Source organism: Arvicanthis niloticus, chromosome 7 (genome assembly GCF_011762505.2).
Source record: "Arvicanthis niloticus isolate mArvNil1 chromosome 7, mArvNil1.pat.X, whole genome shotgun sequence".
NCBI classification, from domain to species: domain Eukaryota; kingdom Metazoa; phylum Chordata; class Mammalia; order Rodentia; family Muridae; genus Arvicanthis; species Arvicanthis niloticus.
Genome location: NC_047664.1, coordinates 66,630,239 through 66,913,855, shown reverse-complemented (window position 1 = coordinate 66,913,855; position 283,617 = coordinate 66,630,239). Strand labels below are relative to the sequence as shown.

The 283,617-nt window shown below is 42.7% G+C and overlaps 6 protein-coding genes across 20 annotated transcripts; 3 read left to right on the top strand and 3 right to left on the bottom strand.

Moving 5' to 3' along the window:
- The first annotated feature begins 9,611 nt into the window (after positions 1–9,611).
- Positions 9,612–32,298, top strand: Ugdh (UDP-glucose 6-dehydrogenase). 2 transcript variants are annotated; one of them, XM_034508578.1, is made up of 12 exons: positions 9,612–9,888; positions 18,020–18,188; positions 21,381–21,482; positions 21,875–22,075; positions 22,177–22,374; positions 23,047–23,194; positions 25,548–25,642; positions 26,731–26,861; positions 27,796–27,929; positions 28,334–28,425; positions 28,536–28,646; positions 31,459–32,298. In XM_034508578.1, exons 2-12 carry the CDS (start codon positions 18,027–18,029, stop codon positions 31,564–31,566), a joined length of 1,482 nt encoding a protein of 493 aa, XP_034364469.1. In that variant the 5' UTR covers positions 9,612–9,888; positions 18,020–18,026; the 3' UTR covers positions 31,567–32,298. The 2 variants fall into 2 exon arrangements, with proteins under 2 accessions (XP_034364469.1, XP_076794664.1); XM_076938549.1 differs by having other exon boundaries at positions 9,743–9,888; positions 25,530–25,642; positions 31,459–31,612.
- A 4,355-nt stretch (positions 32,299–36,653) lies between these two features.
- Lias (lipoic acid synthetase) lies at positions 36,654–53,659 on the bottom strand. Of its 3 annotated transcripts, none has more exons than XM_034509060.2 (11): positions 53,465–53,659; positions 52,769–52,938; positions 51,382–51,475; positions 50,166–50,246; positions 48,429–48,585; positions 48,296–48,353; positions 45,975–46,103; positions 42,888–43,033; positions 41,577–41,647; positions 40,014–40,125; positions 36,654–36,972 (listed from the first exon to the last, which is right to left on the bottom strand). In XM_034509060.2, the coding sequence occupies exons 1-11, from the start codon at positions 53,507–53,509 to the stop codon at positions 36,914–36,916; spliced, it is 1,122 nt and encodes a 373-aa protein (XP_034364951.1). In that variant the 5' UTR covers positions 53,510–53,659; the 3' UTR covers positions 36,654–36,913. The 3 variants fall into 3 exon arrangements, with proteins under 3 accessions (XP_034364951.1, XP_034364952.1, XP_076794665.1); XM_076938550.1 differs by lacking the exon at positions 36,654–36,972 and adding an exon at positions 39,087–39,318 and having other exon boundaries at positions 53,465–53,612; XM_034509061.2 differs by lacking the exons at positions 48,296–48,353; positions 48,429–48,585; positions 51,382–51,475 and having other exon boundaries at positions 36,861–36,972; positions 53,465–53,612.
- On the top strand, positions 53,655–56,851 carry Rpl9 (ribosomal protein L9). Its single transcript, XM_034509062.2, has 8 exons — positions 53,655–53,767; positions 54,146–54,192; positions 54,280–54,395; positions 54,770–54,865; positions 55,619–55,751; positions 56,068–56,148; positions 56,534–56,648; positions 56,773–56,851. The coding sequence occupies exons 2-7, from the start codon at positions 54,147–54,149 to the stop codon at positions 56,638–56,640; spliced, it is 579 nt and encodes a 192-aa protein (XP_034364953.1). The 5' UTR covers positions 53,655–53,767; position 54,146; the 3' UTR covers positions 56,641–56,648; positions 56,773–56,851.
- A 1,625-nt stretch (positions 56,852–58,476) lies between these two features.
- Positions 58,477–93,294, bottom strand: Klb (klotho beta). The gene is made up of 5 exons (XM_034509263.2): positions 92,311–93,294; positions 70,975–71,479; positions 67,352–67,620; positions 63,205–64,348; positions 58,477–61,232 (listed from the first exon to the last, which is right to left on the bottom strand). Exons 1-5 carry the CDS (start codon positions 93,133–93,135, stop codon positions 60,844–60,846), a joined length of 3,132 nt encoding a protein of 1,043 aa, XP_034365154.1. The 5' UTR covers positions 93,136–93,294; the 3' UTR covers positions 58,477–60,843.
- A 12,000-nt stretch (positions 93,295–105,294) lies between these two features.
- Positions 105,295–178,928, top strand: Rfc1 (replication factor C subunit 1). 11 transcript variants are annotated; one of them, XM_076938543.1, is made up of 26 exons: positions 105,359–105,489; positions 108,674–108,755; positions 121,936–122,064; positions 129,301–129,376; positions 132,227–132,349; positions 140,648–140,880; positions 141,763–141,840; positions 146,963–147,040; positions 148,398–148,485; positions 150,387–150,661; positions 153,265–153,372; positions 155,194–155,373; positions 158,372–158,476; positions 161,130–161,487; positions 162,113–162,225; positions 163,609–163,723; positions 165,344–165,435; positions 165,612–165,749; positions 166,712–166,807; positions 167,132–167,230; positions 168,700–168,854; positions 168,978–169,095; positions 172,225–172,370; positions 174,499–174,712; positions 176,223–176,414; positions 177,646–178,928. In XM_076938543.1, the coding sequence occupies exons 2-26, from the start codon at positions 108,744–108,746 to the stop codon at positions 177,730–177,732; spliced, it is 3,408 nt and encodes a 1,135-aa protein (XP_076794658.1). In that variant the 5' UTR covers positions 105,359–105,489; positions 108,674–108,743; the 3' UTR covers positions 177,733–178,928. The 11 variants fall into 11 exon arrangements, with proteins under 11 accessions (XP_034364452.1, XP_034364454.1, XP_034364455.1 ...); XM_076938545.1 differs by having other exon boundaries at positions 150,384–150,661; positions 162,116–162,225; XM_076938542.1 differs by having other exon boundaries at positions 150,384–150,661.
- Positions 178,929–180,185: 1,257 nt separating this feature from the next.
- Wdr19 (WD repeat domain 19) lies at positions 180,186–248,059 on the bottom strand. Of its 2 annotated transcripts, XM_034509156.2 has the most exons (37): positions 247,904–248,036; positions 244,949–245,040; positions 244,578–244,643; positions 240,958–241,083; positions 230,610–230,725; positions 227,219–227,334; positions 226,012–226,092; positions 224,816–224,928; positions 224,390–224,563; positions 223,621–223,691; positions 223,013–223,185; positions 222,811–222,925; positions 221,888–221,994; positions 221,170–221,292; positions 219,405–219,554; positions 218,516–218,663; positions 218,189–218,393; positions 215,525–215,684; positions 215,236–215,346; positions 212,930–213,039; positions 207,175–207,232; positions 205,674–205,814; positions 205,513–205,595; positions 205,022–205,105; positions 203,626–203,772; positions 202,853–202,977; positions 201,461–201,573; positions 199,817–199,885; positions 198,153–198,230; positions 196,536–196,632; positions 195,026–195,150; positions 185,611–185,692; positions 184,310–184,460; positions 183,612–183,735; positions 182,755–182,831; positions 182,336–182,460; positions 180,186–180,479 (listed from the first exon to the last, which is right to left on the bottom strand). In XM_034509156.2, the coding sequence occupies exons 1-36, from the start codon at positions 247,907–247,909 to the stop codon at positions 182,352–182,354; spliced, it is 4,026 nt and encodes a 1,341-aa protein (XP_034365047.1). In that variant the 5' UTR covers positions 247,910–248,036; the 3' UTR covers positions 180,186–180,479; positions 182,336–182,351. The 2 variants fall into 2 exon arrangements, with proteins under 2 accessions (XP_034365047.1, XP_076794656.1); XM_076938541.1 differs by having other exon boundaries at positions 180,186–182,460; positions 247,904–248,059.
- Positions 248,060–283,617: the final 35,558 nt, after the last annotated feature.

Genomic DNA, 283,617 nt, shown 5'->3' with positions numbered 1-283,617 from the left:
GAACATTGTGTTTCTAACTCTAGACTTAAACCTTAACAAAAATAGGTTATTAAAAGTGAAAAAGAAAGGGTTGAGGACTCTTGCCTGCTTAGAGGGGATGTCCTCAAAGCCCAAACCCCTTTGCTTGTCACCCGGAACTTTTTGCCTGGATAATGGGTCCCAAGAAGGTTTCCTTTGTTTTAAAGGTAAGCCTTCTGTTTGTAGTGGACTAGTCTCAGGCACTTTTAGAAGAGATATGTATAGAATTCAAGAAGCTGGAAATAGATTCTATAAAATGCATTTCACGTTTGTCCAAAGGAAAATTAACTTTTATTGTCAGGTAGGATGAAGAGATAGTTCAGAGGGTAAGAACACTTACTGAGCAAGCATGAGGGCTTGAGTTCAGATCCCAGCACCCATGTAAAAAGCCTGACCTGGCCATGTGCTTGTGGAAGGTAGAGAGGAGACTTGCCATGGCTTCCTGCCCAGCAGCCTAGCTCCAGCTTCAGTGAGACATTCTCTAAGGAATTAAGCAGAAGAGAAGAGAAATAGAACAGAATGCAAGATGTCTTCTGACCTTGCACGGACACACACACACACACACACACAGAGAGAGAGAGAGAGAGAGAGAGAGAGAGAGAGAGAGAGAGAACATGAGAACACGAGAACACAAAAACAGAATGTTAAATATCCTCCTTTGGCCTCAAATAGGGACATGAATATACCAGACCCACACACCCAAATAAAAGTTTCATCCTTGGTGTGATATGACGGTGGTGGGGGGGGGGCAGGGGGAGGACATTACCAAGGTCTTTATAACCTTTTACTTTGAAATGTCTCTTGAGACTGTTCCACTCTGAATCGCATGGCTGCCGTCTTAAGCAGGCTACTTTCCGTTCTCCATAACTGAGCGGCTCTGGCAGTCATTGTCACCTTTCTCCAACTGCTCCATTTCTTCTAGCTAACATCTATGTTTTCTTTAGGAGCGAAGCTATCTCAGTTTGAGGAAATATTTATGGCCTGCTCTGCTAAATATTTTCCCTGTATCTAGTTTTTGAGTCAGGGTATTGTGTAGCTTAGTCTGGCTGTGCAACTGAGGATTGTTGGGTTTCAGACTTGGGACAAGGGGCTGGGGTTCATATTTTACATACCAAAGTGCACCTGGCCTCCAGGTTTTCCGAATCCCTCAGTCCCTACCTGTTACAGGGTGTGGCTCCCATACCCCACCCTGTGCCCTAAACTTTCCAGCCTGGAGCTGGGCTTCCCCTCCTTCAGAGGCTCTTTCCTACATAATCCAGGTTTCCTATATAATCTTACCTATAGGCCTCTGGAGCTATCTGATAACATTCCTAGCTTCTGGGGTGGTAGAATTTAGTGGTCAGTTACATTAATACGTTCCAAAAATTTTCAAGCTGTTACTCATAGGATGTTAAGTTCAACACATAGATGGGCAAGGAATGGCTATTTAGGAGCCTAAAGATAGCTCAAGATAAATTGTAATTAGGCTCTTGATCTGCAACATTCCAACCTCCCCAGACCACCTAAGTTCTAATCAATCACTTTTTGCAAACATTGTTTCTTTCTAGGAATTCTTCCTCACATTGCCTTCATCTGGGTTGATCTTCCCCATGAATTTCAGTTTGTAATGGGTGCTTCTTGTAGGGAGTTAGAAAAGATTGATTTGTTTATGGGTTTTGGGTTTTTTGGTTGGTTTTGGTTTTTTGTTTGTTTTTTTTTTTTCCCCCAAGGCAGGGAGCTCTCTATGTAACCCTGGCTGTCCTGGAATTTGCTCTGTAGACCAGCTAGCCTCGAACTCAGAGATTTGCCTGTCTCTGTGCTGGGATTAAAGGTGTGTATCACTACTACCTAGCAAAATACACACATACATACATACATACATACATACATACATAAATTTTTATATATTCAACAAGGATTTTCTATCAAGTGTTTATTGAACAACAGGACTGTCTGTTACTGGGATTCTTATTGTCAGTAAAGAATAACACATTGGTTGCCTGTATAAATATTATTTTTTTCTTTGGGAAATATCAAATAATCACACAAATATATGCAAAATTATCAAGTTTTTATGGGGGGGGTGCATTGACACAGGGTCTTGCTATGTAACCCTGGCTGGCCTGGAACTCATATATAGATCAGGATGGCCTCGAACTCAAAAATCTGCCTTCTGCTTCCTGAGTGCTGGGGTTAAAGGGGCATGCCACCATGCAAAGCTAAAGATACAGTCTTTATGAAGATATACAATAGGTCTCCTAGCATTCAAGACATCAAGAGGATCAGGAGTTCAGGGCCAGGGATGATAAGTTACTCTCTGCTGGTGAAATGAGCCAACTGAAGTCAGATTAGAGTATAGAAAGGCAGGTTTATTGGGAAGCTGCTCTGAGGCAGGTTCACTGGTCCCAAGGAAGGAGGCCAGGGGAGTTGCCATGGGGAGGGGAGACAGGGAGGAAGGGGAGGAGAAAGACCTTGTGCACATGGGAGGAGGGTCAGAGAAGAGAGAGAGAGAGAGAGAGAGAGAGAGAGAGAGAGAGAGAGAGAGAGAGAGCAAATGTCTGGATTACGTAGGAAAGAGCCTCTGAAGGAGGGGAAGCCCAGCTCCAGGCTAGAAAGTTTAGGGCAGAGGGTGGGGTATGGGAGCCACTCCCTGTAACAGGTAGGGACTGAGGGATTCGGGAAAACCTGGATGAAGGCAATGTGAGGGAGAATTCCTAGAAAGAAACAATGTTTGCAAAAAGTGATTGATTAGAACTTAGGTGGTCTGGGGAGGTTGGAATGTTGCAGATCAAGAGCCTAATTACAATTTATCTTGAGCTATCTTTAGGCTCCTAAATAGCCATTCCTTGCCCATCTATGTGTTGGACTTAACATCCTATGAGTAACAGCTTGAAAATTTTTGGAACGTATTAATGTAACTGACCACTAGATTCTACCACCCCAGAAGCTAGGAATGTTATCAGATAGCTCCAGAGGCCTATAGGTAAGATCTCTCTACTTCAACCATCTGACTTTTCAGTGTAGATTCTGGGTTGACATATTTCAGTTAATAACAACAGTTAGCCAGAGCAAAACTACAGAAGCCAAAAGCAAGGTTAGTACATTTAGGCTTTCCCGTAACTATGGACTTTGGTGGTTAGGTCTTAGTTTTATTTTTAGCAAGTGGTGCTATCTGTGTGCTATGTTTTATATCCTGAATGGTACTTCCATCATGGAGTCAGTTGTGTTAAGGTCTCAAGGCATACTTAGGTCTGGGGGCCTGCTACAATGTATCTCTAATCAAGTACTGGCCACTAGTTTTGAACTCTTGTTTGAGATTCTCTCAGGAAAGTATTTCTAGAAATGATTTTCTTTAAAAAAAAAAAAATTATTATAACTTTACAAACCAAACTTTCACTTAACATGTAACCAAGATAAGATTGTGTTTTCAGATCACTTGGCACTATGAACTCATTCTGCTTACACACTGTTATAAATTAATTGACCTTTAAGAAAAACAGCAATAAAGCTAAGTAAGGTGGCACGGGTCTCTAATCCTAGCACTCAGGAGGCAGAAACAGGTGGATCTCTATGAGTTCAAGGCCACCTTGGTTTACAAAGAGAGTTCTAGGACAGCCAGGGCTACATAGTGAGACCCTGTCTGAAAAACAAAACAACTCTAATCAATCTTAACTTCGGGCCATCTCATCAGCATGCACACCTCAGTAAGATAGGGTCTGAGCATCCCGTACTGGCTGGCAATGCTGTACTTTGGGCTCCTGATGTAGTTAACTCCTACATAAGCTCTGGAAGCCTGCCTTTGCTTTTACCATGTTCTCCACTTCTCCTCTGTGACTTACTCATGTCCCTAACTCAGAATAATGCATATGTGCATAAAATGTGGTAATTGTTATTCTCCAGGCATTGAAAACAATGTTTGCCATGGAAAACAATGCTCACCCACAAAATATGTTGAACACAATATGTGGGCATAGATTGATAACATTTGATTGTTGCTTTGTGTAGTGTTCTGAATCAGTAGTCAGATAAACAAATCTTCCTATTATGAAATTTCTGTAAAAGATTAGGTCAAAAGTACCTCATTCCCCGAACAACACAGCTGCCTAAACAAGACCCAAAGAAGTACAACACCAGTAGACATTCGAACACGGAAGCTGGGAATCTCATGGAGCTCCACCTTAGGCAAGGGAGCTAAAGAGAGCTAAGGAATGCTGAGATTAGAGAGAGCAATCTCTCCCAGGGATATGAGCTTTCTCATTGTTTATCCAATACCAAGTGGTCAGCTCTGAAATCATATATACCTGTAACACTAAATAGACTCAGGAGCTTTATTTCTATATTTAGGCGTGTGTGTGTGTGTGTGTGTGTGTGCGTGTGTGTGTGTGTGTGAGTGTGTGAACCAGGGCGTACATGGTAGGGACTGGAGGGAGAAAAGTGAAGGGGAAAATGATATAGTTATATTTTAATATTAAAAAGTAAAAAAATAGAGAGATGGCTCAGTGGTTAAGAGCACTGACTGCTCTTCCAGAGGTCCTGAGTTCAAGTCCCAGCAACCACATGGTGGCTCACAACCATCTGTAATGGGATCTGATGCCCTCTTCTGGTGTGTCTGAAGACAGCTATAGTGTACTCATATTCTTAAAATAAATAAATAAATCTTTCAAAATTAAATTAAAGAAAAAAAAAAAAAAGAAAGAAAAGAAAGCAAGCAGGCTGGGCAGGCCGTCGGGAGCAAGCCAGTAAGCAGCGCTCCTTTGGGTTCCTGCCTTGGCTTCCATAATGGACATGTAAACCAAACAAACCCTTTCCACCCCAGGTTGCTTTTGCTCATGGTATTTTATCACAGCAGTAGAAACCCTAACTGAGAGGTGAGGTGACCCTTCATTTTCCTTGTCTTTCTATCCTACCATACTGGCCTGTCAGCTTTTCTGTCTTCCATCTCTGGGACAATGCCTGACACACAGTACACACTTAAACCCTGTCTGGGTGAATGAACTCCATTGGCTGTACACACCCTACATAGTCGGTCACATTTCTTACAGTCTTTGGCTAACTACAAGTAGCATTGTCCTAGTAAGCTTTCTATTGTAAATAAAGACCATGACCAAAACTAACTTCAGGAAGAAAGGGTTTTTGACTTCCATGTCCCACCACAGTCCATCACTGAGAGAAACCCAGGCAGGAACACAAGCTGAAACCTGGAAGCAGGAACGACCACAATGGCCATGGAAGAATGCTCCTTACTGGCTTGCTTCCCTGGCTCACATTCAGCCACCTTTTAAATACTTCTCAGGACCACTTTACTAGGAATAACACCGCCCACAATGGACTGAGCCTTCCTGTATCAATCATTAATCAAGAAGATGTAAATATGCAGGAAGCAGAGGCAGGTTGATCTCTGTGTGTTCCTGACCAGACTGCTGTACTTAGTTAATTTCAGTAAGCCCCAAAGCCCCACAGACTTGCCTATAGGCCAGGCTGATAGAGGTATTTTCAATAGGAGCTTCCTCTTCACAAATGATGTTAGTTTGTGTCAAGTTGACAAAAAAAAAAAAAAAAAAAAAAAAAAAAAAAAAAAAAAAAAAGGAAGGAAGAAAGAAAGAAAGAAAAGAAGGAAGAAACCAACTAACAATATGACACCAATTTTCACCAGGGCTATACAGAGAAACCTGTTTCAAAAAGAAAGAGAGAGAGAGAGAGAAAGAGAGAGAGAGAGAGAATGGGAAAAAGAAAAGAAAACAGAAAGTAAATTATGAACTTAAAAAATATTTTTTGAGCCGGGCAGTGGTGGCACATGCCTTTAATCCCAGCACTTGGGGGGCAGAGACAGGTAGATTTCTGAGTTCGAGGCCAGCCTGGTCTACAGAGTGAGTTCCAGGACAGCCAGGGCTACACAGAGAAACCCTGTCTCGAAAAACCAACCAACCAACCAACCAACCAACCAAACCAAACCAAACCTAAAAAACTCAAAAATATTTTCGAGCATGCACATGTATGTATGTGCATATGCGTACATGTAGATATGTGTACATGTATGTAGATATGTGTACATGTATGTAGATAGATACGTGTACATGTATGTAGATAGATATGTGTACATGTATGTAGATATGTGCACATGTATGTAGATATGTGCACATGTATGTAGATATGTGCACATGTATGTAGATATGTGCACATGTATGTAGATATGTGCACATGTATGTAGATATGTGTACATGTATGTAGATATGTGTACATGTATGTAGATATGTGTACATGTATGTAGATATGTGCACATGTATGTAGATATGTGCACATGTATGTAGATATGTGTACATGTATGTAGATATGTGCACATGTATGTAGATATGTGTACATGTATGTAGATATGTGTACATGTGCACCCAGAGGCTAGAGGCTGTTGTCTTCCTCTTGTTTTTACTTTCTTTTATTAAATGATTTTTATACAATTTCATACTTACTTCATTTTGATCATGTTCACCCTCACTCTCATCTGTGACCCCCTCCAGCTCCCGAGGGAGAGCTCACTTTACTTATCTTTAAGGCATTCTTTAAAAGACTTTTTCTTATGTATATGAGTGTTCTATTTACATATCAGCCTGTGTAACAGAAGAGGGCATCAGATCCCATTACAGTTGTTTGTGAGCCACCATGTAGTTCCTGGGAATTGAATCCAAGACCTTTGGAAGAACAGCCAGTGCTCTTAACTGCTAAGCCATATGTCCAGCCCTCTCACCTTATTTTTTTGGGACAGAGTCCCTCATGAAACATGGAGCTTACCAATTTGGCAAGACTCTCTGGTCAGCAAGCCCCAGGGTTCCTCTTTATCTCTACCTCTCCAATATTGATTTTACAAACCTGGCAGCAGCTGACTTTAAAAAAAAAAAAAAAAAAAAAAAAAGATTTCTTTTTGAAGTCTGCCTGTGTCTCTGTGGGTCTCCAGGGCTGGGGTGGTTGTGAGTGTCCCTGAGGCAGGTGCTGGGAACTGAACAAGAGCAGTCTTCATTCTTTTTTTTTTTTTTTAAATGGATATTTTATTTACATTTCAGATGTTATCTCCTCTCCCCATTTTCTCACCCACCAAGAAACCCCCATCCCATTCCCCTTCCTCCTGCTTCTATGAGGATGTGCCCCCACCCACTCCCACCTGCCCTCGAATTCCCCCACACTGGGACATCCAGCCTTCATGGGACCAAAGATTTCTTCTCCCACCTATGCCCAACAAGGCCATCCTCCCCTACATATACAGCTGGAGCCATGGGTCCCTCCCTATGTGTTCCCAGGTTGGTGGTTTAGATCCTGGGAGCTGTGGTTGGTTGGTATTGTTGCTCTCCCCATGGGGCCACAAACCTTTTCAGCTCCTTCAGTCTTCTCTCTCACTCCTCCATTGGGAACCCCATAATCGGTTCAATGGTTGGCTGTGAGCATCTGCCTCTGAATATGTCAGGCTCTGGCAGACCTCTAAGGAGACAGCTATATCAGGCTCCTGTCAGCATGCACTGCCTGGCATCCACATCAGTGTCTGCCTTTGGTGAGTGCACATGGGATGGATCCCCAGGTAAAGAAGTCTCTGGACAGCCCCTCCTTCAGTTTTTGTCCCACACTTTATCTTCATATTTGCTCCCATGAGTATTTTATTACTCCTTTTTTTTTTTTTTGGTTTTTCGAGACAGGATTTCTCTGTGTAGCCCTGGCTGTCCTGGAACTCACTCAGTAGACCAGGCTGGCCTCAAACTCAGAAATCCTCCTGCCTCTGCCTCCCGAATGATGGGATTAAAGGCATGCACCACCACTGCCCGGCTAAGGCAACGGACACTGTCAATAGGACAAAATGGCAACCAACAGATTAGAAAAATATCTTTACCAATCCCATATCCGATAAAGGGCTAATATCCAACATATACAAAGAACTCAAGAAATTAGACTCCAGACAACCAAATAAATCTATTAAAAATGGGGTACAGAGCTTAAACAAAGAATTCTCAACTGAGGAAACTCAAATGTTCAACATCCTTAGTCATCATGAAAAGCAATCTTCAGTCTTAACTATTGAGCTATCTTTCCAGGCCCAACACTTGCCTTTTCACTTGTGCCGGAGGGAATTGAACTTAGACTTCTGTGCTCGCATACCAACGACTTTGCTCACTGAGTCACCTCCTCGGACTGACTGCTTTTGAATGTGTTTTCAACATTTCCTAATTACTTTCCCCATGAGGTACAGTCAAGCATTACATACCATCATTTTGCCAAGGGCTGACTTCATATAGGGTGGTCCCATATTATACCAAGAACCGATGTTATTGCCAGCTTGGCTTGATTAAGTACACGATGACGTGCAAGAACAAATGTGCCGAACACATTTCTCAGAACATAACACCACCGATGAGGGCCAGGTGTTTGTGCCTGGCCTTTTCTCTCTCTCTCTCTCTCTCTCTCTCTCTCTCTCTCTCTCTCTCTCTCTCTCTCTCTCTCTCTCTCTCTCTCTTTTGATATCAGGCTTAAGATGATCTTTTAGTAGCAAAAGGAACAACAACAAACCTTCACATTAAAAGTGGGCATGCAAGTAAATCATGATTCCTGGGAGGTCAAGTAAGGGGATCACTGCAAATTCAAAGCCAGTCTGAACTATACAGAGTTCCAGACCTGCCACCTCTACTCAGAGACCATGTGGGCGGGCTAAATAATTTTACTTTTTAAAAAAGTTTATGTGTACAGATGTCTATGTACATTTGTGCTGGTGGACAGAGCGCAGTCTCGTGGAGCTGGAGTTTTGAGTCCCCTGATGCGGGTTCAGGGGAGTAGACCCCTTAGCCCTTTCTCCAGGCCCCAATTTTACTATTTCTATGCATTTGTAAGGACTGGGGACAGTTCAGCGGTAGAATTCAATCTCTGAGACCCTCATACACACACGCAAATACACACCCACACATGTCTACGCTGCATACGCCTTGCTATGCATCATGCAGACAACCTCCCTTCTAGAATTTGGCTGTTAAGTTTTCCTGGAAAATACGCCCTCCAGGCGTGGGCGACCGGGTTCTCTGGGCCAAGAACCAACCGGGAGACACTGGTTCAGTCATGAGGAAACTCAGCATCGTTTCGACCTGAGGCATCTCCTTCCCAAACCCGGCGCCATCTGGATGGGACGTGACTAAACTCTGGGCAGCTGTTTGAAGGGCGCGGCGGACCCAGGGGCTTGAAGGGCATGGAAGAGCAGCGGGGGCCCTCCATCAGAGTCCAGGGGCTGAGAACCGAGCTCGGGCTCCAGGATAAGGGGAAGGCCAGAAAGCAGGAAGACCTTTCTGTGGGTTCGCCCTCTCCTCCCAGGCCCTGTGATCACGGGTGGTTCACTTGGCACGCGCGAACCTTCCTCATCCCAGATTCCAGGGACCTAGAATGGGGAAGGAACACGGACCACGACGACCACAACGACCAACCCAGACCACGAAGTCCCTCCCTGCAGCTAGACAGCCTAGCGGGACCCGTGGCGCACGCAGCCACGCCCAGCGCCGCTCGCTGCGGGAGGGGGCGGAGCCCGTGAGTTGGCTCGAGCTGATTCGTCCTGCTCCGCAAGGGGCGTAAGCATACATTTCGGACCCCGCCCCCTAGCCGCTCTGGGTCCAGAAGGAAATAGAGGCCTGCCCCGGGGGCCTGGAGTGGAGGGAGGCGGGGCAGTGCGGGGCGGTGGCCGAGTCCAGAGTCCCGGGAGGCCAGGCTGCAGGGGAATGAAGCCTCCGCCTTCCCCAGCAGAAGCATTTAAATACGGCCGCGGGCCCCGGACTCGGGGAGCGGCGGGCGGAGAGGTGTGTGGAGCCTGCGGCTTAGGAGGAAGGCGCTGTCCGAGACAACGGGATCTGTACCGCCACTGTGCCCCGGCCTTGGAAGTGGGTAAGCACGGATCCCCGCCGGGTGCCTCTTTCTGGCGGCCCGGGTGTGCGCGCGGTCCGAGGCCGCTCCGCGATCGTGGCGGGGCTCCTTACTGCACCATCCTGGTCCCCCTTTTCGGGCCCGGTGGGAATCACGTCGTGCGCTTGCAGGAGGTCAGCCGAGCCGGGTTTTTAATTCGCGTGTCTTCAAGCCAGTTCTCATTCTTTCCATTTTCCGATTTGAAACGAACGAGATTTTCCCGCCGCTCCCGAGAGCCAAACGCCCCACTAAGGAAAGGGTTCTCTCCGTGGGGCCTAAGGGGCGCTTCACTGTGCCAAGCTTTGTTGGGGATTAGAGGCTGCTCTCCTGGGAGGCCGCTGCTCTCCTCTGGTATCCCCTAAGTGTAGAAAGCAAAGCCCCTTGAAGATGCAGCCCTAAAGCATTTATCCTATAATATCTTGGGGGCGTGTGTGGCTCCTGCAGTCCATTGTTGACCTCTGGACGTATGCTTGGACGTTCTACTTAATGTCAGGGAAGGCCTTTCTTGGGGGCTTCAGAGATCATGTTTTTGTGAGATCTTGAAAATCTTCACGTACTGCGTATAATTGAGTAGGGTTGGTTGAGAAATCTCTTATGAAGAGAGGAGGGCTGGCTGGGAGAGAGCTCATACGTGTGATACACAGAGGACTAACTGTTCATCCACTCACCTCAAAGGCCAGTCTGAGGTTGTTGGTTTTTTTTTTTTTTTTTTTTTTTTTTTTTTTTTTTTTTTTTTTTTCAAATCCCCTAAGAAATGGAGAACAGTAGTCTGGTCTGTTTCTTCTGAGGGGTTCTGGACTTGAAAGAGCTGAGTGTTTCTGCTGTGAGCTGTGCTTTTGAGTACTCAGCTCTAGTCTGAGCTGAATGCCACACAACCCTGGTTTAGAAAATACATCCCCTCCCCCTCCCCCTTCTTTTAATCTCTATTGCTTTCGGTGTCATAAAATCTCTAGCCACTAGGCATGCTCTATCTTTGCTCGAATTTCCACAGCTGTGTATCATTCCCGTTAGACATAAAATTAAGTCTTTCACAATCTTTTTTTTTTTTTTTCTTGGATCAGGCATCTTTTAAATGTGCTTCCAGGAAATGACAGAGGTTGGTGTATCCAGCTGTTTTATCATGCCTGCTGTTTAGTTTCTTCAGTAGCTGTGAAAGGGGTGGCAGATGGATGAATTCTGTTCAGATTGCCATATACAGGACATTTGCTGGCTGTTAGTGACATCTTGTAGGTTGAAATGCTAACCTGAATTGATGGGATTTTATGTGAACAGTATTTTCAGGATGGTGTGGTATATTGTGGTTCCCAAAATATTTGAGGTGAAGACTCATTTCAGAATGACCTATTCAGCAAGCACACAGGCCCACTTTTCTGTCAACACAGTGAAGGCTGGAGGGTACATACAAGTAGAAATAGAATACGGTGAGTGAGCCTGCTGGTAAAAGCACCTGCTGCACAAGCCTGACAACCGTGAGTTCGATCCCCAGAACCTACAGTGAAAAGAAGGCTTGGATCCCCAAAAGTTGTCCTCTGACCTCCGCATGCACATATCACAAAACAAAGCACTAAAATAAAGAGTAAAAGGTAGCAGAAGAAAAAAAAAAAACAGAATCAGAAAACATCTGTCATAGAAACTGTAGTGATAACATTGTATCAAGCTCCATGTTAAAACACTAAAATTAGGAAGGAAAAAAAAGAATCAGAAAACATCTGTCATAGAAACTATATTGATAACATTGTATCAAGCTCCATGTTAAAGTTTCTTGAGGATTTTTTTTTAAACTTCCAAGTGACTTTATTTGATTTGCACTGTGTATCTGTCTTCTTAAGTGATTCCAATCCATTGTCTTGTATAGGCTGTACTTCCTAAGAAAACTAGCAAGGCAAGGGTACCAAAATGAAGATCACCTCAAGTAGCTGAGTGTAGCGACTGGTTCATGCCACTGTATGCCACTGTAATCAGTTCCCAGGAGGCTGAGGCAGAAAGATCACCATCAGTTCCAGACCAGCCTTGGCTGCAGAGTGAAACCTTACTGAGAGACAGAAAAGTGGGTGTGTGTGGAGAGAAGAGGGAAGAGGAGGAGGGAGAAGGAAAACACAAAACTGAGGGAAAAAAAGCCTAAACACATCCAGTTCTACAGTACAGATGAAGCTGCAGTAGTCAGTAACTACTACTTAGAAAGAACCCTGAATTACAGTCTTGAAATAAAGGCAGATAAGTAACTTGAGGACAAGGGGGTGTGACACAGGGGTGGAATGTCGACCGGTGACATGTGAGACCCTGGATTTAATCCCCAGCATAATAAAAACAAATAATATTAGAGGTAACTTAGGGAAAATGAGTCCATTTTTTAGGTAGGTAAGGAAGGTAGCAAATTGTTTACTGTAAACTGTGATCAGCCATCTTAACTAAAGCTAAGAAACATGAAGTCTGCAATCCTAGAGGCCCAGGGAACAGTTATTAACTCAGTACTCAGTGACGGATAGCCATCCTAGATGTTAAAGGTATGGCAGTGAACAACAGCTGATAAGGACCACCCACCTTAGTGCTAGAGACCTGCCTCAGTGGTTAAAGAAGAGCTCTTGTTCATCTTTCAGAAGACCTGGGTTCAATTCCCAGCACTCACATTGGTGACTTACAACCATCTAACTCCCAGGCACTCATGGTATACATTAAAAATTTTTAAATAAATACATCTAATTTTAAAAAGGACCCATTAGCTTGGGATACATTATTAAACTATGAACTTAAGCCCAGGAGTTTTTCCTTCCATAGGCATTTGATCTGTGCTTATTCTGTGAATGCTAACAGAGCATGTCCAATTTGAGTTTGAGGATATCGGCTGTTTTAATAGGTGTAACTTCTTGGCTTTGAAGTTAAGTTGTAACCCTGAAAGATCCTCTGGACCAACATTACTTGGAAATTCTACTTATTAGTTTAATTAGGGAGGTAGGTAGGTATCTTTTTCTTTTAAAGGATGTGTTATTATTTTATGTGTTTGGGTGTTTTGGCTGCATGTATGTCTGTACCATGTACAGGCCTGGTACCTGTGGTCAGAAGGCATCAGATCCCCTGAAACTGGAGTTAATGGATGGTTGTGAACCACAGTGTGGTACTGGGGGTAAAAACTAGGTCCTCTGGGAGAACAGAAAGTGATAATAACCACTGAGCCATGTCCCCAGCCTGGCTAGATGTCTTATATGTGATAGTTCTGGTTCAGTCTTGTGAACCTTGAAGGTGAACATATGGCCCAGAGTTAATTAGGGATTAGATGTTGAATTATGATGATACAGCTTACAGAGAGACAGAGTGGATATAGATACACTGCAGTGGAACAGCTACCACAGCAGGGACTTTACAGTGTAGTCCCTTGGTATCTCTGGGACGTTTGTTCCAGGACTACTGCAAATGCCCACATCTGGAAATGTTCAAGTCCTTTAAATAAAATGGTGCAGTGTTTGTTTTCCTTACCCTATCATGTCCTCCTGTGTACTGTAAATCATCTCTAGGTTACATACGATACCTAATACAACTGAGCATCATGGCACATACTTACAGTGCTAGCTAGCATTGTAGAGGTGGGAGACTAGCCCAGGCTACAGAGTAAGTTCTAGGCCAATCTAGAATGCATAGGGAGGCTTTGTCTCAAAACAAACAATAAAAGTAATACCAAATAAATGTAAATAGTTCTATCTTATTGTTTAAGCACCAAGAAGAAAAAGTCTATACAGATGCAGTAGAGATCTGATTTTCTTTTTTTAGACGGGGTGTCCCTGTTGCTGGGACTGACCTGGAATTTGCAATGTTAGATCAGGATGGCCTCAAGCTTGCTTCTGCTTCCCTAGATTAAAGATGTGTGCCCTTATGCTTGGCCTCCAATTTTACACACACACACACACACACACACACACACACACACACACACACAGAGAGAGAGAGAGAGAGAGAGAGCGAGACAGAGACAGAGACCGAGAAACAAGACCGAGACAGAAAGAACAGAGAGAGAGAGAAAGAAGACAGAGAGAGAGAGAGAGAGAGAGAGAGAGAGAAGTTAGTTGCATGACTCTATGGGTATAGAACTGTTGGGACAGAGGAGCAACTGTACTTGTACCTGAAATGTAGGTCATCTGTTTCTGGTAGTGTAGTTTCTGGGAATCCACATTTATAAAGCATCAGAACAGAGAATTTTGAGGAATTGTTGCTGTCAAAGCCTGGAAATTTTTATTTCTGTCTTCATTTTGCTAGAACCAAAAAATGTCTCCTCTTTTGTCCCATGTCACTGTTCTTTTGTATAAAAGTAAATGTCACATCAAATAATCCAGTTGTCTTGTTCCTAACTCTTCCGGTCTCCAGATGCAAACTTGTCGCCACCCACCCTGTTTGTAACCATGCCCCCGTCTCCAATAGGGAATAGGTTTTAGTTGTAGCAATGCCTCTAATAATGATGGTTCATTCAACTGTGTGGATTGCTATTCGAGTGTGCCTTACAGATTGCTGTCTGGCTGTCCTGAGAGACAATCCAGAGCCACTTGTACTGCAGTCATGGCTTAGGAGACAGTGGTCACCTCTCACAGCTCCTCAGTGCCCACCGCTTACTCACTGAGTGAGCACCTCACTTCTGTTTATTCTTTTACTCTGACCTAGACTCTTCTTTCCGGCTTTCTTCTCAGGCCCAACTTATACTTCTGCATTGAGATGACCCTTTTCTGCCTCTTCCTCTCCCCACCCCCTGATTTTTATTAATTATTATTGTGGGGGGGGTATGTGTGTGGAGGTCAGAGGGCAATATTCAGGAGCTAGTTTTCTCCTTCTCCCTTTATGTGGGTTCCAGGGACTGAAATGAGGTCACGAGCCTTGCTTTACCCTCTGAACCATCTCACGGGTCCCTCTTCACCTCATCCTGTTCTCCCATGGACTTGGACACTCATTTTGCCTTCTAGCTGGTGATCTTCTTATTAGTTAGCCATTTTACTAGCACATGATCTCTCTCTCTCTCTCTCTCTCTCTCTCTCTCTCTCTCTCTGCCTTTCTTTATTTTTCGAGTCAGGGCTTCTCTGTGTAGCCCTGGCTGTCCAGAACTTGCTTTGTAGACTAGGCAGGCCTCACACTCATGGATTCACCTACCTCTGCCTCCCAAGTGCTGGGACCAAAGGCATGCGCCACCAGACATAGCTTAGAAACATTACTTTTCTGTGGAGGAAAGGACTAGGCCCTGGAACAAATTGAAGTAATTTTTCTGAAGCCAGATGCCCAAGTTTCCTTGTGTAGAGGTGGGACAGCTGCAGGGAAGGCTACAAACATGTCTCCCTGAAGGTAGATTTTCAGATTGCCAGGAGCTGAGCCACTTAGTGTTTCTAACATCATCTTTTCCATTCACGTAGGGAGGCAAAGCATGATGGGTGAGGCAAGGAAAGATGGCTGACTGCCAGAAGTCAGCCTGGGTACTCTTGGTATTTTTACTGAGGCAAGTCTTGCAATCTGAAAAGTTATTTAATAGAATGTTTTATTTCTGTAGCTTCACAAGTGCTAATAGACAACTTTTAACTCACTTGCTTAGGCTTCTGAGGAATCTACTAGACTTAACATGGTTTTAATAGTTCTTGGTAAGTGTATCCATATAGAAAAATGTAGCATAACCATTAACCATTAAAGTTGAGGATATGACTGTAGCATACAGTAAGCTAAAAAAAATAAATAAATAAAACCAGCCATGTATAGAGACTATCTATATATGGTGTTTCTTCAGTTTAGGAATAAGTTTATGCCAGGCATGATGGTGCAGGCCTTTAATGTCAGCACTCAGGAGGCAGATCTAAGTTTGAGGCCAGCATAGAGCTGCATAATAAAGAAACCCTGTCTCAAAAAGATTATAACACACACACACACATGTATGCACACACGTGTGTATGTGTATATGAATATATGTATATGCAGTATATATCACATATATGTGTATATATGTATCATGTATATATGTATATATGTAAATATGTGTATATGTATCATATATATATTGTATATCATATATGATATATGTATTATATATGAGAACATATACTTAGGCAAAGTACGCTGGGGGTATACACAAGAAGCAAAGGAGCTGCCTGAAGTAGTCAGTAGGGATGGTGTAGAACTGAGAAATCTAGAGAGATATTTCCTTGTAATGTTCTACTTTGGCACCAAAAGGATGATTCAGCTGGTAAAGGCTGTAGCCACCAAGGATCCAAGTTCACTCTCTGGGATCCACGTGGTGGAAGGAAAGAACTGGCTCGTCCCCCAGATTTACTTTTATGTGTATCATTAAGAATACTTTCTTAGTAGAGTTCTAAAATTGCAAGGCTTCCCTCTTTGGGGAACTAAAACTGTGTTTATTTGCTTGTTTGTTTGTTTGTCTGTTTGGTTGTTGCAATACTGAGACTCTAACTCTGCCTTTTGTCATCATGCTGAGCAAACTCTTCCACAGACCTAGCTACATTCTTGGGAAGCACTGTGATCAGGCTGACCCAGAGTACCTCCTCTGATCCACGCACGAATCCACAACAAGCTGTTAAGCTCTCTGATTACTATTTTTCTTCTCTTTGGGTTGCATGAATGGGTTTGATTCAGTGATGTCTGAGGCCTTGGCAGAAACTGAAGTGACCGGTCATTTTGACGGCAATTATAGTGGGTAACCAGATATTCCTATACATGAGTCAATTCCCTGTAAATTTTGAGTATCAATCAATTAGGTGTTGTAAAATCTAGTGATTGTTAAGAACATACTAAATGTGTCTCTGGGCTGAGAGCTCAGAGACAGTATGGCTAGGAATTGCTGGACAACAGCAGCTCCAGGCTCAAGAGCAGTAGGGGAACATGAAGTGGACCACAGGCCTCTGCATGCCCACCCATAGGTGTGCACACCAGCAAACAAACACACTTAAAAATGCTTTCCTTCAGCCTTTTCCCGTTTTCTGATTAAAGTTGAAATAGAGTTTTAAGATTATTGTCCAATACTTAAAAATAATCTGTTGATGCCAATTTTAAGTATTTAAGGGGCATTTTGCTCTATTTTCTGCTGCTAGAACAACACGGGATGGACGACTTATAATAAACAGGGTGTCTTGGCTCAACTGACAGTTGGCAAAACCAAGATGGAGGGGCTGACATCTGGCACTTTGCTGTTTTGCTGTGTCATTCCCTGGCGGAAGAACAAAAGAGCATGAGCTCAAACCTGTAGCCCTAAGCCCTGTTAGAACAGGTATTATTCCATTCAGGGTAGCGCCCTCAGTCGGAAACTCCTCCTTTTATGCCCCACCTCCAAACACTTTTGCATTGGGAATTAAGTTACCCACATGATTCTTGAGGAATAAAATTTAGCCAAGCAGGAGCTTAATCTTAAAGGCCAGATCTGAATAATAGAACCAATTTCAATATCTGTGACCATCTAAACCTGTTGGAAAACTCGCCTTTGTAAGCTCAAATTGCACTGATGGATAAATTTACTCTGGGCTTTCTCCTTCTCCTTCTTCTTCTCCCTCCTCCTCTTCTTTTTCTTCCTCCTTCTCTTCCTCCTCCTCCTCTTCCCTCCTCCTCTTCCTCTTCTCCTTGTTTATCTTCTCCTCTTCCTCTTTTTCTTCCTCTTCTTCATCTTCTCTTCCTCTTCCCCTCCTCCTCTTCCTCCTCCTCCTCATCTTTCTTCTTTTGCTTCTCTGTTGGATTTTTCAAGACAGGGTTTCTCTGTGTAGTCCTGGTTGTGATGTCCTGGAACTTGCTCTGTAGACCAGGGTATCTTTGAACCCACATTCACCTGCCTCCTGAGTGCTGGGATTAAAGAAATCTACCACCACAGCCTGCTTTTATTCTATTTCTTTACTGTCTAACTATCAGGACATTATAATTTTGTTGTGTGTGCAATACTATCAGTTGTTATAAACTCTCTCTTTTTTTGTGCTAGCACAGTTGCGAAGAAGCTGAGTCATCTGATTGGAACATTATTTTTCACTGGAAGTTTTCATAATTTCTGAGTAAACATAGAAAATGTCTCTCGATATCTGACACTTATGATGAATATGCCAGTGATTTGTCCAGTTTTCTGTTTTCCATGCTAAAACATTGCTAATTGTCTCCCTTTTAGTTCAGTCATGGTTGAGATTAAGAAGATCTGTTGCATTGGTGCGGGCTACGTCGGTGGACCCACATGCAGTGTCATTGCTCACATGTGCCCTGAGATCAGGGTAACGGTTGTGGATGTGAACGAGGCCAGGATCAACGCATGGAATTCTCCAACCCTTCCTATTTATGAGGTGAACTATTTATTAAGCAGCTCTTTGTGTTCATGCTTGTTGTTTTCTTACTGTGTTGGTTAACTATTTCATATATACTACTATTGTGCAATCTATGACTGCAACCAAGTCAATGAAGAAAAGTCTGGCTGGGCATGCTCGTAACACCCGTAATCTCTGCTCTCAGGGGGACTGAAGTAAGTTCAAGGTCTGCCTGGTCTACATAGCTAGTTTAAGGCCAAGCACAACACAGAGAGACCCTTCCCAAAACAAGGCAAAGGTTCTGCACAGTGCTAGGGTGTAGTTCATGCTAGCTTGATTAGCCAACATATGGCCCTGGGTTCCAGATAATAAGAAAAAGAAAGAAAAAAGAAAAACAAACTAGGTGTTCTACTGGATGAGAGGCTGAGGCAGGAGGATTACTGAACTACATAATGAGTTTCAGACCAGTCTGGGCTATATCAAGAGCAAAAGGCTAAAAGTATACAATAAAAATTTCTGATAAGAAATGTTATGGCAGTGTAGCATATGATTAGTATGTGACAGGCCCTGGATTTTCTCTCCAGTACTACAAAGGAGAAAAAGAAATTAAGGATAATACAGTGACAGTCGTGTCAAGTATTCTGAGATGACAAGCCCTTAGAAAGGAGTGTCCAGGCTGGGGTATTGCTCAGTCGAGGAGTGCTTACTCAGCATGCACAGATCCTAAGAGGAGGCATGGTGGTCCACACAAGAGTTGGAGTCAGAGGGACAGTCCCAGCAGAGTGAGTTTGTGGCCAGTTTGGGATATATGAGACCCCATCTCAGAAAGTAACAGACCTCTGGGTGTCGTGGTGCATACCTTTAACTCCAACACAGGCAGGCTGATCTCTGAGTTTAAGGCTAGCCTGGTCTACAGATCATATTCCAAGACAGCCAGGGCTACAGAGACATACCCTACCTCAAAAAAAAATTCTTCCAAATTCTAGCACTTGGGAGACAGAGGCTGACTTATCTCTGAGTTCCAGAGCAGCTAGAGGTGCCTATAAACATGTTATGTATAAGTCTAATAGTTATTGGTACATACTTATGGAATACCGTGTGATATTTCACATACCGTGCTTAATGATCGCCCTGGAACATTTATCACTTATTTGCATTAGTAGAATTTTATGAAACTATTTTAAAATACATATGATTAACAGGTACCAGCCAGCTGGATGGTGGTGGTGCACAACTTTAATCACAGGACTTGGAAGGCAGAAATAGGCAGATCTCTATAAGTTCGAGGCCAGCCTGGTCTACAGAGTAAGCTTCAGGACAGCCAAGGCTACACAGAGAAACCTAGTCTTGAAAAAACAAACAACAACAACACAACACAACAACAACAACAACAAAATCCAAACCAACCCAAAAATCAAAACCCCAGTTACCAGCTATTGTTTCGAAAGTCAATATCCAGCTGGACTTCTGAACCCATCCATCATTCATCCAACCACTCTGTCCTGCTTTCCTGCCTCTGGTAATCTCTGTTTGATTCTGTTCTGTGAGAGCAGGTCCTTCAACATTTAGAACATGTGGCATTTGTCTTGCTATGCCAGATTGCTTCATTTAACAGAAGACTGAATTAACCTTGTTCTCTGCAAAATCCCAGCTCCATAACCGTCTCTCTCATTTTCTAGAACCTACTCAAAATAACCAAAGACATCCATCCAGGGCAGGTAGTGGCACTGTATTTGTTTTAGTGGTTTATGTATGTTGCTGGTCCTGTTTACTTTTAAGTAACAGGAATATAAGTTTACAATTATTCCTCATCCAAAAGCTTATGTTAAAAGGCCTCAGGGCCAGGGAGATGAGGACTCGCAGAGAAAGGTGTTTGCTGCCAAACCTGATGACCTGAGTTTGAACCTGGGACCCCTAGAGTGGTAGGAAAGAACTGATTCCCCAGAGTTGTCCTCATCCTCTGACCTCCGTATGCACACCATGGCAAGCACATGCCATGGTGAGTGTGCTCCCCCCCAAATGTAAATAATTTAAAATGTAATGAAGAATAGATGTGACATGTATGAATGTTTTACGTACATGTTTGTATGTGGACAGTACACATGTATGTACATGTTTGTATGTAGATAGACAGTATGCATGCTTGGTGCTCTTGGAGGTCAGAAGAGGACCTTGGATCCCCTGGAACTGGTGTTACGATGGTTGGGGGCCACCAAGTGAATGCTGGGAATCAAACTCCAGTTCTCTGCAAGAGCGGATGGTGCTCTAAACTGCTGAGTCATCTCTCTATCACCTCCATAAAGTCTTCAAAAACAAAAAAAGGACATCTCTGATGTGCACGTGCGCGCTCACACACACACACACACACACACACACACATACCCAAAATAAATATAGGATTGTTTTTGTTTTGTTTTGGTTGGTTTGGGTTTCTCTGTGTTTCCCTGGGTATCCTGGAACTCACACTGCAGACCAGGCTGGCCTCGAACTCAGAAATCCGCCTGCCTCTGCCTCCCAAGTGCTGGGATTAAAGGCCTGTGCCACCACATTCAGCTCTCAATTTTTTTAAACATAAAATTGCATGGAAAAAGTAATGAAGATTTTCAGTGTTTCTTACAGGAGGACTTAAAAAAAAATACATCCTGATGTCTGTCTATATGAAGTAAATACTGACTTTTGCAATCACATTGATGATATGAGTCACAGAGTGGGGAGAACTGCATTCATAATGACAGTGCAAAATGTTTGGTTGAAATCACAGGGCCTTGAAGGATCTGATAATAGTTGATATGGAGGAGTTAATGGTTAACGCATCACCCAGGTGCATGGTCAATAATGACACAGCATTTTAGAGCGGCCGACCTTCCTGTCAGTTTAGCTTTGCTTCATTTAATGGTGACAGCCTTACTTACTGTTCTGTGTGTGAGCCCCCCTTTGTTTGTTTTTTGGTACTCACAGTACCTCCCAATGTAGCCTGGGCTGACCTCAAAGTCACTGTGTAGGTCATCCTCGTCTCAGACTCAGTTCTCCTGGCTCGGCCTTCTAAATGTCAGCACTGCAAGTGTGCACGGCCATCCTGCCGTCCTCGGCTATTGTAAAAACACTACCGGGAAATCTAGACCTTTAACGTAGAGCACCACCGTCCCCCTGACCAGGGTGATTCTGTGGTTGTCTTCTCAGGACTGATGCTAATACTGAGTGCTCAGCTCCTTCCCCTTTTTCCTTCTCTAGCCTGGGCTAAAAGAAGTAGTCGAATCCTGTCGAGGGAAAAATCTGTTTTTTTCTACCAATATTGATGATGCCATCAGAGAAGCCGATCTGGTATTTATTTCTGTAAGTAATTTGCTTTGCCATGTGATTTTTAAACCTGTCTGTGAAAGCTTCATGGTTTTATTTGGTATTAAGCTATAACATGATAATATATTGCATGTAATAGGCAGTCCTTTAGAGTGGGGACCTGTGCATTCATTTTTGTCTCCTGGACTTAGATTGGAATTCACCTGCTCACCCCATATCTGGCACACGTACGGCAGCTTCTCCACAAGAGTTCTCTTGATCCTCTCAGTTGTTTCTTTCAGTGGCTATGTATGTAAAGTGTGTTATTCTGTGAGAGTTAAGGGCATTATGGCTGTTGATTAGTTAGTTAACTGCTAGTCTGGGCTATCTTGAAAGCACTGAACAGCCTTCATAGGCCCTCTTGTCTTCATCCCAAATGCTCTCACTAGGTGAACACACCAACAAAAACATATGGGATGGGAAAAGGCCGGGCAGCAGATCTGAAGTATATCGAAGCTTGTGCTCGCCGCATTGTGCAGAACTCAAATGGGTACAAAATTGTGACTGAGAAAAGCACAGTCCCTGTGCGGGCAGCAGAAAGCATCCGCCGCATATTTGACGCCAACACAAAGCCCAACCTGAATTTACAGGTATGAAGGAAGAAATTAATTCTTCTTAGGTCAAGACTGATGCCTTAAAGTTACCCGCAATTCATTCTATCCTAAAACTCTCTTTTGTATTGCTGTTCTAGGTACTGTCCAATCCCGAGTTCCTGGCAGAGGGAACAGCCATCAAGGACCTGAAGAACCCGGACAGAGTCCTGATCGGAGGGGATGAAACCCCAGAGGGCCAGAAAGCTGTCCGGGCGCTCTGTGCCGTGTATGAGCACTGGGTTCCTAAGGAGAAGATCCTCACCACCAACACTTGGTCCTCAGAGCTTTCTAAGCTGGTTAGTGCAGAGCTTGCAACTCTTCATTAAAGTGTTCTTGTGTTGAGGCAGGGTATTTGATGTTACTCAGGCCAGTGTCAGACTCAAAACCCAGCTTCCTGACTGTGGGGATCAGTACATACATGCACGCAGGCACGCAAGCACACACACACACACACACACACACACACACCACGCATTTACTCTGTTCTGTTTTTCAGTATTGGGGGTTACTCCCTGAGTCTCACCTGGTAGTCACATTCTGTAGCCCTGCACGGCTTCCCAGTCCTTCCATATTAAGTTCTGTTTTGTTACTGCCTTCACTGTCTCCTTAGCATGAGTCTGTCAGTATCTCTTAGGCCTGCTTAGTGATTCACATCACCTCAATGAAATGTACTGACAGACAACGTTGTTCTTTTTTTCTTTTCTTTTTGTTTTTTTGAGACAGGGTTTCTCTGTATAGCTCTGGCTGTCCTGGAACTCACTCTGTAGTCCAGGCTGGCCTTGAACTCAGAAATCCGCCTGCCTCTGCCTCCCAAGTGCTGGGATGAAAGGTGTGCGCCACCACTGCCCGGCTCAGAGTTCTTTCTAAGTAGTAGTTACTGACTACTGCAGCTGCATCTGTACTGTAGAGCCGCCACTGCCCGGCCAAGTTGCTCTTTCATGCGTCATCTCTCCTGTCTCTATTTAAAGGCGGCCAACGCTTTCCTTGCCCAGAGGATCAGCAGCATCAACTCCATAAGTGCTCTGTGTGAGGCGACAGGCGCTGACGTGGAGGAGGTGGCAACAGCCATCGGGATGGACCAAAGAATTGGGAATAAGTTTCTAAAGGCCAGCGTTGGTAAACAAAATGTTCTCTACCTGTTTCTCTAGTAAATGGGTTACTAACACTTCCAGGGTTGTGGAACCTCTTTATGGGAGAGGTTTGTTTGTTTGTTTGTTTGTTTTTAATTTAATATCTGTTGTTTAAAAAAAAAAAAGATTTGCTGGGTGGTGGTGGTGCATGCCTTTAATCCTAGCACTCTGGAGGCAGAAGCAGGTGAATCTCTGTGAGTTTGAGGCCAGCCTGGTCTACAGAGGGAATTACAGGACAGTTAGGGCTACAGAGAGAAACCTTGTCTCAAAAAGAGAAAAAAAATTTAAAAAGAAAAAAAATTCTAGAGGAGTTGGGGGAGATGGCTTAGTGGTTCGAGCACTGGCTGCTCCTGTAGAGGACTCATGTATAATTCCCAGTACCCACGTGGTAACCCATAAGCATCTGGAAGCATCTGGACAAGAGTTCCAGGCATCCTAAGCTCTCTCGACTTACTAGGCATGCATGTGGTGCACATGCATACATGCAGGCAAAACATTCATACACATAAAATAAGTCTTTAGAACACAGATCTAGGGCCTGGGAGATGCCTCCATGGGTAAGAGCCCCTGTCCCCGAGCCTGGTGACTGGAGTTTGAACAGACTCTCTCCAGCCATCCTCTGACTTCCACACAGTACCTTCCATTAGGTTGTAAATATTAAGTGAAGCTGGGCACACTGTGGACATCTCTTATCTTTGCCTTTAAGAAGTAGAGGCAGGAGGATTGGGAGTTTAAGGCTAGCCTCTGTTATATAAGTTGCCCAGGATGCCCTTGAACTTGTGTAGCCCAGGCAGGTCTGAGTCTTCTATGCTCCTACCTCTGCCTGCAAGGTAATTGGAATTATGGGCATGTGCCACCAGGCCTGCCCACACATACTTGCCCTTACCTCAATCTGTAAATTAACTTTACAGCTATTGTAAGTAGATTTCTCATTATTGGTGGTAGTTAGACTGTATTGTAGCACTAAAAATACTTTATAGAGCACAACTTAGTGAAACCCTTTCTCATAATAAAACATATAGAAAGGGGTTAGGTAGGACATGGCTCAGTGTTAGAGTGCTTGCCTAGCATGCCCAAGGCATGGATTCAGTCCCACCACCATGAGAGTACACACACACACACACACACACACATACACACACACACACACAGAGTTTTTGAGGCTATATGTCACTACCCTGCCTTTCTGATGTTTTCTCCAACTATAATGAAACTATTTGTAAAAGACACATTATGTGCCACCGTCTACATCAGTGTTTTATCCTTTAAGTTTTTTTTTTTTTTCTTTCAAGACAGAAGTTCGTACAGCCCAGCTGGCCTAAATTTGCTTTATAGTCACGGTTGGCCACCAGCTCCTTGTGCCTCTCCCGAGCCAGCGTTACAGATGTGGAACACCGTGCCTGATGTTTTCAGTGCTCTGCACTACTAAGACGGTGCTGTGACTCTCTCTCGAGGGTATTCACGTTAGAGGAGCGCTTTGTAACTTACTCAGAATCAAATACTGAGGCCAGATGTTTCTGAGGCTGAGGTTTTGCCGACGCTGAGGTTTTGACCTCCCTGCTGCAGCCTGAATTACACTAGCTCAAAGGTGAGCTAGCACACCTTGCCCACACCCACCCACGGCTCATTGTACAGAAGTGTTACGGGGACATAGTCACCCCACACCCACAGCCTTTCTCTTCTCCTGGTTACTTTGGAGCTGCAGTGGCAGAGGTTAACGGTCATGGCAGGGGTTTTATGGCCCACCAAGACGGAAATATTTACCGTCAGGCCCTTTACCTTAGAATTTTACTAACTGTGGTAAAGTGGGAGACATAGGGAATCATGCCAGGTAAGTGACAGAAGAAATAGAAGAGAAATGTGAGGAAAAGGTCAAGTTGGGCTGGAGAAAGTGTTGAGAGTGTTTATTCTTGTGGCTGACCGGTGTTGATTCTGGCACTTCCACGGCCTCTGTAAATCAGCTCACTTGTACATGCAGGCAAAATACACGTGAATAAAGAGGAGAGTTCTCTTTTCAAAGGACAAAGGTCAAATGTCGCTTTAGTGAAACCTGTGTTGGGGAGCCAGTTAGGAAGTACTTGAAGAGCGGATTACCTATAAATGTCACATGATTATAAGCCACTTTTTCTATGTTGTTTCATCTTGATACAGGGTCTTATGTAGCCCAGGCTTGGCTTAAATTCACTGTGTGGTTGCAAAAAAAAAAAAAAAAATTTCTGCTATCTGAATTTTATTACTTAAAATCTGAATAAAAGTTGCCAATGTTGTGTAAGCTGTGCCTCAGGATTTAGTTTCTGGGTCTTACCTGAAAATATTGTCAGCTTATTTTGTTCCCTCAGGTTTTGGTGGGAGCTGCTTCCAAAAAGATGTTCTGAATTTGGTTTATCTCTGTGAGGCTCTGAACCTGCCCGAAGTGGCTCGTTACTGGCAGCAGGTATCTATCTTTGTAGTTAATAACTTCTCATTAGATTCTAGTTAAACATGGCACCCTTGGTGAAATGGTTTTGCATTTACTTATTTCAGGTTCATCTAATGAGTGTCTGTTTTCAGTTCATCTTTTTTTCCTAGTCAACTGTGATGGGCATTTTTGATACACCAGTACTTCTTATTTTTAAATGAAATTTGCCCCCAGAATAAGCCAGGAAGTAATATTATCCTTTGTGTTTTGGTACATGTGTTTGAGACTGTCTCCTGTAAACAGGCTGGTCTTGAACTTACTTTGTAGCTGAGAGTGCCCTCGTACACCTCCTCCCTCGCCGCCGCCTCCTCCTCAGTGCTAGACTTACAGGCATGCCCCATCATAAGGCTCTGTGTCACTGTGGAGTTCAGTCTGCCCTGGAACTTGGTGTGAAGCATGCTTTTCTATGAAACTTAAGAACCAGCACTGTAATATTTTCAAGTAGTTTGCGTCTGTGGATACTTTCAGTTTCATGGAGCTAAAACAGGAACCCTTCCCAGCTTATCAAATGCTTGCTTGTTCTGGGTTCTCTTCGGGAGCACTTTGTATGCAGAATATCATTTGGTCCTCATCACTAACAGTATCCCCAATTTTAGATGAGACGAGACTCTAAGAAATGACATAATTCACTCAGCTTCACTCACAGCAAATCAAGTAAAAGACAGTGAACATTTCAGGAAGGCTCTGAGGAAGGGAATTGCTGTATTTTATTATTATTTTACTTATTTGTTCGTTTTGTCTTGCGAAAGACAGGGTTTCTCTGTATACCTGTAGCTGTCCTGTAATTTGTTCTCTAGACCAGGCTAGCCCAGAACTCCGAATTCTGCCTGCCTTCCAAATGCTAGGATTAAAGATGTGTGCCACCACATCTGGCAATTGGTGGATTTTTTAATTTTCATACTTAAATCTAAATAACAAAATGTTAGAAAAAAAAATGTTAGGTAAACTTTGTCATTAATATGTAAGCTGTATATTTGTATAGTAGAATTTACTATAAAACCACATGTATGTCCTAGTCTATACTTTTGTAAGCTAATATTGTATATTATACATATTAATTTCAGGTCATAGACATGAATGACTACCAGAGGAGAAGGTTTGCATCACGGATCATAGACAGCCTGTTTAATACAGTGACCGATAAGAAGATAGCTATCTTGGGGTTTGCATTCAAAAAGGATACTGGCGATACCAGGTACCTGTTTTTTAAAACATTTTAGAAAATGTGTATGTGTGTGTGGGGTTGTTTGTTTGTTTGATTTTAATCTTACTGATATTTACCAAATACAGTATTAACTTGGGAAGTAGAGTTAGAGACAGGCAGATCTCCGTGAGTTGGAGTCCAGCCTGGTCTACATAGCAAGTTCCAGGCAGGCCAGGATGGCGTGGTGTGGAGTGTGTATGCACGAGTACACATGGTATGTGTGTGGCAGTCAGAAAACAAGTCTGAGTAGTCAGTTCTCTCTTCCACAGTGGAATCCACTTTTACCTGCTAATTATTTCACTGGCTCGCTTTAAAACATGTCATGGCCAGAAGTGCATAAAAGCACTTGCTTCTAGGCCTCATGAGATTCAACATGGTGGAAAGAAAAAGCCAATAAGTCAATCCCTGCAAGTTGTTCTCTGATTACCATGTGGTTACACACACACACACACACACACACACACACACACACACACACACACACACAACCCATTTCAAACCCTTTGAGGGCATGGAACCTTTCTTTTGGTTTTTTGAGGGAACCTTTCATCTTATCCTTATCTTTCAATTGGTAGAAATGAATGGAAGCTCATGTGTGTATACATGTATATATGTATTTTCTATAGTATTTTATTCTCCATTATATAAAGATGTCAGGAGAGGGATGTTAGTATGGTGTCACAATAAGCAGAAGAGGGCTGGTGTGTCTCCGTTTTCTCTCTGTGTGTGAGCACTGGTGTGTGTGTGTGTGTGTGTGTGTGTGTGTGTGTATGTGAGAGAGACAGACAGACAGACAGAGAGACAGAGAGACAGAATAAAAAAGCATCAGTGTCCTCACCAATTAAGCGTAAGCAGAACTTACCCGTATGTTAAATTCCCTGTTATTAGAATATGCTCTTTGAAACAATGACTTGTGTGTCTTCAGAGAATCCTCCAGTATCTACATTAGCAAGTTCCTGATGGATGAGGGCGCACACCTCCACATATATGATCCAAAAGTGCCCAGGGAACAGATAGTGGTGGATCTTTCTCACCCAGGCGTCTCAGCAGAGGACCAAGGTAGGGCTCTCCCACAAAGCCTCTGGGTGGAACCCACACAGCTGGCTTGTCTTTGAACCCTTTATTGAGTAGTTGTTTTTCTGTCACTTCTTGCCAGTGCTTTGCCCAGTATTCAGCCTTGTTTCTCTAAAATTAACTCTTAGGTACTGTGTTCTCAGCTTTGAACGGACATTATCAGCTGTGCTTTAATCTGGTAGTGTTTATAGGAGCCAGAGATACAGCTCAGTGATATCCACAGAGCCCCAGAGATTCCCCAGGAAATACTTGTGAAGAAAGTTTCGGGGTGCTCCTGGTTCTCACTTCCCATTCATTCACTGTCAGATACTCCTACAGGACGAGTGTTAAAAACACGTAACTTCCAGTGCCTCGTTTCTCATCTCGTTTGGTCGTTGCTGTTTTTATAGTGTCCAGGCTGGTGACCATTTCCAAGGATCCATACGAAGCATGTGATGGAGCCCATGCCCTTGTCATCTGCACTGAATGGGACATGTTTAAGGTGACGTCTCAGATTACATCAAGGAAAATTCTAGAAGCATTCCAGTGTAAACACTAGTCGAGGATGTGTCTACATGTATGTTCTAATTATTCCATTGTATGTCTACACAGGAACTGGATTATGAACGGATTCATAAAAAAATGCTGAAGCCAGCCTTTATCTTTGATGGTCGGCGTGTCCTGGATGGGCTCCACAGTGAACTACAGACCATAGGCTTCCAGGTAATCAGGATTCTGGGCTGGCTTGTTTGTTTGTTTGTTTGGTCATTGTTATTTTATTTTAGTTATTATTGTGTATCCATATGCATGATTTTGGGTGGGATATATGTGGAGGTCAGGGGACAACGATGTAGAGTCAGTTAGCCCGTCCCTTCTTCCTTCTGTCACAGGGCTTCAGGCTTGTGTAGCAAGTACCTTTACCCTCTCATTGAGCCTCCTCAATGGCCATGTATGATCTGTAAACTCATTGTATGGGTTTCAAAGCATCATATTTTCTAAGTTAGCAATAGGACAGTAAGATAACCAGGACAAGAGGCCTGTTCTCTGCAAAGTCCGGAGTTTTAGAACCATTCTACTTCTTCCTGTTTCTAACCTAAGGTTGGCTTCCTTCCCTTGGCAGTAGGAGGGTATCAGGTGCCTATGATATGGAAACAGCTTGTGTCCTATCTCACCCCATACCTGGAAGGTCAAGTAAGAAGACCCACTGTGGTTACATGGTGCACTCTTGTTATTCACAGCTGAGCGTCATACCCCAGTGAAGCCGTGGGTGAGGGGTGGGGTTTGATTGTGGGTGGCCACTGAGGAAATGCTTCATCAAGTAGCAACAGTGTCATCCTCCTGTAAGAATAGCTACCATCCACCTCGCTAGGTACCCATGTTCATCACCTGGTGTTCCTCCTGCACCTTTCAGACACTCAGCACTGTCTTTGTGCCATGAGAAGTCTGAGGGAAGAATATAGGCCTTATAGCCCTCTTTCCACTCACATTCATCGATGTGGAGCTTGGCAAAGCTGACAGAACAGGCCCAGCGCAGTGCATCTGTGTGTCCCACCTGTCCCTGCTGTGCCAGAGTCCTGCAAGGACTAACAGGTTTACTCGCTGCCTCCTGGAGCAGTGTGGACATGGAGTAGAGGCTGCTGGCAGAATAATTTGTGGAAGATTAAAAGCAGTTGCTGGAGGAGGGCTGCCAGCATGGCGCCACGCTAAGCTTCTGCGTGTCCTCAGCACTGCCTTAGAGGGGCTAGGAAGGCCTTATCTACTCACCACAAATGCTGGATCTGGTTTCTTTAACCTCTCACTCACTTGCTAAAGGTCCTTTTCTCTGCCGTTTGAGACACTAGGTCTAGGCAGAGTCAGCTGGCAACTCTGCTAACTCCTTGGAAACTCCTCTGTCTTACTTTCCTTAGTTGGTAAGTGAGCAGCAGGGTTGCTTTTCCAGGAGGGTTATCTTCTAAATGTTATTTCTACATGTGTAGAAAGATAAATATTCTAAAAATTTAGCTGGGTGTATACATTTAATCCCAGCACTTGGGAGGCAGAGACAGGTGAATCCCTGAGTTTGAGGCCAGCCTGGTCTACAGAATGAGTTTTAGGACAGCTAGAGAAAACCAGTCACAACAACCTAATAAACCAATACATGAATGAATGAATATCTGGAGAAATGGGTCTGCTTTTGCACAGGACCCGGGGTTAGCTTCCAACACCCACATGGTGAGTCACAGCCATCTCCAATCCCAGTTCTAGGTAATCAGGGGTCCTCTCCTGGCCTCCAAGGATACCAGGCACATACACAGTGTACATACATATGTGCATGTATAGGCAAAACACCATATGTGTGTATGTGTGTGTGTGTGTGTATATATATATATATATATATATATATATATATATATATATATATATATATATATGGTCTAGACATTACCCTTTTACCTGTGATGATTTGGTACTTCAGGTTTAGCCAGCGTCTGTCTGATACTAAATGGTAAATAAACTACATGTTTTTAGGGAAACAAAAATATTTTTGTAATCATCAAATTTATACTAGCTATATGGGTGTTACCATATATATAAAATAAATGATTTTAAGTCCTTAGAAAATTTAACTTCCTCTCGTAGAACTTTTTAAAATTTCATTCAGCTGGGTTCAGTAGCACCTTCTATAACTGCTCTTGGGAGGCAGATGCAGGATGGCGAGGAGTTCAAGGTCATCTTCCGCTGCATAGGTAGCTCCAGGCCTGCCTGGACTTCATACCCTGCCTCAAAAATAAAATAGGAAATGGGCTCACTAAATAAGGGAGAGTGTGTAAGTCACTCGGTAGGAATACAGACTACTATAAATAAAGCAGGCATCCTCTGTAGTATGAGTCAGAATGAAAGAATTAATTTTCAATTCAAACGAGATATAGAAATAGAGTAGTTTATATCTACCACAGAGGAGAGAAAATTACACCAGTAAGGGGTTGTGTGGGACTGGAGAGGTGGCTCGGACTTTGAGAGCATTCACTGCTCTTCAGAAGGCCCTGACTTCAGTTCCTAATATGTGCATGTATAGGCAAGACACACACACACACACACACACACACACACACACACACACAAACACACACACACACACACGCCTGGTCTACATAGTGAGTTCCAGAATAGCTAGAGAAAACCTCTAGTGTTCAGGCAGGTGCACATGCAGACAGGGTACCTGGATCCATAAAAGGTGAGGTGCTTGTTTCTTTTTAAACTTGGTAATTGCAGGTGCTGGTTCACGCCTGTGACTCTAGCACTTGGGAGGCAGAAGCAGGAGGCTCTGTGAGTTAAGAGGCTAGCGCTCATAGCAAGACCTCGTCTCTATAAATCCCAACAAAATCAAGCCAGCAAAGTGGGGTGGCACTTGATTCCAGAAACATCAAAAAGTAAAAAAGCCAAAGATCTCTCAGCAACTCAGAGAACTTGAAAAAGTTTCTCATCTTATCTCTGCAGTATAGAGTTCTTACATACATGTGCTGTGGTTAATAATTCTACTTTTTTCCCTCTTCAGATTGAAACAATTGGCAAAAAGGTATCTTCCAAGAGAATTCCATATACTCCTGGTGAAATTCCAAAGTTTAGTCTTCAGGATCCACCTAACAAGAAACCCAAAGTCTAGACATTACCCTTTTACCTGTGATGGTTTGGTACTTCAGGGTAGCCAGCGTCTGTCTGATACTAAATGGTAAATGAACTACATGTTTTTAAGGAAACAAAAATATTTTTGTAATCATCAAATTTATACTAGCTATATGGGTGTTAGCATATCTAATTATGAGTCTAGAATAATTTTTACATATTTTTATATTATTGTCCTCTCGGTTATTGAATGGATGGAAAACAATCATGTTGGTTCAAATGTCAGTTTTTGTAAAATAAAAACCCTTGAACTTTTTAGCATTACAGATTGTCCAGACTGCACTTTAATAACATGAGGGAAAGGCAGTCTTGTTCTCCTGTGTTGTCTGTCTGCTTCTCACTAAATGGGACTTTGAAGCCATGAAATCACTGTGTGGGCATAGCCTGCTTAAAGTTCTCTGGCCTTTTGTTTTAATGAGATTATGTCATTAGTGGCTTTAATTGTTTTTTTGTTTTCCCCAAAAGATCACTGCATTTCTCTGTATGTTTACCTTGAGCAGGGCTTTCTTTTTTATGAAAAATTTAACCTGAGGAGAAAATCAGTCGTATGGTCTGTTTCGTTCTGTTCCTTAGCCTCTGTAGCTGCTTGTTATGTTTGCACCTACGAGTCAAGAAATGTTTGGTACCTTTATTTTGATTTTTTAATTTCTATTACAATTTGAATTTTTTCTTTAAGCAAAGAAAACCAATAAAATCTCATGTGTAAACTGGATTCTCCAATCTACATATATCTTCTTTATGGTCTTCTTTATGTTCATTTATTTTTTTGGAGGGGATGTGGGGCATGTCCATGTGCAGAGGTCAGAGGTCACCACCACTAAGAGTGCTCAGCTCTCTCCTTCCATGTGGGTCCTGGACTTTGAACTCAGGTGGTCAGCTTTGCAGCAAGCATCTTCACCCATCTCAGCATTTTTTAAAACATTACATCTGTCTTTTATTTCTGTGTGTGTAGGTCAGAAGAAACTCTGTTCTGTCATTTCACAGTATGAGTCCCGGGAGTTGAACCATGGCAGGCTTGTGGTGGGCACTCTCATCCCCCGAGTCACCTTGCTAGCCCAGTATACATCTAAAGAATTCTTGTGTGCCTTCCCACTTGTATTAGACATTTTGTATGTTTAGTTATTTTATGTATATGATGTTTTCCTATATGTGGCATCAGACTCCTTGGAACTGGAGTTATTGATGGCTGTAAACCATCATGTGGGTTCTGGGAACTGAACCCTGGTCCTCTGCAAGAGCAGTAGTGGTTTTAATGCTGAGACTTATCTGTAGCTTTCTATTTTCTGTCTCTTGATAAGTTATTTGCAGTGGCTGTTTTCACCTGGGTTGATGATGTCCTATTTCCATTTTATGCACTGAGGATATACAAACTTTGTTAAGCAAATACATGTTTCACCCTTTAGAACTTGTGTGATTAAGTAAAAACAGAAATTGAAGCGGTCAGAGCCCCTGGACCTAGGCTTATGGACAGCTGTGTAAGCCACGATGTGGGTGCTGGGAATGGAACCACTGAGTCACCACTCTAGCCATAGTTACATTTTAAATGCTTATAATTTCCTACACAATACCCTCAATTTTGTCCCATGGCCTACAAAACATAAAAACCATTGGCTACTTGGCACCCCAGAAAAGCTTTGCAGACATCAGAACTCATGTTGGTTTAAGGATTAACCCTTATTTGTAAGACTCCTGAGAACTGATTCATGGATTAGAAGTCTTCTGTATGTTTGTCAATAGGATTATAAACACACAGACGTCTTGCTAAAGCAGTTAAGATTAGGCACTCCTACACTGGGCAAAAGTGCCACACACCTTTAATCCCAGTCTGTAAAGTAAGGTCCAGGTCAGCCAGGACCACACAGAGAAACCCTGTCTCAAAAAAATAAAAAAATTAGGCACTCCTTTTTAATTGGAGGAAGTGTCTGTGCATAGAGTGGAAAAGTAAATAATTGTGGAATACAGTTATAGTTCAAAAGGTAGAAAAATTGCAAATGGAAGAAAATGGGCCAAAGACGGAGCCTTGGAAATTTGCTATTTATGATGAGGAACAGCATATAAGTGGGTACAGCAATTTGAGACTCTTTTGTCCTCTACTGTATGAATTAAAGACCATAGTTTTAAGAAAGAAAGTATGGGGCTAGTAAGAGGGCCAAGTGGGTAAAAAAGCCACTTGCCACCAAGTCTGACCTGAGTTGAATTCCCGGGAATCACATGGTGGAGGGAGAACCAGCTTCAGGTTGTCTGTGACTTCCACTCTCACTGTAAGGCACACAAGTGTGCACACTCACACATATACATGTACATGCATGCAAAGCATGCACAGAGTTACACCACACAAAAGAAAAACTTACACACACCTCCATTTGATCCCTGAAGCCCACGGAAAGGTGGAAGAAGAGACCTGATTCTGTAGTGTTGGCCTCTGACCTCCACTACACTCTGGCATGTGTTCTTCTGGACAAAAATCATAGAGATACAATAGTAATTTTAAAAGAGTAAAGCCAAGTGAAGTAACAGACTTGGAGAATGGAAGCAGGAGGGTCAGGAGTTTGAGGATAGCCTTGACTACATAATGAGACAAGCCTGGGCTATATGAGATCCTGTTTCAAACAAAACAAAACAAAACAAAACAAAAACCAAACACCAAACAAATGCGGCCGGAGAGATGTCCCAGTGGTAAGTGCACTGCTGTTCTTCCCGAGGACCAGTTTAGTTCATAGCACCCATGTCAGGCCACTCACAACCACCTCTTAACTCCAGCTCTAGGGGATCTGACACACCTCTGACCTACAGGCACCCCCCCCCCCCACACACACACACATACATGAACACAGATACATACACATTAATATATCTTTAAAAAAACAATGGTGGTCCTCGTAGTGCAGGGCAGTAAATATCAGTCTTGGGCATCCAAGTTGAGAGCATCTGAAGTACAAGGCTTGCCTTACCAAGAGGAGGAGCTGAAGACTGGTCGTTTCTAATGGCTTCCTTGAACCATGAAATCATCCCTGACACCCACTTCCTGTTTGGTGGTGTGAATGCCCATAATTAATAGAACCTGTTTGAAGAGAGTTTTTTTCCTTGCTGCTGAGAACACTCTAATATCAGAAGTAGATTTTTATTAAGAGACCACTGGCACAAAGAGTCAGAGTGATATGGAACAGCAATGACCTGAGAAAGTCCTTTCTAAAATAATAAAGCTCAAATTTATCTTTGACCCAAAATCCTGTCTTTGTTTATTCTGTGTCTTACAAAGGAGATTTTATGTGGCTATACTGTAAACATGTAATGTGGATAATCCCACGTAAGCTTTTAAAATAAATCAGTACTTATAAAGGCTATAGAGCAAGGGACGCAGCTTGGTTGGACCCAGTGCTCCTGGCCTACACGGGCACCCACACACAGACACAAATAACTATGGAAGATAACACACATACAAATCATTTTACAAAGTAGATCTTATTTTAAAATTTAGCAACAACAAAAAAAGGCACAAGGCCTAGTGGCCTACAGTGAGCACTTGGGAGGTAGAGCAGGCAGATGCCCTGAGTTCCAGGACAGCCTAGACTACAGAAGTGTGTTCCAGGATAACCTTTGCTACACAGTGAGACCCTGTCTCAGAACACACACACAACAGACAGGAAAATAAAGGCTGGTTTTGGTCTGGAGTGGAAGAGGAACATGAGGAAAAGAATTCTGCTTGCGGCAGGTAAGGAAGGTGACTTTGGGTGGCTTTGCTCACAATCTAGACCGGCCTCAAACAGTGTATTCTTCTCCTTCTGCCTCCTAAGTGCTGGGTTTAAGAGTGTATTCCTGGCCTGCAAGTGTTACAGGCCTGTAATCACAGCACTCAGGGACAGAGCTAGCCTGGGCTGCATGAGACCCTGTCTCAACAAACAACAGAAAGTCCACATCTAGTTTGGAAGGACAGATAATAAAGGGCTTTGACCCAGGCTGGCTTTCAACTCACAGCAATCTTCCATGCAACTGCTGAGGTGCAAGTGTGTACCATCCTGTTTTATCCTGTGCACACATGCATGTCTTTCTCTTTGTAAGGAACCCATCATAATTGAGGATAGCAAGAGGTACCAGTAGGGGCTGTGTAATTCAATAAAACAGAGTGGGAAGGAGCCAGTGCTGGCCCAGAGGCTTTAAGACATTTGTAGACAGCACTGAGTGCATGGGTATGGAATTCCTGGAATGCTGGCTGATATCCCTGCAGAAGGAAATGCCCATCAGGTCCACAGAGGCTCTACCCCAAAGGGAGAGTGAGGGGAACACTGACTGGGGAATCAGCTATGGGTCTAGCTCAACAACTCTCTCATCTTCTCATCCCTAGACTCCAGAGAGTGGGAAGCAGCCTAGCATTTAGGCTTATCCTCATGGTTGCTGAGCCAGCCACTGGGGCACTGCTTCTGAACCTGTGGGTCGTAAGCCCTAGGGGTCACATATCCTGCATATCACATAGTTACATTACAACTCATGAACAGTAGCAAAATTACAGTTATGAAGTAGCAACAAAAAAATTCTCCTGGTTGAGGGTCAGCAGCACATGAGAATCTATATTAAAGAGTCTCAGCATTAAGAAGGTTGAAAACCACCGCTCTAGAGCATGGGTCAGCACAGACATGGATCACACTTAAAGAGAACTGAGTCCCTCCTCAGCTACTGACAGGACTGGGAGCTGGTGAGCCCTTCCTAGCTCCACACTGGGGTGCTGACTTATCTATGCAGGGTTTTAAAAAGATTATTTATTATGTGTCATGGAATCCATATGTGTGTAAATGCATGTGTTCCTCTAACTACATACACATACACACACACACACACACACACACACACACACACACACACACACACACACAAATAAAAATAAATCTTTTTAAGAAAAATGTCATATGGGTTACTGTGATTTTAAGAGCTTCTACATGCTAGTACACTTTTAAATTACAATGGCAACAGCAAACCATTCAAAGATGTTCTATGATCACATCATCACTGACAAAGATGAATTATCACTAAACGTGTGTAGCTTACATGGCTACGTGCTTCTTTTCTTCCTTCTTTTTCTTTTCTTTCTTTTTTCTTTTCTTTTTTTTCCTCTTTTCTTTTTTTTCTTTTTTTTTTTTGAGATTGGGTTTTACTCAGAAGTCAGGACGGCCTGGGTGGGTGGAATTACAGGTATATGCCATCATGCCTGGATCAGGCATCAGACATTTCAGAATGGTGCTGGTTTGCATGCACAGGAATCCTGACAAGATGGCACTGCCCTCATACCAACTGGAAGCAAAATCTTAACACTCCTGTGATCTTGAAGGTCTTGGCTAAATTTTAGAAGCTTTTGTTTTTCTTTTAGCCACTAGATTTTTCAGGAAAAATTCACCTATTTAGGAAAAATAAGAATACGTTAATATCATCCTAAAGTAAGCTGCAACAAGCTGCTGTTTCAGAATCTCGCCCCTCACAAAGCACACTTGTATTTACTGGTACTTCCCTCCTGTCATATCTCAGAGGCAATATTTATAATCTATGTATTCCTTATCTTTGCCATTCCCTGATTGTTTTAATTTTTTATTTTTTGAGATTGTAATGCATTGCCATCATCTCCCCTGCCCTTTCCTCTCTCTGTAACAGCATAAGCCAGCTCATGGACCAAAAAGGATTGTTTTATCTCTACACTGTCAACTATTACTCCTTCCAGTACCCAAGTGTTCTGCAAGATGGCTCACTGAGCCCGTGGGCCTGCGTGCTTGTCTCACTGTGAAGGCCGACTATTCCTCACGTTGACAAAGTCGGTTCAGAGAGCAGTTCTGCCATCATTAGCCAGGATCTATTGCTTATAAAGCAGACAGACCGCCCTGCAGCTGAGCGCTCTCTGATGGAATCTCTTACTCCTTGACTCCCCTCCAGGGAAGCCAGAGCTCATCTTCCATAATGGGCTTCTGTTGCCTGCCCATGGAGCCTGAGCTAGCACGCTCACCAGCACGCTCCCTTCCAGCCCATAAGGCTCCACTCAGTATGGCTTCAGATGAGCGCAGTGCTCCTCTGCAGTGCACCCCAGAGGCTTCATTTCATGAGGAGTCGGAGTCGGGTCACCTCTTCTCTGTCATCTTACAAATACAATCAGAGCACAACCATCATCTGATACAATCTCCAAGGATCCTGAGCCTCGTCTGTACTGCTCAGTCCTTTGTCTAAATCTGGTAGACACAAAACAACGGTCACCAGACTGGAGCCCATCATCTGAGCCCCAATGTCCTACACACCAGGATTCTATCTTTTATTAATGACTTTAAAAACATTAAGAAGGTCATAATTCACGCCTTTCAAATGTTGGAAATTTCCTTTTAAATATTACTTTATGCTGCACAAGGCTGTTCAAGCCTTTAATCCCAGGCCTTGGAGGCAGGCACAGGCAGGCACGGGCAGGCACGGGCAGGCACGGGCTGGAAGAACTCTGAGTTTGAGGCCAGTCTGACCTACATGATGAGTTCCAGGTCAGCAAAGATTATACAGTGAGACTGTGTCTCTAAACAAATAAACAAAGAAATTAAAAACCACCCACCACAAAAAAGAAAAGACAAAAAACAAAGTAAGTATTACTCTAGGTACCCACTTCTAGAAGCTAATATTGGTTCTAGCCTGTGTATGTATGCATGAATGTATATGTATGTATTGTATGTATTATATGTGTGTATGTATATGTATGTATTGTGTGTATTATATGTGTATGTATATGTTTTATATGTATTATATGTATGTATTATATATGTATGTATGTATTGTGTATATATATATTATGTATGTATGTATTATATGTATGTATTCCAACCTGCCAGCTATTCTGCTTAACTCTCACTTCTAATTCACAGCCTGTTAATCAGTGCTGAACCAAATTCCTGGAATTTTTATTAATTTTAAGAATCTCAAACATGAATACATATTTTGATCATATTCCCCTCTACTCTGTCCCCTAACTCCTCCCATACACCCCAACTTCATGCTTTCTTTTATTACTACTTAAGAAATAACAGAGAGTTCAAATTCTTGGCTTTTATAACTAGGATAAACTGTTCATGAGAATATTTTTTGTTTTGTTTTGTTTTGTTTTTTGAGACAGGGTTTCTCTGTGTAGCCTTGGCTGTCCTGGAACTCACTCTGTAGACCAGGCTGGCCTCGAACTCAGAAATCCGCCTGCCTCTGCCTCCCAAGTGCTGGGATTAAAGGCGTGTGCCACCACCGCCCACATGAGAATATTTTAAATTTATTTTCTTTTCCTGTTTTTTTTTTTAAACAAAAACAAAAACAAAAAACCCTAAGTCTCATGGAGCCCAAGCTGGCCTTGACTTCACCACTGAGGTAGCTGAGGTGACCTGCCCTCCTCCTCCCAACCGCCAGGCACACAAGCACACACCGCACGCCCAGCTCCCTTAGATTCCCTGACAGCAGTACTGAGTATCATCGACAACAGAGGGTTGATTTTTTTTTCTACACAAAATTCTAACTTATATCTGTGATTCAGATCTCAGTGCACACAGAAATCCCTTAAATGACCACTAAGAATATTAACATAGTTTGTATATGTCCCAAACACCTAGTTTACCAATCCCAACTGCTTACCCTTGACTAACAGGGAGGAGCTTCCTCCTAGGTCTTCCCTGGCGCTGCAGCCTGCCTCCCCGCCTCCTTTTCTTCTCTCCCCTGGGTTGCTGAGAACTGAACCTGGGGCCTAAAAGCATGCTCGGTGTGAGCTCGACTACTGAACTACATCCTAGCTCTAAATGACTTTTTAATCCCCTGGAAAATGTCTTTACTTTCATAATCAGCTCAGTCAGCTGACCAAAGCAAGAGCTACATACCAAAAGTGAAAAAATATGTTGCTAGTAAACCACTAAAAAGTTGTTTAAGGATAAAATGATTTCTATTTTCCCTTTTATGTCAAAGGGATCAACAAGGAGATTAACTGTGCAAGAAGCCATGCTATGGGCTTTCGATGCTTACATGGATCTGGAATTGGTAGCACAGAGATGCAGCTGGCACCACTGTCAAATAAATATACATTTTCTAGAAAACTGTATCACATATGCTGTATGCTCTGTTGTTTCTGGGAGATCTGCTACTGAGTCACACATGGAATAACCGACTATGCAAATGGTTTGTGTTCTTGTCAAATGGCTGAGATCTCAAGAACAGTGAGGACGTGTATGTGAAACAAATAATGCTAAGAAGCAGCTTTTTAATATGACCCAACGGAGCAAAGCTACGAGAGAGATTCCAGGAAAAGAATAGATGAAAAAGAAGAGCTCTGTTTATTCCCCTGGTAAGAGACAACCACAGCCATTGTAATTTGCTTTAGAGCTCTGGTGCTTTGGGATTGAACACAACTGTGGGGAATTAATGAACTTAACAGAGCAGTCAACATACCTGCTTTATATGACGACCGCACCAAAGGGCCACTTGCCGTATAGTGAAATCCAAGTTCGTTTCCTACTTTTTCCCAGTATTTGAACTTCTCAGGAGTGACATATTCTTCAACCTTGATGTAAATAATCACTTTAGAGCAGACTCCAGAATTCTCAGTAACACTGATCCTATCTAAGTCTATACCCATGTGCTTGGGATGGCTCATCATTTACCCAGACTCCTTCCCTCCCTTCTGTTGGACTACTTGTTGGATTTTATCAGAGCACACATAGCCACCAAGGCTTCCGAGAGGACGAGATAGCACTCTGCACTGCATCAGCTGCTCCAAAGGGAAACCTACCCCAGAATAGAGACTGTTCACACTGTTCTTCATTATCACAAAGGGAACCTACCCCAGAATACAGAGACTGTTCACACTGTTCTTCATTATCACAAAGGGAAACCTACCCCAGAATACAGAGACTGTTCACACTGTTCTTCATTATCACAAAGGGAACCTACCCCAGAATACAGAGACTGTTCACACTGTTCTTCATTATCACAAAGGGAAACCTACCCCAGAATACAGAGACTGTTCACACTGTTCTTCATTATCACAAAGGGAACCTACCCCAGAATACAGAGACTGTTCACACTGTTCTTCATTATCACAAAGGGAAACCTACCCCAGAATAGAGACTGTTCACACCGTTCTTCATTATCAATAGTAGCAGGCAGACTTGATTGTGCCTGTAAGGTTCTGTACGTGTGATGTGCATGTGTGCACATGCACACTCTTGTACGTGCTCGTGTACACATGTATAGCCAGAGACATCATTGGAAGTTGTTCCTCAGACTTTTTCACCTTCTTTTATAATAGGGCCCCTCAGAGGCCTGGGACTCTTAAGTAGATCAGGCTGGCTGGCCTGAGCTCCAGGATCTACCCATTTCCATCTCCCCTGTGCTGGGATTATAACCATACTCCACCATGCCTTACGCAAAAATAAAAAGTGTGTTCTGGGACTTGACCTCAGTCTGCAAGCACTTTAATGTCACTCCAAGACCTCCTATAAGATGCCTGAGGACAACACCAATTAATTCATCTTGTATGCTATGTTTAGCACTAATCCTGGCATGTTTTATTTTTGTTTGTTTGGCAGTACTAGAGGTTGAACCTGGGCCTCTTACAGGCTAGTCTCAAAGAGCTTGCTGTAGCACACAATGCTACCCGATACAATGTTTCCCATTATAGAAACAGAAAACTGCTTTCCTTTTCTTAAGTCAGCTTTGTCTTTCAGGCAACTGTAACCAAGTCACAGGACCACCAAATGCAAGGAAGTACTATCTCCCAACTCTTAACTCTGGAACAGTTTGTGTAACAGTAAGAACCAGCACCACTGCTCTATGTGGCAATAAGACAGAAACCTCTACATACACACGGCATTATCCTACAAACAAGACAGAAACTTCTACATACACACGGCATTATCCTACAAAGCTAATGTTTTCTAATTTCCACCTGTGGACAATAAAGATTTACTTCAAATTACTAAGAAAATATTTGGCAACTCAAGACATTTGTACCTTAAGGTGGCGCTTTGTTGGCTGCATATACTGCCCGAGAGTTAAACAGTCCACGTCAGCTGCACGGAGAGCTGAAAGGGGGAAAAGCAAAGATTCCACTTAGCAGGTGTTCAGTTACAATTACAGATCTAAGCACAGGTCCCGTGAGGAGGACTTGCAAGCACGCTGTGGGCTGTAACTGTCATAGGATGGAAGAAAACCCATTCATTCAAAAACATGGAGCCATGGGTTCCGATGAGAATTGGAAACACAGCAATGATTACTACAGTAGTGTGAGACTGAGAAACAGAGAGAAAAATAGAAGGCTGGACCTGGTGGGCGCACGCCTTTAATCCCAGCACTTGGGAGGCAGATGTAGGCAGATCTCTGAGTTCAAGCTCAGCCTAGTCTACAAAGTTCCAGGACAGCTAGAGGTACATGGGGGGGGGGGGGGGGGGGGGGGGAGACAAATTTAATGCTATCAAGTAAAAGCTAAAATAGGACAGGATTTAGAGCAGAAGTCTGTTAGGCATAAAAGACGGAGATGACTCTTGAGAAGCCATGCCTAAGCCTGCAGGTATCTTTCCTTTACTGTGTCTCTATTAATCTTCATGCTTAAGCCTACATTAAAAATCTTTTTTTGTTTTCTTTTTTCTTGATGGCTGGACAGACAGCCATGGTTGCTAGGACTGAACTCTTATCTTTTTGGTTGTGAACCTTGCCTTTAATAGCTGAGCCATCTCATCATAAAGTCTTTTCTTAATAACCCCAACTCTACCTGAATTGGGGGGAAAACAGCAAAGGAACAACTATTCTGAAGCAAAAAGCATTCATCTGAGCCAAACGTGCTGTCAGTGAGCAGGATGTGTTCTCTGAGTGCAACTTGACCCGTGGCATACCAGAATCCTCGTCTGTCACTTGTACTTGGTAGGCAAACACCTACCTCTAAGCTACAGCCATGGCTACAGAGTCTTGCTTATCTACCAATGCCTGGTAGCTAACTTCCTTTCAAACCAGCCAGTGGCAGAAAGAGAGGAGTGGATGAAACCCCATTTTCACTGAGCAGGTGCAGGTTAAGAGGGCTAAATGCGCCCATTCCATGGTCTAAGAAGGCTTCCTTCCCTCGAATGTTGCTGTTTGCACTCATGTCCTTTCTGCTTCTGGACATGGAGGCAGGGATACTCCTGCCGGCCTACGCCCGCAGCTCCAGGTGCTCTGTTCTCGGGGACATCGCACTCACACCTGCGGAGGAGGCATAACTAGCAGGCTCCTTAGAACGGAGTTCCTGCTACTCCAGGGAAACAAAGAGGGTTTGTTTTTCAGCTTCTTTACCTTTCATCGTGGCATAGACTTGCTCATCTGTCTCACCGAGGCCCAGCATTATTGATGTTTTGGAAACAACATCGGGCTGGACCTCCTTGGCGTGCTTCAGTACACGAAGAGACTGGTCAAAATTGGCCCGGGGATCACGAACTTTCCTGGAAAACAAAATTACTCTCAGTGACAAAAAAAGTTCAACCAACTACACTGTTATACAAGAAAGACCAGGAAGCACATTCTAGAAGAGTGCTTCTCAACCTTTCACAGGGTTGCCCAAGACCATCAAAAAACACCAGTATTTACATTACCATTCACAACAGCAGCAAAATCACACTTGTAACACTGTGGTTAGTGGTCTCGGCATTCGGAAGGCTGAGGACCACCGCTCTAAAATATATGGTTCACTGAGCATGTGTGTCAATGGTATATTTGTGCACAAAGTTTATTAACATTGAAAAGAAAACCAGTTTCACTGGGCTTTCTAGGTCTGTTAACTCTTCAGGCCGCCCAAGTCTTGAGACAGAGAAAACCAGACTAGAAATCACTCGGTTTATACACTAAGAAATCAGAATTCTGAAATTTAAAATTATAATAACTTCTAGTAAGAAAAGAAAGTGGGCAGAAGATTAAGACAAACCTCTAAAGAAAGAACGTTCACTTTGGGGGTTGAAACTTTTATGAACATTTTTTTCCTGCAGGTTGGACTGCCCTCTGCTGGCCAGTAATAACACTGCAGGCTCGGAGGAAAAGCATTCTGGAATTTTCACTGGGAGGATAATGTTTCCGGAGTGAAACCAGGGAGACTGGCACCCACTGCTGGCGATATCACCAAAGGGTTGGTACTGGCTGGGTGCTACCCTTCAACAATGGCCAAACCAATATGGTTAAATGAGAAGAAAGACAAAGGGCTGGAAGTAGCTAACGTAAGACCAGCACTTGGCTGAATGCAGCCTGTGTTCTGTATTTTTATTTTGTTTTAATTTAAATAAAAGGCAGGGGTTTGAAAGGATGGGTGAGTGGTTCAGAAAACTGGCTGCTATTCCAGAGGATTCAGGTTCAATTTCCAGTACCAGAAGGGGCTAACAACTAGTCCCAGGAGACTAACATCTTCTGGCCTCTGTCTTAATGGGCTCTCCATGCACACATTACACAGGCAATACACTTATATACAAGGAAAAAACCAACACCCAATAAGCTATCTTTGACTTGTACATAGATGTCTGTGTCCTTGCACACGTGCACTCACACACACAAATGCAAGTTAAAAAACAGCCATTTTTAAAAAGTCATAAAACTGACAGTATAGACAACTATCACCTTGTGAGATGATCATGCTAGCCATGTTGGCCTTGGCCTTGCAACCTCCTTGCCTCAACCTCCTGACTTGTACATGGGCATACATGTGTGCTGGGCTAGAACGACAGCTGTGTGCCACTACACTTAGCAAGATACACTTCAAACATCTGTTTTTATTGTTTATGCACTCCACGTGGATGTGTGCATGCATATGTGTGTAAACACTCACAATGGCACCTGTGGTCACCAAGGACAGCTTGCTGGAATTAGTTCTCTCCTTCCACCATGTGGGCTCCAGGGATTGAACTCATGCCATCTGTCTTACCAACACGCACCTCACCCGCTGAATGGTCTACCCAGCCCGGAATTATTTTGTACAAAATATTTCTCCATAAATTTCCCCACTGGATTACAGCTGTGCTCTGGAACACTTACAATCCAGGAGCAACGTGCTTGGTACCATTCAGTGTATGTAGATTTGAGACACAATGAAGAGTAGCTAATTAAATCACAGCCAAATACCCGATAAAGTTAAAGGAAAATATTAATCTTGTCTGTAGCTAAAATACATCTAAGTTTTCTGAAATCTGAATATACTCGTTATGTAGAATAACAGTTCTTCATAATTCCTAACTATAAAGTTACTTGGAAGAATATAGCTTAGTGTCTACTTTCTTGTGTGTGAGGGTGTGTGTGTTGGTGGGCATGTTTTGGGTTTTGTTTTGAGACAGGGTCTCACTACATAGGTGGCTGTCCTTGAACTTGAAATGTAGGATAGGATGGCCTTGAACTCACAGAGACCCACTTGCTTCTTCCTTCTGTGTGCTGGGATTAAAGGTGTACATTATCTCTCTGGGCTTTTTTTTTTTTTTTTTTTTTTTTTTTAATAAAAGGTATAGCCCAGGCTGGTTGCCAAACTTTTGATCTCCTGCCTCAGTAAGCTCTGGAATTATAGGGCAGTGTCATCGACAGCCATCTTGTCTACTTTTTAGAAGATTTAAAACAGCGATTTTCCTGCTGTATAATTTTCAATTTCATAAGTATTCTTTGGGGGAAAACCACAATTCAATGCATGTGCAGTGATGCTGCCTTTAGAGCTACACCTGCAGTGCCTTGAGAGAACATCAAAGAAGATGCTCAACTCACTGTGTCACTCAAACGTCAGCAACATCATCAGTTCCTAGCACATTGGCATATACAGTTACAGGTTTAAACACAATAGTGAATAGGGCAGTGGTGGCGCACACCTTTAATCCCAGCACTTGGGAGGCAGAGGCAGGCGGATTTCTGAGTTCGAGGCCAGCCTGGTCTACAGAGTGAGTTCCAGGACAGCCAGGGCTACACAGAGAAACCCTGTCTCGAAAAACCAAAAAAACCCAAACAAACAAACAAAAAAACCAAAAACCACAATAGTGACATGACTGGCTAGAAACGTATGAGTAATGTTTGCACATTTTAAAAAGACTTTTCTTTTAGATTATGTGTATATGTGTGGCTGTGTGGGAGTGTGCACATGAGTGCAGGTGTCAGGGGACCACCCTCACCCTGGAGCTGGAGTAACAGGTGACCAAAGCAGGTGCCAGGAACTCTGCAAAAGTGTGTACTCTTCGTCACTGAGCCCTCTCTAGCCCTGGGTCACTCACTCTTGGTGGCTCTCTTTTCTGACTTCCTACTAATTCGTGAAGAAAGAACAGAATGAAAGAATGAAAGGAGTGACAGAGGAAGGAAAGGAAAGGGAAGGGAAGGAAGGAGCTGCTCTGAATGGGAGCTCACAGCATGCTGTGACCCACAAACATGTATCACCTCTGTAATTCTGGAACAGTCTCTACATTGTGTGCATACACATCTAATCCAGACAGAGCCACCTTCTCTACTGCTCTCAGATCTCCTCGGAAGTCCGGGGTGAGGCATTCCACGAGGATCTTTGGGTTCCTAGGAGGAAAAGGTAAGCATTAAACTGAGACAAGAGCTGGCAGGTCTGCTGCCCACACAGACTGTCACCATTGGCTGCAGCACTTCTGCAGGCTTTGGACCGTGTAAGGAAGGCACAGACACAGAATGGTCCTAAGTGAGCAACTACATGAAAACCCTCAGAGCAGTGAACTGTGTGCACATCATGACCAGGACGTTTACGTACACATAGCAAACAGTAAAATCTGACTTTTAAACCTTATTGGAGTAGGTGATTATAAAACAAAATCATTTAAAGCAACCAAAACATAAAACATAATTATTGTCATTATTATTTTACTGTTTGGAAAACAAATTGGGATGTTTCTCCTGTGGTTGCAAATGCCACCTTCTTCAACTTTGGTCTCTTCTGTACTTCCTCAGACACAGTCCTCCTCACCTCCCCTAGGCAAAATCTCACCATGCTCTGAGCTTTAAAAGCTGTTTCTGGCTTTGCTGACTCATGAGCTACTTTTCTTTTTTTAATGAAGTACCAACGAAGCAATAATCTTCCTGTTCTGTGGTGGCTGTGTTTATCTAGTGAAGCACTGTAATGTGAACTAAGTCACAGAGCTGTCTGCAAACCCAGAGGCAGAGTGCAGCTGTTCCCTGAGAACAGACAGGAAAGACCACACTTGTCCCCTTGTGTCCCCTCGGATAAGATGCTGAAAGATCAGTGTGTGACTCTGAAACTGACTTTCTAAAAATCACACCTGAGATGCACTAGTGGCTTGTGAAAGAAATGTGAGCTGAAAAATACAAAATATATTTTTTGAACCGTAACAAATAGAAAAACTGGTGAATCAGTAGAAAAACATGTGTTAGCACACTAGCCCTAACGCTAGCACCAAGTTACAGAAATGACTTAGCTCCTTGCTTTAGAGCCAGAGTCTGACTATGCAGCCCTGGCTGGCCTGGAGCTATGTAGATCAGGCTGCCCTTGAATTCAGAGAGCTTCCTGTCTCTGCTCTTCAACTCTGGGATTAAAGGCATGTGCCACCAATCTGTTGATTGATCTCCTTTTTAATGTTTTTTCAAATGAGTGGAATTAAAAATTTTTTTAATGTAGACTATGAGTAAAATTGGCAGGACAGACAGATCAAAATGAAATCTGTGTCCAGACATGTATCTTACAATGATGGTGTTTATCTCATCTAACTTTAGGCTTTTTTTGTTTTTGTTTTTCAAGACAAGGTTTCTCTGTGTAGTCCTGGCTGTCCTGGAACTCACTCTGTAGACCAGGCTGGCCTCGAACTCAGAAATCCGCCTGCCTCTGCCTCCCAAGTGCTGGGATTAAAGGTGTGTGCCACCACCGCCCGGCACTTCAGGCTTTTTTAAAAAATATTTTATTTTATGTATATGAGCACACTGCATCAAATCCCATTACATGGTTGTGAGCCACCATGTGGTTGCTGGGAATTGAACTCAGGACCTCTGGAAGAGCAGTCAGTGCTCTTAACTGCTGAGCCATCTCTCCAGCCCACGTTAGGCTTTTTATTCTCCTAGAGATCCATTTATTTCCACTTTCTGTGTGTTTTGCCTGCATAGGTGGGTGCTGGGTCCCCTGTGGAGTTAGGATGGTTGTTAGCCACCATAAGAGCTGGGAACTGAACCCAGGTCTTCTGCAAGAGCAGTACAACATGTTTTGTCTTTTTTTTCCCCAGACAGAGTTTCTCTGCGTAGCCCTGGCTGTCCTGGAACTCTATAGACCAGACTGACCTTGAATTTAGAGATCCACCTACCTCTGCCTCCTAAGTGCTGGGATTAAAGGTGTGTGTTACTACCGCCCAGCTTAGCACTACATGTTCTTAAATGCGTAGTTTTCTGTATAGCGGGAAGGAGTAAGCATCAAACCTAGGGTCCTGAGCATGCTAGGCGAGTATCCTACCAGAAAGCTGTGTCCTCAACTAACTACTCTTAAGTGGTAACTTATTAAAAACTCAGTGCTGGGCAGGACGTGGTGGCTCATCTTTAATCCCAGAATTTGGGAGGCAATGGTAGGTGTTCCTCTGTGAGTTCAAGGCTGGCCTGGTCTATATAATGAGTTTCAGGACAGCCAGAGCTACATAGACTCTGTCTCAAGAAAAGATGAGAAAAAAAAGAAAGAAGAGATAAAAAAAAAAAAAAAAAAAAAAAAGACCTCAAATTCACATTAACAACTGTAGAACGAGTACCTTTCTTTCAAGCATGACACAGTCTTGGCAATGTGCCCAGCTCCCCCGTCGACCACATCTAGGAAGAGAAGAAGCTATTTACTGATCAAGCTGTGCCACAATGTAACCAAGGTCGCAGGGACGCACTACTAACCATCGCGATCCACCGAGGTCAGGACGACATAATCCAGACCCCACTCTGCAATTGCTTTGGCCGTATTATCGGGCTCACTGGCATCCAATGGAGGGGGGTTTCTTGCTGTCTTAACAGAACAAAATCTGCAACCTCTTGTGCATGTGTCCCCCATCAACTAGAATAGAGATGTCACACTTTATATCAAGTAGGACGATGACCCCCAAGAATACAATGCCAAAAATAAATGGCAAAGAATGTCTTCAGACTGGTTCTGTGTATAAGGAATCCAAAACATTCAAGATTAAATGATATCTGGTTAAGAAATACAAATTTATATGGAAAAAGAAAGGATACACTCAAGTAAGTGTTAAGGGACCAGGAGGGAATAGATAATTTTATAATTTAAGGGGCCAGCGAGATGGCTGGTGGGGAAAGGTACTTGCCAAGCAAGTGACCTGAGTTTGATTCCCAGACCCCATGTATAGGTGGGAAGAACAGACTCCACAAAGTTGTCCTCTGACTTCCAAACCTTAGAAGTGGAGGCAAGAAGATAACACAATCAGTTCAAGGTCAGCCTGGGCTCCATGGTGGACTCAGTCTCAGAATTTAAATGGGAGCTGGCTTAGTGTTTAACAGAACCCAGCACCCATGTCCAGTGAAGCTCTACATGCACCTGCACTCACATGCACATACACAAAACTAAGAATAATTAAACTGGGCGGTGGTGGTGCACACCTTCAATCCCAGCACTCGGGAGGCAGAAACAGGCAGATCTCTGAGTTGAGGCCAGCCTGGTCTACAGAGTAAGTTCTAGGCCATCCAGGGCTATGTAAAGAAACCCTGTCTCAAACAAACAAACAAGCAAACAAAGTAGAAATAAAATGAAATAATGGGGTCCAGATGTAGAGCTTGTGGAGAGGCTGATGTTCTGGTCTCTAACCAGAGGATCAGGCCGTCTGTGGTACTGTTTTTCTTTACAACTTAGTCATAGTCTGTAAAGATTCCGCACAACTCAATAATCAACAAGGAATGATTTGGAAAAAAAAATTTTCTTTTTGAGACAGGGTTTCTCTGTGTAGCCTGACTACCCTGAAACTTACTCTGTAGACCAGGCTAGCCACAAGCTCAAGAAATCCACCTGCCTCTGCCTCCTGAGTGCTGGGATTAAAGATGTGCACCACTGCTGCCCAGCTAAAAATATACTCTTTTTTAAATGGCATTTTATTTATTTTGTGGGTATGGGTATGTACATGTGAGAGAACACCAGGACATAAGAGAACAGCCTGTGGGAGTCGGTGTTCTCCTTCCACTGGTCGGTCCTGTGGGCTGAACTCAGATTACCAGCTCAACTGCACGTGACTTTACCCATTGAGCCATGTGGCTGGGCCTGAAGGGAAGAGGAACAGGCAGATCTGAGTGGAGTTACACTGGAAGTATTGCTTGTTAAATAGACGAGACAGCAAAACATACACAAAACAAATAATTATGAAAAATATTTCCAAACATTCATGCAAACATATACCCTAAGGCACCAAAGAGTTCAATATCAGATACATGGAAGAACCAATAATGATAAAATCAGAGAGGGTGAAGTCACAAGTGTCAGGACCGCCAGGTTCTCTCTTTGTGCTTTTATAAATTCATATGTGGTAAGAGTCTCACTGGGTGTTCACAGTATACATTTTTAGAAGGGGGGGGGGCATAGACATCTCTGTACCATGCCTGAACTAAGCTGTAGAGACCAGGTGGCCTTACCATGATGGTGGCTGTGGCTGTGGCATATTCCCCACCTCCCCAACACTCTCCAATGTTGGGACATCGGGCTTCCTCACACACCTGTGAAAAGGGAGACAATGAAGCAGGTTGAGAGGACCTATCTACCAACAATCAAGTGTTAGGTATTTTAAGTGTTTTGGGTTGTTTTGTTTTGTTTTGTTTAGGTCATTCTTATTAGCTGGGTGGTGGTGGTGCATGCCTTTAGTGCCAGCACTTGGGAGACAGAAGCAGGTGGATATACAGGAGACCAACCTGGTCCACATAGTGAGTTCCAGGACAACCAGGGCTAAGCAAAGAAACCCTGTCTTGAAAAACCAAACAACAACAACAACAACAAAAAAACAACAACAAAAAAACAAAAACAAAAAAAGAAAAACAAAGATTATTTTTATTATAATTTTGTGTGTATAGGGTTTTTGCCTGCATGTATGTCTTTGAACCACATGCATGCCTTGTGTCAAAACAGTCCAGAAGAGAGTGTTAGAACCCCTGAAACTAGAGATGGTTTTACTCCATAACTAGAGATGGTTATGACTGACATGTGGATGCTGAGAATCAAAGCTAGGTTCTCTGGAACAGTAGCCTGTGCTCTTAACTACTGAGCCATCTCTCCAGCCCAGTATTAGGTAATTTAAACTACTGCCTAAGTTTCCAACAGAGTTCAGAAGAAATATGATCACTTTTTGTTTATCTTGTAGGAAAATCAGACTTGGTTTTATACACACTAAAACAACACTGGCCGGGCGGTGGTGGCGCACGCCTTTAATCCCAGCACTTGGGAGGCAGAGGCAGGCGGATTTCTGAGTTCGAGGCTAGCCTGGTCTACCGAGTGAGTTCCAGGACAGCCAGGGCTACACAGAGAAACCCTGTCTCGAAAAACCAAAAACCAAAAAAAAAAAAAAAGAAAAAAGACAACACTGGAATATCCTCCCAGCCCCTTAATGTTTATGTATATCTTTATTACTGTTGGTAACACTTCCCTTTTCATCTGTATCTGCTTTCCTTGCCAAAGTTTATATATTCATTAATCATTTCTTTTTGGTCTCATTTGGCACCACCCATTTTATAATCTGAGCACCCAGAAAGGTAAGGCAGGAGAATCACAAGTTTGAGAAAGAAAAAAAAAAACTTTACAAATATGGAGAAACAGTACAAACATTAGGTAAAATGGAGAGGAAATACACTGGCCACTTACTGTGTGGAGATTTAAATTCCGCAACGTATTTTTCAGTTTATTGTAATTTTTACCCATGGGTATCTTTGTCTTTAACCACGGAGGTAATCTTAACCTAGAGAAAGCCAGAGAGAATGGTCTATTATCAGTCTGTGGAAAACATGGACCTTTGCTCTAGCACAGTTTCCCAGGATAGCCTTTTCCATATTTCTGAACTAATACAATTATATCATAGTAGAAAAAACAAAGACTCAAATTTAGGTCTGCTTAAACTGCTTTAGAAAACACTGATAATGGAGTCTAGGGGGTGTTACGCTTATACTTACCAGCAATCGCACACTGCTACACTGTTCTAATTAAAGGAAGGATATGTTCTTCCCTATGAATACTACAAATCCTGAATTCTAGATTCCACTCATTAATAAAGAGAGACAATTTGCTAGTTTCAGTGGTTCATGTCTGTGTTGCTACAATTTAAGCCAAAGGTAGGAGGATCAGGAGTTCAAGGTCAAATCTAACTACATAGTGACTTCAAGGTTAGCCCAGACTATATAGATGAAACTCTGACTTAAAAGAAACCAAGAAATAAAAAACAACAACAAAAAAGACAAGTCTAACCTTTGGAAAGAAAGCTATAGCCTTGGTTTTCTCTGACTATTCACTTCTGATCTAGAAGCTGTTTAGTAAGTATTTTTGAAAATGACACTGTACACCACTCTTCTGTTACTATTTGTTTACTGTGTTGCTAGGAATCTGGCATTTAGAGCCTTCTGCATGCCACACAATCATACATCATTAAAAAAAATTAAGATAAAGTAACCATAGGCTATATGTAAACTTTCTCAGGAAAGGAACAAGTTAGAACCAGCACCTGGGAGGTAGTGGCAGGCAGATCTTAGTTCTGAGTTTGAGGCCAGCCTAGCCTACAGAGTGAGTTCCAGGTTAGCCAGGAACAAATAGTGAGTCCCCATCTCAAACAAACAAACAAAAGAGTAAGTTAGATGATCAATACCCATTAACAATTAAAATTATATGAAGGTATACATCAATAAAGTAAGCCAGGTGGTGGTGGTGCACGCCTTTAATTGCAGCACTCAGAAGAAAAGGAAAATGCATCTGAGTTTGAGGTCAGCCTGGTTTACAGAGAGAATTCAAGGGCAGTTAGAGCTACACAGAGAAACCATCTCCAAAACCCCAAATAAATAAATAAGATAAATCAGTAAGTACCAAGAGGAAAACCTATACTTTGTCAATTAGATGCTAGATATAAAATGGAATACGGCAATATATAATGGTCAGGTCATTTTAGGAAGGATGAAGAAAACGGTCAAAGGGTACAGAAAAATCTACTACAAGGCTTGACTAAAAACAATGCACAAAATCAAAATGGCTTCTAATATTCAATTACCTTTCTCCTTTCTGACGCTTTAAGTTTCCTTTATATTCATCCCAGGTACTCTTGTCTGCAAGATCACCAGACACAAAATCTTGAAGGTCTGGTCCATTACGAAAAAATTCCTTTTTCTTATCTGACAAAGAACTTAACGCTCTAACCGAGCACGCATATCTTCCAAATACCTACAGAAAGGGTTCAGAACAACAGTCACTCAGTCGACTCCGGAATAACTATAATACCAAAGCTAAAGAACTGATTCAGAAATTATGTAAAACGATTTAAGAGCTCAAACTACGTAGATCAGAATCTGGAAAAGACTCAAGGTGAAAGAACCGCAAGCCATGGTGGCTCAAACATGTAATCCAGCACTCAGAGGAGGCAGAGGGAGGAGGATTCTTTGGTCTAAGAATTTAGTTTCAGGTCAATTTAGGTTACAGGGACCGTGATTCACACTCAGCCCTGACGAATGGGAAAAAGTAGGAACCAGATCAAAGTTAACGGCTAAATATAGATTAGAAAATCTTAGGAAGTGACTTAACATGCCACGTTTTCAAGTCTTTTACTCCTAAGACAGGTCCTAAAAATATGTTGTTAACAAGTTTGCAATAATTAAGACATGCCACGGCTGTCAGGGCTTTAAAAAAGGATATCTGGAACAATTTCCCTAGTTTTGAACTTGGCATAAGCAAAGGCGTTCCTGTCGCTCACCCGGGACCCAAGGCTGCGAGCTGCATCCCAGCAGCGTAGAGCCATCCCCTCTTTTAGGTCTTAGGAGGGGCAAGAGTCCAAAGGAACAACACTCCCGAAACAAGACGCGTCTAAAATAAAAACCCGTCGCTTTACTTATGACGTACTAACGTCATCGCCGAACCTGCGCGACTCGACTAGCTCCGCGATCGAGTCGTTTGGCCTTAAAACCGTCGCTCGGTCGTGACGCAACACGCAGGGTCCTGACGGATTACAAGAACGTGATGACGAAGGACGTTCTCTCTTTGCCCCATCTACTGCGAGGTGAGCAGCTTACGGGCTGTGTGCCCTGGGAATCTAAACCCATCCTCTTCTGGGGACCCCGGCAGCAGGGACCCGGTGCCCCGAGTCTTTGTCCCCACTGTCCCCCAGCACGACGTGCGTCCTCTGGATTTGGTGGCGCGAGCTAGAAGTTGCGTTCGGGCTTTCAGGCCCTACCCGGCTGCAGCCCTTCCGCCATGGCGCACCGGGGCCCGCTCCCTCCCGGCCCACGCGGCCCCGGCCACTCCTTGTCACGGACCCACTGTGTCCTTCACGCCGGATTTCCTAGCTGTCGGTTTCCGTTTGGAGCGGAACTCTGCCCGGTATCGGGTGCGGAACGTTCCCTGCTCCAGCCTTCTTACCCGGGTGTTTGTGTTTCAGAATGAAGACCATTCTCAGCAATCAGACTGTCGACATTCCAGAAAATGGTAGGAGGCTTCACGCTTTGCCCTGACGTCTTTCTTGCCTGTTCTAAGCCCCGGTCTGTGGCCTCACGAGTTCATCTTGTCTTGCAGTCGACATCACTCTGAAGGGGCGCACAGTCATTGTGAAGGGCCCCAGGGGAACTCTGCGGAGGGACTTCAATCACATCAATGTAGAGCTGAGCCTTCTCGGAAAGAAAAAAAAAAGGGTAAGGACTTCAGTGTCGTATGCCTCAGGTGCTTGTTTGTAACAGCATGAGATTTGGTGCCTTTGGCCGGCCGTGGTGGAACCTTTAATCCCAACACTGGGGAGACAGAGGGGTGACTTTTAGCGTTACCAACTGGGTGCCTGGAGTTAGGATTTTTTCTTTGGTGAAATTATAAAAGTCAAATCCAATGCCCGGAAGCCTGGTAACTGATAGTAAATACCCCCCAGTATGTGGCTTGGTGGTTTTTCAGACAGTTTTTTTCTGAGTGAACTTGGTTGTGTTCTTGGTTGTGAGTTTTGTGGGGAGGTGTATCTTCCCTCTGGTGTTTTGGGCATGTGACATACAGACTAAAGGTTTGCTCTGTTACATTACAGCTCCGGGTCGACAAATGGTGGGGTAACAGAAAGGAACTGGCCACAGTCAGAACCATCTGCAGTCATGTTCAGAACATGATCAAGGGTGTTACACTGGTAAGCCAGCCCTCCATGTTGTTTTACCCTTTGGAAGAGGTTTCTTGGATGTGTTTTGTGTATATAAATGTCTAGGGCCAGGAAGGACTGTAGGCTCTTATGAACAAGGCAGTTTTAGGTATTGGAAGGGGGGTGAGTTACCACAGATCAAACCAGGGATTTGCTGGGAGACTCCTTTACTTGGTTGCTGTGTGGTTGGTTTGGGAGATGAGATGCTAAGGTGGGATGAGATTGCTAGTTGGCATATGTGGGACTCACGGATAGAAAAGGTCTAACTTGTTCGTGTCTGAAAAGTTCCAAATCCTTTCTCCCAGAATGCAATTAGTGCTAAAGAAGTTTGTTTCATACATACATCCTGTTAACTTGGTCTCTCGTGTACCTGTTGCTCCCACTTCCCGTGAAGGACTGGGCCTTTTACTTAGCTTGATGGTTTGAAGTCCCTTACCTGCTGGTGTCTATAATAACTCCACAAATACTGTAATGCCAAAAGTGAAGCTCTTGTGCCATCCTTAAAAGGATGAGATATTATAGTGAGCTTTAATACGCTCCAGGATGGAAAATGGTAGGTGTGTGTATATTAAATTTCCAAGTTACAACAAAAGCACCTTAGGGATTTAGAGCTGACACAGGCCCTGGGGGCACACGTGTGTGATTGCAGGGAAAGCTGAAGAAGAGGAATCTCAATTGGGCCAGCCTGAACTGAAAAACGTTGACTTTGTTCAAGATTGCTCACGGCTTGCTTGTTTAATGCAGGGCTTCCGTTACAAGATGAGGTCTGTGTACGCTCACTTCCCCATCAACGTCGTCATTCAGGAGAATGGGTCTTTGGTTGAAATCCGAAATTTCTTGGGTGAAAAATACATCCGCAGGGTTAGGATGAGGAACGGTAAGTGTGCCTTCAGGAATGATGGGAATATGTCCTTGGTTGGAGTCTTAGTGTCTGGGTGTGGTAAAGGCTATTTCAGCACTGTCTCTTTTGATAATTCTGATAGCTTGAGGTTTTCCTGAAGAGGGAGTGTGTTGAAATAGTTGTGGGATGCAGCAGCTTTTTGTGGGATCTGGGAGACACATTTGTCATAATGACAGTATGTTCAGAAGTCCAACCCTGAAGTCTTAGAGAACTTGAGTGGTTGCTTGGGGTTTTAGATAAGAGTTGTATTTGTGAGATCTCATGGTAACTCTTGAATATACATCTCTTTCAGGTGTTGCTTGTTCTGTCTCCCAAGCCCAGAAGGATGAATTAATCCTTGAAGGAAATGATATTGAACTTGTTTCAAATTCAGGTATGTATATTTATGTCATAACAGATGCTAACATTTTATCTGAGCCTTGAGGTAGAATGCATGTTTGATTTCTGTTTCAAAACTTCAGAAAAAGAATAAAATCACTATGAATCTGTTCTGTATGTAATTGTATGCTGTATTTTGTATCATGAATACAAAGTGGTTGTGTATGAATTTAAAAATGGGTGGCACATGGCTGGCTTTGTTGGAAAAGTGTTTTTATGTCTATATTGGGGTATGTGTGCCACTGCTCACTTGATCCAAGGGCGGTGAAGGAGTCCCTCTTTCCACTGCAGGCTCCAAGGATTGGTTTCCTGTCAGTTGGGCTTGTTTAAGATGAATTTGACTAGTGAAATAATGACTTTGTGTCCTTCTTCCTGTATAGCGGCTCTGATTCAGCAAGCTACAACAGTTAAAAACAAAGATATCAGAAAGTTTTTGGATGGCATCTATGTGTCTGAGAAGGGAACTGTGCAGCAGGCTGATGAGTGAGGCCTCAGGTGGGTCCCTGTGTTTATAGCTGACTGCTTCAGATGAGCGGTGTGCTAAAAATGATTAAAGAACTTTCTGGGCAGGAATACTGACAAAAGTTTATGTATATCGTTTGTTTGTTTGTTTTTACAGATTCCTAGCTCCAGAAACAAGATCCTGATCACAAGTACAATTTGGGCTCTTTGAGGGCAATAAAGGATTTATATATTGATTTTTGTATGTCTTGATTTTTTTTTCTGATTACTTAATGGGTCAGCTGATTTGGTTTTGGAGGGGAGGTTCTTCATGTAAACAAGTGGCTTAAAATAGCAACAACAGGCAACTATCATAATGGATGTTCAGTGAGTGTAGCACTTTGGGAAGGTCCTAGGGGTGTTTGACTTTGGCCCAGGCATAATAGTGACTGTTGGGTGGGCAGCTCATTAAGAGCTGGAACACGCAGGAGATGGCTTCTTTGTAGAGTTGTAATTCTGGCACTGAGGGGTTGAAGCAGAGAATCAGGGATTAGGGGCCAGGGTGGACTATAAATTACAATGATCCTGGGGTGGGTGGTAGCTGGCTTTGAGTATAGGATTCTAGATGTAACATCTGGTGTTTGTGTGAATTACTTCCCCACCCACTCTGGCGAGTGACAACCCCAGAATTTGTAAATGCTAGGCAAACACTTTAATAGTAGTCACCCTTTCACCTTTTATTTGAGGCAGTATCTTCTCCAGGACTAGGGTACAGGTAGTATCAATCTAACTGCCTGTGTCTGAATATATTTCCGGGTGTCCAGAGGTGTTTCCCTGGAGCTAGAATTGTCACTTGTGAATGCTGCAAGAGCCACACTGTAGTATCCACCATCTCCAGTGCTGCCTTAACCAAAAGAATGTCTGGGCTTGGCTGAGAGCATCTGCTGCACATTTTCTGATGTCTTGTGGCCATTCAAGGCTACAGAGACGCTGACTCAACCAGGAAAGGGCCAGGTAGATGTGGCTTGTCTAGTCTAATCCCAGGCTTGCAGGGGTGGAAGCAGACTAAGATCAGTGTCAGGTATGTAGAAGTTAGGGAGACAAAAATTGCTAGTATCTGCTGACCTCCAACCAGCACTAGTTAAATGGCATTAACCAGGTTATTTGGTATAGCACTGGAGGTCAAAATATTTAGACGCAAGGTACTTCATTTCCCAGAGGTTAAGTACAGTTATTTAAGGCAATATTTAAAGATTTAATGAGAAGTGGGTTTTATTGAGTATGTAAAATGTGACAAGTCTTTTCTGCAGCTACTCAGTTGAGTTAGAATGTTTCCTTGGTCATGATCTAGTCAATGAGAACACATTTATTTATTTTTGGTTTTTCCGAAACAGGGTTTCTCTGTGTAGACCAGGCTGGCCTCGAACTCAGAAATCCACCTGCCTCTGCCTCCCAAGTGCTGGGATTAAAGGCCTGCACTGCCACCACCCGGCATCATATTTAATCTAAGGAAAAGTTTTAGTTGGGTATGTGGTGGTATATTCCTGTAGCCCCTGCAGTGGAGTTGAGGCAGGAGGGTCAGGAGTTGAGCTTATTCTGAGAGATAATATTATCTGAGATACTATACGTAAGTCCAGCTTGGGCTGTATAATAGGTGAGACCCTGTCTCAAAAGTAGTGATGCCTAATAGAAAACTGAACTGGGCATGGTAGTACACCAGTAATTCCAGCTCTTAGACTGAGGCAGGAGGATCTCTGCCAATTGTAAGTCAGCCTGGTCTACGTAATAAGGCCTAAACATGTCATTTGAATTAAGGGTTGATTCCAAGTTCTTTACCTTCTGCATCTTCCAAGGCTAACATGGAGGTTTATGGAAGTTAAAGTGATTTTTAAAAACTTTTATTAATATTTTTTCTGGAGTGAATTCAAGTGGCAAAAGAAAAACCTAAGTGGGACAATAGAGACACTTGTTGCTCCAGCAGAGGTTTTATTCCCACCTCACAGCCATCTGTAACTCCAGTCCGTTCTAGATCTGGCATACTCTTCTGACCTCCCAAGGTACCAGGTGAACATCCATGTGTATGCAGGAAAGACAGTTTTAGGGGTTTGGGTTTTTTTAAAGCAAAATTTTGGTGGGTAACAGGACAATTGTTTAGCCAACTATAATGGGTGTCATCCTAAAACCTAAGAACTGCTAAACTTGGAAAGATGGCTCAGTGCTGATGACCACTGGCTGTTCTTAAAGAGGACCCAGGTTTGGTTTCCAGCACCCATGTGTTGGCTCACATCCACCTGTAACTCCAGTTGGAGAGGATCTGATGCCTCTTCTGGCTTCCAAGGACACACAAGTGGTATGTATATGCATGCAGGCTAAACACCCATACACATTTTAAAAAGAAAAACCTAAGACTGGAAAAGTGGAGGTTGTGCTAACCAGGAGTAGAAAAACATCTGCTGTTAGATTTGGCTAGTCCAATGGCAGCTTTATTGTTTTTTCATGTGCTGTCTCTTTGATTTTGTTTTCAAATTAGTGCTAATTATATATATGTAAAAATTTTATATATAAGAATTTTAATTGGGGCAGTGGTGGTGTACACCTTTAATCGCAGAGGCAGGTGGGTTTTTTTAGTTCAAGGCCAGTCTAGTCTACAGAGAGTTCCAGGATAGCCAGTACTGCACTATCTTGAAAAACACGAAAAGAATCAATTATGCCTTAAGTTTGATATCTAACAATAGGTAGATCTGAAATATAATTAAAATCACTAACATTTTAGAATGGTTTATCACTAAGGCTCTGTGGAAGAACCACTTTTCTTTGACTCCTAATTCTAAATTCCTGGAGAAGGTTAACAGTGACTGGGTAATGTGACTAGTTCCAGATATTCTACACCCGTGTTCATGAGGAAGTTATGAAGCTCTGGGGACAGACAGCTCAGGACTCTACGATAAACGGTATGACTATTATCGGTAACCCATAGTAAAATCTACATCTTTTAAAATTTGCTAAGGGCCAAATCTTGCCACCTAAAAGAAAAATTTTTTTCAGGGTAATAGGGGTAATGCCAGTTTATTTTAAAATGGGAATTGCTTTGCAATAAGGCTAAGAAAACAAGATTTGCATGAATACTTGGGTCTAGTTCTTTGTCCTGATCTTCCTATGTACATTGGTGTTCTGCCTACATGTATGTCTATATGAGGGTGTCAGATCTCCAAGAAATGGGATTACAAACATTTCTAAGCTGCCATGTGGGTGCTGGGAATTGAACCAGGGTCCTTTGGAAGAGCAGCCAGTTCTCTTAAAGGCTGAGCCATCTTTCTACCCATGAAGCTCCTTTAAAATCAGAAATCCAAACTGGGCATAGTGATGCACACCTTTAAGCCCAGCACTTGGGAGACAGAGGCAGGTGGATCTCTTGAGTTCCAGCCAAACTGGTCTCTACAGAGCAAGTATCAGGACTGTCAGGGCTGCACAGAACCCATTCACCCTGCCACAAAAAGAAGTAAAAATAAAAATTGTAAGTCTAGTAAGAGAGCTCACGAACTTGAATGTTTAAGAAGTGTCTGAAAAAAAATTTTTTTTTTTTGAGAAAAGCAAACTGGTGTGTTTTAGAGCTTATGCTTCAACTACCTATGGACAAGCATGATCTAGAATTCTGCTGTGTTTGTGCATTCCATCTGAGGACAACCCTGACCTAACCAAGCAGAGAGCACCTTGTTAGAAGTGGCAAGAGTATGTCACTAACTGTCCAATTTAAATAGTTTTAGCTGGGTGTGGTGATGCACACCTTTAATCCCAGTACTCAGAAGGCTGAGGCAGGTGGACCTTTGTGAGGTTGAGGCCAGCCTGGTCTACATAGCAAGTTCAATGACAGTCAGAGCTACATAATAGAGCGGTCTCAAAACAACAATGACATCAAAACAGGTTTAAACTATGAAGTCTAAGACAACAAAATTTCACTTTTAAATTCATTTCTTTACCATGAATAGTGGATTGCTATTTACAGAAGAAAGCTAGAGAAAAAGGATGTGAAGTAGCGATTCACACTTCCTGAAGCAATGTCTAGGGTCATGCCCAGCGTTACTGTCAGGGTGTCTTCAGCTCCGAGTCACTGTCAGTACCTAAAGGAATGATTTGAACCACATTTCAAAGACATTGATTGTCTTCACCTTGGTTACAGCTGTCTCTCACATTGTAAGTTACCAGTATATGGAACTGGAGTGAATCTTTAAACTATGACAGAAATGATAGTTTAGCTAAAAACTCTGCTGTGGCCTTTCTTCAATGGTATATTTTGTAAGTTCCTTGCTTTCTGGAATTTTCTTCTCTTTCGATGATGAAAAATGGTGATTGAAAGCAGTACAGCCAGAGTGGAGATGAAGCAACAACCAAAGAAGATTAGTGGTTTCTTCTGCATGAGAAATGAGCAAATGGCGCACTCTGTGTCTTCTGCAGGCTGACCACATGCAGGACTACTCTTCTCAGAGGGGAAGCCACTGCTGCTGACCAGCTTGCTATAAAACTGTACAGAGGATTTAGCTTTGAAGTCAGATGTGAAAAATCCAAATCTAGGCTTAGATTTCTCTTCAGTCAGTTTGAATGCATAATAGCCTTTGATTTTGACCTTGTCAATGAGATATGCTGAAAAAAATTAAAAAACCATTGTTGATCACAAATGGATAGTAAAGCATCTTTGAGTAAGAACTTAGGGGGTTGGGGGGAGCACCCTTTTGAGGCAAAGGGGAAGATGGTGAAGAACTCTTGGAGGGGGGACCGTGGAGCAGGGCAGCATTTGGAATATAAATAAATAAAACAATTTTTAAAATTTAGTTTTCGCCAGGCAGTGGTAGCACATACCTTTAAGCCCAACGCTTAGAAGGCGGAGGCAGGCAGATTTCTGAGTTCGAGGCCAGCCTGGTCTACACAGTAAGTTCCAGGACAGCCGGGGCTACACATAGAAACCCTGTCTTGAAGAAAAAGTTATGAAGTCAAGATTCTGATTGAAGATTTTGTTTTGGAAACAAGGTCTCATGTATTCCAGGCTGGCCTCGAACTTCCTATGTAAGCTGAAGTTGAAGTAAGTAGAAGTATTAACTTCTACTCTTCCTGTCACTGCCTCCAGAGTGCTGGAATTGTGTGCTTTTGCCACCATGCCCGGTTTATTCATGCTAGGGCTCTGCCCAGGGCTTCGTGCATGCAAGATAAAGACTCTACCAACTAGCTCTGTCCCTAGTTCTTGTTTGTTGGTTCTAATCCCCACAACATAGTGGTTTTCAACCTTCCTAATGTTGCGCAACCTCTTAATACAGTTCCTCATGCTGTGGCGACCCCCCCCCATTAAAATTATTTTGTTGCTACTTCATAAATAATTTTACTACTGTTCTGAATCATGATGTAAATATCTGATATGCGACCTTGTGAAAGGATCGCTTGACCACCAAAGGGGTCTTAACCCCCAGGTTGAGAATTGCTGCCACGATATTTTCATGTACTGGGCAGTCTACTCTAAGGAAGTAATTAGAAATGAATTTCTCTATAAAGATAAATATTTCAGGGAGGTGCTACTCCCGCCTAAAGAAAGATGGTTGAATGCATGAAGGTGTGTGTGTGTGTGTGTGTATGTGTTGATAGTGGTAGTGTTTTGTTTTTGTTTTTTGAGACAGGGTTTCTCTGTGTAGCCCTGGTTTCCTGGAACTCACTCTGTAGACCAGGTTGGCCTTAAACTCATGGAGATCATTCTGTCTCTGCCTCCTGAGTGCTGGCATTAAAGGTGTGTGTGTTCCACCACCACCCCACACATTCAGAAGAGTAGTTTGTTGTTGTTGTTTTGGGGTTCTCACTTTTGTTTTTCTTTTGGTGGTGGTGGTGGATAAGAATTTTAATAATGGGGCTGAAGAGATGGCTCAGAGGTTAGAGAACTAGCTGTTCTTCCAGAGGTCCTAAGTTCAAATTGCAGCCACTACATGGTGGCTCACAACCATCTATAATGAGATCTGGTGCCCTCCTTTGTCCTACAAGCATACATGCAGGCAGAATGCTGTATACATAGTAAATTAACAAATAGATTTAATGACATGTAACACATCTAATGTTTTAAAAAAAGCAGAGACAGGTGTGATTACACATGCCTGCAAGTATAGGAGGAGGCAGGAGAGTAGGAGTTTGTGACCAGCCTAGGATATATGAGGCCCTGTCTTGAAAGAAAGAAAATTCATGATGTGGCTGCTTTGAGGCTGGTTGCTTAGCACACATAAAGCCCCGCGTTTGAACCCCAGCCCCACAAAGAAAATGCTGGTGAGTGGGGATGTAGGTCAGTGGTAGTGTATAGGCTAGTATGCATGAGGTCCTTGGTTAAATTCTCATCCACACACACGCACAAGCACACACCCGCAGAGTTATGGATATGGAATGTAGCTTTTTAGTACAACCAAATGGGACCTGGGTTCAACTCCCCAAACAAACAAAACGTTGTAGGCAAACGGGGAATAATAGCCTCAGCTCAACTGTATTAGGAAGCCACAAATCTTGAGTCGGTGATGAGTTTCAGGCCTAGGTTTTCATTGCTGTCAAGTTGCTATATACCTCTCCCAGCTCTCTGTATCTCCAAACTTACCCTTCAGAGCCTCTTGGACGTACTTCTCCAAGTAGTACTTTCTGATCTGATCATCCTCTAGGGCCAGATCATCAATGCCATTGGCTGTGATGTAGATATCCATGTCTCTGTAGTTCCTCCGGATCCACCCAAGGAGCTTGCGCACTCCCCAGGGTGTTACAGCCAGGCGGCTGGGCGAGCTCAGGCGGGTGATGTCCTGCAGGAACTGGACGTCCCTGTCTGCAACTGAGCGGTTGGTATTCAGCTGCTTGTGTATCACGAACCTAGTGGTGAAATGGTTCAGTGCGTAGAAGTCGATGGTACCCTTCACCAGCTTGCTCTCCTTCACGGTGAAGCGGGGCAGGACTGAGCTAGACAGCCCCCGCTGATTCTTGGAGGCGATGTATTCTTTCATGGCCAATGGGTAGTCGCCAGTCTTGAAGAGTGGATCTGCAAACCAGGCGATCTCAAATTGGAGGAAGCGCTCGGCTGCCTTCCAGTGTGAATCCACATAGGGGTTGGCAGGTTCTGCCCAGTCGGAATGTAAGGACAGTGACACAGCACCATGCTGGACCGGCCTATATTGTCTATCATAGAGGTGCCAGACCTGGGCGTGGGCGAGCATCAGGTTGTGGGCCGCACGGTAGGTGTCGTTACTCGTGCGGTTGTACATGTCGCTCAGCCTGTTAGGCTCATTGATGGTGATCCAGAGCTTCACCAAGTCCCCCAGCTCCTGGAAGCACAGCCCTGCGTAGTCCTGGAAGGCCTTGGCTGTGTTCGTGTTTAGCCATCCCCCACTGTTCAGAAGTGGCATGGGGAGGCCTAGATGGGAGTGGGTCGGGTGGTACAGTGTCACCATGGGGGAGACGCCCAGCTTCAGCCCTTCGCTCACCACACACCTATAGTACCTTAACACTTGTCTATTAACGTTAGACAGATTCCCAGTAGGAAGGATAGAGGTCCAGTCCAGAGCAAACTGGTAGTGGGTGACTTTCATTTTCGCCAACATTTCAACTCGTTTTTTGATGCTCACATAATCTGTACATTGGGACGGTCTTGTTTTTAGCCTTACTCCTTCCACTCGGTATAGTAATCTGTTGCCAGTGACATTCCACACATACAGGTGAGGATCGGTAAACTGTGGGGACGAGACCGTAAACTCCGGCTGTGGGAAAACAAACGCATCCAGGTAAATCAAGTGTGGCTCCTGGCGTATCCCAACCCGTCAGATCGGAAGAGCTGAGCCTTACGAAGCCTCTCACTACGAGATAAATGATAACTTTGCTCTTCATAATGGTCTCTGTATTCAGGATGTTCTGAGGGTAATGTGGGAAAAAGGACCGTCTTTATTCTAGCCCTTTGATCCTCCAGGGAGACGGGGAAATACCGGGAAGGAACCACACACAGGGAAGGAAGACCAGTTGTTTGTGAAAAACCTAAGAAGCCATTTTCCAGCTCACTTGACCTAAAAATCCAGGTTATATAACATCTCCTGTAACAGTTCAAATGCATCAGGAAATTGGCTCAGTACCCTCAGTCAGAGGCAATACTGAAGCCCTGTCATCAGCTGATGACACAGGTGAAATGAGGCTGTAAAGGTGTCACTAAGCAGCCCGTGCATTCAGAGGAGGCCAGCTGACAGACCATCCATCCCTGAGAGTGGCTGAGGGATAGAGATGACAGCACAGAGCAGTGGTGCATGCCTATAATCTCAAGAGGCTGAGGCAGGAGGACTCCTTTGAGTTTTAGGCCAGCCTGGATACCCCATCTCCTAAACGAAAAATAAAATGGAGGAAGAAGGTTCAAGAACATCACGTTTTTGTGCAGTGTCTCTTCCACCGTGTGTCTGTGAGCACAGCACTTGCTCTCCGGGAAGACTGTGGAATGTTCTCTCTATGCAAGGAGCTTCGGTTATGAGGGGAACGAGTGAGCTCAGCCCCAATCCTGAAGGTGTGTCGCCCTTTTGTTCTCCCTGGCTTTCCACCTTGGAGAGTCATGGACTTTTCTCTTACTTTTCCTTTCCTTTCCTTTTTCTTTCTCCCTCTTTTTGGGGTAGGGGTGGGGTTGAGAGGTAGGTGGCTACAGCCCAGGCTAGCTCTAAACCTAATAAGTACCCAAGGATGACCTGAAATTCCTGCTTTTCTTGTTTCCTTCTTCCCAAGCATGGAGTTACAGAAATATGCTACTACCCCCACCTAATGCAACACTGGGGATCAAACCCAGGCCCCCTGCGTGCTAGGCAGCCATTGTACAAAGGAAACTACAGCCTCAGCCTCGAATTTCCCTCTTTGAGTTTGGGTTACACAGCCATAAAAGGATGGTCCTACACAACCATAGGGGGTGGTCGTGTGTCTCTACTTTCCCAGGTGCAGTCTAAGGACTAGAGAGCCACTCTGAGAAGACGGTGTCTCAACTGGAAACCACTGTACTAAGAAAGGTAAGGTGACTTGGATTTAGCTCCAGACAGCCAGGGGTACACAGAGGAAACCCAGTCTCAAAAAAACAAAAACAAGATAAAGTAAAATGAAACAAAAGACTTAAGAAAAACACTTCCAAATTCAAGATAATTAGAGCAAGGAAAAATTCTGTACTTGTGCTAAAGTACTTACCCACCTGTGAGTGGATTTAAATGTACCTGGAAAACTAATAATTAACCTTTGGTAAATATTTTCCCTCTAATTGTTTCTTCATGTGTCATCTTTCATAGTCTAATTACAAAGTCATATTACTGCCCACTTGCCATCTGCCGACCAGTAATCTAGAACATTAAATTCAGAGAGCATTGGTCATGTGGGCTTGAAGTCCAACCCGTGTATGATGAATTACTCGAGCCGTCTTCCTAGCCTAGGCCAGCTCCAGTGTTTTGAGAAGTTTGGAGCATCCCAGCATTGTTGGAAAGACATTCACGAAAGGTCATTTTGCCACAAAACAAGACAAGATTAAACAAAACGCACTGCGATTTACAACACTCCAGAAAACACTGGCTGTAGACAATGCATGTGATTATCTGTGAGAGAGACCACATAAAGATGATGCACCCCGGGTGGAAGAGGCTGCTAGGAGGGAGATAAGAGATACAATGTGGAGGTAAAAAAAAAAAGACCAAAGTGCATTTTATACACACATGACGAGCTGATACTGAAACACACTAATTCGTATAATAAAAACCAGTGGATTCTCTGGGCATGCCTTTAATCCTATCACTCAGGATGCAGGGCAGGCGAATCTCTGAGTGATAGGATTAAAGGCATGTGCAGACTCTCTGAGTTCGAGGCCAGCCTGGTCTACAGAGTGAGTTCCAGGATAGCCAGAGCTACACAGAGAAACCCTGTCTTGAAAAACCTAAACAACAAACAAACAGTGGATTCAGGTGGGGGATGGCTCAGAGGGGGAAGCATTTACTCAGTAAGCTTGGAGACTTGAGTTCAATCTCTCAAACCCATAAAAGGTAGAGGGAAAGAACTAACTCCACATTTTTCCTCTAACCTCTGCATGTACTACACACACATACACACACACATACACACACACATACACACACACACACACAGAAAGAGTTGGAGACATGGCTCAGCAGTAACACATGGATGCTCTCTCGTGCTCTCTCTCTTACACACACACACACACACCACACACATCCTATATATATCCTTAATATATCCATATATCCTTAATCCTAGGGCATCCAATGCACTCTTCTGGCCTCTGTGGTCAGCAGACAGACCTATATGCAAGCAAAGCATCTGTGGTGGTTTGAAAGAAAATGGCCTCCATAGGTTCATAGGAAATGGCACTATTAGGAGGTGTGGTCTTGTTGGAGTGGGTGTGACCTTGTCAGAGTAGGCGTGGCCTTGTTGGAGTAGGTGTGGCATTGCTGGAGGAAGTGTGTCTCAGTTTCTTCCTGCTGTCATCGTTTCTGGATGTAGAACTCTTAGCTACCTCTCTAGCATCATGTCTGTCTGCACACTGCCATGCTTCCTGCCCCATGATGGTAAATTGTAAACCAGCCCCAATTGAAGACCCCAGACTTGCTGTGGTCATGATGTCTCTTCACAGCAATAGAACAATGACTAAGATATCCTTATACATAACACTTGTAAAAACATATTGTATACTATCTCTCCTGGTGTGTGGTTAATTTAGAATTAAGGTAAATTTAGCCATTTACCTTAAGAACAGACTCAGTGACGCCCCAGGAGAAGTCACAGGGAAATTGACCCTTCATGTCTGGCGTGGACTCTTTCAAAGGGAAACCGTTGTCTTGTATGATCTGTTTGTAGTAATGAGCCGAGGACTTGGGTTTCCTCTCTTTCTGCTCACTATTGAAGTCCACGTAAAACAGCCCTCGACGGGTTGTGTAGGCATCCTGCCACTCAAAGCCATCCAGGAGAGTCCAGGCCGTATAACCAAACACGCGTATTTCATCAAACTTTATTGCTGCAAAGAGAAAAGGAAGCAGAGATTTTCAGAGGCCTAAACATTCTAGTTCATTTACAAAGTGCCAGGACACAGCAGATTACAAAAGTAACGCTTCTCCTAAATATCAGGTCTTTTAAATGAAACCAAAAATTGTTGGTTTGGGGCCAGCAAAATGGCAGCATCAGTAAAGGCACCTGCTATGATGCTTGACCTGCATGGTAGGAGAGAACCAAGTCTCCACAGTTGTCCTCTGACTTCTGCGTGTATCTTACATGCAAACTAAATCAACAGTATGCACTCCCTACACTGGTGGATGACAGTTGAAAGATCTCATTAAACACATTCTTCCTGAGAGTTAAACATTTTTAACAACATTGTTTAGCAGGATATGACGGATGGTATATGCCTTTAATTAATTCCAACTCCCGGGAAGCAGAAGTAGGCAGAGACTTCATCTCTGAGTTCAAGGTTGGCTTGGGCAACATATTGAGTTCCAGGTCCTCCAGAGCTACATAGTGTGACCCTGTCTCAAATTTTTAAAAAGGGGTAGGGGAGTGATAATTAGTGTGCAGATCTGTGTCGTGGGGCATGGCAATCTCAGAGCCTTTGGGGATATATATATAGATGTTGACTGGTAACCCAGAGTTTCTCATTCCTAGTTTGGGCTGGTCCCTGTCTGTGTACAACTGTCCATTCTGTGAAATTGTCCTTCAGGACTGAAATAGCAGCTCTCGGGATGACTTCTCAGCAAACGTAGCCGGAAGGCATGGAAGTGGTGTGAGAGGTGGCTGGGCTGAAGAGCAACAGGCCCAAGGCCAGGTCCCGGGCGGGAGCTGTTGGGCAAGGTTCAGAGCCTCAGTTACCTCATTTGCAAAGGAAAATACTGGAAAGGATGTCCTCTAAGGACTTTTTCAGTTTTAAAACTGACTGGGAGCCAGGTGTAGTGGTGTATGACTTTGATCCCAGCATTCTTGGGGTGAAGGCAGGCAGATATCTGTATTCAAGGCCAACCTGATCTACAATAAAAACTGAAATTAGCCCTGAATCATGTTACATTTTTTATTATTTTAATTTTATTCCATGCATAGGAGTGTTTTGCCTGCATGTTTATCTGTGAGCTACCTTTGTGTCTGTCTCCAAGCAGGCCTAATAGGGCATCAAATTAAATAGAACTTCAGTTACAGACAGTTGTAAGCTCCCATGTGGGTGAATAGGGTTAGGGTTGGGGTGCTGGGAATTGAACTCAGGACCTCTGCAAGAGCAGACGGTGCTCTCAACTGCTGAGCCATCTCCTCATCCCCCACATGAACCATTTTTCTTAAAAAACAAAAACAAAAACCTTTTATTTTCCTCAGAGAAATGCCTCATCTCTGCATTTTGGGATCTTATTATTATTAACATTGTTCTTCTAAAAGGTAAAAAATTTAGGGGCTGGAGAGATGTTCAATCCTCAGCAAGTACTCGGTGAACCATCTATAACGAGATCTGATGCCCTCTCCTGGCACACAGGTGTACATGCAGATAGAGCACTGATACATAATCTACAAAAAACAAAAACAAAAACAAACAAAAAAAGAATATCCTTCTTTGAAAGAAAGGTAGGAAACTATGATAAGAAATTTCAAAGCAAGTTGTGGTTCTGGTCCCTCGATGAGTGGTGTCATGAGGAAGGAAGGGTGGAACAGACAGACCCCTTCTGCCCAAGTGAATGACACTTGACCTAGGGGCCTGTATCTAAGTGTCCTATGAGCCACACTCCCTTCTTCTCCTTTCGTGTTCATGTGGCCCAGGGCTGGGTGTGGCTGTGTCCTTAGCTGTTCCTTTTTGTAGAGTTGGGTGGGTGGGGAGTCTGGGAGAGGGAAATGCTCTTCCTAAAAACTCTTCCTAAAGTCTCTTTCCTGCAGGAGCTGGGATTTCTCTCTACATTTAGGACGTAAGTTACATTTTATGTATTATAGTGGAGGAAGTGTGTGTGGGGGAAGTGAGTATATGTATGTGGTGAGTGTGTGTATGTGTGGTGTGGTGCATGTGTGTATGGTAGATGTGTGTGTAAGTGCATATGTGTGGGTGAGTGTGTGTATATGGTATGTGTGGTGCACCTGTGTTTGTGTGTATATGCATGTGTGGTGCCTTGTGTGGGTAGTGACTGTGTCGGGGGTGAGTATATGTATGTGGTGAGTGTGTGTATGTGTGGTGCATGTGTGTGTTTAAGTGCATATGTGTGGGTGAGTGTGTCTATATGTGTGGTGCTTGTGTGTGGCTGAGTGCATATGTACAGGTGAGTGTGTGTATGTGCTGTGTGTCACGTGCATGCATTGGTGTGTGTGGTGCCTTGTGTGGGTGGTAAGTGTGTTTGTGTGGTGCATGTGTGTGTGTGGTGCATGTGTGTGTGTGTGGGGGGGTGCCTCTATGTGGGTGAGTGCATGCCTCAGTGCACGTGTGAGGCCAACTTGCTGAAGTCACTTTTCTCTTTCCACCTCGTGAGTTCCAGGATTGAACTCAGGGGACTGGCTTGTGGCAAGTGCCTTTCCTGGCTGAGGCATCTTACCAGTTCTGCATCTGCCTGTTTTATGTGGTCAAACTCAGGTCCCCTTGCTTGCATAGCAAGCAAGTGCTTTGCTCGCGGAGTCATCTCCCCAGCCCCCACACTTAAGATTTCTCCAGGGAGCTGCACAGCTGGAGAAAGACCCAGAAGAACCATAGTTGGGTACGATGGAGCCCAACTCTAATGGGGACACAACGCGAGCTGTCTTTGGCCTCATCCTTTCCATCAGCCTGTAGGTGTCACTGACTGAATAGTGAATGAGGTGACCTTAGGTAGACAGAAATCTCCAAGAGCAGAAGGAGCTTGGCTTTGCCTTAGACCTTTCGTTGTTCAGTCATATCGAGATGAAACAATCATGATTTCAATAAATCACTCTTGATGGAAAGGTTAAACGTATCTCCACAGGGACTATGTGTGCTATAATGAAGGGGCTGGGTGTGGTAAATGTCTGTAATCCTAGCATTTGGGAAGAAGCTCAAAGCTGATCTGGGTTATGAGGAACCCTTTCCCTCACAAACATTTCAGTCAACAGTGAACAATAAAAAAACCCCAACAACAATAGTCACACACTCAAGGTAACTACCTTAATCCTGAGGGCTTTAGGAGAGATACCTCAGCACTTACCAAAGCTTACAACTCTCCCTGAGGACCTGAGTTTGGTCCCCAGCACAAAGTCAGGGGCTCACAACTGCCCGTAACTCCAGTTCCAGGTTACCAGATGATTTATTGTGTCCTCTAAGAGCACTTAGACATGTGAGGCACAGACTCACACAAGCACACACATATACACAAATTTAAAAGAAAAACTGAGCCAAAGTGTAACCAACCTTGAAGAACCTGGTTGAGGAAATTCTTCATCATGTAGATGGCTGTGGTGTCCTCTGTCTTTATGTAACTATCTGTGAACCAGCCGTTCTCCGAAATCAGGATTCGAGGGTTGTCGTATTCTAGTTTAATCCAGTTCAGCACCTGTCTTAAGTTGAGTGATACATTTTGTCCCATTTTCACCACGGTGTTCGAGGGCCTGAAATTGTTGGGCCCGAAGGAAAAGGCAAAGAAGTCAGCTGTGCCCCTCACCTCCTCCTTCTCTGCTTCAGAGAACTCGGGGATCATGGCGCTCGCCTTCAGGAACTCAGGGTAGTCTCCGTCCCCGTGGATGGGGTTGGCAAACCATCCAAGCACAGAAGACATGGAGTGCTGGCAGTTGATCAGGTCCTCCATGTTTTCTGTTCTGTTTGGTTCTATCCAATGGGAGCCCAAGGTGATGGAGAGCCAACCCTTCTGATGAGGGCGGAAGTTTTTGTCGTAGTTATGCCACACTTTCGAATGCGCCTGGTGGGAAAGAAAATATCATCTGTCTTTACTGTGCTTACTCACTGAGGTTGTAACATGGATACTAATCCTGGACAATTCAGAAAACCCTTTTTTATTATTCTCTCTCTCTCTCTCTCTCTCTCTCTCTCTCTCTCTCTCTCTCTCTCTCTCTCTCTCTCTCTCTCTTCTCTCCCCCCCCCCCCTCTTTGCATGCTCATGCCAAGGCAAACATGTCCGGGTCAGAGGACAACTTTGGAGAGTTGGTTTCTCCTTCCACTGAGTGGTTCCTAGAAGAACAAACTGAGGTCATCAGACTTGGCAGCTAGCGCATTTACCCACGGAGTGGTTTGGATGGCCCCGACACCAAGTTTTGTGTTTTTGTTTTTCCTGAGTTCTGGGGATTAAAATCAAGTCCTCACACTTGTGTGGCAAGCACTTTGCTGATTGAGATATTTCCTCAGCCCCTCCCTTTGGTCCTGATGTAGAAGTCTAGGACAGTGTAGGCTGTGTATTCTATAAATGGCTAACAGTCCATGAATCCGGTGTTGTGAGGATAGGATTCATTAACACTGTAAATGACTTTAGAACAATGCCTGACATACGTTAAGCTTTACATCAGCCTCAGCTGCTACTGTTGCTTTTATTTAGCATTTTCAGTCGTGGTCTCTTATAGCAGAACCTGTATTTGTTTATTGAGCTCTTAATGTCTGGCTTGTCCTGTCCCAAAAGGCTGAAACATCGACTTAGTACCAGGCTCTTAGGAAGGTCCTTATAAGGAAGACAAGAAAGAGGTGTTTGAAAGAGAACCACAGGACATTTTAAAAAAGCAAAACAAAGCATGAAAAAAATGCCTAAAAACCAGAAATGTGGTCCAGCAAGCCGTGAGCTAAAGAAGATGGAACCGAAAGAGACTCAGTACAGGTTCTAGACAGGAAATGCTCAAAGCTGCTTCTATACTCTGGCCTCCCACGGAGTTGCCTTTCATTTGGGTCACAACCATTGTGATTCTCCACAGGATTTGACTTGCTTCTTTTGAGACAGGGTCTCATATAGCAGAGGTTGGCTTGGAACTTGGTATATAGTGGAGGGTTATGACCTTGAACTTCTGATCCTCTACCGTCAGAGTACGAGGCTCACCATGCCTCGTTTGTGGGATGCTGGGGATTGATCTGAGGGTTTTCTGTTCTTTGGTGTTTTGCCTGCATGTATGTCTGTGTGAGGATATCAGATTCCCCTAGAACTACAGTTATAGACAGGTGTGAACTGCCATTTGGGTCCTGGGGATTGAAACTGGATTCTCTGGAAGAGCAGCCAGTGCTCATAAGTATTGAGTCATCTCTCCAGCCGCATCCTAGGGAAGTTTTCTGGCAGAAGACATTTTGAGATGTTACCTCAGCAATCTGTCCGCACTCAGCAGCCCCACCCCTTTCTCTCTCTGTTTGTATTGCAGGATCCTGGAACAATTTAGCACCAAAATGTCCAAATCATCCTAAGATTTCCTTTCTTTTGAGATGAGGACTCTCGATGTACCCCAGGTTAGCTTCCAAACCACAGTTCTCCTATTCCAACCTCCCAAGTACTGGGGTTACAGGTGTGGACTGCCATAAGCAACTTCAGAGATTAATTTAATTTTTACATTACATTACATTACTTACTTACTTAATTTGAGACAAAGTTTTACTATGTAGTTTTGGCTGTTCCAGAACTCACTATGTAGACTGTGTTGGTCTCAAATTTACAGAGATCTGCCCGTCTCAGCTGCCACTGGAATTAATGGCATGTGACACCAAGATGAAAGATCTTATTGATGTTTTCATCTCAGAGAAGTGCTCTAGCCTTCACGAAGAGGTTGTGGTTTCTACAAGGAGCCAGCAGAGACTGGAACAGGCTGCCTTAAATGGTCTGAGCCACAGTCTGAGTTCACATACACATCTGCCTTCTGTGTCTGGAAAATGCTGTTTCCTTAACATTGTCTACCGCCTCTGGCTCTTTCCAATTCTCTGGCCTCCTCTTCTGCATAGATCCCTGACTCGTGAGTTGGGGGGAGGGTGTGTGTCATAAAGTCGTCCCATTCTGGACCCAGCACTTCAAAGTCTGCCGCTCTCTACTTTGTCCAGTCGTGTGTCTTCGTTAATTACCATGAACTCACAGAGACTCACCTGCACAAGATCAAACCAGAAATGGAGGAGAAGTGGAGGCAGAAGTCCCACCCTTAGTGAAGAAGCGATTGTAAGTGACAAATGTTGAGAGGAGGAAAATCTATGGAGTGACACTGGCTATGTCAAGCACACTTCTGGGCAGGCCCCATGAGCCAACCCTTGGTTTTGGGGCTCCATGCTTTTTAGTGGAATGTTTTGTTCTCTTCCTATCTTTTAAGAGAGAAAAGGAACACGAACGAAGATGCCTCCCTTCTCAGATGGGGAAGGGATATTAAAATATACTGTGTGAAATTATTGAAGAATAAAAGAACAGAAGCCCTTTCTTCCTGAGCTAGAATGGGGGGGGGGAGAGCTTTGAGGATCGCTTTCTTTACAGCTGTGAAAGGTAGACCCACAAGGGGACATTCCTGTCTTACTGTAGTCACTCAGCCCCTTGACAACACATTGATCAGAGACTCCCTTCAGGGTTGTGCACAGCAGACGTGGGAACTAAAGAGCGCCACACGCACATGAGAGTTGAGCCATAAGCTTAGATACCTCATTCACAGGATTGGCAGCAGCATTACAGGGACAGTGTGACAGACTGAAGATCAGTGTGTGACCTACTCTGAACAGGAGTTAACCAGAACCAAGGGTGGTGGCAGAGGCCTGTAATCCCAGCATTTGGGAGCTAGAGGCAGGAGGATCAGGAGTCTTAGGTTAGCCTGGGCTACACAAAGTGGAGAACCAACTCCTGAAAGGTTTCTTCTGATCTCACATGTGCATTATAGTATACACACACCCCTCTCCCAATAAATGAGTAAATGAATGAATAGATAGATACATAAACAAATAGTTTTAGAAAACTAACAGAAATTAACCAGCCAGATAGGGAAGAACATGGAGGTGAGTGTCTTCAAAATAGCTCTCTACTGATTCAGAGATTATAGGAAAGATGCCTTCAGTCTTGATAAAATCTTAGTCACATCAGCATTAAAATGGGAATCAGGACAGTTTAGAAGGCAATAGGTTTGCATTTTGCAACTCATTTGCAATCTGGATTTCTAGATAGTCAATGTGCTTCTGCAGCAGTAGCCCAAGGTGACCTTCGTGCTTCCCCTGTCTCTTGCTCTGTTGCTGCTGTTTGCATAGGCTATCAAGGTATCTCAGGTTATCTTTGCTCTGGAGCAAAGGCAAAGATGCTTCTTGTTAGAGAACATGGGGGAGGCTCTCTGTGCAGCACTTATGGTTATGATTTGACTCTGTGGCCAAATAACAGGGAAAACGTTTTGCCCTGAGATGGTCCATTTGACCAGGATCTTGCAGATGTGTGGATGGATGATACTCAGAAGGACCTGCCGGGACAATGCAGAGGACTGCAGCCAGGACTCCGCCACCTTGCATAACCTCCTATGGTTTTCCAAAGTTATCTTCTATCTTGTCCAAGGCCTCCTACCTTTGGAATGATTGATTGAAGGGCTTGTCAACCTTTGTTCTTTAGACACAGTAGCTTGATGGGAACCTAGCTGCCTTCTCTTTTTGAATCAGCTCTTGGGACTCAATACCCTTGAGGGACAGTAGGAGTACCAACATCTCATCCTTATTCAGGTCCCTTCCATGTCCAACAGGCTGGCTGTTTTGAGTCCTTCAGAAGTCCAGACTGATAGATTTAATGGGTGACGGGAAGCAAGCAGGATAATTAATACAGAGATGAAGAAGTTAGGGGTCAGGATGACATGGAAAGACACTGGTGTAAAGGTTGGCTTGAAGGCAGGTGATGGCATTTGAGAGCATCAAGGGACCACTATCCGTTTGAAAAGTTAATTTTTTACCTTTGTTGGAGGTGTTTGGGGGGATGGGAGGAAGGAGGTGGGGGATAGATGGGTATGATCAAGATATTTTGTTTGCATGCGTGAAACTGAAGTATAAATAAAAGACATTCAATTTTCAGGTCTGAGTCAGGAGTTAGATTGTTGCGTGCCTTTAATCCCAGCACTTGGGAGGGAGAGACTGGTGAATCGTTGTGAGTTCAAGGCCTGCCTGGTCTATGTAGAGAGTTCCAGGCTTACATAGTGTGACCCTGTCTCCAAAATAATGATGATTAATAAATAAAAAGTTGATTTTCCAAATCTGACAGATTTTAGTCACATACATATCATACATACATATTTTGATCAAAATATCATCATGTAATTTGTAAGTTTGTTGGTTGTTAAAGCTATTGATTGAATAGAGAACAAAATAAAAAAAAACTTAAATTTTACTTTAAAATATCTTAGTCACCATGCATGGTAGCACACGCACTTGTAATCTCAGCTCCCTGCAGGCTCGAGGCAGGAGCATGAGTGTAAGTTTGAGACCACTTTGGGCTACATAATGAGTTCTGGCCTGCTCTGGCTATGTATTGAGATCCTAGCCCAAGGAACCAAAGAATAAGCAAGCAAACAAAAGTCTCCATAACATCACAAAATGTTTTCATATTTCTGTGTTCCCATCTACCTTTTAGAAGGTATTTTCCTGCTGACATCAGTTGAAACATGTTCTACGGTATAGTCTTAATAATTGTCTTAACACTGATTTGCTGACACATGACTCCCTTGGACAACACTCTATGTTGAGAGAAATCAGCTTGTTTTGCTTCAGGTTTTTTTTTTTTTTTTTTTTAACCTGTCATAGGTAAGACTATACTAACTGGCTTTGGACAGGTAGCTTTGAATTTAGTGGAATTCTTTTCTGTCAGTAACAGGAACAAATTGACTATTTCAGATTTTGAAGTTACATGTAGCCGGGCAGTGGTGGTACACACCTTTAGTTCCAACACTCAGGAGGCAGGAGCGGGCGAATCTCTGAGTTTGAGGCCAGCCTGGTCTACAGAGTCAATTCTAGGACAGCCAGGGCTACATAGAGAAACCTTGTCTGAATGCCCCACCCGCCAGAGGCACATTTATTGGAAGTGGAGGATGGTTAGGAGCACCCACTGCCTGTTCTCCCAAAGGACTCAGACTTGATTCCCAGCACCCATCAACATCTACATACATTCATAGAGATCTACAACTTCAGTTTAGGGGATCGGATCTTCTGGCACCAGACAGGCATGTGGTATGTAGATACCCATGCAGGCAAAATACTAAATACATATAAAGGAAATGAAAAAGTATTTATTGTGTGTGTGTGTGTGTGCGTGTGTGTGTGTGCAGTGCCTAAGTGCGTGCACGTATAAGCACTTGGATTAGAGTGTGTGCACGCCTAAGCCTGTGGACCAGCGACAACTCACATCAGTTCATTGTCTCCTCCCACCATTTGGGTGCTGAGGATTGAACTCAGGTCATCAGGCTTGGCTGCAAATGCCTTTACCCACTGAGCCCTGAGCCCTGGGTTACATATTTCTTTTTTTTTTTTTTAAATTTATTTTATTTATATGAGTACACTGTAGCTGTCTTCAGACACACCAGAAGAGGGCATCAGATCCTATTACAGATGGTTGTGAGCCACCATGTGGTTGCTGGGAATAGAACTCAGGACCTCTGGAAGAGCAGTCAGTGTGAGTCAGTGAGTGCTCTTAACCGCTGAGCCATCTCTCCAGCCCTACATATTTCTAAGAACTGCTTTGAGCCCTGCCCTCACACATTGTAGCAGATGTGCAGCTTGATCTTCATGTGGGTCCCCTAACAATTGGAGCAAGGGTTGTCTCTGACTCTGTTGCCTGTCATTGGGTCCCCCTCTTCTACCTGGACTGCCTGGTTGGGCCTTAGTGGGAAAGGATGTGCTTAGTCCTGCTGGGACTGGATGTTCCAAGATAGGGTGGTACCTAAGGGGAGCTTCCCCTTCTCTGAGGGGAGGGGGTAGTAGGGGAAAGTAGGGGAGGGGATTTGTAATGGCAGGCCTGGGAGGAGAGGAGGGAGGTGGGAGCTTTGATTGGTGTAATGTGAATAAAAAAATGATGAAAAAAGAAAGAAAATAAAAGAAGGCCCATTAAAGTGCATATTCTTGGCTCACAGCTAAGATAGAACCAGGAATGAGAGAGAGAGAGAGAGAGAGAGAGAGAGAGAGAGAGAGCGAGAGAGAGAGAGAGAGTTGCTTTGCATATTCCCAAATCACTTGCCACACATTTTGCCCATTGGCATACGCATTCTTTGACCACCTGGTGCCAAACCTTGACAGCTCTGTTTGCAGAGAAGTTATTCTTGAGCACGATATGAACTTGTCCCTCACTTACATCCTCCTGTTGCCGAAATGCCCCTGGTTTTGAATGAAAGAGATCTGGGCTCTGCTTCTGGTTCTGCTGTGACTGAGGCTTATAACCTTGACCAATGGTTTCTCTCTTAGAGTCCTCGGTTGCTCCCATCACCATAGTGAGCTGGAACTAAACAGCCTGAGAACTGCTTGATCGAAGCAGACAGAGGGCTGTAGATGGCCCACAGTTGGTTGAGGGCTTTTCCTAGAATGGGAGAAACCCTCAATCTAACCCTCCTCAGGCACACACACGTGTGTTGGCAGCAGCACTCAGGAGGAGTAGAAGGAGTCTGTGGGACCTGAAACTTAATATCAACCTTAGCTATGTAGTGAGTTCTAGGCCAGGCTGTGCTGAATGAGCCTCTGTCAAAACAAACAAAGCAGGAAAAAACAAACTGGAAATAATTCCCTAACCCCCTGAATGCTGTGATTACAAGTATGTGGCACTATGGCCATACCTGGCTATTACATCAGTAAAAGACAGTACCACTTTTCCTATTTTGCATCTATGTGTTTCTGGGGTTCAGAACTCTCTAGAAAGCTCGCAGAGGACCTGTCGGCAAATCCTCCCACCCCAAATTGGAAAGCCACATGTTTGCCTAGCACAGCATGTGCTGATGGGGAAATCCTTGCGCCTCTTTCCTAGAACCAGTAAAGCTGGCAAATTTTCCTTAGTGGTGGCAGAGGTGACATGAATCCCTCAGGGCACCCTGCATTGACTCTTCCCTGGAGGAGGATGATCTTTCCACTATCATCAATGTCAGACATGAAGAACAGGGATGTGGTGTCTGCACAGCACCTAGGGCAGCACCAACCCAAACAAGGAAAAGTGCATGTTCCTAGGGGCAACTGACTTTGACCATCACATAGAATGTTGGTGAAATTAAGAGCAGGGAAACAATAATATAAACAGCAAGAACACATTTCTAGCACCAAATGTTCCAGGTGCTTCATTCCTGCAAGCTTTCTCATTCATTCATGCATTCAATTCCCTCTCCCCGTGTGTGTGTGTGTGTGTGCACATGTGTTTTACATGTGTGAGAGCACAGCTGTGTGTGAGTTTGTGTGTGTGTGTGTGTGTGTCTGTGTGTATGTGCCTCATAGGTCACAGATATGACTTGCTGGCCAGCTTGCTCTAACAATCCCTTGTTTCTCTCTTTGCTTGGGTTCTGGAGATCTGAACTCTAGTCCCTCCAGTCCTTGTTTCTGTAGCAAGTGCTTTAACCATTTAGCTGTCTCCCCCCACCCCCACTCTCTCATTTAAACTCACTTTAAGTCCTATGAAGCAGGCATTCTCACCCCTATTTTAGAGGGCAGGAAAACAGAGGGTGGAGAAATTAGGTCCCCTGTCTCATTCACTGAATAAATCAAGCCTAGGCTGTCTTGCTTCAGTTGTTGGCTATCGCCTAACTTTAGAGAATATTTTATCTAATAAAATTTTTTGTTTTGTTTTGTTGATAAGGGATCTCTTCATATCGCTTTGGCTGGACTGAAACTCACAGAAATCCACCTGCCTTTGCCTCTTGGTTCTGGGACTAATAGCATACACCATCATGCCTGGCAATAAATATTTATTTTAAAAATATAAGGCACCATCGTAGACATTTAGAGAGAAGGTGAACAGCACAGGCCTTGTCTTCAGGGGAACTCTGGCAGCTAACAGAAATAAATAGCATAGGAGAATGTCTACATTCTGAAGAACTGAATCAAACAGAACCAAGGACTGGAGATTTGCTCAGTGGCTAGAGTGTTGGCCTTGCTTGAACAAAGTCCTCGAATTGATCTCTAATTCTACGAAACCCAGCATAGTGGCGCACACTTGTAATCTTAGCACTTGGAAGCCAGAGGATTGAAGTTCAAGGTCAGTCTTGGTTGCCTAGTAAGTTCCAAGAAAATAGCCTGGGGAACAGGAGACATGTCTTAAAGACAAGCAAGCAAACTGTGGTGGTTAGTACATGCTTGGGCCACAGGAATTGGCACTGTTAGGAGGTGTGGCCTTGTTGGAGGAAGTTGGTCACTGTGGGTGTGGACTTTGAGGTCCTCTGCTCAAGCTCCGCCCAGTGCGGAAGAGATAGTTTCCTTCTGGTGCTGTCTTTGGATCAAGATGTAGAACAGTCAGCTCCATCTGGAGCCCCATGTCTGGTTAGATGCTGCCATGCTTCCCACCATGATGAACTGAACCTCTGAAACTGTAAGGAAGACCCAATTAAATGTATTCCTTTCTAAAAATTGCCTTAATCATGGTGTCTCTTCATAGCAACACAACCCTAACTGAGACACAAACAAACAAATAAAAATACATAGCTAGGTAGAAACATAGACAAGTGAGTGAATGAATGAGTGAATGAGTGAGTGAGTGAGTGAGTGAGTGAGTGAGGCCAGTTGTGGTGGCTTACATCTTTAACCTCAGCACTCTGGAAGAGTTTCCATGAGTTTAAGGCCAGTCTGATCTACAGTATGGTATGGAGGGGGAGATACAGGTGGGAAGACCCACTCTCTCAGGAGAAGGGGAGAGGGACTGGGGGCAGGGACTCTGGGGGGGGGAAGGACTGGGAGGGGGACAGTGTTTGGGATGTAAATAAAAATAAATAATTAAATTTTTTGTTTTGTTTTGTTTTTCGAGACAGGATTTCTCTGTGTAGCCCTGGCTGTCCTGGAACTCACTCTGTAGACCAAGCTGGCCTCGAACTCAGAAATCCACCTGCTTCTGCCTCCCAAGTGCTGGGATTAAAGGTGTGCGCCACCACCGCCTGGCATAATTAAAAATTTTAAAAAATTAAAAGAAAAGAAAAAAGAAAAAGTTCAGAGAACCAGGCTTAGTGGCACACGTGTTATCCCAGCAGGCTGACCCAGGAAGATCTTCTATCGGAGGCCAGCTTGGGTTAGCAAGCCCCTATTTTTAAAGATAAGTAAATAAGAATTTTAAAAGTCAAGAGAACAGTTAGAAACAGTTCCTATTAGGGAGTTGGACTGTCTTATGTCATTGTTCCTGCAGATTTCCCAAACTTCTACAAATCTCAAAAAAAAAAAAAAAATGTAATGAATGTAACTATTAAGCTGAATTCTTCTGGATTCTATTGTGCATGGGAAGATAACCCAGTGATAACTTGTCGATGTTCAACCTAAGGCAGAAGGAGGAGGCTGTGATGCACACTGGATTAACAGGAAAGTAGATCAGATAACAGTCAAGGCAGGCCTCTATTTAAGATTTAGGCCATAATCACTGGTTAAGATAGGAGGAGGTACCATCATGACATTTCTTTCTCTGCCCAGCCCACTCCATTTTACAGACAGGGTCTTGCTATGTAGCCTTGGCTGCCGGGGAACTCACTATATAAACTAGGTTAGCTTCTTCTGCCTCAGCCTCCTGGATGCCAGTACAAGTGCACCTGGCAAACCTGGCAGTGTACCACCCTCATATTAAAACACCCAACATTAAATGATCCTGGCTCTCACCCACTGCTGGGTTCTCCCAAAACATTTTTAAATGATACCGTCAGATCACTCAAGGACCACTTTAAGTGATTCTGTGACTCATTCATGATTGACTGATAAGTTAGAAGGTTCTAGGCCAGGCTAGAGAGATGGCTCAGTGGTTAAGAGCACACTGACTACTCTTCCAGAGGTCCGGAGTTCAATTCCAAGCAACCACATGGTGGCTCACAACCACCTATAATGGGATCTGATGCCCTCTTCCGGTGCGTCTGAAGGCAATGACCGTGCACTCACATACATAAAGTAAATAAATAATAAAGAAAGAAAGAAAGAAAAAAAGGAAGAAAGAAAGAAAGGAAGGAAGGAAGAAAGAAAGAAAGAAAGAAAGAAAGAAGGTTCTAGGCCATATTCAGCATCCCGAGCACATTGTTCAAACTGCCAATGCTCAGTGGTTGAACGAAACCTTATGCTATTATTATTGTGTATCTGTATCTGTATACATGCACACATGTATACAGATGCTCGGGCACATGTGCCCACACAGAGACCAGAGGAAGACATGAAATAGTCTACTCTATCCTTCTCTACTTTAAGAGACAGTTTCTCACTAAACCTGAAGGTAAGCTGGTGGCCAGCAAGGCCCAGTAGACTTCCTGTCTTCACTCCCCACAGCGCTGAGGTTACAGGCACCAGCACGGCCTCACCTGGCATTTCACCTGGGTGCTGGGATGCAAACTCAGATGCCGGAGCCTGCAGAGCAAGTGTTCTTTTCCCCCTGAGCCTCCGCTTCAGCCCCTGGTATTTCTTTTTCTCTTTTCTTTTTTTTTTTTTTTTTTCCTTTTTGGGTTTTCGAGACAGGGTTTCTCTGTGTAGCCCTGGCTGTCCAGGAACTCACTCTGTAGACCAGGCTGGCCTCAAACTCAGAAATCAGCCTGCCTCTGCCTCCCAAGCGCTTGGATTAAAGACCTGCGCCATCACTGCCCTGCCTGGCACCCCTGGTATTTCTATGGACTTTCTTTGTTATGGTTGTTGCTGTTGTTTTCAGACAGGGATTCTCTGTGTAGCTCTGGCTGAACTCACTTTGCAGACCACACTGGCCTCTAACTCACAGAAATCCTCCTGTCTCTTCCTGGGATTAAAGGCATACACCACACCTACCCTATGGCCTGTTTTCTAATGTTGAGGTTTTTTTTTTTTTTTTTTTTTTTTTTTTCTCCAAGACCTCATGGTAAATGACTTAGTGCAGACTGAAGTTAGTTCCTCTCAAACCATGTCTTCAAAGCATCCATTCCCATTCCCATGGTTTGTAGTAGTATTTACTTCTAGCTGGCTCATTCTCTGTGTGTGAGCTTATTCAAAGCTGTTTAGACCAGGCTGCGATGCTATTCTATGATCATTTATAGTTATATTTATTGAAACTCTTGTTAATCACTCACTGATGTTTAACTTTTTCTATGTAACAGTTAAAAAAGTATTACTACTCTCTTGAAGGTTTTAGAATGCCATTTTTAGCCTTTAAGTCTGTGACTCTTAGAAATAACAAGTGTTGGGGTGTAGAAACTGTCTTTAGCAATTTCCCACAAGCAGTTCTATCACTTATTTAAATGTGATCAAATATGATCAAAAGCATCTCAAAGACTAATACTGGTGGTAGAGCCAGGCATGGAAATAAACCTGAAGTGCCAATAGTCAGGAGACCGAGGCAGGAGGATTGGGAGTTCAAAGCCAGCCTCACCTTTATCGAGAAACCCTGTTTCAAACAATAAATGCAATAAAAGGAAATAAGTAAGTAAATAAATAAGGATCCCAGGGTTGGGGGATTGGCTAAGCCTGTAAAGGTGCTTGTGGCAGACGGCCTAGCTGAATTCAGTCCTGGAAACCACATGGCAGAGAAGACATTTAATCCTTCTCCTTTCTCTTCTTCCCTTCCTGTCCCTCCCTCCCTCCCTCCCTTCCTTCCTTCCTTCCTTCCTTCTTTCCTTCCTTCCTTCCTTCCTTCCCCCTGCCTTCCTCCCTCCCTCTCTCCCTTCCTCTTCTTCCTTTTTTGGATGTATGATTTGAGGGTTGGGAGAACCCCAGAGCAAGAGATCTGAGAGCAACTTTCAGATTCCGTCCTCTGCTTCATGGTGAGTCTTGGGGGTTGACCTCAGGTTGCGTGTTCTGAGAGCAAGTGCTTTTGGCCACTGAGTCATCCCAACAACTCAAAACTACTACTTTAAATCTGTCAGGTTAGTATTCCCTACTTTTTTTTTTTTTTTGAAAAGGTACATTCTGGGGATGGTGGCATATGCCTTTCATCTCAGAGTTATGGAAGCAGAGGCAGGAGGATCTCTGTGAGTTCCAGGCCACCCAGAGCTACACAGTGAGAACTTGTCTCAAATAAAAAAAGTATGTATGTGATTATAATGTAAGGTGATTAAATGAATTTATTAACTAAGTTACTTAAAGTCTAAATAATATTGATAAGGGCACATATAGCAGTCTAATATCCCTTCAATGGGACTCTAAAGTTTTGAGCAAATAAAATTAACATTATCAAGACAAATGAGAAATTCCATTTTAAAATCTGTTAGGGCCAGCAGTCAGGAGGTAGAGGCAGGTGGATCTCTGTGAGTTTTGAAGCCAGAGTGAGCTCCAGGATAGTCAAGGCTACACAGAGAATCCCTGACTTTAAAAATCAAAAAATGAAAGAAAAAAAAAAGGATAAAAGAAACAAAACCAAAAACAACAAAAACCCCACTTACTTGCTGTAGAGCAACTAGGAGGACCTGAGTTTAGTCCCAGCACTAAGGACCAGCTGAGACTGAGCTGAGCAGAGACCAAAGGAATTCTGGGTCTTGCAGAGATCCTGCCTCAAGGGAATAAGGTGCAAAGTGATGAGAAGGACACCCCCAAAAATCCTCCTCTGCCTTTCACTTGAACACTGTATTTTTGAAGATGTTGGTGGAGGCTTGGCTGGGAGAGATGTAGAGGTGATATCTAATCTACTTCCGTGCGTCTCAGACCCCCGTAGTCTTCCTGACATTCGGGACAGGAGGTTCGGCGGTGTGGGGGCAAAGGAAGATTAATAAACCACGGGGATGAGGGTTTTCCCAGTGGTTTTTGTGGTATTAACACTAACTTTTGCTTAAGAATTTCAACAGCACTTTTAAGAAAAAACAAACTATGTAAAGACAGGTTCTTTTTTCTTTTTCTTAACATGTCTCCAGGCTGGCCTCCAACTACGGAACCTCCTCGGCTTTCCGAGGGCTGGGATTATAAGCATGTTTAATCTCATAAAACTATCCCAGCTATCTCTATTATTTATACTTTTATTTTTTAAGCTTCGACTACATCTTTAAGATTTATTTTGTGTGCAGGGATATCATTTGCCACCGAGTGCATGCAGAAGACTACGAGTTGGAATTGGCTCTCTCCACTCACCATGGGGTGGGGCTGGGGGTGGGGTGAGCTCACGTTGTCAGGCTTAGCAGCCCTCCGTTATTTTTAAATATTTACTTCTTGTGCTTTATTTTTACTTTTGCTAGTGAAAATTGTGAAAAATGAACACAGAAATAAATAGCCTGACAAACGCCCGCCACACAACTCAGGTCATACACACACACACACACACACACACACACACATAAATATATATATATATATATATTTATGTTGTGTGTGTATATATATATATATATATACTCCCCCTTTTGAGTGCCAAGATTAAACCCCTGCACCACCATCACCCGCCTGGTTTTGTGTGTGTATATATATAATATATATATATATATATATATATATATATATATATATATATATATAATTTTATATATATATATACACACACAAAATATATATATTAACTTTTTTTTGTTTTTTCTTTTTTGGGTTGCTGGACATCAAACCCAGAGCCTTGTTCACTTAATAATTGTAAGGCTTATTTTGTTTGTATTAATGTGTGGGCACGCCGTGTCTATGTTCTGCCTGAGGAGGTCCTAAGGAGGCCTGGGATCTGGCTGCAGTCAGAGGAGGTTGTTAGCCACCACACAGATCCTCTGCAAGAGCAATGAGTGCTTGTAACCACTCAGCTGTCTCTCCAGCCCCTCGGTGGGAGGACCTTTGCTTTGTTTTGTTTATTTATTTGTTTGTTTGCTTTTCATTTTTTAGAAAGTTTCTCTGTGTAGCCCTGGCCATGCTGGAACTCACTCTGTAGACCAGGCTGGCCTTGAACTCACAGAGATCCACCTGCTTTCCCCTTTTGAGTGCCAAGATTAAACCCCTGCACCACCATCACCCACCTGGTTTTGTTTGTTTGTTTGTTTGTTTGTTTTTAAATTTTTTATTCATTTGGCTTTTTGAGATAGGGTCTCATGTAGCTCAGGCTAGCTATGCAATTGGTAATCTTGACCTCTTGGCTCTTCTGCCTGCACTTCCTGATTCTGGGATTACAGGCATATCCCATCACACACACATATAAAAAAATAACAGCTGGGCATGGTGGTCCTGGTCTTTAATCCAAGCACTGGGGAGGCAGAGGCAGATGGATATCTGTGATTTCAAGGCCAGCCCAGTAAACATACTGAGTTCTAGGACAGCCAGAAGTAGATAGTGAGACCCTGTCTAAATTCTCATAAACAATAAAAATAAAGTAGATATGTAAACATTTAGGAAAAGAAAAATCATGAAAGCTGGGTAGTGGTGGCGCACGCCTTTAATCCCAGCACTTGGGAGGCAGAGGCAGGCGGATTTCTGAGTTCGAGGCCAGCCTGGTCTACAGAGTGAGTTCCAGGACAGCCAGGGCTACACAGAGAAACCCTGTCTTGAAAAAGAAAAATCATTAATCTATTTAATTCTTTGTCATACACCTAACATATGCCCAGCATAATATAAGTTCCTCCAACTAATGATGCAAAGAAATACTGCAACAAGGTCCTCAAGGAGTTAGAAAATGAGGGAGAAGTACAGGCTTGTTTCAAGCTCAGGAACGAGCCCATTAAGGTCCTGACCTAGAGTAGAGTTTCCTAACGTTCTGAGCCCTAATGCCCTAAGTGCCTCTTTCACAGTGTGAAGCAATCTCTTGATCCCTGAGGAATTTCAGAAAGCTTGTCAGCGTTTGTGTGTGGCATACAAAAAAAAAAAAAAAAAAAAGTGTTGACATAGGTTACATTTTATAGAAAACCTTGTTCTTGAGGACTGTGGTATAAAGTTTATTTAAAATAACTTTAGGGTCAGTGAGATGGCTCAGTGGGTAAAGGGACTTGTTGCAAAGCCTAATGGTGTGAGTTTGATCTCGGAGACCCACAGAGTAGAAGGAGAAAACTGGTTCCCCTAGGTAGTCTTCTGACCTTCACGCTTCACGCAGCACACGAGCAGCCCCACCCCCAACAAACAAAATACCTTTTTTTTTTTTTTTTTTTTTTTTTTTTGACAGAGTCTCTCTATGTAGCCCTAGCCGTCCTGTGTCTTGCTAAGTACACCAGGCTGGCTTCGAACTCACAAAGAACCATGTAACTCATCCTCTCAATTGCTGAAATTTAGGGTGTGTGCTACCATGTCAGGCATACACAATAAAGCAGTGGTGGCACATGACTTTAACTCCAGCTCTCAGGCTCAGAGGCAGATGGAGCTCTGTAAATTCAAGGCCAGCCTGGTCTACCCACTACAGAGTGAGTTTCAGAATGGCCAGGACTACACAATAGTTAAGAAAGATCCTAACGTAGCTCAGTGACAGAGCTTTGGTTGGGCTTGAGACTCCAGCACTGGGGGAAACGTTCCTAATACACGTGAGTGCAAACACTGGCATTTCTTTTCTTTCTTTCTTTCTTTCTTTCTTTTTTTTTTTTTTTTGGTTTTTTGAGACAGGGTTTCTCTGTGTAGTCCTGGGTGTCCTGAAACTCACTCTGTAGACCAAGCTGGCCTTGAACTCAGAAATCCGCCTTCCTCTGCCTCCCAAGTGCTGGGTTTAAAGGCGTGCGCCACCACTGCCCGGCCCCTGGTCATGTTTCATCTGACCACTTGTTGAGTATTGATAGAAGTCACTGGTTTTTGAGAAGTGGAGGAAAGGGAAGAACTCTTGACTGCTGTGATACATTTGGCAATATCTGGAGACACTTTTGGTTGTCACAAGCCTGAAGCAGGGCTCCGTTCAGGCTGAGGAATTAGGCTGGGTGGGGAGATTTGTAGCTGGCAGAGGCCCCAGAATGGCTGGAGATGGTAGAATGCTCAGGATAGTCCATCCCAACAGAAAGTTACCCAGCCCCAAATGTCAATAGCTCTGGGGTTGAGAAATCCTCGCACTGTGTCAACAGTGTATGTCTATGAAAGATAACATTTCAAAGCCACAAAATGGTCACAGCTAACACGGAGGCCAGCAATGCTTTGTGGGGTGAACTGAGGGACTTCCTAAGACTCACACCCCAACCTCTGAGGCTGTCTACCCAAGATGCTCTACTTTAAGGGAAAAGTTTACAAACTTAGATTATTATTTGCATTTATTGACTTAATGAAAAACAAATGCCATTATTGCCTTGACTACTCTATGTGAACTCTTGGGGTTTTGATGGTCCAAGAAAGAAGGCCATCACCTACATAGACCAACTATCTATGAAACATTACTTCTTTATTTTGAACATTACATCATATTTATTTTGTGGACGTATGTGTATATGTATAGCTTGTGTGTGTCAGGGGATGCATGCCACATGCCTGATGTGGAGGTTCTCTCTGTCCATCAGATCATAAGGGTTGGCATCAGTTGGCTTTACCAGCTGAGCTATTTTGCTAGGCCTATGTATTTATTTTGTATGCATTTTGAGATAGGTTCTTACTATGTAACCCAGGTTGGCCTTGAACCTGAAATCTTCCTGCCTCTACTTCCTGAGTGCCAGGATTAATTGGACATATATTGCCACACCCATATGACTGTTGAGCTTTAAAAACTGAACATAAGAGATCTCTTTCTTCCTCTTTTAAGAATGTGTTTATTTAATTTTGAGTCAGGGCTTCACTGTTGCCCTGGCTGTCCGAGGACTCCACATAGACCAGGATGCCCTCAACTTCACAAAGAACTGTTAGGATTAAGCCATCTGGCACAGGTAAAATCTTTGCCAACCCACAAGAAGGAACAGACCTGAGGGAGGAGGGAAGGGTCCTCTGAGGGTGTCTTACTTGCTGAATCCATCATCTCTGCTCAGTCAGCCAGGAAATTGCTCCTTTTTGCTTAAAGCCAACTTGAATTCAATTTGTCACTTGCAACCAGCAGCATCCTGACTAATACACCACCAGATTAATATCAGTAATATTTCAAGAATTAGCAACAATACAACGAAACAGGAAGATTGAATTTGACATCGGTTCTTTGATTTCAAAGATTAAGTTAGAGAGGCTGGAGAGATGACTCAACATTTTAGGAGCACTGGTTGCTTCTTTCACAGACCCTGGGTTCAATCCCCAGCACCCACAAGGTAGCTCATAACTCTCTGTAGCTCCACTTCCAGGGGGTCTGGGACCTTCACAGACATACAGCAGGCAAACCACCAATGCACATAAAATATAAATAAATCTCTAAAACATCCTAGAGTGTTCAATTAATGAACATATATACTCTTAACATGGGCCAAATATTCTGTGTTGTATGCTGGAAACATAGTGTCAGAGAGCAAGCAAACAGGGCTGGAGAGAAGGCTCCGTGGGGGAAAGTACTTTCCGTTAAGCTTGACTGAGTTCCATCCCTGAGACCCACATGATAGAAAGAGAAGACGACTCCTAAAAGTCACCCTCCAAACTCCACACCCGTGCCTCAGTATAAATAAATAAATGGAACTTAAAAACACAAAATAAAAGAGGCAAGCACAAACAATAGCAGCAGCAGCAACAACAACAAAAGTCCTTCTAGGAACTCTTAGTCTAACTGAAGGGAGAGAAAAGGATCAGAGGCTGGAGAGATCACTCAGTGGTTAAGAGCACTGGCTGGTCTTCCAAAGGACCCCGGTTCAATGCCTAGCACCCACGTGGCAGCTCACAACAGCTTGTAACGTCAGCACCCTCAAGCAGACAGACATGCGGGTAAAATGCCTTTGAAGAAAAGATCAACTGATATGGCTGTGGTGAGCCCACAGAAGGGACAGGTGGGCTCTGAAGTGGTGACTGGCTAAAGCAAGTTTGTCACAGTGTTGGAAGGGAAAAGCAGGGCTTTGAAAGGCATTCTATCTGGATAGCACTTGCTAGAAGGGCTGAGTGTGGAGGACTAGCAAGGTAAACCTGGGCCACTGCCAACAATACGTTATGATATTTTGTGTGTGTGCTTCCAGAGGGTGATTTGATAGTGGGATGAGAGGGGCCAGAAAGGGGGTTTGAAAGGGCTGGGTAGCAAAAGCTTTGGGAAGCTGTCAAAGTATTTTATGCAGGGAAAGAAACATGGTGCATATTTTAAATATTATTCTGTTAAACAGGCATGATAGTAGCTACCTTGTAAGGTCATTGTGAAAACTGCAGATGAGTTAAGTTGATTAGACGCTTAAAAATGGCTAAGCCAAAATTCCACCTTATTCTGTTCCAAACACTATTAAAAACTCAGAACAGAACATCCATTGGTAGGTGGGATTATGGGAAATTCATGCCAGAGGTGTAGACTTACTTTAAGGAATCTCAAAGTATCTTCAATAACATAGTCTGATTCAGGTCAGGGTTGGGGATATGGCTCAATTGGTATTTTGTTTGCCCAGCGTGTTCAAAGCACTAGATTTACTCTCTAACACCTACGTAAACCAGGGATGGTGGGCCAGGCTGTATTCACAGCACAGGAGTTGGGAGCAGAAGGGTAACAATTTGAAGGCCATCCTCAACTATATAACAAATTCAAGGGCAGTCGGGGCCATGTGAGGCTTCATCTTAAAAACAAAATCAAACAAGCAAACAAAAACCTCAACTCCAATTTAGTCTGTAGCGAGCTGGGCCATTCTTGTTCCCTCTAAACTAGGACATTTCAAATTGAGACAAACTTTTCAAGATCATTCTAGAACAAGAAGAACTTTCGGTCATATGGTTTCCAAAAACCTTGGGTAGAGTCTAAAGTATCCTACGATCCACACAATTGGGTTCTAAGTTATTTTTTTGTTTAATACATATTTTTGTAGTAAAAACTAATTCTAAAAAATGCTTCTCCTGGGTCACAAGGAGAAACATGAAGGAAAAATTCTTTGTTGTGGCATAAAATATCAAATCTCCCCCCCTCCCCCCCATTAAAGAAAAGGCTGAGAGGAGATGTGGGGAACAAGTTCACTTCAGGCTACCAAAGCATTGCAAGATTTCTCTGGTGCGATAGGTCACTGGGTTATGCAGTGAATTTCACCGTCTTAGTGATTTCAAGGGACTCCTTAGGCCATTTATCCAGGCTAGTGGTTTAGAAATTTTAAGGACAACAGAGAAATAACTTGGGGCAGCATGATTATTTAAAATTAAAATCCTCGGAGATGGCTCAGTGAACTAAGCTACTTGCAGTGAAGCCTGCGGACCTGAGTTTGTTCACCAGGCCCCACGTGGTGGGTGGGAGGAGGGAATGGACTCCGGCAAGATGTCCTCTGACCCCCGCAAGCAAACCATGGCACGTGCACAAGGTCTGCTGTGCGGCTGTGTGTTTGAACTGGCTCACAAGCACCTACTCGCATACACACATGCAGTCATGCAAAAATGTACATTTCGGAAACAAGTAGAGTTGGTGACATAGAGGAAAGGGGAAAACACGAGAATAAGGCATTTTTACAGCTATTTTGGATGTAACAAATGAGCTTCAGATCACAATGCAGTTCATTTCCTGCTCAGGGGAGATGTGACTGAAACAATCAAGCTAAATATATAAGATATGTATTTACATGAATCCAGAATCCAAAGGAAACGAAGGGCTAGATGGAGCAGTTTTATGTTCCTGGACACTTTTTCTGTTTCCACATATTTGAAATTTTGATTCCTTAGAATAAATTATTTCCCCTTACCTATTACAAAATGTTATTGATAACCTTTCATTTTTATCTTAAAAAATGTAACAAGTATTTCAAGTCATTTATTATTCTCAAGTGAATTATTTATCCAAGAAGTTAACTCTGTTTCCAGATGTCAGCTTCCTGTGAGGCTGTGTGTGTCCCACCAAAGTCCCTAGATTACCCTTTAATAAAAAAAATTTAAAATAAAGAGCTTTTGATAACATTGCCAATCATAAATATGTTCACAGCAGCTGAATTTTATTCTGAACATGGCTGAGTTTGCTCTCACTGAGCTTCCAACCTTAAGATGGGAATAATGAGAATGGCGGCCTAGTTCATGGCTGTTATGAGGGGTCAGTCAAAGGGGTTACACAAAAAGTGCTCCCGAGACCTGTGCTGCGCACACAGTAGGAACTATTATCTTTCATGCACTTTCGTTATTGTTTTAATACATGGAGCTTTTCCCAGCATAAACTCTGGCTCCCCAAATATCCTATCTTAAATCCCTCTCCCCCAGCAGGGCCTATTCTTCTCATGTTTTATACTGTTGGTTTCCATTAGCTTCCAACACGTTATCCCACCTGTTTTTATAATGGCACCCATGTAATGCCAAATGTGAGCTGTAAATCATTTCATTTTCTGTATTTAATGTGCACAGGTGAACTACGGCTAAGGACCCCTAAGCACAGCAGCACCAAATCCATGTTAAAATCATCGTGCATTAACATCACTCTGACATCAGGAGATACCGTCAGAAAAACACAATCTCTGTAAAGTGCTCCTTTCCCATAGAATAAAACTAGACTCCCATTCTCACACTCAACTACATAACTGTATATTTTAAAAATGCCCTTAAAGAGCAGCTGTGAAGGAAACTAAATCAATATATTAGTACGAATGTTGGAAGATGAGACACATCCGACTTTAAATATAAATTTGGAGGACAGAATTTGTAAGTTATCGTGAACTTAGTGGTGCTGAGTTTTGACAAACTACCCCTTAAAAGAATGTGTCTTTTAACCCCCCCCCGCACCCCCCCCACCCCCCGTTCTGAAGTTCTTGTGAGAAGCCGGCTGTACAGTACCTTGATCAGGTTGTGTCCCACAGTGTAGACAGCTGTTAAGTTTCCCTTCTCTCCTGGTGCATGCATACCTGTGCCAAACCCATGCCAAGCAACGAGGTAAGGGTTGTGAATTGTAATCCAATATTTGACACGGTCTCCAAAGGTCTGGAAGCAGTATGTGGCATAGTCATTGAAGAGATCTATCATAGTTGCATTTTTCCAGCCCCCGTATTCTTCCTGTAGCGTCAAAGGCAAATCCCAATGGTACAAGGTAACAATCGGTTCTATGTTCCTAAGTACCAGCGAGTCCAGAAGTGCACTGTAGTATTGGAGACCTTTTGCATTCACGGCCTCTACTGTTCCATTGGGAAACAAGCGTGGCCACGAGATTGAGAACTGATAAAAAGAAACTCCTAAAAAATCCAGAGCCAACAAGTCTTTTTCCAGAAAGACATAACTGTCAGTGGATCTGTTGGTGCTGTTGACACCTCTCAGGTGTGAGTAGACGTAACGATCCCAGATGGAGGGTCCTCTCCCATCTGTCTTCCAACTCCCTTCCACTTGAAATGCTCCGGTCCCAACGCCCCAGGAAAAGTTTTTAGGGAAAGTGTCATAGAGGAACAGCTGACTTGGGGTTACCGGACTCACGTACTGGTTTTTATCCCATACTGCTTTCCCGTCTCCGGAGAAGCCGGTCACAGCTCGCAGCAGAACAAACGCAGACAGCACGGCAGAGCTTTGCAGTGCCCTGTTGGACATTGTTTTCCTAGAGCGTGTGTTTCTTTCATCAGAGCTGAAGAAAATCCATTCATTCCCCGGAGACCCTGCTGCACAGCCTGTCTTCATTTGCCACTAACTGCTGGACTGTCTTTATCAGCGCTCCAGTAAAAGCCTGTGATTGTAAAGCCCTGTCAATGATTAGCCTGGACCGGGAGACTTAGGATGGGTCATGAGAGCCACGCAATTGGAGGGAGGTGGCCTCGTTGCTGTCAACAACATGTGTCGTCTTCTTGGGATGAGGAAAATCCGACGGGTGAAAATGCATCCCGGACATTAATTTAAATTTGTTAAATAAACTTGTGGAAACCGTGCCCGAGAATGGGGTTTTCTGTGTGGTCTCTCACACGGCCGAAGATCTTTTCTGAATGCTTTGAACTTTATTGAATAAGGGATCTACTTTTCTATTTTTAGAGTTTGAGTGGTGATTTTATCATCTCCCATTTTAGGAAAAGCAGTTTTACGTACAAGTCAATAGCCAGAAGTAAATAATTAAAAGCAGGATATTACACTTCAACCAAAACCATACACACATCAGAATGGTCTTAATGTTATCTATTTCCAGAAAACTTAGTTAGACATGGTGGCTCATGCCTATAATTCCTGCATTTGGGAGGCTGGAGCAGGAGGATTGCTGGGTTTTAAGTTCAGTTATGTAACTGAAAGCCATAATGGCTGCAGAGCAAGACTCCACTTCAAAGACCCAAAGCCCAAACCAAGTAGCCAGGTGCTTTGTGATCTACCTTTGGAGGTAGAATCAAGAGGAACAGAAGTTCAAAGTTGTACTTGGCTACACAGGGAATCTGAAGTCAGCCTGGGGTAACATGTCGTTGGATGTGAGTTTGAGGACTTGTTGGGGCCTATGAGTTTAATTTCTTTTGGCTGTACTAGAGAGCAATTCTTGTAGGATGCTAAGAAAATGCTCTACCCACTGGGCTACGTCTCCAATTCTCTTTTTACTTTAATTTTAAAGCAGGGGTGCAATATACTACTGACAAACTTGACATGTAGTACAAGCTGGCCTTGAACATGTGGCAATTCCCCTGACACAGGCCTGTATCACCAGACCCAGCAGGATACTTAAACTTTTTTCTTTTTTAAGCACAGTCTCACTACAAAGCCCTGTCTGACCCAGGACTCAATTCTGCACTATGGTTTCCTGTTACATAAGAAGTAGCATACATTGGGTGTGCGATGTGTGGATCTTTAATCCTAGCATTTGGGAGGCAGAAGTGGGTGGTCTACACAGTATTTCCAGGCCAGCCAGAACTACATAGTGAGAGCCAGTCTCAAAAAACAACAAAACAAAACAAAACAAAACAAAAAACTGGAGAAGCATAATAAGAATATATTTATGGATTATTATGAGGGTAGAGTTACCACATGTAAGGCACTTAGACTAGAGATTAACACATAAATGCTCAATGAATTCAAATTAAAAAATATTCTGAGACAGGTTCTTAGACAGTCTAGTTAGTAGTAGACTGTGTCTTGAAGGTGAATTGAATAGCTGAGTTAACCAGTGTGATTGAACAAATCAGGAATGAATCGGACAGTATCCAACTGTCTAGGAAGCAACAAATAAAACTGTAAGTTCATAGGTGATCATGATAGTTTATGCAAAAAAAATCTCAAACTGAATCAACTGAAAATCCTGATACAAATGAACAACTGTATCAAGGTTATTAAATGAGAAGTAATGTAGAAAAAGCCAGTTAAATGCTTTCTTGCATACTGGCAATAAAACTTAAAGTTTGACACTGGAAAGGCTCTGTTGGGGTTGGGGATATGGTTTAGGGGGTAAAGGCATTTCCTGTGCAGGCCTGAGGTCCTGAGTTTGAATTCCCAGTACACATGAAAAAAAGAAAGCTCAACCTGGGGCCTGCTGCGGTGGTACACCTTTAATCCCAGGGCTAGAGGCAGAGGCAGGCAGATCTCTGTGAGCTTTAGGTCTGCCTGGTCTACGTAGTGAGTTCTGGGCCAGTGAGTGTCATATAGTGAGACCCTGGGTTTTGTTTTTTGCGTTTGATACGGCCACAGGTGTCTGTAGCTCCAATGTTGGGGGAGTAAAGACAGACAAAATTTGTTTTCTCCACACACAAGAATGCTTTGTTAGTATAATATACACAAACTATAAAGAGATAAGTTTAAAATTCTAAATCATGTCTGTGTCTAGAAACGATGGAAGGAGACTGCCGGGTTGACTCCCAAGGCAGAAAGGGCATTCAATTCCAGGGGTGGCAGCTTCTGAAACCTTGACGACATCAAGATCCGGAGAAGCACGCATTCTAGAAAGTGTGTGCAACCTGTTGTTCTCTTCAGACACTCAGAGACTCAAAACCTAGAGGCCTGAAAGGAAAGGACATTTCTATTGCTACACAGATGTCATCAGCGGCAGAAACAGCTTAGTTCCCACCCCCACCCCACCCCCAGCTCCCTTCCAGCCCCACCCAGCCCCGGTGGATTCGGGTTTAATGAGAAGCCCAGACTCAAAGGAATAAGGTAGAGTAACAGACAACCTTCTTCCTGAGTCCTCTGCATGAGAAGGTGTGAGTGTGAATACTCCTATATATGTTCGTGGACATAAACATACCATGCACACAAAGTAAATTAGTTAGGTTACATTTTTAAAAAGACAGTACCACGGCTGGCGATGTAGCTCAGCTGGTAGAGTTCTTGCTTAGCATGCTTAAAGCCCAGGGTTCAATTCTTAGCTCTGTATAAACTGGACAGTGGTGCATGCTTGTAATCTCAGCACTTGAGTAGTGGAAGCAGAAAGATCAGAAGTTCAAGGCCTGGGGCTGGAGAGAAGGCTCAACAGTTAAGAGCACTGACTTCTCTTTTAGAGGTCCTGAGTTCAATTCCCAGCAACCACATACACAATCATTTGTAACGGGATCCGATGCCCTCTTCTGGCATGTGGGCATATATGCAGATAAAACACTCATATACGAATAAAATACATTTTAAAAAATCTTAAAAAAAAAGAGACATCCAAGGCCATTCTCTGCCACCTGGTGAGGGTGAAGCTTGGGTTACATGAGACTGTGTCTTAGAATAAAATAAAATCTTCAAAAAATAAATTGGTCTGGGGAGATGGCTCAGTAGCTAACTGCTTGTCACACAGGCAGCAGGACTGAGGACCAGAGTCTGGACTCCGGGAACTCACATAAATGCCAGGTGGGCATGGCAGTCCCCTGAAGTTAGAGTGCTTGTGAGGTGGAGATTAGGGGAAACCACTGGAACACGCTGGCTAGCTAAGGCTAGTGAAGACTGAGGAAGACTACTGTGGTCAGTCTCAGGCACACACACACACACACACACACACACACACACACACACCATACACATACACATGTGAAAAGAAGAAAATTCTGTTTGCATTAGCTTATTAGAATTTTCCTAAAATTACTCTCCCTTTTAGATGATTCTTGAATAAAAAAACAAAATGAGAAGTACTTAAGTATTTTCTCCATGAGGGAAACCACATGAGGGAAACTAATAAAAAGACCTTGAAGTAACAAGCTAGCCGGGAAGTAGTGGTGCACGCCTTTAATCCCAGTGCTTGGGAGGCAGAGGCAGGTGGATTTCTGAGTTCGAGGCCAGCCTGGTCTACAGAGTGAGTTCCAGGACAGCCAAGGCTATACAGAGAAACCCTGTCTCGAAAAACCAAACCAAATCAAACCAACCAACCAACCAAAAAAGTAACAAACTAGATGCAGTGGTGAGTTCCTGTAATCCCAGCACTTGGTGGCTGGAGGCAGGAGAATCAGGAGTTGAAGCTCATCCTCAGATGCATGGCCAGCCTGAGCTAAAGTGAGACTTGTTTCAAAAACAACAAGATCTATATAAATAGAAATAGTCCAGTTATGTGGGTTAAAATAAAAAAAATATGTGTTATAATTTTTTTCTGCTATGTTTTTCAGGCACTAGAGCTGGAGTTTTGCTGCTGAGTGTTTGCTTTGCCTCTCTAGGTCCTGGGTTTGATCCCCAACACTCAGTAAGCTGAGGTTGCTGTTACACAGTGAGTTTGAGGCCAGCCTGGGCTAAATGAGACCCTATCTGAAAACAAATAAATCAAACCAAATTAAACCAAAACAATAACTCCCACAACAACAACACAACAAAATAGCCAATTTTCTATGGAATTTGATGTACAGACTCAATAAAGTCTCAGTAAAAACCCAGACAGTAAACACTAACATCTACACCCAAACTTTTTATTATCCCTAGCTGACACTCTTTAGCCAGTAATTCCTGCCCACCTCCAATCTTTCCAGCCCCTGGCAACCATCGTTCTATTTTATGTTTATAAATTTGACCACTCCATGAACCTTATATTAGCAGGATAATGGGGCACTTTCCCTTTGTGTCTAGTTTATTTAATTTAGCATGAGCCCAGAGTTGATGCATGGTTGTTGTCACTTCTGCTGCCGCTGTTAAGATAGACTTGCTATGTTGCCCAGACTGGTCTCAAATTCCTTGACTCAGGTAGTCCTCCTGCCTCAGCCCTAGAGTATCTGGGAAGCTGGGACTATTGAGGCAGGAAACTGTGCTTAGCTCTCATTTTTAAAAGTTTGTTTTTGAGATGAGGTCATGATATTAGCCCAGGCTAATATCTAGCCTGAATTAGGAGCTCTTTATATCAATAAAACAGTAAATCTTTTGTGTGTATGTGCATTTGAATGCCAAAGGACCACTTAAGAATGGTATCTATATAAAAGCATAAAGTCGGGTGTGATATTTTACAATCTAGACAGCAAGGCATTAAAAATATTTATTAATTAATTTATTTATAGACAGGTTTTTCTCTGTGTAGCTCTGACTGTCCTGGAACTCATGATGTATAACTGACTGGCCTCAGACTCACAGAGATCTGCTTGCCTTTGCCTCCTCAATAGGTGGTTTTTCAACTTATTTGTCCTAAAACAAAATTAGCTTTTTAAAACAAAAGCTGGGCAGTTTAGATATATCTTCTCTCTTCTGTGTTAATGAACCAAACTTTATATGGTTGAGGTTTTTTGTTGTTGTTTTTACATTAATTTGTATGTGTCTCTCTTCGTGTTGGTGCATATAGACAGTGCTGGACACCTTGTTGGAGCTGGTTCTTCTCTCCTTTTACCATGTGGACCCTGGGAATTGAACTCAACTGAAGTTGTCAGGCTTGGTAGCAAGTACCTTTACCAGCTGAACCATCTTTCTGGTCCGTGCCATGGCTGTCCTGGAACTTGCTAAATAAATATGTGAATGTAAAGAAATATATTAATTAAATTATATTAATTATTTCAGGCCTGTGTTCATCTGCAACATTTTCCTTTTGAGTTAGGGTCTTGCTATGTAGAACAGGCTAGCCTCCAGCTGACAAAGATTCACCTACCTCTGCCCTCATGCAAGACTTGTTTTATTTTTTGTTTTCTGGAGACAGGGTTTCTCTGCGTAACAGAGCCCTGGCTGTCCTGGAACTCTGTAAACCAGGCTGGTCTTGAATTCACATAGATCTGCCTGCCTCTGCTTCCTGAGTGCTGGTATTAACTACCACACTTGGCCTGGCAAGGATTTTTATGTATATTTTGTGGAAGACCTTATTAGACCTCCTTGTGTTAGGGCTTTTAAATTCAGATCTGTAGGGATGGCATACACCTTTAATCCTAGAACCCTTGAGACAGTCAGTTCCCAAGGCAGGAGCTCCATTCCTGTAAGGTCCAGGCCAGCCAGGGATACACAGAGAAATCCTGTTCAGTTGATCAGTCAGTTAACTAATTCAGGCCTATGCTCATTTACAGTGTTTTCTTTTTGAGACCTTTCCCAGGCTGGTCTCAAACTCTCAAGCCTACTAAGGTCTGAGAGGACAGACACACAGTATCATGATAGACCCGGACAGGCCTTTTGCTTAAAAACAAAAATACAGAGAGGAGGCAATGCATTCGGTTTATTTCAACTGCACGGCAAGGAAGATGACGTGAAAGATCTTCATGGAATCACAGTCTTTCTACTGAGAAGCTTTTGAACTATGAATGAGGACTCTGGGATTGCATCATCCAAGACTTTTTACTTGTTCTAGCCCCTTCTCTCCTTTGATGCCTCCTCTTCTTTCCCCTCCTTTTCTTCCTTCTCTTCCTCCCTCCTCTCCTTTTGGAAATGGAATACTGTTATGGTTCTCAGGCTGGTCTTAAAAACACTCTAGGACTCAAGGGATCCTCCCATCTCTGCCTCCGGTTATTGGGACTGCAGGTGCTTGGCACTGTACTCAACAGAATTTCAGATAGTTAAGGTCCCTAGCAGGACTGTGAAGTAAACTGCCTTGCTACTAGCAGTATCACTGAGCTCTGGGTTCAACTGAGCAATCCCTGGAGAGTCCTGATGTCAGTCTTGGGCTTCTACATCCTAAGCCCATGTGTATGTGAACAGACACAGACACACAGACACACACACACACAGACACACACACAGACACACACACACACACCCCCACACACTCCAACATCCATGTACACAGGCATTTATACTACATATGCACCCAGACACAGGCCTAAAACCAAGAAAGTTCTAAGAGACCTACAGTATCCCCCACATGTTATAGGTCTTCCTATAGCAGGAGTCTGTAAGGAGATGGTAGTATTTTTCTGCATTCATTGAATCTCACATCCTTTCTGAGTCAATACCAGTCTCAGCATTGAAAAGAAAAAAAAAGATTACACTAAACACAAATCCTACTATCACTACAAAATGCTGTTGGAACATTCATTGCTCTTAAGATTGCCAGCAAGAACTGAGCTGGGTGGTGCAGGCCTGTAATCCCAGCTGCTTGGGAGGCAGAGCATAGCATGTTCAAGCTCAACCTGGGCTAGAAGATAAACAACTCCTCTAAACCAACAGAACAAAACAAACCTTCAAGTTCAAGGCCTTCCAGGCAGGATGGCTAGACCCTGTCTCAAAATAACCATAAAATAAAACAGAAAAGACAGTTATAATTCAGAGGTGAAGTGATGAGAAGCATGTGAGAGCCCCTGGTTTCAATGTCCAGGCAGAAAAAACAAAATTAATAACAATGGCCAATGGATATTTTAGAGAATTGTAATTCGAGATTATGTATGTAATCAAATTTGTGTGTCAACAGTGAAATGATACACTTCTTATTATCTTATTATTTTAAAAGGGAAAGTCCTTTTTCATGTAAGTGAATATGTAGATTGGCTTAGGCAGAAACTTCCTATCAGCGATAGGATATAAAAAGCACTAGGCAACGCTCAGGAGTTAACATGTTAATTGGGTATTATCCAAGAATTAAGATCATTGATGTAGTTCATGCCTGATTTTCTAAATTAGAATATGTTGCTCTGAAGGGTGACAGATGATTGTGTTCCTAAATGGCTTCAAGGTCATATAAGTCATTAGTCTGGACCAAGGGTTGGGACTGCAGATGTCACAGAGGGACTGTCTGACAAACTGCTGTCTATAAGGAAAACATTCCAATAAACCCAATGTATCAGGACTTGCAAATATTTATCCAGAGGGTGGAAGGTCATTTGTTGTGGCACAGTGAAAATTCAATTGATTTCTGTTGATTTGTCAGAGTCTAGCGAAAGACAATGTGACCATTGTGCTCTTGAGGATGGTTTCAGAGTGAGTCAGGAGTCCTAAGGCTTAGATAAGTTAAGGGAGACAGAGGCATTGATACAGGAGTCACACATAGCTGTGATTAGAATATAAAGGAGGGCTGGGAGTCAGCTCCGTGCCTGGCTTCTAAGCCATTGTCAGATGTCTCAGAGCGCTGCCTTACCTGTCTGTGTGTTGAGATGAGGCTCATGTATGGATTAGGGACTATTAGATCCAACTGTTCACAAGTTGAGGAACAACTAAGAAAGATCCTCTCATCAGTACTCTAACTTTTGGGACAGAGAGTTTTTCATGGAACATAGACAATTTCCCTTAGCGTTTCTGTTCCTAAGTGGGAAGGAAGATAGTTCTGATTTTCACAAAATTGTCTTTCTTGATAAAAAAGAATTTCCCACAGCCTTTTTTTTTTTGTTTGTTTTTGTTTTTGTTTTTCGAGATAGGGTCTCTCTGTAACCCTGGCTGTCCTGGAACTCACTCTGTAGACCAGGCTGGCCTCGAACTCAGAAATCCGCCTGCCTCTGCCTCCCAAGTGCTGGGATTAAAGGCATGTGCCACCACCGCCCGGCCACAGCCTTTCTTTTATGGATTAAAACAAAGGTAGCGTTCACTATATAAGCAGATTTAAGATGTAATATTTTGATTCAAACGTGTCTTTTCAAAACTAGGTCTTCAATCATTAGGGAAAAACAGAGAGACAACAACAAACAGGGATTGGAGAAATGGTTCAGCAGTTAATAGCATCAGCTGTTATTGCAGAACAGCACTGGGTTGGACCCCCAGCAGGGTATAAAATGGGTGTGGTGGTGCAGGTCTGTAATCTGACTCAGCACTTGGGAAGTGGATGCAGGAGGATCAGAAGTTCAAGACCAGTCTTAGCTACATTGCAAGTCTGAGGTCAATCTAAGATACATGTTATCCTGTCTCAAAAAGAAAAAAAATATGTACTGAAAATAATACGATACAAAAATATACAAGTTTTTTTTCACTCTTTTTAAAAAGACTAGTTCTTTCCGTATAGCCTTGGCTTGTCCTAGAACCTGACCTGGAATTCACAGAAATCCTCTTGCCTCTTTTCCCCAAGCTCTGGGATTAAAGGTGTGAGCCACTATACCCAGTTGCAAGTTTTCTTTTTTCATTTTTGATGGTTAGTGTTGTGGTGGTTTGTATATGCTTGGCCCAGGAGGTATGGCCTTGTTGGAGGAAGTGTGTCACTGTGAGGGTGGGCTTGAGTCCCTCCTCCTGGCTTCCTAGAAACAGTCTGCTCCTGGCTTCCTTCGGATGAAGATATAGGACTTCCAGCTCTGCTAGCATCGTGCTTCCTGCCATGATGATAAGGGACAGAATCTCACAACCTGTAAGCCAGCCCCAATTAAATGTCCTTTATAAGAATTGCCTTGGTCATGGTGTCTCTTCACAGCAATGGAAAACACAAGTAAGATAAGGGTTTTATTTTATTTTTAAAAAGATTTATTTTAAAAATATGTGTAGGGAGCTGGAGAGATGGCCCAGAGGTTAAGAGCACTGACTGTTCTTCCAGAGGTCCTGAGTTCAGCTCCCAGCAACCACATGGTGGCTCACAACCATATGTAATGGAATCTGACACCCTCTTCTGGTGTGTCTGAAGACAGCAACATTGTACTAATATACATAAAATAAATAAATCTTAAAAAAAATATATGTGTAGGGCTGGAGAGATGGCTCAGAGGCTAGGAGCACTGGCTGCTCTTCCAGAGGTCCTGAGTTCAATCCCCAGCAACCACAGGGTAGGTCACAACCATCTATAATGATATCTGGTGCCCTCTTCTGACCTGCAGGCATACATGCATGCAGAACACTGTATACATAATAAGTAAAAATATCTTTTTTTTTTTTTTTTTTTTTTTTTTTTTAAGATTTCTTTATTTTATGTATGAGTATACTGTAGATGTCTTCAGACACACCAGAAGAGGGCATCAGATCCTATTACAGATGGTTGTAAGCCATCATGTGGTTGCTGGGAATTGAACTCAGTACCTCTGGAAGAGCAGTTGGTACTCTTAACCACTGAGCCATCTCTCCAGCCCTTAAAATATCCTTAGAAAGAAATAAAATCATGTGTAGTATGTGTATCTGTGAGGAGGTATGTGCATATGTGCACCATATCTATGCAGTGCCTGAGAAGGTCAGAAGATCCCTTGGAAATGGAATTACAGGGAGTTGTGAGGTGCCATGTGGGTGACAGGAACCCAGTTTGGGTCCTTTGTATGAGCAGCATGTGCTCTTAATTGTGAAGCCCTCTCTTCAACTTCTCTGGCTTCTTTCTTTTCTTTCTTTCTTTCTTTCTTTCTTTCTTTCGAGACAAGGGGCTGAACTCACAGAGATCTTAGCCTATGAGTGCTGGGATTAAAGGTGTGTGCCACCATAGCTGGCATACATAAGTTTTATGTATCTTAGTTATTGATTTAAAACACAATGGACACTGTACATTGGTTTAGGTTCTGTAATGTTATATGAATAATGTTATATGTCTGCTGTGTATACCTTTCTAGAGATTATTTTAATGATTTCTCAATGGATCAAGCAGACCTATTCTTCCCCAACCAATTATTGCTTAAGCAAAGCTGTGGAGTATAGATGCGTCTAATTTTGGAGTGCTCTCCCACTTTATCTTGTGCTTTTGAGTGTGAGCACATGCCTGCCACAGTGTGTGTGTAGGTATCAGAGAACAGGTTGTAAGAGTTGGCTTGCGTTCCTTCCATCTTGTTTTCGAAGCAGGGTCCTTCTGCTTATTTCTGCCACACATGTGCAAACTTTATAATAATGATAACTGTTGACTTAAAGACACTATGGTCATCCATATATAGTGGTGCATGCCTGTAATCCTACTACTTGGGAGGGTGAGGCAGGAGGATCTCAAGTTGAGACTAGCCTGGGTTATATACTGAGACTGTCTGAATTGAACTCAAACCAAATCAAGTAACTACCACCACTGCCACCACAAGAGAATGCTAACAGTTCTATCTTTAACAGATGAGGATACTGAGTCACAATTACTTCTCTATGGTCACATAACTATTACACAGTAGAGCAGGAGCTGAACGAATGGCTTCAGAGGGACCCAAGCAGGGAAGCCCTTCTCACCAGTGACAGTTCACATGTTTCTAAGTTGGGGATTGTTATTGTTGGTGAATTTTTACTCAGAACAGTGCGAAGATGCATGTGGGGTACATGTTACAAAAAATGCAGGGTGTGGCACTCACCTTTAATCTCAGACCTTGAGAAGCAGAGGCAGGTGAGTCTATATTGTGTTCCAGGCCAGCCAGGAATACATAGAGAAATCCTGTCTCAAAAAACCAAAATCATGTTGCAATAGACATCTAGTAAATACAAACTCTTGTATTCCTTTACTGCCTTTCCCAGTAGATATGGGGTCATAAAATGACAAGACCCAACAAGAAACGGTTAGAAAAAGATTCCAAAGGCCAAGGCCAAAGTTTATACTGTCCCTCTTCATTAAATTCTTTGATAATCTCATGTTTTCTCTTGAAATTGTATGCAAATGCTACTTTCTATTCCACAACCAAGTTGCTTATTTACTCATAGGAAACTTGCTGGCCAGGTGTGGGCCACCACCCCTGTAATCCCAGCAGTGGGGTGGTAGAGGCAGGCCCACCTGAGTGACATATCAAGAGCAGTTTCCAAAACTGATAGAAGTAAAGCTTACTTCCCTCCCTGCTGAGACTTGCTTATCTTAAATCTTTCCTGATTGTACTTTTTCTGTGGGGGTATATCTTGGTTATGTCATGGCTTCAAAGATTTCACTATTCTTTAAGAGACTTAATGAAGCTTAAGGAAGGAATTAAGGGGCTAGTTTTCCAAGCTTGATAGTTTTAGAACAAAGCCATTGGGGCTGGGGGTTGCCCAGTTGGTTGCATGCATTCATAGTAGCTCTGAGTTTGATCCCTTGCATGGTGTAAATCAGGAATGTTGGCATATATCTGAAATTTCAGCACTTGGGAGGCAGAAGAAAAATCAGAAGTTCAAGATCTTCCTCAGCTACATAGGGAGTTTACCAAGATGGGATACATGGTCTTCTGTCTCAGAAAACAGCGCCCCTCCCCTGCAAACAAATAAATCAATTCCTTTAATGTAAACAGTTCCTTAAATGCAAACATATACCCACGTGATGGAAGACAAGGACTCCCCAAAAGCTGTTCTCTGACTACTGCTAGTGTACTCCATCTACAATAAATAAATGTATAAAAAGTAAAAAAAAAATTGTCCATTATCATGGTAGTTTTTAAACTATGGGTCTCTTAGTTTGAGTCAAAATCAATAGGTCAGACATTAAAAATAAAATAAAACAAATCAGGGTAAAGTTTGATGAGAACAGTTGACCTGTGCGGGGCGCATCAAATACACTTCATCCTACCGAGGTGGCAGTAAGAACTTCTGGAAGCTGTTACAGAGCACCGCCCTTGCAGCACGTGTACGGGAGGGGAAGGAAGCCACCTAGGAACCCGCCTTAGAGGAAGTCAGCCTCAGATCCCAAACTGGGCGTCCCGGGCGACGATCGCACGCGCACTCCGTACCCTACAGTGGTAGCAAACCTCCGGTTGCTAGGACAGCACCCAGTGCGCAACTCCCGCTTCGGGGCGGGGCCGCGGGGAGCGCGCGCCTCCTGACGTCATTGCCGCGCGCCGCCGCCTGAGCTTCTGCTACTTCGCGGGAGAAGTTGTTGGCGCCAATGGATTCCGAGCCCCGATAACGGATTCCCCTAGCCGCGGGCCTGCCCACCTGCTCCTGTTCGGTCGTGGGGCTGCGATGGTGAGCCGCCCGGGAGGCCGTGCAGCTACAGAGGCTTTGCAGGCGGGGTGTGGACGGGGCGCCGCCGCGGTGCGGGGTGGGGAGGACCGTGCAGAGTGCTCGGGGGGGGGGCCCCGCTTAGGGTGCGGGGCTCACCACGGACGCAGCGTGCGTGGATGTGGCTGCTACGCGGCACTTTCACACCCCGCTCCCCGACTCTTGGGGGAAGGGAGGAAGGAAGAAGAATGTTGATTTGGACTGGGCGTTAAAAGTTACTTTCGTGTTCAGCATTATCCCAAATCTCGGTTGGAATTCTTCCTTAAAGTCGTGATTTCAAGCTTTGCGAGGAAGAATGTAACACTTGGCTTTCTCAGGGAGAAGTTGCTCGGGCCTTCAGCTTGAATCAGCTTCCTGAAGCGCGCGTCTCAGCTGTTTGAAGAGCTGATGACACAAGGAAGTAGCTTTACTTTGTTTAGAATAATTTGTAGGAGTTGAACGCACAACCTGGTTTACCAGGACTAGAAACACAGCGAGTACAGACGGATGTTATGTATTTGACAGCTGTCATCTCTTATCACCTGTTACGAAAAGTAGTTTTAAAAAAGCCCCTCAGTTCCAACTTCAATACATAACTCTTTGTAGTGGACATTCAAATAGCTTGAAAGTGAAATAGACCTTGGCATAGGAGACAGTTACAAGTTTGAAATAATTTAATGTGCAGGACAACTGAAGATGTTCAGCTAATCTTTAGATATTTAATAATCATAGGTATACACACATGTATACATGTATATATACTTTTATTATTCTTAAGCTTGTTAGAATACTAGCATTCAAGGGAGAAAAGTGCTATACCAATTTGGAAAAAAAATTCAGCTCTCTATTTTTAGTTCTTGGGGGAAAAAGATAGTGGTGGTAGCCACCCAGAGTCAGCCTTTTTATTTTCAGGATAGTATGTGAGTTGTTTGCTTTAAATACCTTCTAGATATTCATCTGAAGTGTTGTTTTGAAAAAGATTTATTCTTATTTTAGTTATGTGTGCATGTGTGTCCGTGTTTGTGTATGCACACATGTGTTTGAAGGCCCAACGTGTCCAGAAGAGTGTCAGATCCTCTGGAGCTGGAGTTACAGGTGGTTTTGAGCTGCTTTTGTTAGTTATGGAAGTCAGGGCCCCTGCAAAGAACAATCTGCATTCTTACCCACTGAACCATCTCTTTAGCTCTCAAGTTCATTAAATTTGTATTTAACTTGTAATGTGTATGTTTCTGTGAATATGCATGCCTGGTGCCATCAGAGGCCAGAAGAGGGTGTCAAACCCTTGGGAATTGGCGTTGAACTCATGTCCTCTGAAAGAGCAGGAAGTACTCTTAACTACTAAGACATCTCTCCAGTTACACCTCTCCAGTTCATTGATGGTGCACGCCTTCAATCACAGCACTTAGGAGGCAGAGGCAGACAGATCTCTATAAGTTTGAGGCCAGGCTGCTCTATAGAGTGAGTTCTGGTACAGCCAAGGCTACACAGAGAAATCCTGTCTTGAAAAACTTAAAAAAAAAAAATATGTGTACGAGTGTTTTGTCTGCATGCATATATGTGCAACACATGCAGCCCTGGTCCCAAGAAGGTCAGAAGAAGGCATTGGAGCCCCTGGAACTGGAATCATACATGGATGTGAACCATCATGTGGGTGGTGGAAACTGAAGCCAGGTCCTTTGAAAGAGCAGTTAGTGTTTCCAGTCACTGAACCATGTCTCAAGCCTTCCAAGTTCCTTTTTGTTGTTTTTGTTTGTTTGTTTTGTTTTGTTTTGTTTTTTTTTTTTGAGACAGTGTCTCTCTATGTAGTCCAAACTGCTAGAGCAGCCTGGCCTTGAACTAACAGAGATGCTTCTGCTTCTGCCTCTGCCTCCTGAGTGCTGGGATTAAAGTCCTGTGCCTTCATGCTCAGCTCCAAGTTCATTGTTTTGAAGGAAAATTTTGGGTAATAGTATCATGTATCAGGTCTTGAAATTACAGTGTATATAGATTAGGCTGGTGTGAACTCATAATTCTCTTGCCTCAGCTTCTAGGCACTCCACTGTCCAGTTTTATAACAGTAAAGATACCTTTTAAACAGTTGGTCATGCAGCTGGAGGAAGGCAGTTAAACTTGAAGGAGAACCTAGGCATTTCTGACTACTACATTATTCTGCCTCCCTAAAATGATCAGCATTGCATTTTGGAATTCAGATATTTTGGTATTGTGGAAAGTTGATGAGATTTTGATGATGGAGACTAGGATAAAGACTTTATTTAATAGTTGATAGTTATATTAGTATGTTAATATGCTTAATAATTATCTGGACCTATACAAGTAGATTAACTTGTATGACTCTTCTCTCAGACTTCCAATTGCTGGGATTACTGGTGTGAACCACTGGACCCAGCAAGTAGCTTAATTTCTTGGTTTCTACTTACAAAAAGGATGGGATAAATAATAATTACTTTGATAACTTAACATTAAAAATTATATTTACTTACTTTTTAAAAAAAAATGTGTGTGTCATAGCATAGTTGTAGAGGACCCAGGTTCAGTTTCCAGCACCCACGTGACAGCTTATAGCAACCTGGTCCTCTTAGGTTAATTAAAAGATACATATTTATTATTTTATGCATATAAGTGTTTGCCTGCATGTTTGCTTGTGCACCATGAATTGTGCTAGGTGCCTGAGGAGGCCAGAAGAGGGTGTTGGATTTCCTGAAACTGGAGTTACAGGTTGCTATGAGCTGCCATGTGGGTGCTGGGAACTGAACCTGGGTCCTCTGTAAGAGCGGCAAGTGCTGTTAATAGTTCAACCTTCTTTAATCGATTATTTGCAGAATTAAAACAAGTTAAGGGCTAGAGAGATGGTTCAGTTGGTATAGTGCCTGCCCTACAAGCATGGGGACTTGAGTTTGGGTCCCTAGCACTCAAAATGTAGGTGCAGTTGTATGCAGTCGTGACCCTAATGTTGAGGGAGGGAGCTAGGTGGGTCCCTGGTGCACATGACCAACCAGCCTCCCTGAGTCATCTGCTGCAGCTCAATGAGAGGAATAATGTAGTACAGCTTTGATTCTGGAGCTTGGCATGTAGTAGGTAGTATATAGTTGTTCCAGCTGCAGTGATCTGTTTTTCAGGAAGTAGGGTTTTTGCTTTGTTTTTGAGACAGGGGCTTACTGTGTACTCCTAGGTGATCTGGAACTGCTATGTGAATCATGCTGGCCTTGAACTAACAGATCCTTCTGCGTCTGCTGTCTCTGATGGGATCAAAGGTATGCACCACCGTGTCCAGTCTGTCCTTTTTATTTGGTGAAAAATTTCATAAGTGTTTACATCAGTTTTTAAGGGCATAAAAAGCTGGGCGTGCTCTTAGCCAGTACTTATGAAGCAGAAGCAGAATAATCACGAGTTCAAGTCTCGTCTCTGTTACATAGTTCCTGGCCAGCCAGCAGTTCATGAGATCCTATCTCAGAAAATTAGGAGGAAAAAAAAAGGGTAGGGGCATCATAGATGCTTCTGACGGTAGGTGAACTTTCTGAGCATTTGTGTTCTGTGGGATTTCCTTTTTATTCTCTGTCTGTGTCTGTGTGAGTAGAGGCAGAGGAGGACATTGGGTGTGCGGCTCCAGCTTGCTCTCTCTGCTTTCTCTTCTTGAGATTGAGCCTCTCATTGATCCAATGTGCTGTTTTTCCTCTAGGACGGCAAACTCCAGGGATCCTCATGCCTGTTTCCCCTAATGTTGGAGTTATAGGAACATGTAGTCATGCCTAGTTTCATATGGGCTCTGCCAGTCCGAACTCAGATCCTCATCTTGTACAGCAAGTACTTTTACCACTTACGAATGCCCCTAGACTCACCTTGTTTTTTTGAGACAGAATTGCTCATAGAACCTGGAACTCACTCATTGCCTAAATTGGCTCCAAGTAGCTTGTCTGTCTGCTTCACCAGTAATAGGATTGCAGGTGTATGTCACTATACACCTACCTTTTTATGTGGGTACTGGGGATCTGGAATCAGTTTCTCATTCTTGTGTGGTAAACCCTTTACCAATTGAGCCATCTCCCCAGCTCCTGGTTCATTCTTGTAGCATTTAAAGTAATCCTCTTTAAAAGGAATAGGTAAATTGGCTATTTTTACTGTTTGTTAAGAGGAAAAGTTTCTAGGATTGTATTGCGTTGGAGAGATGGCTTAGTGGTTAAGAGTACTTGCTGCAGCTGGGCAGTGGTGGCACACGCCTTTGATCCCAGCACTTGGGAGGCAGAGGCAGGCAGATTTCTGAGTTCAAGGCCAGCCTGGTCTACAGAGTGAGTTCCAGGACAGCCAGGGCTACACAGAGAAACCCTGTCTTGAAAAACCAAAAAAAAAAAAAAAAAAAAAGTACTTGCTGCTCCTGCAGAGGGGACTCTAGTTCTGTTCTTAGCACCCATATCAGGTGGCTAACAGCTGCCTGTCTCCAGCCCCAAGGGATTCAAGGCACCTGGTCCTTGAGGGCACTTGTACTCATGTACACATACACACATATAAAATACATACATACATATGTATGTATTTGGGGTGGGATAGATGGCTCAGCTGTTAAAGGCTCTTCTTGCTCTTGTAGAGGACCTGGGTTTGGTTCCCAGCAGCCACAGGGAGGCTCACAACCATCTGTAGCTCCAGTCTGAGGAGGATTCAGAGTCTTCTTCTGAGCTTCAGGGGCACCAAGCATGTACATGGTATGCAAGCATATACACAGGCAAAACAGCCATTCACATAAAAAGATAAATATTTAAAAAATTATATATTATATTGGTATTTTAGTCCTCTAGCAGTTAGCACAAAAAGAAGCCTAGCAGAACCCCAGAATAAAGTTTAATTTAACTAGTGTTTATTGACCACCTGTGCATAAGTTATATTATAAGACAATAATAGTTCTTAACTTCTGCTTGGGCCACTGTTCCCTTTGAGAAATGTGGTGAGAGGTATGTAAATTTTCTGGCTGGCAGAGATGCATATAGGCACATAACATCATTTTAGGGGCTTTCCCTCTCTTCTGAAGCTCATCTGTAACTTTTGCTCTGGGAGTTGTTGAACATGAGGTCTTCAGCTTTTTGACTTTTGGCAGAGGTATCAGGGAATTCAATAGTCTATTAAAAAAAAAAAAAAAAAAGGGTGCCAAAGCCATTCATGGTGGCACATACTTTTAATCTTGGCACTCAAGAGGCAGAGGCAGGCTGATCTCTGTGAGTTCGAGGCCAGTCTGATCTACGAAGAGAGAGCCAGGGCTCTGTTATACAGAGTAACCCTGTCTCAGAAAACAAAACAAAACAAAACAAAACAAAATAAGCAAAAAAGGCCAGATAACCCTCATACAAAAGAATAAAGAATAAACTTGCATGTTTACATTTCATACCTGATAGAAAACAGGGATGAATAAAGAATAAACTTGTACCTTTATGTTTCATACCCAGTAGGCCAAGATTTAATACTAATGGGAAAGACTGAGGCAGGAGGATCTGAGTTCAAGGCCAGGGTGATGTATAGAGTGAGTTCCAGGACAGCCAGAGCTATACAGAGAAACCCTGTTTTGAAAAACCAAAGCCCAAACTAAAAGAAAAGAAATACAGTTTTGCAGTTTAGTGATTTATAAAGTCAAAGCTTGTTAAATATTTGAGTAGCTTTTGTGAAGTATGTTGATGATAATTTTTCTTGTGAATTTGGTGGGCTATTTAGACAGTTAAACAATATTTTTATTTCTTTGCTAATTTTAAAATAGAGAAGTAAGACCAATGTGTACAGCCGTGGCAGCTGCTCTACAGAGCATCAAAGGCAAATGACAGTGATGTAGTTTGCGCCCCTCTCCTTTCTCATCTACTGTGTCTGCTGGTTGAGCTCCTAATAAGCGCAGACAAGTCACGAGAGCTCGTGTTTGCTTCAGAGCAAACATGCATCAGTTTTCATACTCTGGGGTTTCTGAAGCACTCAGAAGGCAGAGGGTCCTGAGTCTGAGGTCTGCATAGCCAATTCCGGACCAGTCAGGACTACATGTGAAACCTTGGTTTATTTTAGTTTTCTTCATGACTATAAGGTAGCCTATGGGAACACGGTGTTTTACTGTATTATATCATAGGTCTGTTTTTGGTTTGAACTTAAGTTATGTGGTCATATAGATAGTTGAAATTTGATATTTTTGGATTAGAAATAATTTGTGAAATGTTAACCTCTGGATGAATGAGAACAACAATCCAGTGTGTTAGCTGTGGTGAATATTAGAATTCTGAAATAAATCAGGCACAGTTGGTCTCAGACACTAGTTATTCCCACTTGAACCAGTGTAAAAAGGAACCTTACTGTTTTTTTTTTGGTTTTTCGAGACGGTTTCTCTGTGTAGTCCTGGCTGTCCTGGAACTCACTCTGTAGACCAGGCTGGCCTTGAACTCAGAAATCCACCTGCCTCTGCCTCCCAAGTGCTGGGATTAAAGGCGTGTGCCACCACCGCCCGACGGAACCTTACTGTTTTAAACCTGATTTAGACAATTATTTTCATGTTGTGTTCAGGGTTTTTTTTTTTTTTTTTTTTTTTTTTTTTTCATTTTTGTAAATTTGGATCAGGGACCTGAAAATGTCTATAATGAGTGTTTAAGAGACTCTGTTGTATCCTCTGCATCTGTGATGGTGGTGCATACCTTTGATCCCAGTACTTGGGAGGCAGAGGCAGGTGGATCTCTGTGAGTTTGAGGCCAGCCTGGTCTATAGAGTGAGTTCTAGGATAGCCAGGACTACAATGAGAAACCCCTCAAAACAAACAAACAAACAAACAAACATTTTTTTCATTGTTGGGAAGAGCCTGTCAGGAAAAGGAATAGTAAGTCCCCGTTTCTCTTCCCAGCTGGGCTTCATTCTTTTCGGCTCAGCTTGTGTTCTGTAAGGACAGACCAGAAGCAGGCAGATGGAGGCTCTGAGAGTGGAGGGGTTTTGTTTTGTGGTTTTTTTCTTTCCTGTGTCATTTCTTCTGAGCACTGAGCATTGATCCTGGCCTGTCCAAGGCGTTGAAAAATATTTAGTGAATAAGGGAATCTCAAGGGACCACAGAGCAGTTTTCTTCCTGGAACCTGTTAGAGTTGTGACGCGTGTCCATGTAGTCGTCTCGTTCCACCTTTGTAAAGACTGCACTTGGTTAGCTCATGGTGTCCTCCTCAGGGAAGTGCTTGAGGAGTGCTAGACTTTGCTAACTCAGTAATGTCTGCTGTATGTCCTGACAGTTTTGATTTCTAAAAAAAGGAATTTGTGTGGCTAAACACCAATTTTGAAGGAGAGGAAATAGCCTACTAAAAGTGAAAGTTGTTTTGTCTTTTATAGCCACAATATGGTAATGTGACACAAGAGCCAGGCATATGGACCTAACATAGAAGGTGGATTTTAATAATTTAGTTCAGAATAATACACAGTGCTAATTTAATCTGTCTGTCTGTCTGTCTCTGTGTATGTGTGTGTGTGTGTCTGTTCGTCTGTCCCGAGAAAGACCCCTGGCATCTTGCTCTTTTACTCTCTACCCTATTCTTTCGAGATAGGGTGTTTCACTAAATCCCGAGCTAGCCAGCCCCAGCAGTCTTCTTGTCTGTGCTCCCATCTCAGTGCTGGGGTTTCAGATGTGTGCACTCATGCTTGGATCTTTGTGTGGGGTTTGAGGACTTGAACTTAGGCCCTCATGTTTGCATAGCATGCACTCTTACAGCTGAGTTGTCTCCTTGGCTGCCTCTTACATTTTCTTAAAACAAAAAGCAGCAAGTTCAGCCGTAGCAAAAATCTCAGTCTAGGATTTCCTAGGGGAGGGTTATAGGATAGGTTCTTGCTGTCTAGTCCTTTCTGGCCTGGTACTTGTTACGTAGCCCTGGCTGGCTTTGAATTTGGTAGTCCTGTTTTCAGCTTCCCCAGTGCTGGGATTGCACATGTGTGCCACCATGCCTAGCTAAATTGTTTAGTACACATAATTTTTATTTTGTTTAGTAATTTATATGTCCTCTTGCATTGTTTTTTTTTTTTTGTTTGTTTGTTTTGTTTTTTGTTTTTGTTTTTTGAAATAGGGTATCACTCTATAGTCTTGGCTCACCTGGAACCCACTCTGTAGACCAGGCTGGTTTTGAACTTACAGAGATCTGTCTGCCCCAAGTACAAGGATTAAGGATGTGCGCTACGACTAAAAAGTTGGTTGGTTTTTTTTTTTTTTTTAACTTATTTTTATTTTATGTGTGTGGGTGTTTTTGCCTGAATGTGTGTCTGTGTACCATGTGACTACAGTGCCCATAAGAGGCCAAGAGAAGGCGTTGGACTCTCAGGACCTGGAGTCACAGATGGTTGTTAGCCACCATGTGGCTGTTGAGATGTGAACCCGAGTCCTTTGGAATAGCAGCCAGTGCTCTTTAGCACCGAGCCATCTCTATTGCATTTAATACATTTTTAGTTTAAAAAATATTGGGCCATCCTGGTGGGGCAAGCTGTAATTGCAGCCACAGAGAGACTAAGGTAGGAGGGCCACAAGTTCAAGCCCTGCTTAGATTACAGAATACACTCAAGGCTAGCCTGGGCATTTTAATGAACCTTTTCTCAAAATAAAGGCAAGAAATGGGCCAGGAATGGAGGTTAGTGGTAGAGCACTTGTCTAGTGTGGGCAAGACCTCAGGTTCAAGCCCCCAGGGCTGTAATAAGTTGAAAATGTATAATTCCTACTAGAAAAACAGGATTTGAACCAGTGCCCTGGTATCCAACTGTTGTAACAATGTTACGCTGTATTTGGCCAAGGGATAGAGATTAGCATCAAAGTGCAGTTCTGCTTGGGATGGCCAAGACTGGTTTGTGTCGTTTAGATGTCTTAGATGAGAGCTGAGTAAAGGCTTCATCACTCTAAAGTGGACTGGACACTTACTGATGAGATTATAAACTGTGAGTGTTCAGGTACTTGCCATATTCCCCTTTTCCTCTCACACATCTGGAAAGACCACAGTCACTTCTGGATCCTGCATAGCAGCTGCAAAGAACCTTTGGGGCATTCCAGCCATTCCAGGCACGAATGCCCTTCCTGTTCCAGGCTCCGCTTCAGGGAACTGACTGGCATCACTCCGGCAATGCCAGGCAGGACATCTGTTCTGAGCTCTGCCATTTAACCCTTTCTACTCTGATTTGACTCATTGTTTCACCAAATGCTCTGCAGTTTTCTAGGCCCACCTTTGAGTTTGTCTCTGTGTCTGTGTGTCTCGCTCTCTCTCTCTCTCTCTCTCATATATGTATATGTAATTTTATTATTAATTTTGTTATATTATTTATTATTATATTATTTATGTTTATTTTATGTACTGTGGTGTTTTTACTGCATCTATGTCTGTGTGAGGGTGTTGGATGCCTGGAACAGGAGTTAAAGACAGTTGTGAGCTGCCATGTGGGTGCTGGGAATTGAACCTGGGTCTCTGGAAGAGCAGCTAGTGCTCTTAACTGCTGAGCCATGTCTCCAGCCCTAGATTTATTATTTTTATATTATGTATATGTGTGCATCTCTGGGTATGTGCTTGTAAGTTTTTGTGGCTGTTGAGCCCAGAGGAGGACATCTGATGCCCTGGAGCTAGAGTTACAGGTGGTTGTGAGCTACCGTGCATGAGTGCTGGGGATTGAATTCAGTCTTCTGCAAGAGCAGCACACACTTCAACCACTGAGCCATCTCGCACCTTCATCCTTGAATTTCTGTCAGGCCAGGACAAGATTGTAGACTGCTGCTTTCCGTAAGGCTGAGGGAGTCAGGGTTTGTTTCAGAGTCTCTGTCACTCTCTTAGATGGCAGCATTCTACCTCTGTAATGTGCTGAGTACAGTGATCCTCCTAGGAGACAGAATGACCAAGTGGGGCTTTAGCTTGATGGCAGCTCTGAAGAAGGCCCTGGGGCTTCCATGTCAGTCCTTTTCACTAGGTTTGCCCAGCATCTTGCTTAGTTCTGCACTTTCCATTTCCGTGGCTGTGCCTACCTGTCTCATGTAGACTTAGCTAGCCTGCTTTGATAGCTGATGCTGACCTTGAATTCATGATCCTCCCGTGGCCCGCCCGTCTTCAGAGTACTAGGGATTGTGTTTGTGTCTCCATGTCTAGTTTCATCCTCTTTTCTCTCCTCCCTTCCTTCTTCCCCTTACCCCCCTTTCTTTTCTCCTTCCCTCCCTCCCTCCTTTCTTTTGAGACAAGAGCTCTCTATGTCGTCCTGACTGGTCTAGAACTCACTATGTTGCATTTGAACTCACAGAAAGCCACTTGCTTTAGCTGGGATTAAAGGTGTGTACCATCACACGTGCCCTGCACCTCCTCCTCTCTTTCATTTTCTTCTTTCTTTCTTCCTTCCTTCCTTCCTTCCTTCCTTCCTTCCTTCCTTCCTTCCTTCCTTCCTTCCTTCCTTCCTTTCTGTTTTGGAGACAGGATTTCTCTGTATAGCTCTGGCTGTCCTGGAACTTACTCTGTAGACCAGGCTGGCCTCGAACTCAGAAATCCGCCTGCTTCTGCCTCCCAAGTGCTGGGATCAAAGGCGTGCGCCACCACTGCCCGCTCCTTTCCATTTCTTGGGGAGCTTCTCTGTCTAGTCACTTATACCTTCACTGTCAGCTTTCAGATCACTTTGCTGGAGACAGCTTTATGTCCCCCTTTCTGTTACTTTTCTTTGCTACTGTGTGTTCCTTTGGCTTCATTACTCACAGTCCCTTCCCCGGGGCTGCTGCTCATTTCCTGCATTTGCAGAGAGCTCAGATCCTGCTTGCATATTTTTGTGAAGGCTTTAAGCTGGCTTGCTTGTTTTGCTGCATATTGGTGAGCTTTGCTGGGTATCTGTGTTTCGGAGGAGGTGAGAAGCAGAAGGCCTGGTTCAGGAGGCTGTGGCCCAAAGTGTTGTAAAAACAGATGTAATAGCATTGTCAACAGACAAGAGTCTCTCTGAGCCCAAGTGATTATTAAATATTGATACCCTGCTTATTTGGAGTGTCTAAGCCTTGTGGGTAGAACCTGTAGAAGTGTCACTAAGCTTAAATTTTGATGACTATCACCTGATACCCCTGCTAGTCATGGTAAGGCCTGGTTTAGGTTGTGTCCCTCAGGTCCTGTGGCAGCTGTTTCTGGTACTCTCATGACCTTTATGATTGCCATTGGCTTCCCACCAGATTGTATTTAAGTCTTTATATACTCACTTGTCTCCAAAGGAGCTTCACAAGGGCCTTTTTCTCATAAAGGGATGCTCACTTTGTATCTTGAGTCCTAGGCACTATGCCATCCTATAAATGTATAAGATCAAATGGGTCAAGGGAAAAATTATTAATGATACGGTATGTCTGTTTTTGCATAGTCCTTAGAGTTATGGGAATAGTGACTAGGTAGTTATTACTAGGTAGTCAGAGTCAAGTGGAGGTTGGATGGGATTTGGAGATAGAAGACCAGAGTTCAGATTCAGAGGTTTTAGGCATGCCACTTGAATTGGCAGAAAGATTTATTTTCTTTCTTTCTTTCTTTCTTTCTTTCTTTCTTTCTTTCTTTCTTTCTTTCTTTCTTTCTTTCTTTCTTTCTTTTCTGAGTGTTTTCTCTGAGTAGCCCTGGCTATTCTGAACTTACTTTGTAGACCAGGCTGGCCTCCAACTCACAAAGATCCATCTGAGTAGCCCTAGCTATCCTCACTTTGTAGACCAGGTTGGCCCCCAACTCACAGAGATCCATCTCTCTGCTTCCCAAGTGCTGGGATTAAAGACATATGTCACCAGTCCCTGGCTTTCAGAAGGATGAGGCAAGTGACATCATGAGGAAACTAAGGAACAGAAGAATGAAGTAACTCATTCAAAGTGTCCTTCCAGTAAGTGTTGACTTTGTCGAGACCTTGTTCTGTCTCGCCTGTTCTGCTTCCTCATTTAAGATGGGGTATGTTCTGATTAGTTAGTAGAGGAAGATCTTATTACCCTATTTAACTGTTTAACTCACAGGCTTATCAAAAGACCTAAGTCTTTGTCTAGTTGCTGCAACTAAAGCATGAGGAATGTACTTAGTTTTCATTATCTCTGCTAAAATTAACTCTTGTGTCAGTTTTGCTTGATTTTTTTTGTCTTGCTTGAATTTCCCTGTTTTTTTAAACTAATATTCACCAAGAAAAAAAAAAGGGGGGGGGTTTACACTTAGCTGCCCTCCCCTCCTGATTCCCTCCCTTTTCCTCTCTGCTTGGAATTCTCTATGTAAAGTAGTCTGGCCTTGAACTCACAGAGATCTGCCTGCCTCTGTCTCCCAAGTGCTGGGATTAAAGGTGTGTGCTGCTGTGCATGCAGGGCTCCTTTACACTTTCTGAATATTTATTTTTAAAAATTATGTGTGTATCTGTGTGGGCATGTGCATGTGAGATCAGCTCACCTGGGAGGCCAGAAGAGGGTTTTGGATCTATTGGCGCTGGAGTTACAGGGAGTTATGAGCCATGAGATGTGGGATCCAAACTCAGGTCCTCTGCAAGAGCAGTGTATGCTTTTCCATTCCCTATCTTTTCTTATTCTATTTCTTTTAGAAATATCATCATTGGGCGAAAAGGTATTTGCATATTTTGTTGCTATTTACATTTCTAATTTCCTTGTTAGTAACTTTTATTCAGTTTTCTGTTTGGTTGTCTTTTATTGATTTGTAAAAACCCATTTATATATTTCCAGTACATATTTTTGTGTATGATATCTTTTGTTTCACTTTCTGTAGTCAGAATTTTTAGTTAATTAACTTGCTTGAGTTATGGGCTCCCTTACACATTTCAGACTGGCTTTGAACTGGTCTTCTGCTTCCCCTTCCTGAATGCCACCACACTTGCCTTTATGTGACGCTGGGCGGAACCCAGGCCTTCATGCCTGGTAGGGAGGCACTCTGCTCACTAAATCACTTGTCCACTCCAACTTTCTGTTTTTAAAACAGGGGCTTAACTCTGTGGTAGTTGGCTGGCATTGAACTTACATTTGTTTTGCCTCAGCCTTCTGAGTGAGAGTACAGGTGAGATGCCTGGGAAGTCTGTCTTTATGTATGTTTGAACATCATATTAGTTCGCTTTGAAGGTCTTGTCATTGTCAAAATTGTAAAAGTAAATTTAAAAAGTAATTTTTTTTCTTGAGTTAGCTAGATTAATTATCAAGAAAAGGAACTTGCTGCCAAGCCTGGTGACCTGAGTTTGATCCCTGAGACCCATGTTGTAGAAGGAGAGAACTGACTCCTGAAAGTTGTCCTCGAACTTCCACAGATGTGTACCCATGTACATATTCACGCATACAGAAGAAATAAATGTGAAAAAAGAATTAGTTCCTTTAAAAAAATCTATTTATTTATTTATTGTATGTGAGTACATTGTGGCTACCTTCAGACACACCAGAAGAGGACATCATTACAGATCTCATTACAGATGGCTGTGAGCCACCATGTGGTTGCTAGGAAATGAACTCGGCACCTCTGGAAGAGCAGTCAGTGCTCTTAACTGCTGAGTCATCTCTCCAGCCCCAATTAGTTCCTTTTTAAACTCACTACTCAGCAGAACTTTCACTGCCAGCTGAGAGAGGGGCTTGACCTTTTACTTGGTGTATGACTTGGCTTGGTCTGCGTTTTCATTAAGGCGTTGAACACCTGCAATACTAGTCAGGAAGTGTTACTCTGGAGAGTAAGGTGACATCTTGCTCACCTTGTGTGTTTATGCTTAAGGCCCACTGTCTCACAGTGGGGACAGTTCTACACAGAGGATGTGAACAGCTTCCATTCTAGTGAAGATTTTGCAAATGTGTGGCTGTAGTGTATATTAAGATAGATGAGAGAGCTGTGATTTCTCCACGTCTGTGCTGCCATCAGTCTGGGGATTGAGGAGTCGGGTGGAGTAAGAGAAAAGAGGCTGTGAGCAGACAAAGTGCAGGGCAGATTTTCCTATTCATGCACAGCTGTCACGCCAGTTGCTTCATTCTCAGTGTTTTGTTTTCTTTAGTCTGTGGTCTAAAAAACAAGTTGAAAACCAGGACCCTAATTATTATAATTTTCTCTCTCTCTTTCTTTCTTTCTTTCTTTCTTTCTTTCTTTCTTTCTTTCTTTCTTTCTTCCTTCCTTCCTTCCTTCCTTCCTTCCTTCCTTCCTTCCTTTCTCTCTCTCTCTCTCTCTCTCTCTCTCTCTCTCTCTCTCTCTCTCTCTCTCTCTCTCTGTCTTTTTTGTACATGTATGTATGTGCTATGGTATAGGTGTGGAAGTCAGGACAACTTGTGGGAGTTGGTTTTCTCCTGTCACTGTAGGCTTCAGGGATAGAACTGAGGTCCTTGGGTTGACAGCAGCTGTCTTTACCCTCCAAGCTATCTTGCTTGCTTCCTAATTATTAACTTAGGGTTTTGCTGGTTCTGTGGAGTCACCAACATCATCTCTGTCCTTTTCTTTTTCTTTCCTTTGTATGTGTTTTTAAGAAATCCCCATTGTTTGAGTGAAGAATCATTGTACCATTTTAAAGATGAGACTGGCTAGAAACTGTCATTTCCTTCAGAAGCAATAAAGTAGTCAGCCTCAAGCCCAGTTCTTGGCAAATTATACATATGACTGTGACTTTCTTTATTGCCTTATTCTTCACCACTTGACACAGATGTCTGTTTTGGAGTTTTATAGCCAAGAGGGCTATAGGCTTGTTTTATTCATTTTAAAATTTTATCCTCCTCCTCCTCTTCTTCCTCTTCCTCATCCTCATGATCGTTATTGCTATTATTTGTGTGTGTGTGTGTGTGTGATGTTTATGTGGGAGCATATGCCACATACATGTGGAGGTCAGAGGACAACCTGTAGAGTTGCTTCTTTGTACCTTTCCTTGGGCTTCAGAGACTGAGCTCAGCTTTTCCTTGCTGAGCCATCACACTGACTTCCTCTTTTTTCATTTATTTGTTTATCTTTGAGACAGAGATTCTTTTATCCCAGACTAGTCTGGAACTTGTTGTGTAGTTAAGGCTGGTCTTGAACTCCTGATGTTCTTGCCTCTACCCCTTGATTACAGGTACATGCTACCAACCTGGCAGCAATACTTTGTAAACTTAGATTTAGTTAATAAATTAGAACCCTTTATATAGTGGGAGATCTGGAAAGGAAGATTTGAGATCTTATATCTTTGTTTATAAGCAGTTTATAAAATTCGGTATTTCAGTGGTTTGAGTGATAAGAGATGCATGTTTAAACTTTATAAAGGGTAGGTATAATGAATTGACTTTGTTTATCAGAAAACAGATTTTGATACTAAGGAATTATCCAAGATCATACAAGTAGAATGAACCTAGGCTTCTTGATTCTAAGGGTTTGTTTCTTTCTATAGTCGTTTCTTCAAAACTAAATTAGAGAAAGGTAGGGTTTGGGTATGTGGTGTACACCTTTAACCCCAGCACTGGGGGTGAGGGCAGAAGCAGGTGACTCTTAGGAAGTAAAGGCCAGTAGGGCCTATGTAGTGAGTTCCTGTATAGCTGGGGTACAGAGTGAAATCCTGTCTCAAAACCAAATAAAAATTAAACAAAAAGGGAAGGGATGGACAGTGTGTATGTAAATAATAAGGAAGCTGAGTACTTTTAATGTTCACTTATATTGTAAAGTTTTTGTATTATTAATTCAAATTCTATAGTTTAACCCAGGTCACGTAATGAAAGAGCATATTGCAGTAGGCACTAGTCTTTCTCGTTAGAGTTTGAGAAGAATTATGTACAGAAAAATCTTTCAACATTCTTAGTTTCTCAGAATGATCTGGGTTATATAAATCCTGTGACTGTGAGAGGTGCTGAGTGGAGTCTTTATCTGCCTGGGATGACGGGGTTGGTGTGGATGTTTTCAGTCATTACCTGCTACCTGCCTGTTAGAAAGAACCCTGCTATCATTGTCAAAAACCATTTTTAAAATGGTTTATTTTTTTTGGTGTGTATGTGTGTATACCTTGTGTGCATCTGACCATCTGGTGTCAGATAGTGGTTGTGAGCCATTTAACCCCGGTCCCTTGCAAGAGCAGTAAGTGCTGTAACCACTCAGCTATCTATCTCTTCAGACCCTTTATTAATTATTATTATTATTATTTGAGACAGTGTTTCTCTGTGTAGCCCAAGTTGTCCTGGAACTCGTTCTGTAGACCAGGCTGGCCTCAAGCTCAGAGACCCACCTGCTTCTGCCTCCAAAGTACTAGGATTAAAGGTGTTTGGCACCACCACCAGACAAGATTTTACTTGTTTATTTTTGCCTTGTTTATTATTATATTCTGAGGATTAATATTACTTTACATTAGAAAATTATTTTTAATTCAGGTAATTTTATCAGACGGCTTTATTTACAGAAAGGATGGTGCTGAATATAGATGACCTTGCTGTGGAGAGGTGTCTTGGGTCAGACCAGCTTGAGTAAGGTTGTCCTTAGTGACTGAAGTTAGAATGTTATGTATTTAATATTTGCATGTTTCCTCTTCTGTTTTTAGGACATTCGGAAATTCTTTGGGGTTATATCAAGTGGAAAAAAGGCTGAAAACGAGACAGTAAAGAAGAATGAGAAGACAAAACCTTCAGAGGGAACTGTCAAAGGGAAGAAGGGGGTAAAGGAAGCCAAGGTCAGTTTGCACATCAAGTTTGTATGTGTGAGCTGTCCAGCAAGTTCTGCTCCTAACCTTGTAGGTGCGGAGTGCTGTAATACTCAGTTTGATATACCAAGGAGGAAGAACATGACAGGCTAATCTGGCTAGCTCTATAGTTTGCTGTGTTCAGGCCTGTTGTCCCCTCCCCAGGCTCCATTTTTAGTTGTTAAAAGTTTGCATTTTGGTCTGGAGAGTTGGCTCAGCGACTAAGAGCACAGGATGTTTTTCCGTAGGACCTAGGTTTGATTTCTAGTACATGGTGGCTCACAGCAATTCGTAACTTCACTTAACAGAGTCTGAAGCCTTCGTCTGGCCTCTATGGTCATCAGGGGCACACATGGTGCACAGACTTGTATGCAGGCAAAAATACCTACCCACATTGAAAACAACAGTAACAACAACAAAACAGAACCAAACTAACAAAATCTTTCCTTTTTAAGATCAAAATTTGCCGTCTGTGGTGGCATAGCATATTCTGGAAAGATGAAGAGAGAAGGCAGGAATATCTTGAGTTTGAAGCCATCCTGGACTCCCCCCCCCCCCCAAACAAAACAAAACAAAACAAAACCCCCAAAATACCAAAAAAACTAAACGACAATAACAAATAACCAGCAAAACAAAGCAGGTTTGCTCATAGAGACATAAGGATTTATTCTTAGGTCTTAGGTAGCTACTGTTAGACTCAGGATGAGGCCTTCCAGAAAGATTCAGTCTTTGTTTTTTCTACCCAGAGAAGGTCAGCTATGCTACTGTAGAATGTAGACATTGACTACAATGGTGTATCTGAATTAATACTATTGTATTGTATTTAAATTGTAAGAGGTTTTATGACTCCGTAAGTTAATTTATCAGTATTATATGCTATATGTGCATATGTTTATATTACACAATTGACCATAATTCTGATTTTAACAGTTTTGTGTTTTAAAGAAGTTACAAGGAAGAGCTGGGTGGTGGTGGAACTTGCCCTTAATACCACCACCTAGGAGGCCGACATAGGTGGATCTCCAAGTTTAAGGCCAGCCTGGTCTACAGTTCTAGGACAGCTTGGGCTACATAGAGAAACCCTGTCTGAAAACAAAACAAAACAAAACAAAACAAAACAAAACAAAACAAAAAAACGAACAACAACAAAAAAGAGTACAAAGAAGGATGTTCTTTTAAATTCTGTATACATATCTGATGCTCTTTATCTGTCACTGAAGAACTGAGTTTTCTTCTGATACTATTTTTGCAACTTGAATTTTCTTTAAATTTCTTTTGGTGTAGTTCTGTTTCTGATAGAAGCTGTAAGTGTATATGAAAGTGTATTTTGCATTCATCTTAAAGGACATTTTTGCTGGGTATGAAATTTTGAGTTACCAGTCTTCTGTTTTGACCCTGTAAAGATGTTCCTCTGTTTGTCCAGTTTGATGAGATAGCAGTCTTTCATATTGTTTTCATATTGGTGTGTAATATTTTTTTTCTCATATTTAGTTACATCTTAACAAATATCATTAAAATTTTTACATTTGATATGCATGCTATAACAGCATAGCTGTGGTTTTATTTTCTACCTTTTTTTGGTTAAAACAGTTATTTTATATATTTATTTGAGACAGGGTCTTACTAAATTGCTTTAGCTGATATGGAACTGATTATATAGAATTGTTGAGGCTTCCCCCCCGCCCCCCGCCTCCAGCATAGCTATAGACATTTTGTTCCATGCCTGCCATCTGTTTCATAATGTTGTAATATGTCTGCCAACTATTTCATATCATTGATGAAGAATCAGAGCAAGATCATGTTGACTACATTTCCTGTTATATTCTGTGTGTTCTGAGATTTGTTAATCTTAAGAAATTCCACAACCAAAGGCTTCACTTAAGTTCAGTTAGAACTGTTCTATTTAACTAGTCAGAATAGTTGGAGTCAGGGCTGACCACCCTGCCATGCTGTGTAGGACCTCATTGTGTTTTTTTCCTTTTATAAGCTGGCCCTGAGAAACGTTTGAGGTTGTAGCTTTCAGCTCATGGGCCTGACCTATAGTCGGGATCCATCCGTCTTGGGGTGTGTGTTCAATAAGCCAGCCCTCTTTAAGACCGAAGTCTAAATGGTTTGTGTGGCAATTTCTGAACCCCAATATAGACCAGACTGGCCTTGAACTCACAGAAATCTGCCTATTTGTTCCCCTATGTATGTGGATTGAAGGTGTGAGCCAGCATGCTTTGTTATTTTTTAAGGTCTTTTTTTTTCTGATATATATGAATCTTTAGTCTGCATGTATGTCTGTGCACAGTGTATGTGCCTGGTGTGCAAGGAAGAGAGGGTGTCAGGTGCCCACAACTAGATTTGCAGATGGCTGTGAGCCACCATGTGGGTGCTAGGGACCAAACCCAGGTCCTGTGCCAGAGCAACTAGTGTTCTAACTGCTGAATCATATTACGAGCGCATAAGCTTATTTATGTCTTTTATCAAATTTGGTGCCTTTTTGCTATTGTTCATATACTTTGTTTTACTAATTCTGTGTCTCTCTGGGACAGTCTCATGTAGACTAGACTGGCTTGGAACTTGTCCTGTAGGTGAGATTGACCTCTGGTCCTCAAGCTTCAACTTCCTAAATGAAGATTACAGGATTACAGATTGAGCTAGCATACCTGGTTACTCTTAACTTACAAGTATAGGTTGTTAGTAGAGCCTCAGTGGTCATTGAGACTTGTTCCTTTTTTATTGCTTTCCCCCCCAACCCTCCCAGACTGGATACTTTCTCTTCCGTCTTTCAGAAACAGTTACTGTGCTGTTTATTTAGGCTTTTCCTGAACTAGTGGGATCAAGTGATGCTCTGAGGCCTGGGACCACCACACTTACTACTTTTCAGCTTCATTGACTCTTCTTCATTGCCAGTTTTCTTTTAAGAGTATTTTTATTTTAATTGTTGTATTTATTTTAATTCTGATATTTCCATTGTTTTATTTTATTTTATTTTATTTTTTTGTTGTTCTGTGTATATTTATAGATGTCACTTTAAAGTTCCAGTATCTGGAATATATGAGGATTAGTCTTTAAGTGCCTTTGCTCTTGAGTCTGTAGGTCATATTTTAATTAGTTCTGGATGCTCCAACAAAATACTATGGATCCAGTGGCTTAGACAGCAGACACTTACTTTCTTTGAGTTCTGGGATCTGTGTGTCTGTGATCAGGGTTCTCTGGCTGGTGTAGTTTCTAGTGAGGGCTCTTGGTTTTCAGGTGGCTGTCTTCCCTGTGTCCTCACTCTTGGGTGCGCTGCTCAGAGGGAGAGAAGGGGAGATCAGGCCTTCTGCTGCTACTCTTATGAGGATGCTAATGCTGTCGATCAGGACCTTACCCTATGACCTCCTTTAATCAGTTAACCTTACTTACTCTTTTGGAGTGAGTCTCTCTATGCAGCCCAGACTGGCCTGGAACTGGCTGTGGAGCGCATGCTGGCCTTGGAACTCACAACGATCTACCTTCCTCTTTCCTCTGAGTGCTGGGATTAAGGATTAGAACTCCAACATAGGAATTTGGGGGATGCAGACATCCATTCTATAACATTTTCTCCATGGCCACCTAAAGAGCTCTTTCTATTTCAGTCACCTTCTCCTTAGTATATTTATTCTCTCATCAAGTATAAAGACTAGTATTTAAATTTCATCTAAGTCAAATATAAATAAGGTTTGAAGGTATGATTGGTTTTTAAGCAAATTCTTGTAGCTGTCGGAAAACCATATATAATAGTGGTACAGACACAGAGTAGAAATTTCCATTCTTGAGAAGGAAGAGCTAATGGCTCTACAGCAAGCCCAGAGCCTAGCAAAGGAAATGCCATTATATTTTCAGGTACAATAGTACTAACCTGGTTTTATAATCTCTTACAGACCTGCCGGGGTTCTACTCCTGTAAGCCTAGGCAGCAGTCTTGTCCTTGTGATCTTAGGTGAAGGCTCTCTGGTCTTTTGAAACCAAGATGGTGTCCCTACCCTTTGAAAATGAAGAGTCGGTTCTGATGATGTCTTAGGAAAAACCTTATTGACCCATCTATGAATTGTAAGAAGTCAAGTAGATTTCTTTGTTTTGTACTGTTTTTATCTTCTTTAGTTGAGATTGGCAGCGTTTCTGCTTGTATTAATATCTCTCCAGTGATAGTTCACTATACCCTTGATATTTTCTTCAGAATATGCTGGCTCATTTTTACAATGTGGACAGTCTAAGAATTTTCCAAGTCATCAAGTTTTTTGGTTAGCAGTACTTTAGTTCACCTTTCTTTAGTTTACCAACTTTACCATAAGTTGTTGGAACCCAACCTGAACCTTCAGTGTTCTGTTTCAGAATCGCTGTAGTTCAATACTGAATTTTCTTTTTTTTTTTTTTTTAAATAGAGCACTAGAGCTCAACCACATTGTTTTCCTAAATATATGTATAATATGAGTTTTTTTAATCTGCATTTATATGTATGTAGTGCCACTTATGCCTGGTGCCTGCAGAGGCTAGAAGAGGACTTTGGATCCTTTGGAACGGATATAAATGGAGTTATAGATGATTATGAGCCACCATGCGGGTGCTGGGAATTGAACCAGGTCATATGTAAGAGCAACAAGTGATCTAAATTGCTGAACCATGTCTAGTCCATATCTAAATTCATTTCCTTTTTCTCTTCCTCTCTCTCATTTTTAGAGAAGTAGACAGGGTCTAGTTCTAGTTCTGGCTGGCTGGCTGGTGGCTGGCTGGCTGGTGGCTGGCTGGCTGGTGGCTGGCTGGCTGGAACTCCCTTTGTAGGCCATTCAGGCCTCCAACTCACAGAAATTGCCTGCTTGTGTTTTGTAGGTGCTGGAATCAAAAGCCTTCAGGTCCAGACACAACCATGTTTTTTGTGTTGTTGTTGTTGTTTTTATTTGTTTGTTTGCTTTTATTTTTGTTTTTTAAGACTGGGTTTCTCGTGTAGCCCTTACTGTCCTGGAACTCACTCTGTATTTCAGGCTGACCTATCGGCTTGGTTCTGCTTCCCTGAGTGTTGGGGTTAAAGGCCTAGACCAGCATTGCCTGACTCCATCCCCTGTCTCTATTATGGTTTTCAAAAGCCTATTACTGTTTCCATCAGAAAATGCAATGGGTTGGCTTTTAACTTTCATTTTTCTTTTTTTCTTTATGTTTTTTTATGGTAAGGACCAAGTGTAGGGCCTTGTGTGAGTCGGGCACGGTCCTCCGTTGCTGAGCTAGACTCCTCATTCGTGGATCGGCATGCTGTTGATGGAGATGGACGTGTTTTCTGAGATGAGGGTTTCCCTTATGGCTCTGTTCTTTTCCATGAGCCCCACTGGACCCATCCCGATCCTCATAGCTCCTGTGGCATTCTGGGCTTTTCCTAGCATGTATGTCAAATCCCGTCAGTCTCTACTCAGTCCCTGGTTTTTAGATACATTTTAAATAGCAGTATTCCATTTTTTTAGAACTAAAAATCTGGCTAGGCTTTCCAGTGAAACAGACCAATGGTATGAACATGACTAGATTCATTACTAAGAGTAGGTTCAAAGGGTTGAAGAAACTGAGAGAGTTTGCAGCTTGTAAGTTGGAGACCCAGGAGAGCAGATGGTAGAGTTGCTGTCCAGGTGTAAGGCCTGAGGATCAGAATAGTTGAGCACGTGGATCTGTCTAATTTAGTAGACTGGAGGCCACAGAGGTGATGGTCCAGTTCCAGTCCAAAGGCAGGAAAACGCTGATGTCCTTACTAGAGATCAGGCTGGAAGAATTCTCTCTCATTCCAGGAGGGCCAGCTTTTCTTTTCAGGGCCTCAGCTGATCTGATAAGGCTCAACCACTCTGGAGAGGGACATCTTTATTTCACCTCACACAATTTTAGGAGTGATGTTTGATCAGATATCTGGATCCCTTATGACTTGTTGTCTTGACGTTGTTTTTCTTGCTTTTTCATTATTTTGGCTATATTGTATTGGATTCTGTTATTCCTACAAGGAATGGTGGTTCTTTTGGCTTAGTGTGGAGTTAACTTGATCAAACTCAGGCTTGAAATTCTTGCTTCCTGTTAGATGGGCAGCAGGTGAAATCTTGGTTTAGTTCTTTTAGTTTAGCTTTTTAAAGCTTTTACCTTCCAAGTCCTTGTAGCTCTACTATAAAAGCAGTACTTGAGAAAGCAGGAGATGTAGGCAGAACCTCTAGGAAGGACCTGAGACTTAGTGTCTCGATGCCCGTCTCGGCTCTTTACAGTTCTCTACTTGTCTTTGGTTCACTTTCCCCATCCACTACTTTGTTGCATCTGTAAATTGTAATGGTCCATAATGGACAGAAATATGTAGATATTTTCATCTAAGTGATCGTTTTTTTCTCTGTCTACTTTCTTGATACGTTGTTGGAAATATGGGTATGTGAGAAATGTGATGTTTATAAATATATTTAGCCTTTTTGACCTGCTTTCAAATTTTCAACATGCATGTGCTTGTGATGGGCTGCCGGCTTAGATCTTATTTCTGTTTTTATCTGGCATTTTTAGGAAGCACCTGTCCTGTGTATTATCCACCGCTTTGTTACTATCACAAAATACCTTGAGATAATCTACTTATAAAGAGAAAGGTTGTTTTGGCTCAGCGTTTTGGAGGTTTCTACCCTGTGACCTGTTGCCTCATTGCTGTGGGACTCCTGACAAAGCAGCACATCATGGTGGGGGCATGTGATAGTGTAGAGTGGTCCTCATGGCCAAGAGACAGAGAAGAGGAAGAAGGGATTGGGTCTTCTCCCTTTAGGGCCTTGTACTGGGCTCGACCTCCAAAGGTTCCACTGAGAGGTAGCACCACCCTAGAGACCAAGGCATTCATGGACATTCAAGGATCTAATAAACCTTTTCAACCCTGCAATGTCTGATACCCTCTTACTCTTTATTATATGTGGGTTAGTTTTGAGTGTGTAGCTGATAACAGTGTAGCTTTTTCTGTAAGTCTCCTCTCCTGATGCAGGTCATCGAAAGCATTCCTGACATTTTGGGCTAGATGAGTGTTGTGTTACATGATGTTAGTACCCTTATGTTCTCTGGATGTTACAAAACCTCTGCCTCCCATTTTGTGATAAACAATGTCTCTAGATATCAACAGATGTCTCCATGGGGCACAGTTGCTTCAATTGGAAGCTACTAAACCCAAGTCTAATGAGAATGCCAGGCTTAAGTTGTATAGGCTTCCTCTGTTCTAATTCTATCCTGCTGTCTACAGGTTAATAACTCCTGTAAAGAGGATGCCTCCAGACCAAAGCAGCACAGCAAGAAGAAGAGGATCATCTATGATTCAGGTAACTTTTTTGAGGACCTTTAAAGGCTTAAAAGGTTTTTATTTCCCTTGTAACTGTATTTTTCAGATTGATGTCTGAGACACCAAATCTCATTGATAATTACTGTGTGGAGAGAGCTCCGGTGGGTAGTCCTTGGAACAATTGTTAACAGCAGAGCTACAGTGCCTAAATATTTCAATGTACTGAAGGTTTGTTTATGAGGGATAAGAGTATGTAGCAGGTCTCAGATTTACTGTGAGCGTGGCTTGCTTTATCTATCTATCTATCTATCTGATCAGATTCAGGGCCTTATATACGCTAAGCAAGTGTTCTGCCTCTGATCTGTGTTCTTGGCCCATATTGTAAAAAATATTCTCATCAAATTTTTTTTTTCAAGCTAAGGTTTTTAGAAGTTGAATTTGAAAAAAAAAAAGTACCATAAAACGCTGCTATTGAAGTAAATATTGGTTACATTTAATTAATTAATTTGTGTGTTTGTGGTTATGTGTACCATCATGGCATGCAGGGAGGTCAGAGGACAACTTCAGGAGTCTGTTCTCTCGTCACTATGAAGTTCTTGGTGGGTTGAATTTAGATTATCATGCTTGGTGGTAGGTATCTTTATTTGCTGAACCATCTTGCTGGCTCCAAAGCAAATAATTAAAATTGATTTTCTATGTGTGACAGGAAGACTTGGTAATTTCGTTTCTACTGAAAAAAATAACAACAATTTGAAGGATTTTCTTTAAATATAGTTTTGAGAAGAGGAACAGTATTTTTTGTGCCTATGTCTCTCATTCATTCATTCATTCATTCATTCATTCATTCTATTTTGCAATGCCAGAGATTGAACTGAGGTCCTCTGCCTGGTAGGCAAGCATTCTACCATTGAGCTATACCCCTAGCCCTGTTTGTATTATTGAAACAGGTTGTTGCCTAGGCTCTTAAGCAGCTGGGGACTGCAGGCCGTCACACCTGACTTAGTTTTCATTTTATCTGCCCTCCTCCCCCTTATTTAAGTCAAGGTCTTAAGTAGCCCAGGTTGGCCTTGAGTTCCCTGTGTAGCTGATGAGGACACAATTCTGCCACTATACCTAGTGGATGTAAAATAATGTAGTCTAGGGAAGCATTTTGTTTGTGCATTGTAATATTTTATCCTTTATTTTGATATTTATTTATTTATTTATTTATTTATTTATTTATTTATTTGAGATGGGTGCTACTCTTGTTGCCCAGGCTGCCTAGTGGTTGTAAAATAATGTAGCCTAAGGGAGCATTTGTGTGTTGTTAATATATTTGGTTTTTTGGTTCTTTATTTTGGTTTTATGTATATATTTGAGATGGCCTTACTTCTGTTGCCCAGGCTGGTCCTGGTGTTCTGAGCTCAAGTGCTCTCCTGCCTCCTGTGCAGCAGCTGGAACTGCAGGTGTGTCCCAGCATGGAGGTGCTGTGGCTTTCACAGTGATGGGACAGCTCGGGACTGAGTTTTCAGAGTACTTAAATATCCTTTATCATAAGGATATTGAATGTGTGTGTACCTGTGTTTTCTGAGGTTCCTCTTGGAAACAGTTATACTAAATGCTAACGTAAAGCAGCATGAGCTGGGTGTGGTGACACAGGCTGCAATCCCAGCACTCTGGAGGCACATGCAGATGGATCTCAGCCAGCCAGGGCTCTGGTGAATCCCTGCCTTAGAACCAGAACCCAAAACCAGCCAGAACTTTTAGATGTAGAGAGAGGAAGAGGAAGGACAGTGAGTTTATGAATGGTGGACTGTGTACTGGGCCCTGTTAGGTGCTTATGCTTTGTTCTAAATTGGATTAAATAGTTTGGCCAAGTAGGCAGAGTGAGTAGAGTGCTATCTCCCAGAGATCCACAGTCCAATTCCTAGACCTGTGACTGTTAGGCTGTAGAACAAAGGGAAATAGGAGCTGCACAGTGGTTCAGATGGTCCTCAAATAAGACGGGCTCAATGTGTCTAAGGAGTAGGAGGCAGAAGAGATTTAGAGAGAGATTAAGAGTGTAGAAAGGCACACTCCTTTAATTCCAGTACTCAGTAGGCAGAGACAGGCCTGTGAGGTTGAGGCCATCCTGGTCTGCTTAGACTCTCTTAACCACCCACTCATTTAAAAAAAAAAAAAGCTTAAAGAGGTCAGAAATCTGTGAGATGGTAGCACTCTGTCTGCTTGAGGGTATTTATTTGTGTGAGTATGTGTGTAGTCCAGGGGATGAACACAGTTGCACATGCTGTGCAGACATTCTACCCCTGAGCTACATCCATAGCTTTCTTAAAAGTAACTAAGGTTGCTTCTGCTGGCCCTGAACTCACTTGTATCCCAGACAAGCCTGAGCTATCAGTCTCTCTGGCCACTGCCACCATGCCCGGTTTCTTGGCTATGAAGATGGGAGAAGAGGTCAAGATGTATTGATGGCAGCTGCAAGGCAAGTGGAAATGACAAAGAGCCCTGCCGATGCCCCCACGAGACCTGTGTCAGCCATTGCTCAGAACTGTTAAAGATATGTATTTATGTTAGACTTTTTTTTCTTTTGTATGTGTGTGGGTGTGTATCACCTTGTCTGTGTGGAGGACAAGTGGTAATTTGGGGGAGTTGACTTTCTCCTACTATGTGGTTTCCGGGGACTTAGGTCAACAGGGACCTACCTTTACCAACTGAACCATGTGTCCAGCCCACGTGTGTAGTTGTTAAGCCAGTTGGTTTGTGGCTATTGTTATAATAACACTATGAGTTTATTACTGGATAAATAAAGTAATATAAAGATTCAAGACGTGCTTCTTGGGGGATTGGCTTATAATGACTACTTTAAAAATACACTGATATTCTTTTCACAGTTTTAATTTTTCTCTTATAGATTCAGAATCAGAGGAGACAGTGCAAGTAAAAAATGCTAAAAAGAAATCAGAAAAATTGCCACTGTCTTCTAAGCCTGGTAAAATCTCTCGGAAGGATCCTGTTACTTACATTTCTGAGACAGGTAAGGTACCGAATATATTCCTTTCGTCTTTTTTGAATTGTATCTGTCAGAGGAAGGACGTCATCATCTTTGAAATTTCTTGTGTGGTAAAGGTGTAGTTGCTGGTGAGGGTCAAATCCAGTACTCCATGCATGCTAGGTAAACACCCCACCACTGAACTCCATTCCTATCCCTGGGGGAAGATTTTGTCTTTTTTTTAATTCTTCTCAGAGCTGAGGACTGACCCTAGAGCCTGTGCACTTGCTGGGCAAGCGCTCTACTACTGAGCTAAATTCCCAACCCTCACAGGAATTAAAAAGAATTTTGTTTTATGTGTATGGATGTTTTGTCTGCATATATGTCTGTGCCTGCGAGGGCCACACAAGAGTGTTGAATCTCCTGGGACTGGAGTTATATAGGCTGCTGTGAGCCTCTCTATGGGTGCTGGGTATCAAACTTCTGTCCTGGAAGAGTAGCTAGTTGTCGTCTTTTTTTTTTTTGGAGACAGGGTTTCTCTGTGTAGTCCTTGTTGTCCTGGAACTTGCTCTGTAGACTAGGCTGGCCTTGAACTGCCTTTGTCTCCCACATGGTGGGATCAAAGATGTGTGCGTAACTACGGCCCAGCCGTAGCTCGTCCTCTTGAACTATTTTTTTGAAACATGTTTAATAGAATGATGTCTTTCTTACAACGGGGATAGATTAGTGTTTTTAATACTTTTGTACTGTTGCGAAATATCTGCTTAGGTACATTGTACAATATTTAGGAGGTTCCTTTAACATGGCTGCCTTTGTGACAGTTTGGATTCATGGGAGGGTTAAGGGAAGGAAACAGTATGGTAATAGGGCCATAACTGAAGGTGCTGTGATGGGGCTTTCCCCCACCCTGAAATGTCAGTAGCAGATAGCATGGCCTTTAACTGTGGACCAGGCTATCTTTATCTTCTGATTTAGGTACACAAAGGTTCAGCTGAGGCCCTGATTTCAGATTCTCTATTTACTAGGATAGTTTTTAGTGCAGTCTTCTTAAGAGATGCCAGTATCACATGTGGGACTTTTATGACTACTGACAGTCTCTTCTCCCTCCTCCACTAGGCAGTCTCCTCTCCCTCCTCCCTTAAAACTTCTCTTCCTCCTCTATTAGACACTCCTCTCCCTCCTCCATTAGACACTCCTCTCCCTCCTGCACTAGGCAGTCTCCTCTCCCTCCTCCATTAGACACTCCTCTCTCTCCTCCATTAGACACTCCTCTCTCTCCTCCATTAGACACTCCTCTCCCTCTTGCACTAGGCAGTCTCCTCTCCCTCCTCCATTACAGTCTCCTCTCCCCTTCTGTTTTCTTTTTTTTTTTTTTAAGACATGATCTTGCTCTATAACCCTGGCTGGCCTTGAACTCACAGCAGTCCTCCTACTTCAGCCTCTCCAAGTGCTGGGATTACAGGTGTGTGCTACCACATCTGACTCACTGTTTGTTCATTTAGCCCATGGCATGTGTATGTAAAAGTAAGCATTGTCCTTGTCTTAGCTAAAAATTTGGGGGTACACTGTACCCACTATGGTAGTTACATTTCTTTTGCTGTGATACTACACTGACAATTTAAGGGAGAAAGGATTCCTAGTTTGAGATGACACCGTGAGGAAGTTGTGGCAACAGGAACTTGATGACATTGTTCACGTTGCAGTCACAGTTAGCAACTAGAGAGGGATGAATGTCTGTGTCCATCTCGCTTTCTCCTCACTATTCACTCCAAGATCATAGCCCCAGATTAGTCTTGCCCGTAGTGGGTCTTCCACCTCACTCAATCTGTGGAGGGCACCTCTCACTGGCACACTCAAAGGCCCGTCTTGACACTGTGTGATTCTAGGTCTCATCAGGTTGACAGATTAGCTATCATACCCTCTACTGTGATGTTTATTATATGGTATTCTATTGTCTCATATGATTATTTTTAAAGATTTATTTGTTTTATGCATATGAGTATACTGTCGCTGTCTTCAGATACAACAGAAAAGGGCATCAGATCCCGTTAGAGATCTTTGTGAGCCACCATGTGCTACTGGGAATTGAGCTCAGGATCGCCAGGCAGTGGTGGCGCACACCTTTAATCCCAGCGCTTGGGAGGCAGAGGCAGGCGGATTTCTGAGTTCGACATCAGCCTGGTCTACAGAGTGAGTTCCAGGACAGCCAGGACTACACAGAGAAATCCTGTCTCAAGAAAACCAAAAAAAAAAAAAAAAAAAAAAAAGGACTCAGGATCTCTGGAAGAGCAGTCAATGTTCTTAACCACTGAACCATCTCTCCAGCCCTCCCCCTATGATTTTAAAATTATATTTTTTATTTTATTTTGTGTACTTTGCCTTCTTGTATGTCTTTGCACCATGTTTGAGCCTGGTGCCTGAGGAGGCCAGAAGAGGGTGTCAAATCCCTTGGGATTCCTGGAGTTTCAGATGGTTGTGAGCTACCATGTGGAGGCTGGGATGAACCTGGGTTCTCTGTAAGAGCAGTATGTGCTCTTAATTGCTGAGCTAGCTCTTCAGTCCCATAAAATTGAAATGTAGAAACTAGTGATGTTCTATGTTGAAGACAGACTATCATTTAGCCTAATCTGTGGATTTCTTATGTAGCATGGGTGGTCTTGATTCTGATCCCTCTGCTTTCCTCTTCCCAGTGCTGAGATTTCAGGCATGCAGTACTATACCCCTTTTACTTGGTTTTGGTTGAAACCATTGCTGCTGGGCATGGTGCCACAAGGCTTTAATACAAGCACTTGGTAGAGGCAGGTGGATCTCTGTGAGACTATGTAGTGAGTGTGATGGTTTGTATATGTTTGGTCCAGGGTGTGGCACCATTAGGAGGTGTGGCCTTGTTGGAGTAGGTCTGTCCTTGTGGGCATGGGCTTTAAGACCTTGATTCTAGTTGTCTAGAAGCCAGTCTTTTCCTAACAGCCTTTAGATAAAGATGTAGAACTCTTAGCTTCTCCTGCACTATACCTGCCTGGATGCTGCCATGCTCCTACCTTGATGATAATGGACTGAACCTCTGAACCTGTAAGCCAGCTCCAATTAAATGTTGTCTAAGAGATACCTTGGTCATGGTGTCTGTTCACGTCAGTAAAACCCTAACTAAGACAGTGAGTTTCAGGCCAGTTAGGGCCATAGTGAGGCCCTATCTAAAAAACAACAAAACTAAAAGCAGAACAAACCCCCAAAATTTGATTTGTTTTTGCATTTTTGTTTTAGATGCTAGGAATGAAACCTAGGTCCTTGAGCATGCTAGACTTGTACTCTGTCTCTGAGTTACAGTACCGAGTCTTTATCTTTTTAAAATGTGGCTATTTTAAGATCATATATATATATGGCTTACATTTTATTTCTGCTGTGTAGTAAATTAAAAAATAATTTAAAAGATTGATTTTCTTTTTAATTATGTTTGTGGTCTGTTTGGGAGGGAGTATGTTCATGTGAACACAGACACCCAGGATGCCAGAAGGCTCCTTGGAGCCAGATTGCAGGCAGTTGTAGCTGCTTTTTATGCTTGCCAGGAACCAAACTGAGGTCTTCTGCAAGGTACTATGTGCTCTTGAACTTTGAGCCATCTTTGCATCTCTTCAGCTCTGTGTAATGCTCTCTCAACACTATGAGAAGGACTGAAGGAATTGTGTGCATGCCCAGTATTTTTGTTTATACTAGTAAGCATCCAGGCTTACAGTTCAGCTTTAGGACATAGTTCATCATCACTTTGATTAAATCTGTCCTATAGTATTTGCCAAAATTTTAAAAAATGAGTTTTAACTATGTTAATTTCCCAATTTACAGAAAAAGGAAAAAAATGCTTATAGCTAACCATTGACTGATAAAACTTTCTCAGTAGACAAAACCCTAAATGCTTGTTGTACTGAATGTGCTTACTTTTAGCACTTAATGAAATGATAGGCCTTGAGTTTGATTGCCAAAGGCTGCCTTACTCAGTTTTACCAGCAGCTGCTGTTTGATTGAAGCAATTAGGGTTTTTCTTTGTCTTCACCTTTTTAAATGCTATCTTAACAGTAATTCTGGAGGCAGTGCTTTAGCGGTTGTACTTATATGATGAATGTTAATTGGGGGAAAAGTGGAAGTATTACACTTTCTAGGGTCCTCTATTTTAGGTCTGTAACCAAAACTTGGGAAAATAGCAGAAAATATTGTTCTTTGCTTAATTTTAGAGTTAGGCAGTTTTATATACGAGGCAACAAGTATACTGTTCTATCTGTTTGAGAGCTTCTTAGAGATGCTGCCAGAAGTATGGAAAGGTTATAGCAGAAAGTGTCTCTTAAGTAAGAGAACTGCCCATTGTATTTGATTATAGTTATTGAGAATCAATACCAATTTGCACATTAGGATTTTACATAAAAGAAGTTTTTGAGCTTGGCTCAGAAAAAAAAAAAAAAAAAAAAGAGGAATTACCTGGGAGAGGAGATGGCTCTCCTAGCATCAAAAATTTTTGTGTATTTAAGTATACATATATTTATTTGGGTATATAGTTATGCAACCTGCTTTTTCATTATTTAATGTCTTAATTTGCCTGTGCCACTTCTCCCCACAGGTTGTGTGCACAGTGTTGGGTGTGATTTCCTAGCATACGCAAAAGAGAGGAACCTTTTCACTGACTCGTTTTGACTCAGAGGATTTATTGCTCTTTTATTAATGAGACTCTTAGCTTCCCAATGAGTTTTGTTTTCTGCTTATTTGCCTAGACTGTCTCACTTAGCACAGCCGTAAACGGAGGTGGGATGCTCACTGCTTTTCATTTAAGTAACAAGTATGTTTTAGCCCTAACAACTGAACTCACCTCGACCCATCCAAACCCAGACGGCCATGCAGGGCGTGACTCAGAGGCGTTGGAAGGCGCTTCATACATACACTGAGGCTTTGCACTCCAGCTCCTACTTAGATTTCACAAGTTGCTAAGTCAATTAGTTTTAATCTTTCTAATGAAATCTCCCTGTTAATTGGATTTTGATATGTTCCAGACCAAAGGCAAGAGAATCATAGCATCAGGACAGTCAGATCCACCTGCAGAGGCCAAACTCTGAGGAGCAGGAGCTCCAGAATTAGATTTGTTTTTCCTGCTTGCCTTGTAAATAGATTTGATTGCAGACTTTCACATTATTCCCTTCTCTCTCATCATTATCCTTCCAAACAGATGAGCGTGGCTAACTCAGAGTGGCAGAGCCATCTCCTCTCCCAGGCAATTCCTCTACTCTGTGTTGGAAAATGCTAGTTTACTCGGTCGTTGTTAGCACACTTGAGATTATATTGTGTATAAATAAAGATAAATGGCGTTTTTACAAGGAGACAAATATCCTGGAGGGAAATTTTAAGTGTTGAGTTGCCTATGATTTTCAAGTAGTTGTCAGAAATCTGACTTAGATCTGTTTATCAGGGTTTCATTACAGCTTTTGGGGAGGAGAAAACAGCTTGCCTTTGGCTTCTAACAGATAGAAACAAATCAGCTTTACTAGAAAACAGGAATGTTTTATCACTGCACACTGTTCAGGACTGCAGAAGGTTTATTTTACCTGAGGATGGCCCAAGCAAAATCTGTTAGTGATTGTGTCTTTGCAGAAAGCAAGTTAGATTGTTGGATTCTTTTTGGCCTAGAACTCACTGGAATTATTTTTGCGTTAGTTTCCTAGCTGCTAGAATTACAGGAGTTCTTCTATATCACCATACCTGGCCACATAGCCTCTGTTGCCTTCTTTTTACATAATGAAGCAGCCTTTGAAATTCTAAAGGCTAATGGGGGCTTTAAGGTAGCTAGTTGATATAGAGATAGCATTGTTCTTTCTTGAGGTTTTGGTTTTGTCAAGGCACAACAACAGGATGTTTTCATCCTGTGACTTACAGAGTATTGTGGTAGTTAGAGTTCCATCACTATGACAAAGTACTTGGCTCATATTTTCAGACACTTCAGTTATGTGGCTGCTTTTTTTATGGTGCCCTGACCCACCCACCCAAGGCATAGTTTGTCTGTGTAGCCCTGGTTGTCCTGGAACTTGTTTGTAGACCAGGCTGGGCTGGAATTCAAAGATCTATCTGGGGTGGGTGGGTGGGGGAACACCTTCATAGAAGCAGGGGAGGGGGGATAGGATAAGGGGTTTCAGGAATGGGGAACCAGGAAAGGGGACAACATTTGAAATGTAAATAAAGAAACTATCCAGTAAAAGGAAAAAAAAAACCCAATCATCTCCAAATTTTCTTAAAACCATAAACACTATTTCAGTTTCTCTGGTCCAGGAACTTGGAAGCAGCTATTGCGGGATGATCTGTCTTAAGGGCTCTTGGCAGACTGCAGTCAAAATGAGGGACTTTGTTGTACTGACCTAAATGCTTAGACTGAGGGATCTGCATGGTGCTAGAAATGGGCAGAAGTCCTCTGGAGCCTCACGTGTGGGCCTGCCACAGTCTGCCTGCATGCCCTCATAATGTGGTGATTGGCTTCTCCCCGGGTGATAAATCAAAAAAGCAAGTTGGAAGTCATAATGTCTTTTATGACCTAGCCTCAGAACTCATATTCTGTTATGTATATAAAATTCCACTGGGTATATCTAAGCTTTAACTTAGTATGGGAAGGAGCTTCTGAGAACTTTGGATACCAAGAAATAAGGATTATTCCAATTTCCTAAAATGTTAAGTGGGAATATATTCTAGATCTGGGCTTCTTGATTTTTTTCCATTCACAACACCTTTGCACCCAAGAAATGTTTGACTCTTGGCATATGTGTAGGTGTGTAGATCTCTGTATATAAACCAGGTATTTACTAATCATAAATATTAAAGACTTTTTTGTTTTGTTTTGTTTTTCCAGACAGGGTTTCTCTGTGTAGCCCTGGCTGTCCTGGAACTCACTCTGTAGACCAGGCTGGCCTCGAACTCAGAACTCCACCCACCTCTGCCTCCCAAGTGCTGGGATTAAAGGCGTGCACCACCACTGCTCGGCCCTAGTCAGCATCTTGTGTGGAGTTATGATGGCTTCCTGAGCTCCCTGCCTTTGCCTTTGCTCTCTTCAGTGTCTTCTCCAGAGGACAAGACTTAACCAACATGTGATGTGCTACTCAGGCTTCTGTGCTACCACTTGGGTTTCTTTGTATCACCTAGGAAGTCCTATAGGATTTAACTCTCGCCTGTAGCTACACTGCCTTCAACCTGGGAGCACACTCACTGTAAGGGAACACTCTAACTGGTGCTTGCAGTTCACATTATCTCACTGTCCTTGCTAGAGGCTTCTTTATTGCATGGCTCTGTGCAGCTGTTGCTTATCAAAGAGATGTTCCCTAGTCAGGTATATTAGGTCATACAAGAAATCTCAGCATTAGGGTTGTTGAGGCAGGAGGTTTGAGTTGGAGGTCAGCTCTGACTAGTAGGAAAGTCAAGGCCAACCAGAACTACATAGACTCAAAAACCAAAGGATTTAGAAGCTCAATGGTGGTGCATGCTTTTAATTCCAGCATTTGGGAGGCAGAGGCAGGGGGATCTCTGAGTTTAAGGCTAGCTGGTCTACACAGTGAATTCCAAGACAGCCAAGGAATGCACAGAGAAACCCTATCTAGAAAAACCAAACCAAAACCAAAAACCAAAGTCCTATAGCTAAGGGGAAGAGTACTTGCCTGGTACACACAACGTCTTGAGTTTGATCCCCCAAGAATAGGCTCTTTTGATGATTGCTTTTACCAAAAGAACATTTCTCGGACATTTTCTTTTTCTCCTTTTCTTTTCTCTTCTCTTCCCTTCCCTTTCCTTCTTTTCCCTTCCTTTCTTTTATTGTGTTGGGCAGTAGACCTAGGGTCTCCTGTGTGCTGTACAGGTACTCTTCCACTGAATTGCCCTCTCTCTGATCATTCACCTTTTGGGGATGAGGAGTCACTATTGGAGATTGGACCTAAGGCCTCATGTATCCTTAATCACTCCTTACTCTTCTCGTGTTTCACTTTTCTTCATGCAGCTTGAAAATAAAATGTGTGTGTATATTTGCCCATATACACACATTTGTATGTATAAAATTAATGTATTTGCAGGTTTTTTTTCCTGGAGATTATGTCTTCTGTGAGGTCAGGGAATGCATCTTTTACTAGCCCTTAGTTGTATCCACAGTACCTGGTATATAGTGGGCGTGTTGCAAGTATTTGTAGGCCTGGCCCTTGTAAATGTCAGAGTGTCTGTTAGATTCAGAAGATAGGAAGAAGAAAACAACTCAAGATATTAGATTATTTCCCTAAAAGCTGGTAGAAATGGGTAGTTTAATAACTAAGACCTATGCTTTATCAAAAATACTTTCCATTTAAGATGAAGACGATGACTTTGTATGTAAAAAGGCAGCCTCCAAATCAAAAGAGAATGGAGTATCTACAAATAGTTACCTTGGAGCATCGAACGTGAAGAAGAGCGAAGAGAACAGTAAGACCAAGAATAAACCGTTATCTCCAATAAAACTCACACCAACTTCAGTGCTTGATTATTTTGGAACTGAAAGTGTCCAGAGATCTGGGAAGAAGATGGTGGCAAGCAAAAGGAAAGAGGTAAGTGTTCAGCATGCAGGCGAGAGTGTGAGGGTTGCCAGGTGTGCTCTTAGTGTGAGGCCAGCCTGTGCTGTGTAATGGAATTGATATCTATCATGGATACTGATAAGAGAAGCTTGGGATGAGTAAAGCTTTATTAATAATGAGATGTTTTTCTGTGACATAGATAAATATCCTCATTTTAGAAGATAGAGGAATTAGAATGTGTGTGTGTGTGTGTGTGTGTGTACACATACATGTTTTTTGTATTCAAAGACAGGAAAACATTTAAACTATAAGAAAAAGTTATGGTTCTTAGAATTTAAATGGAATTTTCAAAATGTAAACTTATTTTACTATTGACTTCAGATGTACACAATTGTATTTTGAAATAGGATAGACATGTTTTATCAGAGTGTACCTAGCTGATCTTCTCTAGTTTGACTGATACTGGATTTGTTTGTTCTTCCCTGGCTGTGTAGGAAATGAACCTATAGATACAGTATAGTGCAGGCAGCACCTCAGTGCAAGTGGGCTGTAGTGTGTGCTGATTCCTTGGCACCTCCACAGGACTGTGCCATGTTTACATTGATTTGCCAATGTTTTAGACTATGTCGATAGCCAGAGTATTAACCTGTACTGTGCATGTGCACATGTGTGTGCATACTTCTTTTGAACATATCAGTAGAACAAAATGAGAGTCATCTGTCTGTAGAGTGTCTAGTATTTATGAGATTGGATATTACCAGAACAGCCACAAACTTGACTTTGTGCTTGCATGGATTGTGACCTATCTTTCACTAATGTGTTTAGTTTGTGTTGCCAAACAAACAAACAAACAAACCAAAACTTTATTTTTAGCCAAGTTTATGCTTATCTTGCTTGATTTTCTTTGGAATACAGTCTTCTCAAAACACAGATGATTCCATATTAAATGATGAGGCCATCGCCAAGCAGCTGCAGCTTGATGAAGATGCAGAGGTACTGCCATTCCATTTAATTATCGTTGTTACCTTGATGTTCTGACTTGGTACCTACGTTAGCCAGGCAAATAGTCAAGGTGGTTTTAATCTTTTTCCCTTTTTAAATAAGTTCTGTCTGTCCTTTTGCCCGCCTGTCTGTCTGTGTATCTTTCTGTCTCTGTGTATGTGTGTGTCCATCCATCCATCCATCCATCCATCCATCCATCCATCCATCCATCCATCCAAGGCAGGACCAGAACTCACTGTGTAGGCCAGGCTGACCTTGAACTCACAATTCTGCCTTAGTTTCCTGAGTGTTGGGATTATAGTAGTGCCATGATTAGCTCAAATTGAGCTTCATTAGGAGTTCAGTGTAAAATAAATTAAAACAAAGTATATGAGAATATAAGTTCCTGTAAAATTAAATGATGAGATTAACAGATAATTATTTATGTACAAATTTTGAAGTCCTGTGAATAGGAGGCTCTTTAGTGTGTTTGAAAGAATTTCATTTTCTCCTGTCTTCTTTTTGCTTCACTCTGAGCACACATACTCTTCCCCCTGGCCTTATTTCCTATATACACTGATGACTTAGAAAGCTGCCTTTGGTTCAGGGTGCTCTCTTGAGCTGTAAACCCACATCTGACAAGGATTTATTGATAACTTACCGAGTTCCTAGCACGGCTATAGGTAGTAGGTGATTACAGTTTAAATAGGAAACCAAGGAAGAAAATAAGATGCTGGGAAGTCGCAGGCATGGAAAGAGTGCAGGTGGAGTTCTGGGATCGGGTAGGGAGTGCGTTGTGTCAAAGAATGAAGCACAGGGAGCCACTGTAGACCCTCAGATCCCTACTAAGCGCAGGACCGCAAGGATGAGCATCATGAGGAGGAAGTGTGCTCAGGAGAGCAGTATGGCTAGACGAACGAGTGAGAAGGAAGTTAGGTGATTTGGAGGAGTAGCCATCAGCAAGTCCTGTGGGTCACAGTGGGTCTTTGATACCTAGGAAAAGGACTTTGATTGATTAGGACTTCAGATTTAGCCTCTGTGAGATGGACACCATTGGAGTCCTTAATAAAGTGGCATGACTTGGTGGGTCTTAAAAGTATACTGGCTTCTGTAATGCATACAGGATAATTGAAGTTTTTCCCAATAGTTGGGCATGAGCAAAAGCAGACCAGCTTGGAGATTGTTAAGGTATGGCAGGTGGCAGATGTTGGAAGTGGGAGAGATGGTGAGAGGTGACCTGAGCAGCTGGCTGAAGGTGATGCTGTTATGAATATCAGAACACAGGATGCAGAGCCCAGAGCCTGTTGGTACAAAGAAGTTAGGAGTCTTGTTTCTGGGGGCTACGAAAAGGCTCAGTGGTTAAAGCTGCTTTATACGATGGAAGCCTGCCCACCTGAGTTTGATCTCTGGTATCCATATACAGGGTAGAAGAAACGGTGTTCTGGGCTCCACGTGAACACCCATGCACACACACAAATACACATTAATACATTAAACAGTTCTGTTTGACAGTGGCAGATGTCTGATAGAGGAGACTAGTCTGGCACCCAGCTGAAGCTGTGTATTTGGAAGTGATTAGCATTTGTGTGGGGCTTAATACTTGTTTACCTGAATGACACCTTGAGAGAAAACAAAAGAAAAACAGTTTTAGGATTGCTCTTAACATTGGACATGGAGAGGAGCTGGCAGAGGGGACTAAGGGAGTGGCGAATGGGCTGGGAAGACCCAGTGAGTCTGGCATTTGCTCATCTTCTGAAGCTTCATGTTTGGGCTTTGTGGAGCCCTTTCCTGTTTCCTAGAGTGGGTGTCCTGCTCCCAGACTCCCTGGACTGTTTCTGTTTATTGAAATTCTGATGTAAATGCCTTCTATATGTAGCTTTCAAGTTCTGCCCCCAGGGTTGGTGGTTATGTCTCTGCTTGTTGTAGTACATTGAACAGACCATGTGTGGTTCTTTATTTTATTAGCTGGACACTTCACACTTGGTGTTTTACAAATATTCTTTAGCTGGGTGTGGTGGTACCCACCTTTAATCCCAGCAGAGCAGAAAGATCTCTAAAAGAGCTTGGGGCCAGCCTGGTCTATATAGCAAGTCCCAGACCAGCCAATACTACACAGTTAGACCCTGTCTCAAAACAACAAAAACCAAAACAAAAATATCTTTCCTGTTTTTGGTTATATTGAATTATACTATCTCTAACCAGGTGTCCTGATGACTTACGGTAGTATGAGTGGCCTAGGTCAACCGTGAAGTCATTCTCAGGAACCTAACTTGCCTTATCTTTGCCAAACAGTAGAGGTGTATCTACTTCACTCCAAAGAACAAAAGGGTATCACAGTCCCCTGATTTCCTATTTATATCACATTCTTTTATACTCTTTGGGTAACTTATTAATCTAATGAAAGACTTTTGGGGTGTTAATCATTGATAGTCTTTCCTAATTATCTTCTAAGAATCCCATCCCCAGTTTTCCCTGTGTTCTGTTACATGGTAACTCTATGTTCATTATTTAATACTGAAGTTAGTATATCCAATGCTACATGAAGTCAGTTACAGTAAACATGTGTTAAAATAAAATGCAGGCTTCTTTATTCCATGCCATAACCCAAGTCATAAGTTTTGTTTCATTTCATTTCGTTGCTTTTCTCTCTCCCCTCTCCTCCCCTTCCCTTCTTCCCATTCCTTCCTTCTCCTCCTCTCCCCTCCCCTTTCCTCCCCTCTTCTCTTTTCTCCTGAGACAGGATTTCTTTGTGTAGCCTTGGCTGTCCTGCAACTAGCTTAGTAGACCAGGCTAGTCTTAAACTCACAAGGGCCACTTGCTTCTGCCTCCCTAGTGCTGGGATCAAAGGCATGTACTACCACCACCTGGCATTTTCTAATGGAAGTATATCAGTTTCTTCTAAAACACCTAGGATCTCTGTTACCCCAAATATAATACATAATATGATGTGGAAAAGTGGTGTTCAGAGACCTTTGGAGGTTGCTGGTAGACTTTGCAGTTCCTTCTGTGATTAAGATGTTCACATTGACTTTAGCAATTAGGTCCGTGGTTCATTTGTAGAGAAGAATTACTAGTAAAGGAAGCCTGTAAGGGTGTCCTGTCTGCTTCCTTGTGCCTTACTTAGCATGGGTTCATACACTTTTTTTTTTTTTTTTTTTTTGCTAGTGGGGATGAAATGGAGAGGCTTGCACATGTGGCCTCTTCCAGTGATTTATTTGTCCAGTGTGGCTACTTCACTTATTAGCAGGAAGAGGTTTCCTGAGTTCTCATCAAGTGTGTCCCAGCTTTCAGCTTTCTTTCAGACTAGGCAGATTTTTTCAGACTTTTCCTGTTTGAATAATATAGGATTTTGTTGGATACTAGGTTGGGCAGTTAGGTTTTCCAGGCACGTGCAGTGAGTTTAAAATGAGAAGTGTATCTCATTGTTTCACCTTCAGCTCTGTTCCGCTGAAAGCAGAAACATTTGGCAATGATAGGTGCTTATGATCTCTGTGTTGCTGGAGTCATGATAGTAAAAATGGTGATGTATTTGTACACAAGAGAATCCTTTTTTGTAAATTTTTTCTTATTATTTTATGCATGTAGGTGTTTTGTCTACATAAATATGTTTGTACCACATGCGTGCTTGGTACTGTGGAGCCTGGAAGAGAAAGTAGAATTCTTTGGAACTAGAGTTATAGTTGTGAGCTGCCTTGTAGGTGCTGGGAATCTAAGTACGTCCAGAGCTCTAAACTTGTCAGCCATCTCCTATATTAGATAAAAAAATTTAAATTTCTTAGATTTACTGTTTATGTATCTTATGGGTGATTATTTTTCTTATAGATTGAGATTTTTAAACATTTATTATTTTTAATTATCTGTGTATGTGTGTGTGTGTTGTGGGTATGTTCACTGAGTGCAGCTGCTTGTTGGGGTCAGAGGCAACAAGCTCCTTGGAGCGGGATTGCAGTTGTGAGCTTCCTAGCATCCGTCCTGGGAGCCTAACCTGCGTTCTCTTGTGAAGCAGCATGTATTCTTAACTGCTGAGCCATATTTTCAGCCCCTTAGGTAGAGATTCATTCCAGAGATAATTCTAGAGCTTCAAATACATAAAGTAAGCTGCGTGGGTTGGGCACACTTTTAATTCCAGTACTCAAGAGCCAGAGGCAGATGGATTGTCATGAGTTCAAAGCCTGCCGTACACAGAAGGTTCCAGACCATCCAGGACTACATAATGAGATAATGCCTTCCACAACAGTGTCTGGGGGGAGGGTAAGCCAGGTGTAGTGGTGCACGCCTTTAATCTCAGCACTTTAGAGACAGAGGCAGGCAGATGAGCTTGAGACCAGCTTGGTCTATATCCTGACTGCCAAGCCAGCCAAGGCTGTGTAGTAAGACCCCATCTTTAAAAAACAAAAACAAAAACAAAACAAAAACAAAAACCAAAAAAAAGATGGGTAGGCTCAGAGCTAATAATGACTTTGTAGAGGACCAAAGTTTATTTGCTAGCACCTGTGTCAGGTAGCTTTGAGCTATTTATAACTCCAGTTCCAGGGTATCTGATGTCCTCACCTGATCTCTGCACTCAAGTATGTATGTAGTATACATGTAGATGCAAATATACACATGAGGTTTTTCCTTAGAACAAATAAACAAACCACAAAACATATAATGAAGAGATCTGTTATAGTAAGAACATTAAGAGAAAATGTGATGTCAGATTTTATAAAGAAATAACATGAGAATATCCAACTCCACAGGCCGGTAAGATGGCTCAGCAGTTGAAAGGTGCCTGAGGGCTGGAGTTCAATCCTTGGTGCTCAAAAGGAGAAAAACAACACTTAGAAGTTGTCTTCTGGCCTCCTCACTTGTGCCATGCATATCCACATACACAATAAATATATAAAAATGTAATAAAAACAAATTTGGAATATGCTAACTTTGTTATGGTGCAGATCTAGAAGTGTACAGTCTGTAATCTAAGTTGGTTCAGTGAAACAAGCTTCTGATACTTGACTGTTAATGCTTACTGGGAAGATGTCATTGTGATTTTTAGGAAGTTTTTCTATTTTTCTTCTAAACATTTGGACCACACATTAAAAAACTTTTAGGTACAAAAAGCCAAAAGCATCTTACCATGTTATGCTTTTTACAGCTGGAGAGGCAGTTGCATGAAGATGAAGAATTTGCAAGAACACTGGCCTTGTTGGATGAAGAACCCAAGATCAAAAAGGTAGCATTATGTTGTGTGTGTGTGTGTGTGTGTGTGTGTGTGTGTGTGTGTGTGTACACACATTCAGTCCAGAGGAAGATGGATGTCAGGTCTTGTCCTCCACAGCAATTAACCTTGGAGCTTCCCATTTCTTCTAAGTTGGCTGGCCAGGGAGTGAGGCTCCAGGATTGTCCTATGTGTCCTCTTCAGCATTGCACTGCCATGCTTGGCTTTCCCATGGGGGCTGGGGATCAGAACTAAGGACCCCCCCAAGCAGGTGCAGTATGTGGGATGATTTTACTCTATTGAGTCTTTCCACTAGCTACATTGTTACATTGTTTTAATTTAATTTATAATATGTGTGTGTGTGTGTGCGTGTGCGCGCGCGCGCGCACGCGCGCGCGCACATGCAAATTCATTTACAATGTTATTCTTTTTGAAAGGTTTCAAGAAATAAAGCAGAACCTGCCTTACAAAATACAGTGGGTTTTACCTTTTTTTCTTATCAAAAAGGATGTTTAAAAAAAAGATTTACTTATTTTAGTTATATGAGTACACTGTAGCTGTCTTCAGACACACCAGAAGAGGGCATTGGATCCCATTATAGATGGTTGTGAGCTACCATGTGGTTGCTGGGAATTGAACTCAGGACCTCTGGAAGTGCAGTCAGTGCTCTTAATGGCCGAGCCATCTCTCCAGCCTGCAAAAGTTATTTTTATGTATTTCAGAATAATAAATGTCAGCTCCTACAGAATGCAGATTTAATAACTAAAACACACTTTTCAGGAAGCAGCGTCTCCATGTAGCACTTTTATTTTCTCTTGAGAAAGTGCTCTCTTATGCTTTGTCTTTGAGGCAATCTTTGCTGGGTTAGTTTTGGGTGACCTGGTACTATGTAGCCAGGATGGGTTTTTAAACTTGGCAATCCTCCTGGCTCAGCCTTCAATTACCAGTACTGAGATCAGAATGTCAGCTGCTACTCTTGGCTTCTCTTTTATTTTTCTACTGGACTTTAAGTTGTTATCATTTTTCCTGCATTGTTTGTTTGTTTGTTTCTATTAGTAGTTTGGGAGTTTAGATAAAAGAAACACTAATAAGACTTCCATTTTTGGGTTAGGAGACTGGGATGGAATGAAGTGTTTTATTGAATTATTGCTATAATCTTTCATCTGTTTCTGTATCAGCAAAATGAAGTAATGAAACATTTCCTTTGCTGTGGTAGTTTTTGGTGGATAAATGGATGGTATTTTATTGTGGAATCTTGCTGGTTTGGACAGTGACCCTTAAATTTAAAATGTTAATTTGTTTTAACAGCACATTTTATAGTGATAGTTTTCCTCTTACTTAATACTTCTGACACGTTTTAAACTTGTTTTAGGCCCGTAAGGACCCTGAAGAGGGAGAATCATTTTCACCTGTCCAAGCTGATTTAAGCAAAGCAGAAAAGCAGAAAAGCCCTAATAAAGGTAATGACGGCAGAGGAATGTCAGGGAGCCCTGGCTTGTCTTTGTAGAAGAGAATACTTGCTAACTTTGCTTAACCATTCTTTTCACTAAGTGTTTCCTGGACATTGCAAAGAACTGTTTGTGCATTTAGATAAAGATGCTCCTAGACTCATGATGTACTTATGCTCCAAGACTTTGTCAGCATTTAAATCATGTCATAGTGAGAAGTGCAGGTATGTACCCAGGCTTTTGAGTGTCAGCAGCATAGCCAATTCCTGATATCTCAAGAGGGCACTGAATCCATGAATATGGAGCCCACAGAGATGGCAGGCTGATTTACAGCCACATTCCTGTAAAGTCAAACCTCAGAATTACCCATCTCTGATTGCATGTTTCTTTTGCACCATTATAAAGTTGAAAACTTTTTTTATTGGTTATTTTATTTATTTACATTTCAAATGTTGTCCCCCTTCATGGTCTCCCACCTGTAACCTCCCATCCCATCCTTCTTCCCCTTTGCCTCTAAGATAAAGTTGGAAACTTTTAAGTTGAACAGTTCTAAGTCAAGGATTACCTGCACTTTGAAAGCCAAATCCTGGAGGAGAATGCCCTTCTGCATTTAGTGTAATGTAAAGTGTATTAGGGTACACTTTGTTAATGTTTGAGTATCTTTCAGTATTTGGATTTTATTGTGTGAGGACAAAGAAGCAAATGTCTTGAGCTTTTCATGTTAGAGGTAGTGTCACAGAGTTGGCCTCTGGATTGTTTAGACCATCTGAAGCTCTTCAGATTATCTTGGATGGCCTATTCTGCAATAGTCCTGATACTGCACCATCTACTGATACAGTCACCCCTTGCCTTTTCTTACCCTTTTCTGTTGACTTACTTTGCTACACCAGGGATTAAATCTAGGGCCTTGCACATGCTACTTAAGTGATCTGTTTCTGAGCTCTATTCTCAGCTCTCCTTTTACTTTTTATTTTAGGATAGGGTTCTGTTGAGTTACCCAGGCTGGCCTTGAGTCATTCTGTACTTTACACGTAAGGCTGCAGTCTTTCTGCCACTGCCTTCTGAGTAGTTGGAATACAGACCTGTGGCCTAGATCCCCCCTCATTATTTGTGAAACATTAATTTCATGACCCATATGGGTCCCTATATCTCTGGACACTTAAGCTCTTTATGCAAAAAGGTAGAATTTACATATAATTTGTAGACAGCTTGGCTTCCAGTATACTTTAAACCATTATTAGATTACTTTCATACAATATAATGGTATGTAAATAGTTATTGTGCTGATATGTTTAGAGAACAGTGATCAGGTTAAATGTACATGGTTTGTATATACACGATTAAAATATTTTCTGTTCATGACTGGCTGACTCATGAGTAGAGCCTGCAGATGTGGGGAGCTAATAGATGAGCTAATTATAGAAGTAAATCTGATTATGTAGTACTTTTTAGCCTTGATGACTCAGGATTTGGGGTTTCCCACTGCTTTACAGAATTCTGCACAACATATTTCAGTCAGTAAGTTTTGTCTCTGTACATTTTATAGCATATCTGTGGAAGGGAGTCTTTGTCTTTTCACATCGTTTGGGATTGATCTCAGGCTTTGTGCATTGGTGGACAAGTACTGTACTGCTGGGCTACATCCATATCTTTCAGTGTCGTTTACAGTAATATAGCAAATGGATAGTTTGTACTTGAAATGACAGTTCTCAATTTGAACTGGTTACAAAGAAATATGATGTGAATATATAAGCTTAAAAATAAGTATGCTATGTAAGCTGAAGTAGTACATGTTTTGAAATAATGTGACACTGTGTGGTACTAAAATCACATTGCTGAAAGATGAAGAAAATGCTGATGCTGGCTGTCACACTCCCCAAACAACAGTCATGGTTTTTCCTTTGTAAAAGCAGAGCATTTCTCAAACAGAAGAAAGACCTACAGTCCTGCTAAGCATGGCAAGGGTGGAGGCTCAGAAGACACTAAGCAGCCCTGCAAGTCAGCTCACCAGAAGGAAGCCTGTTCCTCCCCCAAGGCCAGCTCCAAACTGGCTCTTATGAAAGCAAAAGAAGAGAGTTCTTACAGAGAAACAGAGCTGCTGGCTGCAAGAAGAAAAGAAAGCGCCATTGAGCCCAAAGGAGAGAAAACAACTCCTAGGAAAACGAAAAGTTCTCCAACTAAGAGAGAGGTAGGGACTTTATGAAAGATATGTAATTTAGGAATACATGGTGGTTCGAGTTGGAATGTTCATTACGTTCCTATGTTGTTGTAAAAGCATAATTTGAAACTGGGGTGGTAGCTCAGTGGCCGAGTGCTTGCCTAATATACTTGACTCCTTGTTTGATCCTCAGAAGACATCTCATTTAAATCTCTTAAAGAATATTCCTTATTAATATGAGAAATGAGGCAATATATTGTTATTGTATATGAGAACCTATGCTCATATTTATAAATTATATATCATAGTTGTCACAATAACCTTTGAGACATTTACTTTTATTACTTGTTGTAAAGATGAAGAAACAGGCTGAAAGAATTTAAGTAGCTTTTCCAAGATTACCTACCTGTGGTCCTCAGAACCACAGAAAGAACTTTCTTTGTCTTAGATATATTTAAGAAGATAATGGTGTTTTTGGACCACCAGTTTGGAAGCTCTTCAGATTTACAAGGACAAACCAGCACTCCTTCATGCCTCTTAGGCACTTAGTATCAAAGGCAGAGCTAGACTTGAGCTCTCTGAGGACAAGGTAGCAGTGTGAGCATTGAGACACTCTGGAGCCAGCTTTAGGTAATGTTCATTACGTTCCTATGTTGTTGTAAAAGCATAATTTGAAACTGGGGTGGTAGCTCAGTGGCCGAGTGCTTGCCTAATATACTGCTAGTGCTGAGCAGATAGGGGTCCTGATCTGGTTATTGCTGTGTGAGAAAGGACCAGTGAGATGGCTCAGTGGGTAAGGGTACTATACCCGAGTTTTATCCCTGGACCCACATGGTGGAAGGAGAGAACTGGCTCCCACAAATTGTTCTCTGACCTTCACACATGCATATACACACACACTGAATTTTCTTTGTCTTCAGATGTATTCAAGAAGATAATGGTCCTTTTGAACCTCCAGTTTGGAAGCTCTTTAGATCCATGCCTCTTAGGCATTTAGCATTAAAGGCAGCAAGCTGTCTATTTTAACTGCTCATAACCTTTGTGTGTGTGTGTGTGTGTGTGTGTGTGTGTGTGTGTGTGTGCGTGTGCGCGTGCGCGTGCGCGCATGCACAGAACTGTGAAGTGGTGAAGATTTTGAAACGCTTTTGTTTATAGGAAATTCTCAGGAACGTGCTTGAATTATCAGTTAACTTTTTGGCCTCAGATTTTTCTTCACTAAATATTTATCTGGTGGAGTTTTTTCTTCAGGCACACTAAGTACATGGGGACTTTTACAGAAGGTGAATATTTTGGGGGGAGGAGGAAACAAAAGTTTAAAAAGTGATACTGTTATTTTTATGGTGTTTTTCATAGATGGACTAGAAATAATGTAGAATTTGTACTTAAATAGTAAATTCAATTGATTTTAGTCAAATAATTCTGACATAGTAATTGAATATGCTTCAGCTATAGCCAGGGGCAGTGCATACCTGTAATCTCAGCACTTGGGAAGAAAGGTTGAGAGTTCAAAGCCAGCTTCTGCTACATAGAGATAGACCTTGTTACAGAACAAATGAGGAGACAGGCAGGCATGTAGACAGTTCATAGTTTTTTTTGGTTGGTTTTTTTTTTTTTTTTTTGTTTTTCAAGACAGGGTTTCTCTGTGTAGCCCTGGCTGTCTTGGAACTCACTGTGTAGACCAGGCTGGCCTCGAACTCAGAAATCCGCCTGCCTCTGCCTCCCAAGTGCTGGGATTAAAATCGTGCGCCACCACCACCCGGCTCATAGTTGTTTTTAATTTCAGACTTTCACAAAATAGAATTGTTACAAATGAATACCATTCCCAGTTGGTTTATGGGACCAACTGTTTTAAATCTTGTTAAAAATACGTCTTTCTAGGGTATATGATCTAGACAGCTATAATTTGATAACCACACCCTCCCCCCACCTCCTATAAATTGAGAGTACCTTTGAATGGGTGAGAGCCTTTGTTAAGTAGGGTTGGGGTCAGATATAATGGTGTACACCATTAATCTTAGCATTCAGGAGATAAACATAGATAGGTCTCTGAGTTCAAGGTCAGCCTGGTCTACATAGTTTCAAGTGAGTCAAGTCTACACACTGGGTTCTTGTCTCAGTAACAGCAGCAGCAGCAGCAGCAGCAGCAGCAGCAGCAGCAGGAACAGCAGCAGCAGCAGCAGCAGGAGCAGCAGCAGCAGCAGCATGAGGCTTGGATTCTAGGATCAGCTTTAATAGTTTATTTAACCCATAACCAGCTTAACTATCTTATTGGTTATGTCACTTATTTATACAAAATAATATTTTGTCTATTTCAAGAGATTTGGGCTTACTCATAAGTTAAAGCAGTATCAAACAGGAATTGGAAAAAATAATGACACAGTGTTGTTCCCTAATTCACATGTCCTAGACACACTCAATATCTCTGGATCAGAAACCTATAAGTGGATATTTTATATGTAGATAATAAACACACACACACACGCATATATGTATGTGTGTATATATATGTGTGTGTGTGTGTGTGTGTGTGTGTGTGTATAAACTATCTGTACTATATATAAATAAAATGATCTGTAAGTTTTTTGAGGTATATTTTAATTTCACATAGCTTTTTTTTTTCCTTCTGCCCAAAGTCTGTAAGCCCAGAAGATTCTGAAAAGAAGCGTGCTAATTATCAAGCTTACCGAAGCTACTTAAATCGAGAAGGTCCCAAAGCTCTGGGCTCCAAAGAAATACCCAAGGTAAGGGTCACAAAGAGCGCGCTACTCTGTGAGGACTCTGCCTCCTGGTTCTTTCTGGTGTGTATCCACTGCTACGTCATCAAGGAGCTAAGGAGCCAGTATCCCAGATGTCAGCTGCTGTTTTATGGATTAGATGTTTGTATTCATATTGTGACTCATGGTATGGACACTTAGACATGTTTCTTTAGACACTAAGTAGCTTGAGAAGGGATGTGTTTTCCATGCACTGGTGAGAAGCCCAGTGTTGTTTGTCTTTGTGGCACACAGAGCGTAAGGAACAGCATGGTAAGTGCATTCATATTTGATAGCAATTTTGTTATGTGCTGCGAGAGAAAAGGCCAAGGTGCTCTCAGAGAATATAGTAGAGAACCATATACGTATGCATGTGTGTTCGTATTACATGCATACCTGGTACCCTCAGAGGTACCACTCCCTGGAACTGTTCCGATGGTTATGAGCCACTCTGTGAGTATAGATGTTGAACTTGGGTCCTCTGCAAGAATCTTTAAAAAAAAAAAAGAGAGAGAGAGAGAGAGTGTTTTGTCTACATATGTGTCTGTGCACCATGTACGAGCTTGGTGCACTCTGGTGCACTCTGAGGTGCACCAAGAAGAAGGTGTTGGATCTTTTGGACCTAGAGTTGTTGACAGTTGAGAACCACCATGTGGGTGTTGGGAATTAAACCCAGGTTCACTGGAAGAACACTTAACCATAGAGCCATATTCTAAGTCCCCAAGAGAATGTGCACGTGTGTGAAAGATTAATTTATTTTTATTTCATGCATATGGGAGCTTTGCCTGCATGTATGTATACACACACACACACACACACACACACACACACACACACACACACACACACACACAATGTGCTTGCAATGCCCACAGAAGCCAGAGGGAACATTGATTCCCTGGAACTGAAGTTGCAGATGGTTGTGGTTCACCAGGTGGATGCTGGGAATTCATCTGCTTAAGGCCCTCTAGGAGAGTGGTCAGTGCTCTAGCCCCAAGTGGCATGGTTTGTTTGTTTTTGTTTTTCGAGACAGGGTTTCTCTGTGTAGCCCTGGCTGTCCTGGAACTCACTCTGTAGACCAGTCTGGCCTCGAACTCAGAAACCCGCCTGCCTCTGCCTCCCAAGTGCTGGGATTAAAGGTGTGCGCCACCACTGCCCGGTGTGACATCTTTACCAGTCTCAATTTGTTCAGAGTAATAAGGAGTATGGCACATTGTAGACTCCTTATGTAAGCAGTTTGTTTGGTGTATGATTTAGCTGATTTCTTATGACAACTTTAAAAGTCTGCAACCGTGGAGAGTTGTGGTTCAGACTTAGGAAGAGAGAAGCCTGGTCAGCTCTAGATTAGCCATTCTCTTTCCAGTGGGGGTGGACGGTGCATTCCTGCCCTTATGTTTCTAGCAGTTTCTCAGCTTTACTCTCACACTTGATGAGCTTTCCAGAACCAGAGCTGGCCTTTAGCAGCAGCAGACGGCAGTGGCAGGTTACATTTGATTGTTTACTTAAGGTATCAAAGCTAATCACTGATTTAAATATGGAAAGCGGAGAACAGCACAAGTGAGTAATTTTGTTAACAGTATGTTTCTCTTTGTTCTTTTGGTATCTGTTAGATGTTAGCTATGTAAGGAATTCATTGGATTTACACCAGGATTCACTGAGGCTCTGTTGTAATTTTCTAGCCAGGTTTCATGCTGGGTTGATTTATGATGTTGGGTGAGAAAAGTCAGCTTGCTGCAGCTTGGCTGCCAAATATTTCTTTGGAAAGCTACCATATAATTTCTTCTCTGCTTGAACATTTTGGTTTTGTAGGGAGCTGAAAATTGCTTGGAAGGCCTGACGTTTGTGATCACAGGAGTGCTGGAGTCCATTGAACGGGAAGAAGCCAAGTCTCTAATCGAACGTTATGGGGGGAAAGTAACCGGAAATGTGAGCAAGAAAACCAACTACCTCGTCATGGGCCGGGACAGTGGGCAGTCCAAGAGTGACAAGGTGGGTTCTGCCTCCTCTTCTCACAGTGGCTGTTTGTGGTGATGTCCCTGGCCAAATTTCTGTGAACAAACAAGAGGAGAAAGCCTTTACCCTACAGATTTGTCTTCTCTGCATACCATGTGGTGTGTTGTCTGCTGGGACTATAGGATTTTGGTTTTTCAGTTGGAAACATAGTTGCTGTTTACTTGACTTTCTTTATATATTTTAATTTAAAACCTAAAAAAAAAAATGTTAACATAAATAGTTTTTTGTTTTTTTGTTTTTTTTTTTTTTTTTAGTTACAAGTTTTTTGATACATGCCACTATAGATCCCATCTTATTTTTTCATTATTGGAAGTGTGTGAGGAAGAAGCAGAGGTCAGTGGGAAAGTAACAGGATACCTGACTAATTGGTTCAATTTGCCCTATCAAGGCTGTAGTCACTGGGATGTTTTAGCAGCTCGGGAACTTAACCCAGAGAGTCCCAGCAGCCACTTCTGTCAGCCTTATGGGCATCAAGCCTGTTGCCTTGTGCTTGTGAGGTAGCTGCCTATTGTGCAGGAAAGAGAGGGGGATGGTCCCACTGGGATGGTCATTGTAGCTGTGACCAGTCTTACAGGTTCTGTCCCATTAATACTCTAGGATGCTACCTCATTGATTGACATGGCTTCTGATTGGGTAGGCCTGCTGCAAGTCAGTATCACTCAGAGATGGATATACTGAGTCCTGCTAGCAGGGGTGTGTGGAAGAGACTGCCTCATGGGTCAACATACGAGGGATGGGAATAGCTGGACTTTGGTTCTCCTGCCTTTCTTCCATCCTAGGGCGCAAAGGTCAAGAGGAGGAAAAAAGCGGTAATGCTGTACCACACTGCTCTGTACTTGTGCCGGCTAGCTTATGTCAGTTCAAAGCCAGAGTTATTTTAAAAGAGGGAATCTCAGTTGAGAAATGCCCCCACTAGATATGCCTGAGGTGCATTTTCTTGATTGATGATTGTGGGTGATGTTGCGTCAGGGTTGTTGGTCTTGGGTGCTGTAAGAAAGCAGATTGAGCAAGCTATCAGAGGAAAGCCTGTAAACAGCAGTCCTTCATGACCTCTTCATCAGTTTCTGCCTTGAGGTTCCTGTCCTGTTTGAGTTCCTGTCTTTCTCTCTTTTCTTAGTGATATACTGTGCTGTGAAACATTAAGCAAGTTCCTTAAGTTGCTTTTGGTTATGTGTTTTCTCATAGTAATAGGAACTGTAACTGAAATACCATTTGTTTGTTTTGTTTTTAAAGAAAAAAAGATTGTCTCTGACACATCAGAAAAGGGCATTGAATCCCATTACAGATGGTTATGACCCATCATGTGGGTGCTGGGAATTGAACTCAGGACCTCTGGAAGAGCACTCGGTGCTCTTAACTGCTGAGCCATCTCTCCAGCCCTAAAATACCATTCTTAAGGAGCTTACTTGTCTGTCTGTCTGTCTGTCTGTCTGTCTGTCTGCCTGCCCGCCCGCCCGCCCGCCCGCCCGCCCATCTATCTATCTATCTATCTATCTATCTATCTATCTATCTATCTATCTATCTATCTATCTATGCTAAACATTGAACCTAGACCCTTGTACATGCTAGAAAGATGCTCTACCACTGAAATACATCTTTAATCCTTCATTTCTTAGATCTTGCCACATTGCTTAAGCTGGTCTTAAACTTTTGGATCCTCCTGCCTGTTTCTTTGTACTGGTATTGAAGGAATATGGTACCATGACTGACTGTTTCCTCTCTCCCTCCTATCTACATTCTTGGTCAAGTTGTTGCTTCATACTGCCTTTCAATCATTTCGTGTGTGTACGTGTGCGAGCACGTGTGCACACGAGCAATGGGCAGAAGAGGTTGTTGTTTATCTTTTTCTGTTACTCTCCACCTTATTCCTTTGAGATAGTCTTACTGAACCTGGGGCAAGGTCGGTGGCCAGGAAGCCACCTCCATCTCTACTTTGCATAGAGCTGCAGTCCTGAGTACATACATAGTCACACCCAGCTTTTGATGTAGATATTGGGGATTTGAACTCAGACTCTTTTGCTTGTGTGCCCGGCACGATTAGCCGATGAGCCACAAACGTAGTCCCATTTCTTTCTTTTTAATGGTAATTTTTAAACTGTATGTAAAGAATTTGCATTATGTAGTGACATTGTCCAGACTCAAAGTCTATATATCTCATAGGAACTGTTAAACAGTTAGAATAGCCATTCTGAGGCTGGAACTTCACATTGGACTTGATACTTTCATTATCAGTTATATATTTATATTTATCTCCCCCTCTCCTTTTTTTTTTTTTTTTGTTTTTTGTTTTTTGTTTTTTGTTTTTTGTTTTTTGTTTTTTGAGTCAGGGTTTCTCTGTGTAGTCCTGGCTGTCCTGGAACTCACCCACTCTGTAGATGTTGAACTCAGAGATTCACCTGCCTATGCCTCCCAAGTGCTGGGATTTAAAGGCCTGTGCTACCACCAACCAACTTCAATTATATTTTTAATGTAATTCACCATACACCTCAAACTGAAAACTCAACAGCAGAGTTACAACTAGGAAAACTAGCTTTATAATCTCTTTCATAATTCATATATCTATTACTGGATTTCATTTTTACTGATAACTTTCTGGTAATTTTTTTTCTTTAAATTTCAGTGTTGGGGCTCAGCAAGTAAGAAGAGCACTTGTTGCTCTTGGAGAGAACCTGGGTTCAATTCTCAGCACCCACATGGCACTTACAACTGTTCAGATTCTAGTTCCAGAGAATCTGAAGCCCTCTTTGAGTACCAGGCATGTTCACATGTACACAGACATACACATGAACAAAACACTTAAACATGTAAAGTAATACAGTAAATCTTAAAAATAATTAAAAATAAATTGCAGCATTATTTATTTTACAATGTGTTTTTTCATCTACCAGTAGGCCTTAAAATTATTAAAATTATTTTCCACTAAAGAAAGAAATGTTTTGGATACAGTTCTGATAAGTTTTATTTTAATCAACAGGCAGCAGCTCTGGGAACAAAAATCCTTGATGAAGATGGCCTGTTGGATCTGATTCGAACTATGCCAGGCAAGAAGTCCAAGTATGAAATAGCTGCTGAGGCTGAGGTGTGTAAGATAGACTGGTGTGTTGGTGCATAGAACCTCTTGTCTATGATTGATGAGTCATAGACTGTGCTGCTGGCTAGGTTGGCAGACTCCCCGTACCACAGGCGAATTTACCTTATTTCCTTCTGACCTGGGAGCCCGTCTTTAGTATTTCTTTACCTCCTGTGGAGGAGGGAGGGATGGGTTAATGAATACCGCGCTGTAAATGACATACCCACTCATTATACTTGCCTTCCTTTTTTTTTTTTAGCTTGAAAATTTGACTTAGCTTGTCTGGTATGGAACTTGATACATACCAACCTGGTTGGCCTCCACCTCATAGATCTACATGCCTCTACCCCAGGAATACTGGGATTAAAGGCATGTGCCACCATACCTGTCCACAATTTAAAAAATGTTCTGTTTCTGTGTCTATATGTATGTGCGTGTGCGTCTGTGTGTGTGTGTGTGCATGCATGTGCATGTTTGGGGGTGGGAGGTATGTGCACATGAATGCAGTACCCACATAGGCCAGAAGAGGGCATCAGTTCTCTGGAACTAGAGTTACAGGCAGTTGTGAGTCACCTGACATGGGTTCTGGGAACTGAACTCAGGTCTTCTGCCAGAGAAGTGTTCTTAACTGCTGAACTCTGTCTTTAGCCACATTCTGTATTTTTGCATTGTCTTTATTGTTAATGTTACTGCCTAAAACTTTTGTTTTCTGTTTTTAAAAAAAGGAGTTTATTAGCATCTTTAGTGAAAACTTTATTAGGAGTTTTTCAATTATGACAGAAACCAATCTCTATAACAAAGGGAAAAGAAAAAAAGAAGAAAGAGTTGGCTTACATACAGCTAAGCTCTGGGCATAAAGGGCTTAGTCTACCAAGTTGACAGGACTTCTGAACCCTTCCATTGTCTGTGTTTGCATCTACCAATGCTGTCACATTCATTCCACTGTCTACCTGCATGCCAGATTAGGGACCAGATTATGGTCCCTAGACTGTCACCAATGTGACTAGATGGTCTCCCAGTTTATTCCAGTAGAAAAGTTCCAGGAATGAATTGTGTTCTGTAACCATGGTGGAGTTGTAACAAGTAGGGAATGATTGCTGCTCCCTTACGGTCAAGTGCAGTGTTTTCTCCACACGGTGTATATTGGTTCCTGGTGTCCTTTCTCTGCTCCAGGACCCTATTGCCTTGTGCTGCCTCAGCTCCCTCCAGCCTAAGGTAGTCCTGTGTCTTCTCAGTCTCTTCTGGTCAGTTGTTTGTAGAATGTCTGTCATAGTATTTTGTGATGTTTCTCACAGTTAGATGGTGTTACCCGGTTTGGGAAGAGTATGTTACTGTGTCCTGCTCAGTGTGTCTCATGTACTTGATATTGATATGTCTTGATCACTTGGTTGAGATAGTGTCTGCTGTTCTCCGTGAGTGAGAGGACTTTCTGCTCTGTAACTTACAACTTTGTGAGTGGATAGTTATCTTACATCTCCAGAAACCTCTCTGCCCTAACTAGTTATTCATAAGTTCTAGCTTTACTAGAAGGCATTTAACTGTTTTAGAACTTAAGATATTATTTACATTCTTTAAAGTTGACTTTTTAGAAAACATAATTCATACCTGTGCAGTGATCATTACTATTTAATTAAAAAATTGCATTTATTTAGGGGGCTAAAGAAACGACTCAGCAGTTAAGAGCACTGGCTCTTCTTTCAGAGAACCCAGGTTCAATTCCCAGCACTCACATGGAAGCTCACAACTGTCTGTAACTCCACCTCCAGGCATCTGACTCACACATGGAGGCAAAATACCAAATGTACATCAAATTTAAAAATTACATTTATTTATTATTGATTGTATATATATTCATGTGTCTGGGCACACAGTGTCCATGTGGAGGTCAGAGGACACTCGCTTGAGTTAGTTCTGTCCTTTCACATCGAGGGCTCTGAGGATTGAACTTAGGTCAGTAGACTTGGTGGCAAGTGCCTTTACCCTCTGAGCCATCTTGTTGACTCAGTTACTGCATCTGATTCCAGACACTGCCATTACCTCCAAAAAGAAATCCTATACGTACTCGTAATCGCTTGTTGCTCCCTCTGCCTGGAGGCCACTGTGCTCTGTTTTAAGGATATACCTATTTTGGACATTTTGTAAAAGTAGAATTTCCTGGTTTTAGTCTTTTTACTTTCTGTAATGGTTTCTAAAACCAAAGCAAGTTGTAGTATATGTTAGTATCCATTCCTTTTTACGGTTGAATAGTATCCCATTGGGCAGATCTCAGTCGATTTCTGTGTATGCCGAGTTCCCCGGTGGACGTTTGGGTTCTCCATTTCATGTCTGTAATGTGTATGTATACCATGTAATACAGTGCTGCTCTGACTTTGTAGATAATAAGTTTTTGAGGAGACATTTGTTTTACGTAGTCAAGAAGCTTTAAAACAAGTTGTTTACCTCATGCTTTTTTTTTTTTTTTTTTTTTAAATGATCACTGTATTGGCTTTCTGGGCATGTTGTTAGTGTTTGTGAAGTTTGGAGAGTGGTGACTGCAGACATTAATAGTCCATTGTGACAGCAGGCTAGCTGGCTCACAATGGCTCTGTCAGTTTGCCTCTGGGAATGTGTGGCAGGATAGAAGTCTTCTATGTTTGATCAGGCTTTTTGATTTCCTCTTCAGATAATGAAAGAAAAGTCTAAATTGGAGCGAACCCCCCAAAAAAAGGACCAAGGAAAAAGAAAAATTAGTCCAACCAAGAAGGAGTCAGAGTCTAAAAAGAGCAAGCTGACTCCCCTAAAGAACAGTCCTGTGAAGGCAATAAAGAAAGAGGCAGGTGTGTGTCCCAGGGGCCTGGATATCAAGGAGCCGCATGGCAGCCGCAGTGGCGACAAAGAGGAGTGCCTGCTCTGGGTGGATAAGTACAAGCCCACCTCACTCAAGAACATAATCGGACAGCAGGGTGACCAGAGCTGTGCCAACAAACTGCTACGCTGGCTCAGAAACTGGCACAAGAGTTCTCCTGAAGAGAAAAAACATGGTGATTTCACAACTTTAGTCATTTTATGTGTGTCTGTCAACATGTAATGCTCAGTTGTATGCGTGGGTCGCTTGCCTGTCAGCAAGTATTTATTGAGGCTTGTTCAGAGCTCAAGTGCTCTAGGCCCTGGTGGTGCTTCTGTGAACAAAGCAGGCCCTTCAGGAGCCCCCAGAGAGTGGGGGAGATTATGAACCAGCTGTTAACATGCATGTGCCAAGTACTATTGTAGGGTAAGTAGAGGGAGCTAGCTCTGGGGGTGCTGGTGTGTGGTCAGGGGAGAGGATGTGAGCACTCAGCCCTGGAGGGGACTTAGAGCCCAAGTAGCAGACAGCTGGGTTAAGGGAGATAGGTGTGGTATTGGGCTGGAAGAACAACCAGCACCCATGTCTGAAGGCCTGTGAGAGAGAGAATGCTCAGGGCCCTCAGGAAACTGGAGGAAGCTGAGGTAAGCACTGGCACAGTGGCCTACAGCCCCAGTACATGTGTGATTTGCTTTTGGTAGTGCAGTAGGCCCGCATTCTGCTCTCTGCTTTGAGACGCTCTTGGGCAGTTCATGCATGGTTCCGTCTGTTGTGGAGTGTCTGAAAGACGATGCATGTTAATGGTCTGCACTTCTCTTTCCTAGCAGCAAAGTTTGGCAAACTTGCCACCAAAGATGATGGCTCCAGTTTCAAGGCAGCTCTGCTGTCTGGCCCTCCAGGTGTTGGCAAAACCACTACAGCTTCTCTTGTGTGTCAGGTGGGTGCCCTGTCATAGTGCAGTGAGCAACTTGTGCGTGTGCATTTTTTCTAAGTTGGCTGGCCAGGGAGTGAGGCTCCAGGATCGTCCTGTGTGTCCTCTTCAACATTGCACTGCCATCTTGGCTTTTCCATGGGGGCTGGGGATCAGAACTCAGGACCCCCCATGCAGGTGCAGTGTGTGGGATGACTTTATTGAGTCTTCCCACTAGCTACATTGTTACATTGTTTTAATTTATAATGTGTGTGTGTGCACGTGTGTGCATGCGTGTGTGTTAACCTACAGTGTATATTTTTCTAAAGTCAACTTTTAGAATTTTCTTTGGCTTTAGTGATGGTTGTCACTTTAAAAAAATGCTGTTCTGGCTGGGTGTGGTAGTACATGCCTCTAATCCTAGCATTGGGGAGGCAGGTGAAACTCGGTTAATTCAAGTCCAGCCTGGTCTACATAGTGAGTTCCAGGACACATGGAAATAAGTCTTTTTCAAAAACTAAAGAAAATAAAAAAAAGCACTTCAAACCTGTCATTCTATTGGCTGTTATAAAAACATCCATTTTCCCTTCTAGGTGGAGGATGTGATGTGGCTACAGTGGTACAGAGCCCTGTGTGCCATGCTTTCCCTCTCTGCTCTGCACCGTTGCTACTTCATACACCCTCCGTGTCTCCTCCCTCTCTCCTACTCTCTAGGGCCACTGTACTGGCTGGTTTTGTTAACTTGACATAAGCCAGACCTCAGAGAGGAAGGAGCCTCAGTTGAGGAAATACCTCCAGGAAATCCAGCTGTAAGGGATTTTCTCAGTGATCAATGGGGGAGGGTCCAGCCCATTGTGGGTGGTGCCATCCCTGGGCTGATGGTCCTGGGTTCTATAAGAAAGCAAGCTGAACCAGCCAGTAAGCAGCACCCCTTCATGGCCTCTGGATCAGCTCCTGAATCCAGGTTTCTGCTCTGTTTGAGTTCCTGTTCTAACTTCCTTCAGTGATCAACAGTGATATGGAAGTGTAAGCCAAATAAACCTTTTCCTCCCCAGCTTGCTTTTTAGCTTGCTTGGTGTTTCATCGAAGCAATAGAAACCTTAACTAAGACAGCCATTATTAAGTAAGGGTTATTTGAATACACCCTCTATGATATAGGCAAGTGGTCTAATAGTCTGGCATGAGCCACCATGGCATGAGCCAGCTGTGGTTTTAAGACTCCTATGTATGTTGTGTGTCTGTGTGGTGTTTTAAGAATTTTCTAATGCTATGGGGATATTAGATTTGTTGCCTTTTGGTGTCATACTTAATATTTTTGTTCATTTTTAATGGGACTTTTGTGTTCCTTAATTAGCTGCTGTCTAGGATCATTTGCACTGTGATATTAATGATTTTTAATATTTTGACTAGGAATTGGGCTACAGTTACGTGGAACTAAATGCAAGTGATACTCGGAGTAAGAACAGTTTGAAAGCAGTTGTTGCTGAATCATTGAACAACACCAGCATCAAAGGCTTTTATACAAGTATGTGCCCTTTTTGAACTGTGGCTATAGATGTGGTTTGAGAAAAAGTCACTTCAGTGTTCTGTAATGAGCACTCCTTGTGGTAAGCATCCTGAGGCATCAAGGTAGGAGAGGCCTTTGGCAGAACTCTTTTGGAGCATTAGTTATGCTCTGTGGTCTTAGAGACTGCTGAGAATGTGATACAAATGTGTGCATACACATAGTTTTTATTTTGTATGTGATGTTAGACAGTTCATAGGTGAATCTTGTAAAGGAGAATGGGGAAAGTGAAGTACACTGTTCCACTTGAGACCGTAAGGCCTGTGGTTGAAGAGGAAATTGTGTTTGGGACATTATGTAATCTACTAGTAAAAGGATGAATTTATTCAGAGAGCCTTGAAGAATGAAAGGGCCTGTTTGGAGCTAGAAGATGTGATCACTGTGGAAGGTTAGGTTGTAACTAGTGGTCCCAAAGGGCTGGTTTCATGGGGAAAATGAAGATGTATCAGGTAAGGGTCCACAGAACCGTGGTACTTTGAATGTTAGAAATTAGTTTTGGAAAGAAATTGCTCAGAAAACGTCCTCTTGCCTTCTCTCTCTCTCTCCCTCCCTCTCCCTCTCCCTCTTCCTCTCCTTCTCTCTTTCTCTCTCTCTCTGGATGTGTATGTGAGTGTGTGGGTGTGAGTGTGTGGGTGTGAGACCTGTGCATATCACCACACCCAAGGTTTATTATGTGGGTTCTGGGTTTGAACTCAGGTTCTTATGTTTGCAAGGTAGATACTGTACTGAATGATCAGTCTCCCCATATTACTTCCTATACATGGCTCGTGGAAGTATTAATTAATACAACTCTTTATCAGTCTGACATTTTTCCTCAAGTCTAAATCATACATAATTTCTAATCTATAAATGTCAATTTTTGGAATTTAGCTGTCATTATACTTTAATATGTACAGAATGATACATTTGCACACATACATACAGACACATATATACACATAGACATATACACATACACACATACAGACATGCATATACATATACGTTTAGACGTATACACATACATACACATGTACACACACAAACATACATATATACACAGACATACATACACACACACCACATGCTCTCATTATACAGACAAAAATACAGACATGAAGACACATATTATTCTCCCACATAGACACATGCACACATATGGGGATATTTAGATATTAGTATGATACAAAAGCTTGGAGGCATCTTAATATCTCAAAGCTCATCAGTAAACTACATTATTATGCATCTTAAAGGAGAATATTATATTACATTAAAAAAGAAGTGTTACTGGGGCTGGTCATTACCTCTTCTGGTGTGTAGACAAAACACCCATCTACATAAAGTAAATCTTAAAAGAAGAGAAGTATTATTGATGGATGGATGGAAACAGATCAATGACCAAAATTGATTAAGTGAAAACCCACACAGGTTTTAAATATGTATTTGCCATCTCTATGTGGACTTTAGCGAACTGCTGGGAAGAGAAAACTGGGAATGCAGAAGGGCTGGGAGAATTCATTTTTATGGCTTAACTCTTGGAGCCGTTGGAATTTAAGTGTGTGTTGACTATTCCTGTGCTCTGTCCTGTCCCACCCTGATCAGGTGGTGCAGCTCCTGCCGTGAGTTCGAGGCATGCTCTCATCATGGATGAGGTCGATGGCATGGCGGGCACTGAGGACAGGGGCGGAGTTCAGGTAACAAGCACTGTGGCTTTTGTTTTACTGCCGCCTTTTAGATTAAGAAAATAACGGTTATGTGCATGGAAAACTGTAGCAGCTCAGCTTTTTTTAAAAAAAAATACTAAAATATATTGAATATCTGTTATTCTTTTTAAAAATCATTATTTTTTTGTTCTAAATTTGCCTTTTAGGAGCTAATAGGCCTGATAAAGCATACTAAAATTCCCATCATTTGTATGTGCAATGATAGAAATCACCCCAAAATTCGCTCATTGGTTCATTATTGTTTTGATCTTCGTTTCCAAAGACCTCGAGTTGAACAGATTAAGGTATGATGAGTGTAATTACAAAGAATTTAAAAAAAAATTTTGGGATGTGTGTGTTCACAGGCATACACATATGTGCTCATGCATGTGCAATAGGGTATACATGTGGATGGAGGTCATAGGGCATCTTTTGGGTGTCGGTTCTTTCCTACTATGTGGGCTGTAGGATCAGTCTCAGGCACCAGGCATGATGGGAAGTGCCTTTACCCACTGAGCCATCTTGCTGTCACTATGATGAAATACCATGACAAGACAACTGGAAGGGGAAAGGGTTTATTTGGCTTAGGCTTCCACATCTCTGTTCACCACCAAAGGAAGTCAGGAGTTGAAACAGGCAAGAGCTGATGCCGAGGCCATGGTGGAGTGCTGCTGAATGCTTTCTTCTCTGTGGTTTGCCCAGCCTGCTTTCTAATAGAACCCAGGGCCACCAGCTCAGGGGTAGCTCCACATATGATGGACTGCACCCTTTCCCACTAATCACTAATTAAGAAAATGCCCTCCGGCTTGCCTACAGCCTGATCTTACGGAGGCTTTCCTCAGTCATCTTTTCCTCTTCTCAGATAGCTTGTGTCAGGTTGACATAAAACTAGCCTGCACACTGGCCCAGAATATTTTTTAAATGACATTATTATATTTATATAATGGTTGATTTTAACCGTGTTGTAGCCAGTGAGGCTTATCTAAGATATGATTGCTAACTGAAAACTCAAGGGTCAGTTTATTTTTACGACAGGATTTCTCTGTGTAGTCCAGGCTGTCCTGTAACTCTTCTCTATAGAGCAGGCTCACCTGGAACTCAATAAAGATCCTTCTGCCTCTGCCTCCTCAGTGCTGGGATTGAAGGCTTGAGCCACCATACCCAGCTCAAGGGTCAATTTTTTAAAGTCTCTCATAAATATTTATAGAATTGCAGATGCTGTGTGTAAAAAAATGTCAATGACAGTTTCCTTGTTTGTTAATTTCAGAGTGCAATGCTGTCTATTGCATTTAAAGAGGGTTTAAAGATCCCCCCTCCAGCTATGAATGAAATAATTTTGGGAGCTAATCAAGATGTAAGACAGGTGAGTTAGATATACATTTTGGGGAAGTTGTTACTTTTCTAAATTTAATTTTATTATTTTATGTGTATGGTTATTTTGCCTGTATTTATGTCACGCACCACTTGTGCGCCTAGATTGACAGAGGCCAAAGGGGGCGTCAGCTTCCCTGGAAGTGGAGTTTACAGATGGTTCTGAGCTGCCTTCTGGGTGTTGGGAGGGCGGCTGAGCCAGCCCTAGCTTTTGGTAGTTGTCAGTACTTTAGCCTCCCACTCTAGAAACTTGTACAGGATTGGAGAAGAGCGGCCATTTCTCCTCCTGGCATTGACTTCTTTATGTTTCTTCTAGGTTTTACACAATCTCAGTATGTGGTGTGCACAAAGTAAGGCCCTAACCTATGACCAAGCCAAGGCCGATTCTCAGAGGGCCAAGAAGGATATCAGACTGGTAAAATGAGTTTCCATTTTTTTAGTTATGTTATGAAGTTGGCGTTTCTTGCCCTGCTTCTTTCTATTAGCTTTGTAGACACAATGTATCTCTTGATGTATTATGTGGCTCACAGATTTGTCCGACCTGTAGACAGTGAGCTTCTCTCTAGCATGGCCATCTTTTACAGATTTTTGGAAAGGGGATATTTTAAGTGAGTCCCGTGCTTCGTCACTGAGAGCAGTTTTTCCAGTGGACCTTCTGCATGCATTTGTGTCCTGTGTGGTTGTACTATTGGAAATTCTATGTTTCAAGTGGTTTAGTTTAACTTCCAAAGTTAGAGGTCTCTACCACTTGCCTCTGCTCAGTTTTTACTAGTCCAAAATTATAGATAGAAGAATGGTTAGTTAGCTTTTTTTTTTTTTTTTTAAAGGAATGATATACTATAACTTTTGAAGTAGTTTTAAGCTTGCAGCAAAATGTAATAGAAGGCAAGCTACCCCAGTGTCCACTCTGATTCAGCCTCCTGCACAGAGTTGCAGTTACTAAATCCACACTGGACACATCATAGTTCACTAGGCTCATGCTTGATGTTGCACTCTGTGTGTTTTGACAGGTGGGCAGTGTGTGCTCCACCATTGCAGAGCCCTACAGTAGTTTCCCTGTGCTCAGACTCAGCATCCTTCCTTCTTCTTTTTTGTTTTTTTAAAGATTTATTTATTTATTTTATGTATACGAGCACACTGTCACTGTCTTTAGATACACCAGAAGAGGGCATTGGATTCCATCACTGTTGGTTTTGAGCCACCATGTGGTTGCTGGGAATTGAACTCAGAACCTCTGGAAGAGGGGTCAGTGTTCTTAACTGCTGAGCCATCTCACCAGCCCCCCTCCTTCCTCTTTAGCCCTCCAGAACCACCAGTCTTTCATCTCCATGGTTTTACCCGAGTGTCATGTAGTAGAAATCATATAGTATGTAGCCTTTGGAGACTGACTTCTTTCACACAGTAAAGTGCATTTGTGTACATTTAAGGCTCCATCATGTCTTTTAATGAATTGTCCCTTTTGTTTGTTTGGTCTTTTCAGATTGTATTGCTGGTAGCTCAGTTGAGCTGGCCTGAAGCTCAGTCTGTAGCTGAGGCTAGCTTTGAACTTCGTTTCCAAGTGCTAAGATTACTGGTGTGGCCCAACATTCTTGGCTGATAGTTTTTTATTAAAATTGTTGAGTCCAAGGCCTGAGACATATCAATTATTTGCCATTCGGTTACTGGAAGAAGTATCTTAGTACTTCTAGATTCCACAGTTGTGAATAAAAAAAGTGCTATAAAACTACGTGCAGGGTTTTGTGTAAACATAATTTTAGGTCATTTGGGACTCTTAAAGTGCCATATCATTCTCCTCAGCAGGCAGTGAAGGTGCCTATTGCTCCAATGTCTGCTTTCCAGTACTAGGTTTTGGTCATTCAGTCATTCTCTGCCCCTTCTTGACAGGGCCCATTTGATGTTGCCCGGAAAGTGTTTGCAGCTGGAGAGGAGACTGCACACATGTCACTGATGGACAAATCGGATCTCTTTTTCCATGACTATTCCATATCACCCCTCTTTGTTCAGGAGAACTACCTCCATGTAAAGCCTGTGGCTGCAGGGTGAGCATTGAGGGCAGCGAGGGCAGGGTCAGGGCTCTCTAGCACTGCACAGACCAGGTCCGTGTGCAGGTGTGGCTGGGAGTGGACGGACAGTGGTGTAACCAGACTGGCTGTTCTCCGCAGGGGTGACATGAAGAAGCACTTGATGCTTTTAAGCCGGGCAGCAGATAGCATATGTGATGGCGACTTAGTGGACAATCAGATCCGGAGTAAGCAAAACTGGAATCTTCTGCCCACACAGGTAAGTGTGGGGTCTGCTTTAGCTGGAGAAGGAAGGTTCTTGTGGTTCCTCTAGTTAGGTTTGTTGTTGTTGTTTTCTCTCTATATATATCTTTTTCTCTCTCTCTCTCTCTTTCCTCTTTTCTCTTTCTCCCTCTCTCACACATACACAATCTATGTTATTTTATCTAATGTAAATATTTTGCTTATGCATCTATATTATATATGATAAATATATATAAAATCCGTGTTTTAAAAAAATATATAGAAAATATCTGTATTACCAGGGGCCAGCCCTGGCTTGGAGGGGAAGTCTTTTTTTTTTTTTTCTTCTTGTCAGTTCTTCTTGAGGCATCGAAGGGTGGGGGGTAAGACTTGGTCTTATGAGATATTTAGGGTTGCTGTATAATAAAAGTTTACTTATCTAAGTTACTTTGGTACTGTAGCTGACCTGCCTTCTGTGATCCTCTGAGGCTAGAAACTGCAGTTTGGCACTTTGCACCTCATCCTAAAAACAGCAAAGGATTAAGTAAATAGCCTTTGTACTGTCTCAGCAGGAACTGCTGGGCCCTAATTTATGCCTGCTAGTCTGAAGTCAGGAAGAGAAGACACTTAGAGAAGTGATTATAGAGTTTATTACTACGTGTAAAAAGTTTCCTATGAAAGCTATCTAAGGGGAAGAGTGGAAAGATCCTAAGTGGGGAAAAGAAAAACTTCTATCTGGGAAAAGGGAAAAACTCTATTCTATATACTACTGTAAGTGGGGAAAGGGAAAAAGTTCTATTCTATCTCTCCATTGTATCTGCCTCTCATCTCTGTGTCCTCAGTACTTATACATCTTTCAGAATACATGGTCACATGTTTAAAAGTTCATCACAAGTTCACACAAAAAATCAAATCATAAATTGAAATAGAAGTTTACAACAGAGAATGTTTACATGCATATCCATTAGGAATAATTATCTGGCTAAACATCCATCACCTGTCACAGCTCCACAGGTTCACTGAAGGTTTAAAACAATAACTAAGTTATTAGTGAAGTTTTATGTAGATAAACCAAGGCAATATTTTGTCTTCTGTCCTAGCACCTATAATAAATTGTTAGTTCCCTTTTAATGACCTTTGCTTAATTGTTTTACAACCTCTTGGAATGTGCTCTGAGTAGGAGAAAGTCTGGTCACTATCTAAGAACAATTAACTGATGACACTTGGGAGACTGGCAGAGTTCTCATTGCAGTTTTGACTATCAGAAAGGGACCTAATAAGAGTCCCACTAGAAAAGAGCTTAATAATCATTGATATAATTTTAGGAATTCTTATAGGATCATCATTAAGACTTAAGAAGTCATCTATTTGTCTACATAGCATCACTACAAGACAGTACATCTTCGTGGATCTGCAGAGATCTGCTCCAAAGGGGTGTGCTATTGCTTAGTGATTGTAACATATGTTTAATAATAATAACAATAGGAAAAGCATATTAATAGCAGGAATCTTTCCTAAAATAAGTCTCTTACAGCCTTGCTGAATGAGGGCTCACTTGTCTCAGATTATATAATAATCCAAGGCAAGCATTTCAGGATGATCACCTGCTAGTTACTAGCTTGTCCCATTATGGCTCCTGACACTCCTGACATTATGGCATCATTTTCTCATTTTCAAGCAAATGTATGGATGTAATTAAGAGGGCAGGCAAGGCCGGGTGTACACAGCCCTGTACAGGAGGACTGCCTTAAGTCTGAGATCAGTCCGGGTTACAGAGTAAATACCAGGCTAACCAGGCTCCATATCAAGACTCTGCCTCAAAAAACAAAAGAAAAACCCAGGGGGCCATACTTCCTGGAGAGCTTTGTTATGCAGACCAGTAATGCTGCTAAATAGACAGAGCATCAGAGCTGTAGGTGTAGGTGAGTGGGAGAGCGCTGTCTTGTATGAGACACAGCATCAGAGCTGTGGGTGTAGGTGAGTGGGAGAGCACTGTCTTGCATGTATAAGGCTTTGGGTTCCATCTCTGTGTGCACTCACAGGTAAATACACTACAACATTTAAATAAGAATACTTTTTACTTTTAATCTCGACAGAGGCAGAGAGCCAGAGAGGCAGAGGCAGAGAGGCAGAGGCAGAGGGGCAGAGGCAGAGGGGCAGAGGCAGAGGGGCAGAGGCAGAGGGGCAGAGGCAGAGGGGCAGAGGCAGAGGGGCAGAGGCAGAGGGGCAGAGGGTCAGAGGGGCAGAGAGGCAGAGGCAGTCTCTGAGTTTGAAGTTGTGTGCACACGTACATGTGAGTGCAGGTGCCCATCCACGGAGGCAGATGTTTGGATCGTCCTGAAACTGACAGCTATGAGCCACCTAGTGTGGACGCTAACTAAATTAGGTTCCTCTGGAAGAGCAGTACATGTTCTTACTGAACCATGTCTCCAGCCCCATGAAATAGAGACACCATGTCTTGACGGCCTGGAACTCAATTAGGCTAGGAACTCATTGTTGGGGTTAGTAGTGAGCAGTATAAATGCCTGTCTATTCCCGTGGCTGTTAGGGATCTAGCTCAGGTCTTCATGCTTGGATGGCAAGCGCTTTACCTAAACTGTCTCCCCAGTCATTATTTTCTCATTTTCTATGGGAGAAGCATACTATAATTTGTACTTTATAATTTGTACTTTATAATTTATACTCCCTGTAATTTGGACAGGGAGTGAGTGAACTGCGGTCAGGCAGTGGGCCATTTCTTCCTCTATAGACTGCTGCTCCTTTTTCACCCACAAACTGGGTGAGATTTAAAGAAAAGAAGTTTATTGAGCTCACAGTTTTGGGAGATGAGGAGCCTGTGTTTGGTAGCTTGCTTGCACAGTGCTGTGGTGGCACAAGGCATCACATGGCAGGAGGGGTGTGTGTGTGCACGCGCATGTGTGCATGCTATGTATGCTTGATCTCTCCTCGTAGAGATCAGCATCAAGGCATCCCGCACTCACTCAGGAGAGCTGCATTGTAACGACTTTCTCTGCTACAAGTCACGTTGCATCAGCCTCACCTTCAGATGCTGCAGTTGGATTGTTTCTACTCTTTATACCTCTCCGTGAGGATGCAGAGCTGCCAAAGAGATAGCCTTAGACCAAATTTAAATTCTGGACTGTGTTCGATTTCTCTTTCCTCCCAGGCCATTTACGCCAGTGTTCTTCCTGGAGAATTGATGCGGGGCTACATGACTCAGTTTCCCAGCTTCCCAAGCTGGCTGGGGAAGCACTCGTCTACGGGCAGACATGATCGGATTGTTCAGGACCTATCCTTGCACATGAGTCTTAGGTAAGCAGAAGTAGCTCATCAGCTAAGTGATCCCTCAGAAGTTCCTGCCAGTTGGCCAGTTCTGTCCTCTGTTATCCGCAAGAAGGTTTAGAAGCAGCCAGGTGGCATTTGTCTTGCGATTTGAGACTGATACATTTTAAGTGTGTGTACATCTGAGGTCTGCTGTTGTTTGTTGTTACTGGAAGTGTGTCTTTTTAGTGGAATATCTTCCCTGCTTCAGAATAGTTAATTTGAAAAACTGAAGTATTCATAAAGAAATGAGTTTACCTGTTTTACTAGAAAGCTGACCTAGTCATCTGAGATAGGGAACACAGGTTGGCATATAATAGGAGATCCTCACTTGGATAATAAAAGTGAATGTACTTGGAAGTGATTAGAAATTCAAAAGTATTTGAGTTTGTCACAGTTTGTTAAAGTTTATAAATTTTTAAAATGTGAAGGGTCGACTTATAAGCAAGAAAGCTATAAGAATCTTATTTCCATTTCTGGATCCCAGAATGTTATTGTTTGATCCAGATCCACCTTGGTCACTGGGCTCAGTGGAGTCTCCAGTCTTTGTAAAGTGGATGTGTCCTGTATGTCAGAGTCATGGAGAGTTGAAGGTGCTGCTCTGTGGCATGGGGATGGAGGAGCCACTAGGCTATGTTGGGCTTGCTAGGTGTCACTTCCACACCCAGCCTGTGGTCCCCCAAGCTTAACATACCTGGACATAAAATTGCCAGGCTTAAAGTCAGAAGCAATTATAAAAAGATAGAATGTTACCATTAGAAATATTACTTGGCTCAGTTATTTTTACAGGAGTGACAATATTTAGGAAGGAAAAAGTCATTTATATTTTGGGTTTTTTTGAGACAACGTCTCTGTATAGTCCTGGCTTGGTTAGAACTTGCTATGTAGACTAGGCTGGCCTTGAACTTATAGAGATCTGCCTCCTACTGCCTCTGGAGTACTGAGATTAAAGGGATTTGCCACCAGAAAGTTATTTCTTGATAACATTCTACTAGTTCTCAGCAACCCAGAGCCTGTTTCCCTGGATGGCATAGACCATTTCCCAGCGCCGCATGCGCATTCTTTGCCATTTTTTTGGATTTAGGGAAAACCTTTCTCTAGATAGGAAGACTCAGAGTATAGGCATGAAGAAATACAAGGGAGGTATTTTTGTACAATTTTGCTTTTTACAATCAGAAAGCGAAAGCTATTAAACACTCACCCACACAGGAATGGCACATATCAAAGGAAATCTCACTGCTGCCTCCTGATGCCTTTAGTAGTTTGGACTGGGAATAATGTATTTGACCATGGTAAGGATGAGCACGGGGATATAATTGTTGGCATGTTAGAGTTAGATGGAAGTTAGTAGCATCGTGTTTGTTTTCCAGTCACAGAGCAAAGTAGAAAACTGCCTTTGAGCACATCGGGAAGGAGCACTAGGTTGAACGCTGTTAGGTTTGGACCAGCATGCACATAGAGGTGCATGCCCAATTCACAAGGCCCAATTGAAATGAAAAATTACACACACACACACGCACGCACACACACACACACACACACACACACACACACACACACACACACACACACACGCTTCACTCTATAACCTTGTGTGGCCTGGAGCTCTCTATGTAAACCCAACTGGCCTTGAACTGACAGCTCTTCCTGCCCTTCTTTCAGAGCACTGGGATTAAAAGCATGTACTGTCATACTTGGCTGAAAGTTTTTTTATATTTCAGTCCATTGATTCTGTGGTATGATGTGTCTGTTTCAGTGATTCATTTTGAAGTCAGTATTCTGCTAGTGTTACTATGTGTGTTCATCTGCATGCTACAGAGTGCTTGTGGTGGCCCATTTGTGGGATGGGGATGCAACTCAGGTCGCCAGGCTTGCATGGCAAGTGCCTTTACCCCTTGCCATTTGGCTGCCCCAAGAGCTATTCTCCTAGGACAAAATAGTTAAAAGGACCTATGAAATGACTTACATGTTATAAAATGATTATATGCTTAAAAGATAAGACCTTGAGCTATGCTTGATTCACTGGTGTTGGTGACCTGATGTGGAATGTGGGGAATTGGAGACAGGGTGCCATTGACATGACTTAAAAAATAGCTTTGTGTCCTTCTGTTTGTTTCAGAACTTATTCCAGCAAAAGGACAGTGAACATGGATTATCTGTCACACATCAGAGACGCACTTGTACAACCCTTGACCTCACAAGGGGTAGAAGGGGTTCAGCATGTTGTCACACTTATGGACACATACTATTTGATGAAAGAAGATTTTGAGAACATCATGGAAGTTAGCAGCTGGGGGGGCAAACCCAGTGCCTTTTCCAAGCTGGATCCCAAGGTAAGATGCACTGCCCACTGTCTGTCCATGGCCTCTGGGAAATGGCCATGCTGTGTTAGCTGTGCTTGAGGGATGTTCTGGTACTGGAGACAGTTTTTTCCTCCTCCCTGAGTGTTTGTTACCTTCCTGGACAGTGGTCAGAGAAGACTGCAAGATCTCACGCTATGTTTGTGTTTTTATCTTGACCTCAAGTTGAGTGCAAAAGCAAGAGGACAAGTGTGAGCTCCAAGTGCACATACGTTCTTGATGGGCAGTGGGTGAGCCTGAGGGCAAGCATGAGGCACGGATAGAGGGGTAAAAGTAAGAATGTGTTCACAGCCTGAGGATTTTTATAAGTTTTTATTTTACCAGGCTGGCCTTGAACTTGCTTTGTAGCCTGACCTTGAACTCCTAGTGCTTCTGGGACTGTAAATGTGTGCCACATTTCCTTTCTTAGTTGACCTGCTGACCCGTTATGTGTTACTGGTACTTGTCCGTGTCAGTATGTCTGTAATGAACACCAGTGATGTGACATGAACACGTGCTGGAGCCTCGCTCTTGCACACATGGATGCAGTTGTAGAGCACATTCTCTGTGACTTGTCCTCTCTAGATTTTTACGTGGCTTAATGGCCTCAGTGTACTGCTTCAGTGACATTCCTGTTGGAGTGTGGGCTGTGCCTTGAAGCTTGAAGTAGAGGTTTTAAAGTCACTTAGTACTCTGAAGCAACCACTGTCACCATAGTTAAGATAAACAGACTGGCTTTCTTTTCCCGGAACTAAAGATGGATCCTAGTACCTTCTGCAAACCAGATGCGTACTCTACTGCTGAGGACTCTTTCCAGCTCACTAGTTACCCAGGCTGACCTTTACCATGTTGTAGTTAGCCCAGGCAACCCCAGAGCCTGTATTCTTCTGCCTTAGCCTCCTCTGGTTGCTGGGATTACAGGCATGTGCTGTGCCATGTGTGCCAGTTTCCATAGTTTGTAGTCAAGACCAACTTGAATCTTAGAGTGAGCTCTTTGTGACTTATGTATTGATTCATAGACTAACCACTGATTTGGTTTGGTTTTGCTTTTTTGAGACAGGATTTCTTTGTATAGTCCAGCTGTCCTGAAACTTATTCTGTAAACCAAGCTAGCCTCGAACATGGAGATTCATCTGCCTCTGCCTCCTGAGTGTTGGGATTCAAGAGATGTGCCAACCACTCTGCTGAACCATTGATTCTTAATATTTTTTTTTCTTGAGCTGTGGGCTCAAAATTCTCAAATAAAATAAAACAAATAGAGATGCAGATTAGTAATGGTGGGGTTGCTTAGTATACACAAGATCTCTTAGTATATAGAATCTTTAGGAACATACATACACAGACTGTCTCTAGAGAATGTCTCTGAGTATATTTCTATTCCTATTAGGTATATACCCAGTTTGCAAATAATTTAAAGGGGTTTCCCTGGCTACTCAAAACTTGGACTTAACTGATGTTAAAGAATTTTCCAGCACTCAGGGTAACCTCTTTTCTCATTCTTTAGGTAAAAGCAGCCTTCACAAGAGCCTACAATAGGGAGGCCCACCTGACCCCATACTCACTTCAGGTAGTAAAGACATCGAGGCCCAGCATAGGCCCAGCACTGGATTCTGAATACAATGAGGAGTTACAGGAAGATGACACTCAGTCTGATGAGAAAGAGCAGGATGCAATAGAGACTGATGCCATGATCAAGGTAGTGTACTCAGCTATGGGCAGGGTACCTCAAAGGAAATGGTCTCTTCTGTTGTAAAGTGCCATGTGAATAATAAGGCCTATTCTGCAGGTAGCATGGTAATCTGGAAATAGAATTATGTCTTGCTCATTTTAATTTAAGGTGGGATAGGTTTCATTTTTTTATAAAGTGAAGTTATGACATGAAAATAGGTCATCATAGTCATGTGTTCTATAGGAAGAGTACATGTGTGTGAGGGTGTGCATGAATGTTCAAACACATGTGGGAGGAAGAGTACATGTGTGTGAGGGTGTGCATGCATGTTCAAACACATGTGAAACCTAGAGGTCAAGTGTCCCTCTATTTGTGTCCACTTAGTGACAGAAATAGAGATAGAGCCTCTCAGTGAACCCAGAGCTTGCTGCCTTGGCTAGGTAGCTAGCCCGAGAGTCCTGAGGATCTGTCTGCGTGTGCTCCCCTCTCCTTAGCACTGAGGTTATAGACGTATGCTACTTGCCATGGCTTGCCTTTATGTGGCTTTTGAGGATCTGAGCTTGAGTTTTGAAGCTGGTGCAAGAAGTACTTTACCCACTGAGTCACCTCAGCTGCCCCAGAAGGGCACTGTTTATACTTCGTCATTAGTATATGCTTTCAACTACAGGTGCATTTTACAGCATAAACCAAAGACATTTTAAACCTCTTGCCTACTTTTGTTTCTGTGTTTTGTGGCAGCCATCAAATTGCCTATAAAAATTTCTCAGAGTAAAAATTGTTTTGTCTTTTGCTAGTAAAGGTTAGATGGGGCATGGAATCCTGAGACAGAGGCACAGCCTCCTCCACCTTTTGCTGGTTTCCTGTGTGGCACACCTGTGGAGACTGAGGCCTTTTGCAGTTGAATTGGCTTTCTCTTTCTTCACAAAATGAGTGTGCTTAGTGTCCTGTGAGAGATTAAAAGAAAGGGAAGCTCCCTCCTCATGTAGGTGTTGCCATGTTTGTAAGTCACCCCTTGTTTGTTCTGGCTTTCCTAAGTCCACTGTGTTCTAAATACAGGAGCCTGGTTCACATGGGGTGCACCTGAGCTCTAGACCTGAGCTCTTCCTGTGCTGTTGCCTTTCAGGGCTGAAAGCTTGCTTGTCACTTCTCGGAGGCAGCAGTAGATAACTGCGACCTTGCTTTTATAATTAAATTGTTGGGAAAGATGATGTTGGCGTGTCATTTACTCATCAGTATATTAACTGTGTGTTTCCTCCAGCAGAAAAAGACAAGATCTTCAAAGCCTTCAAAATCAGAAAAAGAGAAGGAGTCCAAAAAAGGAAAAGGAAAAAATTGGAAGAAATGAAACCATTGTTCATTACAATAACTGCTTTTAACTTACCCTCTCGACTAGTCCAGCTGGTCTAGAGACCGAAAGCCTCACCCTTTGCCAGAGTAACAGGTTTGGTGTAGCACAGTGGGGTGGCCTGGTGGTCCCATTTAAAGGACGGTACAGCTAGAAGGTCTAACTAGCCAGCTCTCACACACCTCTCATAGAGGTGGGTAGGACTGTCCCAGCCCTGCAGTGTCCCTGCCAACTGTTAGATTGCTGGGATTCAAAGTGACTGTATAGAAATAAAACTAGAAAGTCCACAGGCTTTGGAGTCAGATTCTAGTTAACCATAGCAAGGCAGGGTGCAGTGGGGCTCGGGCATCCTTTGCAGCTTAAGTTTATCCATGGATGCTGATTTTTTTTTTTTTAAACATGGTAGTTATTTTATGGTGAAATTCTGTAAATAAACCTTAATCCAAAGCAGCTACCACCTGGAGCCTAGTATTCTTGGTCTATTATCAGGTATTTTGCAAAGTCTGCATCAGGAATTAGATATCCATGTAATGCATGGGTCACTTTTGTCATCTTGAATAGCAGAATATTATGTTGGTATATTACTTTCCTTATTAATTTGGTTGGATTACAATATTCAGTGTTTCTTACTAACTCTGTGAATTGCAGTTCTGCAGGTGAAGGGTCAGAGCTCAAAGTCCCAGCATCCCTTTGCACTGACCACAATGCTGCTCTAGGTAGTCTCAGAGAGGCCTCTTGGCTAGCCAGGGTGTGCAGACATGGGACTGCCACACATTCCTGTCCCCGTGCAGTCTTAACCATCAGGTTGAAACCAGTAGAGTGTAGGCTGGGTCAGACCCACAGACTCATTTTGGCCGGGAGATGTTGTCCTATTATGGAGTCTATAAGCCCTACTGGAATTTCAGATTGTATCTAGAACTGTACTTGTTGAAGGACCCTGGGCCATGGTTGTAACCTGGCCTTTAGGTGTTTAGTTCTTTTTAAGTCAGAAAGTGCTCAGAGGTCTATGCTGCCTCTGTGAGGTATATGCCAAAAAGAATATAAAGGAAGGACCATGCTTTGTCTTTGAGGACTCATGGCCTTGTTGGGAGAAGAAACAGAAGTCCTGGAGACATTGAAAGTGTATTAACCAGTGTGAAAGATGTGTTTCGGGGAGGTCGGTTCATTATGGAAATAAAACACTGCCTTAAGCCTGAGCCTACTGAGTCTTGCCCCTCTTCTGTGTTGAAACTTGGCTGCTGCAGTGAAGGCTTCCTCACCCAGAGGATATAGATGGCTCTTGAGTGCACATTCTTCCCTTACTTTGGGACAAACAGGTCATGTTTCCCTCCGTTAGATCTGCATTCCAGGAAAGGCCTGGTAATCTGTTGCTTTCAGAACAAAACATATTGCTCGCTTGCTCAGTTCACTTATAAATGATGAATACTGGGAACAAGTTGTAAAACAATAAAGTTTAGAAACCGTAAATATGCTGTTTAATACAGGAGAATAGTAATGGAAGTTTGCTGGGTTCCTCCTTGAAGCCCCCAAATAAACATGAAGTAATGGTGCAGGGAAAGGAAGGTGGAGTGGGATGAGGACCCAAATGTCTTCTGGGATTGAATCTCCTAGCAGCTCCTGAAGTGACCTGTGGAGAGCACCGAGTCATGGCCATTTAGATGGTTGTCTCTTACAGACAATTTCCCATAGTCCCTTTTGATACATTTTTCTTGACCTCTTAGAGTTATTTTAAATGATAGACTTAATATACAACAGGATTGGTCTTCCTGTAGTTCTGGAACGAGCATGCTTACACGTGAAGGCTGAGGCTTGTAAATCTCAGAGTGCAGCATGCTTGTCTTCCCCGATGCCAGGTGGCTGTGATTCTTCTCCAACCGTGTGAGGGGGTAGCTTGCACTGGTGAGCCTTTTTATTAAGTTGTATTGCTTAGTGAGGCCAAGGCTTCTGGTGAGCCCCACAGACGACAGCTAGATCAGGAGTCAGGAAGGTGGGATGCTCAGATAACAGAAAGCAGCCCTGGCATGGTGGCCCCTGAGTGCTGTTGTTAACGCTCAGTTGTTGGCCGCTGTATATAGAGGCTGACCACGTGATCCGCTGACTCAAGTCTGCTGGCTCTTCAGGCTTTGGTGACATTGGTCATAGGTCATGGCAAGGAAAGTACAGATTTCTTGCAAGTGAGGATGACACTTGAAAAAAGAATCTTCAACTCCAGGACGATAGCAGATAACATATATGTTTCAGAGGAAATCAACTGATAAACTTTATACTTGTGTGCAACAGAATGAGCAGACACTAAATTTACTCATTTTTAAAGGATGACTTGCCTTTGGTGTTTTGGTTAAAGGAACAGACTCTGCTTCCTATTTCAGACTTTGTGCAGTGTTCTGTCTGCCCTGGCCGAGCTACTTCCTCTGTGTCTCTCTGTATTCAAATCCAGGAAAATATTACAAGTATCTAGTCAACAATTTTATTTTAAAGGAGATACTTAAATATAAAAATGATTTAAAAAAAACTTAGTATTTACAATTCATATACTATTAATAGAACAGAGCACAGAATATGTAGGACTCTGGAGAGGAAATATACAAATTTGAGTAAACAGCAGGTTGTGTCCCTGTGTGTCACTGCAGAAGCTGAATGTGCTGGCCTGTTTCATTTTTCTGTATCCAAGGAGAATCATTCTTTTATGTCTACGAGGGGTGAACACAGCTTCCTGAGGGGAGATGCCGTCTACTCAGGAGCATTGTCTAAGAAAGGGACAAAAGATACCTTTAGAAGGGTCTTGGGTAAAATGGCCTGCCTGGTCATTACGCTGATTTCCTGCTCATTTCCTTGGCCTTTCAGACAAACAACATTGAGCTTCCTGACCAGTGGTACATGGCATGCTACTGAGACATTACTATCAAGCCACCTTACTGTGAGGGATTTGAAAAGGTCGAGGCTGCTTGGCAGGCTATAGAGAACGTGTTTTTCCTGAAATTAGACAAAGGTTCCTTCTCAGCCAGGGAACAGTGCTCACTGTATAAGGAGACAACATCATGACAGTGCATAATCCCAGCTCATTGAAGACATGGCTTCAAGGAGCTCTGATGTGGCACAGTGTAGGTCTCTATAATGTGTCCCATACATCGATGCAGGCCAGGATCTGGTTAGAGCCTGGGAGCTCCGTTAACATGGCTCCACCTTTATAGGTGGCAGAGATACATAAATTTTATCTCCCCACAGATAGAGCTGTAAAGTTGGGACAAAATACAATGAGCAACCAAGTTCCCAAAGATTTTGGAAAACAGCTGGGGATGCTGTTCTTTGAAGGAGAAGTCTGCCGGGTTAGAATCGGGGCCTTCCCTGTGTGTGCACCTAGGGTAAGTCCATGAGCCAGGGGATGGCTAGAAACCACGCCATGCTGAAGTGAGTTTATCCTCTGAATAAAAGTTGATTTTAGCACTCAAAAATCAATATAACCTACTAAATGGAATAAAGGGAGAAACTTTTACTATCAGTTCACACAATTCATTTGACAAAATTGAATATTCAGAAAACTAAGGAAAAACTAACTAGATTGGAGGCTCTTCAAAGGAAAAAAAAAAAAAAAAAAGCAAACATCCTGATAAAAATGTGGTGAGGCATAGTGTGCTGAGCCTGTGACCCCAGGGCCTGGGAGCAGGGCAGGAGGACCACTGCAAGGTCAAGGCAGCCTGGTTTAGAGGGAGATCTGCTTTCAGAACCTGGGAAATAGCTCATTGGGTAAAGGAGCCTGATACCTGAGTTTGGTACTTTTGTGTGTTAGAAAGATAGCAAGAAAGTAAAAAGGCCCACAGGAAAAATATTTGCAAGTATTATATCATAAAACTTACATGGACTCTTATAAAGGCAATCCAATTCTAAACTGGATTAAGACCTTTGAGAAACGCACAAACGACCGACAAGCACAGGAAAGATGCTCTGCCCTGCTTCATACGCACTGAGCCAAAAAGACAGAATCGGAAATGAACCTGTGGTCACAGTCTATGCTGCAGCCCCTGTGAAAACAGCCCCACGGTTCAGGAACAGCAAAGGGCAGAGGCTTCGAGGCAGCACAGGAGTAGAAAAGGGACAAACAGGCTGGAGCTGGCTCCAAGCCCGAGTGTGTGACCATGACCTAGAATTCCATTTTAACTAGGTTAGGGATTCCCTCCGATCCTCTCCTGCAAAAATCCTTGTCACTGGAATGAGGTGGGGTGAGTATGTGTGTAGCTTTGTGTGGCCAAAGTGAAACAGATGTCAGAAACCTCTGGAAGTCAAAGTTTGTATAGTCGACTGAAAAGTTCCCGTTTAAAGGAAGCTGGCTCTAGTCTTAAGGGGCTGATTAAAAATAACTCCATATAGTTTGATAAAATACATTCTAGTTAGAATTCATGATGCTGCTTGGCTAAATAACCTTTGCCACTTGGAAAACCTTATTACCTGCATTTTAACATTTAAATAAAGAAAAAGCTTGTCAGGACCGTTGAACTTTGACAATTACATGTTACACAAAAAGGAGTCCATGCCAATATGAAGAATTAAGCTGTGTAGGTACTGGGCTTCGGGGCCTGGAAGGAGAGTGCACAGCGGGGGCCTTCACCTGGGCCTGCGGCTCATTATTCCGTCTCTGTCCGTAGGTACTGGGTGCAGTCTGTAATTTTTTTCAGTTGACTGGAGTTTAATCTTTCTGAACACATGGGACACGTGCTTTCACTGTTTAGCAAGCTGTTTGGGGGAGATAAATGCAGAGTAAATGAAATATATAATTAACATGTCTGTATCCTCTGGTTAAGCTAATGGGAAAATCCTCCACCTACTACACCTCTTAACCTGGCCACTGAAGAGTGATAAGAGGGAAAATGCTCCCAGGTCATGGAAGGTCCTTCCAAGATGACAAATTTGAGTTCTCGGGATCTTTAGGGATATGGGGTGAGGGGCCCTCAAAATAAAGGAATGGAAAAAAAAAAAAAAAGGTCCTGTTTCTGGATTCATCTGTGGTACTGGGATTGTGTTACTTACATCTTGAATTCTGAGTACAGCGCAGGGAAGCCACAGTGTGGGCACATTGTCCAATCGTCTTTCAACATGTGTCGGCCCTGGGAACATTTAAGAGTGAAATCTGTCATCTGAAACACTGAGCAAACCACAGCCAAAGACTGGCTTCTGACTCAGGACATCATTGTTACTTCAGATTGCTGGGAACTGTCTAGAAAGATGCAGCTAAAGGGCTATAGCTGGCTTTGACTTAGCAGGCTCATGTTTACAGATGAAATAAGCTTTGGCTTTTTCCTTCAGTATGTGAATTTATTTTTCCTTCAAAATATAGCTTACATTAGCCAAGAGATGAACAAATTTGACATTTTAGTTTTCTGATAGTGGGTCTTAGAGCGGTGAGGTTAAAACAGGATTCCTCTGTGTAGCTCTGGCTGTCTTGGAACTGACTCTGTAGACCTGGCTGGCCTTGAACTCAGATTTGCCTGCCTCTCTGCCTCCCAAGTGCTGGGATTAAAGGTGTGTGCCATAAACACCTGCCTGGTGTCTTAACAGTAAAAGTAAACTACCAGTTATAAAGGACACAGTATGCCAGGTGTGGTATTTTGCCAATGCAGCTGACCTTAGTACAAAGGTAGCATAGGCAGAAGCAGACAGCAGGTGGCAGAAAAAACATGACAATTCAACTCTGGCGCTGCCTAGCACTCCTGGAGAGAGCCCTACCCCCACCCCAGTCCTGTGTGCTCTGAACCTCACCTCTGGTGACCATGGAATTTCATGCTAAATATTCTAGAAAATGAGTCAGAAGAAAGTGTCGAAAATGAAGAAAATGTTGGCATATCAAGTATTCAAGTGGAAGGGGACATTATTACAGAGAAACTTACTGTTGCAATGCAATAGGGAATGTTGTTTTTACAGCCAGGACAGAGGAGCTCACATTCTGGGAGAAGAAACTGGCAGAATGGACATGGGGTCGTGGCCTCTTCTGTCTCAGAAGTATCTGGTCTCCTGGAGAAGCATTTACAAATACCACTTGATTCCTTGTAATACGGTGGGAATAGAAAAAGCACTATCTGGAAAGAGCTAATTCTTCACAGGCTCAAATATTTCCCAGCTATTTTGGCAGCTAGAGCCTAGATTCCCAGAAAGAGGAAGCGTTCTTGAGCCTGGCCAGATGCAGCTGGCATTCCCAACCACTGCATGGGTAGCACAGGCAGGCCTCACTGACTCCTCGATGGTGTGGTGAGAATGGGATTTTCCCTCTGCATCTTGTGTGTAATTGATGAGGGTAAAGGCCACCCAGTGATGTTAAACAGACCTTTTCAGGCCAGTGAGCTTGTCCTAATTCTTTACCTCAATATGGTGGTTATGAGCCATATGTAGCTTTGGAGCACTTTATGTAAGTGTAGTTCAAAGGACAGTTTTAAAGCTTATTCTGTTTTAAAGATTTAAGAGCCAGTGGTGACTAGCCCTGTCCCCACCCCTACTCACTTTTTTATGAAGCATGTGTAAATTAGGAGCTCCATCTGAAGCATACCCCTAGAGCTGTGATTGGAGAGAAGAAATGGTTGTGTTTGCTCACCTGACCATCGCCTCAATTTTCTTTTTGTATTTGGCATCAATTTTGTTGCGGTATTCAGGCCTCATCAGCATAGCTGCAAAGCTGAAAGCAGAGTTCTTCAGGCCTGCCCTGTGACACTCAATCACAGTAGATGTCAGGATAGGCACGATGTCTGCAAGACAGCCAAGAGCAGACAGCAGCTGAGTGCATGCTAGTCTGGGCTACATGAGATATCTCAAAAACAAAGACAACGGGGAGATGAACTCTGACCCTCTAGACATTTGTATGGCCCTTGTTACAGTTTTAAATGGCTAAAGGAAATACCAAAATATTTTGTGACATGTTAAGTGCCACAGATTCTGTTCAGATTTCTGCGTCCAGAAATTAAAGTTCTGTTAGAGCCCAGCCCCACGCGTTCGTTCTCTTACAGCTTATTCACACTAAATGGCAGTTAACTAGTTGTGACAGATCAAATGGCTTAAGATGTTTAACATCTAGTTCTTTACAGCAAATTTGTTGACAGCTGTCACAGTGTGTGAAGTCTGTTCATTTAAGAATGTTTAATAACAGGCTTTCCAGGAGAAAGGGACCTCTCCCAGAAGCTATATCCTACAAGGTGTGGAAACAAGAGGTACCAATGTGATCTTGGGCATGTTACCTCCCTTTGCCTTGGTTTACTTACTATAAAATAAAGACAGAAACTACATGTAAGCACATGTCCAGAGCCAGTTACCAAGAGAGGGACTTTAAACACTGGGCAGTGAGCTTGCCTTTGGGGCCTTAGCTTTGGGGCAGGTCCCCATTCCCAGGACCGATGAGGGGCTTGAGGCACCCATGTATATATGTGCTGGGTTCTTGTTTTCTGGCAGTGAGAACACGCCAGGCAGGAGGTTCCTGTGTGACCAGCTGCCAGTGAAAGCCCTGGGCTGCCAATATCATGCACTCCTGGTGCACACACTTCAGACTTAATATCCCAACTTGCTCTGGGGAGTAGTGTGACTCAGGTGCTGTGTGATGGGACTCAGAGGGGGGTTCTGAAAAGCGTCTGCCTGCACTTGGTTGCCTTTAGGCTTTGCTGCAGGCCCTCGTTCTGCTGACGTAGACCTTAGCTGCTCCACTAATGTGCTCAGCCTTGAAGAGGTTCTGGGAGAAGTATCAAATTTGGGGGTGGTCTTAGGGACCCCAGCCTACTACTTCCTGGAATCACGGGGATAAATGACCAAACAACACAGGGAACTGTGAACGAGCCTGGTTGGGGAAGTGCCTGCCTCGGCCCCGGTCTGATGGCTGAGAGCACCGAGCACTGTTGAGACAGTACTTACGCGAGGGGAACTTGCTGATGTTGTTCGCCACTCGAATGAGCATGCGCGCCCCCTTCATGTGGTCTCCACTCTTGACGTGAATCTGAAAGAAATGATGTCTTTCATTCCTGCAGCCTTATGTTAGCTCCATTCCATGTTTGCTTTCCTTGCTTGTGACCCAGAACACAGCTAAGCTGACATTCTCAAGCCTTGCCTTGCTCCTGGTACGGGGCCTTTGCTTCCTATTTCTTCCTTCAACAGCTTGTCCCTGGCACCGTGGCTCTGTCCTGTGTTCTTCAACAGCTTGAACCTGGCACCACAGCTATGCTCAGTATTGTTTTCTGTCCTGGGCCACCCAAGTAAATTCAGATCCTTGGTCCATCTTTTATGTAGAAACAGGTAAACTGGCCTTTATGGGGCTAACAAATTGTCTGACTTGTAGTGAGACCTGAGTGCTGAGTGAGTCAGTGTCTAAGAGGGAAGAGCGGAGGGCCTGTAAAAGGAAGTGAGTTCAGCCTAAAGCAAGGCAATTATGAACGGGGTTTGCGAAACAAGGAGGGCCTTAGGATGGGATGTATGGAGTAGGCAGAAGGATGCCCAGCCCTAAAGCCACAAAGATACTGTGACAGTGTTGCATTAATCTTTTCAGCCTTGACAGCCTTGTTTGTTGTTGTCATCTTTTGTTTGTTTTGTTCTGTCTTTTTTCAAGACAAGGTTTCTCTGTGTAGCTCTGGCTGTCCTAGAACTTCCTCTGTAGACCAGGCTGGCCTCAAACTCAGAGATCTACCTGCTTCTGCCTTCAGAGCCCTGGGATTAAAGGCGTGAGCCACCAACATCCTGTCGTCTTTTTTTTTTTTTTTTTTTTTTAGACATGGTCTCTCTAGGTAGTCTTGGCTGTCCTGGAACTCAGTATGTAGACCACTATGTAGGATTCAGAGTTCCACCCGCCTCTGCCTCCCAAGTGCTAGGATTAAAAGTATGAGCCACATACCTAGCCCAAGGGTTAAGTGGTTTTGATATCACTTTTAGATAGATTTTAGAAAGTTCTGGCAGTGCTCCCTGCTATGTGAGAGGCTGGCCTGACGGTGAAGTCACAAGGATGCTCAGGTATGGAGGGGAAGTGACAGGCCGGCTCATCGTAGGAGAGATGACAGGCCAGCTGTGCATGGACAGCTCCTTCCAGAATCTGCTTTCTTTTCCCACCACCTTGTTTTGAACTTCTCTCCACTTCTGCCTTCATTTTTGCTAGGTATGCACTCCTGAGACAATGGCATCATCTCATATGTCTGAAGCTAGCAAAGACCTCTCTGCCTCTCCAGCATTCTCCCACCCCAGGAGGTTTCTCCAGATGCCTCAAAGGAACTGCTGACTGTTGGAATTTAAACTCCTCTTTCTAATTAGTGTTTCGGGCTTGTAGGCCATACCAGGGCTCTGTAAATCTAAAGATTACATGAAGTTAAAAGTTCACTCTAGACAAAACCCAGAGGAGACGGGGCTCCCAGGAGCTCTAACCCCTGCAGTATCTTAGGTAAGGAGACAGCAATACCCACCCCAAACAGGGAGTAACTGGGACCCACTGGGACCCAGGAATTCACTCCTGGCCCGGAGCACTGGTTCCTTCCCGTCTGGGCCAGAGCACTGAGCAGATCTTGGGCTTCTGTTCTAACCCCAGCAGCAATACACACCTCAAACAGTCTGACACAACCAAGATAATAGGAAAGACAGGCTCCAGTCAGAGACAGTGCAGGTAGCACTAAGGAGATCCAGGTGGTGAAAGGCAAGCACAAGAACACAAGCATCAGCTGGGCAGAGGTGGCACATGCCTTTAATCCCAGCACTTGGTAGGCAGAGGCAGGTAGATTTCTGAGTGAGGCCAGCCTGGTCTACAGAGTGAGTTTCAGGACAGCCAGGCTATACAGAGAAACCCTGTCTCGAAAAACAAAACAAAAACCAATTTTCAACTTAAAGCTATCAAAAAGGATAAGGAAGGACATTTCATACTCATCAAAGGAAGAGTCAACTAACATGAACTCTCAATTCTGAACATCTATGCGCCAAATGCAAGAGCACCCATTTTCATAAAAGAAACCTTACTAAAGCTCAAAGCACATATTGCACCTCACATAATAATAGTGGGAGACTTCAACACCCCACTCTCAGCAATGGACAGATCATGGAAACAGAAACTAAACAGAGATACAGTGAAACTAACAGAAGTTATGAACCAAATGGATTTAACAGATATCTATAGAACATTTCATCCTAAAACAAAAGAATATACCTTTTTCTCAGCACCTCACGGTACCTTCTCCAAAATAGACCATATAATTGGTCACAAAACAGGCCTCAACAGAAATAAGAAAATTGAAATAACCCCAAGCATCCTATCAGGTCACCATGGACTAAGGCTGGTCTTCAAAAATGACAAAAACAGTGGAAAGCCCACATTCACATGGAAACTGAACAACACTCAATGATAATGTGATCAGGGAAGAAATAAAGAAATTAAAGACTTTTTAGAATTTAATGAAAATGAAGACACATCATACCAAAACTTATGGGACACAATGAAAGCAGTGCTAAGGGAAACTCACAGGTCTAAGTGCTTACAAAAAGAAACCGGAGAGAGCATACACTAGCAGCTTGACAGCACACCTAAAAGCTCTAGAACAAAAAGAAGCTAACACACCAAAGAAGAGTAGACGGCAGGAAATAATCAAACTCAGAGCTGAAATCAACCAAGTAGAAACAAAAAGAACTATGTAAAGAATCAATAAAACCAGGAGCTGGTTCTTTGAGAAAATCAACAAGATAGATTAACCCTTAGCCATACTAATCAGAGGGCAGAGAGACAAGTATGCAAATTTATAAAATCAGAACTGAAAAGGGTGACATAACAGAAACCAAGGAAATTCAAAAAATCAGATCCTACTACAAAAGGCTATACTCGACAAAATTGGAAAATCTGGATGAAATGGACAATTTTTTAGACAAATACCAGTTACCAAAGTTAAATCAGGCCCAGATAAACCACCTAAACAGTCCCATAACCCATAAAGAAATAGACATTAAAAGTCTCCCCACCAAAAAAAGTCTGGGACCAGACAGCTTTAGTGCAGTGTTCTATCAGACCTTCAAAGAAGACTTAATACCAATTCTCTATAAACTGTTCCACAAAACAGGAACAGAAGGAACACTACCCAATTCATTCTATGAAGCCACAATTACGCTCATACCTAAACCACACAAAGACCCAACAAAGAACTTTAGACCAATCTCCCATATGAATGTCGATGCAAAAATACTCAATAAAATTCTCACAAACTGAATCCAAGAACACATCAAAACAGTTATCCATCATGATCAAATAGGCTTTATCCCAGGAATGCAGGGATGGTTCAATATATGGAAATCCATCAATATAATCCACTATATAAACAAACTCAAGGAAAAAAAACCACATGATCATCTCACTAGATGCTGAGAAAGCATTTGACAAAATTAAACACCCCTTCATGATAAAAGTCTTGGAAAGATCAGGAATCCATGGCCCATACCTAAACATAGTAAAAGCAATATACAGAAAACCAGTAGCCAACATCAAACTAAATGGAGAGAAACTTGAAGCAATCCCACTAAAATCAGGGACTTAGACAAGGCTGCCCACTCTCTCCCTACCTATTCAATATAGTACTGGAAGTCCTACCCAGAGCAATTAGGCAACAAAAGGTGGTCAAAGGGATACAAATTGGAAAAGAAGAAGTCAAAATTTCACTATTTGTAGATGATATGATAGTATACTTAAGTGACCCCAAAACTTCCACCAGAGAACTCCTAAACCTGATAAACAACTTTAGCAAAGTGGCTGGATATAAAATTAACTCAAACAAATCAGTAGCCTTCCTCTACTCAAAAGATAAACAGGCTGAGAAAGAAATTAGGGAAACAACACCATTCACAATAGTCCCAAATAATATAAAATACCTTGGTGTGAATCTAACCAAGTAAGTAAAAGATCTGTATGACAAGAACTTCAAGTCCCAGAAGAAAGAAATCAAAGCAGATCTCAGAAGATGGAAAGATCTCCCATGCTCCTGGATCGGAAGGATTAATATAGTAAAAATGGCCATCTTGCCGAGAGCAATCTACAGATTTAATGCAATACCCATCAAAATTCCCACTCTTTACAGAAATAGAGCAATTCTCAAATTCATCTGGAATAACAAAAAACCCAGGATAGCAAAAACTATTCTCAACAATAAAAGAACTTCTGGGAGGAATCACCATCTCTGATTTCAAACTGTATTCCAAAGCAATAGTGATAAAAACTGCATGGTATTGGTACAGAGACAGGCAGGAAGATCAATGGAATAGAACTGAAGATCCAGAAATGAACCCCCATAACTATGGCCACTTGATCTTTGACAAAGGAGCTAAAACCATCCAGTGGAAAAAAGACAGCATTTTCAAAAATGGTGCTGGTTCAACTGGAGGTCAGCATGTAGAAGAATGCAAATTAATCCATAATTATCTCCTTGTACAAAGCTCAAGTCCAAGTGGATCAAGGACTTCCACATAAAACCAGCCACCCTGAAACTAATAGAAGAGAAAATGGGAAAAAGCCTCAAACACATGGGCATAGGGGAAAAGTTCCTGAACAGAACACCAATGGCTTATGCTCTAAAATCAAGAATTGACAAATGGGACCTCATAAAACTGCAAAGCTTCTGTAAACCAAAGGTCACCATCAATAGGACAAAGCGGCAACCAACAGATTGGGGTACAGAGCTAAACAAAGAATTCTCAACTGAGGAAGACTTGAATGGCCGAGAAGCACCTAAAGAAGTGTTCAACATCCTTAGTCATCAGGGAAATGCAAATCAAAACAACCCTGACATTCTACTTCACATTTACTTTGAATGGCTAAGATCAAAAACTCAGGTGACAGTAGATGCTGGTGAGGATGCGGAGAAAAAGGAACACTCCTCCATTGTTGGTGGGATTGTAAGCTGGTACAACCACTATGGAAAGCAGTCTGGCGGTTCCTCAGAAAACTGAACGTAGTATTACCTGAAGACATGGCTATACCACTCCTGGGCATATCCCCAAAAGATGTTCCAACATACAACAGGGACACATGCTCCACTATGTTCATAGCAGCCTTATTTATAATAGCCAGAAGCTGGAAAGAATCCAGATGTCCTTCAACAAAGGAATGGATACAGAAAATGTGGTACAGTTAGACAATGGAGTATTACTCAGCTATTAAAAACAGTGAGTTCATGAAATTCTTAGGCAAATGGATGGAACTGAAAAATATCATCCTGAGCTAGGTAACCCAATCACAAAAGAACACACATGGTATGCACTCACTGATGAGTGGATATTAGCCCAAAAGCTCACAATACCTAAGATACAATGCATAGACCACATGAAGCTCAAGAAGAAGGAAGACCAAAGTGGTCCTTCTTAGAAGGAGTATCAAAATACTCAACTAGAGTTCCCAGGGCCTAAACCTCCAGCCTGGGAACTCATGGCTCTACCTGTATAGGTAGTTGAGGATGGCCTTGTCAGGCATCAGTGGAAGAGGAGGGCCTTGGTCCCTGAAAGTTTGGATTCCCTAGTGTTGAATTCGAGAGCCAGGAGGTGGAAATGGGTGGATGGTGGGGGCATACCTTCATAGAAGTAGGAGGAGGGGGGATGGGATAAAGGGTTTTGGGGGGGTAATGGAAGAAGGGATAACATTGCAAGGTAAATAAATAAAATATCCCCCCCCCCAAAAAAAAAAACCCCAGATAATGAGTCTGGCAATTGTAGTCGAGCAATTGAGACTGTTTATCAAGAATTTATTACGAGGATTTCATATAATCCTCAAGGACAAGATATTGTGGAAGAGGCCCATGGAACTTTAAAAAGATTGGTGAGACATACTGCTGCTGAGACAAAGAATGATGCTGACCTGTGAGCTTGCTGAGAACCCCTGACAAGACTCAGGACCGGGGAGCTGTATTGGACATATGTTCCTGACCCACCTTTGCTTGACTTGTCCCAGATGGGACAAGCTGCCTTGCCTCAAGTTTTTAGACCTTGTAGGATAGAGAATCAAAAAGAGAAATTGCAATGTCTCTTTTATTTTTCTTAAAGGTGACCAGCTATTAGGACTCAATCATGTACTGGTCTAGAAATCAATCCAATATTGGAAATAACAGTCTACATTTGGAAGGCTGGATCTGGACATTGTCAGAGACATATTTGGAAGTTAGCTGCAGTCCTCTATGATGTTATGATAGTGAGAGATAAAGTTGGGACAGAATCTGGATTTCAAACAAGGGTTAGTGCATGTTTTAATGTTCTTTTAATTATCAAGCTAAAATTGGCTTTGTCTCTTCTACAGTACTTATTGTAAGTTGCAATGACTGTATAATTTCCAATTGTGTTAGTGTGTTGAAACCTGGCATGTTTGTTACAGGGGTCTATCAACCAGCATTTGCCTTACTGCCTTGAGTATTAGAAAATCTTGAGTCTCTGAAAAAAGCTTGAAAGTGTAGGAAGAAGTGAGTTAGACTTTAAGTAGAAGCAAGAGTGCAGCGGGCTTGATTATTGCTGGTATAACAGCTTTAATTTCATTAATTGCTAGCACCATTGCTTCTGCAATAGCACTGACACAAGGAGTTAAGACAACTATTTTTGTTAACCATCTAACAAAAAAATGTTACTAATGTACTGAGTATACAAAAGGAGTTATATAGATATCTGGAACAATGAATGATGCTCTATAATCCATTCAAATTATCTGGAGGAGGTTCAGGGTTCGAGAGTTAGGATCCATCCCAAGTGTCATGACAAATATCATTGGAGTAGTGTTACTTCTAAAATTTACAATGATTGTCATTATAATTAGAAAAAGTTTAAAGACACCTGTAGGATATTTGGCATAATCCTAACACCTCTCTGGGTGTGTTAACTTTGCATAGTGAGATTATGAATTTAAAGAATGCTGCTCTGTTGAGCTTTGATGCTGCAGATAATGCTGATAAAATTATCCATGGCCTGAGGTCAGTAATTCCATTTTGGTCAAACTGCAGGAATGGCATATATAGTTTGATCAGGCTAGCCCTTCTTGTCCTGGGAATACTTTTATTCCTGCCCATTGTGTTAAATCTTGTCTCTAACTACATCAACAGGCTGGCAGTCAAAGTACATGACTTGAAACTGAAAATGGACCCCCAGACAGAGTTTTTAAACAGGCTGGCAAGCCAAGGACAGGTAAGATTCTGCAGAGAGCCTTACCAACCTAAGACACAAATGCATTGCTTTTGATAATGCATATTCCATGACAAGTAAAGAAGGCATTCTTGTCAGAATGACCTAAGACAGGCTCAGTCTTGTTAATGAAATAAAAAAGGGGGAGAGGTGGAGAGCCTTTGGGGCTGCTTGACAAGAATCTGATATGGGACAAGGCAAGGAAGTAGGCTTCGGGCAGGAATCTGATGTTAGGCTAGAACAAAGAAGTAGTCTCAGGTAGCAATCTAAATCTTAGGCCAGAACAAAGAAATAATCTCAGGCAGGAATCTAAAATTTTAGGTTAGAACAAGGAAGTAGGCTTCAGCCATGAAAATGACCTTGGACTAGGATAGGGAAGTAGGCTCAGATACTTTGGTCATCCTGATAAGCCTTTAGAAACAGTGATCACGGGAGTGTTCATGTAATTAGATCTAACGCCCTGCTTTTTCTTTGACTATTTGTGTTTATTGTATTGCTTGTTCCTTGACTATTTGCATCTATTGTATTGCTAGACCCTCAACCATTCTAGAACTGACCTTAATACATGCATGTAATTAAAATGGTATAAAAGCATAAAGGAAGAGGAGGTATAGGATAGGGGTTCTAGGGAGGGGAAATGGGGAAATGGGATGACATCTGTATTGTAAATAAATTAAAAACAAAAACACTAAATACAATCCAAAGAAGACATATTATAAAAAAAAAATAAAAAAAATAAAGGTTCAGCCGGGCAGTGGTGGCACACGCCTTCAATCCCAGCACTTGGGAGGCAGAGGCAGGCGGATTTCTGAGTTCGAGGCCAGCCTGGTCTACAGAGTGAGTTCCAGGACAGCCAGGGATACACAGAGAAACCCTGTCTTGAAAAACAAAACAAAACAAAAAATAAAATAAAGGTTCACTCTATCTGCTGTACCAGTTCTATGCCAAATGTTCCTCAGCCAGGCACGGGCTGCTTTACTGGTCAGCACAGACCTTCTGTTCTGCCACTAGAAGGTTCTGTTGATCAGTATCTATCCAGCTGATAATTAGGATTTTCATCCTTTGTAACTTGATTGTGTGAGAGGCCATCAAGGTTGAATGAGCTCCCTGGGCTGGACAGACAGACTGATTTAGCAACAATATAGAAAGAGGAACTTTGGTAGTACTGACATTTTTGGAAAAATATGTAAATTGAGGCCTGACTGCATCTTTACAAAGACCTAAGTGTATAATATACATATGGGGGTGGGGGTGGGGGAGCTGAAGAGAGGGCTCAGCAGACTTGAGAGCCGCCACCAGTACCAGTGTTGATAACCTGCACCAATGATCATACCTGTAACTCCAGCTCCAGGGCGATCCAATGCCTGTGGTTTCTGTGCGCACGTGTATACACATACACAATTTAAAATAATACAAATAAGTAAATCTTAATAACAGAGGAGCCAGGGATGGCAGCACATGCCTGTAACCCTAGCACTGGTAATGGGGAGGCAGGAAGACTGCCAGAGTTTCAAAACCAGTCTGGTTTACATGGTAAATTCCAGACCAGCCAGGAATAAACAGCATGGCCATCTTAAAGCTAATAACAAAACAAAAAGAAAACCCTAGGTAGGTTGGGATGCAGTGCTTGTCTATTATGTGTGAGGCCCTGGACTCAATCCCTATCTATACACATACAGAGAATAAAAAAAAAAAAACCAAAACAACCAAACAAAAAGGTCCCAAATAGACATTTAGTAACAAACAGGCCAGCCTGACCTACATAGAGAGACCCTGTCTCAAAAACAATAACAAAACCCAAATCATGGAAAAGTACACATGGCAAAATCTGATCCCATCCCCCCCCCCCAATCCCTGTTACTGGAATTTGGTGCCCTGAATCCCCCCCCCTCAGTACCTCCCACCCCCACCCCTCAGCCTCATCCTTTCCAGGAGGAAGGCACTGCTGCTAGGCTCTTCAGGCTGCTGCTTTTACCAGTTACTGCTGCACTACTTCTTGTCCTCTGGGATATAAAGGACACCACACTGCAGTTAGCCTGTGTATTGCTTTTGCTGAGAATACAGGAATGCAAGCAATGGCTGTGATGCTTGGAGAAGCCCCCCAAATGACGCTCCATTGTGTGAGGAGACCTCCTGACAGGTTAGATCCCACACCACTCCCTCCGAACCTCACCTTCACAAGTATGTAACTGTGCAAGATCATGAGGTTGGTAGCCATTTCTGAGGGGATCTTGATCTTCTGGGATTTAAGCTCTGCGTACATACTGAAAAGAACATCATGTGCATTCCGATAGTTTCCTTGGAAAAAGAGAAAGTGGTATTACCGCAGAAGATGTGAGACAAGACCCTCGTCTTACAAGTAAGTCTATTAGTCATGTTACTAACAGTTTTTTTTTTTTTTTTTTTTTTTTTTTTTTTTTTACTTTGTTGATGGTAATAACAGCCAGCGAATCACTCTAGGAAAAGATGCTGGTGTCTTAGAGGTGAACCCCAAAGAGCACTGGGTCCTGAGTCCTTCAAGTTCAGCCTCCTCCTCAGGCCCATGGTTCACGCCCCCACACTCTTCTGTAGCCGATTACCCTTCCTCTGGAGTCTCATCAGGATGTCAGGGTTTCCAAAACCTCCGGCTTTACTCCAAGCCAACACCCCAGGCCTTCAAAGGGGGTGGGTGTCACAGCTCAGTGGCAGGACTATCTAGTATGTGTGAGGCTGCAATCCCCAGCACCACACAAGCAGACCCCCCCCCCCACACACACACAAAGGCAGTGTGGTCCAGTGAAAGTTCCCGAGCACAGGCTCACACCCTGGCTGGAGCTGGCCTGTGCCTTCCCAGGCAGGCAGCAGCCTCGTCTCTTGCACTCTGGTCCTTTACCCCAAGTTCTTATCCTCAGCTCCATCCTCCATCTCTGCCCACACCCTGTCTTTAGGAGGCCCTGGTCCCTTCTGGCCATATTTCTTTCTCTACTCTAGCACTTGTCACTCTGAATAACAACTCGGAACTCAATTTCTTTCTCTTGCTTCTAATCGTGAACCTCAAGGGCAGAACTGTGGCCCGTTTCTCTCTGGGTCCTGAGTTCCTGGCATGCATCTGAGAGACAGCAGGTGTCAGATCACCATGAGCAGAAAACAGACATGAGCGATGATCCCAGACAAGTTCACTGACTTCTTCAGTAACTAGTTACGGAACACGCAAGAGAACAGAGCTATTCTCAAGACTCTATTAAGTAGTTCTGAAGGTTCTTCATAAAGAATCAGGTCCATAATGATAATATCCAACATCTCTTATGTGTAAAAGCCAAATGCATGCAGTGTGAGGGAAATGCTGCCAGGGGTGTTGGAGAGGACAGGAGTGGCCCAGAGACAAACAGCGCTGCACACGCAGAGAGGAAACAACCTAGCAAGAGGGCCTCAGCATAGCTACCCATATCCCTTGGGCTAGGGAATGATTTTTCCTTCTCTGAATCCTAGGAAAGGTGATCGCTGGTCCTCTGGAGCCAGAGCAAGCCTAGGCTAGAAACTAGCTACTTGTTCCTGGCCTTTATTCCATTACTTGTTTGGGTAGAGAAACTTATCAGGGACCTGGTGCTGGAGAAGTAGTTTGGTGGTAAAGCACTGTCCCAGCATAGGCTGGGTCTTGCCTTGAGCCCTGGCGCCTCAGAAACCAGTTAGTGTTAGGAACACACCTGCAGACTGCTCTTCTCTGGCGATGATGATGGCGGTCCGGGCCGCTTCTCGGTACTGTTTCAGCGCCATGTACAAGCGGAACAGGTACTTGGCGTCCTGGTGCACAAACATTAGCAATACATCACTTTCTTCATTAGCCAAGCGGAGACACTCCTGTAACTGTGTCTCTTTCAGTCATCACCATGTTGAACTCCCAGTAACAGAAGTGATGTCTTTAAAAACCAGGAAGTTAGCGCATAGAATAGTTCTCAGCTTAGGATGCACAGTCACTTATTTTAAGTGGTCAGGAAGTGGTAACTGAGCTAAAGCCTCAGGTCTGCCCTATGCTAATTTTGTGGATAGGAAGGTGAACAGAAAGAGACAGAGTTGGCCTCTGGAGCAGAGTGACCCAGCTACACTCTATTCCTGGAGGCCTGCTCCACACAGCCTCTCCATGGCCCTAACACCCATAATCCTCTTCTTCATAATCCTGTGCCACTTTCCACTTGATTCCGAAGTGAGCCTGTTTCACTCTGTATGGGCCTGGTTTCCAAGTTACTAAAGTAAGTGGACGTAATGGCAGAGGGTGTGGGACAGCAAACAAGGGACTGTCATTTGTCAAGTCTCCATGACTTCATCTGTAAGATGAAGGTGAGGAGAACTGAGGTTCAGTCTCCTGCCCACGGTGAGCACTCCTGTCTCTCCATACCAGTGACTAGAGTCTGCCACAGCAGATGGCTTTGCACAGAAGGCAGAGGGGTACAAAGGGCTGTGGGCCACTTCCTCAGCCATCACATCTATCCGCACCAGGATGGAGAAGGCAAATCCCCTGCAGTCACCTGCAGGGACCATGGATTCTGACATATTAGACCCTGACCTTACAGTGACTTATACTTATTTCAATATGACTTTATATCAATTCTACAATTTTAAAAATATGGATAAAAACACTTTAGGGCTCAATGCTAAGCCAACAGTTTCAATGATTATTTACATAATTTCTAGAATAAATTATAACAGTTTATAAAAAAACTGGGTGGGGAAGTTACATGTGACTATTACATGGGGGGACTATTTCATGGGAGGATTGTTACATGGGGGGACTGTCATGGGAGGACTGTTACATCAGGGGAGGACTGTTACATGGGAGGAGGACTGTTACATGTAGGGACTGTTACATGGGAGGAGGACTGTTACATGGGAGGAGGACTGTTACATGTGGGGACTGTTACATGGGAGGAGGACTGTTACATCAGGGGGAGGACTGTTACATGGGGGAGGACTGTTACATCAGGGGGAGGACTGTTACATGGGGGGAGGACTGTTACATGGGAGGAGGACTGTTACATGTGGGGATTGTTACATGGGAGGAGGACTATTACATGTGGGGACTGTTACATGGGAGGAGGACTGTTATATCAGGGGGAGGACTGTTACATGGGGGGAGGACTGTTACATGGGAGGAGGACTGTTACATCAGGGGAGGGGCAACTATTGCACAGGTCCACTGTGGTATTTATGACACCTCCTAACATGGCTGTGGCTACTTTCAGAGTGACACTTGTATAGGTCCAGAACAGAGGACCAGAGAAGACAAGACTAGGGCACAGACACCCGCCCTGCAGAAGCTCCCGTACCTTCGGCATGCCATCACTCTCCCCCATCAGGTGGTCTATCAGCTGATTGGTTAGCAGTTCGTCTTTGGCCTGGCCCACCTGTTTCACAAGAGAGAAACTGCATCAAATTTTGCATCTTAAACTTAGCAGGGATGGGGAGTGAGGGCTGGGAAGAAGATGGAACAACTTTCTGCTAAGGAAATGGAATAGTAAACAACATGAAACACAACTTAGCCTGGAGTCCTTTTTCATTGGTGTGTAGTCTTCCTCAATAAAATTACATCCTTAGAAGCTATAGCTTTTCTTAGCTGGTTGTATCAAAGTATGATCTTTTTCTTTGTATACACAGAGAATGTACTTCTTGGATGTTTCAATAAGAACATTGAGGGGCTGGAGAGATGGCTGAGCAGTTAGGAGTGTTTGCTGTTCTCCCAGAGGACTCTAGTTTAATTCCTAGCTCTAACATCAGGCAGCTCACACTGTCTTATAATTCTAGCTTCAGGGATAAAATACTTTCTGGCTTCCATCGGTTCTGCCTACTTCATATGCCTAAATATGAATAACTCTTACACACAGGGAGAGGGGGGGCCGGAGAGATGACTCAGTAGATAAGAGCACTGGCTACTGGGTTTAATTCCCAGCACCCACAAGACAGCTCATAGCCATCTGTAACTCCAGTCACAGGGGATCTGATGCTCTCTTCTGGCCTTCACAGGCACTGCACAAATGTGATGCACACACATATGTGCAGGCAAACAACCATACAACAAAATAAAAATAAATAAACCTTTATAAAAACTCCACTTTCACCAATACCTCCACCAAGATCCCTCTTAAGATTAGTAACTAACACAGCTCTGAATCTTGAGCACACGTTAGATCCTACACAGGCTGTGCGTCCTAATCTGAGAATCTGAACTCAAACATTGGTGTGTGTGTGTAGTACATGTGCTTGTGTGGGGGCCACATACCAATGACAAGGTCAGCTTTCTTCTATTGTTTTTCACCTATGTTTTTGAGACAGGGTTTCTGACTATGCCCAGAGCTGACATTTCAGCCAGGCTGGCTGTCCAGCAAGCTCCTGGGATCCACCTGTCTTACTTCACCCCGCCCCCCTCCCCGTGTAAGAGCTGCAGACATGGGCTTAGGGGAAATGGAGTAGCATTTGTCAAACTTGTAGAACTAGAAGCCAGTTCTACCCAGAGGCTGACCTTCAGGATCTTCACCACTTGGACAGTGTATCCTGATGGGAAAGGATAGACCTTGTTTCCTTGAAAACAATTCATGAAAGAGGGCGGGGCTATGAATAAGGATTGCATGTTGACAGCCATCAGTTTGACGATGGCCATAGGGAGCTTGCTGTCCAGTTTGTTAAATCTTTCCATGTATTGGACATTTCTGTTTGGTTTTAAGACAGGGGTCTCAAGTAGCCTAGGCTGGCCTCGAACTCACTATGTAGCAGAGGATAATCCTGAATCTTTTTATCTCCAACTCCTGGGATTACAGGCATGTGCCACTGCGCAGTGCTGGGGACTGAACCTAGGGCTTCCTGAATACACGCTACCAACTGAGCTACATTCCTGGCTCTTCAAGGACTAAAGCAAGCAAGCAAGCAAGCAAGCAAGCAAGCAAACAAACAACAAACTCCTGGCATTCTTTAAAGTTTCAACTCAGAATTTACTCACAGTTTCGATTGCCATTTCTATTGCCACGTTATCTTCTGAGCTTGGGCATTTCAGGAAGTGCTTTAGTGCCTAAAGTGAGAGATGGACAGCAGCCAGAACTTGTCAGCGTTCACAACAGATGAGTGAGTGAGTGCCCTGACCTCAGCCAGGGGTCTGCACAGCCCTGCTCTGCTGCCTGGTTTTGTGGAACAGTATTTCTCTCACTGGCCAGCTAGGAACTCACTGTGCAGACAGGCTGTGACCTCACAGAGACCTGCCTGTCTCCTAAATGCTGGGATTAAAGGCATATGCCACCACCCTGGCAAGTCTACTTCAAAGGCTGGGCCTGGTTTTTTTTTTTTAAATGGAAGGATCCAGAGAACCTTCTGAAGACTCTAGTTCTGATTTATGATAAAAGGAAAATGTAAAATGTGCTATTTTTCATAGGAAGATTTAATTATTTAATCCATTGTTTTGTCATATGTGTGCTTCTCATGAAGCCAGACAGATGCTTATGGCTGAATCCCCAGTCCCTTCATTTAACATGTATCATCATCCTGCTTGTTCATGTGGGGCTGGGCTTGGGTCTGCGAAGAACAGCAGGAGGAGCCTGACGTCCCACTTTTTGTGTTAGATGCACTCCGAGGAAATAGGTGCAGTATTGTCTTTTTCCATAAACACACACCTGTGAAGAAACTTAAAAGACAAAGGACTATGTGGGAAGTTGGTTTTAGATGTTCTGAGGAGGCAAAGATGGTTGTGTATGGGCTAACATGAAGGCAACAGAGGGACAAAGACGTGCAGAATGAAGAAGTCTGGGGTAGTCATTGAGGAAACGGAGGGTGAGGCTGGCAGAGGCCTTGCTGCAAGTGTCAAGTGAGGAGGCATACTTCCACAGAAACAGCTGGAGGCCATCGTGGGATGCCCAGGCTGGCTGGCCAGCCGGTGGGGAATTAGCTTGCTTGTCAGATATCGGGTCTGGACATCTTCTATAAAGGCCACAGATGGCAAACTGGCAGCCTGTGGGTTGCATTCACAGACATGTTTTCCTTGGTCACTGAGGTATTTTGCAAATATTTGGGCCTGTATATTGAAGTGGGTAGTCTTAGACTTCTGTTTCTCTTGAAGGACCCTGCGATTGGGCCCTGCAGGGCTCTGCCTCCTGAATGGAAGCAGTTTTCGTTAGTTTGTGGTTGCACCTGCTACCTCAGGCAAGAGGCAGATGATGCAGCAGTCACAGTCACCTCAAGCCTAGTGCCTCTTCTTTGGACATTGTACTCCTTGACTTAGGCAAAGTGGGTTCTACAGGGGAGCGGAAGGATGACATAGAGCAGAGAAACTGGAGACTGGAGCACAGTGCACCATGTAACTGGAAGCAAGGGGACCTGGCTTGGGGTTACACTGATGGTACTCAGACTAAATGGAGGCAGAGGTGAGAGACTGTAGGGAGCCTGTGTATGTATGTGGGAGGAGACTTCAAAGCTGGCTCTGAGAGGTGATGTGGGAGCTCACTGACAGGTTTGTACTTAGCCCGGGCCGATCTCCAGTGCCGAGAGAAGCTGACGCTGAGATTTCAAGTCTCAGTGTCTGGAGCATACTGGAATCTCAAGTATTTCCTACAATCATTCCTGTGGTGTCCGGGGTATTTCCTTGGCAAATACTAACCCGTGAATACTGGCCACACAGCAAGAAGAATTTTCCAGCCTGAAAATGTCTCTTTTCTCCTTCGAAATATAAGGCGATGCTCTGATAGTCTTCATTAGTTGTGTCTTCAGCACCTACAACAGATGCTCGGTGAGTACAGTGTCTGAGTGGAGCCTGACGACCTGCCATTGCCAATCTAAAAACAGTACCTCTGAGAGGTGTCTGCAGACAGGAGGCTGGGGCCGGTGGCATGGGGAACATACAATGCTGTGCCCATCGGAGGACCTGAGTTTGATTCCCCAAATCTACTCAGAGTGAAAGGAGAGAACCAACTCCACAAGGTTGTCCTCTGGCCTCCAAATGCACTGTTACATGTGTGCTCCCCTCCCACATCATAGTGTGTACACACACACACACACACACACACACACACAAAATCCAACCAACCAACCAATTTTTTTTTAAAACAACCAACCAATCTTAAAAAACCCAGGAGACTAAAAGCCCTTCAGGATTGAACATCAATTCTACCATCTTGTCTACAAAGCATATTTATCATAATTACTTCAGATATTAATACTGTCCTGCCTCTGTTTCACTCAGAACAGGAATTATGAGAGAAAAGGATGAGGCTTATGTGAAAATTTGGGCTATGATTTTTCTATTATTCATTTAGAACTTATCATTCTCAGACTCTGAATCTCATATGTTCAAACATTAGGAACCATTGTGTGTATAACCTTAACCATGACCCACCTAGGGCTTCAGAAACCAAATTAGATACCCAACATAAATACAATTCCAGCTTGCTGTTCCATCCATCCATCTAAACATCCATCCAAACATCCATCCATCAATCTATCCATCCATCCATCATTGGGCCTTATAACTCAAGTTGGCCTGAAACCCATCCTCCTGCCTCAACCTCCAGGGTGGACACTGCTTTCGTCTGTCCTTCCTTTTTCTGTCAGGTCTTTATGTAGTCCAGTTATCTAATGATTTCCTACTGATATGTTCCCTTGAAGTCTGAAATAATTTTTCATGCTTTTATCAATTCATAGGGGCATGCAATCACAAAAGGGCAAATATTTTATTACCCTACATATATAAGATACTTGGAATAGTCATATTCATAAAGGCAAAGTAAAATAATGGTCAGCAGAGACTGGGGACAAGGGTCATCATTCAGTGGGGACAGAGTTTTAGTATGGGCAGCTGACAAAGGAAGTAATAATCCCCCTCACCTTTAGGCAGTAGGGACCCTGAAACCCAGCAGGTAACGTCTGTGTATCTGTGTCTACACAGCATAGGTTATACAGGAGTGTCTGTGTGCACACCCATCTGAGCTCAGATCATAAGAGTCAGGGTTTCTACAATAACATATGAGAAAGTATGGAAGATAACGGCATTTACCAATGATGTCTGCGTAGATTTCCATTTTGTTGTGCTGCTGAGCCAGGGTGAAGGCTTCATTGTTACATTTGGACAAGACTAGAAACTGGATGGCAGACCCATAGTCACCCAGCTGTAGAAAGAACCTATGACAATGACTTTAGTTAGCTTGACTCTCATGTCAAGTTTATGACTGTGATGGTTAATATCAGCAACTTGGCAGGATCTAGAATCACCCAGGAGGCAAATTTTTGGACATGTCTGTCTGAGGCAGTTCCTGAGTTGGATTGCAGGGTGAAGACCCACACAGATGTGGGCAGCTCCAGCCCATGGGCTAGGATCCCAGACTAAGTGAGAGGAGGAAGTGAGCTGGGGCCAGATCCATCTCACTGTGCTTTCTGACTATGGATGCAACGTGACCAGCTTCCTCAGACTGCTACCCCAACCATAACTGGCAGTGAGTGAGCGAACTGTGAGCCAAGATAAACCCTTTTTCCCTTAAGTTGCTTTTGTCAGGTACTTGATCACAGTAATGAGAAACATAACCAATACCATGACTTATAAAACCAGACTTTTTTTCAACCAGGTAAAAATAAAAATGTATCTCATAACCTCAGTTCTGTGTTATCTATTTATACTTGACAGGCATATTCTTATATGCTGACTATAACAGTCACTGCATTCAAAATATTTAGGGCTAATAAAACATAAAAAGAATTTATACATCTGATGAGGGGAAAGGGGGCCTTTCTTTTACACCTGTAAAAGATCCAAATGAACAAGTATGCTGTCACCTGGCTACCATCTTGGCTCCATCCAGAGACTGGGTCTCTCTGACGATGCTGACGGCCTTTTCGGGGTTGTTGAGGTGGTCCAGGTAGATGCGGATGACACTGTTCCACTGCTTTGCATTTTCATATGCCACCACGGCTTCTTTGTACCTGTGAGAAACGGGGTTCATGTAAGCGCTCTCAATGCTGTCATGGGGGGGGCAGCAAATGTGGGGGATATGTTTCTATTGTAGTGATTGCAGCTGCTGTTTTCTTGAACTTCTTTCTCCTTCAGAATCAAATACTATGAACTCTCCTACTAAAATATATTCTTTAGGGATTGGAAGGGTAAAGCATTTTATTTTCTATGAACTAGAAGTATGTAATTTGTTTATGTTGTACTGTGTTTCTGTTTTTAAGTGGGAAGACTGTACTGCAGTGTGGAACCATTTTAGAAAACAGAAATTGCAGCAGGGTAGTGGTAGCGCACACCTTTAATCCCAGCACTTGGGAGGCAGAGGCAGGCGGATTTCTGAGTTCGAGGCCAGCCTGGTCTACAGAGTGAGTTCCAGGACAGCCAGGGCTACACAGAGAAACCCTGTCTCGAAAAACAAACAAACAAACAAACAAACAAACAAACAAGAAAACAGAAAGTACGAAACGCTTCACATAGTAATAGGCATGGAGCTTTTCTAGTGAGATACAGAATCTTTGCGTGTTCACCTCTAGGTGGTGCTCAAGACTTCTCAGCTCAGACTAATTCTGCTCTTCCAATTTCAACAGGCCATTCAGTGCATATCTGTATCTATTTCCCAAGGCTGCTTTCCTCAAGTGGAAGGCATTATTAACCTATAAAGGCTTCTCAGCAGACACTTCTGAAATCACTTTTCAAGGGGTAAAAACAACCAGAGCATTTTGATAGCATGGCTGTTAGTTGATAGACATTAAATCTGGTGGCACGGCCGTATTACTCTCAAGGCCGGACTTCAGGGTCCAGGAGTGCAGTTCCTCACTACATTCCTCCCCTGGATCTTTCGTCCTTGGCCTTTTCCTAGTCATGATTTTAGTTTCTTGTACCTATGAAGTTGTAGAAGTTCTCAGCACATTTAAGACAGTCCCTCTCCAGTGCTAAAACAGCGTGGGATCCATGTGTCTATTCTTTGCTCCTTCTGTACCCTGAAGGCATCTTTCTCACCATGTTCGTGCCACATTGTGCCCCGACTTCAGTACTTAGCCTCATTTCAAGACAGCAGACCATATCTGGATATATACATGTCTGCCATGCTAGACAGTGTTTGCAGTCTGGTCCTTCAGACAAGAAGGGCAGTGTCAAATGCCTTCTTTCTCTGCCTGGCTTCTGTGCACACGGCTATCCAGCTCGCACGCTCCGGCTTTTACAGACCTGGGGAACTGCACATACCTTCCGTCTGCCTCCTTAGCTTTGGCATACTGCAAGTGGATCTTAGGAGAGGAGACATGAGGTAGAAGTTCTCCAACTTTTGCCCTAGAAACGCAGAGTTGAGAATGATATCAACACCACTCTGACCAAGAGTAGTTGCCCACAACCAAGTACCAGCTCTCCTTCTCAAGTGCAGCTATGAGCTTGCCAACATCTTGGCTCCTACCCACAATCCAGATTTAACTGCCTTTTCTCCTGACATGTCCTCCCCCATCAGCGGGTCAGGAAGATGAAGGTGAGTGCATTAACTCTTTCAGAGAAATGAGGGTTTTGTTTTCCTGTACTTTATTTGGTTTAGGATGTTCTGTGGGAAGCGACTATGTTTGTAAACTCATCTACACAGTACAGCAGCGATGGCAGGCAGAACCCAGTGAGAACTGAGTGGGCAGCAGAAGAGCCCAGACAAACCCCTTTCCAAATCTACTTGGAAACAACACCCGGCCAGCCCTTACCAGTTCTTACAGCGGATGTAGACAGAGGCGGCTCTGTCATAATATTGGCCCTTTTCATACAGCTGGGCGGCTTCGGAATATTGCTGCAATGACAAAGGAACTCAGGACACTGGATTTGTTATGATCTGACCACAAGAATATTTATGAAGACAAAGGAGTACCTTCATATTCTCCAGTATGGCCCCACAGTCTCTTTTGAGGACCCTACTGGGGTGTTTGAGGGCTTGGTTAGCCCCTCTGCGGATGTCGCCCATTCTTATGGACATCTGAGCCACTCCGGCCAGGCACACTTCATCGTGCTCCTGTGACAACAAGGCAAATGCTGGCTCATTGCACCCACGGTTAACACAGTGTCCTTCAGCCAGCCAACGGCTGCAGCTTACCCTCACTTCTTACTTTAAGAAACTCACAGTTTTGGAATTAACACTTAAAAAATCAGCTAATACAAAGTTCTTGTTTCTTCTCAGAGGTTTTAGCCTTTTATACTTAAGAGAAAAGTTTTACGATTCCTTGTGAGGATACCTTGTTTTATACCACTTGGTATAAAGTTATATCTAGAAGCAATATACTGGTTATTATAAAGTTATATCTAGAAGCAATATACTGGTTATTATAGCATAAATATCATAAATAAAATAAAAGGGAGGAATCATTAATCAAATTGAAGATCTCTGTACTATGTATGATTATACTATGTTTGAGAACTAAGTCATTGAAGACAACTATAAACTTCTCATGTTTGCAGCAGGGTCTCTCTAAGAGTTCTGGTTAACCTTAAAACTCACTAGGTAATCCTACACACACACACACACACACACACACACACACACACCAGCAGCAGCAGCAGCAGGGTCTCTCTAAGAGTTCTGGTTAACCTTAAAACTCACTAGGTAATCCTACACACACACACACACACACACAAATACACATGTGTGTATATATAAGACTTTTTAATAAAATTTTATTTTATGTGTATGAGAATTTTGCTTGCATGTGTGTCTATGTATCATGTGTGGCTGGAGTTAAGGACATTGTGAGCTACCATGTGGGTACTAGGACTTGAAGCTAGCACCTCTGGAAGAGTAGCCAGTGCTCTTAACCACTGAACCATCTCTCCAGCCCACAGAGATTACTGAAACTTCATAAGAACAAAAGTTGTATGAAATCATAGGTAGCATGTGACACATATGTACATAATACAGTTTTTTTTTTTTTTTTTTTTTTTTTTTTTTTTTTTAAAGAATCAACAGGCAAAGCTCAACCTGGTTCTATTGCATGCAAGTCTGTGGCCCATGGCCTTTCCCAGCCAGCACACACGGCCCCTTCAGTCTCTTAGGATGGACCATGCTTTCTCATCTCTTTGTTCACTGAACAATACTGGCCTCTAAATGAGATGAAATAAAAATTTTACTTCCAATTTTAATTAGAAGCTTCTATCTAGGATGTAATGGCAAACAGATGCATGGATAAAATATATTGCCATCTTTAGTTTTGTGGTTTAAAGTGGTTTATGCATATTCTTGTAAAGTGTTAATAAGCTGAACAATTAGGCTTACCTGCTAGACACTGAATAACTACATGCAAATAAGACCTGGATTTTAAAACAAAACAGAAACCGCCCTCCTGGGCCATTAGGCATAGCGCGCGTTTATGCAAGGTTACCTTATTATCGCCGGTGATCCCTTTCTCGTAATGAGCCAAAGCATTCACATAATCACCTCTGAAAGAAAAAGAGCTCACAGTAAATTCATCCATATTTAAGTCTTTTAGCTACACACACAAATGTTAAAGATACTCTTTGTCACCACATGGCTCAGGAAAGATGCTATTCAACACAGACGCCAGCATCCACTCAAGGGGCAGCATGCTCTTATCTCACGACTTTAAAAATATTCTGGCTTGAGCTACATCCTGAGGTGCTTACCAGGTGATATGGTAGGCCTTTCAGGAGCTCGATGGTACATTTATGGGTCACTGTTAGTTAAGTATTTCCTTAGGGCATAAATGACAATCACATAGTCATAGAGACCTAGTTTTCCAAATGCCCAGTATCTGTAAGAATGCACACTGCAGGAATCTGGGTCAGGAGCCTGTGAGACGGTCAGCTCAGCAGTTGAGGCACTCACTGCCAGGCCTGACCTCTGTTTGATTCTCAAGACTCACATGTAAAAAAGAAGTGATTCCTGCAAGCTGTTCTCTGAGCCTCACACATACACACACATACACGCACATACATGATTTACTTAAAGGATTACCTATGATGTAACTGTGCTAGTGTGTGCTAGAACAAAGAGATGAGAAAGCATGGTCCATCCCAAGAGAGTCATAGTACGTGCTCCTAAGAGACTGAAGGGGTGGTGTGCGCTGGCTGGGAAAGACTATGGGAGGCAGGCACAGCTTTGCATACAACTGAGGAAAATAAACTGATTTTGTTGGATTGCACTTTTCAGAGGTTTCAGTCCATGGTCACTTGACCCCTGCCTGTCACATTGGGTAGGAGCACATGGTGAGGCAAGCTGCTCACCTCATGGTAGCCATGAAGCAGAGGAAGAGGAAGGTCCAAGGACCCAATGACTTAATGACTTAACTTCCTTCTACTAGGTCCCAGCTCCTAAAAGTCCTACCACCTCTCCGATGTCAGTCTGGAGACCACCTCTTCAACACATGCTTTTTGAGTACACCAAGGATCCAGAACACAACAATAACATGGTTCCTGTATCCAAGACTGAAAGTAACATAGACTTGTAAATCTACAACCAGCTACTTCAACTGTAGGTCATGACCCCATAGCTGAGTGTGGGGCTCACAGAAGCATCTGATATGGTCATAGCAGTAAGAAAAGTAATTTAAAATCAATCACATAAAGAATCCAAGGTGATTCTGGCAGGGCGCATTCATGTGACGTCACTGCTGCCTTGGCTCTGATGTACTGCACTCCCCGCCCACACTACCGGCCCACACTACCTACCTACCCTCACTACCCGCCCACACTACCTACCTACCTACCCTCACTACCCGCCCACACTACCTGCCACGTTGCCATGAGGCTGCCTGAAGCACCCTGGCTCAGACTCAAAGCTAACAGATGTTATAATCTGCCATATTTTCACGATACATACAGTCTTCTGCTCTTACCGAACTATAATGTCTTAACTATAGCTTAATCAGCGTTTAGCTGTGGAAAACAATATTTACCATTTTTCTACCACATTCATCAGCATGTAAGTATCAAATTAGTATATCATTCATTGTATTGTGCTAGAACGTTTGATTTTCAAAACTGCTGTCTGAGTTGTTCTCTGGAGTTTCATTAAAAAAAAAGAGAAATCATTCATTGAATTTTGGCTTAGGATTAGGACAGAATTTCCAACAACTTCTGAAATGGCTCTAAACATACTTTTTGGCATCTGTACTATATATTTATGTGAAACTTTGACATTAGAGATCACATTATCAGTAAACTCTAAAGAACAGTCATGGTGATCATGTCCTGCAGAATGGAATGTGCAGGCAAATTTCCTTCTTTGTGTAAAAATAAATACATATTTTATTAGTATTCACATCTGCTTTCATCTTAAGTAAGTGGTAAGATTTTATACATATACATATACACACACATACATGTCAAAGAATTGTGTGCAGGTGTGCACGTGCACATGACCTTGGATGCATATGTGGAGGCCAGAGGCTGACGTCAGCCATCCATCTCTATTGTTCTTCACATATTTTTAAAAATGTTATTATTTTTACTTTACACAGCTGAGTGTTGCTGTCACATGTGTATGCATGTGTGCCCGAGGGCATGGAGTCCCCCGGAACTGTGCTATAGCATCGTGTGGTGTGGGAACCTCACTGAGGTCCTCCACAAGAACAGCAAGCACTTTGAACAGCTGGGCTATCTCTCCGCCTGTTTTTTTAACAGGACCTTGCTGAGGCTTGGTCTGTTGCTATGTATTCTAATGGTAAATTCTGTACCTGAAGGTCTAGGCCTGCAAGTGAGTTCTTATGTTTCCCAGCTTTCGCTGTGCAAACCTTGTTCCTTAATTTAAAACTCCTGGTTAAATAAAAATGGCTACAGCCAATTACTGGAGGGATTAGAGGTAGGCGGGTTTTGGAGTTACCAGGTTGAGTGGAGGAGGAGGAAAAGGCAGAATGAAGAGGAGAAGGGAGGGCACCATGAGGGGAGATGGATGATCATGGACCATCACGGACAATGAGCATGTGACCAGGAGAACACAAGTATCTGGGGCACACCACTGGGGAGGTGGCCAGGCCGGCAGTTAGAAAAGTAGATTAGTGGTTAGCCTCCAGTAATTGTCAAAGCCAAGTAAAATAAGCATAGGCTCTTTGAAACTCGAGCTGGCTGGACACCTCCACCTCACATCTGGGATCACAGGCAAGTTTTACCCTGACCTTTTTTTTTTTTTTTCTTTAACATGGTGCTGGGCATCCAAGCCCAGGTCCTCATGTTTCCCCAGCAAGCACTTTACTTTTGAACCGAATCTCTAGTCCCAAAGAAAGAGCTGTTTAAAAGTGTATTTCTTTATGAATTAACAGCAAATATTTGATTTCTATTTTGTAGACCTATATACTTGGGGTTACCTAAAAACTTCTCAGGCAAAGAATGGGTTGCAAACAATCAATGTTTATGAGGCTCTGGTCTGCCAGACTTATTTGCATTTCTCAGTACAGTGACTTGCACAAGACATTTTACTTGGGCTGCCTTCCTCTGAGCAGCCGCCACCTCCACTGTGGTCAATTAGCTCGGAAACGGCATTAAGATCCACTCCGAGCCCCTTCGTCAGCTTAGGCGAACAATTCAGGTTCTGTGAGACTCACTCAGTTTCTGAATCTCCTGACAGATTAAAAAAAGCTTCGGAAGGGAAGCTGGGCTGCTGATTGAAGACTTTCTTTCATCAGCCCAGGGCTTCCCAGTCAGCAAGTTTCCTGAGTAGGAATGTCTAATTTGGGTCCAATTATACCAGCCCACCTAGGGACGCCTCCTGACAAGAAGAGTTAGTCTCTTGCCCAGTACCCTGCTCAGTTAGGAGACTCTAAATTAAGACTTTGGAACCCTCTATTTTTAGCTCACGCCCTTTACTATTACTTCATTTTGAACTTCTCACAGGGATCCAGCTCACAAGTATAAGCCCCATTGGAGTGCTAACCCTCTCAGGATTTTACAGACCAGGCCTGCTTTAACACAGTAAGGGCTGTGGGTGCCCAACGAAGAGCCTTGGCTATGAGATCAGCAGCGGAGGCCACTTGGGTGTTTGATGAGAACATATACTCAGGTTGTTATCGGGGACACTTTGGAGCTGTTAGGGGCTGGCTGTGTTAGGTCAGGGATGAGAGCACACACAGCCTCATGGTCACATGTCACTGACAAAGCAAAGGCTTCTGACTGTCCTAGTCAGAGATAACTCAAGTCAGATGCATCAGATTACCAAGATGGCTATGAGCTTCCTGAGATGCATGCTGGGAACTAAACCTGGGTCCTCATCAAGAACAGCAAATAGTCCTAACCACTGAGCCATCCCACCAGCCCCATGCATTTACTTTTTAGGGGGAAAATGTGGCAATTTTAAATCATGAATGACTAAGAAGAACTATATCGAAAAAGCTTTTACCTGAAGAATAAAAAATGTTAAAGATTTATTTTTTTTTGTGTGTGTGTGTGTGTGGGTGTGTGTGTGTGTGTGTGTGTGTGTGTGTGTGTGTAGGTTTCCGGGGAGAAACCTGATCCCCAGGACCAGTTGAGAATCATCTGACTCAGGAGCTGGAGACCCAACCCAAATCTTTTGGAAGAGCAGGAAGTGCTTTTAACCACTGAGCGCCTCTCTAGTCCCCAAACAGAAAAGTACTAAATGAGGAATCCTGATTAGAAATAAAAGAGGACGTTTTTGGCACAAGAATTTACACAACTAAAATTTGTATGATAATATCCTTCATGAATCCATTGTATGAAAATAATACAGAATTATATAAAAAATGTTTTAAAAAAGTAAACATAATCACAGAATTTTTCCAAATTCTAATATTTTTAAAATTGGAATGTATTTTAATAAATATCAAGAAAACCTGTCCAGTTGCAGTGGTGTCAGCGCCTGTGTGAGTTTATGTCTGAAAACAAACGACTCTACCCTCTGCAGCTGTATGCTTTGGGGCAGTGACCACAGCTGGACGTTAATTTAAAACTGACTATTGAATACTTCTAAAATTATTTTTATGCAGTACTGAAATAAAAAAGATATCGTCTGTCAATTAAGAATATTGGCAGTCAAGATGACTTCACAATTAAGAATACTAGAACATCCTAAATTACTCAAACAGATCAGGGGATTCCAAAGCTAGGAGGAGCTCCAGATCCATGCAGCATGCAGCGTTTTGAAGGCAGTGGCCATTGTCCTCAGGAGAGCTTCTGCCTCAGCGTTCACCACTGCTCAGTTTTCGTCCATATGCAATTCAATTCATGAAAGAAAAAAATTCTTTTCTTTTTTTTTTCTGATTTTTCAAGACAGGGTTTCTCTGTGTAGCCCTGGCTGTCCTGGAACTCACTCTGTAGACCAGGCTGGCCTCGAACTCAGAAATCCGCCTGCCTCTGCCTCCCAAGTGCTGGGATTAAAGGCGTGCGCCACCACCCGGCAAAAGAAAAAAATTCTACACCTTTAAGTTATGGGCTGAAGCTGTTCCTGCCCTTCACATATCGGGACTTAATTGCTGCTGCGAAGGCATCATGTTAAGTCAGTGGAGCCATGATTAAAACGTGGAGGGGAACACTCTCTTTTTCTAATTCTTTAGCCTTCCGTAGTGTAAAAATTCAAATTGACTTAGGTTTCCCAGCCTCTACATCTATGAGAAGTTTCTTTTTTAAAAAAGATCATTTTAAATTATGTGTAATTGGGTATGTGTGTGGATAACCGCGGAGTCTAGAGGTGAGAAATTCCTTGGAGCTGGACTTACAGGTGGTTGTGAGCCACCCATAGTGGGTGCTGGGAACCAAGCTTGGGTCCTTTGGAGGAGTGCTTTTTAACTACTGAGCTGTCTCTCCAGCCTGAATTTTCTGGTCATGATAAATAACCTCGAGTGGTGGTTTGAATACGTTTGGCCCATAGGGAGTGGCATTGTTAGGAGGTGTGGCCTTGTTGGAGGAAGTGTGTCACTGTGGGGGTGAACTTTGGAGGCCTCCTCCCATGCTCAGCCTCCACCCACTGCAGAAAAGAGCTTCCTCCTAGCTGTCTGAGGATGCCAGTCTTTCCCGGCTGCCTTCAGATCAAGATGCAGAACTCTCAGCTCCTTTCTCATTAACTCCATCCCTGGCCACGATTAAAGAATAGCCTTCTAATCAGTGACAGTCTGGAACTATAGACATGCATCAATTAGCTACCAATGAGAAGATACAGAGCCAAGGACTTACGTGAACTCTAGCTGGATGGCATACTCTTTGGATATGAAGGGTATCTGGTCTGGGGCCAGGCGCTTCGCCAGCTGCAGAGCGCTGTCCCACTGCTGCAGGTCCCGCCTCATCTGTTGGAAAGACCAAGTCCTAAGGTCCAGAAAGGCAACATGCTTTGCAAAGTCACCACATAAAGCCAGGCTTAGTAAAAGGAATTACATTTTTTTTCTTAAATAATAAAACTTTCTATTTACAGACACTGCTATAAGAACAGTATGAAAGGCAGGACAAGAGTCTTCTTGACTTAACAAAAATCTTTGCTATTCTGGTAGCTTGTGCTCCTCTCAAAAGTCAATCCTACCTAACAAAAAATATTTTTTAGTACTTTTCCCAATAGTGAGAAATTAAAGCTAATATAACCAATTAACTGAAATTTTCACCTTAGAAGGACACCAATAAAAAACTAGGAAACACTTTAGAAATTGATTTCCTTTCTTCTGTTGGTGAGGCAGGATTTTGCTATGTATTCCTGGCTGGCCTGGAACTAACTATGTAGCTCAGGCTGGCTTTGAACTTGCAGCAACCTTCTTGTGTCTGTTTCCTACTGGGATTGCAGACACGAGCTGCCAACTTGGCTGGAATTGATGCATTTTTTTTCTTTGAAGTTACAATTATTCATGTCTGTGTGCATGAGTGCACAGGTGTTACAGGGTGTGGAGGTCAGAGGGCAACTCCCAACAGTCAGTTTTCTCCTTGCATCACGTGGGTTGTGGGGGTCAAAGACAAGTCACCAAGCTTGGTGGCCAGTGCCTTACCAGGTGAGTCACCATTCTGGCCCCTGATATGGGTTTTTAGGTAATTCGAAGCTATGTTGTAACATGAATAACAGATAACACAACATATAAAGCATCTTTCTTTCTGGATCCTGTGGTCTCTTACAAGTATTTGGCAAACAATCCCAAATGTACCAGGTCACTACTGAAGAATCTGTGCAGTTCATTCCTCGCTGACTTGGACTGTGAAGAATTCCTAACCAACCGTTCCAAGTGCTAGTTTCTTACAGGTCCTGGTCTACAGCATGGGCTCATTTTATTTTCCTGGCTATCTTCTGCAATATTCTTGTGTCCATTTCAGAGACCCAGAAATGGGAGCATAAACAGCCCAGGCCTTCCACCAGGCTACAAGGCCAGTAAGAGAGGGCAGGTGGGAAGCAGGGCTCTCTTTACCTAAATGACTTGAGCTGCTAAGTGAGACTGAAGATACTGTAGGCTGCCATTAGCCCTCCACTCTGAACCATCACCTCAGAGCCTTTACGAAGCTAATGGCACTTGTATAACTATTGCACAATATTATGTTTATATTATATAATAGAAATATATTATAAAAGATGGATGCATCTTTGAGAAGAGATGACCAGGAGTTCAGAGTTTGTTTGCTTATTTCTGGCTACTACTAGTTTTATCAGTTACTTCTAATTAATTGTACTCTAAACCCATTTTCTTGCCCACTACCCTGAGGGTTAGGCATTATTACCTACACCTTAAAGAAGAAGGACCTAAGCTGAGAGAGATCAAAGGACATGCCCAAGGTCACAAACAGGTGGAATCCGAATCCAGATGTGGGTCACAGGTCTGTCCTCCCCCCAACCCCCCAGCAGACAGTCTTGCTATGCAGTTCTGGCTAACCTAGAACTTGTTATTTGGATCAGGCTGACCTTGAACTACAGCAGTCCTCCTGCCTCTGCCTCTTGAGTGCTGGGTTGTCAGGTAGGGAGCTGGCTAGTCTATGCCCTTCAACTGGTAGTCTGTGTCTGCAGGCCTCCCCTCCTCTCCAGCTCTGAACTTGGCCCCACATTCTGTTCAGTTCCCCGTCTGCAACCTTCAGCTCCTCACACAGAGGAGGGTTCCATGTAGGAACTAGAGATCAGTGTGCTTCAAGGTGTTCATGTGGGAAATGGCAGCCCTAGTCTATAAGACAGATAGTTGAGGGGGTTAAAGGAGTTAATACAGGTCAGGTGCTTAGAACGACTCCTGGCAACACGAACAATCAATAAACGTCATCTACTTTTCTCTTTGCAGTTTTGTAAGTTATACACAGTCTTTTCTCTTTGGACACATTTAGACTTTGAGTTATTTAGCAGGGCTACAACGCCATGTCTTTTTTATACCTCCACTGAATGCAGGATGAAAGTGGTTTTGAAGTTAATGAGTACTCAGGGGCTCTGAAAGCTGAATGTCTACACGTCAGGAGAGGAAGCCGGGTGGTGCCTGGCGCTGCCAAGTCTGACTGTAGAGAAGGGGGACCGCCCGTTCTCTTTGCTGTCATACCTCCAGGGCTGCCACAGGGCAGTTGGATGCCAGGTACAGGTCCTGAGCCAGGTTGAAGTCATTAGTAAACATGGCGAGATGTCCTGCCAAAAGATTGTAGTCCTCAATTCCCTACAAAGAAAAGCAGTGTCGATGAAAAGAAATAGAAGGATTTTATTTTTCCAAGGCTTTGCTCAGTAGGATGCGGTATCAGACTACCTATCCAGTTGTTTGAATTGAGACTAAAATGTAGAATGTTGAATAAGCAGCAACTATACTGTGATTTACTGAGCCATGAAACACTGCATACCTTTATTTGTTCCAAGGACATCACTGTGCCAACATCCCCCATCGTCCGGGACACTCGGATGGCAAACTCCACCTCCATGTGGTGCAGGCAGGCTCTGGCCAGCTCGCTCCATGAAGTGCGGTCGTTTAGCATCTTGCAAATATCCCAAGCATCAGAAAACCTAGGATTGAGTGCACAGCCTGAACCACAGCTCTGCTTGTCACCTACTAAGGAATCTTTGGACAGCATGTCTGTCACCAGACATTATGTGTTAGAGAAATCCTCAAAATATTTCTTAACCTATAACTAGCACTTGCAAGTTATAAAACGCAAAACCTTTTTCTTTGCATACTTTGCTTACCTTCTTGATGTATGTGTGTGGGAGTGTATGGGTGTGCAGTTGTGTGTGGCCATGGAGGCTGGAAGAGGACATAAAGAAAGTATCCTACTCTATTGCCTTAATCCCTTGAGACAGGGCCTATGACTGAATGTGGATTTCATGGTTCTAGAATGAGGCTGGTTAGGCAGCCCCAGACACTCCCATCTTTGCATGTGGTACTGGGATCTGAACTCAGGTTCCCAGGATGGTGCAGCATCTTCCAGCCCCTTTCTTACCATCTTCTGTAGTCAGAATTTACTCTCTGTAATCAGCCCTCCCCACCCCCAATTACATTATTTTTGTTCTCACTTAAATCTAATAAAACTAGCACTTTAGGCTGGACATGGTGGCACACACCTTTAATCCCAGCACTTGGGAGGCAGAAGCAGGAAGATCTCTGTGAGTTTGAGGCCAGCCTCATCTACAAAGAGGACAGCCAGGGTTATCTAGACAGATTATATCCCAAATAACAACAGCAAAACAAAACAAACACCAAAAAAGCCCCCCGTACGCTAACTCTACAAATACATACATTTCAGCAAACAAATCGGTGTTTAGGCACAGATGTTCTCTGTTGCCACTGCTTTACCCCGACCCACCTCTGTGTGTGTGTGTGCGTGTGTGTGTGTGTGTGTGTGTGTGTGTGTGTGTTTAGAAAAATACAGAGTGATAGATGGGGAAAGAAAAAAGAGGGAAAATAGGAATCTATAGAACATTGGTTCTCAACCTGTTGGTTGCAACCCCTTTGGGGGTCGAACCACCTTTCATAGGGGTCTCATAAGACCATCAGAAGGGCACACGCCTTTCATCCCAGCACTCAGAAGGCGGGGGCAGTTGGATCTCTGCGTTCAAGGCAAGCCTAGCCTACAAAGTGAGTTCCAGGACAGCCAGGGCTGTTATACAGAGAAATCTCATCTCAAAAAGCCAACATCAAAAAGAAACAGGTATTTACATTAGAATTCATAACAGTAGCAAAATTATAAAGTTACAAAGTACCAAAAAAGATAATTCATGGTTGGGGGTCAGCACCACATGAGGAACTGTATTAAAGGGTCGCAGCATTAGGACTGTTGAGAACCATGTGGAGCACGCCTTTAATCCCAGCACTTGGGAGGCAGAGGCAGGTGGATTTCTGAGTTTGAGGCCAGCCTGGCCTACAGAGTGAGTTCCAGGACAGCCAGGGCTATACAGAGAAACCCTGTCTTGGTACCCGCCCCCCCCCCCCCAAAAAAAAAAAAAAAAAAAGGAAGGTTGAGAACCACTGCTCTAGAAGATGATGTTTTTGGGCAGGGCAAGTCTGAGGCATTCACAGACTGGTAGGAAGTTATAAGTACAAGTTGAAATTGAAGGTAGATTTGTTCTATTTTGTTGACGGAGGATTTTGCTATATAGGCCAGGCTGGCTTAAAATTTGAGACCATGTCAAGCGTTGGGATTGCAGGGGCAGACTGCTACCCTTGGCTCCTGAGGACAGCTTACATTTCTCTTTTGTTTTGAACTGTGCCAGGGCCGGGAGCACAATAGGCAAGTGCTCTGTACTAAGCTGAAGCCCCAGCCATGAAGACAGTGCCTGCAGCCGGTCTACATGGGTGACAATAAAGTCATGTGAGGAGAGTCATCCATGAAGAGCAGTTAGAGAACCCTGAGGAACTACTCAGGACACGCTCAGAAGAATTAGAGCTACAAGGAACTCCCAGTTGTCCCCTAAGAGGGGAAAAGATAAGGAAAAAGGAATCTCAGGCAAGGCAAAAGTCAAGCTTCACTGATGGTTTACTAGAACATTCCAGTAATGGGGCCGTTTGTGGCTCTGTGGGCCTTTCTCATAGTAAAGCACTTACGAAAACCTCATGAGACAACAGTGCTTCCTGTAGAATCTACATGTGTTTCCATATCTAGTCTTTAGTGTGTGTATGTATGCAGATGTGGGAGGATGTCTGTGCATCTCAGGTGTACATGTGTGTATGGTTCGGTGTGCGGAGGCCAGTAGACAATCTTGGGTGTTGTTTCTCAAATGCCATCGCCCTTTCTTTGCTCTCCAGACAAGGTCTGTAACTGTAACTTGCTATGCAGGCTGGGCTGACTGGCCAGAGAGCCCCAGCAATCCAGCTGTGATTACGTCGTTATAGCCAGCTTCTTTTCAGTGTGGGTTCTGGGAACTGAACTCAGGTCCTCATGCTTGCAAGGGAAGCACTTGACCCAAGCTACCTCTCCAGCCCCTGGCATCCATTATCTATTATCCATGATCTATGCTATGTTTGTCTCTTGGACAGGCCTGAGAGCTGCTCTGCCACTTCCACTCCTACCCACCGCTTGAGCATCAGGGTCTGTGTCAGCATCTGCCTCAGGTCAGTGGGCTCCGTGTCTTTTATGCTGTCAAGGAAGCTGTGGGTGCTGAGGTAGATGGAGTTGATTTTCCCACTCTGCGTCTGGCAGGTCAGTTCTCCATTGTATAACAGCAAAGGCTTATGGGAGAAGGGAAGTTTAGTGCCACCAGCCAAAATAACCTTGGATCCTGTATCAGAAAACAGATCACTTACGACCACAAGCTAAAGACTGGCACAAATAGCAGAAAGCTTTCAATTTCACTACAATGGAAACTCATTTATCAGTAAAAAAGTACAGTGTGATTGGTACCTTGGATGGTGTCCTTGTGAAACACATACGTGTATACCTTGTCATCATCATAAGCGATAAATACACCTTTATCCATTGGCCAGTTCTCCCAGAGAACACCTTTAATGGTTGGCGAGAAGTCTGGGATCTCATAGGTCGCATCAGTAACCTACAAGATAGGATTCACAAACTTGTCTCAAGTGGCTGTCATTACAAGCGGCCTTGCTAAGAGCCTGCCTGCAGCTGCAGCACACATGGCTTCCCGGCCCATCTCCGACCCAACATCACTCCCTCCCCAGCAGGAAAGCCTCCTTTCCTATCACTGGACTATGTTCAGCTTGGAAAAAAAAAAAAATTCCTAGAACTGGGCAAATCCGGGTAGCCTGGGCTACATAGAACAGTAACATACAGTCTCCACAACAATGAAAGCTTTCTGGGAGATGGATACTATAAACATTATAGAACAGCAGACAGGTTTTCCTGACACTGCTCACTAACAGGATATTGCAAAGAAGACAGCAAAGGACCACAGTCCTCAGCTATCTGGAAGAGAAAACTTTATTCGGTGAATATTTCATTAAAAGAAACTTTTAAAACAGGCATAGTAGCAAACACCTTTAATCCCAGTCCTGAGGCAGAGGCAGGTAGGTCACTGTGAGTTTGAGGCCAGAGTGGTCTATATAGCAAGTTCCAGGACAGCCAGGGCTACATAGTGGAGAGACCCTGTGTCAGAAAGAGAAAACAACAACAACCCCATTCTTACTTTATTACATTAAAAACCTGAGCCTCTTGAGGTTTTGTTTTGTTTCCTAGCCCTGGAGACTGAGCCAGGGATCGGAGCCTGCGAGGCGAGTGCTTTACCAGCACCGCCTAATACCTCAGCCCATGTTTTCAAATTTTCTTGACTTACAGGACAGTAAACAAATCCATCACTTTTCTCATCAATGAAAACCAGTCTGGTTCCATTCGGATCAGGAAATAGTTTTTTCACACCAACAGGATGCCGATAATCATTAACAAACTGCCAGTCTTCGATGAAGAAATACTGAATAATGCCAGTCTAAAAAAACAAGAATAGAAAAAAAAAAAAAGGTCTAATCAAGGAACTGTAAAATGTGGCTAAGAAATCACTGATTTTCCACATAAAATTATCCAGAAGATAATCTTAAAGAAAAAAAAATTATTACTCTTGGTAAAGGAAGAGGCTAATGCAGTTAATCTATTTGGAAGGTACGGACTCTGGAGAAATAAAATGAGAATTCAGAAGTGATTCAATAATCACCATACTATGCTTAGTGATATGCTGTCACAATCCATTTATAGATTTGCTACTTATTAGGGAAACTTAAGGAAAAAAAACCCCAGCAGAACTCAATTAAACAACCACCAACCACATGGCAGGCTGTGCAGTTTGTGACACCAACTCCACGGTAGGCCAGGTAGTCTTGTGAAAGGTTGCCCAAGTCATCTCTCATCCATCTATCTACCTTGGGGAAATGTACATGAAGCAGATTCTTGCCTGTTCCAGGGCTGCATGGAACCATCCAATTTACTTTCCTTAGGTTTAGCTAGGAGTCTGGACTGCTTGGTTGTGGTCCTGGCTCCTTGAGTCTAGTGTGGCCCTCCAGGCTACAGATGACCACATACTCATCTGGCTTGGCTGTGCCCACCCGCTGGAGCTTGCTGTCTCCCTACTCGTGTATGCAACCATATCCAAACCAACTGAACTGCTCAGAAGCACTGAGGGATCTGACAGGCTCCACTGGTGGATTCTACAGAACACAGATGGAACAAGTGTCTATAAAATTCTAATAAATGTTTCCAGAAGATGACGAACTTGTTTTTTGAGGCAAGCATTGCCTGATAAGAAAACTAGACAAAAGTACTATAGAGAACAAGAAACCAGGTAGAGCATGCCTTTCATCCCAGCACTGGCAGGGGCAAGTGGATCTCTGTGTGTTCAAGGCCATCTTGGTTTACACAGAATGTTCCAGGTTGGCCAGGGCTACATAGAAGAGCCCACCTCACACAAAAAACTAAACAAAAACCTCTAAAAACTGAAATTGTAGTACAACAGAGTTGGAGTTAAGGCCACTGGTTGCTCTTCTGGTAGACCTGGGTTTAATTTCTGACCAGTGGTAGCACACAACTGTCTGTAACTCTGATCCCAGGGGATATGACATCATCTTCTAGCCTCAGAGGCAACGTAGCACATAAGTGATACACAGAGATAACATGCAGACAAAGCACCCATACACATAGGATTTAAATTTAAATATACACACATAAATTTAAAAATACAAATAAAAAAATTCCCAAAAACCAAGATTTCATTTAAACTCAGGTTTTAGCAAATAATCTTTACTTTGTAAAAACGAGACTAAATTAGCACACATGAAGGAAAGCCCAGTTGGAAGAACTATGTACAAGTAGCAGTCAGCCCAGTTGACAGAGTCCCACATGTCAGATTTGAGTCTACCCTTTGCATTACACCATCAAAATTGCTTAAAATCACCAAGCACTCATGCTGCTAGGTTCTACAGAAGTATATAAATGGCCAGTCACTTCTTTATTTGTATTGAATTCAATAAAAGGGAAAAACAGGAAGAGGACTGAGATTGTAAAGAAAGAAGTAGAACTTGGCTGTGCTCTGCCTTCCAGAAGCTAATACGTACATCAGTTCCATAGATGAGGAAATCACTAGTTAGGGCGTGGCATAAAATCCGGCATTTATCATCCACTGCTGGAAAGAGCCGAGTCTCACGTTCTTCTTGAGCATCCAACATTTCATTTTCTATCTAAAACAAAGATGTTTCATTTAGGGGTTCATTGATTTATCTGAGTAAGTCAGCTGTACAGCTAGGGAAAGCGTCTCTTTCCCAAGTTCAACTACATAATCAGACTCTCCATTAGGCCAATGTATGCACAAAACATCTGGCCCCCAGGGCAGCCCTGAGCATCCTTTATTTAGTGGGAGGTTTAAATGCGGACTTCCTTGGATTCCAGCAAGTAGAGTCAAGAAATAGCTGTTGTGTGTAGATATGCTGGTCTAGAATCCTGTCCTCACAGGTGCCAGTCTCTGGAACTGCTCGATCCACAGTTTGGTGGATCCCTACATGCAACATGGCCAGTTACAGCACTGAGTGTGTCCTCTTTAGGTAGTCAGAGCTCATCTATAGTTCTAGATGCAAATCACCAACCAGGTCATTATATTATACCTAATGCTATAAGTAGCACTCTTGACACTGACCGGGCTTCCAGGACAGGGCGGTAAGAAGTCAACTGCACATCTCATTCCACCAGGAAGGCTTTGTGCATCCTTTACCCACACTGGGCTTTCTAGCTAGTCTGGATATCAAATTTAGGCTCCCAGGATATGAGGATTAGACTTACCAAATGTAACTGGATTTTGCCTTCAAAGAGTGCAGCGGCATAGTCGGAATGAAGGCAGATGCTGGCTACCGTTCCCAGATATTCCACATCTTTTAACTTTTTGACAACTGTAGCAATTTCAAAAGCATTTAAACACATTAAATCATAGGTAAAAATACTGCATTTATGCATTTGCAGATGATTGTTCAATGTATGTTTGGCAAGGATCTTCTGAATCAAACCTTATTTCAGCAACTCTAAAGAAAAAGCCTCTTTTAGCTGCCAAATTAAGTAAGTTTTACCCTTGGGGGTTCCCTAGTGGCCCATGAGGAACAACCCGATAACAGATAAAAATCACAAGCAAAACAAATCATGCTTAAGTAAAAAGAAGTTAGTAGAGTTTTCTACTTAATATGTCACTTCTTGGGCTTTTTATCTGACCCAGAGTTGGGGAAAAGAAAAACCAATTTCCCTTTATATGTTGATAGCATTATTCAAAGAACAAAACCAGGAAGAAATAGATACTGTCAGTTAAGCACTCTCTGCTTTCCTGAGCCGCAACACCACCACTGTGTGGAGTGAGGTCACTCACTTAATTTCACCTCCTCTGCTTCCTGATCTCTTTAAAGCAGCTTTATCTTGCAGACAGTCAAGTACACAGGGTAACTACAGTCCTTTAGCAGAGACAGAAAGGGACCTCAAAGCCAGGGCCTCTGTAATGGAAACGCTCACGCCATGCTGTCTTTATTACAGGAGCAAAGAACACAATCTGTCTAGAAGCCACGTAAAGATTTCAGAGTGGAAACAAAGCCATTTAAATTAAGAAAGAGATGTCAGAATGAAGACAAGTGGAGGACTCAGGTTTAAACATCACTTCCAGAGCTTTCTAAATGCCACAGAAATGGAACGCCATACAAGAAGACAACACATGGACTTAGACTTGCCGTTTTCACCAAGGACATAAAACCAAGCTCGATTATTCATTCCCACAGCCAGATGATAGAGCCCTACTGCGACAAAGTTGGGTTCCACATCCACGGAAACTGTGATTGATGGCTCCTGCAACACAGTATTGGAACAGTAGTGAACCGACTGGTACAACTGCTTTGACTTATAAACAAAGGACAGACCATACGATTTACATACCCCTTCAATGAGGTTGGCCACAGTGACTTCAAGAAGGGAGGTGAGATACGCAATCCTTGTGTGACAGGCATCCCCGAGGATGGGCAACTTGGTCAGGAAGACATGCAGTGAGCCTCTTTGGGTAGACAGTGCTAGCAACTGACCATCATCAGTCCAGGATAAGGTACCCAGCCCTAAAACAATTTGTAAAATAAACTATCATTCAAAAATGCAATATACTGCTGCAGGCGGTCAAATATGCTTTTTCATGTCAAAGGCATAAAAACTTTAGATGTTTTCTTTCCTAAATAATCTTGCTATTTCACTATACTTTAATAGAGAATATGGGCACTCAGTCATTTCCCTGTGGCTCTAGCCAAAGGATCCATCCTTTGTACAACTGGGATTAGGGTGAAGTTTGCTATAAGCCTCTGATACAAAAGAATACTTACAACTTTTTAGTCGAGTACTACGACTTAGCACAATTCCTAAAGCAAGGAAACTATTTTAGGGCACTTCAGGGAAGGTGTTACTTTTATTCCTTCTACAAGAATGCAAAGTATACAACTATCACTATTCTTCACAATGACAACAAAATACCAACTGGCTTCAACAAGGGCAATAAATACCTTTATTCTCATCATCCAGATTAATTATAGCATACATGTCTCGCAATTCTGTCAGATCATGGATTTTTATGCTGAAAAGTAAAGAAAAAGGAGCATAGATTTGTATTGGGTTCATGCTGGCATTTTATATACATTGTTTCTAGTCACCCCCCTCCCCACTTTCATCCTTCTATCTGCTCTATTCTCTGCAGCTTCAGCTGGGAACCAATGGCTTCTTCACCCACCCTCTATCTGTGCTCTGGATCGTACTTTTAGGGTGCAGGCTGCTGTGAGTAGTGGCTTAGGAAAGACTGGCAGACAAATGGAGGACTCCTGGTTAAGTTGGTGGCACTTTGAATTCTGGTCTTGTCCTTTAATTGGCCTGTTGTTACTTGGCTTTCAAAGCCCTTCAGTCTGTACACCTGTCCCGGTAAACAGTTGGATCAGCGAGAGGCAGGCGGAGTGTGCTCCATGTAACCTGAAGCGCCCATTTTAGTTTTGAGATTGACTTTCTAACATAGTCCACTTTATTCTTTTGCTCTGAGGCAAACAACCTTTAGATGTCGTCTGTGTTCCACAGCCTTGCTACTTCACTCTATGTTATCAAGACACTGTGAGCATTAATCACGTGAGGATGGGCAGGGAAGCAGAGAACTGAAAAGGTTTTCTCATTGTAAACATGTTCAAAGAGTCCAAGAAAGTGTGGGTATCATATGTACATCAACCCCAAAGTTTGTCTGATTCTCTCGAGCATCCCCCACATTCCCAGAAATATGTGGCTCTAACTAACCAGTTATCTCCACATGTGGCAGCTTTGTTCAGAGTCTGTGACAAGGCCACACTGGTTAGATTATCCTTATGGTCACGAGCCTTAAATATCTCTTGCCCAACTTCTGGAAAGTGAGTCGAAATAGCCAAAAACATTCCACGGGAAAAGCCAATCATGATGTAGCCATCGCCATACCTACGGCAGCAGAGCGGTAATAGGGTTAAAAAGGAGATGAGCTATTGAGGACAAAATGACAAAAACCTAAGTGTGATAAAATATAATTCATCAAGGCCCTACTGTGTAGCAGACAACACACTAGGTGGTGTTACACGTAAACTCAGACTACAATGAGGAAAACGCCATATACAGAACACAAGGTTATGGATGGACTTAGACATATTAGGCAAGCAAAAACCACACATTTCCCCCATAGCTTTTTGTACATACCAACTATAGCAGACGATGTTGCCGTAGACTTGCTGAAATTCCAGATCAACCGGGTTATCTGGTTCATTCAGATGAAAAAGAAACAACATTTTCTTGCCAACTACTGCACTTATCTACCAGAAAAGATCAGAAAATGGGTGGAAGGAATTACTCGGCATTTCATGCGAAGACCAACGAACAAGTCCAAACAGCTAAACCCCATTATGAAAACAGCGGGCCAAAGATGGATGTGCTAAACGCTAACATTAGTATAGAACGTAACTAACAAAAATAGTAAAACAGCACTTACTGATGTACAGTCTGGCAAAGGTCTTTGGCTTTATGTATTTTCAATGTACTCTTTGAGGTACATAGTCTTTTGAAGTCTCTGTACCTCTCCTCAGGTCTTCTGCTGTTTAGGAGAGTGACCTGGGCATAATTTTGCTGCAGCTGAATTTACTTTGGCAGTATAGAGAGACTCTTTCATTTAAGCGGCCGCTTGCTTGTGAGGCAGCCAGGTTAGGTGTGCGTTCCTAAGGGCAAGCTTGCTGACTTTAGCATCACTTTCCATCATCGCTGTGTGGCTGCAGTGGGATCCCTGTGTTACTCACTCGAAGGAGACCATACTACAGTTGTCACTGGAGGGCACCCTAATGTCAGGGAGGGAGAAGTGTATTCTAACTTAGGTTATAGATGACACCTTGCTGTACTCCCTGGATTCCAAAATGTCATCAAGTACAACAGCATCAATGTAAAACATAGCCTTTCAGGAAATAAACACCACCTCCTTCCATATTTTCGTGTTGACTATGAGAATTATCAGGACTCTAGAATGTTACAATCCAGCAAAGAAATTGTACCTGTTACAGAAACATAAGCTACGATTTTCAGAGCTGTTTACCATTTGACAGTGTGGAAAAAAAAAATCTTAAATCACATAGAAATCAGTGTTTCTATTCTTAAAGGGACCTCTATGTTTTGCTGCCACAGAAATGGCTACAGCCACCTCTGCCGTAAGAGGAAATGCCCTCACCTGCTGGGATGTGAGGCAAGTAGCAATGGCAGACACAATTTTTAGGTCTGAGTGACTAAGACTTACCTTGATTAAAGAAACAATAAATTTATCAAGGTCCAAGCCAGATGAGAAATGGAAGTTGAATGAATACTCTACCAAACTACCAAATGATTTGGTTGTGGGCTTGAATTCGGATGCTTACTGTGTTTTCAGCAGAAGAAATTCGCTCATCTGTCTTGCTTGTGGAGAACTTGATGTCACTTGGCTCTGATTTCACTGGTGTCTACAGGGGCAAGAAGTATCATCACTGTGAACAAAATCAAATCCCTCTCACCAGGATGGAGCTCAGCGACAGGACACACAGTAAACATGTCTGAAGCTCTAGTTTCAGTTTAAAATTCCTTCCCTCTCTAAAACAAACCTTAGCGATTCATTAGAGATTTTAATAAAACACGAAGCTTGCTTCTACTTATGATGAATTTTGGATTGTGAACTGGAGAATCCTACTGTCACAAATACCTAGAAATTCTGGATGAAACAGAATTCGCACTCTCTTAAGGAGACAGTTAAGCTCAAGGATACCACACTGAAAGCAGAGAGGGTGTGAGCATGCTCAAGCCGAGGCATAGCTGAGGGGGTGGGGCAGAAGGGAAGCCAGCCTCTTAGCTGGTGGGCCGGTCAGAAAAAACATTGTTCATTTCAAACACGCGATCCTTGGCCTGCTTTCCTATCCTTATTATGGCCTGGGGTTCCAGCATACACACTGAGGAGTGTGTATAATATAATACCCTGGATTTCCTTTCAATAAAGGAGACTAGAGACTTGAGACTAGAGACTTGATCACACACCTTGTCTTGTCTCCATTCTTTGTGTCTCTTCCCCTCCATCCCCACTCACTCTCTCTCTCTCTCTCTTGCTAGACCCTGACCCGAGGACCAGAGCAGCAGCTCAGGCCGGGACAAGTGGCCCCAAACCGGGCAGTGTGGGCCTCGACACATATGTGTATGGATACATGGGAACAGACAAAGAGTTCTGATACTTAAAACATAAAACTGGGGGCTGGAGAGACGGCTTAGTAGTTAAGAGCATTTGTTGCTCTTGCAGAGGACCCAGGTTCAGTTCCTAGTGCCCACAAGATGGTTAGTAAGCATCCATAACTCCAGTTCCAGGAAATCCAACACCCTCTTCTGACTTCTGTGGGTACCAGGCATGCACATGGTATACATACATGACTACAGGCAAATGCTCATACACAAAAAAATAAAATAATATCAGTATCTTTAGGAATATGGAATCATAATCATATTGCACATAGTGACTTAAAAAACCTTTTATACATTAATTTGACACAAAGCTGTTTATTACAAGGAAAAATGGACATCTCACATAGAAAGATGGCGATGTGTTACCTGTCTTATTGTGTCACCTTCCTGGTTACTAACTGTAATCATCTTATCTTCGCCTCCCAAAGCAAGGAGATTCTCCGTATTCCAACATCCACATGTGATTTTCTTAGTATGTTTTCCTGAAAAAAGAGGCAATTTTTGCTGATATGTAGACTTCTCAAAATGGATAAATAAAAAATTAGTGACGCTAATCTCATGTGCCATGGGATTGAATAGACAAGGGGTTCTACTCCCATGAAAGCCCTTCGTGTCTACACAAACTTATATTAAACACTTCATCACTAAGCTAGAAATTTAAATAATGGCATATAAGAACTTTTTGTCTGGATAATATAAACAGGCCTCAGCGGGGAAAAATGTTTTCCTCTACAAATTTTGTTGACTTATCACGGATATTATTAGTAATATCTTAAAAGAAGCAAATCCCACAGCAGTAAAGTTCTCCTCACTCCTATCTGATAAAATCTTGATATAAGCGGACTTACCATGCACAGTTTAGCTGTTCGTGGATAACTGTAGTATAATTCACAGTAACACAGAGTAAATGTGACTGGCCTAGTGAGACGTGTTGAGGGGGGAGTCTCCGCTCTACCATAGAGGTAGAGATTAAGGGATAACAGGGGACACATGTGAGTGTGTTCAGTGCAACTGCAGCAGTTTTTTCTGAGCTTTCATCTGAGGTTGGTTGGTTGAACATAAGGACTCAGAACCCACAAGCATAGCGAAGGCCCATCTGCTACAGCATGAGAGGAGACACATCAGGAGGAGTCTGCAGGAAATTAGGCAGAAAATGTGAGGCCATCCCATGACTTTAGCCATGAGTGTGATAAGACACTGCACCCTGGACATAACTGGAGGGGACGGACACCTACGATACTTTCTGAACAATTAAGAGGGTTTTGGAGAGGTTAAATTTGGAGTGCTCACAGGCATCCCACAGGAGTGGGGTGGGGTGTGTGTGTGTGGGGGGGTGTTCAGTAAGAACTTGCAGATGTGAGTCCAGCCAGCAGTGGGGAGGAGATTCAGGAGTTCTCGGGTTATGGAGAGTGTTGCAAATCGGGAGACCAGAGCACGAAAGTGGAGTGAATGTTCAGAGAGAGGAGCCTGTAGATGGAGAGACTGTGTTGCTCTTGGATTAAAGGACTCAGGTGGTGCACAGGGAAACCAGGAAGGGGAAGGATGACATGGAGAGAGGCTGAAAGATGCCAAAGACAAATGCCTTTCTTCTTGAAAGTTACGTTTATTTATTTACTAGTGTGCTTATGTGTGTGTGCATGTGCACTCACATGGTATATGCATATGTGCATGTGTGTTCTACAGTGCACATACAGAGGTCAAAGGACAACCTTTTGGAGTTGATTCTCTTCTTCACCATGCAGGTTTCAGAGATTGCATTCATGTTGTTAGGTTTGGCAGCAAGTGCCTTTACCTGCTGAGCCATCTCACTGGCCCATAAATTCCTTTCTTTACCAAGGAAAGGGAGAAGAAACCTTTCTTTTTCCTATACACTGTCACTCTGCTTAAAACTCAGGTTAAGCATAACATCAGTAAGAACAGTTATCATGAACTTAGAGTACTCTTGTGACCTAATGGGAGTAATGACCTAGTACTTCTGGTCACTCTGGTGACCAAAATGGGAGACTGGCATTATTTAATTAAACTGTCAGAACTAACATGTGTGTGCATATCAGAATGCTGTACAGCAAGAAACACCAGCATCTTGTCGAGCTCAAAGGCACAGATCAGTACAACATGAACTGCATATTTGGTTACTATACAGTGCTGGTGGATCAAGCAGCCATGGGTGGGATGACCTGATTTTAAGTAAACTTAAGAAGAGGAACTGGAGAGATAGCCCAGTGGTTAAGAGCATTTGCTGTTTTCCCAGAGGACCCAACATCAGTTGCCAGCATCTGATTACAGACAACCATCTGTAATCTCAGCTCCAGTGGATCCAACACCTCTGGCCTCCACAGCATCTGCGCTACCTCATGTGCAGCGATACCTAAACATAGTTTAAAATAATAAAAACAAGTCTTTCTTAAAAAGTTAAAAGGAAACAGGGCTGAGCCATGAATCCCAAACAAGTATGAGAGAGGCAACAACATATTTATCTAAAGGACCTGAGATGGGCAATTAATTCTAGTCTTTTCAGGTATGTCTTTATATGACTATTAAGTAAGAATGTGGCACTGGGCAGTGGTGGCACACACCTTTAAATCCCAGCATTTGGGAAGCAGAGGCAGGAAAATATCTGAGTTCCAGGCTAGCCTGGTCTACACAGAGAGTTTTAGGACAGCCAGGGCAAAGAGAAAAACCTGTCTCAAAAAAAATGTGGCAGAATCATATTCATATTAAATACAGATTACACATAACATTATGTTCGTATGACAGCCTGTTATGAGAATGATCATATTCTAAAATACTATTTCCATACACATCCAGTGTCCAAATCTCTGGGGCTTATAAATGTACTAGAAGACATTTTCGAAGATAAAGTGGGAAACAAAATGCCTACAGGAGTTGTACAGACAATTTATATGGAAAAAAGTTGACTTTTGTCACTGGGAGAAAATTGTAAGTTTGGTCTTTCTAATAGATTAATGATGTTTCTATTTATCTCTCATCATTAAAATTAAAATTAAAATTAAAACTAAAGAGATAGATGTGAAAATAATTTGAAATGACTCACTGCTCTTAGTGGAAAGCACTTCCCCACGTGTCCTGTAGGTGCCTCCCTTGGTGGCGGAGAGGCTTCCAGGCCACCTGCATGCAGTTAGCCTTGCTCACTCATCAGAGTGATGCTACAGTGAAAAGGGTCAACCTTCAAGGGTATTCAAGGGCCAAGGCCAAGTGAACAGAAGAGGGAGGAGCCTGAGCACTCCATACAAGTCAGATGGGCAAACCACTCACATCCCAAAGTCTGCATTCAACTGGTGTTCGGAGACCAGGTGGGGTAAGGATGAGGAGCATGGATACTCCCTATGGAAGCAGTCACTGAACGTTTTGGTTCACTTACTATATGGATTAAAATTAGTATATAGAATAATACAACCACACTGACTAAATTAACCAACATGTGGGGTCAACAGTTGTTGATACGCATATGAACTATTCCATGTCTAGCGATACAACCTGGCTGTGCGAGGGAAAATGGGTACCACTGATGTCCTGATGGCCAAAGACACAGGCTGACCTTAACCCAGTCTGTCCTGTGCACTTCAGGAAATCTTAGCAAGCAGGAGAGGGATCTTCTTAGACAGGTATCTAAGATGGACCAGGGAAACCTTTCTCTACACATTTTTCCACGCTGTCTCAGAGAAATCTGAGACAATGGAACTGACTCTCAGAAAAGCATTGCAAACATGTAGCAGTGTTTCTAGGCAGAACCTACCAAGAACAGGAATCTTTCGAGATGTCTGATGGTTATAGATGAGCAAATTCCCTTTAATGGTCCCAACAGCCAGGAAACTTCCAGTTTTTGACCAAAGAAGGAAAGACATTTGATCCCTGTAACATTAAGATATAGATTACCTAATAATTCACAATCATAACCCCTTAATCATCCTGTAAGAAATATTTCATGTATAACTTTAACTTCTGCTTAGAAGCTGAAGTGCGACATTATAGCTCATGACCTTTTAGCTGTAATCCTAGCACTCAGGCGGCAGAGGCAGGCAGATCTCTGTGAGTTCAAGACCAGGCATGGCTACATAGTAAGACTCTGTCTCAAGAAAAAACAAAACAAAACAAATAAACAAAAAAATTCACACAGCTTATGTGTTTTAGATGAAGACTACATGCTAAAAGAATTTTGGAGGTGGCAGAGAGATGGCTCAGAAGCTAAGAACACTAGCTGGACCCATGTTTGATTACCAGCACCAACCCCATGGTAGTTCACAACTGTCTGTAACACCAGTTGCTGGAGATCTTCTGGCCTCTGAAGGCACCAGGAATACACGTGCTTCACAGTCATACATGCTGGCAAGACCATACATAGAAGGCAAAATTTACATATAATATAAATAAATAAAAAATTTAAAAGAAAAATCGGAGACAGAATAAGATAATCTTGGCAGCAGGTAGACTCAAAATTAATAATAATAATAATAATAATAATAATATAGACTTTGTTATAGAACCTCAAATTCATAAGGTGATTTGTGTTACTAATGATGGTTTTGACTATAATTATGGTAAAAATTTTAATGGAAACTGTTGGAACATGGCTCAAGGATAGAGTTGAAAGAGAAGAATTCTGAGTGCTTGTGAAAAAACTACAAGAAAACAAGACAGTCCTGGGAACTCAGTTTCTTCAAAAACAGAATTGTTTTTGGAATGTGTTTGCATGCTCTTCTTACGTGCAGTGGATAGGAGTGAGTTTACTTCAGATTATTCATTACTACTGGCTACTGTTATTTGTTTATATGCCTCTATGGAAAACCATGTTTTTGCAATATGTGGTTTGCCTGCCCTGTGTGGTCTGTCAGCCTCGTGCAGCTTGCCCTTGCGACTGTACACTTTTCTCACATGACTCTACTTAACCCTCAGAGTATAAATTGTCTGATGCTCTGAATAAAGTTGGCTCTTGTGTGAGACTTTAGTCCACCTCAATAATCAACTCCATTCTCCTAGGTCCCACTGGCTCTAGAGTGGGGACATGAAATTTAAGCATTGTTTTTTGTTTGTTTTATTTTGTTTTAAGGTAGTTTTTGAGGTCTAGGAAGATGGCTTTGTAAACAAAGTTCTCACCACACAAGTGTGAGGGGAGCAGATTGGGTTTTCAGAATCTGTGTAAATGCTTGGTGGGCCTGCCTGTAATTTCGGTGTTTGTAAGACAGGAGTGGGATCCCCAGAGCAAGCTGGCTAGACTACCCACACTGGAAAGCTCTGGGTTCAGTGAATAATGTGGAGAGTGATCAAGTGATCACCCCTGGGTCTACACACACACAACACACACACACACACACACACACACACACACACACAAAATGGTACCACATACAATTTCACAAGGGGTAAAGGTGGGGGACAAGTAGCTTTCAATAACATGGCAAATTAAATTGGGGGAACCATTGGGAATTAATAATCTTAAAAAGGGTATATCTTGGCTGAGCATATATTTTAGTGGTAGAGTGTATGGGTGAACAAAGCCCTGGGTCAATTCCTAGCTACACCAAAAAATTAAAAAGAAAAAGAATTCTGTTGGTTGCTCCACTGCTATTACAAGGTTGTCCAGAAGCAGGCAGAGAGAACACTCTTGTCTAAAAGTTTCTTAAATTACATTTGTGATGTGAGTGGTGGCTGTGATGTCACAGCTAGAGGAAAACTTGTAGGTGCTGGTTCTTCCTTCTACCACGTGGGGCCTGGGATCAAACTCAGCTCATCAGTTTGGCACCTTATTGCCAGCCCCAAGTTCTTACACACATTCTGTGACTCACAGGCTGGCTATTTCTATGGCTCTCTGCAAAAGGAAATGCTAACGTTCTGAAGACTAGCTCCTTCATATACTGAGGGGAAAAATCACAACGAATCACAACAGAACAACTCAAAAATTTAATCCCAGAGCCAGCAGCATCGCCCCAAGGTTGTTGGAAATGCCACTTCTTATCAGATCCCATCTCAGACACACTCAGTCAGAGACTCAGGGCATTGGGCTACCTAGAAATCTGTGTATTACCAACTCTTCTACATGATTCCAATGTAGCTACATTCTGAGTGCCACAGACAGACCATGCTTCTGTTTTAGTGTTTTTAAGCACTTTTTTTTTTCTGTTTCCCACAACATTGAGTTAGGATAAAGGTTAAAAATGGGAGGAGACTTTGTCTGGCCAACCTGTAATCAGAGCACCAAAAACTCAGTGTGCAGTTGATACAATTTGAATTACTGAATTCAGTGTCAAAGGTCATACATATGATGATACTTGGAAGTGAAATACTAAAAAAGTATATGAAAGGTTAGCTGCAATAACACGTGAATAAAGTAAACATTCAGTTAACAATCTATTGTAGGGCTGGCTTAACAGTCGAACACACTTGCTACCAAGTCTGATGATGTAAATTAAATCCCTGGAATCCACACACAAGTGTATGCACACAGTCATGCACACATGCATACAGTCATCTCCACATGCTGTCATTAACACATCTATATCCCTTTACAAACAAACAAACTAACTAACTAACTAACTGCTGACAGAATGGACTGCATCCTTCTTTCAGGAGACACGTGGAGGTGAGAGCACAGCCTGCTGTATGCTTGCTGTCTACTTTTTGTTCGATGTAAGGTCTTTCACTGTACACCACTGCTGTCATCCCACCTCCTGATTTTTCATATAAATTTTGTCTCATCATTTTCATTTTCAGTATGTTCACCAAAAGACTTCTTAAAAGAAGGTAATCCTGGAGATGGAAAACCTAGGTAAGAGAACAGGAACTGTAGACACAACATGAACAGAATACAAGAGATGGAAGAGAAAATCTCAGGTGTAGAAGATACAATAGAAAAAAATTTGGTCAAAGAAAATGTTAAATCTAAAAAGTTCCTGACACAAAACATCCAGGAAATCTGGGACACTATGAGAAGACCAAACCTAAGAGTAAAAAGAATAGAAAAAGGAGAAGATTCCCAGCTTTAAGGCCCAGAAAATATTTTCAACAAAGTCATAGAAGAAAATTTTGTCAACTTAAAGAAAAGATGACTATAAACATACAAGAAGCCTACAGAACACCAAATAGATTGGACCAGAAAAGAAAATCCTCCTGCCACATAATAAACTAAACAGGAATTGTACAGACCAAGGAAAGAATATTAAAAGCTGCAAGGGAAAAAGGCCAAATACAATATAAAAGCAGACCTTTCCGAATTATACCCAACCTCTCAAAAGGGAGACTCTAAAAGCCAAAAGGGGATGAGCAGATATCTTGCAGTCTCTAAGAGATCACAGACTACTATACCCAGAAAAACTTCAATCACCATAGAAAACAAGATAATCCAGGAAAAAATAAAGTTAAACAGTATCTACCTACAAATCTAGCCCTACAGAAGATACTAGAAAGAAAATTCCAACTTAAGGAGGCTATCTACATCCAAGAAAACACAGGAAATAAATAATCCCACACCAGCAACACCAAAAGAAGGTAGGCACATAGTACCACCACAACCACCAACATTAAAATAACAGGAATTCAGAATATCAGTCATTAATATCTCTCAATATTAATGGAATCAATTCCCCAATAAAAAGACACAGGCTAACAGAGTGGATATAAAAACAAGATCCATCATTCTGCTGCATATTAGAAACAGCTCAGCCACAAAGATAGATTACCTCAAAGTGGTGGAAAAAGATTTTCCACGCAAACAGACCCAAGAAACAAGCTGAAGCAGACATTCTACAGCCAAAATTAATCAAAAGAGAAGGGGGGAAACACTTCATACTCATCAAAGGAAAAATCAACAAAGATGATGTTTCAATTCTGAATATCTATGTCCCAAATGCAAGGGTACCCACATTTGTAAATGAAACATTATTAAAGCTTAAATCACACATTGAACCTGTGTTAGTTATGGTTTTACTGCTGTAAAACAGACACCATGACCAAGGCAACTCTTATAAGGACAATATTTAATTGGGTCTGGCTTACAGGTTCAGAGGTTCAGTCTAGTATCTTCAAGGTGGGAGCATGGCAGCATCTTGGCAGGCATGGTGCAGAGCTGAGAGTTCTACATCTTCATCTGAAGGCTCCTAGAAAAAGACTGAGTTCCAGGCAGCTAGAATGAGGGTCTTAAAGCCCATATCCACGATGACACACCTACTCCAACAAGGCCACACCTCTGCAACAGGGTCACACCTTCTAATAGTGCCACTCCCTGGACCAAGCATATGCAAACCGTCACAGAACCCCACAGATTAATAGTGGGAGACTTCAACACCCAACTCACACCAGTGAATAGGTCATGCAGACAGAAACTAAACAGAGAAATAAGGAAACTAACAGATGTTATGAATAAAATAAGCCTAACAGGTATCTATAGAACATTTCACCCAAACACAGAATACACCTTCTTCTCAGCACCTTATCGAACCTTCTCCAAAATTGATCATATACTCCGGTCACAAAGCAAGTGTCAACATATGCAAGAAGAGTGCAATAACTCTCTGTATCTTATCACTACCATGGATTAAAGCTGGATTTTAACAACAACAGAAACAATAGAAAGCCTACGAACTCATGGAAACTGGATAACTCTCTACTCAGTGATAACTGATCAGGAAAAAAATAAAGAAACTAAAGACTTTCTAGAATTTAATGAAAATGAAGGCACAGCATACCCACACTTTCTGGACCCAATGAAAGCAGTGCTAAGAGGAAAGTTCATAGCACTGAGTGCCTTCAAACAGAAACTGGAGAGGTCTCATACTAACAGCCTAACAGCACAGCTGAAAGCTCTAGAACAAAAAGAAGCAAACATGCCCAAGAAGACCAGATGGCAGGAAATAATCAAGCTCAGGGCTGAAATCAATAAAGTAGAAATGAAGAGAGCAATACAAAGAATCAATGAAACCAAGAGTTGGTTCTTTGAGAAAATCAACAAGATAAACAAACCCTTAGCAAAAGTAGCTTAAAAGGTAGAGGGAATATCCAAACTAATAAAATCAAAAATGAAAAAGGTACATAACAACAGACACTGAGGAAATCCGAAGAATCATTAGGTCTTACTTCAAAAACCTGTACTTCACAAAATTGGAAAATCTAAATGGAATGAATGGTTTGCTTGATACCAATTACCAAAGTTAAATCAAGATCAGGTACACAATTTAAGAGGATCTATAACCCTTAAGGAAATAGAAAGTTATTAAAAGTCTTCCAACCAAAAAATATCCCAGGACCAGATTGGCATAATTCTACCAAACTTTCAAAGAAGGGCTAATGCCAATACTCCTCAGATTATTCTACAAAATAGAAACAGAAGGAACATTGCAGAACTCATTCTATGAGGCCACAGTCACTCTGATACCTAAACAACACAAAGACTCAACAAAGAAAGAGAATTTCAGTGATGCAAAAATAGTCAATAAAATATTTGCAAACCAAATCCAAGATCATATCAAAACCATCAGCCACCATGGTCATGTATGCTTCATCCTAGGGATGCAGGGATGGTTCAACATATGAAAATCCATCAATGTAACCCACCATATAAATAAACTGATAGAAAAAATAAAACCTACACGATCGTCTCATTAGATGCTGAAAAACACTTTGACAAAATCCAACACCTCTTCAAGATAAAACTATTGGAGAGATCATAATTGATTTTATTGTGTTTAAAGGTATGTACCTTAGATTTGCATACCTAAACACAATAAAGATAATACACAACAAGCCAATAGTCAACATCAAATAAAATGGAGAGAAACTTAAAGCAATTCCACTAAAATCAGGAACAAGACAAGGATGCCCACTCTTTCTGTATTTATTCCATATAGTACTTGAAATTCTAGCTAGAAAAATAAGATAACTAAAGGAGATCAAGGGAATACAACTTAAAAAAGAAGAAGTCAAGGTATCACTATTTGCAGATGATATGACAGTGTATATAAGTGACCCCAAAAATTCTACCAGAGAACTCCTACAGCTGATACACAACTTCAACAAAGTGGCTGGATACAAATTTCACTAAAAAACAAAACAAAACAAACAAAACAAAACAGTAGCCCTTCTTTACACAAACTGATACACAACTTCAACAAAGTGGCTGGATACAAATTTCACTAAAAAACAAAACAAAACAAACAAAACAAAACAGTAGCCCTTCTTTACACAAACAATGAACAGGCTAAGAAAGAAATAAGGGAAACGCCAGGCGGTGGTGGTGCACGCCTTTAATCTCAGCACTTGGGAGGCAGAGGCAGGCGGATTTCTGAGTTCGAGGCCAGCCTGGTCTACAGAGTGAGTTCCAGGACAGCCAAGGCTATACAGAGAAACTCTGTCTCAAAAAACCAAAAAAAGAAAAAAAAAAAAAAAGAAATAAGGGAAATAACACCTTTCATAATAGCTACAAATAATATAAAATATTTTGCTGTAAATCTGACCAAACAAGTGAAAGATCTGTATAATGAAAACTGTAAGTCTCTGAAGAAAGAAACTGCAGAAAATATTAGAAGATGGAAAGATCTCCTATGCTCAAGGATTGGTAGAATTAACATAGTAAAAATGATCATCTTACCAAAAGTAATCTATAGACTCAATGAAATTCCAATCAAAATTCCAACACAATTCTTTGCAGATCTTGAAAGAGCTCAACTTCATATGGAAAACCAAAATAAACAAAGGATAGCTAAAACAATACAATAAAAGAAGTTCTGGAGATATCACCATCCCTGATTTCAAGCTGTACTACAGAGCAATAGTAATTAAAACAGGGTATTGGCATAAAAACAGATAGGTTGATCAATGGAATTGAATCAAAGAACCAGAAGTAAATCCACACACATATGGACATATGGACACTTGATTTTTGACAAAGAAGCCAAAACCATATGATGGCAAAGAGAAAGCATCTTAGACAAATGATGTTGATCTAATTGGATATCTACACATAGAATGCAGATAGATCCATATCTATCACCTTGCACAAAACTCGTGTCCAAGTGGACCAAGGACCTCAACATAAAACCAATACACTAACTCTGAAAGAAGAAAAAGTGAGGAATGGCCTTGAATGCATTGGCACAAGAGACAATTTCTTGAACAGAAAGAACACGAATAATAAATGTGACCTCATGAAACTGAAAGCTTCTGTAAGGCAAAGGAAACTTGTCAATAGGACAAAATGGCAGCCCACAGGATGGGAAAAGATCTTCACCAACCCTATGTCTGACAGAAGGCTGATATCCAAAATATATAAAGAACTCAAGAAATTAGACCTCAACAAGCCAAATAACCCAATTTGAAAGTGGGGTACAGAGCTAAACAGAATTCTCAACAGGGGACTCTCTAGTGGCCAGGAAGCACTAAAGAAATGTTCAACATCCTTAGTCATCAGGGAAATGCAAATCAAAACAACCCTGAGATTCCATCTTACACTCATCAGAATGGCTAAGATCAAAAAGTCAAGTGACAGCTCATGCTGGTGAAGATGTAGAGCCAGGAGAACACTCCTCCACTGCTGGTTGGAGTGCAAACTTGGACAGCCACTTTGGATATCAATTTGGCGGTTTCTCAGAAAATGGGAATAGTTCTGCTTCAGGACTCAGCTATATTGCTCCTAAGCATATACCCAAAAGATGCTCCACCATTCCACATGGATACTTGCTCAACTAGTAGCTTTATTCATAATAGCCATAAACTAGAAACAATCTAGATGTCCTTCAAGCAGAGAACAGATAAAGAACATGTGGTACACTTACACAATAGAACATTATTCAGCTATTAAAAACAATGACATCAAGAAATTGGCAGGCAAATGGATGGAACTAGATAAGATCATCCTGAGGGAGGTAACCCAGACTCAGAAAGACACACATGGTACATACTCATGGATGTTAGTCATAAAGTACAGGATAACCATTCTACAATCCACAGACCCAAAGAAGTGTGGTGAGGATGGAAAGAGAGAAGACTGGGGAAGGAAACTGGAATCTGTGGGAGGTAGGAGACATCTCTGTGATGAACTAGAAACCCAGGACAATGGAAACTACCAGGAATCATGAAGTTGACCCTAGCTAAGACTCCTAGCAATAGGTCATATGGAACCTGAAATAGCAATCTCCAGTAACTAGGTTAAGACTTCCAGTGGAGAGATGGGGACACCAACCCAGCCATTAAAATCTTTGACCCACAATTTGTCCTGCCTACAGGATGTGCAGGGGTAAAGATGGAGCAGAAACTGAGGGAATGACCAACCAATGACTGGCCCAACTTGAGACCCATGCCATGAGAGAGAGCCCCCTCCCTGACAATATTAATGATATTCTGCTATAACTGCAGACAGGAACCTAGCATAATTGTCATCTGAGAGGCTTCACCCAGCAGCTAATAGAAACATATGCAGAGACCCACAGACAAACATTAGGTGGAGCTTAAGGAATTCTGTGGAAGAGGGGGAGGAAAGATTGAAGGAGCCAGAGAGGACAAAGACAAGAAATCCACAGAATCAACTAACCTGGGCCCAAAGGGGTTCAATAAGACTGAACCACCAGCCAGAGAGCATGCATGGGATGGACATAGGCCCCCTGAACAATGTCACAGATGTACAGCTTGATCTTCATGTGGGACCCCTAACAGAAGGAGCAGGAGCTATTTCTGACTATGTTGTCTGCCTTTGGATTCCTTTCCTCTAACTATGCTGCCTTGTCTAGCCTCAATAAAAGAAGATGCACCTAGTCCTACTGTAATTTGATATGCCAAGGCAGTTTGATATTCATGGGAAGCCTCCCCTTCTCAGAGGAGAAAGGGAGAGGTGGGGTGGGAGAGCTAAGGTGAGAGGGAAGGACTGAAAGGAGGGGAGTGGGAAGCTGCAATTGGGATATTAATTAATTGATTGATTGATTGATTAATAAAAAGAAGCTATTTCACAATCATAATATCTTTATTCTTTTGTCTTTATTTGTTTTGAGACAGGATCTCTCTATATAGTCCTGTCTGTCCTGGAACTTGCTATGTAGACTAGGCTGGCTTTGAATTCAGAGATCTGCCTATTTCTGGGGGAAGGTATGTGCCACCATGAGTGGCCATAACATCTTTATTCTAATTAACAGGAGGATTACACATATCAACCATAAAAGGAATGGGGTTTTTCTATCATAAGAAAACTAATACAGGCATGATGGTATAGGTTTGTAATCTAGCACTTAGGAGGAAGGAACACGAGGGTCAGTTCAAAGTCATCTTTAGCTCCACAATGAGCTCCAGGTCAGACTGGGCTATATGAGATTGTGCTTCAAAAAACCCAAACCAAACCAAACCAAACCAAAGCAGCAGCAGCAGCAGCAACAACAACAATAACAACAACTCATGGCCAGGCATGGCAGCACATAAATGCCTTTAATCCCAGCTCTTAGGAGGCAGAGGCAGGCAGATCTCTGTGAGTTCTAAGCCAGTCTGGTTTATATAGCGAGTGCCAGAACAGCGAGGGCTACATCATGAGATCCTGTTTCAAAATGAAAGAAAACACCAAAAAGGCAACTTTAAAAAAAAAAAAAAGGGGCGGGGGGACTCAGGCTGGAAAGATGACTCAGTGGTTAAGAGAACTGGTTGCTCTTCCTGAGGTCCTGAGTTCAATTCCCAGCAACCACATGGTGGCTTACAACCATCTGTAATGAGATCTGGTGCCCTCTTCTGGCCTGCAGACATACATACAGACAAGATGCCGTATACATAATAAAGAACTCTAAAAAAAAAAAAAAAAAAAAAAAAAAAGGAGGTGGGGATTCATCATTGTGTCCCCAAAATCAAAGCAGTAAACACTCTCAGCATCAGGAGGACAAACAGTCACATTTCTCAGTGCAAGCTTCAAAAATAACTGGAAGATGACAAACAGTGACATTGCTCAGTAAGAAATTTAACTAGAGTTGAGAAATGTCAATCACACTGATCTGACCAGTACACAAGGCATGCATCTGTTAAAATACCATATTATATCCCAATAAAAGTACAATTACTGACATTAATAAAAAATGATATAAAATGACAGAAGTACTAAGATCACCACTTAACACCAAAGGTATCCTTACCTCATGCCATTGTCCAGCTGGCTGGTTTTATTTGTGTTGGCATCCCACAGATAAATACAAGTAGACTTCTCAGCAATCACTGCCAGGATATCGCCATCTTTATCCCAATCCATGGCAACACAGTTGCTTTTAGAAAAGAGAATACCATTACTATCCACTTCTCAAAAGTCAGACAGAAGAAACAAACACCCACCAATCTATGACTTCCTTCTATGAGGGACCATTGTGTAGAAGCATAAGCTAAATAATCCTTTCCTCACCAACTTGCTTTTTGGTCATGGTGTTTTATCATAGCAAGAGAAACCCTAATAAGCCATAAGTTGGCAGCAGGATAGTGAGGTACTGTTGTGACAGATATAACTATGCTGTTTTGGAGGACTGTGGAAGGACTTTAGAACTTTGGTCTAGAAAAGCCATTGGGTGTTCAAAGCTTGGTGAGGTGTTCTGTGGGAGTGTGGAAGGTAAGAATTTTAAAAGAAATATAGCGGATGGCGGCCTGGCTTCTGCAGTTCCAGAGGGAAGTTTGAGAGTCAAGAACTTTATTTGGGTCAATGCACATCTGAGTCAAGCTCAGCTGAGGCTCGAGTCAGCTGCAATTAACAAAATACGAGAACCACTAAAGGGACCCCTGTGCACTGCTGGGGTATTTGATGCTGGTTAGCTGAAGCTGAGAAATTAGCAGTGATTTAGAAAAGACCAGCACCATTGAGGTAAGATCTTCTGGGAAGTGATTCCTCAGCACACAGAAGTTGTGTTCCAGAGGTGGCTAAGGTTCTAACTCATGTTTCTAGCAAAACTTAGCAGGGTAAGAGTCACCCAGGTGGTGCTGATTTTGAAGGCATGAAGGGGTCATGGAGAGCAGCTAAGGAGCCAGGAGCCAGTGAGCCAGGAGAGGCCTTTGGTGAAGTTGCAGTCTCAGTAGCAGTTGAAGGTCCAGGATTAAGGGGGTCAAGAGAAGCTGAGGTTTGGTACCATGAAGAGAGCCTATGAGAGGCTATTGGTGAAAATACAGCCCAGTTTTAGCAAGAGACCCCAGTATTTTGGAGATGCCATGGGATGACCACCAAGAAAAGCAGCAGCAGTGGAGTGGACCCTGGCTGAGCTTAGAAGACAAGATGTCTGTGCTGCAGAGGGAGGGGTCAAAGAACTGACTCAAGGCCTTTGGAGGAGCCCAGCAGACCATAAATGGATCCTAGACACTGGACATTGAGTTATTTACAGCTGGAGTTTGGTTTTCCTTTTATTTGAATTTGTGCCCTGGTTCTTCCCTCCTGAAGTAAAAAGTAATTTATTTTTTGATTTTATAAGAACCCACAGTTGACAGACATTAGCTTTTATAAGACTTTGGATTTTAAAAAAGACTGGATATTTTAAAGAGACAATTTTTTAAGTGTTTGAATTTTTAAAGGCTGTGGGATGTTATGTAAGATGATTTATATTGTGATATCTTTTTTGGGGGGGATGTTTTTGAGACAGGGTTTTTCTGTGTAGCCAAGTCTGCCTGCCTCTGCCTCCCAAGTGCTGGGATTAAAGAAGGCGTGTGCCACCACTGCCTGGCTTTTGTAATATCTTTTTTAATGTGTGATCTTAGGAATGAACAAGGAGGGAAAGGTTTTGGCTTAACAGTGCTGTGTCTGTGTGTCAAGGGGCCAGTTATGCAGGCTAGTTTTATATCAACTTGACACAAACCATAGTCATCAGAGAGGCTAGAGCCTCAAATGAGAAAATGTCTTCATAAGGTTGGGCTATGGGCCAGCCCATAGAGCATTTTCTTAACTAGTGATTGATGGGGGAGGGCCCAGGCCATTGTGGGTGGGGCCACATCTGGGCTCCTGGTCCTGAGTTCTATGAGAAAGCAGGCAGAGAGAACTATGGGAGCAAGCCAGCAAGCATCCACTCCTGCCTCCACGTTCCTTCCTTTCTTGGGTTCCCATCCTGACTTCCTTTAATGATGAACAGTGATATGAAAGCACAAGTCAAATAAACCTTTTCCCCCTCACCCCTTGCTTTTGTTCATGGTGTTTTATCAGAGCAATAGTTACCCTAACTAAGTAAGACACTTGGGTACCCAGCATTTGGTGGCACAAGTGAGTATGATCAGGACTTCAAGGTCATTCACAGCTACACACTGAGGTCAAAGTGAGCCATCAAAAAACAAAACAAAACAATATATGTGTGTATAAAATATGTAATGCATAGATATCATATTTTAATTTTATAATTTCTCCAATTCTCAAAACCCAGACTTCTTCATTTATACAATGCTATTTTTCATTTGGACACCCTTTGCTCTTGGGTAGTTAGCTAAACATACTTTGATTGACAATTTGGCAATTACTTTATTTTTCAAATGGTTAAAATGTGTTTGGGAACTTTAATTTCCCAATTAATTTTAGAAATTCTGGGGAGCATAGAGGTGCAAAGTTTTCAGATTGTTGCCAGAATTATCATTTGCCAATTTAAGAGTGACAAATAGCATTGTATTTGTCTGGCGATCCTCTCTGGTCAAACTCAACCAGTACGAATCCAGCTGCAGACTTCAGATGAGGTCCTTATAAAAGCAAAACAGGGGTCACTGAGGGAAGCAATGAAGCTCACACGAGTTACTCAAAGCAGCTTTTTAACTGGGTGCCTTCTTTTTAGGTAGAATCACTAAGTAACTATTCTAATCTCATTTCCCAGCACATGGAAATCAGAAGCAACACTGTGGAGCATGGGAAATGGAAAAACACTAGCTTCAGGACGAGGCAGGCAGATGGGAGAAGCTGGGGAAGTAAACAACTGGACTTGGAAAGTGGGCAACAGACAAAGGAAACCATGGAGAGCAGTGAGTCAGTGAGAAGTATAGCAGCGCCAGCCCACTGAGGCCAGGGAGTCTCCACATTGGTAACTGCTGAGTGCCTAATCTACACTGAATACAATGACTTCCCAACAGCTGAAGAAGTCTTCATTTTCTAAGTAATTTTTCTCCAACCACGTACTGGAGCAGAAAGGCCAAAGTAGAACAGGTTGGGTATTCCTAATGGGAAAATCCTTATTTTGTAATCTTTGTCTCATTTTCATGTGTAGGGGTGTGTGTGTGTGTGTGTGTGTAGGCTTCAGGTGAGTCACCATTCTCCCTTTGCCCTACCATTTATGTGTTCTTGAGATCTGAACTGGGGTTTAACCAGAGTGCTTTAACCACTGAGCCATCTCCCCAGCCTCAGAGAAACCTTATTTTGGATCCACTTATCATACTGAGATAAAGATTTCCTATGAATATTTATGTATATAGATATAAACTCTAACTCAAGTGACACACACATACTTTACTGACTTTGACCTAAAGAAAATAATCCTCTTTATAATTAGAGAAAATAAACAAAGGAGATGGGGCTGTTTGTTTGGCTTATTTTTTATTTTATGTACATTGGTGTCTTGCCTGCATGCATGTCTGGGTGAGGATGTCAGATCTCAGAGTTACAGACAGTTGTGAACTGTCATGTGGGTACGCAGAATTGAACCTGGTCCTCTGAAGAGCCCCAGCCCCAATCTGATTTAATTTTAAGACAGTAATTATTATTATTTTTTAATCTTTTAGGCAAAAAAGCTTGAAGTTTCCCATCCAACCCTGTACTTACCCAGGTAAGCTAATTTCACTTCTTTTTTGGCCATGGCGGTCAAAGATTTTAACAATATAATCCGCTCTGAAAGCAAGTAGAATAAAAAAGTTATTTTCAATATTGCTCTTATTAATCTATGCATTTAAAAATTAGGCTCTATCTAATGATGTCAGTGTTCTCTCATGGTAGTTTTATAATTTGTATTTTAAAAAGTTAGAACTGAGGAAGGGGCTCTTTAAACTGTGATATTAATGGAAGTGAATATTTCTTTCTACTACAGATTGATCCCACAAGAATGTATATAAAAGAGACACTATGGGCACAGGTTAGGTGTTGACACATACACACACACACACAGCCACTATTTCAAACACTCACTCTTCTCTTACCCTGTTACTGCAAGGTAGTTTCCTGATGATTTTTGCCAGGCAAATTGTATTGGAGCACCAAGCCAAGTCTTTTCTAGTAGGGAGAAAACACGCTAAAAAAAATAAATAAAAAATAAACACATGTTTTACATTTAAAAGAAATTATGTGTTGGTCAGAAAATATGTCAAAGCTTAATCATGCAGATATGCAGGATGCAGAATGAATGATGTGTATAAATAAATAAATACCAGTGCGACCCGGCATAGTGGCTTACACCTTTAATGCCTGCACTTGGCAGACAGAGGGATCTCTGTGAGTTTGAGGGCAGCCTGAGAGCCAACAGGCCAACCAGGGAGTGAGACCCTGGTTCAAAACAAACAAACAAACAAACAAACAAAGTAATGATAACTGAACAAAACAAAATCAATATCAATCAAACGTAAGTAGTAAGAATGGACTTTGTGATGGTTGGCTTTAATTGTTGACACAACCTGGGATCATCTGGGAAGACAGCCTCAACAAGGGACTTTCTACACTGGGTTGGCCTAGCCTAAGTTACTTCAAGTGGGAACACCTACTGTGAGAGGCACCATTCCCTAGGTCCTGAATTATATAAGAACTATATAAGAGAACTGATCTGAGGATAAGCAAGCAGGAATGCATGCATTTCTCTGTATGCTTGACTGAGGGTGTGATGTGACTCGATAGCTGCTTTAAGTGCCTGCCATTGTGCCTCCCTTGCTTGATAAGACTGTGATCTGGAACTGTAAACTGAAATAAACCTGCTCCCCTAAGTTGTTTTTGTCAGGTAACTTTATCACAGCAACAAAATGAATTAGAACAGACTTCAGGGTAAAAGAGAGATTATCACAGAACTTATTTTTGTTCTCGTTTGACTGGTTTGAGACAGGGTCTCAATATGTAGCTTTGGCTGGGACTTGCTATTTAGAGCAGGCTGGCCTCAAACTCATAAAGGTCCACCTGCCTTTTTCTTCTGAGTGCTGGTATTAAAGGTGTATGCTTTTAAATATCTTCAATTATTAACTTTATAAAAACAGGTCACAGTGCTTCATGCATGCTAAAATAATTTAAACATGAATTTATTAACGGTGACACAGATTTTGGGGATTAAGTTGAACAAAATTACTATTTAAAAAGCTTGGATAGACCTAAGATGCTTACAGTCCCTTTAAAATTATCTTCTTTTACTCACTACTTAAGCCTATTTCTTTGTCATATACTTACATTGCATATTTGCTGGGCAATATGCACTTGGGAAACCTTTACATTGATTCAATCTACTGAGGTCCTTATATTTGCATTAATTATAACTATGAAATATATGTCAGATTTCAAAGACAAACACAAATGATATCATGGATTATTTGTTTGTTTTTCAGATAGGGTCTCTTTATAGGGTCCCCGGCTGTCCTGGAACATACTCTGTAGACAGGGCTAAGCTCAAACTCACAGAGATCCACCTGCCTCTAGCTCCAAAGTGTGTTTAAAGGTGTGGGCTGATTCATTGATACCAATGAATGCTGGCTTCACTGATAATTTTTCTGTTATATGTTGATATAAACTTTGGAGATATACAGCAAAACAAAATGTATTATTACAATTTTATCTGTTTCTTTAACAATTTTATTGTTGCTATAAGTTAAAAATTTGAAATTTCATTGACATATTATTCTTATATCAGACTGCTACAATCTAGAATACCTAAGAACATGACCCCTGATGAAAAATATTAGATTTAAATATCGTAGATTCATCAAGCACACTCTTATCTAGGTAGATGCAGCTTAGATACTGAGCCAAGCTGAAGACTGGATCTGAGTGGCAACACAACTCCTCCAGTGCTGTCTGAACTTATTCTGTATCCACCTCCTGAAAGCCAGCGTCCTGGAATCACAACTTAAAGTAGAGGTACGCTATGATCCTAAGCACACACAGGGTTTGTCAGGCATGGACAGTCATGTGTTAAGAGCATCTTACTTTTGCAACTGTGGGAATACATCGTCCTTAAACCTGACTTTATTCCTTCATGGCAGATCTGTCTTGGCCATGATCTTACAGGTTACTTTTCTTCCACAGAGTTATAGCTGCTCTAGGTACAACTCAGAGATAAAAGTTATAGCTTTCCAACCAGAAAACCAAAAAGGTTTGCTTGTTGCATGTCACGGTAACTCTCAAGCACAGTTGTCTCAACTGTAAGAAGAACAGTATTCACTCCTTTCTGACACACCACATTGGAAAGTGAATCACCCTTCTGAAGCGAATCATGCAAAATTATCTGGCAATTCCAGTGGACACACAAGGGCCACAGTGAAGCTTTAGGGAAAAAAACCCGATTTTAAAATCGGGGTTTCCATATCTTTGCCAGAGCAGTGAGGGGTAGGTATCTCTGAGGTAAATCACAGGAGTCAAGCAGCTGCCCCTGTGGAATTCACAACAAATCAGTCAGAAAACCTGCGTGTAGTGGAGAACGCAAACAGGTGTGCAGATTTCTCCATCATGTGTTCTAGCGACCAAGGCTCTGCACACCGGCCAGGTCACAGGCCAAGTAATTTTTGATTACGTTTTTTAGAGACCTTTTATTCTCCCTAGGGCTCTGGGCCAGTGGCTTGGTTTGCCCAGGATTAAGCCACAAGAAATGAGGCAGCTCGCGATTATCGGGTCACCTCCACAGCGACTGGTTCCCAGCGCTGAGAAGTTCGGGCATACTCAGATCAGGCTTCTACCAGATTCCAGAGGGCACAGGCCTCCCTCTCCGCCTGCTCTCCGGAGCTTCTTTTCCCTGCATCCCTACAAGCCCATCATCCCCTCCCGCTCGCTCCGGAGCGCATTCCCCACTCCTCAGCATTTCCGCGGAGGGTCGGGGACACAAATTCCTCAGAGTGGCGCTCCGAGAGCTGAGGAAATACAGAGGCGGCCGCGTCTTCTCAACTCGCTGGCATTTGTAAGTTATTTACCTTCATTTCAAGGCTCCAGCGACACCCCCGATCTCGTAAGTGCGCAGGCGCAACAGAACTCCCCCGCCCGGCTACCGCGTTCTCGTCACCCAGGAGACCGTGCAAACAGCGACCAATCAGGAAGCGTGGGGCGGAGCTCCCCTGGAGCCCTCCTTTGAGAGAGGTGGGCAGAGTGGATAAAATCACGTGATGGAGGTGGAGCTAAGCCCCGGGAAGTTGAATGTTATGAGGTTTGGTCAACTTCCTGTCTGAGCTCTGATTGGGTGAGGCTGTCAGGGAGGCGGGCCCTGTGGACAGAATGGGTCTTAAGCTATGTGACCAGAAACGGTTGGTAGAGGAGAGGATGTAAGGGAATTCCGGGAAGAAAGCAGGACCTAGGTGTTGGCAAGTAGGAGGCGGGAATTGACTCATGAGCCAAACGGCTTCTACAAGGTCCACATGTAAAAGGCTTGGAGAAACTAATGTATCTTTCCTCACTTTTGCTTGCAGGGTTTTTATTTTTGATTTTGCCCTAACGGAGATGAGGTATGAGAAGTCCTTTTCTTTCAGGATCATTAAGACAATTTTAGCTAGTGTGGTCGGGGAGGAATAGTTAAAAAAAGAAAAGAACTCGCCTCTAGAATTTGAGCCTGGTAAGCAAGTTTAGCGGAAGCTAAGCTAAGCATAAGCAGTTAGCTGGAGGGAGGGGGGTGGGATTCTGCACAAGCAGTCAGTTTAACAGTAGCTAACTAAGGTAAGCTAGCTGGGCATCATAACCTCGGGTTCCTAGAATAGAGTTGGATAATTTTCCATAGGGATTCTCATCAATGAGACAAAATTGTAGTCAAGCCTAAAATGGCCTCAGCAAGAATACAAGATGGAGAAACTTCTGCACTGTCTTGCCCTGTCACAATAGTAACAGGCTAATGGAAAAAAAAAAAAAAAAAAACCAAGCAAAACAAAATAAAACAAAGCTACATGGTTGTATCAACAGCTATAATAACAAAACATTTGACAAAATTTAACATATGTAAAATTCTCAAAAACAAACAAACAAGCAAAAGCAAGACAACAACCAAAACTCATACAATAGAAATTGTAAATAGTATCTTCAAAGAGCCTACAGCTGATGTTGTACCTTAATGCTAAGAATCTTGAAAGTGGTCCCATTGGGAACAAGGCAGGGATGTCCCCTCTTGTGACTCTGCCTCAGTTCTGGTGGAAGTTCTAGTTGATGCAATAAGAAGGAAAAAGGAGCAGACTGACTGAAGAGGGAGGTGGGAAAACTGTAGATGTGATTGAGTATGAAGAAAATCAGTAGGAGAGAGAGAGATCGTTAATTATATCAAGCAATCACACCCCTCCTTATCAGTAATGAGCAGGTCTGAAATAAAAGAGCAGTACCATTTGTATGAGTGCCTCCCAAAACACAATGCAGCTATGAGGCTAGCAGCATATGTACATGATGAGCATGAAGAACAGTACAGAACTGAAGACAGATATTAAAAGAGTTCAAAGGGCTTCGAGGTGGCTCAGTGGGTAAGGGTCCTTGTTGCCGAGTTTGATGACTTAATCCCCAGGAAACAACACAATGCCAACAATAATGTGGAAGGAGAGAACCAACTACCACAAGTTGTCCTCTGACACAATGGCACACGTGTGCCGGCACACACAAATAAGTGTAATGAGAACAATTTAAAAGAACTAAAAAGGAGAGACAACCCGTGTTCATTCACGGTTGTCTGAATGTAAGATTCAGTATTGTGAGATGCCAATTTACTGGAATTATAAGATCCTGATCAGTTTACTAACAAGTGGATTCTGAAGTCTATAGGGAGAAGCAGGTGGTGCAGAATAGGAACGTGCTGCCACTGGGGTTCAGTTTAAGGCTTTAAATGGGGACAGCTACAAATAACCACTCCATTATTAAAGGAGGAGGCGCACTGAGACTCTCTGACTTAAAGACCTACTATAAAACTACACCATCAAGGAAATGTGGCAGAGCGGGGCGGGTGAGGTACCCTCGATGTGCAAGCCTGACAACCTCAGTTTGATCCCTGGAGTAGAGAGAACCATCTCCACAAATTGTTCCGTGGCCACCACGCATGTGTTGCAGCACACACGTGCACTAATAATAATGATTTTTTTTAATCAATTATTTTCAATGGACCAACAAGATGGGTAAAGACATTTTCTGCCAGCTTTGATCCCAGGTCCCATATGGTAGAGAGAGAGAGAGCTGACTTCTGTAAGTTGCCCTCTGAACTTCACATGTATGCCCTGCACACATTCACCACTGCAGATATACAAAGGAAATGTAAAAAAAAAAAAAAAAAATTAAGTGTTTTTAAAAATGTATGGTAAGGAAACCCTGTCTCGAAAAAAAAAAAAAAACAAAAAAAAAAAAAGAAAAAAGAAAAAAAAAAGAATGTATGGTAAGGATGATAGAACAGGCAAACATATTGATAGGTCATAACACATCCAGAAAAGATCCAAAAAGCTTTAGTTTGATCTTTGACAAACAGCAAGAGCAGCACAGTGTGGCAGCAGGATTGTCTTCTCAACACATGGTGCTGGAACTACTGTGTGTCCACATGCAAGCAAATCTGAAGAAAGTCTCCCACAAAAATTACTTGAAATCAATTGCAGACCAAATGAAAGATGCTAAATTGTAAATAAGGCAATTGTGGTGGTTTGCATATGCTTGGCCCATGGGACATGGCACTCTTAGAAGGTGTGGCTTTGTTGGAATAGATGTGGCCTTGTTGGAGGGAATGTGTCACTGTGTAGGTGGGTCTTGAGGTCTCTGAGTGATCAGGCTCTGCCCAGTGTGGAACAGTCTCCCGGGGCTGGCTTTGGATCAAGATATAGAACTCTTGGCTCCTACAGCACCAAGTCTGCCTGCATGATGCCATGTGACCTAAACCTCTGACACTGTAGCCAGCTCCAGTGAAATGTTTGCCTTTGTAAGAGTTGCCTTCATAAGGCGGTGGTGGCGCACGCCTTTAATCCCAGCACTTGAGAGGCAGAGGCAGGTGGATTTCTGAGTTCGAGGCCAGCCTGGTCTACAGAGTGAGTTCCAGGACAGCCAAGGATACACAGAGAAACCCTGTCTTGAAAAACCAAAAAAAAAAAAAAAGAGTTGCCTTCATAAGAGTTGGTCATGGTGTCTCTTCACAGCAGTAAAACCCTAACGAAGATCAGTATCTGATATAGAAGAAAGTCTTAAGTGATCTTGGGTTTGGTGATTACTTTTTAACTATAATATCAAAGAACAATCCATAGGATAAATGATAGATGGAACTTCATTAAAATTAAAGGCAGGGCCAGGACATGGCTTGGGGAGTGAAGGCACTTGCTGCCAACATTGACATTGTCAGTTCAATTTCAATACTACATTGTAGACAGAGAGAACAGAGTCCTGAAATTTGTCCTCTGACTTCCAAATGCATGCATGTACAAAAGACAAGACCAATACAGAAAACAAAGAAATTTAAAACCAAAGAAGAAAACAGATTCTGAAATATGCATAAAACATGTCTGACCAAACTGCTAGCCAGAAGCACTCTACAAATGACAAGTGGTTTCTTTAGAGGATAGTTTGGCAGTTTCCTACCAAGCTAAGTGTGTTTTGTCATGTGACCCCGGACTTATATTCCCTGCATCTACCCAAACAAAATGAAAACATACCGTGCAAAACCCTGACACGGACATTTATAACAACTTCAGTCATAGTTGTGAAAACTTGGAAGAAACCAAGGTGTTCTTCAGGAGGTGAATGGGTAAGTAATCCATTGTATTGAGGACTAATACATATTATAACAACTCAAACTAATGAAGAGAAAGAAGTTGCTTACAAGAAGAGATTGCATTGCTGGGCTGTGGTGGCGCACACCTTTAATCCTAGCACTCAGGAGGTAGAGGCAAGCAGATATCTGAGTTGGAGACCAGACTGTCTATAGAGTGAGTTCTAGGACAGGAACCCTGTCTTGAACAAAAACAGAAAAAAGAGACAGATTATAGGACTCCATTCAGTGGTCAGTACTGTAGATAGAAAAACAGCAGTGTGTGAGGATTTTTGAAATGTGATGAAAATTTTAGACTATTTCATGGTGGTGATGGTTATGCAATTCTATGACTATTATGTATTGTACAGTTCAAAATGGTGAATTTAGTGGTGTATACATTTCATCCCAAGTAAGCTTTAAAAAACTGACAGGTGAACTTCATAAAACCTAAAGAGAGAGCATAAAACCTAAGGTCTGAGCAGCAAACTTGGGTTTTCATTTGCATAACCAAAATGGTTACAAATTAGTAGCACTCTTGCTCAGTAAAACCATAACTGCTCCAGTTGTTATAGTGAGCTAGGGAGCATTCCAATGTATGTCACTTAAAGAATATCAGTGGCAGTGGCAGACTGGAGAAATGGCTCAGTAGGAAAGAACACAGACTACTTTTCAAGAGGATCTAGGTTCAATGCCCAGGCATCCACATGGCAGCTCACAACCATCAGTAACTACAGTTTCATGGGATCTGACATCTTCTGACCTCTGTGCACACCAGGTACACAGGTAGTGCATAGACACATATACGGACAAAGTACCCATATGCACAGAATAAGTAAATTTAAACTAAAAAGTTAATATCAATGACAAGCACCTTCAAAATGTGATAACGTTGTCAAATTTATCTCTCCTTGTGTCAAATATTTATTAGGTAATAAGTGTCCCTGCAACATGTCCAAGTGCTTGCTGCCAACTCTGATGACCTGAGTTCAATCCCTGGGTTCCACATGGTGGAAGAAGAGAAGAGAGAATTGACTCTTGCAAGTTGTCATCTGACATTTACATACAAGTTGTGACACTTAGGCATGCTCCCCCCACCACAAATAAACAAACAAACAGTAAATTTAATTTTAAAGGAAGGAAAATTAAAAATATACACAACAAGAGAACATGAAGAGGGAAAGGTTTTCTGGGAGGAAAATGATGTTGACTTGGGTCTTACTTGAGACAGAATGTCACTGTGTTGCCCAGAGTGGTCTTGAACTCCTGGGCTGAAATGATTCTTCAGTCTGTGCCTCTTGAACAGCTGTCACTATAAGTGTGCTGTTACTGCCTAGCTTAAGGCTTTTGTTTTGTTTGTTTTAATAAAAGAATATAGTTTTGACAAAACTGTACATACAAATGTCATAATTATATTAGTAGTTATAAATAAGTGTGGTAGGGTAGTCTGGATGGTGTGTGCTCTACCACAAAGGTTAAAACAGTGCATGTAAGAAGCAAGATATGTGCCTCAATGGAAAGAAGTCTGGAATGGCACGTTTTCAGCTTCTCCCAGTAGAGTCACATAGAGTCAGTCAACATGAAAACTAGTTATAGTGATTTTAACATCTGTTTTTGCATGGCCATCTTGCACAGTTTTACACTTGACTGGGCTCTTTGTGATTGTTTTTCTGTGTGACTCTTGTGGGTGTAGTGTCTGGATCTAAGACAGCTCATGCATACGATGTTAGGTGCTAGTTGCTGGCTTAAGAGGTTTCCTGGAGACATTGGCCAAAGCTTCTTCAGCAGTAGCCTGCCTTATGCTGGGTCTCCTTATGGCTCAGAACATAGTGGCTGGGTTCTGAGTCAGAGCATCCCTTTCCCATAAGTGGGTCGAAGGAGGCAAAAGTGGAAGGTGCCAGTGGCAGGAAGCCATGCCTACCACATTCTATTGGTTAAGCAATGTATGCGTTCAACACAGATTCAAGAGGAATGGAAATATAGTCTGGACCTCTTGAGAGGGACAGCCACAATGAATTTATGGTCATCTTTACCACAGGCACCAACACAAGTCAGAAGCAAGAAAGTGCAATGGGTTCTAAACGTTTTGGTTTTTGAGACAATGTCTCTTTATGTAGCCCAGGCTGTTCTGGAACTATTTAGACCAGGCTGGCCTCAAACTCACAGATATCTGCCTGCCTCTGCCTCTCAAGTGCTATAAGAGTTCTGATCTCAAACAGATTAGAATTTTTTTCTCAGGCAGCAAAGATTCCTAGTCCTAGTATATAGTTCTGTAGTTTTAAGGCTGAGGGAGTAGAAGCAGCAGGATCAGAAGTTTGAGGGCAGCATCCATTCTAAGAATCTGGGGTCCAGCATAGGCTGTGTGAGATCCTACATCAAACCAACAACAAAACTGAAAAGAATTGAGTTTGTTTCTCAAATGGAAGACAAGAATAACTTTATGAATCAGGTTAGAAATGTACCTTAATAAAAAAGCCAGAAAATCTGAGTGAGGACACTCTAGAAGTTGCCAGCGGTGACAGTCCCCACTCCTACTCTGAGGTAGCACCTGTCAGGTGTCCCCACCCCCTCTGCTTGTCACTACAGCTGGATGGAGTTTCCAGCAGGTCTTTGTCAAAGTCCTGGACCAGTTCCCTTGGGTTTGGGTCTTATTAGAGGAAAATTAGGTCACTGCGAGTCATTGTCTGGGGGAACAACATGGGAGCTGTTCACCTATGGTGAATGTTTTCACGTCAGAGATCAGGAACTCTTGGAATCCTTTATATCATCCTTTCTTCAGAGAGAAATTACAAACGTTGCAAAGAGCAACTTTTTTCTCTTATTGCTAAAACCACTAATACGCCTGCCTCTGCCTCTCAAGTGCTGGGATTAAAAGCATGTGCCTCAGGGAATCATTTAAGAAACACAGGCAAGACTTTGAAGAGATGACACAGTAGTTAAGAGCACTGCCTGCTGTTCGGGGGGGCCCAGGTTGAATTTTCATCACTCACACAGCAGCTCATGTCCGTTAACTCTTCCAGGAATCTTATGCCCTCTTTTGGCCTTCATTGCCACCAGGCATACATGTAGTGCATAGACATGCAAGCAAAATACACACATAAATTTTAATTAAAAAAAATACCCAGAAACACAGGCAAGATAAGTTTTGTTTTGTTTGAGACAGTTTCTCTGTGTAATAGCTCTAAGCAGTCCTGGAACTCACTCTGCAGGCCAGGCTGTCCTTGAAGTCACAAAGAGCAGCCTGCCTCTGCCTCCTGAGTGCTGGGATTAAAGACACATGCCACCATTGCTCAGCTATATTTTTGTCATAACAAAAACAACAAAAAAACCCTCAGTGGAGCTTTCTTTATGGACCAAAACATGTAGGAGTAATGCACATGCTCTTGTCAGCCCCAAGATTCTATCATGATGGACGTGTATAGGGCAGAAATAGGTCTCAAAAGAACTGGCCAGACGTGCCACAGTAGAACCATTTGAACATGTCTGAAGGGGAAAGGAATGGTCTTCTGGTGAGGAAAACAGAAACTCTAATGTGGTGTACCTAAAGACTGCCAAAGTACCAGAGGTTGCAATCATGGAGCTTGACAACGAAGAGGATGGTGCCGATACTGATGTCATTAGAAGGAAGGGATGCAACTTAACATAACAGTGCAAGACTGCAAATTCTCCTCTACCATCAGCCAGAAGTACAGCACGTACCCACTAAAGCTGAAATGGCTAATACACCACACTTGCCACGAAACGTCCATTATTGTTAGAGGTCTGTAATTAAGCCCAAGGAGACATCCTAGCAGTGCATGCCAATGAGCAGATGCAGTGCATTATTTATAGCATGCAGCTTTTGGGGAAGCTAGTGGTGGACGCATTTAGATGACATTTATATAGTTATAAAAATGAAGACTTGATTTTGGCTGTTCTTCAGATTTAAAGCTCCAGATGGCAAATGCTGAAGTAATTGGCTTTCTTGGAGAGTTGTACATGTTATACCATCATTTAACCTCATAGGGCCCTTGTAGCCTGGTAGGTTTTATTGGGTAATTAAGACTACAGAGAGTTCATCAGTAGATTATATACACAGAATCATTTGTAATAACTTCATTCTAATATTAATAAATATAATACTTTTAAGTTTTACCCCTAAGTCCTCAAATTGGCATCTGATAATTCTTGCCATACCAAGGTAAATGGATAAACAAGTAACAGTGACATCATACCAAGAAATAAAAATATTCTATAAATGAGATAGGATAATTTTAAAATATCCTATAAAGAATATCCTATAAATAACATTTCAAAAAATATATTTGTATTTTATGCATATGAGTATTTTGTCTATTTATGTGTGTATGTGTACAATGAGTGTGCAGTTCTATTGGGGGCCAGAAGAGGGCATCAGATCCCCTGGAACTGGAGTTGCAGATATGAGTTGACACACAGGTGCTGGGAACTGAACTCAGGTCATTTGCAAAAGCAGTAAGTGCCCCTTAACTTCTGAGCCATCTCTCTAACCCTCTATAAATGATCTTAGGAAGAATTTTTTGTTTGTTTGTTTTTTGAGTTGGGATATAATATATACCAGCCTGCTCAAACTCACTGTGCAGCTAAGAATGATCTTAATTGTCTGATCTTCATATACCTCAGATCCCTGTCCCACAGTGCTGGGATTGTGTTTCACCGCTCATGGGAGATCATGTTTTAAAATATGGAACTGTAGTTTTTCAGCTCGTATATACTCCCCAAAGTTTAATCTTTGGAGTCTTGTGTATTGTAGGTTGGATGAACCAGGAACATTATCACAGAAACAAACCAATATTTTATGCACATGTAGTGGTTGCTTTGCCAGTTTAAATGATGGGAGCAGGGTGGTGGCTAGAAAAGTGTGCTTCAGCTCTTAAAAAAATAAGAGCACATTCTTTAAACTTTAGGGTTTTATTGCTGTGAAGAGATACCATAACCACAGCAACTCTTAAAGAAAAACATTTAATCAGGGCTGGCTTACAGTTCCAGAGGTTCAGTCCATTATTGTCATGGTAGGAAGCATGGCGACCATGTAGGCAGACTTGGTGCTGGAGAAGGAGTTGAGAACTCTACATCTTGATCCAAAGGCAGCAGAAACAACTATGTGCCACACTTGGTGTAGCTTGAGCATAGGAGAGTGCCTGCCTCCATAGTGACACACCCACTCCAACAAGGCCACACCCACTCCAACAAGGCCACACCTACTCCAACAAGGCCATACCCACTCCAACAAGGCCACACCCACTCCAACAAGGCCACACCCACTCCAACAAGGCCACACCTACTCCAACAAGGCCATACCTCCTAATAGTGTTGCTCTTGTGGAAGGCCTGCTCCAAAAGTGTGTGATCAGTGATCCAAGGAAGAGATGTGGGGTTGGTGATGATGTCAAGTAGGCACATACTCACACATACCTGGTGGATGAACCAAGCTCCAATGAACAAGCTGCAACAACTTAATTTTTTCTCTTAGCCTTTGTATACGACCTAAGACAAAAATTCTCTATATGTATGAAAAAATATTACCTCGTAGCCACAAGTTACATGTTCTCCAAAAACAATCACTACAAGTAAATATCCTTCAAGAAGTTTAAAATAACTACACAAAAGGAAATTACAAAATGATTATTGATTATGTTTTCTTCTTTTGAAACTCATACCTAAGTTGTAGGAGGAACAGCAGGCCTCACTGCTAAAGTGGTAGCACTTCCCCATAAGCATCATGGGTAAACAGCAAGTAAGGTAACTTTCTCATGAGAGCCAAACTGAAGCCTGCCTGAGAGCCTAGAGATTGGTGATGCAGACAATGACAACCAATTGGGAACTGCCACTTGGATGACACACTTGCTTGGAACCAATGGGACAAAAGTGGAGGGTATAAAAGGTGCTCCCTAAGAATTAATAAAGGAACTTGCTTCTGCATTCTCACCTGCTCCCAGAGTCTGTGTGGTTGATTCCTTGCCTTTTTGCCCACTGCTCCCAAGGGGAACACTGGGCAGGACAAAGGACTAAGGCAACACTAACTAAACATTTCTTATCTATCTTTCTTTCCTCAAGTTCATCATAACCCCAAAGCAATAGTTGCTTTGTCATTGATTAACGAAGTTTAAGCCAGCCAGTCTATAGTAACGAAGTTTAAGCCAGTCTATAGTAAGTTTTTATCCTATGCTTTGCTGCTGACAATTTGTATTTACCAAGAAACAGATCATCATCTATCTTAGGTCTTATTTTTGAAGTCTTGTTCATCTAAACTTGTTAACCATCTATTCTTTATTATTTTTATTTTTATTTTATATTTTACTTACATTTAAGATGCCATCCCCTTTCCACATTTCCCCTCCCTAGAACACCCCTGTCCCATGCCCTCCCTTTCCTTTTTGCTTTTATACGATTTTTAAAAAATGTTAATCAAAGGATTTATAAGTTTGGTAATGCTCAATCAGAAGCGTAACCCAATACCCAACCTAGATATAAAAACTATCTTTGACTGGTGGAGACATGTGAACATCTGCCTCCATGCCCCTTCTCTCTTTCTCTCTCTCATCACCTAGCTTCTCCTCTTCTTCATCTTCTCTCCTTGTTCCATCTCTTCCTCTCAGTACTCCTTCCCACTTAGCTCCTCCTACATATCACTCTTCCTGTTAAAGTAGAACTTTTCTCTCAAAATACAATTAGAGCATACTTATTCCTAATTGTACCAGTGAGGTACAAGATAGTCCTAATACCCAGTCCATCATTCTGTTGACTAACCAGAACCTCTGTCATCTCTTCTAACTAAAACACTTACTTTTGATCCTGGCTTTTTGGCTTTAGAATGAATGTCAGCTGAAAACCATCTACTCAGATCTTTTCTCTCAAAGTAAATAGCCAGGACTGGTTATGAGTCTATAGGTCTTCAACCCCATCAGAAATCCAGAATGACTGAGTTAACTGAAGTTATGGGAAGCACTAAGCATAGCTTCTAAAACTTAGCCAATTTATAGAGACCGCTGAACACCTGGAAAGCTCCTATACTACCGAACGTTGGAGCATCAAATCTTCAGCCTTCTGGCCCAGAATCATCTGACAGACCTTAGTTATGCAGGATTATTAAGGGCTGATTACTCTGTCTAGGCAGATATAATCAGTCGACTATTCTGCATGTGTGTCCTTTTCTGGACAGTAATTTGTCTGTAGATGGAGAGAGGCAATTCTTGCCTAGTGGCTGTCTCACCACAACTGGAGTATCTCCAAGGATGCTCAATTTCTTCTTAGAATCCATGACAGGAAGCTGTCAGGAGCAGACAGGTCTCTAATCAAAATGAACATTAATATATAAATATTTGTAGCGTCAGTTCTATGGACTTCTGATGTTTTGAAAACCAACTATCCATGTAAGATAACCTGGACTGTTGTCTGTTCACTCCTCTCAGCTATTTCTAAATAAAATATGGAAAACACCCTAACAATAAACTCAAAACCATGAATTTGCTATATTCCCTTAACTCATAGGTTAACCGTCCCAAATCAGTTAAAAAAGTTAAAAAAGGGCTGGGTCTAGGCCTTGTATTCCTAAATGTGTTATACAGGCACAATGCCCATGAGAGTATCAATACTATTCTTTATTTTTACATTCAGACTTCTTTATTAATAACCTCGTGTTTTTCACACCAAAACCTATGGCCACATCCCTAGATCACAAGATCCAGGAACTCAGACGTAACCTAGAATGAAATGTTTTCTTTGATTGTTAACTTGTTGTAGGCTTAGATTTTTCAAAACCTACTTTAATAAGGGTTCTCATTGGGCCCCCTTCTAGCTCACCATCCAAAGGTAGGGGAGAAATGATGGTAAATAGAACCAGGGGTTGTGGACCTGTTTGGGAGTAGTTCTTGGGGGGTGATTCCAATCTTCATTGTCAGTTTGGCAGCAGTCCAGTTCACTAAACAGGAATCAGCACCAGTGGCACGATCCAGCAGCAACAGCCAGGCCGTCACCAAATCAGCACAAGTCAGAGAGAGTGACCAGAACCAGCAGGAACACCTGGAGAAGTTCTTTGCTGTGTATCTCTCAAAGAAGGTGAAGAAGCAAGACCAATGACATGTTGGTCTGCAAGTAATGCAGGTGCCCCATCACTGTCTGTTGAGACCTACTTATACTCTCTCCAAACATGTGTGCACTCGTTCACAAGTCCAACTCTCTGCTTGTAATGCGCAAAAGCTCACTGAAGCCCTTTTCTAAGCTATGCAGCCCTCACTATACTAGAAGGAGGAAGCACATTCTACATGAGTACTCTGTAGCTGTCTTCAGACACTCCAGAAGAGGGCATCAGAGCCCATTACAGATGGTTGTGAGCCACCATGTGGGTGCCGGGAATTGAACTCAGGACCTCTGGAAGAGCAAATAGTGCTCTTAACCGCTGAGCCATTTCTTCGGCCCCTACACATTCTATTCGTAATTCTAACTTTAGTATAGCTTTCTGGCAAAACTACTTAAACCATCTCCTTAAACTTTCTACCAAGTACCCTAACTTCCTAAAATGATTTAAATCAAATCAGGAATTCTAAAAAAAACCCAATCATTAATTCATCTAAACAATTTTACTTTATGAAAGTTCATCGTCATATTGATCTTCTGGAAAATTGCCCAATAGAGTAGGCTGTCTCCCAAGAAACAATCACATCAGACTATAGGCAGTGAGGGTCTTCCCACATCCAATCACACCATACTAGCTGCATGGAGAATATAGCAATAGCAAACTGGAGAGGGCACTGCAACAGCAAGAAGCAATCTGAAAATGAAGCCCCTGTGGCTGTGCCTCTCCCAGGTACATTCATCATAGCTGTGCAAACCGTGGACCATCTCTGGGAAGCTCACTTGCCCACTGCTGTTCCTTCTGCATGGCATCCCCCACACTCCTTTTGGGCCAAGTATTCAAATATATGAAACTATGGAGGTGTCATGGTTTGAATATGCTTGGCCCAGGGAATGGCACTATTTGGAGGTGTGGCCTTGTTGGAATAGGTGTGTCACTGTGGGTGTGGGCTTTAAGAGCATGGGCTTTAAGACCCTTGTCCTAGCTGCCTGGAAGTGAGTCCACTAGCAGCCTTCAGATGAAGATGTAGAACTCTCAGATCCACCTGCACCATGCCTGCCTGGATGCTGCCATGCTCCTGCCTTGATGATAATGGACTGAATCTCTGAATCTGTAAGCCAGCTCCAATGAAATGTTGTCCTTGTAAGAGTTCCTGTGGCTGTGGTGTCTGCCCTCATAATACTACTAGGTGAACTTAGGAAAGAAATGCTGGACAAAAGATTGCCATTTAACACACAGCAACTTTTATTTAAGATTGCTATATTAAATTTTATGAAATTCCCACACCCACAAAATACCCAGCCTCTCCTTCTCCCCTCCCAGTAATATTAGTGATGATTGATTCCTTTATCAATTACAGCTTTAGTCTCACTCTACTCTGCCTTCCCTTTCGAGAGGACTTACGGAGCTAGCTAGTAAGAGTCATCCTCTATTCCGCCAACACTTAATTTGAAATGAGTAACCTGCTGGCCCACTGAATCCAAGTTTGCCAGCAAAAGGCCGAATTCTATAGCAGGCTCTAACTGCCTCCTTGAGAAGCTTCATGGTTTTGGTGTGAAGGACAACTTATAAGGACAACATTTAACTGGGGCTGGCTTACAGGTTCAGAGGTTCAGTCCATTATCATCAAGGCAGGAACATGGCAGCATCCAGGCAGGCATGGTGCAGGAGGAGCTGAGAGTTTTTTTTACATCTTTGGTGTCCCTGGACAATGAATCTTAAGCCATTTTCCCTCAACTCACTACAGGTCACTGGCAATATTTTACTGAGGCACAAGAAAGTACAAGTTCATACAGAATAGGTCCTTCACAAATAAATCTCTCTTCTAATATATATGATACAGATTTTTTGTCTTAAAAATAAGAATATATATGTATATATGAGTAAATTCTACTGATGCTTTGTATTGAGGAATGTATAGCCTTGTATTTTAAAAATCAAATATGTATTAAGGGTTGCTATGATTTGTATATGCTTGGCCCAGGGAGTGGCACTATTAGAAGGTGTGGCCCTGTTGGAGTAGGTGTGTCACTGTGGGTGTGAGCTTTAAGACCCTCATCCTAGCTGCCTGGAAGCCAGTATTCTGCTAGCAGCCTTCAGATGAAGATGTAGAACTCTCAGCTCCTGCTGCACTGTTGAGGCCCACACTCTGCCTCAACACTTTTGCCTCAATGCTTTGGGGCTAAGTGCCTGGTCAAGAGAGAGAGTGGGGCTGCTGGGGCAGGAGACCAGAAGAATGGAGACAAGACAGAGTGTGATCAAGTCTGTTTTTTTTTTGAAGGGAATTCTAAGGTATTTATATACGCAAGCAGGAGAACACAGGTGAAAACACTTTACCACGTGCACCATACAGCTGAGGTCACTAAACAGCAAAACAAGCTATGTGGGATAAACAATATATTTATCAGAGTGTGCTTCAGCTGTTGTAGGCTGTTGAAAAACAAGTCTTTCATCAGGGTATATGGTTCCAGATGGCTGCAAAGTTGATCTAGCCGCTTTCTACTAAAGTTGGCTCCCAACACTGCACCATGCCTGCCTGGATGCTGCCATGTTCCTGCCTTGATGATAATGGACTGAACCTCTGGACCTGAAAGCCAACCCCAATTAAATTTGTTTTTAATAATGATCACCTTGGTCATAGTGTCTGTTCACAGCAATAAAACCCTAACTAAGACAGTTGTCTTTTGTAATCAGCAATAGTTTAAGTGTGGCAGTAAGTGACAAGTAGTTGTTTATAACTATGTGCATATACTGTGGGGGTTTAAATGAGAATACCCCACCCACCACCATAAGCTCAGATGTTTGAACACTTGGTCCATGGCTGATGGAACTATGTGACAGGTGTGTGCCACACACCCAATTTAAGTCGCCTTTAAAAACCATGCCTTTTGGTGTTCCAGTGTCTGAGAGATCTCGGGGGTCCAGGTTAGTTGAGACTGCTGGTTCTCCTACAGGGTCTCCTCCTCAACTTCTTCCAGCTTTTCCCTAATTCAACCACAGGGGTCAACAGCTCCTGTCCATTGGTTGGGTGCAAATATCTGCATCTGACTCTTTCAGCTGCTCGTTGGGTCTTCCAGAGGGCAGTCATGATAGGTCCCTTTTTGTGAGTGCTCCATATCCTCAGTAATAGTGTCAGGCCTTGGGGCCTCCCCTTGAGCTGGATCCCACTTTGGGCCTGTCCCTGGACCTTCTTTGCCTCAAGGTCCTCTCCATTTCCATCCCTGCAGTTCTTTCAGACAGGAACAACTATGGGTCAGAGTTTTGACTATGGGATGGCAGCCCGGTTCCTCACTAGACAAGCTGATATGAGTCTCCCAACACATATACAGCAGAGGACTTCCGGGTCTGGGTTTAGTCAGAAAAGATGCACCTAACCCTCAAGAGACTGGAGGCCTCAGGTAGTTTAGAGGTCTGATGGGGTGGGGGTGGGAGGAGGCGACATCCTTGTGGAGACAGGGGAGCAGGGAGGAGGTATGGGATGTGGAACAGTTGGAGGGTAGACCAGGAGGGGAATAAAATCTGGAGTTTAAAATAAATGAATGAATAAATAAAATGCCTTTTACTATATTTGAAAACATGGTATGTATACCTTATGTGGTGCTATACCTTAGTAAACTGCTAAGGAGAATTCTATGTGTGCTCATCACAGTTTACTCTATATTTTTCTTTGTATAGACATTCATTTTCTACCAAGAGTTTACTACTACTATTAATATTATTACATGTTTTTGAGAACCCTGAAAAGCCTAGAACTTGCTAGGCTGTCTTCAGTCTCACAGTTACCCGTCTGCCTCTGCCCCCCAAGGCCTGGAACTGCAGGCTTGAGCCGCCATGCCCAGCTGACTCTTCTTTTTTATAGGCACAGCACAGGGGGTTGGTTAGGAGCCAGGTGCTAGAGCTTTGACTCCATGCTATTACCGTGCTTGGCAGCTACCTTAGAAACCGACCTCACTGCTCAGTGCTTCTGGTTAGTGGCCTATTCCCTTTCAATTCCAAAAGTATCGAGAGAAGGCAGACCTAACAAGGTGCTTTTTCAATGACCTCTGAGCCTGTCATCAGTGAAACAAATAACTTTAACCTATTTGATGTCAACTTGGCAGATTATGGTTCACAATAGAGTTTAAAAGTCTCTATAGCTGGACATGTGACTAAATTGCAGACCTGGCCTGACTGTCATTTGAGGCTAACACTTGCTGGTACTGAAAATAATTTGTTAATAAGATTAGTGATGGCATACTTTTCCAGAAGCGTTATAGAAAGATCTTTTAGAGAAACCATGCAGTACAATACTACCTACAGCTGGCAACACCCTCATTTCATTTTCTGCAGTTCATAGTTAACGTCTTTGGCTCCGCCTGCTTTTGTGACTGACTAATCTAATGGAATAAGCATATTTGACTATGAGTTTATTATTGGTGGTCCTTAGACCTAAGGTTATTTCACATTTGCTATTTCGGTGAGTCTGAGTTCCCGTGTTGACAGGTCAGGATTCATTCCACCACAGAAGGCTTCACTCTGCCCTGAGGCAAAACCACACCCATTCTGTAGCACAGCAGAGAAGGGACTCAATGTCACTTTGATCTGCTGTGTTCAGCTTTTAATTTCAAAGAATAAACCAGCAAGCAGAAGCTCCCCCCTCCACCCAACCCTTTCCCTCTTTAAATTCACCAGCGATTGAAGTTCTCTCTCATTAGAGTTAGCTTTTTGGGAATGGTTTTACTTTTGATTCTGAATCTGAAATGAACAATTTTTGAATGTTGATTTTTTTGACCCAAATATCTATAACTCAAAGATTGAACTTGTTCCTCAAGGCAGATCTGATATATTATTAGCAGCCCAATGGGAGATGTTGGAATTGGAGGTTCATTGCTCTCCCAGTGTCCAACTGAACCCAAAGCTCAGAGCAAGACACCTTTGGGCCAGGAGAAAGAAAGGTTTCAGTGGAAGCGGGTTTTTCCTGATTGTCCTTGGCTGAAAAGTTTCCCCTACTGGCTTCAGGACCTGTAGTTGGGCTCTTCCTGTTGTTGCGTGATGGTTACTTGAGGAAATAAAAGCTTCCTACCAATGTTACAGAGAATTACAAAGTCTCCTAGTCAGCAAGAGAGGGAGGTGTTGTGTTCAAAATAACAGCTGATTTCCCTCTGCCTTTCTACATAATATTGATAACTAAAATATTAATGTCACTTAAAAATTAACTGATATTATGCAGGATTAATTTTAAGTTTTAAATAAAGTTGTATATTAATCATTAAGTCAATATTTTTGTCCAGTTCTATGCCAAGCATGATTTCAGGTGCAGATATTTCTTCCTTTTCTCTTCCTCTTCCTTCTTATCTTCCTGTACTGTGTAGGGTATAACGGGTTTGACCTAGACTATGCCCAATCTATTTCTGAAAATTCATACCATGACTGTAAGGCCTTTTTATGCCTGTCCTAGCTCTGAATAATGGCATGGAGACTTGTATTTATTTAAAGTAGCTTTAGGCCTTTGGTTACTCTAGTCCCCAACTAGCTCTTACAACTTATATTAACCCATTTATATTATTCTATGTCTTCCATGGCGTTTGTCACCTCTCAGTCTCTAATACCTGGGCCTACTTCTTCATGTCCGGTTGAAGGACTTTCTTACACCTGACTCTTTCCCAGAGTTTCTACCTCTGCTGGAAGTCCCACTTCCCTTTCCTGCCTTTGCTACAGGCCATCAGCTTTTTACTAAAACCAACCAGAAGGTGAGAGATAAAGAGTGTTTACAAAATATGATGCAGCCATATCAATAATAATACCAAAGTCAGCCAGCACAGAAATACTCAACTCTGCCAGCACAGAAATCAGCGCTTGAATAATTTTTACATAGTGCACAATAATTAACTATTATTCCAACATCACACCTTCTCATTTCTAACACACACACACATGCACACATGCATGCACACACACATATGCATGCCCCCATATGCCCATAGACACGTATACACACACACACACACACACACACACACACACCTATGCACAGGAATGTCAATCATCTCTGTTTCTGTGGAAACCACTTTATTAGGTCTACAAAAGAAAAAAATATTAAGCTTAGAATTATATAACCTAGTATTTCTATTCACGGATACCCCCAAGGAAATGAAAACAGAGACACTCACACAAATACTAAAACCAAAAAAATAAAAATAAAAATAAAATTCACCAAAGTAAATCAAACGCTCAGCTGTGCACAACACTGCTCTCTTGTGCTTTATTTCTTTCACTCACTGTGTCTACAATGCTACTCCATGTCACTGTGCAGATTAGTAGTCGTTTCTTCTTAATGGAGACCAGGGGTTCATTGTACCAACATGGCATAGCTTATACATTTTCTGTTGATGGGTACCAGGATATCTTCTCGTGTGAGGCTACTCTACACTAAGCTGCCATGAACACTCCTGTATGCTAATTTGTTAGTTTGTTTGATACAGGGTCTCAAGTAGCCCAGAGTAGCCTTGAACTCACGATGCAGCCAAGGATGACCATGAACTCTAATCATCCTGCTTCCACACCAGCAAAGCAAAGCATAGGAGGTTTAGTTATTCCATTCATTGCCAATACCTGATGTTGTCAGTCTTCTGAAAGCTTGCCAGTGTAGCGTGGTGGTTAGTGCTTTGTCAATAGACAGAAGCTGCATTTACCCAATGACTAACGGTGTTGAGCACTTCTGCATATTTTTGAAGCTTTAGATTTATTTTCTGAGTGTGTTATGCCTGAATGTGTATATATTCATCACAATCGTGCAGTGCCCTTGGAGGTCAGACCCCCTGGAACTGGAGTTGCAGGCCATTGTCAGCTGCCATGTGGGTGCTGGGAACGGACCCTGGGTCCTCAGCAAGAACAAGTGCTCTTGACCACCGAGACATCTCTCAAGACCCACTTTGCATAATTTTTATTGGCTATTTTGATATTGCTTCTAAAAATTGTCTTCAAGTCTTTGAGCATTTTTAACCCAATCATCACTCTTCCTTAAAGTGGTCAGGCATGATTTCCCTGTGCTCTGGGGAGTCGGGCAGTAGCTATAGCCTGTATACACTCTGATGTATTGATACCTCATTGGACAGAGAAAGCAACAGAAGTTTCTAGCATTTTCTGGAAATGTGAGAAAAAAAAAAAGATGAAACCTAGAGTAGTTTCATCTGTCACAGGTTCTACAACTACTAGAAGGCTGTTTGTATTTTGAAGGATTTTACCTTCTAGAAAGAATTTCAGCAAGTTCTTTTTGCCTTGTTGATAATATCCATCCCTCAGGATGTAAGAGGAATGTTAAGCTGCTTCTGAGATGCCTAAAAATTAAATTAGATAAAATTATTTGTGCTGAGGCATGTCTCATCTGGCCTCCCAGCCCCATGGAAAAGCAGTGGACTCCTTTAATCTGCTGGACCAGGTGGATCCAGCTCCTCCCTTCCTACTCCCTGGTGAGCAGCTATAATTAGTCCTGGGTTAGGAATGCTGCCTGAGCCCATCTCTTCAGCTCTGCATTTTTTAGTGATGTCACGCTGATAGCCTGAATGTACCTGATGGGAATACTTACACAGCTAAAGGTAGAAATGCTACCAACTGGAGAGCTGATTGTCAAACAGTTACTAAGATGCCTGTTTCTACTTCAGATGCTCCCAACTGACAAAAATCAATTTCCAGTCTCCTACTGGTTTAAGTAACACTATGAAGGTTCAGGCCTAGGGGTTGGTTCCTGAGAGGACAGCATCTCGGCAATGTTTGCAGATCCTTATTGCGTGGCCTGCTTGCTTCTCAGGGCAAGAGCAAAAGGGTAACTTCTTTTTTTCCCTTTAAAAATCATTTTTAATTTTGTACCATGGGTGTGTCTGTGTGTGGATTTGTGCACATGGGTGTGGGTGCTCAAGGACGCCAGAAGGGGGCACTAGATCCTTTGGAGCTGAAGATCCAGGCAGTTGTGAGTCTCCTGACATGGGCACTGGGAAACACACTTGAACTAGGGTCCTCTCCAAGGGCAGTAAATGTTCTTAAGCACTGAACCTTCTACTCATCCTGCTGTGATGGACTCCTCTGTACACACTTCCTAGTGTAACAGACTTTTCCTGGGGAGTTGCAACACACATGCACACGCACACTCACCACACACACACTCACACACTCACACACTCACACAGGTCTTCTCACTGCAGATAGGGAGCCTATGACAGACCAAAGTATGGATACCAACAAAGTCCAACTTGGTGAACCAATGAATTTTATCGTGTTTATTTACAGGAGCAGAGATAACTCAAACGACAATTGATCACCAAAGCCCACCCCAACGTGGGTGACAACTCACAAGAGCTGGAAACCTGGAGCACTGCACAGGCTATAGGCAACTCAACAGGCTGGAGACTGCCCTTTCCAGGAGGCTCCGTTGATCTTTGTTTCTTCTGAGCAGTCCAGCTGGTCTCTGCTTCTTTGGGGATGCTTCATTGATCTCTGCTTCTTCCAAGCCACTGGACTGTCTTGCAGCTTATCTTGCAAAGAAGCAAGACTTGTAGCCATCTTTCCTGTTTATATACTGAAGGAACTCTAGCCAGGCAGAGCATGGGAAACATGGCTCTGGCAGACCTTGCCCTTCTCCCCATTCCTCTGTCTTGCTAAACCCATTAGATTACATTATTAACGCTAGCCAACAAGGTCTACTCCCTTATTTGACTACTTCCTCCTCCTGAGGCTCACTACCAAGATCCTGCTAGCAAAGTGCTGAAATTGAGCAATGAAAAGCCCCTTTTGTCTCACCTAATTAGCATGTCCAGTTGAAATTAAACACCTAATTCTATCATGGGGCTTCTTCTTTTATCTTATAAACAGCCATTTTCCTATAGGCCATGCCTGTCTCTTCTCTATCCAGAGGCAGTCATTTGTACCCCTCTGGGACAAATACCCCTTCCCCTTCTCCTTGTCTCCTACCCCTTAACTCTGGTTCTCTCTCCCCTGTCTTTGTCTCTTATTACTGCTCTTTGTCCCTCTGGGGCAAATAAATCTCCTTTGTGCTGAGAACTTGGTTGTGGGGTGTTTTGAGCTGATATTGTTCCCTTTCATATACCTGGGGAGGGTCGGGACTAGGGGAAGAAGCCTAGTAAATCTGTCCAGTTTCAGGGACTTCCTGTAGCTGTTTTGAGTTACTTAGTTTCTCTTTTAAGAAGTTTCACTCTAGGATGAAGTGTTTCAATCTTGGAGGAAACTATTCTCTCTCTCTCTCTCTCTCTCTCTCTCTCTCTCTCTCTCTCTCTCTCTCTCTCTCTCTCTCCCTCCCTCCCTCTCTCCCTCCTCCTTCCCTCCCTCCCCCCTCTGTCCTCCTCACAACATCCATGCAGCTGCTGACATCTCAAGGGTGTGGCTACTTCTTTTTATTCATCTTCCTCCCCTGTCAGCCTGCTTGCCCTAGGAGTTTCCTCTCTAATAAAATGGTACTCATGCTTTAAGAAGAAAAAGAAAAAATGTCTTTAAAACTGGGTGTGGTTGTGCATGCCTGTGATCTTAGTCCTCAAGAGGTGGAGGCAGGGGGATTAAAAAAAAAAATTGAAGGCCACCGTTTTCTACATAGTAAGTTTGTGCCAACCTGGGATACATGAGACCTTGTCTGAAATGACAACAGAAAAAACAGTGTTAAAAGGTAAAAGGACACAGAAGAGTGGGAAAATAGAATATGTATTCCAATACAGAATATTAGAAATGATATCATGTGGAGAACTGATTAATGAGTAGTCAACAAAACATGCAAAAGACTGTTTTATTAAATCACCTTGTATAGTCACTCCATAAGCGTCATCCTATTGTAAAGTTGGTGCCTTCTAGATATTCAACAAATGTCTACTAACCTAAACAGAACTAATTTCCGAAAACGCTTCAGTTCATTATTAGTTTAATGTATTTTTAAAAAATATTAATGCTTTAAGATATTATACCTGGAGAAGACAGTTGTATTTAAACAGTGGGCAGGACTATTCCTGGGAAGGTGATCCTGGGTTATATTTTAAAAACAAGCTAAGCAGGGGCCAGAACCCACAAGCCAATAAGCAGTATTACTCTATGGTGTATGGAAATACCCTCACAGATGGGTCCAGAGCGGTTTCCATAGTGATTCTAAATCCAATCAAGCTGACAGTGAAGATTAATCATCATAGCCAAGGGCCATGGTTTTTAGTTGTCTTAATGTAAACAGTGGACATTGTCTCTCTTTCTTTCTCTCACACTACATAAAGAGTAGATAGATAGATACATAGATAGATACATAGATACATAGATAGATATATAGATACATAGATAGATACATAGATACATACATAGATAGATAGATAGATAGATAGATAGATAGAGATAGATACTGACTTGTTAAAACAATGAGATCCCTGCCCTTTCTCCTAGATTTTTCACAGTGTCTCATTCAGCTGCACCTGGGTACCACTGATAATCTAATCTGCCTGTTATCAGTTTGTTGCTTCTTGTCTTCATATCCACTCGCCATTGTTTGCTGGCTGAGAATGGATATGGGTCCTTTCATCCTTTGCCAGGTGAAACAGTTAGGCACTATCAACAGAGGCCACTAGAGACATTGGGGAAGTGGAGAGTCAGTCTGTCTCAGGTCTAGAGTGTCCCCGCCAACACTTGGGCTATTTATCAGGCTTGAGTGTACAGTGAGAAGCCTGGAGGACAAAGCACAGGGCTGCCACCACTGCCTGAAAAGGACTGGGTTTCCCAAGCACATCATATTTCCACCTGGGAGTCTCTGCAGTGTGCCTATGAGACTTAGCCAGAAGCATTGACCCACATATGGTACCCACACTACTTTCTATGCTGTAATAAACATTCTTTGTCTTTCACTCACAGGTATCTTCGGCTAGCATCCACTAAATTGCAACAGTTTAATGTAGCAGCTCAAGCAGGGGGAAGCAGATCTCAGACCTTGGTAACTAGCCAGTGAGCTGGTAGTCCACTCTTCTGCATGTCACATAATGTAGCCAACGTCCTGTTCCGCTAACTGAGGGTTTTAGAGGCTTCAATGGTCTCTTGCTGATACATCACAGAGGCACAATTACCTCCCTCGAATGCCTATATACTTTCCCTAGACTTGCACAGCAGTCGCCCCTCTTATGTTATATTAGACTTCTAATAATAGATCCGCGACTCCTTCCTCCAGGCTCATCCCCTCATTTCCATTCACTGCTGCTCTATTCAGCATCCCTGCTCTTTGCTCTATTTATAGCAACAGGGCTTCTCTGCACGCGGTAAGCATGCCAGCCCTTCTAGCACACCCTTCCTCTGTCCTTCTACTGTGAGAAGTACACGTACTCGTGCATACCCCACCCCCACCCCCCACACACACCCTGAGAGAGAGGGAGAGAGAGAGAGACAGACAGACCGACAGACTGCACATAACAGGCCGAATTGTAGCCTGTTACTATCTACAAAAAAGTGAAAGCATAAACTGTCCTTCAGACGTGGCAAGTCTACACGTCACAACATCTAGCCTTAGCATGAAACCTTGTTTACCTTTCGGGTAAATGAGACACTGTGAACTCCGCTTCACACAGCATTCTAAATCAGCCTTTAAAACCCTCTAAGCCCATTGTACAAAACTGATTTGTCTTAAAATCTGGCTCTGCCATTTTCTAAAGAGTTTATGTACCATTAAATGGGAATAATTCTATATAATTCACAGAGCCACTGTGAAGGTGAAATGAGACAGCATGATATCAAGTGCATGGACAAGTTGACTGTGACTTCCTGGATTACAGAAAACAAATGCCACATGCATCTTAAACAGTTAAACATGGATTTTAAAACTTACTCCTTGTAAATGCCCACCAGTTAAGAGTCTGTCTTCAACAGAACTTTATTCACAAAAAACCAAACTCCAGTCAGATTTGGTCAGAGAGCTGCTGTTTGTTATCCCCGAAAATATATTTTTCCTGAATTAAGACTTGTTTTTACTTAGCTGGTTTTCAACTATTTACTTTAAATGTAACTACATTCTTCTCCTCTCAATCCCTCCCATGTATCTCTCCCTGGCACCCCTTCAGATTCGTGGCCTCTTATTAATTATTGGTGTTCTGTGTATATAAATCTGAGGAGATCTACGAATGAGTTCTGTTGAATCTGTTTACTGTTGCTTGTATGCCTTTTTTGTTTGTTTTGTATTTTAGGACTGATCACTTGGGATTGGACAACCATTTAAGGTTCTCCTTTTGCGGGAAGACTAAGAATCTAATAATTCTCCCCGTCACAGGAGTCATTAGCTGTCTGTAGTTCTTCTTCCAGGGTTGGGGCACTGTGTGGTTTCCCTCATCCACTTGGGCACATCAACTCATGTTGTCTTGTTCAGGTCTTGTTTAGGCTATTGAGATTCCGTGGTTGTAGCTTCCTGTCTTGTCTAGAAGGTGCAATCTTGGAATTGACTTCCAGATATTCTGGCTCGTAAACCTTTCTGCTCCTTCCACTACGTTCCCTAAGCCTTAGGTGTTCGGGTTGTGTTGTGGCTGCATCAGTTGTGCCCAGGTACCTTATAGTAAGTTGCTTTTCTGCCCTCTGATCAGTTGTGTTTCTCTGTGATGATTTCCACCTGTTGCAAAGAGACAATTCTTTGATGAGGGTTGAGGGCTACACTTACCTGTGGGTGTAAGAATGAACATTTAGAACGCAGTTGGGAGTTATGCTGGTTTAGGAAGGTGGCAGTAGTGGGTTCTCCTTTAAGATCTATGATCTTGTAAGGCCCCCACGAATGGAGGACCTCACCCAAGCCTCGGGAATTCAAGGCCACTCCAGTAACTCATAAGACACCAAACTTGATGCAATCAGCAAGAGGCAAATTTTAATCAGTACACTGAGGTCAAGACCCATGACCCACGCAGGGGCAGTGGGGTCTGACCCCGGGGCTTTGGAGACAGAGAGAATTTAAAGCCCAAAACCACAACTGGGGGGGGGGAACCACAACCCAGGGGGAGTAAGGGAGGGCTATTGGAGAGCACCTGTGGAAAGTCCTAGCCCATTATTCAGTTTGTGACAGGGTACAAGGAACAGGCTATTCTCTAAGAGCCTATACGTAATCAGCTATCTATCTTGTGGTCAGCCAAGTTCCTGGTATCCAGGGTGCACAGGCATGCTAACTTGAACTCCCAGCTCAAAAACCCTATTTAATCTATCTTATGGTCAGTTTTTAGTTCTTGGTACCCATGGTGCACGGTCACGATGACCTGAACTCTCAGCTCTGAACTCCTATCTTATCTATTTTGTCTTGTGGATAGCTAGTTTCCTAGGACCCAGAGCACAGAACAAGCTGATCTGCACTCTTGACTCCATCTGTGGAAGGTTTAAATTTTTTTTAACCCTTTCAACCTCACCGGCCACAGGTGATTGTCTAGGTATATAGTACCAGGTATGGTTTCCCTCCTGTTGATGAGGCCTTAAATCCAATCGGATGGCTGTTGGTTACTGCCAAGATGTAAGTGCCACTGTGGCACTTTAGGGACATTCTGCCATGGTGATCATGGTTGTGTTTCATGGTGTCCAAGCTGGGTAGGACTTTTGAATGCTTTTCCCTCTTGGCAGCTTGCATAGCACCTTCTGGTATTATGAAAGCCGTCCCTTGGGTAGGAAGGAAGCTTTTGTGTCAGATTAGCTTGATTCCTGAGTCTGGTGTCTGAAGATTGTGGTGTCTTCAGTAATAGGGATTTATCTTCAACTTCTGAGAGGCAACAAAAGTCAACAGCGATTGTTTTAGGAATCTTTTGGACTCTCCTGACTAACACCTTGAAGAGAGGATCTTTCGTGCCTTGGTACTGGGGTTTTTGTTAGATATGCTATGACTTTTACAGGAAACATTATCACCCCGAGTGGCAAAATTTCCTTTAAATTATATACATATGTGTGTGCGCACACACACACATATATATATTGGTTCCTTATAGACTTTTAAAGCATCCTTAGTATTATTGATCTCTCTTCCATCCCTCTCTTTTTATATTGATTCCCCTAATTAATTTTATACAGGGTTTCAGGTAGCCTAGGCTGGTCTCCAATTCTTTACAATAAAGGATGATCTGACCCTCTGCCTCTACCTCCCAAGTGCTGGTTACAGGTGTGGCCCACTATTCCTTGTTCACGTGCTGGTGGGAATTTAATCAGGGGCTTCATGCTTGTTAGGCAAACACTCTACCAACTGACTTCGAGTGCTGAGGTATGGCCTTGTACCGGGCATTTTTCTTTGAGTCTTCAAAAAAGCCTTGTGTAAATGTTCATTCACTGGGAACTTCGTCGTACTACAGATTTAAAAATACAGGTTTTAAATGTATTTCTAGTTCTAATAATACTTGCCACTTTTTACTGTAGTCCGTCACTGACAGATCACATGATACCCGGAGACTGTATCCTCTCTCTGTAGTCTGGCTGGCTTCAGTTTTTGATCCATCTGTTTCTGCTTCTCACATGCTGGGATTATAGGCATGTGCCACCGTGCCCAGCTCTTTAGCTCAGCTTTTAAAGCACACGATAATTGTTGGAAAAGAGAAGAGTGAGCTAAATGAACACTAACCACACAGCATGGATTCGAATGATTTGTGCGTGTGTGTCCTGACAGTGGGAATGCATGTATCCTAGATTCCCCCTCGCCTTAGGGGTTAGGCTGAGGGGCTACTGTGTCATTCTGCTGTGATCTGAACCTCAGCTGGGTCCCATGGTTCCGTTCTCTAGCCTGTTTCCTGGGAGGTCAACAAAACTGAAGGGTGAGTTTGTGACTTTGGCTAAAGGTCTCAGGCCAAGCAGCTCGATGCTCTGCTCGTTACTCACTCTAGGTTCTTCTGTGCTTGGATTTTTTTTTTTTTTTTTTTTTTAATCCTCCTAGTCCTCAGTGTTCTGACTGTCCTTTGATGTTTTAAAGAAGATATATTTCCTATTTTTCTTTTGTTTTGCTTCTTGAGCCAGGCTCTCTCTGATTAGCCCTGGCTTTATACTTTAGATTCTGACAAGTATCTTAAGGAGCTTTTATAAATGTATCCTTCTTAATATATAACAAATCCTGTTGTCTTGAACAGGTTGTCACAGACACTGTGTGTCCACAAGCAGCAGTGACCATGTGTGCCTAGACGATAGTAGTTCTTAAAACATACATGTATGTATGTACTGTGTGCGTGCATGCATGTATGCACATATGCATGCCCCAGTGCACATGTAGAGGTGAGAGGACAAATTTGGGGAACCGGTTCTCTCCTTCCACAATGTGGGTTCTGGGGATCAAACTCAGGCCTTGGTGACAAGCACTTGCTGAGCCATCTCACCAACCCCTCTTATACTGTTTCTGTTCCCTCTTCTGCGATGTACCCCGAACCTTGGAGGGGTGATTCAAATATCCTACTCAGGCCCGAGCATTCAACAGTCATTTATTTTCAGTTCAGAGTCTGCTGTAACCACTGGCCACTGCGGGAAAGGTAGCTTTTCTGGCCAAAGCCAAGAGCAACACCAATCTATGACTGTAAACTTCAGATCTGTAGAAGGTAGTATGTGACAGGCACAGCATCCGCTTAGCAAACTATCAGTAGATTTCTCAGCAGGGCTAATGACATCCCCAGCCACGGCTTTTGTATATAAGGTTATAGTACCAGGCTCCCTTTCCTGGAGCAGTCCTTCAATCCAACCAGAGAGAAGCTGCTAGCTCTATAGTAGTCGCACTAGCAACAGCCTCCTGCTCTCTAGGCACATCTCGTTAGTAGTGAGCGTGCAGGGTCCACTGCTGGGCTAAGACTAGATGACTTTTCTCCACAGCAGCTGGCACAGCACCTTTCTCTGGAAGCCAGCGAGCTGGGAGGAAGCTTCTGTCTCGGCTCCAACTCTACTTCTCTATGTCCCTGTGATGCCCATTTCTTATTTTGACTATGTCAGATTCCACGTGCAACACATTAACTCTCCCGTCACCCAAATATTGAGTAAAATCTCAATACATTTGAAAATGTGTGAGGAAAGGAAACAGATGTGTGTTAATGTTCCTACTGAACGAGGTCCATGTGATTCTTTCAATAGGTTGAGAGGAAGTGCAGACAGGCTGAGTAAACCGGGGCTGTTTGCATCCAGCAGTGACCGCGGCCGCCTGCAGGCCCCCACATACTTGGAGTCATGGTGTGGTGGTACACAGTTTTGATCCTAGCGCTCAGGAGGCAGAAGTAGGCAGATCTCTGTGAGTTATGACCGGCCAGGGCTACCAAGTGAGGCTACTGAGATGGTTTTGCTTTTCTTTTCCTTCCTCCTCCTCTTCCTCTTCCTCCTCTTCTTCCTCTTCCTCCTCATCTTCTTCCTCTTCCTCCTCATCTTCTTCCTCTCCTTCTCTTCCTCCTCTTCCTCCTCCTCTTCCTCCTCCTTCTTCTTCTTTATTACTAGCCTTAATTTTACTCAATAAAAGATTTATATTTTAAATTATGTCTATACATGCATGGATGTGGAGGGGGTGTGTGCAGGGGTGTGCATGCTTGTGAGTACGGATGCCTGCAGAGGCCAGAAGAGGGCTCAGGATCCTAGGGCTGGAGTTACAGGTGGTTATGAGGCACTGACGTGAGTGTTGGGAACTGAACCCAGTATGTGCTCTTAAGCACTGAGCTATCTCTCCATCTCCTTATCCTCAATTTTAAACAATAATTCCAGATTTTAACAATAGGATCGGTATGTAAAATAACAAATGAGCTGATATCTCTCTCTCTCTCTCTCTCTCTCTCTCTCTCTCTCTCTCTCTCTCACACACACACACACACACCCATGCATATGTACAACACTGCCATCATCCCTGACTGCCTCTTACTTCCTGAGGATGGTCTGGCTTACCCATCCCCCACTCATACTTTCCAGCCCTCTCCTAGCCTTGTCTCCATCCCCAGCACAGGAAGAGTGAAATCTCTGGGGCTCTTTTAGTTCACCCTGCACCCCGCTCCCTTGGGTGTGACTCAGCCCAAACATCAAAGCTCCTCCATATCTATGTTCATACGCGGGAGTAAGAGCCTATAAGTGAGAAGGCGTAACAGTACATGCTAACTACAAATATGAATATAGTAATGCATGCTAAATAAAAATACATATAAATCATCCTCCAGTAAGGTCTGAATGAACTAACATGTGGTCCTCTCCCTTGCTTTATGATCGATTTGTGTGTAAGACATGTGGCCTCCTACCCTTTAGCTCAGTGGTGCATTGATCAGAAGGTTTCTGAGGTAAAGGAATTCTCTGTTGGATTAACTCCTTCCCTTACGTCTTCCGCAGCTCTGCCACTGTGTTTCTGTTTCCGATACAGAATCCAGTAAGTAGGTCAGCGTTGCCAAACCTGTCATGTGGCATTTTCTCTCTGCCGTTTGTTCTCACACGGTGCAGCTATTCTTGTCGCTGCCCAGAGACAGCTCTCTGCACAGCAGCTTGTTGCTAACCTCCTCACTCCAGCTGCCACAGAGCTATGACTCGGCTGGCCACAAAACTGACTCCATCCACGCCTTTGTTAAACTCTGCTTAGCCTATATTTACAAAACTGTGTAATTTTAAGAAGACTTTCATGTCATGCACCCCAATCCCACTCATCTCCTCATTCCCTCATATCCACCCGCTACTCTTGCAACCTCCCCTTCAAGAGAAAATAAAAAAAAAAAAAAACCCACACAAATAAAACAACAAAAAGCATAGAAAGCATCTCATCGTGGAAGCTGCAGTGTGTCACAGCGTGTCCCACAGTAGATTCCTCTGTCCACACATCTTCACTAGCAAATGTGTATTTCAAGGAGTCATTGCTCTGGTTCAAGGTCTCTGGCTTCTGTGATGTCATCAGTATTGAATCCTCATCAGGACTTCTCCCAGGTAACCTGTTGTTGCCCTGTGTCATGGGGATCCTGCAGCTTTGGATCAGCAGGACTGGCCCCCTTCACAGTCTCTAACAGTTCACAGATGTTGTAGATTTTGGAGTGGGCCAACTCAGAGCTGTGGGTCTGGGCCTGGGTGGTAGCTGAGCTGGTCAACCTGCTGGCTCTCCTGCATCTGCACCACAAGGGCAAGCTCTCCAGCACTGTTCCAGCTAGGTCACCCAATGCTGCCATTGTTAGGAGGCAGGGTCAGGGGCTCGCTCAACCACATCCAGGCCTCCAGAGCCAGCTCCATTGTGTTGCCCAGTCGAGGTGCAGGGCCTGCTCTCCTGAGTGCTGCAGCCAGTGAGGGATAGGACATGTTCTGCATAGCCCTTGGACACCTATGTGGTCCCAGGCAGCTTCCTAGACTAGGGATGTCTCATGGTCTTTAGTGGTAATATGAACCACAGACATCTACATTGACCCCTGGAGTGGAAATTTCTGGTTTCTTTGGCAACTCAGTTGTGTCACTTGATGTTTTTCTGGAAGCTGTCTTGTGAGAGGGCATGTGATATTTTACTGAAAACAGACACTTGAGGGGATGTGTGATGTTTAAAAAGAATATAAGTGGAATCCCATAGTGAGAGGACACTCTTGCATTGCTATACCCCGTGACACTAAGCTGGTCTTGCGCCTTTGCTGGTCTTCACTTCATAGAGAGAAATGGCGCCAAAGAACTTCTCTTGGTATTCCAGCTGCTTCTGGCTGCTTCTGGCTGCTTCTGGCTGCTTCTGGCTGCTTCTGTTGACTCGTGCAGAATCAGTGGAGCTTTGATGTTGCTGCTGGATCTAGCCACCACTACTGATTCAGACCACAGCCTCAGGCGGTGGGGCTGGCCACTCACAGTAAGCTGTTCCCCTCTCCTCTCTCCAGTTCCAACTCTCTTCATAAAGCTCAAACTGTTCTGCTTCTCTTTCTCTCCCATCTGTCCACCACATCCTTGTACACTGTGGTGGCTCCTGTGTGGCTGGCAGGTCCCTGGATGACCTTCTCCTCTGCCTTTGCTGCATGGCATGGCAGCAAGTGGGCCTCTGGGTGTCTCTAGCTCACCCATGCTGTGAGGTGGCAGGCAGGTCTCTAGGTGTCTTTCTCTCCCACCGCATGGCGGTGGGTGTGTTTTTCCTTAGTTGAATTCTTAATGTCATCTTTTTACTATCTTAGGAAGAGGCAGCAGCACCTGGAGGTGGCTCAGTTGGTGAAGCTCTTGCTATGTACACATGAGGACCCGAGTTCAGAACCCACAAGTCAGGCACAGCAGCCAGCTGAAGAAGTGGAGGCAGGAGGGTCCCCAGAGTTTGCTGGCCACATGGTCTAGATAAATTGTTGAGCCTGAGGTTCAGTGAGAGACTAAGATGGAGAGCAACTGAGGAAGATGCTAGCTATCAGCCTCTGGCCTCTGTCGTACACATGTGCACCTGCACATATATATCACACACATATACTACACACATACACACACACACACACTACACACACAGGCATATACCATACACACACACATACACACACACCACAATACACACACACACCACAATACACACATACTACATACACACATACAGATACCAACATACCATATAAACATAGCATACAAACATAAACACACCATATACCACACACACACACACACACACACACACACACCACACATACACCACATTCATACACATATCACACACATATACTACACACACACACCCCCCCCCCCACACACACTACTGCTCTTACACAGAGTGGTAATAGATCTTTGCTGAGTAGAGTTTATGCAGAACTAGAAATACTAAGTCACCTGACCTGCTTTTAAGCAGTGTCCTCAGAGTAATTCTGTACCAAGTCAGACCTGGATGGAATGCATATTGTTTTGGACACAAACACATTATAGCATGTAATACAAACACAATAATATAAAACCATTTAAAATAACACAAGTATAGTTTAGAATCCACAAAGCAAAGCAATCAAATCAAAATATGCAACGTTTCCTACACTCTGCAGTCAAGGCTGGTCACAGCCTGACTAAGCCTCACTAGCCTAGGGGAAATTGTCACCCCAGGGCAGGGGACAGAAGGTGGCTGTCAAGTTGTCATGATGCTCCCAATCAAACCTCTACCTCATTCTCTTCTTGGACTAAAGAGCTTTTCTTCTTGTCTGAGTTCTAAAATTCATTTATTTAAAAACTACATTTTAAAAAATCCTCTTTGAGGTGCTTATAAATTCAGAAGTTTAATCTTGGTAATGTGTATTGTTATGTCATTTCAAGAAAAATACAGTGTCTTTAATAAATCCTTTTGTTAATTTATTGTTTCAGACAGAGTCTCATGGTATAGTCCTGGCTGCTCTAGAACTCACTATGCAGACCAGGCTGGCCTTGAACTCACAGATCCTGGGCCTTCCAACTGCTGGGATTAATGGTAGATATGGCCAGCTCTCTAATAAAGCTTTCTAAAGAGTCATGGTAAGACAAAGTCTACTACCAGTGACACTTCATACCCTCACCATGTAAAACTATCACCAGAAAGTTCCAGAACATTCATCCCCAAAAGAAACTCCTACTCATCAGTCAGCCATACCTCACTGTCCCCAGTCTCTGATGGTCACAGATCTGCTTTTTGTACGATTTTGTCTACCGTGGATATTTCATCCAGTGCACAGCCTCTTGTGTCTGCTGCCTTCCACTCAGCACACTGTATCAGCGCTCATCAGCAGGTCCATTCCCCTATGACTGAGTACATTCCATTGCATGTGCGTGTGCAGCGTCCATCCTGACACAACCTGGAGGGCGCTTGGGTCGTTTCCTCCTTTTGGTTGTTATGTCTACAGCTGCCGTGACTATTTGTGTTTGCAAGTTTCTGTTTGAACAGGTTTCCAGTTTTAGGTATACAGTCGGGAGTGGGGTGGCTCGGCCACACAGCAGCACTGCAGCAAGCTGCCTGTGCAGATTCACCTCTTACATTCCCACGGAGAACGGAAGGCCCGATTTCTCCATGTATGTATGTATGTAGTATGTTTTCTGTTTTTTTTTTTTTTTTTTTTTTTTTTTTTTTTGGTTTTCTCTGTGTATCCCTACACAGGGTTTCTCTGTGTAGCCCTGGCTGTCCTGGAACTCACTCTGTAGACCAGGCTGGCCTTGAACTCAGAAATCCACCTGCCTCTGCCTCCCAAGTGCTGGGATTAAAGGCATGCGCCACCACTGCCCGGTTCATTTTTTGTTTTTAAAATCACAGTCATTCTAGTGGGTGTGACGCTGCATGCATTTCATTGTGCTGAAGATGTGCATAATGACCAGTGACGCTGAACATCTTTTCATGTGCTTGTCCTTTGTATCATTCCACTGACAAGGTCTACTTAAGTCCTTTGCATATTTCTAATTGGACTGTCTCTTTGGTACCGAAGGTCCGAATTCCTTTCATATTCTAGAACTCTAGTCCCTCACCAGATATATAATTTGCCAACTATTTTCTCCCATTTTGAGCTGGCTTTTCACTTCGTGTAATTCTGGGCATGTCTGAACAGGTGTTTTCCTCTCACTTGACTGGGAGCTTGCTTTGTGCTTGGTCAGCGGAACTCTTGGGATCTGCCTATATCTGCTCCCTAGTTACAGAGGTTACAGTCATGCCCTGCTTATGTGAACATGGTTGGGGATTCAAACTTAGGTCCTCAAGCATGTGCAGCAAACACTCAGAGTTTACTCTTACCCACTGAGCCACCTCAAGCCCCTTCACTTTTCTTTCTCAAGACAGGACAGAGTCTCACAATGTGGACTAGGTTGGCCTCGAACTCAAGATATCCACCTGCCTCTGCGTAGGGTTTAAAGGTCCACACCTCCATGCCTGGCCTGATCTGTGATGTCTAACTAATGTATAGCTTATGGTTTTAGAGTCATAGCCAGGAAACCACCCCTAAGTCCAGGGTCACCAAGGCCATGTCTGTTGTCTTCTCAGGACTGTGGTTTCAATCCCCGTATTTAGATTTTTTTTAAATCTACTTTGTATTAACTTTGTACCCAGTGGGAAAGGCTGAGCTCTCCTCTTTCCCATGTGCATATTATTCTTAAGTGATTTGCATCCTTACTGGAAACCAGTGAGTCTGGTGCACTTTCTAGAGTCACTTCTGGACTTTCCATTCCATACTATTGATCTGCATGCTTACTTATAAACCATACTGTTTTGATTAATGTTACTTTGCAAAAAAAAAAAAAAAAATTGAAATCAGAAAACTGAGCCTGATCTTACCTCCCTGTTATTAAAGATGCTTGTTTTACTGGCCCTTGTGGGTCTCTTGTAATTACATATACATTTTAGGGTTAACTTTCTTAGTCCAGTAAAATTGTTGGGGTCTCAGTAGGGAGTGTGCTGACTCTAAGACGGTGGGCTGCTCTCACCTGAACCCCTGCCTTCCGACTGGTGAACATGAGATGCCCTTTGCATATTTATATCTTCTCTATCTCAGTGATGTGCTTATCCACACAAACCACCTCCCCATGTTCTCAGTGGCATTGTTCCCATAATTATATCATGCTTTTCTTTGTTAGTGTATAGAAACATTACGGACCTTGTGAGATTCTCCATACAGTGACGGTACTGAAACTGTAGTTAGCTAGGGGGCTTGTGTGTGGGCTCTTTAGACTTTTTAAAGTGTAGGAGTATATTGTCAGTGTGATGGTTTGAGTATGCTTGGCCCAGGGAGTGGCACTATTAGAAGGTGTGGCCCTGTTGGAGTAGGTGTGTCACTGTGGGTGTGGGCTTTAAGACCCTCATCCTAACTGCACAGAAGTCAGTATTCTGCTAGCAGCCTTCAGATGAAGGTGTAGAACTCTTCATCCCTCCTGCACTATGCCTGCCTGGATGCTGCCATGTTCCTGCCTTGATGATAATGGACTGAACCTCTGAACCTGAAAGCCAGCCCCAATTAAATGTCCTTTTTAAGGTTCCTTGGTCCTGGTGTCTGTTCACAGCAGTAAAACCCTGACTAAGACAGAAGTTGGTACCCAGTACTGCCGTGATAGGCCTGACCATGCTTTTGTTTGGAAGAATGTGGATCTGGGGACTTTGGATTTGGAAAGCAGTAAAATGCTTTAAATGGGGCTTAATGAGCTATCCTAGTAGGAATATGGAAGACTGTTACTTAGAGTGATTTGAATTGTGCAGACCTGGCCCAAGAGGTTTCAGTGGACTTCAGATTGTGGCCTAGAGATTGTTTTGTGGTATTTTGGTGAAGAATGTGGCTGCTTTTTGCCCTTATCTGAAAAGTCTGCCTGAGACTAAGGTGAAGAGACTCAGATTAGTTGCACTGATAAAGAAACACCCATCATAGACTTTGTTCTCTGGTTAAGTCTCAGAAGAGCATCTCAGAAGTTACAATCTTTTGAATAAGCGAGCAAGCAAGCCAGTAAGTAACACCCCTCCATGGCCTCTGCATCAGCTCCTGCTTCCTGACCTGCTTGAGTTCCAGTCCTGACTTCCTTTGGTGATGAAAAGCATTGTGGAAGTGTAAGCTGAATAAACTCTTTCCTCCCCAAGTTGTTTCTTGGTCATGATGTTTGTGCAGAAATAAAAACCCTGACTAAGACAGTCAGTTAATAAAGTTTTGCTTCCTTGTTTTTAATCTGAATTCCCTATTTCTTTCTCTTCTTCTAATTTTTTTGGTTACAGCTCTAGTTCAGTGCCGAACAGCACCAGACAAGAGGCAGTTTCTGGAGCGCAGGGTGAAGATCTGACTTTCTCATTTACTGTGGGCTTTCAGGAAAGCCTCTTACCAGGTTAAGGGAATTTTCTTTCTAATCTCTCTCTCTCTCTCTCTCTCTCTCTCTCTCTCTCTCTCTCTCTCTCTCTCTCTGTCTCTCTCTCTCTCTCTGTCTCTCTCTCTCTCCCCACACACACAAAAGGCTATTGTATGTTAATAAATGTTTTAAAAATTAATAAAAAATCATTTCCTCCTCTTTCATTCTACTGCCATAGAAGCTGCC

Coding starts and splice junctions, on each gene's coding strand:
- Ugdh (XM_076938549.1), top strand. CDS start 18,027: ATGGTTGAGATTAAGAAGATCTGTTGCATTGGTGCGGGCTACGTCGGT. Junction 23,195..25,529: donor GTTTCTAAAGGCCAGCGTTG/GTAAACAAAATG, acceptor AAATATTGTCAG/CTTATTTTGTTCCCTCAGGT. Junction 28,426..28,535: donor CTGAATGGGACATGTTTAAG/GTGACGTCTCAG, acceptor ATGTCTACACAG/GAACTGGATTATGAACGGAT.
- Lias (XM_076938550.1), bottom strand. CDS start 53,509: ATGGCTCTACGCTGCTGGGATGCAGCTCGCAGCCTTGGGTCCCGG. Junction 46,104..48,295: donor GTGTCATGCTTGAAAGAAAG/GTACTCGTTCTA, acceptor TTTTCCTCCTAG/GAACCCAAAGATCCTCGTGG. Junction 39,319..40,013: donor GCGGTCGTCATATAAAGCAG/GTATGTTGACTG, acceptor GCATGCTTTTAG/GCCCCAGGTTCAGTTCTCAG.
- Rpl9 (XM_034509062.2), top strand. CDS start 54,147: ATGAAGACCATTCTCAGCAATCAGACTGTCGACATTCCAGAAAATG. Junction 54,396..54,769: donor TCGGAAAGAAAAAAAAAAGG/GTAAGGACTTCA, acceptor GTTACATTACAG/CTCCGGGTCGACAAATGGTG. Junction 54,866..55,618: donor TGATCAAGGGTGTTACACTG/GTAAGCCAGCCC, acceptor TGTTTAATGCAG/GGCTTCCGTTACAAGATGAG.
- Klb (XM_034509263.2), bottom strand. CDS start 93,135: ATGAAGACAGGCTGTGCAGCAGGGTCTCCGGGGAATGAATGGATTTTC. Junction 67,621..70,974: donor CCTCAACCAGGTTCTTCAAG/GTTGGTTACACT, acceptor TTCTCTTTGCAG/CAATAAAGTTTGATGAAATA. Junction 61,233..63,204: donor CGTCCAAGAGGCTCTGAAGG/GTAAGTTTGGAG, acceptor AATTTTTTTCAG/CATATCTCATTGACAAGGTC.
- Rfc1 (XM_076938542.1), top strand. Junction 141,841..146,962: donor AGCTTGATGAAGATGCAGAG/GTACTGCCATTC, acceptor TGCTTTTTACAG/CTGGAGAGGCAGTTGCATGA. Junction 167,231..168,699: donor CCAAGAAGGATATCAGACTG/GTAAAATGAGTT, acceptor CCTTCTTGACAG/GGCCCATTTGATGTTGCCCG.
- Wdr19 (XM_076938541.1), bottom strand. Junction 227,335..230,609: donor TCGAAAGATTCCTGTTCTTG/GTAGGTTCTGCC, acceptor CTCTTTTTTCAG/GAAAACATACTAAGAAAATC. Junction 215,685..218,188: donor CAGACCCTGATGCTCAAGCG/GTGGGTAGGAGT, acceptor ACTCAATCCTAG/GTTTTCTGATGCTTGGGATA.